The sequence below is a fragment of the Xiphophorus hellerii genome, chromosome 16 (genome assembly GCF_003331165.1).
Source record: "Xiphophorus hellerii strain 12219 chromosome 16, Xiphophorus_hellerii-4.1, whole genome shotgun sequence".
In the NCBI taxonomy this organism is placed as follows: domain Eukaryota; kingdom Metazoa; phylum Chordata; class Actinopteri; order Cyprinodontiformes; family Poeciliidae; genus Xiphophorus; species Xiphophorus hellerii.
This window is the reverse complement of record NC_045687.1, coordinates 19,111,137-19,391,187: the sequence shown is the minus strand read 5'-3', so window position 1 is coordinate 19,391,187 and position 280,051 is coordinate 19,111,137. Positions and strand designations below refer to the sequence as shown.

Genomic DNA, 280,051 nt, shown 5'->3' with positions numbered 1-280,051 from the left:
CGGCTCAATTTGTGTCTCGTTTGACCTAAAAATCTTTCCGTCACAAAGCGTCTGGCAGCAACTTTCCATCAGTCCTGAAGTTGCCAATTTTGGGTGTCGAGCCGAAGGCCCACTGGCCAAATTCATGTGAACAGGAGGCCGACATAAGTTTTTAAAAAGTTTAATAAAGATGTTCCACACCATAGTTCTGATTAAATTTATATAAAATCTTAATTTCCTGCTGCATTTGATTCTAAACTGAGCCCATCGTTCAAGAACCGGTGATCCGGTTTGACACGCAAGGTGGAAAAAGGCCACACACACAAAAAGCAGTTAAATATATATATATTTTTTTTTTTTTTTTTGAGACTTATTAGTGAGTGGCATAAATGTTTCACCTCAACATAAAAACAGAATTCTTTTATTCCCTCAAAAATAAATATTTTTGTCTTTCTGCTTCTCAAATTGGAGGAGGAACCTTGTAAAATATAAAATCTTAAGAAGAATTTTTTTTCCCACAAATAACTGAGCAGACCGTTTTTGTGTTCATCCTGTGTCTTTTTTTTTATTTTTTAAAGTTGATCAAAGGTTGTCTAAAAAGGGATCTCTAAACATTACCTCCTTGTTTCCCTGGGGTCTAAATATGATGCGACACACCGGCTAAGTAGCATTTTGGCTACTTAGCCAGCAGAGAATCTTTGTTACAGTTGTCAGGAAGTGATGTCACAAGTTTTTTTTCCTCTCCTACCATCACAAAAGTGAAGAAGTGTGGAGAATGCTCTGATTTACCAAATCTTAGATTTAAAAAAAATCTGTTTGTACTTTGAGTTGTTAAGACGTGTAACAACATGAATAAATTATTATTCGGTTCATTTGTTTGCTTTTTTTTATTTCAGAAACTTGTGTTGTATAAATCAAATTAATATAATTTCTCGTTAATAAATACATACAGGAGCACTCGGTCGGTATGACAGGTTTGCTCCTGAGCGCGGCTCCGTCCAGCACGACGCTCCGCTCGTGTAACAAAACCGGCGGGTTTCCGTCCACCGTCCCTGAAATCGGTGGACGGGATCGGCTGCGGCGCTCCGTCTGCTCTCGGTCGCCCCACGTCTCCCTTTGTTCCTCCTCTGCGGTGCTAGCTGTTCCACCAGGACAGCAGACCCAGTCCTGGCTCGCAGATGGTCCCCTGGAACAGAAACAACAACAAAAGAAAAAGAGAAGTCAGGATGAACGGCGTGTTCAAGCTGCGACAGGTTCGAGTCCCTGCACACGTAGCTGCAGGAGTCTTCCTCTCTAAAAGCCACAAGTTTCAGGCAGAGAAACGTTCCAATGAAACCACAATTTAAAACATCCAAGTATCTTCAGAGTCGGTAATAAAGCTGGTGCTCACTTTTAGAGCAGTGGCGCCCCCAAGTGGGACACATTAGCAATTACTAGCCTAATTTTTCTAAGAATGATTTCTTAAATTTCACATTATTTATGATAACTACACATTAAAACGGATATTTTGCAATAATTATACTTTTGTAGATTGTCAGCGGTGCCCATCTACCAACCTGTTTGTAAAAGTGTTTAAACTTTCTTCCATTTTGTCATTCCAGCCACAAACTATTTTACATAGTAAATTAGCTTTCTGAAACGCTCAGGCTTATAAATTGTGGTCAGAACAATCAGATTCGTTAAAATCATACGAGTCACTAGCCCTGCTCTCATTTGATCTAATATTTCTGTCATTTAAACTTCAGGATCCAAACATGTCACCCAACGATGCAAACATAGTTTGTTTTGGCTACGTCTCTCAAAGTGTGTCAAGACGTGAACGGCTGTAAAACCACCTGGGGAGGCGAGGAGAAAAAGCGACAATTATATTAAAAAAAGAGTTAAAGACGATAAACACAGCTGGTTTTGTCTTTCTAACACCTACAGTCGTTTTACAGCCTTTCAATCACTGAGACTGAAACAAATTGACGTTTGTATTGACATGGAACAGAATGGAGGGCGTGGCCAGGTACTCATGTGACCGTAAAGGTCCAATCAGTGTGACTGTTTTGTCTTGATGTTTCCAACTCGTGTTCAGAACTGAAGAACGGTGAAACATCTTCAAGAAAAAACAACAGAAGTCCAGCTGAACCCTTTGGATATTTTAGTGAACTTCAACCTCTACCAGAGCCATCTGTGTGTAAGTGATTGGAAAAGGAAATGTAACAGTCCTTACGACGAGTGTGTATGGAGCCTCTTTTTTGTCCCCGCTCTCCTCCGCCGGCGGCGCAGTCGACTGTCCGGGCTGGGCCGGAGCGTCGGGCGTGGCGGCGGCGGCCGGCCCCGTCGGCGACGTGTCCACGAAGACTTCGTCCGCCACCCGGAAGCGGATCTCCTCTCCCTGGTCCATGTAGAGGTCGTGCGCTCCCTCGTCCGTCTCGTACTCCCAGACCCAAACCTGCTCGGCCTCGTCGCTTTGGGGGCGAAGCTAAGGAACGGCCCGACCCAAACCAAACCATCGACTCGGTGGCGCGCAAAGCAAACGACATTAAACCACCAGACGGTTGTTTCAAAGGTCAGGATACAATTTGGCCGGCTGCTGGAGAGACTCGGGTGGAATGAGAATGTCGTCGAAGAAACCCATCGTCACTATGAGCCAGAGAGGTCAACCGCATGAGTACGTTCCCAATATTCACTGTAAATACTGTAACACAAATACTTAATATGCACTAATTTCATCTGTAGGCTTGAAAGACTAACAGGATTAATCGTAATGATTGAAATCACTGTCAACCAATTTAGTATTTGATTAATCGTTAACTAGAGTACACAGATTCAAAAGAAAAGGTCCATGGGCTGAAAAAACAACACAACCAGAGCAGTAATTAAGCAAAAAAATAGACTAATTTTATATCTAAGATGCATATAGAACAAAAACTTTGTCTGTAAAACTGTTCCACCCAGAACTCAAGTGGCAGTTTTGGCTTCATCTGGTTCAAATTCTGTAAAATAAAAAGAAAAAAAAAAAGCACCTTTTGCTATCCGAATATTGATCTGTTAATCCAAATATTATCAACAGATTATCCATTCACTGTATTTATGTTAACTCTAGGAAAAAGGGCTGACCTGTTAATGTTTCTAACATTAACATGTTAATGTTAGAAACAGGTTTTTAGCTGCAGAACCTTCGCTACAAATGATCAAGCATAAATCCTGTGATTTCATATTTTATGCAGTAACATTTTTGCTTTATGACCTTTTTATTCGCATCTTTTGATGTATTTCTAATATAAAAAAGGCTGAAAAATCTGCAAAATACGGCAAATTATTTTATCCGATTACTCGATTAATCGGCAGAATAACAAATAACTAAGATAATCATCAGTTGCAGTTCACAGGAAAATTTATACATCAGCTTAAAAGAATCAATGCAACCGTTTTAAAATCTGAACGCAGACATTAGTTCAGTCATGTAGCGACTTCTGGAACAAAAGGCTTCAGACAGATGAGGCCTGAGCAGAAATGTTCGGCCATTATGCACAACACCAAACCGCTCCTCGTCACATATACATTAGACCGTCATGCACAGAAGTGGAGGGGTGATGATTTGGGCTCTACAGCCTTGATATGCAAGTCAGACAGCAGAAGTTCAGCAGGAATAAATACCTGCTTGTGTCGACAGAATCATGACTTAACGAAGGTCAACAGTTACCATGAACTCCCTCCTGGCTGCAGTATTTGATCTTGCCAACGAGGATCTCGTCGAGGAACGGGTGGAAGACGACAAACCTGAAGTGGACTAAACAAATCAAGTCGAAGGAGCGATGGGATCAGGCTTTTATTCAATAAGTAATACTGATGTAGCAGTCAGTGTCACAGCACTTCGTTCACTCGTCATACCTTTAGTGTGCGAGGCGCCGTCTCCAGGGAAAATATAGGAGTCTTCCAGTTTGGTGATGTCATACAAGCAGATGCAGAGACCCACGCTGTAAACCACCTGGGGGTCAGAGAGCATGTGTTGTAGTATTACTGAAAAAAAAGAAAAAAACGTTTTGTACGTAGCACAGATTCGTACAAATCTGTGCATGGTTGTCACACGTGACAACCATGTGATTATATTAAATGTAGAAAGACTTCTTCCTTCTCCAAAAGCTTGACATTGTAGGAGACTATTCTGTTTTCGTTCACGTCTAATAAAATTAGGGAACTTTTTCCTCCATAAGCGAACATCCATTTCCTTAATATTTGGTGCAATCGCCTTGGAAACTGTACGACTTTCAAACCTTTTGGGTATCCCTCCACAATCTTTCCACCAAAACATGTTAATTTCTCTGGGACAAAGTAACTGTCTCCTTCCTGAGCAACATTAAGGCTGGACGTTGCCATGGTGCTTATAGTTGCTAGGTACATGGAAGTTGGACGTGGCAAACTTAGTAGCTCTGTTTATCCCAAGACAGATCCAGGATTCTTAAAAATATTCCATGTATAAAGCCAAGAATCAGATTTCCCAGACTTCTGAATTCATTTTTTTTTAAAGTACAAATTCAATCATTTGCTATGAACTTACTGCAGACTGGATGCAAATCTGGAACAAACTTCCACAAAACTGCAAAACAGCTGAAACACTGAGTTCCTTTAAACCAAGGCTAAAACCTGCCGACCCCTCACCTTGTTGGCCAGTTTCTTGTTCAGCTCCTCCGCTATGGCATCGTTCAGCTGCCGGTCAAAGACCCACGGAGGGATCCGCACCGTGTCCACCATCTCCACCAGCACGAACATGACCCACGAGAGACAGCAGCCCCACTCACACGGTTCAAACGCGAAGGGAAGGGAAGCTGAGGTTAAGCGACCATCTTTTTAATTTCCTTTTGTTCTTCTAATAGCTCCAGCGGCTCACACTGCAGCAAGAAACCCACAATAACTACTCTACAAGCTGCTTTCTAGCATCACACCAAACCAACGTGAGCGTCTTCTTCTGGTTTGAGCGACAGCCTGCACGTCTCACTAGCGCCCCCTCCTGGAAATATATAACTCCTACAACGTAAATACTATTCAAAACTAGTAACTCGCTTCCTGTTATTGGGGCCTGCCATGCAAAGCAATGGCAGGAACCTATTACTATTCTCGGAGAAAGCGTTTCTGTTTTATTCTTTATTTTTCTTCCGTAACCGTTAATGCGGCTCATACCGCTGGGTGCACACCTACAAATGAGGTATCAAAACGTGCAGAAAATTCACGCCATTGGAGCTATTACTTTTGGTGGGATTCGGGGTTAACATGGCGACATAATTCGCAAAAACTACAAAAAACCCCATTATAAGTCAATGGGAAAAATCCTAGAAATACCCTATTTTTGAGGATTTTCTGTGTCGTCACGAATTCACGTAGAAATGCCATTCAAATTTCATTTTGTAGATACGTCTGTGATCTCTTCGAAAGTGAAGACGGCTCGTCGATACCAGTTACGGTTTGTCCACAATTTGCCTCTAAGCGACCCAAAGTTTCTCATTTTTCCTAAAGTTAGTGTGAATCTTCCTCAGTGCCCCTCTGCTAGAGTGAGAAATGAAGACAATTTTTCACCCCAAAATAATTTTGAAATCGCCATCACGCCCACAAATATCGCACGATTGGTATCAAAATCGGTCCTGACATTGATACGCCTGTCTGCTCCGGTAAAATGTTTTCGAAATTTATCTAGACCGTACGGTTTTCTGTCACGGTGCTTCAGAGCAAAGTCATGCGACAGGATTTTCTGAGGCTGTCTCAGGCTCTCTCCCATGTATTTGACTAGAATTTCAGATCTGGGCACAACATTTCTTTCTCTCATCGCTGTAAATGCTCTGAGTGAGGTACAGATATGAATCTCAGGAATATCGCAGAAGACACATAGGCCTCTCATACGCTTCAAACGTTTTTCGAATATGTATTACGGTTCCCGAACGGAAAGGATTTGTTCCCAATGCTTTTTTTCAGTAAAACTGGCTGGCTCAAACAGAGTATTCTCTGCCCCAGCCTCTCTCACTAACAGTTCACACTGGTGAGAAAATTATTTACCATAGCAACGGATCTCAAGAGGCTATTGGCTGGTGGTTAGGACTACAAATAAGCATCACTGTAGTTCTATCTATAGTGGAACGCTCAGTTGAAACAGATCAGGACTGAGAACTGGCCTTTAGAACTAATTGCTGCTATGGGCTGTATATAACTGATTTAACTCAGTAACTGTTACACATGGGATTAGTTTGGAACTTTAAAATTAAGCATACTGAAAATTTCAAAATAAAAGCCTTGAATATTTTTACATGACGTAATTGCTCTTTTTGGCTTTATTTGACTTTTTCATCCAAAGCACTGTTACACATGGATTTAGTTTGGCCCTTTGAAATGAAGTTTTACAAAAATTTCAACATAAAAGCCTTGACAAAAATTTTAAATCATACTGAATGGTGCACGTCCACCTTACTTAACGTTTTTGTGATTCTCCACATGCTACTGATTACGTTGCAGCGTTCTTTAGCATCGATGCTAATTTCTAGCATGACAACGCCGGGCCCAAACCGACGGGCACGCTTTGGCAGGCCCCGGCTAAATTTCTTCAGAAATTTTCTATTTAAATATCATATTCATTGTTCCAGGTAGGGGAAGCCATGCTTTGCTGCATTTTACAATGAACTTAAGTTTTATATCCAGACTATCAAAGACAGAAAATAGCTATTAAAACAATTGAACTCTGTACTGCTTTGAATGAACAGTTGGGAACCGAAGCCCCGTAGCTTTTTCTTCATCTTGAATATATTTATCTGTATTTGTTTTTTTTCTGGAGGCAGAACAAATGTTTCACTCTGTCGTTGTACAGTGTGTCTGTGAATAAAGTTTTTAAAAAAACATCCCCCCCTCCCCCACACCCAACAGACTTCTTGTGGCTTTGATGTCACAGTGATGTCACTCATCCTGTCTATGACATCACTGGCGGCTGCCTTTGTATTGCCAGATTCCACAGAGAAATTCATTTGCAGTTTGAACCAGAGAGCAAAGATGGAAGAGGATAATTTTTTGTTGACAAAAATAAACAATTTACAGAAGAACCACAGCAAGCTGGCGGAGGAGAACCAAGAGCTTCAGAAAACTGTAGAAAGTCTGAAGATCAAACTAGAGAGATTAAACAGAACAGACAAGACACACAACTGGCATGAGGAAAATAGCTTACTTTTAAAATCAAATGCATTTTACAAAAAACAAATCAGAAAAATTCATCTGGACCTGGAGGAAGAAAATGCAAGTATATGCCAACTAAAATGTGATAATGAAGACAAATTAAGAATAAAACATAAACTGGAAGAGGACCGGAAAAAACAGAGAAACACTGCAGAGGATAAATTAAGAGAAACAACAGAAAAACTCGAGTGGCTAGAGAGAGAAAATGAAGAGTTAAATAAAGAGATTGTATCGCTGAAGATTAAAAATGACAGGATCAAATCCAGGGTGGCGGAAAAAAGCAAAGATGTCCAGCAAAGGGAAGAACCAGTCAGGGTACATATCCAGGAAGAGGAATTATCAGCATGTCAGAAAGTAGCGAGAATTTTTATGCATATGTATGATTCAAGAACGTTGGCGCATTGGGTGCCACCCTGGGTTTTTTTTTAACAGTAAAGGATATTTTGGGTTGCTGGAAACAGGATGTTTGTGGGATAGTGATGCGTTTAAATTAATTACAAATATAAATACTCTTGTTCATGATTAATACGTACTTATGCTATTAACATTGAGTCTTATCAGTATTGTTGAACTTTATTGGTTTATTTTTCTGTATATATCATATTTTTTTGTAAAGTGCCTTTGCACGTCATTCGTTGTGAATTGGTGTTGCATAAATAAAGTTAAAGCGAACTATAAATTGTACTGCAAAGAAAAACAATAATTCCACATCTTTATTATTTATATTTGTAAATATCACTATATTTCAACTCTGTAAGCTACAAAACAGCAGATTAATTTTACAAAATAATCAACTGATGAGAATCATGACTACGAACGCACATCCTTCCATATTAAAAGACATTTCAACAGTAGGAGCTTGGTCAAACAGATTACACCCGAGTTCCACCAGGAGATAATGCCATCGTGTGGGCAGCCATTTTGATTAATTGTCTCACACCAAACAACAGCGAAGCCTTGACTTATTTCACTGTTAAAGACAAATGTTTCTCAATATTCAGAGGGTAAATAAAGCCGGGTGATCAGAGTCATATGCATTTAAAAAGAGCAAATTTTCTATGAAACAGACTGGAAAATTAAACCTGGTAAATCATTTCAACCCGTAAGCTTTAAAATTAAAAGAAAATTTATGATGACACATGACAAGTTAGTTATTTAAAAGTTTAAGGAGTTATTTAGACAGGATACCAATATTCGCCTTCACAAAATTAGGGTTGAAACACAAATTAAATCAACTACAATCAGTTCCAACATTTGCCTGTTGTGAATTTACAGATTTCCTGTGAAATTTAAGCGAGGGGATCACCCTGATGCTCATGCATCAGACTGCAGAAAGCAGCTCTAAGAAAAAAGGAAATAAATTATGATAATATTAATAGAAAATCTTCAGGGATTATATTTTAAATATTTCTTCATCATCAGTTATAAATGTCGAAAAAAGATATTTGGTTAAACATCGAGGTCACGTCTCGCCTCCTTCTTCACCCACATTTATATTGTTTGGACTTTTTACTGGCAGTGAATGAAATTCAAGAGAGAACAGGCACCTGATTACTAGATTGTGCGTTAGAGAGAGAACAACGTTCCCATCATGGAGAACCTTAAAAGTGGAACAACATTCATTTTAAAGATTAACACAATGAACATAATCTCATCACAGCCATATTGAGGGAGAAACAGTCGGTACAGCAGCAAGCAGACATTTTAACAAACCACAGAAAAACTGGACAGGTTAGCGAAGCTCCACAGGATTTCACAACATGATGCATGTGTGGAGTTTTCCTCTACAGACGCACTGTGACAATGGTTGGTTTATTCAGGAGTAACACTGGGCTTTTCACACTCGTCCCACACAGAACCGCTCTACGGTCCAGATAAACGAACCTGGTCTTGGTAGATTAAAAGCTCACGTTTCAGATTTTCCAGGTAAGACGACGGACAATTTTTAAAAACCGAAACAAACCTAGACACAAAACATTCATTAAAAAAATGAAAATATGTCCATTTACTGCAGTAGAATGGGTAATTTATTCTGGTTTGTGAGGAATCACTGATTCAAAGTGCCTTGCAAAAGTGTTTTTTTTTTGTTTTTTTATATATCTTTTTGAAATTTTCCACACTTTTGTTTTGGTACAACCAAACACTTCAACATATTTTATTATGGTTTTATGGAAGACCAATATAAAGCAGGGCTTAGTTGTAAGGTTTAAGATTTTTTTTTTTCTAACAAAAAAATATCTGAAAAGTGTGGCATGTAACTGTTTTCCGCCCAAAAGGTAAAAAAAAAAAAAAAGGGTGCAGCAAACTGCCTTTTAATCAGCCCCTTTTCTTCTGATACCCATAAATAAAATATCACACCAGATTTTTGTCTGAAAAAGAAATCATGCATAATTTTTTTTTCTTCAAAATTATCCACCACTTTGTGTTGCTCTGTCCCATTAAAAAAGAAACAAAAAAAACAACTTAAATAAATTGAATTTTGTGGCTGTGATGTCACAAAAAAGTTAAAAAGTTGAGGTGTTATGAATACTTTTGCAAGGCGCAGTGCAAGGCAGCATCATGGGAACGGCTGCGAGGAGTGTGTGGACACTGACGTGACTAGTGCAGATGAAAATTGTTTTTTTGCGTTAAAGAAAAATAAATAAATTGAGAAAAGAGTGAGCTGTAGCTGACCGCACAGATGAATGATTGGCTTATAAGTTAATTTTTAGCAAAGACGCAACAACATAATAGTTAGTAGTACAGTAAATTCTGTCCTTTTGTTCAAGTCAGTAACGATGTCAGAAAGCAGGAAAGGACGACCGATCTGGGATCGCCTTAAACCTTCACAGTAAAGGGTCGACAAAAACGATAAAATCTGAACAAAAATGATCAGCTTATCGGTTGGTTTCTACGGATAAACATTTAAAACGAGGTACGTCGGAAAAACGAGAATTATTTTGGAACGGGTTGAGTCGTAAGAGATTTCTAAGCTTCATGTTTTTAAATAAAAATTCACGTTCCCATTTGATTACATCAGACTTTAAATCAAGCCTAGAAACTCTAATAAGAAGCATTAAATGCTCACATGATTCATTGTAATTGGAATGTTTCAGATAGTGAAGAGATTCTAGTGCAACAAAAGTTAAACATATATTTTTTTTTCTAATATTTTGACTAAACTTGTGCAACTCAGTTTGTGAACTGAGAGGGCTTTAAGAACCTAAGTGCTAATTCATCGGTGTGCGCTTTCTATCGGTACAGCGACCTTTTTAATGCATGTGTGTTGCATCCTGGGAGTGAAAACGACGAGTCGGTTTCCTGCCCGGTCACCCTCCGCCGTTTCTCTCCTCTCGGCAGCTACTGCAGCTCCTTCATCCTGTTGAGAGCCGAGCCGGCCTTGAACCACTCGATCTGCGTCTCGTTGAAGGTGTGGCTCAGGGAGACGGACTCCTGGCTTCCGTCGCAGTGCTTGATCACGGCCGTCAGCGGCTGGAGACGGGAGACAGGGTCATGCGTCAGCAGGAAGCGTCGACCGCAAACGTTAAATGAAGGATGATGTCCCTGACGCAGAACGCCGCTCACCTTCCCGGGAGCGAGGGACTTGAGGCCGGTGATTGAAATCTTGTCGTCCGGGCGGATTCTGTCGTAGTCGTCGGGGTTGGAGAAAGTGAGAGGCAGCAGGCCTTGCTTCTTCAGATTGGTCTCTGTAAAAAAAAATCAATAAATAAAAGTGAAAGAAAAAACTCTGATGCATTTAGGAGAGCAGGTAACTTCAGGTTTGCTCTATGGAGAAACAAAGGTGAGAAAATTATGTTATTCTAAGTAGAACAATAAAAAAAAAAAAAAAAGGTTTACATTTACTTTTGGACTTGTGAACCTCGTGTAAACTTGATAATTAACTGTGGAAGGAGGTCAAATGAAACCAAAACTAAACAATTCAGCTTATTTGCAAAACACAAGTCAGAAAACCAACACTGCTCATCATCCTGAACGCATCGTCCCCATTCTGAAACATAGTGTGATTAACCAATCACATGAGGAATTAAAATAAGCTCCATAATTTACATTTTGGTCATGAATATTTTTTGTGAGTAGAGACTTTATAATCTATTTTATTTAAATCATCACACATCTCAGTAAAATAGCAAGAATAAATAATAATAATGATAATAATAAAGTTTGTGGTTAAAAGATGACAAAATGAGAAATGGTTTAGCATATAAATGTTTAAAAATAACAAATAAGGGGTATATTTTTTCCCCCCAAGAATTTGTGTACCGGAATAAAACAAAATTGACTGCATTAAATTATAACATTTTCTAATTTAGGAATACATTATCCTGTTTAATCCCTACCTGATCGGTTCCCTTAAGAGGAATTAAAAAGTTTTTAGTCCTCTGCTGAGAAACTAACCGTGGATTCTGGCGAAGCTCTTGACGATGATGGCGCGTCCCCCCAGGTGCCGTGGCTCCAGGGCGGCGTGCTCCCGACTGGATCCCTCCCCGTAGTTCTCATCTCCCACCACCACCCAGTCCACGCCGTTGGCCTGCATTTATAAGAGATCAGCAAAGATTTACGATCCACTCAAGAGGGAAGAAAACTATGAAATAAGATTTAGTAAATATGAACAGATTTCAACCTGGCAGTAACAAGAAAAACAGAAGAGAAGGTGAATAAACTAAAATGAAAACCGGGTGACGGGTGTCCCACCTTGTAGAAGCGAGCCACGTCTGGGACGCCTCCGTACCATCCGGTCAGCTGGTTCTTCACCCTGTTGACGGCGTCGTTCTCCATGTTGACGGCGCCGATCAGCATGTTGTTGGAGATGTTGTCCAGGTGGCCGCGGAACTTCAGCCAGGGCCCGGCGGCGCTGATGTGGTCGGTGGTGCATTTTCCCTTAACCTGTTGATGGGAAACATGGGGAATGAGGTCTGTCACAATAACGCTGGATGACAAATTGTCCCAAAAGTATTGCAATAAAACGATGACCAGGGTTTCCCCCAGCGTTTTATAAGCCTGGCGGGCCACCAGGCTTATAAAACGCTTGTGCCCCCACCAGGCTAAGCATTGCTTATTCATTTAAGTCTTTTTAAAATGTTTGCATTTTTTAGGACTTTATAGTTGGTGTTCAGGCATTAATCTTTCAATAACACATAATTATCAAGTGAATTTTTCAACTTTTATGACAACTTTAAACATTTTTATTCTCAAAAACACGGCGGGCCGAGCGCCCAACCACTGGGCTTAGCAGGTTTTCTGGGGGAAACCTTGGATAGCATTGTTGTTTGGTCACCATTTTCAAGTTGTATATTAATAATGACATAATAATGCAGGTTCGCCTTTTCAAAGACCAATGCACTTTCATTTTGTAAAGAACAATTCACACTGGAACTGCAAGATATTTAAATATGAAAAATAAAACCATAAAATGGATTATAATGTCTCTACTACAAAAAAAAAAGTCAAATAATATCATCAGAATAGAAATTATTGAGCTCATTTGAAATTATAATATGATGAATTGATTATTGAAACATAAATTTTGAAGAGCCAGTGGTTGTTTTGTCCCTTCTGGGCTACTGTGGTGTAGAGACACCATAAAGATTTATACTCTCTATGGGTTCACGCACACACACATGTACTTATATATGCAAAAATTGTGTCAATGCGTTTGGCTCTGTGGATTAGAGAAACCCCATCAAATTTTAAAGTTTCGCACCTAATTATTTATTGTTTGAATTTTGTTACTGTATAATCTCTCCACCCTTAAAAAAAGAGTTGTTCAAATATATAATCAAATGGAAATTTAGGCTATTTACCCTTAAACTGCTATAATCCATACACTTCATTAAACGCAACTTCAAGCACAAACACTGGTAACAAGGTCAAAGGTCACGCTAGCCCAAAACAAGGACAGCACCTGGACTTACTCGCACCTGGAAACTAAATGGACTGAATGGTAAATGGACTGAACTTGTATAGCGCTTTTCCAGTCATTTTGACCACTCAAAGCGCTTTACACTAGACTCACAACTACAGTAAAGTACCAAGGTTAACAGAAACAGAGGCAGATCCTTTAATCTATCAACTGGCTCAGAAAAAAAAAAACTTTTCTCTGTTCCCAGACTAATTCCTCTAACAAGACACATTAACTATGGCGCGATACTCCTGTGAGTTAAATACATTTACCTTACCTTGATGAGGACCCTCATGTCCTCCAGATCTCTCCCATTCCACTTGTCGAAAGGCTCCAACAGCTGCAGACGCGTGCTGGAGGGGCTCACGTCCACCTGTACGGCAACAAAACAGGGTCAAAACGAGTGCTCTTCTGTCTGTACGTCAAAAAGTTCACAACTTCTGGAGAATCCTGATGTTGATCGGTACGTCTTCGTGCCTCACCCGGACCGAGGCGCTCTCAGCTGGGGGGTGCTGGTACGTGTCCTGGCCCGGGTCGAAGTCTCTGGACGGGAGCTCGTCGCCTGTGGGAGGCTCCAGCTTGAACTTCTCCCCACTGGGGGAGGTCAGGTAGTCGGTCTCCGGGTTGAAGCTGAGGGTCCCGGCCAGAGCCAGAGCTGTGACGATCTGCAATAAATTACAGCAAAACTTAGAAAGAAAGTGCAAATCCTCCCCGACGTACATTAAATAAATAAGAACTTTATGATTTTAAAGTTGCATTTTCTAGCCCATGCATCCTCCTTTGTGTGGGGCTCTTACTTCAGGAGAAGTTACAAAAGCGTGAGTCGCCGGGTTAGCATCATTCCTGGCAGTGAAGTTCCTGTTGAAGGACGTCACTATGGTGTTCTTCTCTCCTCTCTTAACGTCTCTCCTAGAAACAGAAAAAGAGCAAACAAAACTCAAAACATAACTTAACTGACAAATACAATAAAACAACCCACTGGCTTGCTTAGCTTAAACTGTTACGGTCTGTCATTTTGGCTTATGATTGTCATTTGAGATTGAAAACATGAACAAAAAGGACAAGATTTTAATCATTTGTCCAGATTTTCACAGGAACAACAAAACGTACCCATAACTTTACATCTAGAACTAGTTTAGATATATTTTTCTTTTGAATTACACAACACTCCAACCACATTCACAATCCTTTAACTTTTCCACATTTTGTCACGTGACAAAAAGCAAACTGTGTTTTATTGAGATTTTACGTGCTGGAGCAACAGAAAGCAGCCCATTGTGAACTGGAAGGAAGGAGATAGAGTGTGGCAAGCAACTGGATTTTATTTAGGGGTATCACAGTAAAGCTGATGCCTTTACACGACATTTGTAATTATACCAAAGTGACCACATTTACTAATCAAGTGACGTCTGAAGTCAAAGAGTCGCACTGGACTCCATCCAAATGCTCTCACTGCCTTCAGAAGACGAAATAAATCCCGCTTTGTGTGGAAGGCTCTTTAGTATTTAAATTGTTCCATAAATTTTGAAACGGTTTCTGTAAAAACCACAACTGATGTATTCAACATCGAAGCCAGGAGTCATCAGACCAGCTTTTCTGCTCTGAATCAGAATCAGGTTTTATAAACGAGACGCGTACCTGTCCCACTGGCCGATGCACGGACCGCAAGCGTTCGCCAGAACGACTCCTCCAACATCGCTCAAAATCTTGGCCTGAGACATAAATAAAAGGGTAGGACAAAAAAAAACAAAAAAAACCATCAGATCTGGGGTCTGCAACCTGAGCAAGTGGCTCTTCACACCTTTCAAAATGGCTCTTAATCACTTTGGCTAAAAATGATAAAAAACAAACTCATGTTTCCAACAGTTTTTCAGTTCATTCCTACAATATTTGCATTGAATTTCCGCAGAAAATGACACTAAAAGTAACAGTTGTATGATTTTAAATCTGTCATACTCGTTTTGCTAAATTTTATGTTTGTCTGTATTTTAAATCCTAAAAGTAGAAATAAAATGGTGGATCTTGAAAAATTACAAGAAATCATAGTAGAAATTCATCTAAAATTATGTATACATATATATATATTTTTTTTTTTAAATCATGTGACCTTTGCGAATCTCAATATGAGTTTTATTTTGGTGGTCTGAGAGTAAAAATATAAACCCCTGGATTAGATGTTTGATGTCTCATAAAAAGCTGAATTTTCTTTCTTTCTTTTCCTGTGTATTTTTGGACTCACATATCCATCTCTCTCGATGGTGGCGCGGATCTGCTCCGAGCCCGGAGTGACCGTGAACTGGGCCTTACACTTCAGGCCTTTCTGCAGAGCCTGCTTGGCGAGAGAGGCCGCTCTGCCCATGTCTTCGTAGCTGGAGTTGGTGCAGCTGCCGATCAGACCTGTTCGGGTCCGAAAGTTTAGAAACTTCAAATCAACAACGGACGAGAAGCAAATGCTCGTTTGTTTGACAGGCTGCGTTCAAGGTGACTTTAGAGGAGCAGCCGAGCCAAAATGCGATCTGGTCAATACCGCGGCGAGGAGGAACAAAGACCCGAGTGTCTGATTTCCCTGAACGAAGCATTAACAGAGAGCGTAAGGCGATACGGTCGCGCCACAAATACCCACCGACTTTAACCTCCAGGGGCCAGCCGCTTTTCTTAGCGACGGCTCCGATCTCAGACACGGGATGGGCCAAGTCGGGGGTGAACGGCCCGTTGATGTGAGGCTTCAGCTGGAAAAGAGACGAAGAAGAAAAGTAATGAGACCCTTGAACCGCACTGCAAAAACTCAAAGTGTTGCCAAGTATTTCTGGCCTAATTTCTAGGACAAATATCTGGCACTAGAATCCCGTGCTAGATATTTGCCCCGTCACGATAACAAATTTTGCTAGACAAACTGACCCAGAACTTATTGCGATAAACAATAATATTGTTGTCTTCAGACCATTTTCAACTATATAATAGTAACATAATATAATATGCAATAGTGATAGTGGCACAATAATGCAAGAACACATTCTCAACAATCAATAACCTTTAAATTCTAAAGAATTTAAAGACTGTAACTGGAAGACATTTTAAATATCCAAGATAAATAAAGAGAACAGAAACTACAAATAAAGTGAATTATGAAGTCTCTGTAAATAAAATTATTATTCAAAAGAGGGCTAGTTGAGACCAAAACACCAGACGGAAGATGTTTCTCATTCAGCTTTTGGTAAAAAAGAGAAAGAAAACAGAAGGACGATAAATCAAGCAAATGAAAGTTATTGAGTTTCTTTTAATTTATCATGCGATTAATCGATTCATTGTTTATTGTGACAGGCATACAAATATCTTAGTACACTTAAAATAAAACAAGCTAGATTACAAGTAACTTTTCAGCAAGATATATGATCTTGTTTCAAGGTAATAATTCCTTAATATTGCTAAAGAAAAGTGAAATAACTTGCTAGTGGAACAAGACATACAGTATGTCTCATATTATAAGTTAAAATATCTTGTTCCACTGGCAGATTATTTCCACTTATAGTGAGTACTTCTTCATCAATATTAAGACATTATTGACTCAAAACAAGCAAATCTTTAGTGCTTGTAAGCTAGTTTGTCTTATTCCAGGGGTAGTAAGATATTTTCAGTAGAAACTAGGTCAGAACGCATTTTTTTTGCAGTCCACTAAAGCCCTGTAAGTCACCTCACTGAGGTTGATCTCGATGACTTGGTCGTATTCACAGCCCTCATCGGGAACGAGGTCGTCTCTGAACTCGTCGGCAGCTGAGGCGATCTCTGGAGAACAGAAGGAAATGGAGGTGAGGCCGACGGAGGCTGAAGAATCCGAGAAGAACGACGAGACGCGGACCTCGGCGGCCGGTTTTCTGCAGGTACGTCTTCATGCGGTGGTTGTAGGGGAAAACCGAGGTGGTGGCCCCGATCTCAGCGCCCATGTTGCAGATAGTGGCCATTCCTGCAATGTGTCAATTTATAGATTTTAATCACTAAAAAAAAAAAAAGGACCAATTCTGATCTTTGGTCAGAATTGGTCCAAAGATCAGTTCTTTGGATCAATTTTTTGGTCCAGCCCCTTTTGTCAATTTTTTTTTTTTCTTCAAGATTTGAGTTTTTGAAATTTCTTCATCTTCTACAGCTCAGAGTGATGTCAGCAGGTCCAAGGCGGCCATCTTGTTTGAAAAGCGTGGTTTAGAGCTTCCTTTTATTTGGGCTTTGAATTCAGATCAACTCTACAACAAAATGTGAAGTTCAGGCTAAGGGTTTTTTTTCTTTTCTAATCATGAGAATTAAGTCAAAAATATTACAAGAATACAGTCAGAGAAATGTGAAAATAAGGTCTTAATATTACCAGAATAGTCAGAATTTTAGGAAAGTAAAGTTGTAATTTTATGAAACTTTATTCTCAAAAAATAACACAAAAATCAATTATCCAAGCTTTTTCCCATTAAAACGACTTTTTTGTACTTTTAGGATGTTCGTATGTTAAAACTGTGCCTTTATTCTGCCAATATTATCAATATTTTCTCATAATTATAAAGAAATAATCTCATAATTTGGCTTTTACAATCCATCGTACAACTTACAGAAGGAATGACTGAATTTGTTTTAACTATATTCTGTCATTTGTATTTTGTTTCTTAGAAGAGAAAGCAAGAAAAAGAGAGCGAGACTTTCGGGAGATAACAGGAAGGCTAAATGTAGATCAACAAAAACTTATTTTGAGCTTTCCACCTTCATCTATGATAGATTTGTTGGCAGCATTTGACGAATTTCAGAGTGAAGCTACTGACCTAGATTGCTTCTTGCATCGAAATCAGAACCACAACAGTTTGATCAATCAATCAATCACATTTTATTTGTACAGCACATTTCAGCAGCAAGGCATTTCAAAGTGCTTTACATCATATCAAACACAGAATAAAGTCTAACGTTATCAAAAGTTGATCAAGTCTGGACCTGTCTTTGAAAGCTGCGTTTAATTTATAACACATTAGGATTTTTCCTTCGCCTCAGTCTTACCCGTGCAGGAAATGGAGTCCACTCCAGGTCCGTGATACTCCACAATGGCCCCCGTGCCGCCTTTCACGGTCAGAATGCCGGCTACCTTCAGGATGACGTCCTTTGGGGAAGTCCAACCGGACAGCGTCCCGGTCAGTCTCACTCCGATCACCTACGGGAAAACCACCACAGGCTGGAAAACGATTGAAAAACTTTGAGGAGAAACATGGGCAAAGACAAAAACAAAAGTTCATTGAATATGAGCTAAAACTAAAACACACCTTGGGACACTTGAGCTCCCACGGAATTCCAGCCATGACGTCGACGGCGTCGGCTCCGCCCACTCCGATGCAGATGCCGCCGAGGCCGCCGCCGTTGGGCGTGTGGGAGTCGGTTCCGATGAGCATCACACCCGGATAGGCGTAATTCTCCAGGATGATCTGTTTAGGCAGCGGGTTCACACTCTTTGAACTGGGTCCAAACTCACAGCAGAAATCAGTGATATTGTGCAAAAGTAATTTATCAAAAGACCAAATAAAAGTTGTGCTTATTTGATGAATGAGGAAATATTTTCTCAACATTAAAATTGAGTTATGTTGTTAATTCTCCCTCTTTTGTCCTTAAAAACAAAACTCAAGGGTTGATGAGTTATTTTTTTAATAATTAAAAAAAACAAAACATAACGATCACAAATCCAATAACAGGCAAATTTCATGTTTTGTGCACTTTTTCCAGCATCACACTTCTGAGATAAAAACAATACAAATGAACTGAAGAAGACATTTTCAATTCACTATTGTATATCATATAATTTATTACTGTTAATAATGTCTTGTAGCAGTATTCCACATTAAACAGCAGGGACAAGATAAACTAAAATACAACATATTTTATGTTTTGAATTGTCTCTCTCACACATATCCTTTACACCTGGCCAGTCTGAGAAAGTTACATGAAAATTTAGAAAGAAAAAAAAAAAGTTCTCCCTAGGTTTTCTGGTATTTAGTAAATAGGAATAATTTTGATAATTCTAATCGACCTAAAAAAAAACAAGAGAGAAATTTAGTCAGATTTAACTTTAGGCATTGGAAAAAATGTGTATGTCTCTTTTATTTATTTTTTTTTAAATATCTTGGTTTAACTACAAGAAAATGTTTCCTAAATTACTCAAATGTTATATTGCACTTTATTACAAAACTGAGCAGTTTCAAGCACTTTCAAGGACATTATATGGAAATCCAGGACTTTCCAAACCTTAAAATACCTCATTGAAGTTCAAGCATTATATAATTTTCAAGTGAAATAAGCATCCACAAAACAAGAGCAGCCCCAGCTAGATTTATTGTACATTATTGTAAACGCTGTACCTGGTGGATGATCCCTGAACCAGGTTTCCAGAAGCCGACTCCATATTTAGCAGCGGAAGTCGCAAGGAAATTGTACACTTCCTGGTTCACTTCCTGTTTTCAAGGAACAGAAGGAAGCAATTAGACTATGAGACTCATGAACATTTTCCTAGAGTTAGTGGTCCATACTTTGATCTGATGTTCGCTGTGAATTTCCAAAGCACAACAGAGAAGCTGCTGAAGCTAAAACGCATCGTTACGGTTCAGGAAGTGAATCTTCCTCCAGTCTCGGCTCACCTTTGCCCTCTGCAGGTCCTGAGCTCCTCCGATCTGAGCTTCGATCAGGTGGTCGCAGTGGATGGTGGAGGGCACGGCCACCTTGGGCAGGCCGCTGCTGATGAACTGCAGCATGGCCATCTGGGCCGTGGCGTCCTGCATGGCCACGCGGTCCGGACGCAGGCGCAGGTAGGTGCGGCCGCGGTCGATCTCCTGCCCCGACGGATCGTCCAGGTGGCCGTAGACGATCTTCTCGGACAGAGTCAGAGGCCTGGCGAGCCTGCCGTGAAGGATTGTGGGAAAGCGTTTAGGAAGGATTTCAACATGTGTTTGAACTTTTCTTTTTTTTCAAACTGAATTTTCTCAGGATTTTGTGCGACACATTTGCATTTCAGCTGCAAGTTTCTTGGTTTTTGTCTTTACCAGATTTTCAACATCTCAGGAATTAAATTTTCACCCTGACTTTTTATCTCAGGGATTGGATGGAACATCAACATTTAATTATAGGATTTCACTATCATGATATTTTGTGGTAATATTGTAATGATGGTAAAAGTGACAATTAGAATTTCTTATTGCTTCTATTCAGTCAAAGTTTGTTAGATAACTTTGACTGAATGTCTCCACAAACGCCAGCACATGTCTTGATAAACTTGATATGATTCTTTTGGACACCAGCATCATAAAGAAGTGTGATTTGTATCACTAAACTCTGCACAGTAGCTGCATTTAATAAAATTTTCAAGCAAATTGACATTTATTGGTGCTTTCAATAAAAAAAAACTGTGGGAAAAAATTTATAAAACAAACAATCCCACAACACGGTCGTTTGTTGGGGGTTTTACACGTCATTCATTGGAATTTAGCATGACAATGATCAATCAAATTTCCCGTACTGATAAGAAATATATTGCGATAAACGATAAAATAAATGCCCAGCCCTAGCTGCATCTCTGACTACCCAGTGCTTAGCCTGTCGGTTTAGGTTTATGTCCATATCTTTGTAGGATTTTAACTAGAGAGCATTGCTGTCTTTTGTCCTTTCCATATTTTAAATGCTTAGTGGTTTTTTATCTGTAAAGCATTTTGTCGCAGTTGCTCTGAAGTACTTTATAAATAAAGTAGTGGTAGTAGAAGGCAATAAAACTATTTGAATAATTTATCAAGGAAGAGAAGATGACAATTACAAACAGGCTTTAAAATTCAATAAGACAGATGATACGTGTGGGTTCACATGCAGGACGTGATGCCACCATTATTTAAGCATTTCTGCAAGCTACAGAGAGCCACAGTGGTGTGACGCTGATTCGCATCATATTTAAATATTTTAAAGAATTTGAACATCAATATATAGCTTGCGATAACTTCTAATTTGAAGCCTAATGTGGGAATTTGGACAAACCGCTTAAAAATAACTAAAAAGTTTTTACTATCGCTGACTTCTGAAGAGGTTGGTTGTAGTAAATTTTAAGTAACGTTATCAAAATTGTACCATTACACTTGTGTGTTGAGCTACGTCATAAAATCCCATTTAAAATGCAGAGGAGTTTGTAGAGTAGCATCACAGCTTGTGGAACTGCTGACCTCCTGCGTACGACGCCGATGTTCTCGTGCATCTTCCCGTAACCGATGCTGGAGCCGGGCTCAAAGCGGCTCATGGCCGCCCCGGCCCGGGCGCTGAAGACGGCGGCGACATGAAACCGCCTCGCCCCGGTTCCGAGAGCCAGCTGGACCAGGACAGGCAGCAAACAAAAGCAGAACTTTCATCAAAGCATTTAGTCAGCGTGTTGGTAAGAGAGAAATTTTTATTACGCAAGTCAAGGAATAGGTACACTAAAGATTGTTAAAGTACAGTGAGCTGCACAAATAAAATGCTCCTTCTTATCCATAAACAGCTCAGCCAGATTTTCACAATTAGATCAAAACATTTATTCATTTATATAATAAGTAAAAGTGCTTTGTCACAACAATTACACTTCAGAGCTAAACAGAAGTGTGTCACTGCAAAGGCTGATCAGACACGTTTAAGGTGTGCTCACTTATTTGTTTGTGCTGCATTTTTACCATCGCTGCTCTCTGAGAAAACTGGGTGAAGGTTCTTACAGCTCGTATTGCAGCAGACTGGCCTCACCCGCCCACTGAACTCTGGGTAATTTGATAACTCTGACTGGATTAAACATTTTCACAACCTGGTAACCAAGGTTACCAAGACATCTGAAATACTCTCAATCTTTGATCTGCACACATTCCCTCTCCAGGAATACGGTAAGAAAGAAAAGGGTTTTTAATACAGTTTATCTTCTATTATGATCTGTATTTCACGTTTTTGCTTTAGTGTTTTAATAAAGCCATTAGAAAAGTATATAGAGTCCTATCAACATGCTGTGTTTTCTCGGAGATGTTAAAAGACTTCTGCAAGTCTTTTTAAAACTTGTAAAGCCTGAGACTTTTTTTCCCAGTACAATTAAAGTGAAAATAAATGGGGTGAAATTACACACACACAAAAAAAACTAAAAACAGCAATAAAACTATTATGTTTAACATTTGATCGTGGAGCTTTGGATTTTATCTGTGAAAATTGCTAGATAAATTATTGTTATTCAACCAAGAAGCTTTTTTCTGATGTCCTATCACTCAAAATACAATGCAAAAGAAGGATCAGTTGAAAGATAATGTTTTGCTTACGTTTTAATTTTAAAAGATGTCATGTCAAATCAGGATTCTGGAAATTAAATGATGATAAACTCCTACCAAACAACGCTGAGTAAAAAAAAGTGCTTCATTAAAGTTTGAATAATTCTTACCAACTTTAACGTGATCAACGCAAGAAAGAAACTTGCCTCCTATAATTTAGCACCTTTTTAATAGCGTGTCATCTTTTGAGGTTTACAAACAAATTATTGACGCAGGACAAACGTAAACAAGACCAAAATCTGGAAATATTAAAACACGCATTGCTAAAGGATTTAAATTTTTGCTGTGTTTATCAGAAACGACGTAAACTGACCGTTTGTGAATCACATTTACTTGCGCGCGAGAGCGGCTCATCCGGGAGTCTGTCACTGTGAGCTTAGCTGTGGCTCGGTGAGCCGCAGCTGTCAGGAGTTAAATCACGTCGTAAAACACGTAACCTCGCGTTCACCTTGCGAATAGCAGCGGCCGAAGACTCGTTACCAGACACCGCCTGACTTCTGCTGACTGTAGTCGACCATGTTAATTAATTACGTGTTCAAAAGCAGCCCTGTAAAAGCGTAAACACATTTTCTCACCCGGAGTCTGGTTACCGTCACGCAGTAAGACGCCATTTTGTAGTTTCTTCTCCGCGGCGTGTCGCATTTTAATCACGTCAGCAACTAATTCAAGAAAGAGAAGTGAAAGTTCAATTTCGCATCTAATTTCAGACAAAATTGTGATTTAAAATTCCTTCGTGGTTTTGATTTATTTGTTCATGTGTTTCATACTTAATATAAAATATGTTTCACCCATAAAAATCTAATACTTTTACTTTCAGTTAAAATAATGGGGTTTTTTTTTTATTGACGCATTTGAATAATTCGTTTTTTTAGAGTGCAACAATTAAACAACAAGCTTCAAATATTTTTATAACAACAATTGTGTACACAGGTTGGATAGCCCCATATTATACTGAATGTACCGAATCTGGTTAAAAGCTCTATCCTGTTTGTACACAGCCAGAAAACCTTTGACATCTTTCTGGTTGGATATTTATCCTTCAAAATTGCTTTTTGTTATTGTTGTCAAAAAGCACATTCATTGTCTCATCTGACATTTAGGAAAAAAATTACATAAATCTTTACTTTAGGTTGATTAGTTCCTTTAACAATCTTTTCAAGAGTGGCCAAAATACAATGTGAAGCTGCCCTTGGTGAGTCGTGATTCCCCACATCATGCTTTTAGATTTGTTTAAAAATGTCTGTGCTTCTTAGATTGTTCAAAACCAATATTCAGATTACTGAACAAGTTCTTAAATACCAGGTGAAATTTATTTTAGGGGAAATCACTACACAAAATTGGTTAGTTTGGCTCGTCAATCAGTATTTGTTTTAGGGAGGTTGGGTGTTTTATTGCTCTATAAAGGAAAACTGCCCAAGGGTGTGTTTCATAATCCTCTCTGATGATACACACAACCTTGTATACATGTTTGTGACTGAATTGGTTTTATTGTACTTTCTTTTTTTGGTGTCTCACACATAAATTGTTTCTGCCCAGGAAGAGATGAGTTTCATCTCCCAGCTTGTTTCGTTTAGAACAAATAAATATGAGCAGAAAGGCATTATCAGTTTTTTTCCTCATTCACTGTGAAATAATAATAATCAAACTGGTAATTAAATTGCATTTCACATGTTTTAAGATGTTTGCACTTTTATTTTCTTTTGTACCCCAGTTTATCGTCATTCTTGTTCTAAACACTAGAAGATCGTATATTGCATTGTAAAGCTATGACTATGTTATTTCAAGAACAGCTGATGTGAAGTCAAAGTCTTTTTGAACTCCTATAAAAAAATAACTAAATGCTCACCGCAGTGAAAAACATAAACATTTACTGAAACCTTTAGGAACATCATATCCCATAAGCCATTGCCGAAACTTACTTCCCTTCAGCTGCTGCTGACCAATAAACTGGTGGTCTTCCTCCATATCAGCCAATAAAAACTCTGTTGCTATCACTATTAGTATTTTTAGTAAATTGTTCAGTGAAGAAAAATGTCTCTCCGCCGTGTAAGCTAGTGCCTACAAAAATAACACTATTTACTATATGCCAAAATTGGGCACTATTTTTCGTCTCGTTTCAAAGATTTTGTGTAAAACGCACAATATTTGTATTTCTTTTATTTTAATGAGGCTGCATATTTACTGAAAGCAATTGCCTTAGAGAGAAACTGTAATCATATATGACTGGTAGATGACTATAAGTCCTCAAAAATAATCATAAAAAATAAGTATGCATCGTTCATGATGAGCAAAAAAAGTAGTCCCTGTCGTCACAGGGGTGTGGGCGACTCACAGTGTATAAATACGCAGGGTTGTCAAACAGTAAAGTTTCAGCGGACACTTCCAGAGCAAAGTGTCATCGGGAGACAAAGTGCGTCAGATAATTAGAGCTGCGGTGGCAAAAGGGAAAAAATACCGAAACGTAAGGTGAAAATATCAAGCTCGGACTGTCACCTCCGCCTTGAATTCAAATTGTTTATACGGGAATTAATATAGAGAGAGCAAATCAAGCTCGGACACCATCGTCGTTATCACTGATAGGTGAGTAAAGTACGCGTCACCCGGTGGTTGAAGTGGAGACATTTCTCCTTAATGTCGTTTTGTGGAGCATCCTTTTGGGATGTGCTGGTGTTTTTCCACAGCTCTTGTCTGTAAGGAAAGGCTGTGCTTGGCTCGGATACTGAATTGAGCGTTTTGTCTGTTTGTTTTCCTCCTATTCAATGCACATTTCCAGCCGCACGTCGTCTGAACGCAGCCTTATAACTGTATGTTCCGCGGACGTTTCCTCGAGGATGTTTATGCTGAGACGGGCTCTCTCATTGGTCGGTCGCATCCTCGATAGGCTGCTCAGCACTTCATTCGCTTTACAATTTAATTTCCAGTGGCATTTCTGTAAAAAAATAAATAAATAAATAATAAAGAGGGACCCTCCACTTGCACTGGCAGCTAAGTAAGTGTACTCTCTGTTCCAGTGGCTTTAGACCGACACTAATCTCCTTCTATCTCAGTTCATGCAAACATCTTAAGATATACTTCTTGTTCATTCTTCTGTTTGCATATTTGTCTACGCTTTGGCTTTGTCATTTTTTATATGTAAATCAATTGAAAAGGGTGCAGAGATGTGACACAAGACGAATCTCAATATCTTGAAGCTTCTATTATGCAACTACTACCTTTCAATATAATCCTTCTAAAAGGTTGGGGTGTTTTTTGTATTAATTGAATGTGCTGAACACTGTGGGCTTTAACCTGACTCATAGTAGCAAGCACTGCTCCATAATGAGTCCATGTAAACAAACGCAACACCTCTGATCCTGCTGACGCTCAGACTTACAACAACAGACCCTGCAATAATAAAACCAGCTTGTGTCCGATGGGTAAAGCGGGAAGCTGCAGGTTATTTTGAGTCAGATTTACTCGCATCTCTACCACATGGGGTGCAAAAGGCAGTAGTAAAGGCACATTTCTGGATCCTTCTCTTCAATGACACTAGCTTCAAGTGAGGCGTGTTGAGATGGATTTGTTCCACAGACGGTGCGAAAAAGACGAAGCCCCCTATTTATAGCTCTTTCATACAACCCTTACCCCCATCTTTCTCCTTCAGTCATGGGAAAGGAGAGTTTGGGTTTTGCCTTTAGTGACCGACTGCAGCCGGCCTGCGTGAGCTTTGTCTCTAATAACATTGGAATTGTCTTTAATCTCAGCCGCCTTCCTAATCTTAACCGCTGAATCCCCATCTGTCAGGGAGGTAAACGTGAGGAGCTGCTGTGTGTGTGTGTGTGTGTGTGTGTGTGTGTGTGCCTTCATCCAGGTTCGGGAGGGAGGAGGAAGGACAACGGTGCATGCTGGGAAGTTGTGTTCCATCCACCAAGTGTCCTGCCATTTTCTGATTTCTGTAACACAACACTTACTGGTTTTGCTTTGTTTTTAGTTTTTATTATTTTTTCCTGTTTTTGCCGTGTCTTGCGCCGTTATTTCAGTTTGCATTCCCGTGCTGGTGAACAGATCCTGGTGAAGCATTAAGCCAGAAGCATTTTATGGGATCACATTCAGATTATGCAGGATTTATGAAGCTGGAGAAAGGCAGCATCTGCTCTTACCCATCAGCGAGTCTTACATTTGATGTACTTGAAAAGTGGAATGGTCCATGTATAGTTGCTCATTCAGGAAAAGAGTCATGTTTGCCTCACAACATGCAGGCGTCAGATTAATTATTTATTGTTAACACAAATAAATATAGATATGCATTCACTATTGGAATCTGTATCAACTTTCACGTATTGCTGCTCCTTTTGCCTTAGCATTTTTGATGTCTTTTCTTTTTTCTTTTTAAAGTACAGTGCCAGTGAGAGAATCGCACACAACATGGGCGTGCTTATCTATAATGTAGAGCCGTTGAAATTGCCACTTTTTGTTTCCATAAAAAGATTTCTAAAACAAGAATCGAGTGCACAAGGAGAAACTTACGACGTTTTAACCAATCCTCGCAGTCAAAACTATATTTACATACACCCCCAATAATATTTGCTTTAATGTCTGCGCATGGCTTGTCTGCATGTTGCAGACAACCACATGATTTGCATTATTTTGACTGGATATTTAAACCCATTTCTAATCACATTTTGTAGAGCTAATCTAAACTGGTTGGTGTCCTGCTGTCGACTCGGCATAGTCTGTAGATTTTCAGCCGTTCCACAATCTTGATGTCAGCCTGCTTTAGCCACCAAAAGCCAGTTTTGATGTGTTTGGGATTATTGACTTGTTGGAACAACCCAACTGACACAAACTGTCACTTTTTGGGTGACAGACAACTGAGTTAAAGTCAGAAAGAATAAAGGAATTACAAACGCATCAGTCCAGACTGGAGCACCAGCGTCGTTGTCCGCAGTAAAGTAAGTTTGACATTGATGATGCCAACTAAGAAATTAAGCCTCTGATCCAAAATCGAGACCCTCAAACTCGACTGGCAGGTTTAGGCCAAAGTCATTTTCTGTTGGAAGGTCTTCTGGTCAAAGCAGACCAAAGCGGACCTGTTTTGGCCACAATGACCAGGCACAAAACCAGCTGTGGTATAAGGATTAGCTTCCAGTTTCTGTTGGTTGAACCAAACACTAGGCTGAAGCTCAGAGGCCTTTTCAGTTGCGACGCCAACATCACAAAACAAGTTGTGATTAAGCTATTTAAAACTCACATTTTTAGTATCTTTCAACAGTGTGAGTTTGTCGTTTCAGGCTTTGTTGTGCGTTTAATTTTGTTTCTGTCTTTTTTTTCCCCCTATTTTATAACTACAATGGATCCCAGCCTATTTGTGGATATTTATTAAGAATGTAACTCCAATTATTCACAGAAAATTCACCTGTTTGTGTATATACTTTTTTCATGGAGCATATCTAAAATATTTTAAAGAAAATGCAGCTTGGATATTGTGTCGCTGTTACTTGACACGCTAATGGCTGCCATCTGCAAAGCAGCCAATCCAGGAGAGTCATTCATTTTCATAGACTAATATTAAGCTAATCAAATGCTCCAGCCTTGACTAACTTAAGTGAAAACTCTTAAAAAAAAAAAGCCAGCTCTGTGCCAAACCTACCTACCTTTTCAGGAAGAGTAGTTTATTATTATTATCACCAGGGTCTCCCCCTGAAAACCTGCTAAGCCCAGTGGGAGTGGCTCTACTGTAGTCCAGCTGTGAGCCACTGGGTTTTTCTGTTAAAATGCAAAATAACAAAAATTCAGAGGTGCACAAGCAGGCATCGTAAAAGCTTGAGAGGCCAATGGACAGGTGCAGAAACTGTGGTTTGCGTCAGTTAAATGAATCAACTACAAACCTACCTTAATCAGCCTTTCCTGCCACTTTTACTGGTGTGTATAAAACCCTATTTAAAATAAACAACGCTTAGCCTGGTGAGGGGACAAGTGAAGCCTGGTGGCCTGCTAAGCTTATAACACACTGGGGGAAACCCTGATTACTACCAGAATTATGTCAGAACCTTGTTATGGTGACAAAATTGTGTAGCTTCTGTCCAACTTCAAAAGGAACTTTATGGAGATCAGACTTAACGAGTCTAGCACACAGGGATGTTTTATTTGTATTCTTCTGCCGAACGTCAGAGTCACAGTTTTCTTGTGTCTCCACAGCTGGAACGTCTAGAGAACTTGAAAACAGCCTGCAACCCCCGGTCCCTGCTTCTGAGATACCCTTGCCGATATGACGCTAAAAGAGTCAACGACTTTTCAGTAAGCCGGAGGTACATCTGTGCTGCCTCCCTTTCAACAGCATCCTCTAACACTTTGCTCACACGACGGCACTAACCGGAAGCAACCATGCATCTAGAGGTCAAGGTGGCCCTCAACTTTATCGTGTCCTACCTTTACAACAAGCTGCCTCGTCGTCGGGCTGACCTGTTTGGTGAGGAGTTGGAGCGGATACTGGTCTCCCGCTTTGAGGGACACTGGTATCCCGAGGCCCCGCTTAGGGGATCCGCTTTCCGCTGCATCCACTTGGGGGCGCCGAGGGACCCTGTGGTGGAGCTAGCCGCCAAAAGAAGTGGACTGGACACAGAGGAGGTCCGCGCTAATGTCCCCGCAGAGCTCAGCGTGTGGATCGACCCTTATGAGGTTTCCTACCAGATTGGAGAGAAGGGGGCAGTGAAGGTGCTGTACCTGGAGGACCCTCCAGGCCTCGGTTGTGACAGCGAGAGGGCTGAGCCGGTTAACGGAGAAGGCAAAGGAGAGGCAGAGGCTGAGGAGGCCAAGAGCTTGGGATTTAATCCAGATGCTCAGGTGTTTGTGCCAATTGGAAGTCAAGCATCTCCAGCACTCATGCCATCCCTGTCAAGCTCTCCCACACCTTTGACAGCTCAGCCTGGGCTCTTTAGCTACCCTAGCTCCAGCACACCTACTGACCCTGGCGTCCATTCATCCAACACCTCCTCCCCTTCTCCTCCCAGTGGCGGATTGCCATACCTCCCCACTCAGCAGCCGCCTCAAGCCCTCCCTCCTGCCCGTCCACAGCCCGTCACCTTCACCACCGCGAGCTTCGCCGCCACCAAATTCGGTTCCACCAAAATGAAGAAGTGCACTGGAGCCGGGTCGCCGGCCAACTCCGGTGTCATTGTCCCACCTTCGCAGAGGATGCTCTCCCGCTCTCCCACCACCATCTCGGCACCAGAGCTGCTAAAGCACAAGCCCCTGTCGCTCTCTTTGCACTCCCTTGGAGGTTCGATCCCCAGCCAGCTCTCCCCCAGCGCTAAAGAATTCGTCTACCCAGGATCCTCAGGCCCCTTTTTCTTCGACGCAGACACCCAACCAATGCAGCCACAAGCCAGCCCTTTCCAACCCTCGCACAACCTCGGGTCCAATCCGACCTTCGACCCGTTCGCCAGCCCTTCTCCTCAAAGCGTGGGCATCCTTAGCAGCAACGGAGGAATCCCTTACGTGGAGAAACCGTCGTTTGACGGTTTAGGAAGCTACAGCCTGCAATATCCAAGCCAGTCTTTCCAGCCTGTGGTGCTGGCCAACTAAGCCTTCGTCTGGGACAAAAACACTTGGACGCAGACATGGGTGACTCTCCACTTGTTTTCAGTTTTTCTAACAAGAAATTATAATGCTAACCACGCATCAAGAGTGGGTTTTGCTACAGAGATTAAAAATAATAATAAAAAGCATCTCCATAACGTACATTTTGTTATGCATCTCTACATGACATTCATTTTGCCTGGACTCATTTCTGTTCTCCTTCATGTCAACATTGATGGTTAGGGAGGCGAGTTTCTTTCTACTTTTTTTTTTTTTTGTGACGTGAAACCTTTATGTTCCACTCCTCCGTCTCTAGAGCAGCTCCATTTTGCACTGCACTGTCATGCTGTGAAAAAAAGGACTTTGCCAAGTCCTGCAGGGAACGACTGCTGTGGAAAACTCAGCACTTTGCTCCGCAATCTGCTCTGCCCTACTTGCCACAAATACACAGGAGAAGGCGGGGTGGCGTGTGTGTGTGTGTGTGTGTGTGTGTGTGTAGTCCTGCTCCGTTTTGTTATGGTTCGACCGAGGGAAGGGTTGTTTGTCTCCGTTATCGTCGGACGCAATGCTTGTTATCAGCGGCTGGAATGAGCGGGAATGAATGATGGGCGAGCGGAGGGAAAGGGCAGCACTGGAGAATGTATTGTCTGTCGAGGGGAAATTTGCTGGAGGAAACCTTTCTGAATGTAAATGAGAAATAAATTCCAGTTTTAACAATGCTGATACTTCTAATTAAAAAAGAGACGGTGGGGGAGAGAGGGGAGAACACAACACAGGGAAACGTGCAGACACGAATGCACCACACGCGTCGACGCGCACGATGTTCCAGTCAGCAGTGTGTGAAGGTGAACGGGCGAGGAGCAGGAGGTTGGGGAGGGGATGCAGCAGCCTAAGCAGCAGCGGCCGCGGATTGTGATAAATGGCTTAGCATGACTTTGACTATGAAGGAGAGGTTTTTCCTCTGCATGGAGGAAGAGGGAGGGAGACGGGGAGAGAAACTTCTAGACGAGCGCTTTGCCTCTGCGTCGTCCGGGGCGTACTGGGAAGCGCGTTCCACGTTGAAACCCAGAGCACGTTCCCGGTGAAACTAAAACACTACACTATTCTCTCCTCTCCTCTTGAAATTCTCCTGCTGTCTCTTTCTCAAGCTGTTGCAAGACGTAAAAAAAAAAAAAAACCACTGTAAAGTCCCAGGTTGCTCAGTCTTTTCTCAACTGCAAAAAAAAAAAAGAGGGAGAGAAATGACGATGAATAAAGAACCAATGTCTGTGTGCACGGCTTTGTCGTACGTGTGGCTCTCTCTCCCAGCATTGTATGTTGTCATTGGTTACCGCAGGGAAAGGTTAACCTCCACATGTCCAGCCGCTCAGCACTTTATCACTGGGTCTCCTGATGTCACGGCAGCCATCAGCGCTAAGCCCGTCTTTTACCCTCGCTTCGTCGTTGCACATTTTTATTCAGATGACCTGAAAAACATTGGAAGGTTATTAGATCAGCCTAACTTTCATTTCATTGTGTTGGAAAGATTCCATCAGACTTTTTTTTTTTCTTAAATATTTTTGAGTATTTTTTTCCTGAGGTGTAGCTTTTGTTTCTTTTTTTTTTTTTTTTTACTGTTTTTGCATTATAATTTTGGTTAAATTTGGCATAAGGACCCAAAAATGTAAGTTTTTTTTGTTTTTGAGAAAATTCTGGATATTTTCTCTAAATTATCAGTTTAATTTCATGTTTTTTTTTTTGTTTTTTTTTATTATTGTCTTCAAATGACCCTTTGCATTTGTATTGGTTGGGGATTGTGACTCCAGGATTGTGTATATAAAGTCCTCATGCTCAGATTCTTTAGTTTTGTACGTCCTGAAGTTATCCCTTCCCCATTTCTTTTTTTTTTGTTTTTTTGTTTGTGTTTTTCTTTGGGAAACGTATCATGAATATATGCAAACTGAGACAAAATAAAGATGTACAGAATAAAGTATTGAATGTGTATTGTACCTTGTACAGCATTTGTCTCGTAAAAGACGGGTAAATGTATTTTCTTCTTGAGTTTTGGGTTTTAGGAAGTGAACGTTTACAGTGAGCACTGTGCAGGAAAAAGACAGCAGATATCGCTCTCTGTGCTCTCCTGGGACAAATAGTACTATTTTACAGGTAAACCAAAAATCATTACACTTAAAATTATTTTTTGCCCCCTTGATATAGATATATACATCTGTACCTTCTTTAACCTAAAGTGTTTTGTCCATCGGCACTCTCTGAGATAGTGCGCTTTTTTTTTACTTTTCTACATTGTCACATTTCAAGCTTCAATGTATTTGTGGGGTGCTTTTTGTGACACACTTTTCAGATTTGTGTCTTTTTAAGAAAAGACACAGCTGAAGAGTCTATTGGGTATCAACATGTTTGTTGATCTCTTGCTAAATTCCCCCAAAATTACATTGAAGTTTGCAGTGGCAAAAAATGTCGAAAGGGGAACATGTAGCGAGTTGCTGTACTCAGCTTATTGTGACTAAATTATTTGCTTGAACATGATTTATTTTATTAGAACTATCCCCAATTTTTTTTTTTTTTTTAACTCATTCCTCGCCGGAACCTTTTCGGGTTCTTGAACGAAAGCCATATTGCCCTCCGTCTTTGCTTACGCTGACGCTCATCCTGTAATTCTTCCACCGCCCTTCAAAATTCAAGGTGGGGGGGTTTCTACCTCTCTGCACCCTAGAAAGCAAACCCCAGGAATTTGCTTCCAGTTTGTCGCATGCAGTTGTGAGAAATTTGAGGTTGGAGAAAATAAAGTATAAAGTGAATGTGGTCCAGATGCAATTGCCCACCCTGGTTTACGTAGCCTGCGGAAAGGAGAAACTTTCAAATCCATGCATGTCTGAAAGAAAAACAGAAAAATATTATGGATTTTTCTTCACTTCTGTATTTTGATGTGGCAAAACCTGCATTGGATGGTGTTTAAAACGCAGGCTGTTCTAAAAGCAGGGTGGATAATTGATGAAGATGGAGAAGAAGAAGTTTATTTTATTTTTTATTTTTTGTATTCTGATGTCCTTTGCTTGTACCACTGCGTGCAGTTTATTTTGCACCTGGGACTATTTAATTGTGATTAAAAAAAAATCTTATTTTCTATGTAAACTTTAACATGTAAAAGTTAATAGATTAAGAGTTTAAATAATATATATATATAAATAGCGCTCTGTTTCCTCCCTGTATTTTATTATTATTATTTTTTCCTATTTTGTATCTGACCTGTACACCCTGTAAATGTCCAATGAACCTTTCACTACCGGAAATGCAATGACCTGTTTTCTGTGCCGCCCCTTCGAGAAATGGGGGTGGGGGAAGAGTTGCTACTGCAGTTTCTTATTGTATCAGATTCTTTTTTTAAGTTTATAATAAAAAACCAAGACTGGCAAAGGATAAAAAAAAAAGCATGGAAACTAACGTGTCCTTGTCGTTCTTCTTCCTCTGCTTAAAAGCTGAGTCTTTCGCCGATCAAACATTAGATTCCTGCATGATTGATTGAAGCAGTAATGAGTCCTCTTATCGCAGTAAACAAACTCAAGCCAACGTTTGATCAATAATTCAAAGCAAAAAATCAAACTAAAATGAAATAATTGAGAATTCTTGGATGGTGGGCACTCAGGTTGCAAGGTAATATTATAGCACCGCCTAAGGCGGTGCACTAGTAGGGGGCAGTGAAATGCTAATGTTAATGTACTGCCTTGCTACGCAAGGCAGCGCACTAACCTAAGAGAGAAAGATAATACAGGCTAATATTATCCAGAGGGGAGTATTAAGGCTTTTATTTTGAAATTTTAAGTAAGCGTCATTTTAAATGTCCAAACTAATCCCATGAGTAACAGTGACTGGGTTAAATTGTTCCTATAATGCTCAAAAGAGCAATAATCTCATGTAAAAATTGTCAAGGCTTTTATTTTGAAATTTTCAGTAAGCTTCATTTTAAATGGCCACACTAATCCCATGTGTAACAATGGTTGGTTAAAATCAGTTATAAAATGCCCAAAACACAAGAAGTTCTAAAGGCCAGCTCAGTCCTCCTCTGTAGTAACTCACAGTTCTGCCATGTTGTAGTTCTGCCATAGTTAGAACTACAGTGATGCGTTTTTGTAGTCCTAATCAGCTGCTCTGCCCTGCTCTTTGTTCTGTTGCTATGGTAATGAAGCATGTCTGTCAGCTGTGAGCAGTGGTGGAGAAAGTACTCAAAAAATGTACTTAAGTAAAAGTACAAATACACAGGCAAAAATGTACTCAAGTAAAAGTCAAAGTACCACATTAACATTTTACTTAAGTAAAAGTAAAAAAGTACTGGCTTTTAAAAATACTTAAGTATTAAAAGTAAAAGTACTTGCTGAATACATAACCTAATCGCTAATATCATTAAGTGTGCCGATAGTATTTAATTTGAATACATCATAAATGTGCCATTTTAATAAACAATGTCACAGATTAAACATGTTCTTATTGTGTTTATTCTCTGTAAGAGTTTAGACTTAGATATGTGATTCTATGCATCATAATTTCAGGGATGGAAACATCTTATTTCCTGTCCTAACGTAGCATGAACTTCATTAGTGACATTTATTTAGAAAGACATCCAACTGAAAGGGGATGGAACGAAGGTGTGGGGGGGAAGACATGCAATCGAGGAGCCACGTAGCAGAGTTGCAGTCAAGACCACTGAACACGAGACCAAGACCAGCGCCCTGCGCTACATGACACAATAAAATGAAGTGCACCTATCAAAATTGGTTCTCAGATTGATCTGAAAGATCCACATTTCCATAAAAACACCTAGATATAAATACTTAGAGCTGAAATATATTTAACCAGTATCAATTACAACTCATTTCATTCTGTTTTGCTTTCATCGCTGTGCTACAATCCGCAGAGGTCGCCTGCCATCCCTATAAAAATAACGTCCTGGGCGGTTGCCCATATTGCCCATGTCGGAAACCACAACTGTCTGCACCATTAAACCATGAAACATAGCAATTAACTGTAATTGCTATGTTACAATTACAGTTGTAATTGTAACATTACAACAACACTATGAACACTGTCCAACGGCGCAACAAGCAGAAGGAGCACCATGACTGTTCTCATCCTCCCTCCCACTGCATGTTTGCCACCATGACAGGCAGTGTTGTATAAAGTACTGAAATCTCAGAGTCAAGTAAAAGTACAAGTACCTCTCCAAAATACGACTTTGGTAAAAGTCGAAGTCACTGACTGAAATGTTACTTGAGTAAAAGTCTTAAAGTATCTGAAACGTCTTGTACTTAAGTATGGAAATTACTGTAAAAATGGATGTACTCAAGTAATGTAATGAAAAGTACAAGTAAAAAGTAAAACAAGGCAAGTGTGAATGACATTTCTTATATTTTGGTAAACTTGTCAAATAAACTTAAAATAATGTACCCAACCAAGTGCAGACAAAATTAAACCTGCTAATAAATTGTTCCAGTTTTAAAGAGTAGCACATGTTAATGGTTTGTGGTTTTGAACTTGCATGCCTTTCCTATATTCGTTAAATTTAGTCTAAATTGCTATCGCTATGGCTTCTGTCCCCCATTGAACTAGGGTGACCAGACGTCCTCTTTTTCCCGGACATGTCCTACTTTTCAGACCTAAAAAGATGTCCGGGGGAATTTAAAAATTGTCCGGGATTTTGGTCAACTGCCTCAAACACATTACATAGCTTACAGTGCATTATAGGGCACGGCGCTGCGTGTCACGTAATCCCTGAGCCGCGTCAGTGCGGGCAGCACTCTTCTGTGTTCGTCCCTCCCACCAACCCGCTGTACGGTGTTCTGATTTCTGATTTCCCCAACAATGGGAGAAGCGAAACAGGTGTATCCTATTGGAGGTGATGAACAAGCCCAGGCAAGTAGGCTACGGACTTTGTTCGGTAGCCTACTTGCTAATCAGTAGGTGGGGTCAAAACACTTTGTTTCTCTCTCTCGCTTTTTTGTAACGAGTAACTAAACCACACATTGAAAATGTATCGGAGTAAAAGTACGCAATTAAGTTCGGAAATGTAGTGAAGTAAAAGTGAAAGTCATCAAAAATTTTCATACTCGAGGAAAGTATGAAGTACTCCAAAATATACTTAAGTAAAGTAGTGAAGTATTTTTACTTCGTTACTATACAACACTGATGACAGGAGACAAAATCAATCAATGAGCATGCTCTGTGTTCATACGTTCAACTTTTACTTATTCGGCAATTAAATAAATGTGTGTGTGTGTGTATATATATATATATATATATATATATATATATATATATATATATATATATATATATATATATATATAGCTATATATAGCTATTGCAGTGTATACAAGAACAAAGAACGGCTCTCAGTGAGGCTTCAGTCCCATCAACCTTAGTAAAGATCCGTCCAGAAGAATCGGATCGTTCCTGAATCCACACAATAATTCAGCGCATGAGTGACAACTTTTTTTCATCGCAGATGCAACATGTGTCTCAGTACAGCTAGCTTTGCTAGCATCACGTCCACAGATCTTACCTTTCTTTAAGCTTTCCTTCCAAGTGACGCTAAAAGTTGGACAAAGTCCCACCGTCTGTGAAAGCGAAGCGCTGCTGGTTTTACATGTCGTCATATCTTATGATTTATGCAGCTATTATCGATTAGTTAGACATCTTCTCCCGCTCAGAGGAAACCACTGCGCATGTCTGGAGCTCCGCGTGCTAGTAAAGGGGGAGGCGATGGGTGACAACAGACACTAAGTCACGTTATTGCTTGGATTTTACGGCGCCACCTTAAAGTCCCTGAACTTCATATTTTAACGGACAAAAAGAGAGCAGTGCGACTTGGATGTAACGAGTAACGCGACACTTTTGTAGAAATGTAGTGAAGTAGAAAGTACAGATACTTACTGTAAAATGTAGTGGAGTAAAAGTAGAAAGTACCCATTATTAAATCTACTTAAGTAAAGTACAGATACATGAAAATTGTACTTAAGTACAGTAACGAAGTACTTGTACTTCGTTACTTCCCACCACTGGCTGTGAGTGAGACACACTCACAGCTGACAGGTTCTTTGCACCTCAGCTTCCGCGTTCGGGGAAAAGCGGCTCAATAGACCCTTTTCACAGTGACGTCAGACAATGGCCGCCATAACTCAAAACTGGGTATCTTTACTTCCGGTGTGATTTTGCCTTGGGAACCAAGCTGAAAACTTCCCGCATTCTCATAATCTTAAGGATATAATAAAAGGTAAGTTTAATAATAACAGCATTTAAGTGTTAGATAGCTGTTACTAATCATTGTAAATTCACCATTCTCTATCTGTGTATAAAATAAACAGCCTCCGATCGGAGAGTAAACCACCTAGCAGCAGCTTTAGCCACATTTAGGAAACATATACACCGCCGCCTGTCAGCGCTGTAACGTTTAGAGGTTCACTCTCTGTATTTTATAAAACGGTGTTTACGTGTTAGATAACCGTTATCAGTCATTGTCAATTTACCATTCTCCAACTGTATTCAAAGGAACCAGCTTCCGATCATGAGTAAACCAGCTAGCAGCAGCTTTAGCCACAGTTAGGAAACATATACACCGCCGCCTGTCAGTGATGTAACGTTTAGAGGTTCATTTACCGGTGAATCATTATTTTTTATAAGTTTAGAAAAAACAAGACAAAAGCCACAAATAACAGTTGGGCTTGACGATATTTCTGTTTTTCCAGCAACAAAATGCGCATCTCCATGCACTGTTCATGTTTCTGTCACTGCTAACTGTCACAGAGTCTCTCCCAAAGACGCAAAGAAGGAATAAAAATAAATACACAAGAAAATATTAATGTGCAATGATTTGGATAAATAACTTTAATCTGATTACTGGATTTGAAATACGAACTCGTTAGATTATTCGTTACCGAAAAAGTGGTCCGATTAAAGGCATTACAAAGCAGCGGCGGCACCGGACATCTCTGCTTATAACAAACAAATCCCTATTTTATGGGATGAGTGGCAACTCCAGTCTATAATTTAATAATCTGATCAAGATTAGAGCCTAAAACGTTATAGTTCAAAAACAGTAAAAAGTTCTGGTTAAGGAACAGTTATGTCACGTAGTTAGCTAGCTAACAAAATTCACTAATGCTAAGCTAACGGTTACGCAAAACAAAAATACCTACCTTCATAGTCAAACAGGTATTGTTCGGTGAAGAATTTGTAGCCTTTGTCTAATTTAGATTTTTTTGTCAGAGAGAACTGGTTTGCAAATCGTGATATATCTTCAAATCTTATTTTAGGCAAATGTTTTAGAGACTGTGTAAACTCCATGCTCCGGTGATCTGTCTGATCAACATATGCTGTCAGATTTATACCTCTCTCTCTCTCTCTCTCTCTCTCTCTCTCTCTCTATATATATATATATATATATATATATATATATATATATATATATATATATATATATATATATATATATATATATGAAATAGACAACTTTATCATTACTTACTATGTACACCGGAACTAAGGATACACAGCTTCGAGCCAAAACGGAAGTTGTGTGACGTCATGTGAAAAGGGTCTATTGTTTCCGATCTATTGAAAAAGGCTCTTTACACTGGGTGTTTGCAGGGCTTGTCCAAGGTAACAATTAATGATGTACATTGAGCCGAAGCCCCGACAAGTAGCTGGAGAAAGGTTTTAAGATGTTCACCTCGTTATACATTCACGGATACAAAGGTGAGTTTTACTTTCTTTATGCAGCTAACATTAGCTTTAGCTTATGCTAGTAGGCAATATTCTCTGACATTTTTCTTGTAAAAATGTGCTATTTAAGTATCTAAACATTTTTCATCCATTCTAACGGACAATGGTTTTTTTTACCTTATTTTCAAGTATATTACGTGCGTTTATTGTCGTTGGTGTCAGAGACCAAGTAACGGGGATTTTACGGTTCAGGCTTTTTGCTTCTGTAGCCTGAGGAACAACAAGCCCATAGCTTAACAGTAGAGCAGCTCTGGTGTCAGAGTTCTAGTTCAGCTGACTGTTCAGGTTCAGTTGTTGCTTTTAGAAAAATATGGCCGTGTTCCTTAAGGTCTCCGTATTATTTCGCTTTATTAGTTTTGCATGCTTCTTGTGAAGCAGCACAGTGTTTACAGCAGTGTGTACAGGCGGATCAGTAGCTCGGCTGTCTGGCTCTGGTCTGCTCTCTGGTTCCCATAAACCCTTTCAGGCTGAATACAGAAGTGATTCCATGGAAATAACACAGGAGGCTCCTTTACCTTCTTTAGGCTGAAGAAGATGATCCGGAGTGAAGTGAAGGCTGTAAACTTTGCTGTGCGGCTTAGCTTTAACTGGTAGCGACGAATATTTACAAACCACCGTCTTCTTAATTCAGGACCGCTTGGAAATCCATGAAAACTTAAAAGCCCATTATATTAGGAAGACAGCAATGTTCATAGTATTGTTGTATTTGCGTCTGAAATAGACTTTGTCTTTTCTAGCTGTCATGGTAACTCAAAGCGGAAAAAAGAGAGCCGCATTTGCGCATGCGGTTGTGACGTCAGCGCGGCAGGTGCAAAGAGCCCATTCTATTTCTTTGAGTCAGCCAGTTTGACTGAAAAACGCAGTCCGAACAACTCCTTCCCGTTTGGGAACCGTGCTACGTATTCAAATATAAAAATGTTTTTGAAGCGTCTGAGAGGGCTATTTGTCATCTAAGATAGTACCGCGATTCATATCTCTACCTCACTCACAGTAATAACAGTGATGAGAGAAAGATGGTGTGTGCTGAGCTCAGAAATTTTTCAGAAATACCTGGAAGTCAATCTGTGACTATCCTCAGAGTATGGTGGCCCTGAGGTGCAAACCACTACAACACTAACGGAACCACTACAACATTAAGGTTTCCTTAATGTTGTAGTGGTTTGCTCCTCAGGGCCACCTTATCAGAGGGATATTGAGGCTTTTATCTTGAAATTTTCAGTAAGCTTCATATAGAATTGTTGTTTGGGTTAAATGAGTTATTTACTGGCAAAACAGCCAGTAGTTCTAAATGGCAGCTCAGCCCTCTGTTTTAATTCAGTGTTAGTTAGAACTACAGATATGGCGTATTTGTAGTCCTATAGGTCAAAGGCTAACTGCGCAAGCCAGTGCCCTAACCTGAAAGAACAAGATAATGCAGACTAATATTATTGCACCGCCTATGGCGATGCACTAACCTAACAGGAAAATTGAGGCTTTTATTTTGAAAATTTCAGTAAGCTTGTCCTTGTCGCTCTTCTTCTTCTTCCTCTTAAAAGCTGAGTCTTTCACTGATCAAACATTAGATTCCTGCACGATTGATCGAAGCAGTAATGAGTCCTCTTATCGCAGTAAACAAATTCAAGCCAACATTTGATCAATAATTCAAAGCAAAAAAAATCAAACTAAAATGAAATAATTGAGGATTCTTGGATGGTGAGCACCCAGGTTGCTCACCAATCACCACCCACATCAGCTGGATTCGTCCCAGCAGATATTACTTTACATTTCATCAGCCAGCACTCTTGTCAATATATAAAAAAATAAATAAATAAAAGGCTGGGCTCGTTGATCTGAGGGAAGCGCCGCAGACCAAAATGTACGGGTGAAAACATCAACATGCAAGACATGGAGGCTATTCATCTTTTTTTTCCCTCCCTCCTTTCCTTATCCATCTGGTTTGCCTTCAGTTCTTTTCTCCCAAGCCTCACCACACACACACACACACACACATACACACACACACACCCATCCCGCTTGTGTTTGAGGCTGCTGCTGTTATGCAACGCAGCTCCGCCGTGTGTGCCGATGTGATCATTACGCAACATCTCCTACTCCTCTGGAATACTGATGAGCGGCGAGCACCGACACTACGGACGACATGGACGGAAAAAAGAGAAGAAGCGGCTGCCGGAAAGGATAAATGTGGCCCCATGTCGGATGTGAGTGCTCGGGATGATTGTGCTTCGCAGGAAAGGGTTCGGGATGAAACCTTAGTCCGCCTTACAACGCAGTTTCTTTGTTGGTTCTCGGGAGCAGGGGCGGCTCAAAGTTGAACAGGGCCCCCGAGCCCAGCGCACCTCCAGCTTAGTTGTTTACGCACGATTCCACTGAAGACGATGTTTTTTAAGAGTCAACTACACTCAAAAACGTGTGACTGGGCTAAATTAATATTTACAAAAATATAGCCTGTTAATTAACTAAAAAAAGTGTGTGTAGCTTTGTATATTATGTTGCTTTAAAAAAATTTGAATTACCTTTTACTTATTTAAAAACTATCAACTAAAAATGATTAAAAGTAGAGTTGAATTGTATTTTATCCATATTAAATTCTACCCAATGGGAACTCCCTGGTTTTAATTGTTGAATATTTCCACTCTAAGAATTGCACCATAAAGCATAATTAAATCAGTCGTTTTTACTTAAAGTTCAAGTTATAAAAATCTATTAAATTATATTGTTTGTTGTCTGATTTTTTTTTTTTTTTGACTAAACAATTGTCACACTTTACCCCATGTGGTGAGTCAGCAAGGAATCCCTTAAACTGTTTAAACAAATCAGTAAATTAGCTTTATTCATTAAGGAAACTGTGCGCGGTAAAACATTTATAAAGAGGTAGAATAAATTGTTGTCATCAGAGTTGTCATTTTTCTTCCAGTCACTGGTTTTATTAGAAGTCCTCACAGGTACATTTGCTGCACGCGTGTACCTTGGGCCGGCTCCGGTGAAATCACAACCGGAGCCCACACGTCATTAAATTCCACTTTATTTTATATGCATATAACAAGGTACAGTTACATATTATGACAGCTGCATGTATCAGATAGTGGGATTACAAAAACATGTTTATATCAAAAAGAGAAGAAACCAAAAAAACACATTGAAACATTTGACGATTTCTTTTCCCAGGAGCACTATAACAAGTGAACAATAATATTTGAACTGATTCAGATTTGCATTCCAACCTGGTTACAGGGTGGAACTTGTTCATATTTGAGAAATTAAACTGAGCTCCAGATTTCCAACTAATAGCATTACTGTCTTATTGTGTGTTTTCTTTTTGGAACATCTTGAAAAAGTTCAAGATCTTGATCACAAAACGACAAAAGATTTGGTTAAAGACGGAGGATCAATGTGTAGCAATAATCGACTGATAGACTGCTGCAATTTTCCTTTCCTAAAAAATAATACAAGCCGCCAATCGAGTATCTTTAACTTGTTTTAATCTCGCATCATTTCTTACATTATAAATAATTTTTTTTTTAAGGTGCTTCACATCAGAACGAAAGAGACAGCTACAGTACATGCTGTGCGTAACATCTTTTTATATTTTTATTTTATACTAAAAACGCCCGTAACGGCATTAAATTTCAACCCATTTTTTTTTTTAGGAGAAACGTGTTTTCCATTAAGTGGGAAAAATAAAATGTTCGCACTGTCCAAAAGGCATAAAGGAAAATGCACGCTGCTCTAAAAATGTCCTTTATACTACACCGCCGAGAACGTTATTAGCCTTTATGAAAACACAGAAAGCACCGACTGATCCAGTGTATATCGTTGACATAATTCAATTTGCAGTAAATCGAAGTCAACCCTTAGAATAGTTAGAAAAAGATACCGCTTTCAGCTGAGACAGATGGTGCTGTTGTGCCCATCATAAGCAGAGGACATCTTTTTATTATTATTATTATAATTTATTTCTTTTTTTACAGAGTAAGTATCTTAGGCATCCAAAAACACATCCTATATTTAGTGATGGTTTTACAGACATAAGTACACTTGGTGTGACACTTACAAGAGAAAATAAAGACGAGCTTTACTGGATTTCATGCATTAGGATCCTTAAGGAAAGAAGACCAAAAACTGGAAGCACGACGACTTGGGGACATTTCTATTTAGTACGTCATAGCACGTTTTACACATAACATCGTTACTTAAAATTAAACAGGCATTACATAACAGAGTATTATTGCCACATTAATTATCTTTCCAAGAGTACAGTGAGAAGGAGCCCAAACCAGCCGATTACAAAATGTAGAAACCCCTAACAGTCTGTGATGCTGAATTAGAAACAGGTTCGGCCATTTTAGCAAAAGGGAATTCAACCAAAGTTTGCGCCATAAAGAACTAACCTGCCGCTTATACGCTTTCTACTTCAACCAAGCCAACTTTAGCTCTGCTAAAATGCATCCAATCAGAATGGGAAGTAGAGTAGCCAGGCTAGGTCACTGCTTTGGGCCCCCAGGCCAGCAGGGGGCCCCCAAGAGCCCTTTCACTATCACACTAATTCCAGCTGATAGATGTCAGAAGCCAATGTTTCCGGTCATGTTTATGAGAAATTGTGACTTTTACATGAGCGGTAGTCAGAGTTTAAAGAGAACTTTCAAAGTTTTTAATTTTCAAATTAAAAAATATATACATTTAGTTTGATGTTGGAGTCGCGATTTAAAACTAATAATTCGTTTTTAATAGCTTTACATTTTTTTAATTGCCTTAAAGTTGTTTTATTTTTTAAAAAACGTACAAAATGTGTTATGTCTTCATACAAGGGGAAATTTAGTTTGATGGTCATGCTAGCAATTTATTGCTGCTAACTTAATCATTTCTATTTCATTATAAGTTGTAATACATTTGATTTTTAAAATTTGATAAGATTTTTTTAAATTAAATTTTAAGACATTTTTTAAAAAATATCTGCGGTGGAGCTCACATTCATGTACAATTCAGTCTCTCCCAGCCAGATTGTATAATTAAATGTCTTTTAATTACGCTTGTGAGACTTAATTGCAAGTGGGGCCTTGTGTCAAGTTCTACTAAAAACCTTGGACTGGCCCTGGTAGGACGTGCTGAATGAGGTAAAGCAAAGCGTCACATATCCTGGAGGAAATAACAAAGACATTTAGAAATCTGTTTGAAAAACATCCAAAAACACAGTTTATCCATTGAATTCCCTGCTCGGTCATTGGTTTTCATAGTATAACTGTTTGTTAAAGAATGAAAAAAAACTGGTTTTGTACACCACAATTAACAGATGTGTTATTACCATCAGAGAGAATACAGCACTCCTTATTTGGCAAACATTAGGATATTATTGGTTTAACAAAGACACCTTTCATAGTCCCTGTCTTAGGAAAAGAAAATAATCATAATATATATTATTTACAAGCACGCGGGCTCTGGGCCCTGGCTACATGTTTAGGAAAAAAAAAAAAAAGACAGAAGAAATCAATCCCGTGTCACGACACCTTTGGTGGGGAGACAGTGACTCTAGCGCCCTCTACTTGCAGTGTGCAGTAAAATAAACATCTCTACGTTTTAACATACCCCTCCACGAATGAGGGCCTCCGAGTTCGTCAAACTTTAACCGTCTGGTTGACATAAAAATTGACTTTTCTTCCTTGATTTGTAAAGTCTTCATTTTTATACAACTCAGAATTTATTAGCCTTCAACACCCTCTTAATAATCCTCTATGAGGAGCTACTGGGTTTTTTTTTTTTTTTTTAAATCTTCCTTCTGCGGTTTTAAAGTGAGCTAGGTGGCTAACGGCTACCTGTTCTCACACAGCTAATGTGTGAGTGTGTGTTTTAAGGGGAAAAAAAGTGCAATGATGAGTTACACACACTAAGAATACACAAAAACACGACGTGTACACGGGGAAGAACTGGGACTGAAGCCCGCCGACAGCAGTCTGCCCTGCTAGCAGTACCGGCACGAAGCTAACTCCGGCTCGTTTAATTAGCCTGATTGAGCCTGTCCACGACTTGGTCCTCCAAGAAGCAGTGGTGTGGTGATAAAACCGAAGTGTGTGTGTGTGAGAGAGAGAGAGAGAGAGACTGAGATAGAGAGAGAGATTCTGCTGCACCAGCTTTCCTCTTTTTCTACACTTTATGACTTTTTCCACACCCACAATCGACCACTTCTTTCAGTGTAGGAGCCAGGCGCTCTCCACAGGCCTTCCTGCGACCACCGCTCCCGTCGCACCCCCATCACCTGACAGCGTGTGTCCAAACCTCCAGCATCACCACGCCAGCTGGCGCTCGACCGGAGGTCGGTGAAGACAACATTGCAAATTTTAGGTGTGTGTCTCGTGTTGGGATTCTGCGGGGAAGGGAGTTCTGCTTCTGTCTCGTTGGATTCTAGATTTCTTTTTATTTCGTTCTTCTTTTTTCGACGCCGTTTCTTTTCTATTTTTTTTTCTTATTTGTTTTTGTCTTTACAGAGGGCCGTACTTGGCCTCGTAGCGGGCCACGACGTTCTTGCAGCGGCCGCAGTCCTTCCGCATCTCGGCAACCTGCTGCCTCAGCGCGGCGTTTTCCCGCTCCAGGAAGGAGGCCCGCACCGTGATCTGGTTCTCCTTCAGCCGCCGCGCATCGCGGGAACGCTTCGCTGCCAGGTTGTTCTTCTTCCTCCTGGACCAGTATTTATCGTCCTGGCGGAATTAGTGACAAACACAAGGACTCAAAGTTAAAATCTTGATGCTACTGACATTTTACCAATCATGAGTGCATGACAGGGTTCGCACTGCATGTATGTCATTGAATCTGAATTGTACGATGGCGCATTAGTGGCATTGTAAATGTTTTTTTAAAAAAGAGGAGACTCTCAGAAACTTTCTAGAAAAAACTTGAAAATTTCTGAGTAGTCAGAAATTTGCTAGACACAACTCAGAAATTTTGAGATTCATCTAAAAAATTTCCAAAATATTTTTACATTTTTGGAAATTTTCTAAAATTTTCAAATTTTCTAGGTTTTTTTCAAGAAAGGTTCTGAGATTAATCTAAAAATAATCTCAGTTTTTAATAGTAATTTTTTTAATTTTTAAATTAACATTTCTGAGATTATTCTCTTTTTTTCTGAGTTTGAAAAGTTGAAAATGTTTCAAATTTTGAGATTAATCTTGGAAATTTCCAAAGATTTTGAAAATGCTTTGCAATTTCATATTTCTGAAAATTGTCCGAGTTTTTCCCAAATATTTTTTTGATATTAATATTTTTTTCTAGTAAATGTTGCACTTTTTAATCTCAGAAATGTCAGGTTTTTTTCTAGAACATTTATGAGATATATATATATGTATATATATATATATATATATATATATATATATATGTAATGGCCCTAATTTGCCATCACAAAATTAAAATTCTAGTGATCATACAATGACAAACTGAATTGAAGTAAATTGAACTAATTATAACAATTAAACAAGACTGAAGAGAATTGTTCATATTAAATAACAATAACTCAAACGTTCCATTTCCAGGCAAATAAGTAAAAAAAACAAACATGTTGGCTTTTTTTATTAAACTCTACTAAACTCTGGCCCATAAAGAAGACCGCCTGTCTTTAGATTTAGGGAAGCCATATTTGTATCTAGCCTACCTTTTGCTCGTCGGGAACAAACACTTTCTTTGCTTTTTTGATCATGGGCTGGGGCTTCAGCTCCTCGTCGGAGAACTTGTGCTTGCGGGGGTTGAACAGTTCTCCCCCAGGAACGCTGGACAGGACCAGGTCTGTGGGGTCCGGCTGGAAGTTGATGTCCACCTCGATGGCATCTGGGTCGATGGGGGAGGGCGTGTTTCGTTCTGCACCTTTACCGTCTGCGGGTTCAGAGGGAAACACTGAGTCGGGATGCAAGAGAGATTTTGATCAAATGCTGTCAAACATATCGATGTTTCTGTAAAATCAACAGAGGATTAAATTAGTCATTGCCTTCCACAATGTAATTAAGATATGATATGCACTAAATAACATAACTAAAGTGGAAGTAGAATGATGAATGGTTAATAAAATGTTTTAAAACTGAAAATGTGAAAGCCGTGGCATACGTTTAACTAAATCTCCACGTTTCGCACAGCAGCCATTTTGTTTTTCTCTGTCGTGTAAAATTAATATAAAATACATTGAAGTTGATTTGCAACGTGACAAAACGTAACGGGGGGGAAAAAATGCAAGAATGAATAGTTTAGCAAGGCTCTGTGTGTAAAACTACATCGTCACGATGTTTTAGTACTTTGGGTGACTTCTCCTTTTCTAATATGGCAACCAGCCGTTGTTTGTTATTTAATCTACTTTACGTCTCATTTTTAATATCTCCTTTTGTAGATGATTTTAGATTCAGAGCTTATTGTAATAACCGCCTTATTTGGTGGAAGTTTGAACGCTGTAGACTGACTGGCCGCTGATTTGACTGTATTTACGTATGCAAAGGGACTCCGTGCACCACAGTGAAACCTACAAGATGTCAGTCTACAATAAGTACGGGAAACGCTCCAGCTTTCAGTTTTCACTTTTTGTGGAACTAAACTGTAATTTTCTGCTCAGTCTAATTCAGGATCTATAGAAGAAAAGTAAATCCAAACAGTAAGGAATAAATTAAGGATCCCATTACTTGCCTGTTTTCTTCCCTTTCACTTCTGCTGGAGCTTCCTCAGTCAAAGCTTCCTCTTCTTGTCCTTCCTCCTCCTCCTCTTCTTCTTCTTCTTCTATTTTGGCGGGCTGCAACATCGTGACCGTCGCGGTTTCCTCTGCATCCGAAGGGGCGTCGGAGGGAGGCGCGGCGGGGGTTGCTGAGGCGGGGACTTCGGCGGGGACTTCGGCGGCGGTCGGAGGGGCAGAGACTGGTGCGGCGGGAGCCACAGCGACGGCCTTGGGAGCGGGTTTGCCTTTGGTTTCCACGGAGGCCAGAGTCCTCTGTAGCTCCTCCTCCTCCAGGCTCACCGGGATCCCGTTCTCCAGGAGAAACTCGTCCAGGTCCATGTACTCCAAGTGGAACGTCTCGCCATCGTAAGGAATGGTCTTCTCCCAGATGGCCGGGGTCAGGGAGGCCGACGCTCCTGCACCGCCTCCTCCGCTGCCTCCACCTCCTGCTCCTCTAGAGCCTCCACCAGCACTGGAGGCCACACCGCCTCCTCCGTCCACATCCTCCGAGGAGCACTGCTTCTCCTTCTCTAACTCTGCGTAAAGCGCAAAAGAAAAAAAGAAAGTTGTTTTTAAGCCAGTGGACATTTTTTGTTCCCCCCCTCCACTCTCTGACAAACGCAAAACTAACAATAAAACTAACAAAGCAGACATTTCCACTGCAATAGTTGATAAAATACTTGACATTTTTTATGAAAGGAAAGCCACCTTTTCTGTTCTCCGTGTAGTTTGATTGACAAAAATCACAACAGGCACAAGAATTAGTTTTGATAATGAAGAAAAAGTGACAAATTTTGACAGATTTTGGAGTATTTCCAGCAGAAGTTGTGAGCCTTGCAGCAATTTTGCAGAAAAAAACAACAAAAAAAACATCCTTTGGACGTGCCACAACCATGTCTCCTTTGCAAAGATCACTTTAAATTTCAGAACGGCTCCCCATAAACATTACAGTCATTACATCATTTTAAATGCTTTTATTATGATTATAATTTATATATTATTTATTAAAGACTGCCATTACATGGAATGTCAGTGAGGAGAATCAGAACATTTAATACGGCCAGCCGTGGCTCCTCGTTTTGGACAGCAATGCTTAATCGAATGATTCGACTGGACCGTTTAAAAGCGTTTCTATCAGCAGGAATGTTGGAAATATTTGATTGTGAAATCGGTCCAGTCCAGTCTGTCATGCTTCACATCACAAGCCTTGTTCATGCGTTCTACGATTCCCAAATTTTCCTTAAATTAAGAAGAAGAAGAAAAAAACTCCCTACATCATCTTTTGTTGGAATTGTACAGGATACAGAACAAGAAAACTGCATTAAGGGAGGGTTTTGATTAAAAAGATGAGCAAAACTTTAAAACTACACAAGAAATCGGATCGCTGCCTGGTGTGACGTCACTAGACAGATGGGCGATCTGGCTCTCAGAAAGGTAAATTTTATCTTTGCAGGATCCGCTTTAAAGCAAATCAGTAAAAGAAAATGGGCAGTTTGCTTTATTGGTGACAAACTAGCGCATTTAGCAGAAAGGTCTGACTGTCGGCTTTAATAAGTATGTATTTTCTGTTTCCAGCTGTACACACATGCACGGCAGCAGAGGCGTATTTATACATGAACAGGAAGCGGGTGGTGTCACACACAGTCAAAAACCGTGTAAATATAAAGGAGGGTTCCAATCAAATAGTCCGTCAGTGACGCTTTTGCCGGAGAGATTACAGCATGGGGCGTCACGGAAGTCAGATCATGGACCTTCCGCATAAACAGACACAAAGCGACGCAATCTGAGCTAAGAAAAAAACAAATAAAACATTTAAAGTAGGAGTTGGATAAAACAGCCAAGCCGTTTCTCCGTCCGGAAGCGTCCTTACAGAGTGGTTTTAATGGCTTCAGAGCGGTCCAGAGAAGTGGGAACTTTTTGTTCTTTTTTACGCTTCCCCCCCCCTTCCCCAACCCCAGCCTCGGATGAAACAGGCTGGGAGCAACACATGGCACACAGGCCACTCCATCACCAACACCGTTAATACTGACCACGCACACATAATGATCCCTAAGTAGCACAGGAAGTGTGTGTGTGCGTGTGCGTGTGTGTGAACTAGTTCTGTTACCTTAAAATAACAGCCCTGTAAATCTCTTAGAATTGACACCGGCAGCTTACCGTCGTCTCCTTCCTCCAGGATGTTAGGAGGTGGGATGTCCATGATCTTCTTTAAAACAAAAGGGTAGGACTCCTGAGGAGCCGCTGCGGCTGGGAGCGCCACTGCCACCTCGGCTTTGCCAGGCATTGTTCCGTGCCAAGGCTACGGGCAAGACGGAGGCTGAGTTGGCAGCTAATGCTGGGTCCAGAACCACGGAGATAAAAAAAAAAAGCCCCCACACACAAATTCCCACTATTTCTGTAACCACGGCTAACGTTGGACCTTCTTTATCAATAATAAGACGTGTCTAATAGACTTCACAACCGTCTCGTTCTGCGTACCCACCGAGCGCGCTCATTGGATATTCATGAGCGCGAGTCCCGCCTACTGAGGGGGAATAGTGGGAGCTGATTGGTTGTCGCTGCTTTTGAGCATGAATATGTATGAGCGTCTTATTTTTGTTGTAGTAGCTGCTCTGTCTTACAGGTAATAAACGCTGAAAGATAATGTACATGGAATAATATCACGAACTACATGCACAAATTGTAAGAATGTGTAGATATCTGAACATATTTTTTTTAAAAATAAAAATAGCGCTAAAATATATATATATATATATATATATATATATATATATATATATATATATATATATATATATATATATATATATATATATATATATATAAACTCACTAGATTGGACAAAACCCGCAGAGATAATGAGGGGAAAATAAGTAAATTAATTAAAGTTGTTTACGTATGGTGGTGCAGACAAGGTTGCAAGTCAGCAGCTCTCCCCCAAAACACAGGCTGTCTGCTGCGACTTCCCTCTCAAGAACGGGACACTCGTGGACAAACACGTGCGGCCCGCCCTCGCCTTCGCTCACGTGAAAGCGCAAGCTGTCGAGGGGCGTGGCTTCAGATCCTCCGCACGTGTGGGAAAAGGAGAACAGCAGCAAGGACGCGCGTGCTCACGGATTAAAAACACGCAGACGAGCGCGCGAGGACACTGGAAGAGCACAACAGACGTCATTCACTACCAACTTTTTATTTATGGTTGTTTTGTTGTGTTTTTAAATTTATGTGCGCGGATTTTGTTTCTAGTTCCCGGGAAATGAAAACCTTCGACTCCGTGCGAAGGACGAGGGAATTTAATCACTGCTAAAACAGACGCGTTAAAGTTCGGACGCTCACGTTTTCACACACCTTTCTGCTCCTCACGGGTATCCAACCCACCTTCACTGCCTGTATCTGTTTACGCCATTAATAATAGCGACCTGATAAACAAGCTGCTAGTCCAGGCTGAAAGGAGGCCAGGAAATTTCCCAGGCAGCAGCTGGTTCATGAATGCCACGCAGAGCAATGCGGCCTGTAAATCAGATCAGATGACACCAGAACCTGTGTCAAAAGGTCTGAATAGGTGCTCAAAATCTATGGAAGTGCAAACGTTTTACTATTTTAAGTCATTTTAATGCCAGGAAAAGTGCAGCCAGTGTGATCAGAGGTTTGTCCAGCTGAGTCAAGCTAAAACCAGCAGCCCTCCCTGCCTGCACACTGCTAGCCAGCTGGCTTAAACGAAGCTTTACGGCCTTCATTTCGCTTACAAGAAATATAATATTTTTGCTTGAGAGAAACAGTAATGGTGCTGAAACTATATAAGCGTCTGCCTTCACTCTTATTCAGGGAATGCTGTTGTAAAACTGCAGTTGCCAAACAACAGCCAGCATATCTGGGAAGCATCAGAATGCAGGCTAGTTAACTGACTAACATCAACATCTCATATTTGTATTACTTGATAAATGTAGAAGAATAAAACGCTAGAAGCTATGAAAAATGGTGGGACACGGTTTCACATTTTTACCGTGTATATAAATGTTAAGGATAGCATTATTGTAAAGAAATTTGAGAAAAAGCAACTTGATCACTGCATTCATAGTAATGAAATCCACACTGACATTTTAAAGACAAGAATAATGAAGATCTGTTGATGATTGTGGGGAAGAGTTGGCCTATTTCAGGGGAGCGATATGATCAATTCCCTGCAGCATTTTTTCACGAACCCTTCAGAAGCATCACTTGTACTCCTGTGACATTTCTCCTCTTTTTTTCCTGTTTACACAATTCTTCAGTCCCACTGTAGCAGAAAAGTAAAGGGTGCAGTTTGCTTTTCTTCAGGGTAAGAGCGAGTGATAAAACTTAGAATGAAAAGGGAAAAATGTTGCATTTATAACTACTGGTGTTTACTGAAACGTTAAAGAATCCCTCTTCCAACCGCTTAACAAGACGACAGAAATATCGCAGGATGCATTCGTTAAACCGAACATAAACAACAACAACAGCAGAATATAATACCTAGCGCCACTTCTAAAACGTATAATTTTCTCTGTGCAGCTTGGCAGACGATGTGACAATCTGAGGGTGAAGAGAACAGCAGTGCTGCCGTTGGACTACACAACGCGGGGAGCTATCCAGTCCTGAAACGGCCCTGCACTGCATACTTTTAAAAGCATTCGTAATCACTTTGACAATTGTTGCAATGTGTTTCACTGGATCTCAAAAAACAGAAGCAGCTGGTGTTGTTCATTCATATGTTTTCTGTTCTGTGATCCTCGGAGACATCAATTAATGAGAGGAACAATTCGCACACATGGGCAAAAGACAACGCACAAATTCTAAACAAAATTTAAAAAAAAAAGAAAAAAGATCACTTTTAAGCTGCTTGAAGAGACAACAATGTGTGTTTTTTTTTTTAAGTGTGATGTCTGCAAAAGACTTTGTTTTTTGGGGGCTACCGATTAAATGAATCTGAAAGTTGCAGAGCAAATGAATGACTTCTCTGCACTGTGGTAATATTCAGAAGAGTGTGATTTTGAAAAGTTGAGTTTGAGTAGAAATCAAACTCAAAGTGAAGCCTGAGTGAAGCCCGTTTCCGTTCTGCTGCATCAGCTTCGGGTGGCCATGTTGTCACCATAGGCTGAAAGATTGCAATCTGGTGATGTCACAGCTGTTCATGAGGAGAGGACATATTTGCACACTTCTAAGTGAGCCACACCTAAAACTCACCTGCGACTGTTGCACTGTTGGCTAATGAATCACAGATTGTTTCCCAGTACACGGTATAACGCTTTGTTTTTATTTATTTTTACTTAGACCTTGTGAGCACAAACTGCATCAACTTCAAATCACAGAAAACAAAAGAAAAATATTTAGACTGTCACAAAGTAATGTCACCATTAAACGGCCCCATGATTGTTTATAATTAATAAGTAATTTCTGGTTATATGGAGATACTTAATGCAACCCTTTACAAGTAATGTAAATAGCACTAGTCTAACATTAAAGTGTATAGTTAGGCTTTACAGAACCCTACAGTAGGAGTATACCTCCACTTAAAATGGCACTAAACCGTTTAAAGTAGGCTATAAAGAAAAAAACAGAAATCGATGCAAACTTTTTATGAATGAGATAATTAACAAACAGCATTAAAAAACAACTCACCGATGTCATCAAAAGCTGGAAAAGAGAAGGGATAGTCGGCCAGGGCTTTTAGGAGATCAGGAATCTCGCTTCTCTCTCCAAGGAGGATTTCACTCGTTGCTGACATGATGAACTGTGACGCACCTGCTCTTGTCGACAAGGAAAGAAAGTCCAGCAAAAAATGACAAAAACTGCTCCCACTCAGAAGAAGGTCCTCAAAATACGAAGCAACCCCAGTATATGCGCTCTGCAAGCCACTTCTTTCACTTTTCACCAACTTCTCTGCATCACAGGGACGCCCACATGTCTCCAAGTATTATGGATATAATGAGTAGCAGAAGCCACGCCCCCGAACTCCGTGGGTTCGACAGCGCGGCCTTTCTGTTGAGCTGGCGAGCCAATCAGAAAGCGGGGAGGCGGGTCCTCAAAGCAACAACAACAACAGGACTTCACAGACTGGAAAGCTGGGTTCTGTACACCATGCACGTCTGCACGTGCGGCCCGCAGCAGGGCTTCATTAGGGGCGAGCAGTGACTCCTGGTGGCCGACGCAGGCAGTGCAACGCAGAGAGAGCGTGGTGAACGCGGCACAAGCTGCTTGTTTGAGCAAACGGGAGAACTTTGTCTAAAAAGAAGACGATGACATCTGTGTAAAGTCGATTGATATAAACTTTCACGCTCAAAATCTAGTTCTAAAGTGATTTTCATTCATTCAAAAGAATCAATATAGTACAGTTACTGTTACCATGTCAGTCAAGAAGCTGGTGCTCCACTGAGATGCTTCTCCCACATATTGTTTGGTTTAGCATTTGTTAATAAAAAGCATAAACTTAGATCTGATCAAGTCACGTTGTTCCAATTAGAGTACATTGCAGCAAACGCCACAGGCTTATATTTGTAATGGTAGGACTTTTGTTCATCTTTACTCCACCCCAAAATGTTGGCATATTTAATTAGTGACCCCACTCTTTGCAGGTTCCCCCCTATAACCCCTAGTGAAAAAATTACTTTAGTATATTTCAAACATACTTACATTTGTGCAAGTACATTTTAAGTATACTAAGTATTAAGTGTACTGTATACAAAGTATACTAAAAGCATGCTTGTACTAATTTTGACACAACTTTAAACACACTTAAATATAATTGTACGGAATACACTTTAAAGAAATATATTAAATAAAAGCATACTTTAAGTGAGCAAAAATATGTATTTTCTCAAGTGTACCAATGAAACAATATGCTTTTAAAGATCTTTTGTGTATATTTTAAAACATATGCTCAAAATAGAACTTTTTAAAACTTCACTTAACGCTTACTTTAAAAGTAAACGATTAAATATACTGACATTTCAGTATGTTTTAAATTACATCTCAGTATTAGCATCCTGCTTACTATGTGTGGAGACACGAAAAGAAAAAACAGCATCCTGGCGCAGCCTAGCGGCTAAAAAAACATGGACTTAAAAAAAAACACCATTAACTGTCATGTCATATTTAAACCCCAGGGTTTAAAGAGAGGTTGCTCCAGCTCCTGACAAACCTAAAAAGTAGAACTATAAAATGCTTGGGATTGTTAACTGGACCAAATAAAGCCACCAAGAATTTAGCTACAAATGGATATTTTTCTACATGTAGAGAATTGTGTAAAGACCGTAAATCTGTTATTTATATTGGCTTTTTGGTAAAAGTATGTTACTGCGAGCAGGGTTGAATTTATTATGCTTAGCCCTGTATTCCTGGTACCCTCAGCATATTGAGAAAACATCCAACTGTTTCTTATTTAAAAAAAATCTTAAGAAAAAAGGAGAATCTCTGCAAAATTAAAATATAAATGAAGATGTCAGATTATGCATCAGTTTTGTGAGGGTTCCCCTCCACAACAGAGGCTAAAATGAGGAAAGTGTTTGACAGCAGGTTTTCTTGACGTTTATTTAGTATTCTGAGAGAAAAATAAAAATAACCAAATGCCTCGTAGCTTGTTTGTAAAAATTAAAGTCATTGATTTTAAGTATGTAAGGGTTTTAAGTTTTTCCAACATTCAAGCTAACTTTGACAAACTGTGGGATGAAAGGATGAACTGCTTCTGAAAAAAAAAAAAAACAGAGGGAGAAAGAAAAAACAAAAATAGGAAGCATGGTTGAAAATGAACCTTAGAAAAAATGTAGCTGCCATGATTCTTTCATGGCAGCTACACATTTCACAGTCTATGCATTACATTCAAAGGATGCTTTACTTAACAACAATGCTGACATTATGCAAAAATGAGCAGAAAATTTGTTGCTAGAAACTTAAAAACATTAACAAAATTAAGTTTAGATGGTGACTTATTTTTTGAAAGGCAAATACTTCCATAGATTCAATGGTATATTTGGCTAGCAGGAAATCCTGATTGCTGTCCCTTTGGTTTCAGTTCAACAAGGCGTGAAACGATCACACTGATAGGTTGCCGGGCCCAAAACCGGCCCGCAAAGTCCCATTATTCTCAATCCTGAAGCAGAAAGTTGTACTTCCCAAAGTCAAGCTCGTCCGGCATGATGAGCATGTCTTCCCTGGCTTTGGCAAGCTTTTGTCGGAGAAAATCCCGTCTCTCGATCCACTCCTGCAGCTCCTCTGAACCGTGAGCGTAGTCGCAGCTTACCCCGTCAGGACAGCCGCCGTCGTCGGCGATTCTGGAAATCACAAAGATTACGCTCAATTTGCGACCGGTCCTCGCTCGGGTTAAGCCGTTTCCGGACCCCAGGAAACGTCTGAAGTGGAGGAGGACTGGACAACCAGACACGGAGCTTACTTGGGGCAGATTTTAAAACACGCTCCAGGGAAGCGGTAGCTCCACGCCAGAGCCTCGTCTTCACCCTCACAGCTGAACACTCGGTCTTTGTGCTTCTCCGTAGAAATGTGCTGCTGCCACTGCCGCTCGCTGTTACTGTGCTTACCACACAGCCGGCAGTGGAAGCCATCCTAAGAACAGGGATGATAAGGATGCACGTTTAAAGCCTCCTTTTTGTTGCAATGCCAATTAATAAGCAAACAGACCATTCACCAACCATTTGTTCTGCATAGTCGGTTGGCATGGCGATGAATTTCTCCCCAGGGTTAGACTGATTGCACACGGATCCATCTGACTGGCGGTTTTGAGCAGCTAAAGCTAGCCACATGTTGTATACTTGCTCCATGTCATACACTGCAAAACACAAACACAACTGGTTTAACAAACCAAACAATAATATTCCTTAATAAAGCAAAAGCATCTAAAATGTGACTCCAAATTATTCAAACACCAGACAGGACTTGTGTGATTGTTTTATTATTTTACAGCTACTGCAGTGGAGGGAAACTGAAGTCACTCACACTCGTTATTTTTCATGTACATCCACATCTCCTTCTCCTCTTGGCTGTGAGCAAAGGTGCAGTTTCCAGTGTAGTTGCACTTTCTCTTCTCCAGAACCTGTGCGCACATCTGACAGAAGGAAAAAAAACACACAAATAAATACACGCAGAATTGCAAAAGTGTTCACACCAATTCGACTTTTTCACATTTTGTCACATAAAAATAAGAAAGCTATTTGTGTTTTAGTTGCATTTTATGCGATAGACCAGCACAAAATAGGGCTTAATTGTAAACAGAAAGAAATATCACATAAGTATTTTTTTTTCTTCCCCCCACATAAAAATCTGAAGTGTGGAGTTTATTTGTATTAAACAGAGAAGCAGCCAAGAGGCCCAACTCTACAGGGGCTGCCAATATCAATAGCTGATCCCAAAACAAAAGCAAAACTTGAAGTTGGTATTGCATTTTGTTGAAACCAAAATTATAGCGACTGCTACACTTGAGGAAAAAGAGAAAAATTGCAAGCCTGAGAATATCGTACCAACTCTGAAGGTTCGGGGAAGGCAACTTGAATTAGTTTTACTGCAGGAGGAATTTCTCATAAATTGGTAGGAACAAAAAAGGAAACAACATTATGTGGACATATTGAAGTAGCAGTTCAAGACATTGGACATAAGGTTAAACCTCTGGGCTAAATGAGTCATACAACAAAAATCTGGGGGCTCGTCCGGGATGAGCGTTTGCATAAAACCTCCTATATTTAGGATTAGCAGACCTACATCATAGTACAGAGGGAAGTTCTTGGCGTGTGGCAGTGGTCGGACAAGAACCCATTTACTCCGCTCTGAAGACCTGACCAGCAGCACTCGTCTGTCTTTGGTCCACCTGGAAATGAAAAGGGCACAAACCCAAAGGCACTGGGTTAAATTAAATCTAGACACTGAATAGAGCAGATCTGTGCCTATAAAAAAAACAAACATTTTTAATTAACTGTATCAGTCTTTTAATGGTTTAAAAAAATTGACAATGGTTTTGACACTAAGGACTTTTTCTAGTGAGAATATAGTAGTACTTGCATATTATAATACATTTATTTATTATAACTACTGTCAAGAATGCATGGTTCTGTCTACAGTGTGCCGAGTCCCAAAGATTCTTGCCTGAATAAGAACAAAAGTTTACAGACCAGTTACATTAAATACATCTACTGAATATATGTGGACTGTCGTATTTCCTCACGCGTGTCTGGCTTTAGCTGTACAGTATTTGAGGCCTTTGTCCGGTTCACTGATCAGGCCATCCCGCCAGCACTGTGAACATGCAAACTTCATCTTCATGTTAAGACTTGCTCCAGCATTGCTTGATCCTTTTAATTTGCCTCCACCTCCACCAGAAGACAGCTGGAGACAGGAAAATGAATAGAGGCTAATGTTATTTCATGACATCGTAAATTCAGTTTTTGTATAAAAGTCAGAAAATTTAAAAGGACACAAATCATTTGACCTGGGAAAAGTCAGAAAACCTAAACATAAGTCAGAATTTCAACATGGAAAGTTGGATGCCAATGAACACTATATTACAAATAGTGACATTTTCAGCAATAAACTTCACCTGAACTGTAAAACCTTCTTTGTTAAAATATTTTTAATGCCATAAAATAGAAAGAAAAAAAATTTTCAGTTTGTTTTTGCTGCTAACAGTAAAGCAACAATAACCAAACATTGCTGGCCTCCTGATTTAAAAGTAGAATGAGCTCAATCTGGATAAAATGTCAAACACAGATTCAAACTGCAACTACCAACATGACTCAAAGACCGCACAACATCCCAAGACAAATTCAAACAGTAAATTTGGGCAGTAGTTTGATTAATATGGTAAAGGATGATATGGTGGGTCCTTAAACAAGCCATATATGCTCAAAAATCTGTAAAAAGACTCTCACGTTTTCATACACCTTTCTGCTTTTCTAATGACTGTAAAAAAAAAAAGATGCCAGTTTCAAGGGCTAATGGACATGTTTAAAGGATGGTGACTTTTGAACAGAGCACCCGATTGGTTGATCGTTCTATCCATAAACTAAATCTTTTTAATACTGCTCTTTGTTTTTCTTCAGATTATCTCAGATATTAACATTTATTTGACAAACACATTAACACTTAGTTGTGACAAAAGAAAAAAAAAGAAATTTGTAATCGGTCAATACTTTTTCTACTGAATGAAAACAAGATCGAAACTAATTTTCGAATAAATAAACAGCCTATAGATAAACTGGTGTACTGTCAATGAAACCAATCTCATTCCTTACCCTTTTTTCTTTCTCCTTTCTTGCGTTTTGTTCCTGTTTGTCAAAAAATCTCGTGGACACTTTCGCAATCTCATCCAGACTGATGCCTGTAAATGAACACACATTTGAATAAAAACTGCTCACTACACATGCTGCTTTTAAAAAAATGTTTATCAACTCTTTAGAACAGCAATGCAGGAAGTTTTGAAGCAAATATCACTTTAAAAATGTTTGGAAATGTATTACAAGGATTATTTTCAGGTACAGACGAATCGGATGTGGAACATCTTGTAGCAAAGGGGGAGAAACTGCTAGCCTGGGCTGAATCTACCTTAAAATTTGACCCTTCTGAGAACATAACTTCCTGGATCATACAACCTGTGGCACTAACAAACTAGTGCGTCTGTTATTGTGACAGGACTGCACCTGTATGGCGCTGAACCCTCCAGGTTTTCAGCTCTATGACGGAGTGGGCAAACACACAATTGTCCTCCCTCTGGCAGCCGTATCGGATGGCCTGTCGGCACAAATCCAAGTGGCACACGACGCTGAAAGGACGGACTTTGTTGTAGTTAATGTTGTGGGTCCTCACCACAAAGGCCAAGCACCTGGCGGGAGGCAGAGGGGAGACGTTGGAGGTCGTGTGAACTTGGAACGAAAGAAGCCTTGAGGGTTCGGGATCGGTGCAGACTCACTTATTAGCATCAAAGTCGTGACGAGCATCCAAGTTGGAGCAGATGGTTTGACTGACACAGGAGCGCTTACTGATGATTCTAGGTTTACTGTCGTAGCATTCCTAAGGAGACATAACAACAACAAAAAATTGAAAACTAAAAGTCAACCCTCGTGTCTTCAGTTTTAAACCTTTCAGATATGACGGTGTGCGCGCACTGACCTGGCAGAGGAAGATAAACATGCCCTTGTGTTCCTGCAGAAGGCCGATGATGCTGCTCACCGGGTCCAGTTGGACCGCTGATGCTCCAAGCAGGGAGAACCTGTCCAGCCGTCCCTTTCTTTCCTCTGTCCAAACGTCGATCTCCAGCTGGTTGTAGGCAAATGTGCATTTTTCTCCAAACTTGCACACACCCGCATCCCCAGACCTCAGCAGCTCTAAATACAAAATGAAAAAATAATAATTTCTTCTGCGTTTTTGGGAATGAATGTTTCAGCTCAAAGAAATAGAGAAGATAACCTGATTAAATACTTCCAAAAATTGTTTTTAAGTCATGGTTTCATTTATTAAAAAGGGAAAAAAAGTTATACAGACCAAGCAGAAAAGCTTAAACACTAATTGTTAAAACATTAAATTACGGTTTTGGAAAAGCCTAGTCAAAGTCTGAACTTCAATCTGAAAGAGATGCTGTGGTGTGACTTCAAACTGCTGTATTTACACTCAATATCTTTCTTTAACATTAGTTTTTATCGTAGTATTAGTGTGACAAAACAAGCAAACGCACAAAATATATCTAAGGAATAAATATTTTTTCACACCACCACAACTGAGCAACAAGCTGCGTTTCCATTGACCAAAAAAATGCACAAATTGGAATTATTAAAATAAATTTGCTTAATAGAAACTTGTCACTTTTGAAAAAGCTATTTTTTTTCTGATCAAAAGGTTTTGCGGGTTTTCCACCATGTTGAAATTAGTGTATTTCGCGAAGCTGCGTTGGAAACACTTATTTCGCGTCACACAAGTCGTGACGAACCGCTGAGAAAGACAAAGACGACAACAGGAAGTGGTAGGTGGATCATGTCACGGAATATTTTTTTAATCATTTATCGCGTAAACAAACTTATACTTGTAAACTTAAACTTATAAAAGTCACTCTTTCATAAATAAAAGAGTGACTTTTATTTCCTTTTTATTTAATGGAAACACCAAAATTGTGTTTGGAGGAATATCGACAAAGATTTGTGTACGGAAACGCAGCGACTGCCATCAAATACCAGGCATTAAGTGTTTCTTTGTCATCTGCAGCTTCCAGCTTCAAATGACCTTGAGCTGGACCTGAACACAGTCATCTTTAATAAACTTGTCCAAACTGCGTTTACTTAAATAGAAAGTAGTTGAAGAAAGAAGCATAAATGGCTAACAGATTTTATGTCTGAACAAGCAAACCGAGCTGTTACCTATAGCATTTAATTCTCAAAGTTTTTACCAGTTATTATGGATGAAACAGCAAAAAAAAATGCAAGGTAGATAAAAGGAACAGAGTTATTTTGTTGAAAAACCCACGCAGCAATCATTAGCCGTGCTTGGATACCACAAACACCGTCTCTTTGATGTCGTCTTACCTCGACAAAGAACAAAAGGTCCGTAGAATGAAGTCCAGGCAGGAAGTGGTCTCACTCTCGTCCACTCTGAGGAAGAGCCAGCTTTCCGTCTGCATAACAAAATGTCTCTCTTACAGTTGTGGACCAGGTCTGGCTTGTGAACAAAACTGTACACACTTTTACCTAGGGGAAGGAAATACACCCACACATTTAAAACCTATCTGTAGACATCCGTCAGGATCAAATCCGATGAAGAGAAAACGTCTAACAGACCTCCACGAGGAAAACAGAGGGCGCAAGCCGGCAGGAAGTCATGAGTGGAGGACAGTGGGTTAGAGACAGTCCCATCATGGGTATCCTTCACCTGCAAGTGAAAATGATTCCTATTAATGTTAAAAAAAAACAATGGCAAAAATAAAACAGCAGTCAACCGGTTGTGAACCCAGTCTTACTTTGTTGAGTTTATTTGGAGATTTTGTTACAGAAACTGCAGATCTGACAGACTCTGAGAAACCTGAGGAGTAATACCAGAGCACAAATTACAAAGAGCGAAGAAACATCTAAAATGTAACTTTCCCCCCCCATCCTCGCATCCACACGGTTCTTAAAATGAAGCTTCCTGCATGTCCATATCACCCACCCCTACCATTCTGGTTAACCAATGAGTTACAGATCAACTTTAATCACCGTTTGAGCTGAAGTCAGAGAGGGAGTCCAGGCTTGTTCCACCTACAGAAACCCCTGGTAGAGCAGGCCCAACACGTTCCACAGCGGGGAAGGAGTCCAAGGCGTCTAGAGAGTCGAGCTGCTTTGTGGCGTTAGCGGCGACTTTAGGATCGTGGCCATTCTGAGGATTTATATCGGCGACGGACCCCGCAGTGTCCGTTTCATTCCACACTTCATCTAGAGTCTTTCTTCCCTTGCCAAGCTCCGTTTTAGGCTCCTTAGCAGCAGCAGCAGCAGCAGCAGCAGCACCATTCGGCGTCGAGTCCAAAATGTCGTCAAGGATGTCCAGAGAATCAAGCCCATCCAGGTTATCCAGTGTGGAGGCGTCTGCTCGGCATCCATTCCCAGCAGTGTAGAGGTCATCGAGGATATCCAAAGCTGCAGCAGTTGTGCCGTGATTGCCATTCGTGAACGAGTCCAAGGAGTTGAGCCGGCTGATGGATGAGCTAAAAAAGGCCGGGGGCAGCTGCGGCGTTGGGGCAGGAAGGAAGGGGGTGGAAGTGGCCGCATGGCCAGGGTCCAAGAGCAGCAGAGCCTGAGAAAGATTTGGAGATAAGAGAAGCAACGGCTAAAATGGTTATTTATAGCAACTGACTAAGGTTAAAGTAGCAATACAGGGTGTCTGCCGGTTTCAGGAAGTCAACATTAAAGCTTTTTGAGAAATTTGTAATGCCATCACGAATAAAAATTAATGCAAAAACAACTAACAAATACAGGGGGTTGTTGGGAGAACTTGTTGCATTACAATCAAGCATGGCAAAAACTATAAATCCTGCTTTGTGCCCATTAAAGTGGCAATAAAACTAGCTAACTAGCAAGAGTATACTAGCAGCTAGTTGCCAGTACCATTAACCGTCTCGAGTCACACGCATGATTTTGCTTGTGACTCAAACTTTTTGCCTGACAAAAAAATCCATTGAGAAAAATAAATAATTTTTATTTTTTAAATAGTCCTGCCATAACAAAATTTAAGACTTGTGATTAACATATTTAAAGCCAATTAAATTTCTTTTAAATTAATTTAAGGCATTTTAAGGTCTTAAATTTAGATATACATATTTAACCTACCCACGGTCTCAGATGGATCCCATACATCTTTTACTCTTAACAATCAGCACACCCGGGATCAGGTCCAGAAAACTTGTGTCGTTTCGGGAACTGACGGTCTGACAGGACAACTCTGCCCTCACTTCCTGACCGTCATTTACCACACTCCTCCAAACAGCTGAAGGATGTGTGGACCCCCGGTAATAACTACTTTTCCTACATAAAGTTTACTCATCTTCAAAGAAGAAAAAAAACAAAAACACAGCCCACTGTACCTCAGATGGAACCTGGCCAGTAGGAAAGCTGTCGAGCAGACTGTCCAAGTCCTCGTCCATCAACTCCAAGTCCTCCACAGCTTTCACCTGGTGAGCGACTGCAGAACGACTGGAGCCAGGAGGCTTAGGAACGCTGCAGAAGTTGACTGTGTGAAGCAAAAAGAAAATTTATCTCACAAAAGTTTCAAACCTTTGGCTGATTTTGTGCTAATTAGAGAGCAGACTTGAAAGTGAAGATTTCTGACCTGCTGCATCGACACTGGGAGGATTCACACCATTTCGAATAACATTACTGGGAGGGGTCTAGAAGAAAGAAAGGGGAGAAAAATATATAAAGTACAATCTGGGGGTGACTTTAAATGTAAGCATAACCTAATACAGCCTAACAGCATAAACCACTATAAGAATAAATGATGTAAAAGGAAAATTCACAGCATAGTCTTAAACGTAGACTGAAGGATCATTACACCCAAGCCAAACATTGAAATCCAGTAAAGACCAATAAAAATGTGTCATAGCTACAGAATTAAAATGTTTTCAATATTATTTTCCATTTATAACTCAAATATTAGTTCATAATGCTTTGACAAGAAAACTGACTTTTCTTTCCTTATTGTCCAAATTCACTACAAGATAGAATTTATACCAACCTAAGCTGGGCTTTGGTTTAGTTTCACTGTGTTGTTTTTTTTTTAATGAAGCTCAATAACTCAACACCAAAGCTTAAAAAAATGTTTTTTCTTTTGCTTCACAAGGTAAACATCACCTCACTTGCTCCCCTTTGAACTCACGTAAGGTTTTCGAATTTTCATCCCCAGCTGGGAGGCCAGCTCCTGTGACAGCTCAATCACCTGCTTGTCCTGTTGAGAGTTAAACGAGTGAGTCTTTTGACTCTTTCACCCAGCTTGTTTTACAAGTCTTAGCACAAACCTTTAACCGTACCTGAGGATTGCTGAGCAGGCAGAGGGTGGTGCAGTTGTACGCCTCCTTGTGCTTCCCCAGCTCCTTCAGGCACAGCGCCTTCCTGTAGAGCGCCCTGCGGCTCCCGTCGCACACCCCCAGCGCGCTGTCCGAGTCCTCCACACCCTCGTGGTACTTTCCCTTATTAAAGCAGGAGAAGGCGAGGTGACGTTTCACAATAGCAAAGCACAAAAAAGGAACATTTAATTACTATTTTGTTAGAAAGAACATGTTTTCAGCAGAGGGAAGTTTTCAGCTGTTGGGTGCTGTTCCCTCTGTATGCAGAGGTTCAATGACCTCGAAAAATACCGATCAAAGACATCCAAATGATTTAGCCACATTTCTTAGCAGACATTCATCAGGCTGGCACTGTTTAAGAGGAGAAGGGGAGGAAAAACAGGTTAGATGAAAACGACAGCAGGAAGAACCGTCGACTGCACTGGTTGTTCTAATATCCTAAGCTTACGCTACAAACAACACAAAATCTTAAGTATTTTTGGCCTAGTATCTAGCACAAATATAGTATTACACTTGACATAAGAAAACTAACTTACAAGTAACTTTTCAGCAAGATATTAGAGCTTGCTTTAAATCAATAATTCCTTAACATTGATTTTTAAAAGTTCCACTGGCAGGTTATTTCACTTCTAACATGGGAAAAATGTTATCTGTGAAACAATCCGCCAGTGGAAATATTACTTCATTAATATCAAGGAATTATTTGATTAAAACAAACACCAAATGTTGCTGGAAAGTTACTTGTAAGTTAGTTTTGTCTTATTTCAAGTGTGATAAAATATTTTCACTGTAAAATAGACCAAACCTACTTGGTAAGACTTTGTGTTTTTGCAGTGTGCTGAGCTGGTAAATCTGTAATACTGCTGAGTCACAACAATTTGTTTCTTTATGTATCCAACAATAAAGAGTGACCGACTGTCAAACTATTGTGTATGAATAAAGGTCCATGTTGAATTCTGAGTCACCACTGGAATCAGCTGGATGATGTAAGGTGGGTGGTGCAGGACTACAACCTTTGGACTCCTACATTAACCCAGAACCAGATGGGACGGTGTGAAACTGATCACATATGGATCTCGTTATCAATTTGAACAGATCTTTCTGTTTAAAACCCAATCAGACAACTTTTAGTACGTCAGAGGATTTTTTTTTTTAACATTCACTTGGGATTGTACTCAGTTTCGTAGCTGACGACTAATCATTTTATTTCCTTCTCTGCAATCGAGAAGTACGGAAAGAAATGTTGAGAACAAGAAGGGAGCACAAGATAGCTGAGGTTACGTACGTTTACATGGACATCATTGGAATAAATCAATGAAACCGGCCCAATCAGAATATTCTGAATCTCTTGTAATCTGAACGAGAGGTCTGGTTTATGCAAACTGATAATCCAAATAGCGTGCATGTAAACACTTGTTCTGATTATGTTATTCTGATTGTAGCAAACTGACCGGACCGTGTGTGTGTGCCATGTGTAGCAGCAGTGGCTAAGACGCCAAGTATGGGAAGCAAATCTGGCCTAAAACTAGTATTTTACGGTCAAAACTTGGGAGGATCTTTATTTTCTCTTGTGCTCACATCCTGTGATGCAGGAAGACCAACAGCTTGTGTTGCTCAGCCTGTAGCTTAATTAGGGGGCGCAGAAACGTCTCAGCAGTTGTTAAGACCTGCCACAGGTTCGTTCTGGGCGCTCAGAGGACACAAAAACAACACACCGCTGAGTTGGTTTGTTTTTCTGCTAGGCACAAACAGAAGTACAACTTCTTCTTCTGTTATTTTTTATTATTATGTTGAAGGGAAATTTTACAACTCTGCTCATGTCAGTGCTTGTATTCTTTAAAAAAAAAAAAAAGCCTGCTGCATGTAAACACACAGATTATTTTGTGCCCATTTAAATGATACCATTTGGGTTATTTAATCCAAATACATTTCAAACCGATCAAGGAATTTTACACACAGCTGCTGTGAATGCCGTTCTGAGACCCGTGGAGGGATCTGAGAATGGCTGCACACAGACGGTTCTCATCCGACCTGACGGCGCCTGAGAGGTTCTGCTGAGAGGAATGAGAGGAACTGGACACAGATGTGTGAGGGGCTGCAACTAACGATTATTTTAGTAAACGATTATTCTATCTCTTCTATTTTTTTCATCGAGAAATCTGATTTTGTTTTTTTTAAATGGGCACATTCTGCAGGCTTTTCATTAAACTCTTTAAGTCTTTTTTTTTTTTTTTGCAAAATATCAGAAATACATAAAAAGATGTAAAATACTTAATTTACATTTTTCAATGCTCATTTTATTACCTAAAATGAAACAACATAGCACTCCTTTATTGTATGCTTGATCATTTCTAGCAAGAGGCATCTGCAGCTAAAGAAAAACTGCCTACAATTATCTTTTGGATTAATAATTATAAGGCATATTACAGCCTAATGGGAGATTATTTTTTACAGAATTTAAATAATGTGATGCTGAAACTATGTCACTTCAGGAGTTCTGGGTAGAACAAATTTACTGACAAAGTTTTTTTTTTATTTGACCTTAAATGGAAAAAGTGTATTTAAATAAAAAAAGGTATTAATAGAAGTGATTACTGCTTTGAGTATGTTGTTCTTATGGTCTTTTATGACTTTATTTTTGTTTTTATGATGTAAAGCACTTTGAACTGCCTTGTTGCTGACATATGCTACGCATATTGACTGATAAATTAGTTGACAATTATTTCAATAATTGATTTATTAGGAGTAATTCAATCAACTAATTCAGCCCTTATTATGTGCACCAAGCTTATGGCATTATATTTAACAAAACCTGAGGCTGCAGGATATTACTCGTGTAATCGTCTTGGTTTTTAATCCTTTTAACACATTTGCTAATATTTCAAAGACAGCAGCAGCTTTCTTCATTCATCTCAAAGCAAAGAGCCTCACCATGCTGTGGTAGGCAGCAGCTCGGTTGACATACAGGCTCTCCAGGAGAGCTTGAGGGATCTGGATCCCTTCTCCTTCAGCGTAGGTTGAGATGTTCAAGGCCTCAGTGAACTGTCTGACGGCCTCCTCCCACTGCTGGTCTCGGAAGAAGGCGTTGCCCTCTTCCAGCAGGTTGCACACCAGGCGGGTCAAAAAGTCCTGAGGGAGAAAGACGAGGAAAAGATGCACAAAAGCCCCTTTATTTACCGAGAGTCATGGCACATGATACGTGTTATCCATTCAGAGGAATTTTACATTTTACAGAAAAACGATGGGTATTTAAAGTGTTTAAATCAACTTTTCTTTTTTAGTATGTGCTGATTTATTTGATGATAAGATTCTGTTTTGAATCACCACCTTAACAACACATACTGAGCTACTGGGAACTGAGGAAACCAGTTCCTCAATGTGATTTCAGCATAGCAAAGGTTCTGTGCTTTTCTAGTTGTGTTTCTGTGTTTATGCAATGAAGCTAACGCTGGAGCGACCGGGCCTGCAGCCGGGCCCATTTGGAACGCGAATGGATTTCAATCCGAGGCTAAAGTGTGGCAGCACAGACTCTGGACTGGCATTGCAATGCTGAAATAAGTCAGACATTTCACAAAGAGGTCCTCTGGACTGCAGCATACGCTTCTCCTAAACCTGAGTAAGCCACCAAATGAATGGTGCGTTCACAGACCTGTCGGTGACTTGCACCGTCTGCAGCAGTGCAGAACCAAACCATTGAATATCGCAGGTTTCTGAATTGCTTCCTGACTGGATTGTGCCAAATCTACAGCAGGGTTTCCCCCCAGAAATCTTGCTAACCCCTGTGGTAGAGGCGCCAGGGCAGTCGTCCAGTGGTCCACCACGTTCATTGAGATAAAAGATGTTTAAAATTGACAGGATATTTGAAAATATCACTAAGTAATTATGTTTTATTGGAAGAAATTAATAATATCTGAACACTAACTAAAAATTCTTAAACATTTAAAATACCTAAAATAAATAAAGAAGCCATGCTTAGCCTGGTGGGGGTGCAAATAAAGCCTGGCAGCCCGCCAGGCTTATGATACACTGGATGTCTAGATGTTTGACATCTTCCCACATTCACTGTAAACTAAAAAAAATGATGTGCTTTCCAGTCATATAGTGCCATTTCATAGTATAATCAAGTAACTATGCTACCTTCAGTTGTTATAAAAGCGATGTATATCAAATGTCACTTAAAAAAAAATTATTTTCTAATTTAACGCCTTGAAATTGATCAGGGAATAACATTCTAACATGATGCAAGGCTCAAAAAAGTCGATTTAACATGATATTGCCCCTCTAAGGCCTTCACAGAACAGCTGTTTTGTGAGCAATTACACCTTAGCTCACTGCTAACGCCAATTTGTTGCACTTGATTTTATGTAAATGCACCAGCGTAGCAAGGACTTTTGGTAATGTGCAAGAGGACCGGCCGAGAAAAAGAGACATCGAGTTAAAAAAAAACAACTGGTTTCAGATGTGGACCCCGGATGCATTAGCAGACGTACAGACACTGTGACCTCAACATGCCCATATCGAGAAGACAGGCAGGTGATAATGTAAACTTTGAGGATAGACCAGAACCCTATAAACGGGGTCACCAAACCAGCATCAAGAGGAGACTGATGGAAGACCTAATACCAGATCAAAAGGGACTGAACACAACCAACAGTCAATTTCCTCCTACTTCACAAGTAAGTGCAACTCTGTGTTGTGTGTTTACGATCCAAACAAAATGTCATAAACTTCTAGTAGTTCTTAACACTTTTGCAAGGCACTATGTAACACTAACAGTACTAAGAAGGATGTGATAATCACAGCAACATGTGAAAACAGCAGCAAAAACACACACACACGTCAGATTAAATGATCAGTCACTACCTGGTACCCTGCAGGATCTGGATAAGCCAAGGGAGACCTAAAACACAAGACATAAACTTAATCAGAAGCGCTTAAATATCTTATCTGACAAGGATGCACGTCAAGGCTAGTTTCGTTTTCTGCCACAGCGCCCTTGTGCTTACACATAAAAACAATGTACTCACTGTATGAAAGCCAGAGCCCTGCTTATCTCCTCTTTTCGTTTCTCTCGGGCTGACTCCATGGTGGTCCACTGCACAGAAATAAAAACACCCCAGCTAGTCAGGGGGAGAGGGGCGCGTACTCTAGGTCTACATTTGTATATACTGTTACTTTTTTCTTTCTTCAAAATACCAACCACAAACATAACTGTTATGGATGCCAACTTTCAGCAAGACACACCTACCTGATAAAGTGAGGAAGTTCACTGAGCCAAAGCAAAGTTTAAAGGCAGTTCATGGTGGCAGGATGGAGCAGGAAGGGACGAGCAGCGGCTGTGAGTTTGAGCTAATGCGCTATGAGGCCAAGAAAGCAGGAAGGACGGAACGGAACGGCTCTCTCCGCGATCTCCGGTAAGTTTCGATTCTCAGCTACCAGCTGCAAATGCTCCTCGCGACACGCGCATGAGAGCTGTCACGTGACCGCAGCGCGCCGCGCCGCGCCACTCTGCGTGCCGCCCGCGAGCTCGTCGCCTCGGCTCGAACGAAGTGCGTGACGTCACGTGATAATAACCGCTCTTTTAAAATATCGGAGGAAGTTGCGATTTACCTGATGCCCCCAAAAGCAACACATTTTCGCCAGAATGGAAACACAGCAGCAGTTTTGGGTCATTAAAATGAGATAATTTTTTTTTTTTTAAATCAATGTGGCTAAAACGGGCTTCCATACAAAACTGAGGAGAAGAAAACTAACTTTTGGTTTTCTTTTCATCGTTCATCAAAAATAATGCCTAAAATCACTTTTAGCAAAAAATAAATAATGATAATAAAAAAGACTCAGGCTATTATTTTAGGAAGGTGACGATATTTAAAATAATAACTACGTACTTGAATCATCTGGAAAGAAATGCTTGTGGTTGTTTTTGAAATACTCAATAGTAATTACGCTTCCTTGTAAAAAGTTAGAACAATGAAAACAAAAATGTAGTTAGAAACTTTAAAAAAAAAAAAAAAAAACAGAAACAAGACTATGTTTAATAAATTTATACTTTGTAATCCTATAATCAAGCTTTATGCATACAAATTGCATTAGTTCCAGGTGCAGTTTGTTGTGGTTGTAAAATGCCTTGACCTTGTCCAAAAGCTGACCTACTGAAGACAAAAACTTCTCTCGCTACAGATGATGCCCTTCGCTTAAAAGGTTGTTTTTCTTTTCCACAATTGCAACACAATTGCAGGGTTTCCTTTGAGAACTTTTTTACCAAAGTATGTAACTAGTTTGAACTTGACTACATTGTTTTATTGTTTTATATCTAGGATTAAAATGGAATGTATAGTTGACTTTTAAATTCTTGTAGTGTCTGACCACACAGGAGAACCTTTTGGAAGATTTGGGAAAACAGTCAGGTCAAGGGTCAAAAGACATTAAGTTTGAAAAATAAGTCTAATCTATGGTTTCCAAATGCATAAGCAGACAATCCGGCGCCAGGACCCAGAAGAAGACGTGAATGTGAAAAATATGCATGTGTTGACTTTGGGGAACATGTGTTGGTCAGAGCCCTATAAAAAGGACATAGTCCAGAGATTGGGGAGATTTCACGACAATTGGGCCAAGATTTCCTCGCAATTTGGTCATACTGACTTAGGCTGCAGTATTGTAATACAACTTTGCTGTTCAACCAAAGTCTGTAGCATGTAGAGTCTTTTTTCCTGCCACAACACCACACCGGCATCATGAGGAGACTGAAGGAAGACCCCACATTCTCTTTATGGATTAAATTGACTGTATAATTATGCAGCAACTGAGTTTGATTGCCTTGCATGGAGATTAATTAACTTGTGGTTAAGCGGAGGAGTATGTAGTTGGATTGCCGGAGGTGGTAATGACATCCTGTGACAGTCTGTTGCACAATGTGGTGGAATAGTCGTCCTATGATTTGCTGTTCCCAACATAATTGGTTAATGTGTTAGGTTTTTATCAGGTGAAACACTTGGAACTGCTTTGTTGCTAAAATGCGTTGTGCAAATAAACTTGACTTGGCTTGATAGGCCAGCAGAGAGGAATATACAACATCGTCCTTGGACAGCATTTGACTTGCCTAACTATTGCAGTTTCTCAGCTCTCCAAATACTAAACATATCATAGGTTTTGAATTAGAAATGCGTCGGTGTAGTCCTGAAAATGAGACATGTAAATGAATAATAAGATAAATATATATTTGCTGAATTGAAAAAATCCATATAAAATATCCCAATCCAAATATATGTTAGGATTGGGATATAATTAACCCTTTCATGCATAGTGGTCACTACAGTGGACAGCTATCTAAAAGCCATTTTCTTGTGCTTCCTGTGGATTTTTATGTTATAAATGCACACAGACCACTGAGGTGGACACTAATGCATCATAAAATATACCATCAACTACTGGCCATCAGCTGCAAATGCAAGAAATTATTTTTGTTAAATACAATATGGCCGACAGACAAAAAAGCATGAGAACAGACCCGGTCCCTCCTTCTACTGTAGACGACTCTTGCAAGTAAAAAAAATATTGTGACATCAGATAACCCCTAAGGAACAATACTACTGATGTATTTTTCAAATAACAACTTTGTATTTGGACAAAATTACAATTGATCACATAAAAATAAAAAAAATAAAAAAAATAATTTTTACAAAAAAATGTTCCTACCTTTTTTATGCCTTAAGAAAAGAATTTTAAAAAATGGAAAAAAAATTCTGACACAAAGGATCATAATTCATGCATCAGAGGGTTAAATGTTATATTCAGTTCATTTTGATTAAGATACATTAAATTTACTCCCTGATTCTATGAATGTTGGCTGTCTCTGACTCCTTCTTCTTATGTTTTTATATGTTTTAATAAAAACTTTACCAATCTTTGCTTTGATTCTACATCTATGCTGATTGGTTTATGTACAATAATATACTTTAACTTAATATTACTGCACAAATCATTTGATGTAATTGAATCCTAACCTCAGATTATCCATCCATTTGAAATCCTTTACATATTAGACAAAATTGTTTAGAAATGTATAAATAAATGTGGAAACTTGGAGATGTTACTGAAACACCATTTTGATTCTTCCACTTGTAAAAGTTATTTCATTTCCACCAACAAGTTCTCTGATCAGGAAGCACAATTTCTCTTCACACACAGTTTTAATAACAGACGAATACTAAAAAGATCAGATGCAGGCAATATTTAGTCAATAATAGACTTTATTGATGACCATTGCAACTTTTTATCTGTTGAAATGCATAAGCTGAACAGTACAACATAGTTAAATGCAGTAATTAAGGCAATAATTTTATCACCAGTAAATCTATCATTGAAAGGTCTGTAGACATTAAATAATTATTCAAAGCAACATTTTTATGTATATATTTTTATAAGATTTTTTATATATTTATATATTATTATTTATATATTATATATTTTCCTCCTGCTAGAAATGTACAGTGATACTGCATTCCCGGTTGTAACTCTTTCCAGAAATAATTGTGACTTACGTTTGTAGTCCCAATAGAACTACAAGTCCCGTGATTCCTCGTTCAGCGGTCGTCAAGTGGTTTGGTGAGGCGACGCTTTGGTTTTGAACGGCAGAGGCGAGCGGGAGTGTGCAGCTGGACTGGATTCAATCGTAACGGGAGTGTGTAACGGCTACGTAAGTTTTATTTTTATTTTTTTTAAACATCCTCATTTGTTACATAAAGTGTTGGAGAGACGAAGCTTGAGCCGTAAACTGCCAGCAACAAACGTTATGTTGCTACATGAAAAGGCCGAGTCATAGACACGCCGTTTCATGTGAAACGCACCAATGCTAGCTAGCAAACGTCAGTTCTCCATGTTATAAACGAACGACTCCAGAGTTAAATACATGTTCTTTCTGGTTCTACGTAAACACGTCGCCAGGTTTTTGACTTGTGTAACGAGCAGGTAACGTGTTGCTGAGTCGGCAGTTGTCGGGTCAACGGACACGAAGCAGCGCCGCTGCTAACTCACTGTTAGCAGCCGCGGGTTTATTATACAAGTCAGGTGTTTGAAGTAGGACAGCTCACCTTTAAAACAACCTTAGTGGATAATAAACGCAAAATTGAGGCCAAAAATTCTCTTCACTTTATTCTGTTTTAAAGGAAATATTATAGTATCGCTTAAAACATTAAGTTATTATGGAAGCTAAGGTAAACGTATCAATACATTTTTATCCGTTTCTCTTCAGTGTAAGGGTGAAATAAAAACAACCGTACATACATTAGAGTTTAACTTGAAGACGAATAAAAAAAGTGAACAATGCCTTTGGTCCTCAGGCATATCCATGGCGACAGACATTGTTGCAGAGCTGGCCGACTCTCTGGCCAAGACTGGAGTTGAGGATGGAGAGTTGAGCTACAAAGGCCAGGGAAGGAAGCTGGATGATGCCCAGTCAGGTACGTGACGTCTGCAGACCATTGTACACACTCAGTGACGCAAATCCTCATTTTATTGGTATTATTATTTAAAAACATTATTCTGGCTTATGTTTGTTTTACTATGGTGTCTTAATTGTTCCTATTCAATTCTTCTGTTTCGTGTCTCGACCTATTAAAATAGATGTCAGGTGTGAAGATTAAAGGCAAATGGAGTCGGTCCAATTGGCCAAAGAGTGAGAATGAATGAAAATATAACAGTGTTTTTTATCAAAAGTATCATCCTGGCAGTTGTTGGCAATCAAAATATTGCGATAATGGTTGGATATGTGCAGCTCTCAAGGTTTCCCCCAGAAAACTTGCCAAGCCTGGTGGTTGGGGAGCTCAGCAGTCATTCATCCAGCGGTCCGCCGTGTTTTTGAGTTAAAAAATGTTTAAAGTTGACAGGAAATTTGAAAATGTAACTTGATAATTATGTGTTATTGGAAGATTAATATCTGAAAACCAACTATAAAGTCTTAAAAAATGCAAACATACATTTAAAAAAAAAAAAAAAAAAGCAATGCTTAGCCTGGTGGGGACACAAGTAAAGCCTGGTGGCCCGCCAGTCTTATAATACACTGTGGGGAAACCCTAATGCTCTAGTTGTTACCGTTGCTACTTCTAAACCTGACACCACTTACCCGTTTTACAGCGGAGGAGATCGTGAAGGACATCGAGGAGTTTGAGGGTTTACAGGCTCTCAGGATGGAGGGAAACACTGTTGGCGTCGAGGCAGCGCAAGCCATTGCCAAAGCGCTTGAGACAAAGAGCGACTTCAAGGTTCTGAGTTTGAAACTTTTGTCATCAATGTAGTTGTAAACGTCACACTTTGCAAAATCAGCTACAAAAAGTTAACATTTTGGAGTTGTCTTGGCTTCATATGGTCTTATGCCTAAGAGTATGGCATAAAGATGTTTCTCATTAGTTGCCTCTGGTCCAAATATTGTAAGCAAACTCCATGTTTGTCTTGTTGAGTTTAAGCCAAATCAGATTGAAATTAAGGAGACGGTTTGATTCTGAAATGGGACCAATTGTTCAGTTCCTCCATGTTTTTCTTTAATTCAAAGCTAATACCTGAATCCAAGAAAAATGAAACGCATGTTTTTTGTTCTATATTTTTTCCGTTTTGAAATAAAAATTCAGAATTGAGAGATTCTGTCAGTATTGGGCAGTGAAAACCTGATCAGTGTATCTGTAGATATTGTATCTATGTCTCAGATACCTCCTCTATAGTTGAATGATTAACTTTGGAAGACTACCTCTTGTGTTTTTCAAAATAGTAACATTGCTTACATGTGTTTTCTCACAATCAGCGCTGTTACTGGAGTGACATGTTTACTGGTCGTCTGCGCTCCGAGATCCCGCCTGCCTTGGTAAAACACTTTCAATGACACCTTTATAAATCTGTGCTTACATGACGCACACTCTTTAGCTGGATTGTTTTAGTCAGGTTTTGTGTTTTTGTATTGTAGAACTCCCTGGGTGATGCCCTGATGCTAGCAGGGGCCCGACTGACGGTTTTAGACCTCAGCGACAACGCGTTTGGGCCCGACGGCGTGAAGGGCATCGAGAAGCTGCTCAAGAGCACCACCTGCTTCACGTTACAGGAGCTCCGGCTCAACAACTGCGGCATGGGCATCGGAGGCGGAAAGGTAAATCAACAAACGGACCAAGAGACAAAGACTTTTGTTCACTAATCCTTCTTCAATTCTTCTACTATTGTGTACCAAATTGTGTTTTGAACTCTTCAGATCTTGGCTGCTTCGTTGATCCAGTGTCATAAACAATCCAGTGAGAAAAACGAACCCCTCAGCCTGAAGGTGTTTGTCGCAGGGAGGAACCGTTTGGAGAACGATGGAGCCACCGCCCTCGCTCAAGCTTTCCAGGTGAGGGTCATTCACAAAGAGAACTTTATTCAGATAATATTGAATATACTATTGAGTTATGAAATATAAATGGTTGTCATTTGAATAGGGTTGTGACAAAACAGCCACTTTGTTTTGGTCATAAATCAGTACATACCAAATCCTACAGTTTTGTTTTCCATATTTTTTTAACAGAAACATGAACACAAAAATAAACCACCCTTGCTAATATGTTGGCATTATTTCCCTACTTTTTGGTTCCCTTTAAAAAGTTTACTCAATTTTTAACAAACAAAAAAAATAGCCAAACGAAAAGTAAAAGTAGGCGATGGCTTAAAAGTTATTTATCCTTTACTATGCCAAATGCAAGACATACAGACCTAAATAACTTCTCCGATTGTGAAAACACTAAATAATTATGGCCATAATAACAAGGAGCCTTCAGTTTTTTATCATCAATACCGTCAATGTTGCATTGCTTTGTTGTGGCGTGCTTTTGACAGAATTTTTATCAGCTCACTTGCTGTTGCTACTCGCCACAAAAGCAGCTAAAAAAAGACGTGTGTTGTTTTCTGACGGACGGTGGTGATCACGTCTGATTTCTTGTACTGTGACGGTTTGGTACAAATTCATGTACCTTTTTCATGCAACTCAAATTTGCTTGACTGTGCAGAGACTAGTGTTGCTATTAACAATTTATTCTTTTCAGTCGAGAGCTTTTGGTGCCGTTTAGGCTGATAATTGTAACATTATTGTTTTCTATTGTGTTTTTGTTTGTTTTTCTAAGCTGATGGGCAGCCTGGAGGAGGTTCACATGCCCCAGAATGGAATCAACCACCTGGGCGTGACGGCTCTGGCCTCCGCCATGCAGCACAACACAGGGCTCCGGATCCTCAACCTCAACGACAACACCTTCACTGAAAAGGGGGCTGTTGCCATGGCGCAGGTACAGAGACACAAGATATAATAGCAGCAGTTTATTTTATGTGCTTTATGTTTTTAAAACACAAAAGTGGTTGGAATTGTGTTTCAAGCTCAGGGAGCAGCAAGAATTTTTTTAAAAGGCTTTTCTTTTTATAGAAAAGATAGATGGCCGACTCTGACCCCATTCATTATTATTAATGAAATATTATTATTACTTATTTGAAATTTCTGTTGTGTGCTATGCTGGGACAAACTAAATGCCCCTTACCTCCTTTGGGGATCAATAAAGTATTATTCTCTTATCTTAAGTCTCTATCAGAAATCTTTTTTAATGTTCTGTGCAAAAAATGAATTTATTTACATAAAGTCACCTTCCAAAAATAATGGAAGGTTATTCCACTGTAGTGACTGCCAAAATAGCTTCCCCCCACCCTCAAGTGCTTTCATACCTGCAGTTGGGGTCGTACATTGAACGCTGCAACATTGAGGAAGGTCGATATCTTTACTCATTTATCATCCATAATTATGTAATAGAATTAGAATTCAGATTAATGTTATTGGTGCAACAGAATCAGTTATATCTGTATTAATATAATGGATATTCTGTCTGTTCTGACAGGCTCTGAAACATCTCCACAGCATCCAGGTGATCAACTTTGGGGACTGTTTAGTGCGGCCGGAAGGTGCTAGAGCTATTGCAGAAAGTGTGTCAGAGGGCTTACCCATCCTCAAGGTGAGTGGGTTGGTAAGATTGACTGTCACAACTTAGATTACATAATCTGTTCTGGATTGTGCCAACAGTTTGTTTTTCTCGGTTTGTGTCGGTATGAAGGTTTGGAGCCTAAGCATGAAAACCTTCTGAACATGGCATTGTCACAAAGTCGTGGTATTTGATCACCTCTGATTTAAATTTAATTTTACAGGCAATTATTTTACCATTACTACTTTTTTTTTTGGTTCATTTTTTTCTTATTTTGTAAATGATGAGTTAGAATTGGGTGACATGGCTTAAAAATCTCAGATTTTTTTGGGTGATTTTTTTTTCTTCTCTTGCTTTCTTTAAAAAATAAAGAAATTACAAATGACCTAAAATATGTTAAAATGTGGCTTTTATTTCAGTTATTCCTTTGAGTTGTACAACAGAATATCTGGGCCAGGCTACAAGAAGTTTTGTTTAATTGGTGGATTATAGTCATAACATAAGCAAAAAATAAACATAATTTTTCCAGTAGAAAGTTTGAAAACTGCAAGAAAAAAGTTGTTTTAATTTTTAAAAAATGCTTCTCGAGTTATCCAGATCTGACGCGACAGTGCATGTATTTCTCTCTTCAAAACAAACTCAGTTGTTTGCACAATCATTTCTGCCGCTGACAATAATTTGATGCCGTTTGTGTTAAAAGATGACGTATTCTGTTTGACAGGAGCTCAATCTGTCATACGGTGAGATCACGGCGGACGCAGCTCTGGCTGTGGTGGCGGCTGTGAAGAACAAGGACCAGCTGGAGAAACTGGACCTGAACGGTACAGATCTGGAAAAACAGCAGCTCAAATCTTTCTGATACTTTAGGAAAAAACGATTAGTAATCGTTTAAACCCTTTGATTTTCAGGGAACTATCTGGGAGAGGATGGCTGCAAAGCCGTGAAAGACGGCATGGAAGGCGTGAACATGATCAATCTGTTAGGATCACTAAGGTGATTGCCTTTCTGAGTAATCAATATATCAAATACCGTATTTTCCGCACTATAAGGCACATAGAATAGATGCTACAGTAGAGGCTGGGGTTACATTATGCATCCATTAGATGGAGCTGCGCTTAAGGGAATGTCAACAAAACAGTCAGATAGGTCAGTCAAACTTTATTAATAGATTACAAACCAGCGTTCTGAAAACTCCCTTCATTCCCAAAATGAATAAACAGCTGTTTTATTATTTTCCCCGAGGTAAAGTAAGTGACGTGGTATTTTCGTGACACAGTTTATCTTTTAACAACAGCAAGATATAACATATAGTGGAGGGGAACTTTTCCTCGATTCAATAAACACGTAAAAATCAGTCTGATAATGTTACGGTAAATCAAACGTTAGTGCTATCACAATATATATCCACTTCCTCTATAACCATTGATTCGTTCATGTTAAATTCTCTGGCTGCTGCTCTATTCCCGTGTTCTACTGTGTGACTGATCGCCTTGAGCTTAAACTCTGCGTCGTAAGCGGGTCTCTTAATAGGAGCCATTTTGGGGTCTTTACACAAAACCCAGCATGCACCGCGCGCTTCTTCTTCTACGGGGGAAAATGAAGTCGGCGGCTGCTTACCGTAGTTGCGAGACCTGTTGTGGCTCAATATTGGTCCATATATAAGGTGCACCGGATTATAAGGCGCACTCTCGGCTTTTGAGGAAATTGAAGGTTTTTAGGTGCGCCTTATAGTGCGAAAAATGCGGTAATCTTTTGTTCATGTTAATTCCTGTTTTACTTCCATACAAAGAGCCAATCATACCTGCTGCCTCTGACTTCTTAACTGCCTAATATTTAGATCTTTACATAAATTCATCATCAATGTGTTTCTGCCGTTTTCTCAGTGACGATGAGGGTGAGCCTGAAGACGATGAGGACGAGGATGAAGAAGATAACGATGAGGATGATGACGATGATGATGATGAGGACGATGTAGATGAGGAGGAAATTGAAGAGGAGGAGGAAGAGCAGGAGAACAACAGCAGCAACAACAACAAGGTTAGTTGTGACTAAACTGTGTAGCTTCAATATCCAGAAATGTCTGCCACAGGAAAAGATCAGAAATCACAATCAATCCACTAGAAACGCTAAAATGACCAGCATCACAACATTGCTTGTGTATCTGTGGTTACATCAATCACTGGCCTAAGTTTCCTACTTTCTTCTCTTTGCCTCCTCACCCAAAGCCATCCACTCCCATGTCAGCACCACGACCACCAGATGTCTCTTCTTTCCTCAGCTTCCCGTCTCCTGACAAACTGCTGAAACTTGGCACCAAGAGGACGTTGCTGGTCCAGCAGCAGGTGAGCAAACGCACAAATACACGGACGGCACAGGGTGTCTGCGCATCCTTAAAAAGTCTTAAATCAAATAATAATTTAAAACTAAGGCCTCAAAATGTCTTAAATTCATTTTTCAAAGTATGTTTACCTTCAATATGTTATTCACAGGTCCTAATTCTTATCTAGCTTGCTAGCAAGGGTATGCTAGCTAGATAGCTTCTTTGAGTAAGTGCAAATTTATCACTCGTTGCCTGGACGAAGTTTGTACATTTCTGTCGAGATATAGGTCCTAAATTTCATTTATAATAATCTTAAAAGGTCTTAAATTTTAGTTGCTGAAGCACTTGCTTGCACACAGCCATCAATATCTTTTTATAATATCATAATAACTATGATATTATAAATATGAACTGTAATATAATAATATGATCTATAATATAATAATAACTTTTTAAAACTTGATGCCACTGAAGAATATCCCCTTCACATCCACTAGCCCACATGTGAACCAGTGCAGCAGAATCAGTGCAACAGCAGTAAGATTACTGAATCGCATGCAACACTTTAAAAACGCTTCACTCACCTTGGCATGCTGGATTATCGAACTGATGACACCTGACCTGCTTTCTGATTGATGGGGCTAATCTTGACCACTCGGGGGCGCTCAAACACACACTATTCGGAGCTGGAAAAAAAGCGACACAAATGGAGACAAAACGTTATGTTTTCAAAGTTCATTTTGTTTCCTTCGCTTAGACAGATAGGACTCTTGTTTTTCACACACATGACATTATAGGAAACGGTGTGAGAGCAGCTTTAGAAATAATGCAACACAACCAGAAGTCTTTAACACTCCTTGGTGTCGGTGAAGCAGCAGGTTCTTCATTTCAGGGTTTCTGTGCAGTTTGGAAAAGTCTGGAGTCAAATTTGACCATTTTTTTCCCTTCTTCTTGGGTTTAGTTTTTTAAGGCGCATACTTTTGTTTCTGCATTGATATTTCTATTACATTCCTTAGATGTGATTTGGCACATTACACCACGATTTGAAGTATTTACCCCATCAGCATTAAAAAAACCCCCATATGGACCCATTCAAAGGTTAAAAAGAACTATTTCACTACTTTTAAGACCAAAGTCGGGTTTAATTTGACCTGCAGTGCTTACGCTGGATTAAACAAAGCAACAGAGCTGCTATATTTCTTACATTTTCCAAACAAAATAAAGATACCAAACTTCACAAAATGTGCTACCAGTTTGTGTCTGAAAATCACTTTCATTTGCTTCCCCGTCTAGGTGGATGTGACGGATGCAAGAAAAACAGCTGAAGCCTTCCTGAAGATCGCCTCGGTGTATAAAGAGGAGAACAACGACGTTAAGAATGCAGTGTTGGACACAATCGGTAAGATGCACGAATTTTATTTGGGGTGACTGGTTGCTACTCTCAGTTTCTTTATTTTGTGTCCTGGTGAATCTTCTCTGTAGCTCCCAAAAGCAGGAAACCTCATTAGTCTGTTAATTTGTGAACTTTATGTTTTTATTACCCTCATTTTTAATACACCTAAGAAGAACAAAACCTTCTTAGGTTATGACCTGAATATGACCTGAAGAATATTCAGGTCATGTTCTTATTCACATTTTTATTTGAGCTCTCTAGTGTCAAACCAATCATAACTAAAACTGTGTTGGATCACATGTCATGTTTTGCTAATATCCTGTACAGCTGTATTTTTATTCTCAAATATTTTCATCTTCTTCTAGAAACAGATTGTCAGGATGATTTGTGTTTTCACATTTTTCTTTTGTGATTGACTTTTTCCACATTTCCCACCAAATCCTTGATTGTTTAAAGATCGACATGAGTAGAATATTCTTCATTGTCCCCTAGGGGAAATTTCATAGGCGTAAGTGTGTGTATTCATAGTAGCATTTGTCCAAATGAACAATAAATACACACACAATACATATAAACAGCTAAAGACATAAACAACAGAACACACCTTCCAGGCCTCAGCCTACTCTCTATTGAAAATTTGTAGTCAAAATTTTGATGGAGGTGGTTATAAAAGAGGATTTAAAACAACCCAATTTAGTTTTTTGTTTGTTTGTTTAGTTTTAATTGGAGAAATCCCTATATTTGTCTCCCCTCTTCCCAGATGCCCTCCTGAGTAAAGCTTTCAGCACTCCCTCCTTTCAAGGTTACAGCTTCGTATCCATTTTGTTAGTGCTCCTAGGACTTATTAAGGTAAGCTTTCTTAAGACAAAAGTCAACACATCTGGTTTTGTTTTTCCCAAATTCAATATTAATCCGCCTGCCGTCGTGTCCTCTGCGCCGCTCAGAGTGAGGACAAGATCAAGCCCATGGTCGTCGTCCCGGGCCACCTCCACGCCCTGGAGCACGTTGTTCGGCAGGACTACTTCCCCAAAGAGAACGTGGCGGTGCTCGAGGCGTTCATGTCCCGGTAAGGGCGTGGTGAATGAGCCAATCAGCATGCGGCTTCCAGGTACAAAATGCAACAATTACTGTCCCCCGTCTTCAGGGGTGGTGGACACACGAGTGGCAATGAGTTTATGCACCAGGATGGGGATTAAGACACACTTATAATGGAACATGTTAAAGAGGCAGTATAATCTAAAATTGACTCTTTTTTTAAAAAAACTCTACATCACGTTATAATGTTATTCAATCCTCAAAAACATACCTGAAGGGTTGCTTTGATTCTTCTATCCATGTTTGAGGAATCCTTTAACCTCCCATGAAAACCATTCAGCTGTGCAAAACGTCTGGGTGGACTTAGCCCCGCCTTTAAGGACAAAGCTCCTCCTTGGAGCTGCAGTTTCCAAGCTTCTGAGCTTCTGCCTCACAGAACAGCCCTCCCCCACTCAGCTCCTTCAGACTAGCCAGCAGTAATGAGCAAACCCCTGGTGGAACAGCTGAGCTCGTTATATGAGCTACTTCTCAGTGCAACGCTGGTAAAAACGTTGCTAAAGAGTTAATAGAGGAGCGATATTGTGGTGACTTCCTGAAGGCGGAGTTTCAGAAAGAGCAGGAGCTTTTAAAGAGACAGAGGCCCAATTTCAAGGCACGAAGTCAAAACATTTTAAAACACTATTCAGAATTATAACAGTTACTTGATTGTGCTATAAAATGGCACTATGTGCCTGGAAAACACATAATACAGCCCCTTTAACACATGCAGTACTTTGAAACAATACTGACACCCTCAAAGTTTTTATTTATTTATTTCTTGCCTTATTACAAGAAACTACATATATTTAATGAGACGGACAAACAGTCTTGCATCATCGTAAAGTGGAAGAAAAATCCAATTTAAAAAAACAAACATTTTATTTCAGTTAAATTTAGCTTAAATAAAGCTCACCTTCTTATTTACTCTCAGTATAAATCCAGCTGTTTATGTAAAGAATTCAAGTTTACAGTTTCAGCCATTTAGGGAACACAACTCTGGTCAGGTGAAACTAAAATGAAACCATTTTCAAAATGCTGTGTATGTTTCTCACTCTAGACACAACAGTTCCCACAGTGAAGCATGGTGGTGGCAGCATTATGCGTCGGGTTCATTATGCCTTTGACTAGAATGGTCTAGTCAAAGCCAAGATTTAAGTTCAGCTGTGAACCCGTAGCTAGACTCAAAAATGAAATGTAAATTCTCTCTATCCAAACCTGGTTGAGCTCAGACGCCCCTTTAAGACCTGCAGCTGTAATTGCTTCAAGAAATACTATTACATAGTATTAACTTGAGGGAGCTGTATTAATATTACACATCCTACTGTTTACATTTTTTTATTAAAACTTTTTCTAAATCAAACTTCATCTTCCTTCCATTTTACGACTCATACACGACTTTGTAGAAACATAATTTAGAAACAGAAGAGACATAAATACGATCCACTGTAGGAGGAACTACTTTATAAAAGTGAGCTCTTGAGATGTTTCAATTATTGCTTTATAAAATCTGTGCTTCCATCCCCAGGAGCAACAAATCCTTGGAGTCATGTGGAAACGCCAGAAACGGCCTCCAATCGACACTGCAGAGAGTTCGATCTCAGAGCTGAGGCTCACAGACTGAACATTTATTCACTGATGGACCTTTAAAAACCCGCACACAGGAACCCAAACGGCTGCATCTCCGCTCTGGCACAATAATCTACGTCGCAGCTGCAGTTAATCTGAAACTTCATGTTGCGTTAACCTTCTCATTTTGGACTCGACTTGAATGCATCGGGCTGGAAACAGATCCGCTCTTCATTTTAGCGACTACGTCTGCAACCTGAACATATCTTACAACAAAGACGGTAAATTGATGGGATCAGATTGATCGGGAGGAGCTTTGTATTTAATAGATGAATTTAATGTTCTCTCAGATGGCGTTTACTGAAGACACAAATATGGTGGAAGAAAATGTTAAGATATCAAAGAGCAACGGGTGGCAACTTAAACCAATCAAAGTGCATTTAAAAGCTGATATCTTTACTGTCTTTTGTAGCCCAGGGTTCTATGTTTTATAATTTGTTTTTGCAAAAATAAACCATTTGTTGGATGTCTTGAGTCTTTTGTGTCTAAAACATTCATTTAAAAAAAAAAAAAGAAATCTCTCTACCAACTGTTTTTTTTTTTTTATTATTATTATCCCCCATAAAGAGAGACTTTCCAAACCAAGATGAAGGTGAATGAAGCAAATTAAAACTTATTGTGGTTCTTTCTTGTCTTTGGTTTCCTGATGTATTGGCTGAAAATGGGAAGCCAGTCCTTTGTAAGTTTTTGGACAAGCATCAGAGGTCACCCCAAAGGAATTTACCAAAGCCTTGTTGGTTGTACTGCAGGGATAATGTCCTAGACACTTCACATTCCCAGGAATGCGATGCAAGTCGTTCCCCTCTGCATATGTTCAAACGCTACTCGTCAAGCAGTACTGTGAGAAAAGACTGGCTGTGCTGTGTGGTTGCTGTTGTTTTATAGCTGTACTTCAATTTACTCTGCACCGTCGAAACCTTCATGTAAGTACTTTTTTGTGCACTTTAATCAAGTGAGAATATATTCATAATGCTCACATAAGATTGTTCCATGCTTCTGTGTTTTTTCGGTTCTTAACTAGCTCTGCAAACTTCAGCTCAGTTCAACAATGCAAATATCAAAATGTTCAACTTGTGAATTGTGCTATGACTATAGGTAATTTCAGCTATTATACTTTTTGGAAACATTTAAACTGAAATTCTTCAGAATGCCACAAAATTCAGCAAAAGCTTTGTGCTCCTGGTTTGACAGCTTACTACATTCTTCCTACTCCATTCAAAATGTTATCTTGAAATAACTCGGCTTTTTCCGTATCTCTTATGGTTTCTCTATAATTGCGATTTAAGCTTAATGCAGATTTTTGACCGTTTTTCGGGCTTCATCACCTTTAGTGTCCATGGAAGTGACTTCCAGACAAATCTGCTGTTTTGAAATCATGATTCTTACGTACTCGCCCGGTGCAGATGGAGTTCTTCCGTCCTGCAGTTTTCCTGACCATTTTAACTCTGAGCTCAACCATCAATGCAAGAAAATGTCCCAAACCATGCCGCTGTGATGACACCAAACGTACAGTGACCTGCATCGGCAAAAACTTAACGGAGATTCCCCTGGGAGTAGATGAGGTGAGGAACTTCAACCGTGTTTACAGTCTGCTGTGCTTTTCTTTAAAACTCAGAATGAGAGTCATTGATTTGGTAAACTTGGGGCAGTAGCCCAGGGAGCCAACTTTTAGGGGGGACAGACTTTCTATTTTTATTTTTTCTATGAATGCATGTTTTGCAGGCATAACCCCATATGTAAGGAGTAAAGGTAATCTTTTGAGATTTCATGAACATAGGCAATGCTCAAATATTTCAAAATTATGAAGTTGTAATGTTTTTTGGGGGGAACAACATGGAGCTACTGGCCAAGTAGTTTATGTATAGAACTACCTATTAGTGTACTGTAATTTGCATTAGAAAAATATTTTTTTTTTAGTAGACAGGGCACCAAAACGGTTTCCATCCCAGGGGCCCAAATCCTTGTAAATCCGGCCCTGCTTGTACTGGTTTAAGCCGTTTGTTAAATATCCTTTCTGTTCAGTTATGAAGAGTCTCCTGTCTCTGACATCTCTTTACCTCTTTTCTATCAATTTGTTTGCCCAACATCCACACAACCATTAGCATTCAACTGCTAGTCTATCCATGAATCCACCCATGCACTTTTTTGTGTGTTTGTTTTGCAGGTTAAATATTTACTTCAGCGTAGGTACTTTGACAACTTTAGTCTGGAATTGATTTGTAGAGGATGTCTGGTGAACTCAGCCTCAGAACAATCTGGTTCATCGTGCTTCCAGGTGACAGTCAAACTGGATCTGAAGAGGAACAGCTTCCAGATGTTACCCAGAGGTGCTTTTCTTCACACCCCATACCTCACCCACCTCAGTCTGCAGCGGTGCAGCGTCGTCACGGTGAAGGAGGGCGCGTTTCGAGGTCTCGGTCGAGTGGTCTACCTGAACCTGGCCTACAACAAAATTGACATCCTTTACCAGGTGAGATGAGGGGAAAGAACCGTATGGTTTCCTGTTGGTCGTTTCTGGTGAGGTGGAACTAAAGAACTATTTCTGTCTGTCTTGCAGGAATCCTTTGACGGCCTCTCGGCCTTGAAGGAGCTGCACCTGGACCACAACCGTATCGAGGAGATCCGGCCTGGAGCCTTCACACAGCTCGGCTTTCTCAAAATGCTGACTCTCGCCCACAACCACCTGGTTTACATCCCCAACATGACCTTCCAGGTACCAAAAGAGAAAAACCCCATCAGGGTAATCACTGTTGCCGTTGGAGACGTGACTCCACCGTAACTGGACTTCTCTTTCAGGGCTTGCAGAACATTAAGTGGCTTCGTCTTAGCTGCAACTCCCTGAACAACCTGGCAGCCGAAGCGTTTGCAGGGCTGTTCACGCTCAGTCGCCTTAGCCTGGATCACAATGAGCTGCAGTTCTTCCCCACACGGACAATGACAAGGTGACACACTGTGATGTGTTTTCATAAGCAGGTCGCAGAGGACGTTTCAATGAGCCATCAAAATCACAGTGTTGGACCTGAAGGGGCATCATTGCGTAAAGTCTGCTTTTTGAGCTTTACATCGTGTTAAAATGTTATTCACTCACCAAATATATAGTTGGAGTGTTGCCTTGATTCTTTCATGCATGTTTGAGAAATCCTTTAATCTCCATGGCAACCATTCAACTGTGCAAAACACCTGGGTGGACCTAGCCCTCCCTCGAGGCGCAGCTGATCCATTTTATAAGCTACCAAGTTTCCGCCTCAAAGAGCAGCCCTCCACTATGATTCTCCCACTCAGCTCCTTCAGACTAGCCAGCAGCAATTAGCAACCACCTGGTGGAACTGTGCATCAGCTGAGTTCGTTATATGAGCTTCTTCTCAGTGAAATGCTGGTAGAAACGTTGTTAAAAGGTTAATGGAGGAGCCATGCTGTGATGACTTCCTGGAGGCGGGGTTTCAGAAAGAGCAGGAGCTTCTTAAAGAGGCAGAGATCTAATTTCAAGGCGGTAAATTACAAAGTCATCTTTCTTTAAAGGTGTATTTGATACGTATAGCATTTTTATAACAACTGAAGGTTGCCTGGAAAACACATAACACTGCTCCCTTAAAACTACATAACCAAAGGTATGCATTCAATTCCTCTTTAATGTTTGGTTGATTTTATTACCATTTTTATTACCAGTTTTGCGTTTGTATTACACCCCCTTAACTCTGACGTTACCTTATCAGGTACCTGCGTGTAAATGAATCAGCATAAATCCATCTGTTCTGTGAAGGCTTCAGAACATCAATGCTGTTGGTTTTTCTTCATTTTAATGACGAAAATACAATTTTGTTTGATCTCTTTGGGAAACCAGTTAAGTATCTGTAAACAAGAGGCTCCTGTCAATCTGCTTTTGAGGTTTTTCAAGTATTTTAAAGTTAACTGTTTTTAGATTTTGTGACTGACTGACACCAGATTTGTTCTTCCTTTTTAAGGCTTCCTGAAGTCAAACGGCTGGATTTGAGCTACAACCCCATGACCTACCTGGAGGAAGAATCCGTCTGGATGGGGAAGCTGACACACCTCTACCTAGACCACTCGTCCCTTCAGGATCTGTCGGACCAGGCGTTTTCCCAGGCCGGGCTCCTGTCCCACGTTGACCTTGGCCACAATCAGCTTCGATACCTGGAGCCGCTCTCAGGCCCAACGAAACTGCGAGTCCTCAACCTGACCGGTACCACTCTACACTCACACGGGGGAGGAAGAAAAAGGTTCTGACATGAACACCGGCCAAAATTCTAAGTTTTCCTCAACACCCTTACTAAGTATCAAATAAGGAAATGTAATTTTGTCATGCAGCAGAGTCACTATTACCCCATTTAAAGGGCATTGAGTATTTGGGACAAACTAAGAATAAATAAATAAATAAAATTACATGAATAAAATAATATAATGTACAGAATAAACTCATATGAGAATAAAGTACAAGAATAAAGTCATAATGCTATGAGAATAAAGCTGTATGAGAATATAAAGCCGAAATTAATACAAGAATAAAGTTGTAATTTTACACGATGACATTATGACTAATACTGTGACTTTATTATCACAAGATTATTGTAATGTTACGACTTTATTCTTGTAATATTATTTTTGTCATTTTTTTTCTTCAAGTGTCAGGGCCAAACAAAAAAATGTTTTTTAAATAAAATTACAAGAACACCAGAATAAAGTAGTAATAGGCACATTATTTAATTTCCCTTTGGAATTAATAAAGTATTTTTGAACTGAATTTGAATTATTCTGATGCCACAACTTTATTCTAGGATTAAGATTAACAAGAACTTGTCGTCACAAGACTTGTTTTTGTTATTTTATTTTATTTTATTTTCTTAATGTGGCCCTACTACTCCATTGTAAGATATTGCATTTCTTTCCCAGTATAAATTAGATCTAAAGTTAACGTTTCCATTTTTGCTCTGGCTGAATATTTTTGGTTGTAGTCCTTCTAAAAGCTGAATCTCAGCACCTTCTGTTTGAAGTTTTTTGCAGTGTTTTTAGGAAATGTCCTGCATTTAGGACGTCCTAAAGCACAGGTGTCAAACTCCAGTCCTCGAGGGCCGCTGTCCTGCAGTTTTTAGATGTGCCGCAGGTACAAAACACTGGAATGAAATGGCTTAATCACCTCCTCCTTGTGTAGATCAGTTCTCCAGAGCCTTGCTAATGACCTAATTATTCTATTCAGGTGTGGTGCAGCAGAGGCACATCTAAAAGTTGCAGGACAGCAGCTCTTGAGGTCTGGAGTTTGTCACCCCTGTTCTAAAGGCAGGACATTTAGAACGTCCTGCATTTAGTCCCAACTGCAAAAGGGAAGATAGTCCCTTTTGCAGTTGGGACTATCTTCCCAACTGCAAGAGGCATTGCAGCAGCATGATGCAGCCACCGTCGTGTTTCACCGTGTGGATGGTGTGTTGAGGGGGATTTCCATGCGCTCGCAATGTGACGAGGTGTGAACGAGTCAAAAAGAGCGTCGTAGAGCAACTTGGATTTCTCTTCCAAGGCAACCCGATCCGCTGCAACTGCCGCATGAGGCGGCTGAAGGAATGGGCGACCGCCGGAGGAGTGAAGCTGCCGGGAGCCTGTGCAGGACCGGCTCACCTCTCTGATGAGCCGCTGCAGGCTGTGACCTCCATGGATCTGCGCTGCCGCGGCGGAGCCGAGGCTCTGGAGGAGGAAGAGGAAGAGGAGAGTAATGGAAACATCACAGCCACTGCCAAGCCCAAGCAGACAGCCAAGTGTCCACTTGACTGTGAATGTGACGTATGTTTTATTTTAACACACGACTGAAGAGAAAGGCATACGGTTGTAGATTTATTGTAAAGCCCTGGATATGTCGACTCCTTAGATCTTCTTAGCTTCGTTTCAATGAAACAAACTGACTCTTGCTGTTATTATTTGGACCGATACTCTGCTGGGTCTACAGAATATTGAGATAATAACGATTTGTTCACATTTTGCACGTTTTTGTACCTTCATTTGGGTTTCAGCTGCTCTTAAAAAGCAGCACCCAGCCATTTTTATTTCTTTTTTGGCAATAAGTTAGTATTTTGTGGTACCAAGAAAACGAGCCGTTTGAAAAACCTTGCAATTGCTAAGTCACGTCCTTACCTAGCAACACCAGCAAAGCCCAGCCCATCACCTAGCAACCCAAGACCTCCAGCATGTCTGGTCAGCTGGTTTTTCATGCGCTGTACAATGGCAGCTGGAAGTGACAAGTGTTTAGTTGTTGACTTACCATCCATAAACCACTCACCGTAGTCTTGTTAGTTGCGCATCTGTTTTTCACCTGTGAGTGTAAATGTTAGGTTGGGGTGTCAAATTAAGCAGAACTGAAATCTCATTATCTAAGAACGATTTTGGGCAAATACAAAATGTAATGAACATGTTTTATAAAGCCCATAGACCTAACCTAACCTGTTTAAGGAAATGCAGGTCGCTTTAAGAATCAATTGTTAACCTGGGAATATTGTGGGGTCCAATAAGCGTTCTTGGCAGGCATCCGAAGACAGTAGGCGGGAAAAGTTTTCCTGTAACAGGAAGATAAGCTCAGGCAGAAAACATGCAGTGGAAGTGTATCAAATAGAGACTTACGATTTAAGATGTACAGCAGCTTTCTTTCTCTCTGATTCCCCCCACCTCAGACTGAAGCCCACCACGCCTCGTGTGAGAGCCGTGGTCTTAACAAAGTCCCTCGGGGCTTCCCACCCAGGACGCAGCTGCTCATTCTCCGTGGCAACCACTTCCATTTCATCCCCGCCAGAAGCTTCCCGGGCACTGGTCGAGTTGTGTCTCTGTACCTGGACTTCTGCAAAATCCACGAAATCGAAGCTGGGGCCTTCCGTGGAATGAGGAACCTGGTGTATTTGTACCTGTCTGACAACGACCTCACGTCTTTGGAGCCCGAAGCTTTGGCCGGACTCCCAAAGCTCGTCTATCTTCACCTGGAGGGGAACCGACTGGCACAATTCCCCGGAGCAGGTCGGATTAAAGTTCCTAAAATTACAATTGTATCCATGCAAAGAGCCAAAGTAAAGTTGATGTTTACTTTTCCCTCTGCAGCTCTGTCACTCGTACCAAATTTGTCCGTCCTGCATCTGGAGCGAAACGCCATCTCAAGGCTGGAGCCTGCTGGTTTACTGTGCTCAGCTGCTCCGTCACTGATGAAGCTCTATTTAAGGAGCAACGCCATCGGTGGAATCGCCAAGGGCGCCCTGGACTCTGCTAACATTGAAACGCTTCACCTGGATTCAAACCGGCTGACCCGGGTGCCGTCCGACGCTCTGACTGACACGCCGAACCTGACGGAGCTGAACCTGTCTCGAAACCCGGTCCAGTGGCTCGGACCCGAGACCTTCCAGGAGATGTCACACAGTCTTCAGAGGCTTTACATGAATCAGATGGGGATGGAAGAGGTAAAGATTATGATGGATGCCTACATTTTGTGTTTGTTTTTTCTCCTTGACTATTGAAATGAGACAGAAATTGTCTGAAATTGCTGTGATTATTTGAGTTAAAAAATTGCTGGTTTGACTTAGGGCTGAAAAACGTATCACTATATAAGTGTTTCATTTCAGTCAGTATCAATAATTATTGATTACCGTAGTTTAAAAAAAAAATTATTTTAAATGTCTGAAAAGCCAAACTGGTGACGTTTTATCCACAGTTTTCACTCCACTGTGTTGTTTTTTTTATTTTTAAGCAACTATGAGGCACAGTGACAAAACCTGAAACTGCTGTTGCGCAAGTTACTCACCGGGTCGTTGCTAGGTAACCAAAGAGCGAGTGAATTAGTAGATGTGAGAAATTCAGTGGCTAAGGTCTTTCCTCTGCCTACATCCCCCAGAATGCTGTTTGGCTCTCGGAGTTCAGTGAAATCATTTAAAATTCTGTCAGACGTTATATCTAGTGATATTGATCACATATCTATTGTGATATATACGGTTATTGATTAATTGCCAAGCTCTATACACTTAGAGTGCATGTGAAAATAAGTATTGAATAAAAAATTACAGATGTCCAATGACGGTCCATAATCATGGGTTTAAATAAATCTTCTATCTGTGGTCAGATGTCGAAAGAGGCTCTGCTGGGCCTGGGTCCACGTCTGAAAGTTCTGACCGTGAGAGGAAACCAGCTGAAGACGCTTCCGGACCTGAGCCCGCTCAGCGGCCTCGAGATGATCGACCTGCGGGACAACCCTGTGGTCTGTGACTGTGACCTGCTGCCCCTGCGAAGGTCAGTGCATTTACCAGAGAACCGGTTCCGGTGAAAATCAAAAAAAAAAAGAATTCTCCGGTTTGGCAGTAAGACGGTTAATTCAGCTTTTAAAACCCATACTTTTTTTTTTTTACCCCTCCAGGGGGTCTTTTTGTGGGCTCTAGTGTCCCTTATATGATAGTAGGCTGACAGGAAACGGGGAAGGAGAGGGGGGAAGACATGCGGCAAATGTCGTCGGGTCCGGGAGTCAAACCCGAGACGGCCGCGCCGAGGACTCAAGGCCTCCAAATACGGGTCGCGCTAACTGCTACGCCACCACGGCACGCCCCAAAACCCATACATTTTCAATCGGGTTGAGGTTTGGAGAAGGCTGTCCAGTGCTGCATGTCGGGAAACTTTATACAGTGGGTTGTTAAGAAGAAAAAAATGACCAAAACCAAACAGAAGAAGATTTTAACCTATTTGGTGTGGCAAGCGTTTGGTCAGTCGTCAACAGATGTAACTGGATGTTCCAGCAGGACGTTGATCCCAAATGTGACATTAGTGCAACAATTACAACTGCAACTGTATTGTTTTCTAATAATGTCTGAATCTCTTTGTTTCGTTCGCACAGGTGGATGGAGAGAGTGAAGTTGGACGTTTTAGCAACATGTCGTCACCCTCTAGAGCTTAAAGGTCAGAAGGTGATGGACACCAAAGGGTTCACAACCTGTCCAGAAAGCACAACTTCTCCGACTGAGACTGGATCCTGTAGGACCCATGGCTGCAAGACTAAAATCCACCAGAGCGAAGAAGAAGGCCAGAAAAGCTCAGACCACCCAGTGAAACATAAGTAGGTCAAAAAACAAGAAGATGGACAAAGCAAGTGGAGGAAATTGAGTTTGTGTTAGATTTTTAGTCTATTAGTGTAGAATCAAGTCAAAGTAGTTACTTTAGTGTTTAATGGAAACATGTGCAATAGAGGTCAAAATCCACTATGAATACTTATTTCCTGTTATAGCTTTATCTTGAGAAGACGTCTGGTTTAGGTTTTTTCTTTATCAACAAAATTTGTCAGAGGTGTGAAAAGTAACCAGTTACATTCAGTGGTGCTACTGTAATCAGGTGCAATATGTTTGTACACTGGACTTTTTTTGAAGTTGTGTATAAATCTCGAACTTTTACTTGTTTGTTTTTGATTAAAGTATTTTACTCAGCTACATTTTAAGTCATGTCCGTTAAAGAGTAAAAATAAATATAAAAAGGCTGCAATGATTCTTCAACACCATGACAATGTGAGCACTCTGAATAGTATTTTTAAATTACACCCAATACCTCCCAAGTATTCATGACGTCCTGTGCTAACATGGTTCAATTTGAGCCAAATCTTTTATTTATAAAGTTCATAATTTAATCAAAAGCTGTTTCATACTGATATGTCATATTTTTCCTATGTGAAATCCATCTGTGTAACTTTCTTTTGCTGATAAAAAAAAAGGTCACTTTTCTTAAAATAAAATTGCATTGAGGAATGTTTTGCTTTTATTTGAGTAAAAGTTTACACTTGGTAACTTGTATTTTAAGTAATGTTCTGTACTCTTTCCACCTATTTTTCACTTTGAACGCTGAGTCTGGTTCTCTTTCAACAATGACCCCCTTCTTTTCCTCAAATATGGGGGCCTAATGTTTACTAATGCTTACTAATGTTGAGTGCTTACTCTGTCTTGTGCCTCTTGTAAGGTTATCCGTCAAACACACACACAAAGGAGAATAAAAAGTTTTTTCAACTGCATAAAATTTAAAAACATTGTGGTTTTTTAGAGCCCTGAAATGAAAGCTTACAAGGTTTTTATCGTCATTCTACAACAGTTATTAATTTAGGGGGGAAAAAAGTACCGGAGAGTATATAAAATCAAACATCAAAAATGTGAGCTCACCCTTGGTGTTATAATATGAGTGGTTCCTGCTGCAGCGTAACGTGTGGGGTTCCATGGTGTAATGGTTAGCACTCTGGACTCTGAATCCAGCGATCCGAGTTCAAATCTCGGTGGAACCTGACTTTTATTTTCACCCAAGTCTTTGTGGAATTCTTTTTTTTTTGCTGATTATTAATGTGAAATTATTTTTTTTTACAATAAGTCTCAGTCACTTAACCCAAATTGTGTGGAAATATTCACAAATATTTGTGAATATTGCTTCAGTTCGAAACAAGCTAACGGAAACTGTCGTCATTTCCGACTCGGTAAATAAACTAAGCTTCCCGGATTATCCAAGATGGCAGCAGCGATGGATGTTGACACACCAAGCGGCACTAACAGCGGAGCTAGTAAGAAGCGCTTCGAAGTCAAAAAGGTATCTTTGTTTAAAGCAGCTGTGGTCAAATTAAACAAATGTTTCGCGTCATTAGCTGTGGCAGAATGCCGTGAGCTACAGCTCAAGTCCTACGAGCTGCCTGAGCTCTCTTAAATACAGCTAGCATTAGCTACAAAACTGCTAGCATAGCACATTGTGAATTTAAATGCGTCATACTTGTACAAGACACTTTGAACGTATTACTTGTTAAATTCGACCACTTATCTTTAGTATCTCTACGCTAATAACCATATTTAGCTAAAGCAGATAAACCGCCCTTGACTAAAGATAAAGTAGTGCTACCCTGCATGCTAAATTAGCTTAGTCAGCTAGCTTCAACTGTCAAGTTTTCACAAACTGTAAAGAAATTCAATTGGTTGCGCTCTTATTATATTTTGTTGTATGTTTGTTACATCTTAACGTTTATTAAATAGTATCAATGTCATCTTCATGGCTTATTTTCTAATGAATCTGTCAGTTTATTTAATTTAGTGTTGAATGGGTTAGCATGTCTGCGTAGCCGTCATCGTCCTAAACAGAGAAGTCAAGATTCAAATCTCCACTTTCATTCTTAAGACCCAATACAGTCAAACAGATTTGCGTTGTTTTTGAAGTAAGAGTTATAACCATATTTATAACTCTGCTGTATTGTAAGCTTTTAATGATACTGTCTTGTATTGGAAGACCTTCAAGGTCTTCACAGAAATTTCAGTCTTCATTAATTGTGGCGATGCTTATAGTGTGGTTTCAGCAGATTGAAAGACCACTTATCACATCAACTTTGAGGGCTACATTTTCTCCAGCTACCTGATATATCCCACTCACTGATGGACGCTATTGAAAAAAATAACTTTTGTTACTGGTCATAATGTTTTGTACCTTAGGAAATCTGGATAATTTTCCCCATTTTGTTCAAATCCAGTGGAACGCGGTTGCGCTGTGGGCCTGGGACATAGTGGTGGATAATTGTGCCATCTGTAGGAACCACATCATGGATCTCTGTGAGTTCATTTGGTTCTGACATTGGACATCTTTGTCACAAGCTTTGTCAGGTTGCAGTACAGCCTGACATCACTTCCCGTCTTCCTTCAGGTATAGAGTGTCAGGCCAACCAGGCGTCTGCGACATCGGAAGAGTGTACCGTAGCCTGGGGTGTCTGCAATGTGAGTTTGCAAATCTACATGAAAAATGTATTTTAAGAAAGCACTATGTTCATTCAAAATGGAGGAAAATCTTGTGAAGTTAATTGCTGTCATCAAGCTACTTGCATTCTGGCTTTTAACTTGACTTATTGTTTTGTTTTGTTTTTTTTTCCCCCAGCATGCCTTTCATTTTCACTGTATTTCCCGCTGGCTGAAAACCAGACAGGTGTGTCCTCTGGACAACAGAGAGTGGGAGTTCCAGAAGTGAGTATGATCGGTTTTCTGATTCCTAGCCTCACTGTGAATATTTCTGTTGACGCGAACCGCTGTACTGACGTCTCTTCGCCTGCCTCTGCTGTGTTTTCGCAGATACGGACACTAGCCATTGTACTGTTGACCCGGTTCCTCAAGCATCGGCCTCTCTGCCTTTGTATTCCTCCCTGCTTATCAGACTAGATGTTGTTTTCCACAGATTTGTTTTTGGATTGTTTCGAGCTCCTAAATAAAGAGCAATGTTATCACAGACCCTGGATGACTTTTTAATGGACAGTGGTTGAATTATTATGAACTGAAATAAGATTGTATGTTTATTAGTTAGTTTATGCATTGTGGTGTCCACAGCACTCGCTGTGTTACAGGACAGTCAGTAATCCTGTGTTAGTTGGGAGAAAAAAAGACACCTGACTCAGTGGGTCCAATCAGGTGGAGCCTAAAAGGCATTAATAAATTAGATTTAAAATGTTTTGTTCAAAATTTCTCCTTGGATTTAAAAAAAAAAAAAAAGTTTCCTGGATTTATGTTGAAGATTTATCAACCGTGTATATTTTAACAAATGTTGATGGAAAAATATGAAAACTGCTATTGGTAAAATTTAAGAACTAAGGGCTGATAGCATCACTGGTTATAATTGAAGAGATTTTTAAATTATTACAGTGACTATTAGTCCACTATATAAAAAAAATCTTATTTTGGTAGACCGATAATGGGATTTGTTTTTGTACGTTTTTTTTCAAGAATGTGTTTTAAGTATTATGCACAATATAAACTAAGGAGAAGCTAGTAGAGCTGATGTTTAAGTCAAATGCAACCAATGCAATCCAAAGAGCCTTTTTACCCTCATCCTAGCTGAATAAAATTGATTTAGAGCAGCTAATTTTATATAAACTTTTGGAAAACAAAGACAGCTTATTTTAATTTCTGTAGTACATGTGGTTTTCAAAAAGCACCTTTTTCATTTCTATTTGTGGGTTTTAAGAGGCTGGATTTTTTTTTCTACAGGATATTTAATGGTGAAAAATTAAAGAAAAATACATAAAATATATTACTAATATTTTAACGTGATTTTGTGGTGCAAAATAATGTGAATATTCCATGGAAATCTGCTAAAACCTTCATTTGTTGTTCAGTAACGTCTATATTTAAAAGCAGTCTGCTTCTCCGCCATTTTCAGTTAAGAGTAAACTGTGGAAGGACCAACGTGGGGTGCAGAATTTGATCTAAAGGCAATATTTTATCCATAAAAATTATGTAAAAAATACTCTTAAGGTTTACATTTCTACGTAAAATACTTAACTCCTACTGAATCTAATTTAATTCTTAAAGATACATTAAAGTTTTCCATTTCATAAAGGCGGTAACTCAAACTCAATAATTCCACTCAAATTGAAGGATCCATTCAGCTTAGGTGTAAAGTTTCAGATTTTTCCTTTAAATTTGTGACATTTCATCCACATCAAACAGAAAATACTACAAAATCAAATGCAGCTAATTCTAAATAGCTTTGTTTTCTTTTTTTTCTCTCACAAAATCCCCTAAAATTATGTGAAAAGTCCCAGCGGAATGAAGGACAGGCTATTTAAAAAAACAAAAAGCAGATTTTTGCATCAAGAGTTTTTATTGTGATTCCCCCCCCCCCCACCCCCACACAGAGTCAAACATGAACATTATTACTCTCTTTAGTATTATTAACAGTTCTGATAACAAAAAACAGACAACACACCAAAGCCTGTGTGAGAGTTTTCGGCCGTGTTCAGAAAGAAAACCAGAGGGAAAGCTTTACAACATATTAAATGTTTGTAGAAACGGTAAAGAGTTGTAACGCAGAGGCTTTCAGTGCAGCTGTTCCAGGTAGCGGTTAAGAAAAGGTCAACCTGCGGGTTAAACAAAGTCCAGGCGGAGACACGTCTGAGGTTACTGAAGCGTCAGACCAGAACTCTGGGTCGTCGGCTAGTTCAGATGTTAGGTGCTAATTGGCTGATTGAGAACGCTGTAAAAAGTTGCTCAATTTTTTTTTAATTTTTTGTTTCTTTTTTCAGAACATTGCACCAGTTTACACATAATCAGCTCCCCACTTTGAACTAAACACAGTGAATAATTGTTGACAAGCGGCGCTCTCTGGATCGCTTCACCTTTTGGTCTCATTCCCTCTGGCCGCCCTCTACGGTTGTGGGGAGGCTCCGAACTTGGAACTCAGCTTGGTGACCAGGGCCATGATTTTGGGGTTGTTTTGATACTTGGAGATGTTGGCCGGGTTCTGCGCCACATCCTGGAATGCAGCCATGACCTCAGGGTCCTGGATTTAAACGACAGACACCAACACGCTTAAATAAAAGGCACAAATAGCTCAAAGATCACAGGTTTTTGATTAGATTACTCCATATCTTTAACATACATATTAATAAATTTACATACCATAAAAAAAAATTATTTTTCCAGTAATTCAACAATAACTGTAATCTTTACATTTGTTTTGGATAATTATGGCTAACAGGTCACAAAATCTAATACTGAAATCCTAAGTGAAAGATATTTAACTTTAAAAAGGGAATTTTAATTAAAGGTGTGCGATACTGAATATTTCGGCATTGATCCAATATTGAGTATCGCCAGGACTAGTATTGCTGATACCGATACTTTTAAATAAAAAGTATCAACATTTTTATTTTTTCCTGAATTATATTGGTTCAAACCACAGAGTTTGGGGAAAGGTTTTTTGGTGTCTACAAAATACTTTTAATTACATACTAACATGACAAACAATTTAAAAAAAATATTTGAAAGCAAATCGAAACACCTCCACGGTAGAGTAGAAAAACTAGAATGAAAAAAAATTCCAAGAAGCAATCTGAAGCTAAAGTATCGAGATTGCCACGATAGTATCGCCGTCACCGATACTGAAACCTACTTGGTAATGATATTGTTGATATTTTTTGATAGACTCACCCGAATCTAATTTTAACGCAGAAAAGTCGCAACCTTCACAATCCTGGGGAAGACTGCTAGCTTAACAGATGACCGAAAGTGTAAATATAAAAAAGGTTTGATGGGAAAAAGGTTCACAAGCAAGAGGGAAAACAGTAAACCCCATTAAGGAGTTTGAGAGAGATTCACAAGATAAGGAAGCATTTGAGTTCCTTCAGAACCTTTATGACCATGATTACTGTGTTTTTTTTTTGTTAATACTCAAAATCAAAAACTCCATGTTTAGAAGCTAAGCGACGTTAAACGTGTGAACCAGGTGGGTTGACACGACGGATTGGTGCCGATTTCACTCGCCTTCATGGCGTTGAGCAGCTCAGGATCCTTGAAGAGCTCACCCAGACCGGGCATACCACCAGGGGGCACTCCGCCCGGGAAGCCGGCAGCTCCTGCACAGGAACAAACCCACGAACAATCAGGAGCAGAACTTCAGGTTTTCCGACAGGAAGCAGCTGATTAATAACATCAAACAATGTGTAGGAGGAAAACATGCAGCCATCGTGCTTCCACTCTCACCTGGGAAGAATCCTCCTCCAAACTGCCGGGCTTCCTCTTCCTGCAGTGATGAAACGCAGAAGGTGAGCCATCTTGACCAGATTGTATTCAACAGCTTAAATATCCCTCAGACTCACCCTCTGTGCGCGCACATGCTCCTCTCGGGCTTTCTTTATGCGCTCTTGTTTCTCTTTGATCTCCTTCTCTTCCCTCTTCCGCTCATATTTGCGTCTGTGCTCCATGATTTTATTAGCCTGACGTCCAAAGTTTAAAAAGTTAAAAAAAAATATATATATATATGCAGGGTTTCTGCAGGCTTCACCAACTTAAATACAAGATGTTTTAAAACCATTATGAATGAAATTTAAGACCTGTCTTGTGACAGAATGGATGTAGCAACGTACAAGTTGGCAACAGAAGTGAGTCAGTGGCAAAGATCAAACTGGCAACAAATGTACACTTATCCAGGATAGACGCAAAACGCTAGGTAGCTAGCTAGGGCATGTTAGCAGCTAGTTAGCAGTAGCCTCCACAGCTTTGAGTTGCAGAACGCAATGAAGATGTCTGCGTGTGACTCAAACATTTGCCTGACAGAAAAGTCCCACGAGAAAAATATGCTACATAGAATACATGAGTAACCAGTCCTGCCAAAATTTAAGACCTGTGATTGACATATTCAAGACCAACTTACAGTTTTGTAAATCAATTTAAGACTTTTTAAGGATGCGCAGACACCCTGTTATTATTATTCCCTGCTTCGGTACCTTTGGCTGCACTTCCTTTAGCAGTGCACTCGCGTCCTCGTCGTAGTCCAGCTTACAGGCTATGGCCAGGTCTTTGGCGGCCTCCTCCCAGTGACCAAGCAACCTGCGCACACACACACGCACACACACACACGGGTACCAAAATCACACAGAAGGCAGCAAATGCAGCAAAATGCGAAACCCTTTGTCACAAACTGGCATTCAGACTAGAACAGACCTTTCTGTGTCTGATTCGTCTCAGACGTCGGGGAGGATGATGGGGAAAAAAAGTGGGATTTGCTAACTGTTGTTGTGGCCGACTGTTCTACGTAAAACACGCTGACAATAATCTGGTTAAAATACAAAGGGAAGACGATCAGAAATATTTTAGAGCACTTTCTGGCCACCGCTACTACATTTAGTTATGGATACTAAACTTTCCCCAGTCAGAATTTCGACTTCATCTGACATTTTTGTTGTTTTTCAAAGAGGAAATTCATAAATTTTGACATCAAAGTAAAAAGAATGTGTTGTAGAAAGCAGCACTACTGAATTATATATATATATATATATAATTGTTCTTCTTCTTTACTATTATGTTGATACATTACATAAAGTCCCATTAAATACACTGAAGTTTGTTTATATAACAAAATTGCAGGATTTCTGTACATTTTGCATTTCAATAATTTCTTCTAGATTTTTTAAATGCTTTTATTTTTACTACTTATTAAACCATCCCTTAACAAGTAGTCATGTCTCAGCTGTAGGTTCCACATATCATGAAATAAGAAAATGGCGTCCGATGATGAGGTCACATCACTGCTCATTTGCAATCCACGCTAATTTTATCTTGGTTATCATTTTAATTCCTATAACTTGTGTCGTGTCAAAAGAGAACTGCAGTATCTCACGCTAAATGCAGACCCTTTAAAGAAAAATCTATGGCCTTTAATACTCCTCGTAAAAAAATTATATATAAATATATATATATATATAAGAAAGGCAAGACCACAGTTTGGGTAACTTAACCCTTTGATGCATAGTGGTCACTACAGTGGACAGCTATCTAAAAGCCATTTTCTTGTGCTTCCTGTGGATTTTTATGTTATAAATGCACACAGACCACTGAAGTGGACACTAATGCATCATAAAATATACCATCAACTACTGGCCATCAGCTGCAAATGCAAGAAATTATTTTTGTTAAATACAATATGGCCGACAGACAAAAAAGCATGAGAACCGACCCGGTCCCTCCTTCTACTGTAGACGACTCTTGCAAGTAAAAAAAATATTGTGACATCAGATAACCCCTAAGGAACAATACTACTGATGTATTTTTCAAATAACAACTTTGTGTTTGGACAAAATTACAATTGATCACATAAAAATAAAAAATTTTAAAAAATCTATTTTTACAAAAAAAATGTTCCTACCTTTTTTTATGCCTTAAGAAAAAAATTTTTAAAAATGGAAAAAAAATTCTGACACAAAGGATCATAATTCATGCATCAGAGGGTTAAGTCTGCATGGGTTAAATATTAAAATCAAGTAGGATGTCATTTGAAATTCAGCAATATAAAAACACACTGCATTTTAGAAGTATTTTAAAATTATTAACAAAACAGCAGAAAAAGAAACTTTTCTACAAATTTTTCAGGCTTTTCTTGCTAAGTTTCACACCTCAAAACCTAGAAAATCCTAAACTTCTAGGGTCCTTATAGGAACCATCGCAGATAAAAAAAAACAACTAAACATTCTAGTAAAACACGTTTGCGTGTTTTACACTCAGGCTTAATGTTACAAAATATAACCAAACAGAAATGTTTGAAGAACCAGTTGAGTAGGGTTGCCTGCGTTGACACTGAGGGTTTGGTAATGTCACTAGTAAACACTGAATGATGCCTCTTGGCCAAACAGACAGCGGCCGTGGCTCTCTGGTACCTGTGAGCTTTGCCCCTCCACTTGTACGGCTGTGCAGAGTCTGGGTTGATGCTGATGGCTCTGTTGCAGTCCCTGATGGCCGCGTTGGGTTTCTGCATTTTGATGTACACACTAACACACAGATGGAAACGTTTAGAACCGGTCTGGTGCGCTTTGCAGATGAGCTGTGGATTAACATCCACCCCACCGGGTCGCTCACCTCGCCCGCTTGGCGTAAAGAATGGCTACCCGAGGGCTCAGCTTGATGGCTTCTGTGAACAGATCCAAAGCTTTCTGAAGGTCGCCTGGAATCAAAAACAGGAGCGGGTTATTGATCGAAGATCCCTTTTAGTGCTGCGGATCGTTTTCATTCTGGTCACTAGTGGATCTGAGTGGAGCCGACCTTCTCCGAGGGCGTTGATCGCTTCGATCTTCTTCTCGTTGGCTTGGTCCATCATCTCCTCTGTGACCTGCAGGCGAGTCCAAATTATTTATCTCTAGCCGACTCGTGACAGAATGAAGTTTCGGTTTAAAACGTATTCATTCGGTATAAGAAATGTGTCACCTCGATGTCATCAAACTCTCCCATCTCCTCCGGATCATCAGTGTCCGGCTCTATCACTCCTTCATTGTCGATTTCTGAAATAAAAGGAGAATTGTGTCTTTTTGTTTCCCCTGAAGTAAAGAGTCCAGGCAACCTGATGTCTGTCAGTTTCCTCTCCTCTTATCCTCACATATCTGAGTTTTGTCCTTGCTGAACAGAAGGACATTTTTGGTTTCCTAGCCTGTTCGTAAAACACTGCTAATAGCATCGTACCTGAATGATCTGAAGTAAACTGTAAAAAATATTTGGTGTAGATCAGAGGCGTCAATTTTTTGTGTGTATGTATGATTCTTCGCCATAAAAATCAAAACGTTTCTGGTGCTGATTTAGAAATATTTGCAAGAAATATCGCAATATTTGCACTTAAGTATTTCTATTACTAGCAAATAAGTGTTGAAGTGAAATATACTGCCACCTGCAGGTGGGAGTTGGCATCACTTTAAAAAAAAAAACTCCGTTATGCACAAGCACAAAAAAAAGAGGCGATTTGTTGTTTATGAGTTAATTTCCGCAACCACAGTAAAACTGGAATTATTGACTAATGTAATTTGGCAGTAAACAGATATAAACAAATTGGATTTGATTAATATAACGATATTTAAGCAAACAACTGTTATCTTGAAGCTTCTATTTATGCAATACCTCTGGAGTCTTGAAGGCCACATAAAAAGCTATGGCGGGCCAGATTTGGCCCCCGAGCCTTGAGTTTGACACATGTGGTGTAGACAATTGGACGTGTCAAAGAAAGACGGTTCAACAATAGGAAACAAAGCTCCAACTTGTCAGTTTATGACCGTTTTAAAGTATGGGTCACATTTTTCGCTTCCTGTGTTACATTCAGGTGTCTTGATTTGCTATTTTTGCATGCAGGATCCTCACCGCAGACCGAACGGCGACGCTGTGATCAAAGCAGCACGGGAGTTTATAAATAAAACGGATTTGAATCTCTTCGGTACCTATTTCACTCTCCTCGCTCTCAGATTCCACAGGGAGCTGGGGCTCTGGAGGCGGCGCTGCTGAGGGGGACGGCCCACACGGACAGCCACCCTAAACGTCGCACAACGCCAATTAATAGTTCTCTTCTGTCTTTCCACGGACGTTTTAATGAAAGAAACAAAAACACAGTTGCCAAGAAAAGATAATCTGCACATCACCTGGCATGAGTCCGGTTTCTTAGCCAGAGGAGGGATGTTAGCGCCCATACTGTGGGATAAAATTATGAGGAGTTAGTAAAGCATCAAAGCAAACACCGGCTTTATTTTTCAATCGTTAAATAGTCGTTTCTTAAAGCATACCACGGTATTCCACCCGTGTCTCTTTACAACAAACTTCATTGCATTTTATCGGGTTGAGTCTTTAATTAGGTGATTTGAATCAGGTGTGGATCCGAAACTCGCCTTGGTTTAGATCAAGGCATATGGTTAAAATCAAAATGATCCATACCTCTTTACGGTTCTTCTGGGTTTTTTCTCACAGGAAATGACACAGGCATCTCTCAGAAGACTTATAACATCTTATTGTTATAAATATGTAAAACCATCTCAATAGTCAGTTGAAAAATGCTTATCCTTATTACCTTACAGGGTACTCCACACTTTTAAGACTTAAGCCCGTTTAATGCTGAACTACCTTTGTTTAAGCACAGCTTTGTGTTGGTCTATTACTTGGATCTAAATTGACTAAATAGTTTTAAGTGAAAGGGGTATGACAACTTTAACAAGACACTGTAATGTTACAGATTCCCACCCGTAAATAACAATATGTAATTTTGGTTCAAGTTATTAAAGTGTACATAAAAATGCTTTACCACCACCCCCAATTCGAATGCTTTGAATGTGTTAGTCTACCACAGGCCCATAGAATGGCTAATATTCATTTTTGGGCACCATTTGGATACCAATCCTAATGATTGTTGAGATTGATGGGACTTCATTTTGCAAAAGGATGTTAAACATTATCCCTCTGTGTTCTGGAGTATTGTTATTTATTTCCAGATATATTTATTTAAAGTTTTCTTCCTCGATTTTTTTAATTTATAGTCATATTTTCCTCCTTCCTTTCCTAATTTAGTCGTTGTCAATTTTGGCAGGATCAGTCCTCCATATCTGTTATCGCAACACGGAGACACAAATGGCTACTGGTTTATACTGGATGGTGGGCGGGTCAGAGCACGTGGTCTGACCCGCAGAATATTAAAGACTTAAAATATTACCGAGGACTAAAACAAAAATAATTGCATCCGATCTATTGATCTCTTAAGCATTAAATCCCCGGTAGGCTCGATCAGCGGTTATGCTTCAGAGATCCTGACCTCTGCAGCCAGGTGCGGAAGAAGCCCATCTCCGGAAGGTGCAGGATCCCCGGATTGGACTCGCACATCTGCACGAAGCCCTTCAGCTCTGTCACTTTTCGTGGGTCCATGCTGGCTCCTCAAGGTCCAGCAGACGAAGCGCTGCGCGCGGCCTGGAGGCAGAATGAAAGACAGCCAACAACTCTCAGCCAAGTGGGGCTTTTGTTGATGTGCTGAGCTGTTAATACCCTCCGCGATAAGCTAGGCAGTGCTAGCATGCTGGCACGTAATGAACGTGAGCTACGAGCTCTGGCTAGCTTATTCAACAAACAATTCAGTCAAACCAAAAGAACAGGCGCAACGGAGGTTGCAAAACAAATACATTTAGAGCAACTTGAATAAATATTACAAGAGGTGAAAGCGAGAACTTTCTGGAAATGTGGACCAGTGCGTGACGCTGACACTTTGACGCATGAACACAGCGCTGCGATATGCAGCGTTGGTAAATGAAAGTCAGCATTTGCCTGCTTTTGAGAAAATAAAAGTAAACACACCTGTGTGACAATGCGTAGAGAAGAGAAGAAGCGCTGCAGACGAAGGTTGCAGTCGTTTTTTGGGGTTGTTTTTTTATCGCCACCAACAGTCTGCTTCGCTGGAGGTGGCGTCGCTCCGGTGTTTCATTCAGGCGAGAAGTCGGGCAGACTGAAACCAATGGGTAAAATTTTCCCCTGTCAGGGTTTGTCAGGCAAATTTCACAGGCTGGCGTTGGCAACATAGAAATTAGTTGCGTCACGGACAAGAAATGTGTGATATATATTCTTTTACAATTCTCCTAAACAAGTATTGCTGTTTACTTTAGAGCTTAAGCTTTGAACAAAACATTAGAAACACACCCAAACCAGCAAACTGTTTTCTGTATGTGACATTTGATTTCGATTAAATTATGCTTCGAGGGACCCAGAATGGAGGGATGTTGATTCATTTAGTTATAAAAAAAATATCAATATAAAATGAAAATTTTGGCTTCGTGTGACCTTCCATTTTAAAAAGAGAGAGAGAGAAGTAAGTAAAAAGTAAGAAGCAAGTCTTTCACTTCTCCAAAATCAGATCACAAGGGTTTTCCCAGCAACATTTACAGCTTATTCTGTGGGATCTCAGATCAGAGCACGTATCTTAAAAAGCCTGACAATAGATGACACCAGTCAGTCAGTAGTCATGATTTAACAATAAGGAAGAAACGGGGCAAAAATCACATCGAATGACAGTTGGAGAGGAAAGGACACAAATGCCCGTGTCACCCAATGTAATGGTCTTTTAAGTCTTTTTGGGGAAAATGGTAGTTAACGTTAAAATATTATTTCAAAAATATGCTTCAACACCAGCTTCGCAAACGGCTTTAGGGATAAGCGTTCTCCGAGCCTGACAACCCAAACGCAGGGCAGCAATTCCGCAAAGAGAATGGATGTGGCTAATAAAGCAGCGAGCTAGCTGAGGCTACTGTCATCCGCTGCATAACTGTTGCTTTAGAGGAGTTTTGACGGTAAGTTAGATAAATCCCACATGCTGCCGTTGTGCGTTGAGATATGATTTCTTGTCTGTTTTTGACTGCCCTCTGTCCCCGGCAGGACGTCATGCTGTGGCCGGTCCTCGGTGTCCTCCAGCAGCAGCTTCAGTAATGTCCCCTGCCAGCAGCTTCACGCGGTCTGCCGTCAGGCTGCTGCCGCGGCGGACCGGAGCTGGAGGTGCGTCATCTTATCACTTCATGTTATTAATCGTCTCACTAATCTGACAGCGAGAGCAATTCAACTCTAACTCAGGAATATCAATTTTGTGTGTATAGAGGAGGAAAGATGTAAATAAGCCAAACTTAGGCATAACTATACCTCTCTCTGGCAGGGGATTCTTAGTCTGATCTCCATTTTCAGGGTTCCTACGTTGCTTCCAAGACTGTGAACATTTACAGTACAGACCAAAAGTTTGGACACACCTTTTAATTCAATGAGTTTCCTTTATTTTCATGACTATTGACATTGTAGATTCACACTGAAGGCATCAAAACTATGAGTAACACATGTGGAAATATGCACTAAACAAAAAAGTGTAAAACAACTGAAAATACCCCTTATATTCTAGTTTCTTCAAAGTAGCAACCTTTTGCTGTGATTACTGCTTTGCACACACTCTGCATTTTCTTGATGAGCTTCAAGAGGTCGTCACCTGAAATGGTTTTCACTTCATAGCTGTGCCCTGTCAGGTTAATAAGTGGGATTTCTTGCCTTATAAATAGTCATGAAAATAAAGAAAACCCATTGAATTAGAAAGGTGTGTCCAAACCTTTGGTCTGTACTGTACATAAATGTGACTTCTTGGCTTTATATTGTGGATAAATTTGAAAAACACTCAAAAAAATCCACCTTATCGTATCTGGGTATTTGTGTGTAGGCTTTTGAGGAAAGATTAATTTACTCACTTTAAGTTCTTTCCTCATTTTAGGTCGGGGGTGAAATAATATTTAGCGTTTAGGTTTCTGGTGGGTCATTTAGCCGCCATATGAGCCTTGTTAAACATTGCCTAACGATTTTGTAATAGTCTACCACAGGGCTGGACGATTATTCGGATTAATCGTGATTGATTAATTAATTATTGAAATAATTGTCAACTAATTTAGCTATCAATTAATCGTTAACTGGAGTATGCAGACTCAAAAAAGGACGTTTGCCAAAAAAAACCAACACAGTCATAATTGAGCCAAAACATTATAAAAATAAAAATGCATGTTGCATTTAAAGTAATAATTAAAAAACCCAATTTGTCTGTAAATATGTTAAACCCAGAACTCCTCAGCAGTTTTAGTTTCGCCTGGTTTAAATCCTGTAAAAAGAAACTTCTATGAAGCACCTTTTGTTATTCAGTCATTAACGGGATTATCACAATATTGAAAGTAGCTTTTTGCTGCAGATGCATCCTTTGCTACAAATGATCAAGCGTATGTTATAGGACTGCTATGTTTTAGGCAAGAAAATGTTCACTTTATTTAAAAAATAAATTCAATTATTACATCTTTTAATGTATTCCAGAAATTGTATACAAAACGCTTAAGTGGTTAATTAAAAAATCTTCAGAATGGAACGTTTCATTTTATCTGATTAATCGCTTAATCTTCAGAATAATCGATTAATCGTCAGAATAAAATAATCGTTAGTTATCAGAAGATGCAAACGGGGAACATTTTTGGCGTTACACGTTGTGGATTTGTGTTGTGTTTTCTGCAGGTTGTGCATGGTGCCGCCATATTTCTGTGAAACCTGGAGATCTGAAACCAAAGACTGTCCCACCTCGGTACCTCGGCCAGCCCAGTCCTTTCACTCACCCTCACCTCGTCAAACATGGTGACTGCCTTTTATCCTCGAATGTGGCTGCTCTTAGCCTTCGGATAGTTAGTCGTGTCAACCAAAAGATGCTTTGAGGCAGTTGGGATTTCTGCTCTCTCTGCTCCTCAGGTGAAGTGACCCCAGGCTTAACCCAGACAGAGTTCGAGCTCCGCAGGCAGAACCTGGCCCTGCTCATCGAGGCCCACGCGGACAAGCTGGGACCTTCTGCCTCCTCTGGGAACCACGTGGCCATCGTTTTATCCCATCCGATAAGCTACATGACCAACGACATCCCTTACCCCTTCCACCAGAACCAGGTTTGTCATTCCTTCAGCTTCTGATGACAGCATCGTTCCCGTAAGTCCCGTCTGCTCCACAGCTGTCTGCCTCGTGTTTCTCAGGATTTCCTCTACCTCACCGGCTTCTTGGAACCCGACAGTGCCTTGGTTCTTTACGGGAGGGCTCGACCGGACCAGGCCATCTTGTTTGTCCCTCGCAGAGACCCGGGGAGGGAACTGTGGGACGGTCCGCGGGCAGGAAGGGACGGGGCAGCCGCTTTGACGGGCATAGAAAGAGTTCACAGTACAGAGGAGCTGGGTCTAGTTTTAAAGAGCCTTAAAGGTGAGTGAATGTAAGTGCAGAGTGGCTCTAAATGACTTCACACCTTTCTTAAAGCTACGGGAACCTTTTATTTGTACATCCTAGCTCTCTTTTGCCTGCCACACTCGGATAGGCTGTATTTGTAATTTCTTATCTTTTTTGAAAGGAAAAGAAATATAAAATATAAAATTTTGTTTATTGAGCTTTACATCATGTTATAATGTTATTCCCTAATCAAAAACATACCTGGAGTGTTGCTTTGATTCTTTCACCCATGTTTGAGAAATCCTTTAATCTCCATGGCAACCAGTTGGGGCATAAAGCCTGGGTGTACCCTAGCCCCGCCTTGGAGGACAAAGCTCCTCCCTGGAGCTGCGGTTTCCAAGCTTCCGCCTCACAGAGCAGCACTCAGCTCCTTCAGACTAGCCAGCGACGGTTAGCAGACACCTGGTGGAGTTGTGCGTTTGCTGAGCTCGTTATACAAGCTACTTCTCAGCTTGTAAAAATGCAGTTAAAGAGACTGAGGCAAAATTTCAAGACATTAAATTAAATAATGAAGTCAAATTTCTTTTAAGTCATTTTTGTCATAGACAGCATTTCATTAACAACTTAAGTTAACATAGTTAGTTGGTTGTGCTATAAAACAGCATTATGTGGCTGGAAAACACAAAATACTGTCCCTTTTAAAATTTTAACCTTAGTTATTATTTTTTAATATCTATTATGGTGCTCTTATCTCCTTCAGGCACCCAGCTCTGGTATGGCACCTCTCAGCCTGCCCACCCTCGGCTCCACCAGACTCATGTTCTGCCCTCGCTGGAGGCGGGTCCCGCCCCGCGTTCGCTCAGACCCCTCATTCACTCTCTCCGGGCCATCAAGAGCCCCGCAGAGGTATCACTTATGCGAGAGGCGGGTCGGATCACAGCGCAGGTGTGTCAGTGGTTTCACCTACAGGGCTTTACAGTGTTTTTGTTTGCGTGTTTTGTTTTCTCAGATTCGGTGCATTTTCTCTGGCTAAAACACCAATTAACGTTGTTTTCCTTCAGGCATTTAGGAGGACGATGGCGTTGTCACAAGGAGATGTCGACGAGTCGGTCCTGTTCGCTAAGGTAGGTTTTAGATTTGATGACCTCTGTTGTTTCCATAGTGCTTTCTGCTCAGACCTGTGACGATATTACATCACGCTGGACGATAAATTGTCCCAGATGTTATTGCGATTAACAATAATATTGTCGTGTTGAGATGGGCTCACTTATCTAAAAAAAAAGCGAAAAAACAGAAGCATAAGGGGGTGGATTAATTTTCACCTCACTGTAAACCTCACGCAGACTTTCTTCTTCATCTATTATTTCTTTTTCCAGTTTGATTTCGAGAACCGGATCCACGGTGCCAACTTCCTGGCCTACCCCCCTGTGGTCGCCGGAGGAAATCGAGCAAACACTCTGCACTACATAAACAACAACCAGATCGTCAAGGTAATCACTACGCTGAGCTGCAGGGAAGACTTTAGGAAGTTATGCTTGTTCTAAATATTAGAGTTGTGGCTAAAAGAGGACTAGTATAGCAAATATAAATGATTTGGGTGATGTTAACAGACCCAGAGCAGAAAAGTTATGAGAAAAAAAGGACTCCGTGATTTTTTTCTCTCTTGTAATGTCTATAAATATCAGTTTTAATTGTCAAGTGTCTTTTCAATTAGGACAGAAAACGTATATTAAAAAAAAACTCTCCCCTTTTTCTTTTACGCTAAGTAGCTGTAAATTTCGATTCTGTACGTTTTTCCTCCCTGTGTCTTTCATCAGGACGGTGAAATGGTTCTTCTCGACGGAGGCTGCGAGTACTTTGGTTACGTCAGTGACATCACCCGGACGTGGCCGGTGAACGGGCAGTAAGTTTTGACCGATTGGCTTAAAGAAGAACCACAGATTCAAAATAGTTTGGCAATATTTCTCTAAAATGGGAGATGCAGAGATAAAATCCACCAAATGTTGAAAAATATCAACTGTACCGTTGATATCTCCAGTTTGGTGCTTTGAACTAAGCAAGTGTTTTAAAGTTTTGTTCCCAGAGGAGTGACAGACTCACTGCAGCCTTGCGTTCGTCCCACTGTCCTGCTGCCAGATTCAGCGCCGCCCAGGCCGAGCTGTACGAGGCCGTCCTGGAGGTGCAGCGCTCCTGTTTGTCCCTCTGCTCCCCCGGCGTCAGTCTGGACCACATCTACAGCACCATGCTGGCTCTGCTGGGACGCCAGCTGAGGCGCCTCGGGCTCCTGAGGGCCGGCACCAGCGACGCCGACGCGCTACAGGTAAAATACCAGAGAGAATGTCAGATCCGACTGGTCAGGGAGAGTATTTGGAGCAGTTTCAGATCTAATTAATACTAAACAAACTGGATTTTTAACATTAGTTCTGACCATGTTAGTGCTCTAATCTGTGGGAATTGAACCTCACAGTTCAATAAGCTGCGCCTACCAGATGTGGTTAGCGGGAAACCTTTTTCTGCATAAAACTGTTAATCCATTAAACTGTCAGACACCGCAAAACTCTGCCGGGGTGGACGGATGACATGAGTTTTATATTCTGTCGACTATACCGACGATTAATTGGATCAAAATGGTCAAATTCTGAAGATTTTTCATATTGAATTATTTGAAATACATTAAACGATATAAATAAACAAGTAATTCAGTACATTTTTTTAAATTAAAAAAATTATATTTTCTTGCCTAAAATGGAATAACAGAGCATTCTTTTAATAATTTGTATTATCAACTAAAAAATAACTGGATAGCAAAAGGCGATCAATAGGATAATCTGAGTTTTTTAAAAAAAATCTTAAACACAAATGTGTTTATTTTTTGTACAGTTTTGGTTTTATAGCAGCACTGAATATGTTGTTCTTCCAGCAAATGGCCATTTTTACCCCAGTTAACGATTAATACATCACTAAATGAGTTGACAATTATTTAAATGTTCGATTAATCACAATTAATCCGGTTAATCACGATTAATCCTATTAATTGTTTCAGTCCTACGTGGCTTACAGCACGGTGGTGTTATTATTTTATGTATTTATTTTTACGTGGAGTAGAAATCTTGATTTTGTCTTGAACCCAGGCTGCGAGGAGGTTCTGCCCCCACCATGTTGGCCATTATCTGGGCATGGACGTCCACGACACCCCCGACTTGTCCCGCTCACAGCCTCTCCAGCCCGGAATGGTCATCACTATAGAACCAGGTACATCTGAACCTGAAGTGCACATTGCTGAACAACTCGAAACTGTATTAACACGACGTGAAGCTTCTAGTTTCTTGTTGCGACATTACGACCACAAACTACATTGAATTCTTGAACCGGATACTATTCTGGCGGACCAAAGAAAACTGGGCTCATTGCAATTTTTTTTTTTTTAGATTTTGATGAAAAGATGAACATTTGACATGACATTAAAAATGGATGCATTTAATTTTGTGACGGGTCAAAATATCCAAAATATTTAAGCCTCTGTGCGTGTGACATAAAAAAAAAGACCTTTCCTAATCATTTTCCTCGCCACAGGGCTGTACATCTGTGAAGACAACGACCAGGCGCCGGAGCATTTCCGCGGCCTCGGAGTCAGGATCGAGGACGACGTGGTGATCCGGGAGAAGGGAGGACCTCTGATTTTGTCCAGTGGCGCTCCAAAGACTGTGGCTGATGTAGAGAAGGCCTGTGGAATGGGATAGGCCAGGGACCGGGGGGAGAAACAGAAACCGATCCAAATGTTACAGATCGTGGGCGGTTCATGCAGCGTTCAGGCGCCTCAAGAAGCTCAGGACCTCGGAACGTGACGGCTAAACCCTGGCTGGCATTAACTTTGGTGTAATCAGGGCTGCAGATGTTTAGAAATGTGGTGTTGGAGGCGAGAAACTTACCTTAAAAACGCAATCAAGCATATTTGTGCCTTCAGTGACAGTTAAGGAGGCTTGAAGAGGTGAAAGTGGAAGATTGTGTAGCGTTAAAGTCTACATTGTTAACATTTCAGTACTGTGGCGACGCAGTAAGAACAATCCTGATCATGCTCTGAGCTTGCATAAAGTTTCCACATAAATAATAGTAGTTCAATTAGAAACGCAATTTGTTTTCATTCATTTTCTTCTTATCTTTTGTGTATCGAGGCCAACCAAGGACAGGTGTTTATGTCCACAAAATTATCAGTCATTCTCATGCCGAATGACAGAGACTAAAACCACCAAATGGAAATACAAGCAGATGGATTTTTTTTTTTAAACTATCATATTTAATCAGTGATGAAGAGTGATGTGTTCAACATCACTCTTTGAGACTGAACTGGATTTATAAACTTCACTTTTCTTGAAAGAGTTGTACTGAAAGTTGGACCGAGTTGTTATGAATGTATGTCTGTCTTTTGCTTTTAAAAAAAAAAGTGTTCTCTTTTAGAATAAAGAACTTTGTTTTTGAGTTTCATAAAATATAAATATACAGCTCTGGAAAAAAATTGAGAGACCCCTTAAAATGATCAGTTTCTTTGATTTTGCTTATTATAGGTACATGTTTGAGTAAAATAAACATTGTTCTTTGATTCTATAAACTACTGACCACATGTCTCTGAAATTCCAGGCAAAAATTTAGTATTTATTAGTAGAAAATGAGAAATGGTCAAAATAACGAAAACGGTGTGATGCTTTCAGAGCTCAAATAATGCAAAGAAAACAAGTTCATATTCATCTAAATCAGCCTAGCCCTACTTGAAAATATACTTTACCTGCCATTAATTCATGATTAACTACATTGTTTTTGCTTAATTTAAATAGCAAAACATCGGCCGTATTGCTGCTAAGCCTGTAGAATTTTTTTTTAAATGTCAACAATTAAAAATGTAGGCCATCTCTAACAGCAGTACATCATCTAAAGATAATCAAGAACAGCAGATAAAGTCACTGTTGTCACTCTGGCGAAGGAAACAACATGACACATAGAGCTTTGTGGACACCAATGAACCACATAGAAGTTTTTATCCACAAGGAAAACGTGGAACAGTGGTGAACCTGGTGTCTGGTCTGCAACAATTACTGCAAAAGTGCCACAGAAAGTCATCCGGGCAATCTGAAGCTCTGCAGGCATCTCCTGCTTCAGCTAAGGTCGGTCTTGCAGATTGAAAAAATGAGAGCGAGAGAGAGAGACTGGACAAAAATAGTGTGGGAGAGTTTTGAACTGAATGCCAGAGTGGATCACTTTCCATAACGGACTCGTTCATTTTGCTCTCGCTGGAGAAGAAAGTCCGGAAATAAAATGTCCGCCTGTCAATTTGTGATCTTGCGCTCAAGCACGATTGAATTAGACTCTTGGACAATGATTCAAACCACGACGGCAAGTCCACATGCGAGTGGCTCGAAACCCATAAAATTAAGGTTTGGGAGTGGTCTAGTCAAAGTATGGAATCCTTCCGAGTTACCAAATGTGTTTTAGTGGATAGAGAAGGATTTTACAGAATGATGGACAACCCTGAGCTCCCTCTCCACGAGGCTACCATAGAAAAACCAGGGTGTCTTCGGTCAGAGGCCTCTTCAAGTTTCTGTAATACAGACTGCTAGAGGAGACCTTTCCTGCCCACAGCCATCACCATCTACAATATCTCTGAAGAATCTTGAATTAATATGGATTATAGCAGCATTTAATTTCCCTTTGGGATCAATGCAATATTTTTGAATTGAATGAAACTGAATTAAATTTCCAGGACATGTTGTCTGTGTTCCTCTGTCTCTGTGATGCAGTTTGTTCACTAATGTTCTCTAATAAACCTCTGAGGTCTTCACAGAAGTATTTATACTGAGATTCAATTGCACACAGATGGACTCTATTTGTTCTAGCTGAAGTCTGAAGGCGGTATGTTGGACTTGATTTTGTTTTGACTTTTCAGAGTAAAGAGGGTAAAAATGCAGCATTGCGATTTGCTGAGGTTTATGGTGAAACCTTAACAAAATGTGGAAACAGTCGAGGAAGGTATCAACGATTTAATGATCATATAACTGCATCCCAAATGTTTTTATTCGTCCTGTTGTCACCTAAATCTAAGAGCTGAGGGATTAGCAATCATGCTACTTCTGTTTATTTGAGCGTCAATAAAGCTGAAGGATGTAACTTTTACATAATTTCCCCCCCCCCCACATATTTGTTGAAACTGTCACAAGGCTCCTCTGCCTTCTCCCAGTGCTAAATAGAAACAACCAATCAGAGCCTTTAGTCTTCTCGTGCGGCAATGCTCACCCTCCAGAACAAGCTAGGCAGCTAGCATACCCTGTTGTGAATGTTTAGTCTCGTTAGCATGGCCACTGATTACAGCAAATAAAAAGTTTTCCTGGAATAGTAAGTTGTTTCTCCGCCATTAGTCCATTTAGCAGCCAGTACGTGAGGTGATTGACAGTGCTAGGTCCTGGCTCTGATTGGTTCATTTTGGCCTGGAGCGACACATCAGATGCCAATAGCAGCTCAGGGAGGAGATGAAGGATATTGATCTTTTCACAGACAGTATGTCAAATGACAAACTGTCACATATGGTGACAGTTTTAACAAAAATGTAAAAAAAAGAAATAAAAATACTCTGTATAAAAGTTACAAACTGTAGCTTTAAATGTGGAATAAACTATTAGACTAATTACTAACAATTTTTTTTAAATACATATTTATTCAGCTCAAATAGGCTAAATAATAGAGAGGTAGTTTGCCTCGATGCGCTGAAAGGTAAAAGTGGGACACCACTGTCCCCTGCAGACTGAAACTCGACGGCTGCCGCCGACACGCTGGGACAGGTTTCCGGACACTCCCGAGCACTCACGAAGACAACCTCTCCTCTTGTTCCTTTCCTCCGTCCCTCCTCCTCCTCTTCACGCCTAATGTTGCTGTACCTCTAACCCTCCCCCCGTATCAGAGGAGTAGAAACAACAAGCCGCCATTTTGTTTGGCGGACAGACCGTCAGAAACAGGAGATTACCGATAGAAAAAGGAGCGACCCCGGCCGCCGACGGCAGCCGCTCCGGGAACCGCAAAGGGGGGAAGAGACACAGTAACCAAATCCTGTCCGAGCCGTCCGGTGAGAGGGGACGCGGCAAAGGAAGGAGGCTAGACTTCAGTGGAGGGAAAGCCGCCTAGGTGTCATGTAGCTATATATATATTTATATATATAAATATATTGATGCATGCATGAGAAGGAAATACTCCGAAAAGCTCAAGGAAGGGGGTGTTTTGCTGTGCGGCGACGGGGAGGAGAGGCGGAAGAGGGCTGCACACAACGAGGGAAAAACCTGCGATAAAAGGAAAATACCACCATGAAAAATCATTATGTGTCCGCGGCGGAGGAAGGAACGAGTCCGCATAGACAATTATATAAATAAATTGCTGCCGGGCAGAAGGGAGAGGTGGAAAGAAAGACGGGTTTAAAGAGAAGGGGGTGAAATTGCCAGGACCAACACGAAGGGGGGGCTTTCACCATCACAAAGAGTCAATGAGAGGATTTTTAAAGGAGGATTTCTTCCAATTATTGTGCCGATCTGAAAGCATTCCGCATCCGAAATAGCCATATAATTTTTTTTTCTTCTTCTTATAAGTCACATTTCGCCTCAGCTTCGCTTACAGCTTCTTCTTCTTTTTCTTTTTTTTTTTCCTTTTTTTTTTCTGTCCATGTATTGCAAAAAAAAAAAAAAAAAAAAATCTTTTTAAAAGCACTGGGGAGGGGGGGGGGGGAAACAAAAAAGTGGCAATATCGATAGCATTTTTCCTTCATCTGAGATCCCGGTCGTGTTTTTGAAACAAGCAGGAACTAGAGGAGGAACATCTGCAGGGAGCACAAGATAAGTAACCCGTTTGATCCAAGTCTGCAAAAAAAAAAAAAAAGAGAGAGAGAAAATCAAACTTAATTAGATCAATCCAACTGCCCTGCTGATTGGCAATTTGCGCTGTTATTGCATTCGAGAAGTAGGTCCAAAAAAAAAAAAAAAAGCTGCATTGAAAGTGACAGAAATCCGTATTTTAAAGGTCTGTTTTGCAACAGATAACTGACGAATGGGGTTGCATCAACCAAATTTGCAATCTCAGTCTGTTCTTCAGTGCCTTTTGTATTGTTCAACACTAAGTGCACATACAAGTCAGCATGCACATGCAAAAAAAGAGGAAAAAGTCACGCATGGAAATATAGGTTTACATGCTTTTTTTTTTTGGACTTTGTATTTTTTTTGATCTGAGTGGATGGATCTGTCTTCAAACCGTATTAAAAAATCACTGAGAAGCCAAGTGAGCATCGCCAACACTTGCATTCAAACTACTGCTTGTTGCCTTTTTGCCGTGGAAAATTAAAAGGACTCGGTGATACAGAGAGCAATAAGGGGGGGAGGAAAAGCAAAAATCCCTACAGGTTCTCTAAGGTGTTGCACGAAACAGCAGCAATCCGAAGTTTTCTCTCTCTCTCTCTCTCTCTCTCTCTCTTTGGAAACTTGTGATTTTTGTGCCATCACGCATCATCTCCCCCGGCAGCCTTTTTAAGATCTAAAAAAAAAATAGAGAGAGGGAAGGTTTTTGATCAGTATACTATGGAAGACCAAGTTGAATGGAGCTCGGAGGACGGAACTTGGGACAGATTTTATGTCATGAGGTTGTCAGTCGTCCGTCGACTCCACCTTCCCACCGCCTCTTGTTGAAGTCTGCGAAGAAACAAAAATCTCCGACAGGGGAGGGGGACTGATATCTACCAGAGAGGTTACTACAAACTCAGGAGGACTGAGAAAGAGTTGAACATCGCCGTCCTCTTCCCCTACCGTCCCCCCAAGCGGTGGGGGAACGATCAGAAACATTTCTTAACGGGAGTAGGAAGGCGGAAATAAAGGGAATACACAAGCCCTGAGTGGATATACAGCCTCTTTTTTTTTTTTTTTTTTTTGAAATTCGTCAAAAATATGGCCGATAATGTCCTGGAGTCTGGCCCGCCTTCAGCCAAGAGGCCCAAGCTGGCTTCTCCAGCTCTGTCTGTGTCCACCAGTGATGGAAATGGTAAATATATTTGATGCTTTACTCCGGCATGAACTAGCTTAGAGGTTGGTGCTTTTAAACTCGCTTGCTCCGAGCCTGGAGTTGTTACAGAGTTGCACACTCATTTCTACTTGTTAAATGACGTTTCTAGGCATATATGTAGTAAAAAGTTAGGTGGGGAAAGTGTAAACCAGAGTGCTTATGGTTGCTTTGGTTTAAGCTTTTCTAGTCCTGAAGCAGGAGCAACTTTCCAGCACTTGTGTTTTGATGCGTTAGCCTCAGCAGGCTAACTAGCCGCAACTAAAAAGATCCTCCTCCAAACAATGGACGAGTCGAGACACCCCACTTCGCCTAAACTTGCTTTGCTACTTTAAAAGTTATTAAAGTGAACACGTACGGTGGAATATGCGACAAATGTCAAGTTTCAGAAATGTTAAATTTTCATAACGGCAAATAAACGTTTGGAAACTAGCTTTTAGAGCTAGTAACTGAAACCGAGTTAGCTAGCTAACTAGCTAAAAAAGACACCCCCACCGGAGCAACTCAGCTGAGCTCCGTGATGGGGAAATAGCTCATTAGTTGAAACATTTTTATCATTATTTTTGTAATTAAATTAGACACCGAACATATAATAGGCGTGAAGATTTTTTTTTTATTTCGAAAAACGTGTATAAATGACGAGAAGGCTAATGTTTTTAACACAACTATTGTCAAGCTAGCTATTGTTCAACACTTGATTAAGTTGGGCGAAGCGGTGTTGACCAGCTGAAGTTGTAGCGCTGCCCATGTAAACACTTTGATTCAGTTTAACAGAGAATCCAAATCAGATGTATTCCTTCAAGCGTTTGTTTTTTTTAATATCTCAAATTTAATTCACTGGCTTTTAATGAATTCATCCAAATATGCTGTAGCGGAGCTAATTATTCATCCTCCATTGTCTGCATGGTAGTACTGCTTCACTTTTGTAACAATAAATCGTAGCCAACTGTACTAACTGAACGTATTTCACCCTGAAATAACAATTAAAGCAAGTGAATTTATTACTAAAAGCGCTATAATATAATTCCTCATTGTTACACTTTTTCCAACCCAGAATTTCAAACCCGATTCTTATTTTCTTGCATCCACTTCTATTCTATTTGTTCTTTATTTTCTGTTAATGTCTTCCTGCTCCAATCGTACAACTTTGCCTGCATTTCCATGCTCTCGAACCTTAGAACTGCTCGACAATTTCACAGAACCACCTGGGTACTGTAGTGTTTACCTTTTGCGGCTTCTCACCTTGTCCCCACTGCATTTGCTCTCCATGTATGGCAACCCACCAAACCACAAGCTGATGCCTGGAAGAAAAATTTGGGATGGGAGAGGGTCGTACGTCTGCAGACAGTGCCTCGCAAATGTTTTCATCTCTGTTGAACTTCACATACTCTCATGCAACGAGGATGAACTCCAATGTATTTATTGGGATGTTATGTCATATGATGACCTGAGCAGGTTGCCAGATGACATTAATGAAGAGTTGTACAGTTTGGAGAAGAGTAGAGTTAGTTTATAAGAGAAACCATTGAACGGTTTGAAGACTTTGGCAGAACTGCAAATCTACCAAGACATGACCATTACAGGACGGTATTCAAGAAACCTGTAGTGACTCGCAGACTTCCACGGTACCTGTGGGAGAATCTGTTGGCAAAATGTCTGCATTCTACAAATCCCGCTATTTTGGATGAGTGGTAGGAAGAAAGCAATTGTTAAAAGAAAACCATAATTCCAGATTAGGTCAAACATGTTTGTCCACCAACTAAATATTACACAGAGACGTGCATGACCAATTTGGAAGTAAAAATGTCAGAGGCCGCAAAGGAGTCAGGACTGACTGCTGGACAGTGAACCGAAATTGACAGCCAGGGTTATGAAATTGTTTTGATGAAATTACTTTAATGTGTCAGAATTGATTAGTCTAAGATGAGATGTTTAATAATAATATTCACAGATATTCTTTGTCCAGTCTGATGGTAATTTGAGGTGTTTTGCAAAGAAGAGTGGCCAGATTTTTCTGTCACCTGGTGTGAAAGATCAGTAGGCTTACAGCTTTAACTGTTGCCAAATGTGATTCTACAAAATATGGTCTCAGGAGTGCTGAATACAAATTCACTTGAATTTGTTTCCTTTTACTTCATAGTAAGGCTCAGCGACATAGCTCAAAGATAAGTTGTTTTTTTTCCCAATGTAATCCAATTTACAATTTCAAAATTTTTTTTCATACAGAAAATATAAATATAATTAAATACATATATATATATGGCTTTTATCTGAATCGTTCCTTCTTTAAGATGACCAGAATTCAAAGCTGTAAAAAAAAAAAAAAAAAAAAAATTCAAGAATTAAATCTTCAAAAACAGAAAATTCTGTTAATTGGAAAAATATATTTGATTTAAAATCCTGATTAAAACACATTGAAATTTGTGATTGTAACATGACAATGCCTAAAAAGTACAATGAGGCTGAATATCTTTGCAAGACGCTAACTTTTAGTGTCTTGCAAAGACATCACTTGAACGCCATATAACTTAATGTTATGTGGTAGATTACACAAAGCTTGAATGTTTTAAAAAATAATGGACCACTCTCTTGATTTAAAAAAAAAAAAATCTTTTACCTAGATTTTGGTTCATTCTTTGACCTGGAGCACGACCTGCCGGACGAGCTCATCAGTTCCTCGGACCCGGGCCTGACGAACGGAGGAGACGCCAGCCAGTTCCACACCAACCTCGGGGGGCTCGGCGGAGGGGTTCAGGATGCGGCCTCCAAACACAAACAGCTATCTGAACTGCTGCGTGCTGGGGCACCAACGCAGCCAGGAGCCCCCACTACCAACAGTGCCCCCTCCGCGGCTTCCATGGCAATGATGGGGGGAGTCGGTGGACCTCAAGGCATGCATCATCAGGGCCAACAGCAGCAGCCGCAACCTGGACTAATGCAGCAGGTTGGCATGGTGCCGAACAGGGCGACGGCCATGATGGGTGTCCAAAAGGGCACCGCTGGACAGCAACAGCACCAACACCAACACCAAGGGCTTATAGGGGGGCAGGTTGTGAATGGCTCGCCCAGAATGGGTTACCCTGGCAACACAGGAATGGGTAGCAATAGTAATATTTTGGCAGAGACCTTACAGCAGCAGGGCGGTCCAGCCCTGGGAGCTGGGGGTCAAGCGGGGATGAGACCACATCAACCTGGTGCACTGAAACAGGTAGGTACCAAACCAAACATTACACTTTAGGAATTTAGGTGGAAATTAATTTTATGTACATATTTAGTTCATCGTTTTATGTATTTGACTTGATTGCAATGGCGCCCCTAGAAATGTATATTGCAAGTTTTTAAAATATAAAACTTTTAAAAAATGTATAATGTATAAATATTTTATCAAATTTGTTTTATTTTTGTGTATTGATTGAAGAAAATTATTGTATGACCTGAACATGATTCTCTGGAGGAGGGGGCATCATTTTTCAATCGGGGCCACGCCCCTCCCATCGGGCTCCCCTTACGGGCGCCACTGCTTTATCGCCTTGATATGAAAACTTAATGTGCTCTTAATGTTACAAATATCAAAAAAAGCTCATAAAATGTTTGTAGCTTGTGTTAAGGTTCGAAGCGATTGACTCTTCAGCATAGTTCATGTACATTTGCAGCTAAAATTGGCAGTGATGGTTTTGTTAACAGAGTTAAATGGGTAGATAAGAAACTGTAGTTTGCGCTCAAACTCTGAGGATGAGTTTTTCTACAGCAGGTGCAGGGAAGAGTGTGGTTATGTGTCGGGACTCGCAGCTGCTGCACAGTTAGCTCTGTGGTATCAATGGTTAACCTCCCTGCTAGTCAGAAAACCACATTACAGTTGTGATTTTTCTCCCAAACAAGTACAGAAGCATCTCTGTTAACCTTAAGTGGCTAGATGGAGCCGTTTTCCTGTAGCTAGTTGTAAATAAGTCTGAAATATTTGGGGGGTTTTTCAGCATTTCCCCAAGATGTATTTGGGATTTAAAGCATACAGAGAAACCGTCACTCGTCCTCTTTTTCCTCATGCTGTATTCTGTCTTTTTCTCCATCCTTCTCCAGATGAATTTGTTGGCCAACGCGGGAAACTACGGTGGCCCATACAGCCATTCTGCTGGCCAGGGGCTGCCTGGAGAGGGGCTGGGCCCCCAACTCCAGAATAAAGCAGGCCTACCCAGTGGTATGGCCGCCCAGTTCAACATGGACAAGAAGACACCTCCTGGTCAAGGCATTCCGGGGGTGGTAGGATTTGTTTTACTTATGTTCGCTCACAGATATTGCTTTCTCTTTACAGACTGGTTAGCGCTTTGTGCCTTATGTTAGTGACATATATATATTAGTTAACCTTCAGTAACACTGTTGGTTACTGAAGGAGGGTTGCTAAAAAGAAGCAGAGACCAGAAACAAAAACAGTATATATTTGTGTCAGTGAGTGATTGAAATCAGTAGGGCTGCAATCAACGATTATTTTAGATATCTACATTTAGTAATCTATTGATTATTCTGACGATTAATTGGGTTTTTCAGAAATTAGAAATGCATAAAAAGATGGAAATAATTTGGTTCCTTTTGTAAACAATAAAGGAAACTTGTCTTTTGTTAAAAATGCAGGAAAACTTCTTTTTTTTTCAGTTTTGGGTTAATTACTGTTCTGAGTCTATTCTTTCAGCCAAATTGCCTTTATTGAGTCTGTATACTCCAGTTACTGATTAATTATTAAATTAGGTAATGATTAATTAATCAGTTTATCATTATTAAATCCGATTAATAATTCCAGCCCTAGAAATCGGTCAATTTCACTTTTATCAGCTCTCACCGGTGATTGTCGGGTCACAATATCCCTCATTTTTGTGAAATGAGTCAAAACTAATAAAACCGCTGCAGAAAGCGTTTATTTGAGCCGATTAACTTTATGCTCACAAACAACAACTATAATTTTCCTCCTCGTTTAAGGAGTCAGAGCATAAATTCCCCTCTCTTCTTGGGTTGGTTTTGTTCTGAGACAAAAAGGGGTTTCCAACAGCGACCGATGCAGATACTCCTTACTTTAGATTCGATTAAGTTGTTAGCAGAGTCTACCGTTGCTGCATCTCTTAAGTAAACCCCCAGAATGTCACATGACTATAATCCACCTCCTGTTTGGAGTAAACACAGAGGAGAATGGCGGCATATCCAACTAAAACTGTTATTGCTTGGGGCAGACTGTTCCCAACAGCACATAAAGTTAAAACAAGATAATCTATGTATTGGTTTGCTTCCCTTGCTTTGGCGATGCATTCATTGACAAATATTAACAGTTCATTACTAGCTTTTTCGTTCATTTACCTACATTTTTAAAGTTCTGGCAAAAAAAAAAAAGCAAAAGTACATAAGAATTAGTAGCAGCTCTCCACTTGTGAGTTGTAATAAATTTAGTGCAAATCGAAGATTTACGAGAACAGACAAAAAAGGAGTTTCCCTTTTTTGTTTGTACTAATTACTCAATACCAGGCAAAATGACAGGATTGTTTTTGTGTTATTAGACTCAGACTTAACAAATGTGTGTTTTGGCATAAGCACTAGAAGATTTCTGAATTATGTTTAAATTAACTCAAGTTTAATTGAGCTATTCCCACCAATTACAACCTCTATTTCAATAATCTTGGTGTCAAAATACAGCTAACACTTTGTAAGTGTCACAGCAGCTGCTATAGTTTCAGAGAAAATGTGGATGGAGCGTTACATAATTAGGATACTTTTTGTGTGTTAAACAGTATACGAACCATTTAGAGCCATAATAAGGCTACAGGCTTTTGGATGGATGTAGCTGAGGCAATCTAAAGAAAGTTCATAGACGTTTTTATGAAAAAAAAACTGGGGATTTCCTATGTTTTTGATTATTTTTACATACATAAAATTACTTGTTTTTTTTAATTTATTTTTCTAAAATACCCACATTCACTTTTATCCAATTATAAGAAATTGTTTTATTTGACTACAATGAAATTGTTTTTTTAAATTATTTTTTAAATCAAGTGTCTTTAAAAGGTAGAGAAAAAAAATTAAAATAAATTTAGGCTCATTAGACTGAAAAAAGAATATTACCAAAATATATATATATATATTTTTTTTTCCGGGCACTACCGGAGCTCCATATAATGTCTTTTCGATGAAGGCTCCTGGTTACCGACATCTGTCCTGCCACAGCCCTTGTGCATAAACAAAAATGCTTCCTGCTCATCTCAAATGTTTATTTTTTTTTACCAGCTTTCAGCCAAGTGTCTGATGTTTCCACGGATACCAAATAGGTCTATGTTAAACTATGTTTAGTAATGAGGATAGGGGGGGGAAAAAGCTGAAATATGCCCCGGTATCTGTGGCGTGAGGCTCAACAAGAAACAAACCTCCCCGCTTAAGTCTCATCTGTTTCTCTGTCGTAGACTGCTCAGCAGCAGCAGCAGCAGCCTGGTGCAGTTGGCGGCGTGTCGGCATCGGTCGGTGGGCCCCAGGTTGGACTGAACACCGTCGGGGTGGGTCCGGGCGCCACGCCCCCCACCGCCGACCCCGAGAAGCGGAAGCTCATCCAGCAGCAGCTCGTCCTGTTGCTCCACGCACACAAGTGCCAGCGGCGGGAGCAGGCCAACGGGGAGGTGCGGCAATGCAACCTGCCCCACTGCCGCACCATGAAGAACGTGCTCAACCACATGACTCATTGCCAGGCTGGCAAGTCCTGCCAGGGTGAGTCAGCTAAATAATATCAACTCCTATACGTTTTTCTTTTTGTTTGTTTTTTTAAGTGGACACTGCAACATGAGCACCAGGTCTGCTTTCACTGTTTTCCGTCACTTCCTGGACTGTTCCTGGTTTTCCCCTCATATGTAGGTTGAGTTATTCGCTCCTCAGCTGGCGGTTCCTCCATCATTTGTCTTTTTCTCCCCGCTCTCTCTGAGCCTCCATCTGGACGTAGTTTTATAGCATCGAATGACTCACGAGATCTTTCTTAGTTTCTGCCTTCTGTCTTCGTTTTGACTCACTTTTTCCCTTTTTGCCTCGTTTTCTTATCAAGTCACTGCTTTCAGTCTCAATCTGTCACATTTTACGCATCTCCTCGGCTCTTCTTTCTTTTTCACGCTTCGGCTTGTTTCGCCTAAACATCTGTTTTCGTCTCGTCCCTCAGTTGCACACTGTGCCTCGTCCAGACAGATCATCTCGCATTGGAAGAACTGCACGAGACACGACTGTCCCGTGTGCCTGCCGCTGAAAAACGCCGGAGACAAGAGGAACCAGCAGTGTGAGTGTTTCTCTCCTCACTCTGCTGGCTGCCGTCGAGTAATGATTAACCAAGTTTAAAATCACCGATATTCATTTTTTCCCCCCCTCCTTTCTCTGTCATGTCGCTGCAGCTCTGCTCAACAGTGTAAGCTTAGTGAACTCTTTAGGCGGAGCAGGGCCAGGCGGGCAGTCGAGCTCTCCGAGCCTGAACCCTACCAACCAGATCGACCCGAGCTCCATAGAGAGAGCCTACGCTGCATTAGGCCTGACGTACCAGGGCAACCAGATGCCGCAGCAACAGCAGCAGCAACAGCCGCCACAGGGTGCCATGCCGAACCAAGTCCTTCACGGACAGCCGGGAATGAGGACTCTGAATCCACTGGGTCGGTTCCGTTTCTAATTCTCACAGCGTTTAGATCAGGGGTGTCCAAACCTTTTTGCTCCATGGGTCAAAATTGGCAAATTTAGACTACTGGTGGGGCCACAAAATTCATTAAATTTAAAAATACAAAAATTAGTGTGTGAAATAAGATGAGAAATACAGTTGAAACAATGGGAAAGTAAAGTCATAATATTTCAAGAATAACAGTGAAATGAAAAATAGCTATATTACAAGAATAAAGTTGAAATAACATGAGTAAATTCGTACTATAAAGTCTAAGTAGTACAGAAATAATCGAAATGAGGATAGTTTTAATATTTTGAGAATAGCCATAATATTGCAAAAATACAGTCACGATGTTACAAAAATAGTCATATTTTGAGTTTAAAGTCAAAATAACATGAGATAAGTCATAATATTCTGACTTTATTCTACTAATTTTATTTATTTTATTTTTTAACTTGTTGGCCAAATTTTTACCAGTCTTGACTTATGGTACGGAGTGAACAGAATAATTTCTAGGGCCATAAAATAGTAGATAGCTAGCTTTATTATGCCCATCTTGAAAAAGTGAAAGTTTTTTGCCAATTTATTTATTTTTTTTTACGTTTATGTCACAACACCGGTCTTAGATTTCATTCACAATGGTCTTAAAAAGTCTTAAGTTTGAGTCGGTGAAACGTGCAGAAACCCCGGATGTAGCAGAGGCGTCTCAGTTAGACTTGCAGCTCCAACTGCAGCAAAAGGCTTGTTCTGCAAAGTATTGACATGGTGGCGGCTGGAGTCGAACGTGTCGATCTCATCCCGGTTATTATTTATGAACTACGTCGCCTAAGAATCCAATAAAACTGACCTAATAAACTGTTTTGCCTTTTACGACCAGGTGGTAACTCCATAGGAGTGAATGGCGCCGTCGGGGTGCAGCCTCCGAACCAGCAGTCTGCGCTGCTGCCGGATGCCATGCTGCACAGCATGAACGCGCAAAGGCAAGAGCGGCTTCGGCTTTCTGTCTTCGCAGCGATGGGGTAGCCATTCTTGACAAATTTTAAAGTCGGCGGCGGCTGAAATGTTGAGCTGTCGTCTCGTTCTCTCCCAACCCCAGTTTGATGAACGACAGCGTCGGGAACCTGGGCTCCATGCCCACGGCCACGCCCCCTTCCGCTGCAGGGATGAGAAAGTCTTGGCATGAAGATATCACGCAAGACCTCCGCAACCACCTCGTCCACAAGCTGTGAGTCGGCTCTGTCTTTCAGCTTTAGCACATGGATCCTGCGTCAAATAGATCCGGATCACGTCATCTGCTTAGAGAAATTCCCCGTTCTCAAACGTGTTTCCGTGCGAACAGAGTGCAAGCCATCTTCCCCACCCCCGACCCCGCGGCGCTGAAGGACAGGCGGATGGAGAACTTGGTGGCCTACGCTCGGAAAGTAGAGGGAGACATGTACGAGTCGGCGAACAGCAGGGTAAGCATCCCTCGCGCAGAGGACGAAGAAATGCGCCGCGAGCACGGGATGTTTGCTGTTGGTGTCGTGTAATGTCCTCCCACCCTCCTGCTGTGCTGCGTCCAGGCGGAGTACTACCACCTTCTGGCAGAGAAGATCTACAAGATCCAGAAGGAGCTGGAGGAGAAGAGGAGGACGCGGCTCCAAAAGCAGGGCATGATGCCCGGCCAGCCCTGCCTTCCCACGTCTGGCCTCCCACAGGGTCCGCCTGGCATGGGCCAGCCCCCGGGGCCCCCAGGGCCACCCGGACAGCCTCCCAGTAAGTAAAGCATGCCCGATTTATTGGACAGACTTGTTGGGACTCCTGGTAAAAATGAGTGAAAACCTTGAAATAATTTCACACAGAAAAAGAAAATCTACTTTTTATTAGAGAAATTTTATTTTGAGTGGGGAAAAATGTTAAGGTTAGGGCTGGGCAATATGGACTTAAAGTTTTATCATGATATATTGTGGTTATATTGTGCTATCATAAGCTCAATCAGAACTATTTATTACATCTTTTTTAGGCTGCGTGTCACAGCATTTATAGCCCCACTAGCACAAATGCTGCTCTTGGAAAACATTCCTCTTTGCTTCTTTAGGACACCAGTCACATAAAGAAGTGTGATTTATATCAACTGCATTTAATCATATTTTCAAATTTATTGACATTTGAACAAACAGAAGAAAATGGTAAAGCTAACAATCTTGACAATGGACAATTTATAAATGTTTTTAAACAAAATCAACCAGAATTTATGAAGATAATGAGAAATCAAAATTATAAGATTTTTTTCCACAATAAATGATAAACAATACAATAAATGTCAATTTTGTCATTTTACAAAACTGGTGGCATTATTACTGTTCCCCTAACTCTATTAAGAATAAAAGCACCCTAAGTATCTAAATTATATTTTGTTTCGTTGATTAATTTAATTAGACTTTTTCTTCTAAGCAGTAATCTATGAATTTATATTCCATAGTATCACCTATACATTTTTTTCTTTCCTTGCAGAAAACGTACAAACTAAATATGTGGATTTTTTTTTATTATTATTATTCAAAATGTGTTTTTTTTTCTACTGCAGTAAAACACAATTTATTATGTTTTTTTAAAACATCCCTGCCAGAAATGCTTACATGGTCGCCTGTGAGTTTTCTGTTCAGAAGTTAAAAAAAAGCTTTGTGATCGATTATTCTGGAACTTTGTCCTCCTGTCAGATGGTCCTCATCCCGACCCGTCCATGATCAGACCTGCTGGTCCAAATCAGATGGTCAACAGGATGCAGAACCCACCAGGTTAACCTCGAAAACTTGAATCATAACTCGTAGTAACTTACATTGACTTAGCATCATTAAAAGTAAATGGTTTCTACTTATTTCAGGCGAAGATTCTGATCATGTCCAATCATAACATGATGGCATTTTAATAATTATTCTAATTCCCTTTTGATGCTTTTAGGAATGACTCAGTTTCCTCAGATGGGGATGCAGAATATGGGTCAGAGGTCAACGCCTCCTCTTCCTCACAACCCTCAAATGAACCAGGTTAGCCTATGTGTCTTATGATGTCACACATTATTTTTGGGGATTGAAACCAAAGCGCTTTGTGTTGCTTAAAGGAAATGAAGGATTTGATTCATTGCTTGTTTTTTTTTTTTTATTTCAGATGGGAATGGGAGCAACACGTATGGGTCAGCCCGGTGCCCCACAGCTTCAGACCCAGTACCTTCCCCCAGGCCAGTTTCCTGGCTCCAGTCCCGGTCTTGGTTCTGGTCCTGTTGGGATGAACCAGCCTGGAGCGCAGGCTGCGGTGCCTTCTGTAAGAGTCACACTTGGAGTTCATCTCCTAAACTTCAAAAGAGATCTGCAGTTTTCCTGTTTCATTGACTTCTTTTTGGGAAAATTTTAAAGGAGCAGTATCATGTTTCCGAGCTTCAGCCTCTCCACCCACTCAGCTCCTTCAGACTAGCCAGCAGCAATTGGCAAATGGTGGAACTGTGCATCAGCTGAGCTCATTATATGAGCTGCTTTTCAGCGAAATGCTGGAATAAACACTGTTGAAGGGAGGAGCGCTGTTATAAATTTCCTGAGGGCGGAGTTTTAGAAAAAGCAGGAGTTTTTAAAGAGGCAGAGGCCCAATTTCATGGTGTTAAATATCAAAGTCAAATTTCTCTGAAATCATATTTGATATATGGAGCATTTCTATAGCAGCTGGAGGTAACATAGTTACTTGATTGTGCTAGAAAATGGCACTATATGCCTAGAAAACACATAATACTTCCCCTTTAATACAGAAATATCCATTTTGTGCCTGATCCACTTCAGCAGAACCAGATGTCGACGCCTCCATCCATCCCTGCCAGCAGCCCCGCGGCGCAGTCCGCCTCCTCGGTCCCGTGCTCCGGGGGATCTTTTGGTCCCTCCAACAGCAACGGCCCCGGGCAGCTGGCCAACCTCCACCCACCCTCCACCCAGCCCTCCCCATTCCCTCACTGCCCGCCCGTCCGCACAAACTCCCCGTCCCCGGTGCGCAGCTTGACGCCCCAGCCGCATCAGACGCCACCTACGCTGCCCCGCTCTCAGACGCCTCAGCCACAGACCCCAAACACACCGCAAGTGGCAACCCCGCAACACCCCCAACAACAACAACATCAGCAGCAGCAACAACAACAAATGCTGCATCCCGCTCCATCAGTTCCAACGGCAAACTCAGAAAAACCCAACCAGTTTCCACAGCATACAATTGGGGGTGTTGCATCTCCGGAGCCCCCGGCAGCTCAGATTCCCTCGGTCCCGACCCAGAACGATCATGTGCCACCGCTGCCGCACACCCCAGTGAGTTCACTTCTGACTCTTCCCGAATAATATTGAATAGAAAAAGCTGCACTTGTGATCCTTAAACTGTTCCCTTCTTCTCAGCCCTCTCCTAAGACTTCCCTGACAGCTGAAGGACAAGTTTCGTCCCCGGCGTCAATTACAAGCAGCTCCACCCACAATTCCCAGCTCGCTTCCGCAGAGAGCCTCGCTCAGAGCCAGGACAACATCAAAGTAAAGGTGGAAAAGGAAGAAGAAGAAGAGGAGGAGGAGGAGGAAGATAATGTAGGGGGCGACACTGAGGGAAACAGCAAGGGGAAGATGTACAAGGCTCAGTCTGAGGTGAAAAAAGAAGAGAAACCAGAGGTAAGATTGTCCAAACTCATCTCTATGCATAATAAATGTTGGACATCAATGATGGAAAAAATTCCCACGCTAATACTCCTAATCGTCCTTACAGATTGAGGACGAGAAGCCGCGAGGAGACGCGTATAAAGCTGAACCCATGGACACGTCAACGTCTTCTGGGTTGTCGGCGGCGGCAGCCTCGAACGAAGACAAGAAGCCGGAGGTGAAGAAGGAGCCCAAAGAGGAAGAGCAGGGATCAGGGTCACCAGCCACCAACAGCTCCTCAGCCAGCAGTCAGAGCAAGAAGAAAAGTAAGCAGAATGTCAAAGCGATAAGCTTGATTCATTTAGAACACACTAACTAGACTTTTTGAAGTTTTCCTCATTCAGTCCCAAATCTAAAAGTTTAAGCAGTTTGTCGTAACATCTCAATAAGGTTTGAACAGGGCAGATTGTTGGCTCAGCTAATGTTAGAGTACAAACTTTAAAGATTTATATCTTATACTGCTAACTAGCTGCTGATGAATTCTTGCTAACTAGCCAAATTTTTTTTTTTTCGTCTGTCTTGGGTTAGTTGGACGACATTAGTCTTTGCCACTGGCTCACTTCTGTTGCTACGTGCATTCTGGGTAAAAAAAAAAAAAAAAGCTTAGCACTACTATTTAAAATATACAATTTTCCTTTGTACATTTCTGTCATGGTACAGGCCTTAAATTTCATTCATGGGGGTCTTAAAAAGTCTTAAATTTTGAGTTGAGTGTAGAAAGACCGAGAGGTAGTGCGGTGATTTTCAGTTATCGTTCATCTATCGTTTCACACTAAACCCATCTGAGATTTTGTTTCTGAGACTCAATCATGGTAATCTGACTTATTAAATAATCTTAGGTACTCTGAGGCATTTTTTAATGTACATTCTGAATTTTATCACATTTATTTCAAAGACATTGTTACAGGTACAAACAATTGTTTTCTAAAGTGGGATTTTTTTCCCCCCCAACAAAATAAATCTGCTTAATAGGATGGAAGAATTTAAAAATGCATTTATTTAATAACATTTTTTATTTATTTTTTTTTACACATATTTACATTGTTTCCCTGGTTCTGTGTTTTCTATTCTGTATGTATTGAGGGTGTAAATAAAAGATTCAGTTTGTATTTTCCCTACCAGTTGACCCCTGGAGCGCTTTGACCAGCAAGATATCTCAGTTCAAGTGGTTCTGATATCTACCTTGTTTTTCCACACACCTTCCCCTCCAGTGTTTAAGCCGGAGGAGCTACGCCAGGCCTTGATGCCGACCTTGGAGGCATTATACCGCCAGGACCCTGAGTCCCTTCCCTTCCGCCAGCCGGTGGACCCCCCGTTACTGGGAATACCCGTACGTATTCGAACTAGTAACAAAACTAACCTGGTAAGGGACTGCACTGGCTGCCATTTTGCTTCAACTCCATCCAAGCATACCCTTTTTGTTTTGTAATTTTTTTTCCTTCCCCCACAGTTACTATAGTTTTTACAATCTTTTTTTTTTTTTTTTTTAGTCTTTTTGCTGCTGCTTTTTGTTTTGCTTTTTTTTAAATTGCATGCTGAAAGCATACAGAATGATATTTAGGCTTGTGTGTGTGTGGTTGTTGTGTTAAGCTTGTAAATCAAAGCAGTGGCTCTTATGAACAATTATTACATTACAAGAGCATTACAGTTTTGCCTTTCATTGATTGAAAGATCCAAATAGACTTTATATTAGTGGATTGCTGCACACTTTATTTTAATAAACATAAAAGTGGAATAAATTTATTTTTTTTTTTAAATTGCGGTTCATGAGCCAGATGCTTTTATTTATCAACTTAATTTTTTACACCTTTTTTTTAAAAATAAGTAATTTATTTCATCCTCATAAACCATTGCTAGCTTTCTAACGCATTTCCTCACCAGCAGCGGTTTAACAGTGTTCAGGTTGGAGGCGCTGGGAGTGGGGGGGTCTGAAATAGACCAAAGTAGCAGATCAGCAAGACCACATCTCCCACGTCCCAAAGTCAAGTGATGCAACTTTTACAACGTCTTGCAATAGCATTCATTTCCTTTGACATTTTACACATTTTGTAGCATTACAACCGCAAACATCAATGGATTTTGTTGGTAGGGTTTAATTGTGGGAAGAAAATATACATTGTTTTCAGTATTGTTTGTATCAATACCCTTACATGGCTATAATTTAATCTCAGTATAATTCAGACCAAGGTGCACAGCAGCGAAGTTTTAGATTAAGATGTAAAACAGTATTTTAAGCTTTGCATGTGTATCAAACTAACAACTAATCATTGACTATCTTCACAAACGGTACAGGATGACTGCAAGCTTACCCCTAAGTTATGACCATTGACCTACACGGTGAGGTCAGGCAAGGATATTATAGAACATGTAAATAATAATGTCAAAATTAAACTGGTTGTAGTCTTTAAATTACATATATAATTTGAGAGGAAGTTGGGTTTTTAGCATTAGCTCCTTATAAATACCATGTTGCTGTAGCGCTTTAGCATTAGCTTCCACTAAATACCATGTTGGTAGGTATTTTACCAACAAAATATATTTATGTATTACCATGTAAGTATTCACTGGAAGCTATTGCTGAATTGCATTAACTTCCACTAAATACCTAGTGGAAGGTATTTCACTAGGTATACCTTCCTATGTTGGTATAGCAGCTTAGCATTAGCTTATGCTAAATATCGTGTTGGTGTAGCGCTTTAGCGTTAGCGGAACTAATGTTTATGATCACAACTAACTTTTTAGTTAGCTGTGCTCACCACTCTGCAATGTAGTCACTTGGGAGTTGAATGCAAAGAAACCCGTTACGGTTCATGCTGAAGTGTGAAAACGATGCATCGTTTACAGTCCACTTACCAGTTCTGCACCACTGTGTGTTAGTCCATCACATAAAATCCCAATAAAATTCACTGGAGTTTGTGGTTGTATGAATATTCCCGCACAAAATGTTTTGTTTTGAAAATGTCTAGAAATATCTCGATTCGTTTTGTTTATTTTTCTGCCATACAGCTGGAGTGTGGCTCTGCAGGCTGTCTTGCTAATATGCATCACTTGTTTGTTTGTGTGAGTGGCTCCATTCAGATACGAGGGTCTTTTCATATCTGTTGTTGCCATAGTGACACTGAAATGGACCCTGCTCTTTGAAACTCACACCTATTAGTCTTTTTTTATTCTCTCTCTTCGTTGTTGGAGCGCTTAAAAAGCTTATTCTTCTGCTCGCCCTCCTCTTCGCTTCTCTGTCGAACGGTGCTGCGTTTTCAGGAGAAGCGATCTGGAAAACGGCTCGGCGAACCCTCCAGCCGCCGACGCGTTTGCTTCACCTCAACACTGTTGTCCTCAGCGCTGTCACCTCATCACCACTCATGCTGCTGGCATTGTAGCTAAAAGCTTAGATCCGTCCTGCCTGTTGCTCTTTTTTTTTTTCATGGCTTTGCACCCTGGTCAGTTGCTTATCATGGAGGTTTTGTTCAGCTGTGTTTCTAAATCAATAGCTCAGCGCCAATTGGTAGCGATTTGACCAATGACGTGCTCGTAAAATCTACTTGCGTCTTTGGGTAGATTTTACCAGCAGTTGACTGGTCTTCCGGCTGATGGGGCGGGGACGGGTAGTTAGATTGGAAGTGTTGGGTGCAAAGCAGAGAGCTGGAGGGCAGAAGTTGTCATGTCTCTCTGTTTGCACATGAACCTTCTTCTTTGCAGCGCTCAACAACATTGTCCCCCTGCACCCTCTTCTCTCCCTACTCTGGTCCTGTCGGCTGCCTGCAATGCCTCTCCCCGACGTCGACGATGACGCTGCTCGTCCTCCTCCGTCTCCCATCTTACGATTCAACCACCTGGCTCCTCTTTCCCCACCTTCCTTTTTTTTACAATTTTTTTTCCTCAACTCTTCAACCTGACCTCTAACGTGGGCGACCATCCCAATCCAGGACTACTTCGACATCGTCAAGAACCCCATGGACCTCTCAACCATTAAGCGCAAGTTGGACACGGGGCAGTATGAGGAGCCGTGGCAGTACATCGAGGACATCTGGCTGATGTTCAACAACGCCTGGCTGTACAACCGAAAGACGTCACGGGTCTACAAGTACTGCTCCAAGCTGGCCGAGGTGTTTGAGTCGGAGATCGACCCTGTTATGCAGGGGCTGGGCTACTGCTGTGGGAGGAAGGTAAATCAGATTTGTATTTGTATTATCTGGTGGGTGGGTTCAGGAAAACAAGGGAATCTCTTAACTGGTAGATTGGAAAGGATGGTGTTCTAAAAATGCCATAATAAGGAGATGGAGATGCTATGGTCTATGTTTAATCTACTGTTGACGTTCTTGATATGAACAGATATTCTATCCCGGTCGGATTCTGCACTTCAGCCTCAATGCTCTTATCATATCATCACCTTCATAAAATAATGGCCTAAGTCATTTTTCTTCCAAAAGTAATTTTGGCAAAAAAAAAAAAAAAAAAAGTCACCACCTTTTTCTTTCCAAAAAATGTTTTAGGCCAAAAAATAAAATCACTTTTAGTTAGGCCATTAATTTACAGAAATATGTTAAGGTTTCCCACAGAAAACTTGCTAAGCCTGGTGGTTGGACACTTGGCAGTCATTCATCCAGCGGCCTGCTGTGTCTTTGAGTTAAAAAATGTTTAAAGTTGACAGAAAATTTGAAAATATCACTTGATAGTTATGTGTTATTGAAAGATTAATATCTTAACACCAACTATAAAGTCTTAAAAAAAGGCAAACATTTAAAGAAAACTTAAATAAAAAAGCAATGCTAAGCCTGGTGGGGGCACAAGTAAAGCCTGGTGGCCCGCCAGGCTTATAGTGCGCTGGGGAAAAGCCTGTATGTAACCAGTTGCTAACGTTAGCATTTGATCAAATTGCTCACAATAAAAACATCATCAGCAGGAACTGAAAGTAGCTTCATTTGCCCCACACATGTTCACAAGCTACTAATGTGGCAATTCTTGTGATAAATGACATTATCATAACATTATTTTAGCTTTCTTAATTTTCTTGATGTCTAAACTTATTTAACTTCTACAGAAAAATGTTCTGTCGCTGACCAGAATAACAGAAAGGAGAACTTGAGTGATCCCAGCATCATTTGTGCTGTCCATCTCAGCTGATGAGATGGACAGGCGTGAATTTTTGTCATTTATTTATTTATTTTTTTGAGGAAAGAATGTTGGTTTTTGTTTGTTTTCTAACATTTCTCTTTTTGTTTTCTTTGTCTCTTCACTTTTACAGTACGAGTTTTCTCCCCAAACTCTTTGCTGCTACGGAAAACAGTTATGCACCATCCAACGCGATGCTTCTTACTTTAGTTACCAGAACAGGTAAGACCCTTTTCAGGATAAACCTGCTTTCAGAACATTTATTGTATTTTATTTGCTTATTTTTGAGAGGAAAAAAAAAAAATTGAAGCTGCTGGGATCATCTAGTCTGTCGCATTTTGTTTTTCCACGTTAAATATATTTCCTGCAGCGAAGCATCAGTCAGTGCAATCACAGGAGAGATTGATTTGTGGCTTCAAATATTTACCGTGGCACCATCACCATCTTCATAGTTCACCGTTTTTTATTTTTCATTTTCATGATGTCGTTCATAAAGTGGGCTCCCTTCTTCGCCGGTTTATTATTAGCGGCGCCGTTGTTGCCGCTGGCTAAAACCGTAACACCCGGGAGCTCGTGTGTTTTCTGCCTGGGAGCCGGGTGCGTTTGTTTTCTCCACCAGAAGAAAGGGCGCCCACTTTATGAATGACCATAAAGGATGATGGTTTGCTGTTGCTTTATCTTTTTCCTCATTCACCTTTTCATATTTGGAGCCTTGTATCCTCGCTGCTCTGCTGCCCCACGGCTCCCAGTGCTCTCTCATGTTGCTGTAATGTTTTTGTTGTTGTTGTTGTTGTTTACCACTGGATGTCTGATGCTAATCTTTGCTTTGCCTTGGCTCTCTGTCCTCTGTTGGTTGTTTTTTTTTTTCCACCTCCCATTCACCCCTTCCCCTCTGTCTCTCCATCTTTGTCTTTGTGTCCAACCTGTAACAACTTATTTTTCGTCTTTTTCTTTCTATTTTTTTTTTTTATAATTCATTTTGACCTCTCCCCATCTCCATTCTCTCCCCCTTCCTTCCTGTTTTTTTTTTTTACGCTTGTGATGTCTGCATTGGCCTGCTTTTGGTGTGACCAATCATCCACTCCAAAATTAATGCGCAATCTCAAAACCCGCCCGCCCACACAAAAACTGCGCATCATGATTGGCCTCTACCTACCTGCCGACGACCCACCTTGCCCTCCTTGCCTCCACCTGTGTGTGCGCGCTCCCCCGGCCTGCCCTGCCCTGATTGGTGGCTGCTTCTTCGCTCCTTCTCTGTGATTGGCTGTGCTGATGACGAACGGTGTAGTTCACCAAAATATGGGCTTCTTGCTGACAGGTACCACTTCTGTGAGAAGTGTTTCAACGAAATCCAAGGCGACAGCGTGTCCCTGGGGGACGACCCCTCCCAGCCTCAGGCGTGAGTACCGTCACACTCTTAAATACACAAAACGTAGCAGCTGACCCAACTAAAACCGACTGACTGCGTTGGCAGATTTGATTGCGTATAAGTTATAATAGGCTAGAAGTACAGAGTTGTCTGTAGGTTTTTACCGTGTGAGCAGATTTTTCAAAGTCCCACTTAACTTTACTAAAGGAGTCACAGTCCGTCTTCTTTAATAAATAGAAACGTAAGGATGCAGCTAACGATCATCGTAGCAATCGAGTATTCTGATGATTAATCGGATATTGGCACATCCTGCAGATTTTTTATTTAGCTACCCAAGCATTTTTACACAATATTAGAAATATATTAAAATATCCAAATAATCAAATCAATAAATTTTTTTTTACATAAAGAAAATATAATTTTAATGCCTAAAATGCAGTAACATTCTGATCATTTCTTGCAAAATCTACAGCTAAAAAAATACTGTCCTAATCTGTTCATTATATTTTTAATTAATAATTTGATGGGGAAAGGTGTTCAATAGCAGGTTTTTTTCTTTCTTTTTTTAGAATATATTTACAAAGAAGGTTTCATCTTAAATGCAACATGTGAATTTTTCTGTACAGTTTTGGATGAATTACTGCTCTGACCGCTCTTCTTTCAGCAAATTACACTTTTTAAGAGTCTTTACGCTACAGTTAATGATTAACCAATTAATAAATTAGTGGACGGTGATTTTTTTCAGTAATCGAGATTCATTTGATTAATTATGATTTGTTTGATTAATCACAATTTGTTTAATCGCTACTAATCCTTTCATTCCTACAACATTTTCAGATTAAAACAAAAGGATTTTGGGGGTTTATGAAAAATAGCGATTCTAAATCTGTCACGACATATAAAAAAAAAAAAAGACAAATATTGCTCCAAAAATAATGCTTACAATTAATCAAATTGGCTACTTCACTACTGTTATCGTTTCTTCTGAAGAGCAGGAATGTTCTGGTAACGTCTGTAAAACATGCCGACATTTCAAAAGGTTCCCGAAGGATTTTCTTTGGCTGTACGAAGCATAGCTCAGTGTTGCCGCTCCCCAGCTGAACAGACGTATTTGTCTTTTTGGAAATACTTTGCAAAAACAGAAAACTAAAGTAGCATCAACTAGCTTGATTTAAAATAAGGCATTCGTGTTTTTTAAAACAACGTTTGGCACATCTGTTGAGCAGCAGAATGCAGGCTAGCACCGGAGCAGATATCCGAATGGATTGTGTAAATACTTGAACCTGTGGTGTTTATACTCAAGTTTATCATATTTTGAGGCTCTCATAGATACTTTACCACCTTATTCAACCACAGAAGGCTTTAAACAAACCCAACATGTTCTAAGACCCAGAAGCCTAAATGCTAATGGGATAATATAGAACAGTTCAGCTTCTCCTTTTCACTTTTTGTCCTCTTTCTGACGTTTTGTTTTTAATGTAAAAATAAGGTCAGACTTTCGAACTTCGCTAACCTCTGATCGCTCTGCCTGAAAAATGCCAGGTTCGGGTCAGCAAGCGTTTTCCCTGTGCACCTCTCAATGTAACTGCAGAGATGCATCGTCGGTTGACAGCGAAACAGTCAGAAAATACCAATGAAAGATTGTCGTATATTGGATGAATTGTTATGTAATAAAACATACCCAAGCGTGAAGTACTGACCTTTTTTTTTTTTTTTTTTGTTGTTGTTGTTGTTCATTGATATGCAAATGAAACACAGATGAGCCGAGTGGTTTAATGAATCGTAGTCGGGGCTGGAAAAAAAAAAAAAAAAAGCAAACAAAACATTTTCAACTAAAGCGGTTTTAGAAGAATTTATATGAGTTACTTGCAGTGATGTTTAAAGCATTTAATGGCCTGGTTATTGTATTGTGACCAAAACCGTTGCTATGGGCACCAAATTTAAAATAAAACAAGTCATTTTTAGTTATTTGAATGTTTCTGTATGTGTCACTTTCTCACTTTTGCCCCCCCTCACCCCCACTTGTTAATATAGAAAAGTAATATTGTTAGAGTAGTCTTAACTGGACGACACTGAAGAAAATCAGCCCAACTCAAAATACATTTGATCATTCAAGTGATGCACATAAATGAACTATTTTATTATATTTGTCTCCTAAAAAAAAAGTGGTTTTAATACCGTTTCTGCTTCTCAAAATTATTTAATTCTTTTGTGAAATATGCTGGACTAAAGAGTATTAGTTTTGTTTTCCGTAATAATCAGGATGTCAGAGTTGAAAAATCAATGTAACTTTTACAAATAATTTTACTCAAACTTCAGAGAATCAAATATATTCCCCTTCTTTTCCCCCCACAGGTCCATCAACAAAGACCAGTTCCAGAAAAAGAAGAACGACACGCTCGACCCTGAGCTGTAAGTGCTCCTCCTCCTCCTCTCCCTCCTCCTTTCTGTCCAGTGCGGTTATTTGACTCTGGACGGTGTGAACGTCCAGCGGGCCTCCGCTCCGGAGCATCTCAATATATAATTCCTGACTCTCGTTTTGTCTCTGCTCAGACTCGTGGAATGTATCGACTGCGGTCGTAAAATGCACCAGATCTGCGTTCTGCATAATGAAACCATATGGCCGTCAGGGTAAGGAGGCCGTCATGAACAACACACACACACACACACCCCGTCTGTTGCTCAAAGTGTGTCTTGGTTATTCAGAAGTCCTTTAAAAATAGTTGGGGGTGGGAGGAAAAAGGCTTTGAAATATTAAAGAGCAGTGATTCCTTAAAGTTAAACTCCCCTTCCTGGGTGGTCTGTTTGTGTCACATAAGCATGGGAGCAATTTCCAGTGTTAAGATCTGATTTATTTATTATTATAATTTTTTTTTCCCATTTCTTCTCCGTTCGCAGCTTCGTATGCGACAACTGTCTGAAAAAGGCCAATAAGACGCGAAAGGAGAACAAATACGCAGCCAAAAGTAAGTGAAGCTGTACAAGCGAACGTTCTGCTTTGGTTTCGTCGGTGACGTACGTTGCCGGCCGCACACTCTGGACCTTTCATGAGGGGAGTTTTTTCATCTCATTGGCTTGTTTTGTTGCAGGACTTCCTCAGACGAAGCTGGGGAACTACCTGGAGACGCGAGTGAACGACTACCTCAAACGGCAGAGCCACCCCGAGTCCGGAGAGGTCACCGTCCGGGTGGTCCACGTCTCGGACAAGGTGGTCGAGGTCAAGCCGGGCATGAAGTCCAGGTGAGCGCTCGGCAGGTTTCTTTCTTCTTAAGCTTGGATTACGTGAGTTTTTGACAAATAAGCAAGCAAAATGTTTTTTTGTTTGGTTTTTTTTTCAAAATTTTGTATATCGGTCCATGAAAGTAAATTTTTTGTGTTAGTATGACTCTTAACTTTCCAAAAGTGTTCTTTTCATTTAGATTTTATATTGAAATTATATTTATTTTTTCCCCTCAGTTTGCTTCGTTAGTGCTAGGAATTGTCCTGTGGTTTGGCATGAAAACTGTTTTTGTTTTAAATGAAAATGTTTTACATTAACGTTTTATCATATCTGCCTTTATACATATTTGTTCTTGTAAAAATGTGGTACAATTTGATAATTTTTTCAAATTAATCATACAAAGAACAACACCGCTCCTTAATCGTACAAGATATTATTTATTAATTATGTCAATAAGACCCTCGCTGATAATTTCCTTGTGATCTCTTGAAATTGACCTAATTTTCTACTAACAAAGGTGTTTATTTGTCAAAATTATGAACGTTGCACCAAATGATGTACGTCGCGCTATGGGAAGATGAACGGAAGAATATATATATATATATAATTACACTGCCTGGCTAAAAAAAAAGTCGCCACCTGGATTTAACTAAGCAAATAGGTACAAGCCTCCTATTGGATAAGTTCTGCATAGGTGATTATCTTTCAGCTGGCAACAAGTTATTTAACCTCAGCTGATGCAATGAGTAACTCCTCATTTCTTAAACAACCATGGCAAAAGACACATCCTGTGGTCGTGGAAAAGACGTTAGTCTGTTTAAGAAGGGTCAAATCATTGGCATGCATCAAACAGAGAAAACATCTAAGGAGATTGCAGAAACTACTAGAATTGGGTTAAGAACTGTCCAACACCAAGGATGGTGGGGAACCATCGTCTTCCAGGAAGAAATGTGGTCGGAAAAAAATCCTGAATGATCGTGATCGGCGATTACTTAAACGTTTGGTCAAATCAAATCGAAGAAAAACAACAGCAGAACTCAGGAGTATGTTTAATTGTGAACGCAAAAGCATTTCCACACGCACAATGCGAAGGGAACTCAAGGGGTTGGGATTCAACAGCTGTGTAGCCGTAAGAAAACCTCTAATCAGTAAGGCTAACCAGAAAAAAAGGCTTCAGTTTGCTAGGGAGCATAAAGATTGGACTCTGGAGGAATGGAAGAGGGTCATGTGGTCTGATGAGTCCAGATTTACCCTGTTCCAGAGTGATGGGCGCATCAGGGTAAGAAGAGAGGCAGGTGAAGTGATGCACCCATCATGCCTAGTGCCTACTGTACAAGTCTGTGGGGGCAGTGCTATGATCTGGGGTTGCTGCAGTTGGTCAGGTCTAGGTTCAGCAACATTGTGTGCCCAAAGAATGAGGTCAGCTGACTACCTGAATATACTGAATGACCAGGTTATTCCATCAATGGAGTTTGTCTTCCCAAATGGAACGGGCATATTCCAAGATGACAATGCCAGGATTCATCGGGCTCACATTGTGAAAGAGTGGTTCAGGGAGCATGAGACATCTTTTTCACACATGGATTGGCCACCACAGAGTCCAGACCTTAACCCCATTGAGAATCTTTGGGATGTGCTGGAGAAGGCTTTGCGCAGTGGTCAGACTCTCCCATCATCAATACAAGATCTTGGTGAAAGATTAATGCAACACTGGATGGAAATAAATCTTGTGACACTGCAGAAGCTTATTGAAACAATGCCACAGCGAATGCGGGCTGTAATCAAAGCTAAAGGCGGTCCAACAAAATATTAGAGAGTGTGACCATTTTTTGGTGGTGATTTTTTTTTGGCCAGGCAGTGTATATTTCAAGTTGTTTTGTTCTTTTCTTGACTTTCCCGGCAATTTTCTTCCAGGTTTGTGGACAACGGTGAGATGGCAGAGTCGTTCCCGTACAGGATGAAGGCCCTGTTCGCATTCGAGGACATCGACGGAGCCGACGTGTGTTTCTTCGGCATGCACGTCCAAGAGTACGGCTCCGACTGCCCGCCGCCGAACCAGAGACGGGTGTACATCTCTTACCTGGACAGCGTGCACTTTTTTAAACCGCGACACCTGAGGACCGCCGTCTACCACGAGATCCTGCTAGGCTACCTGGAGTACGTCAAGAGACTGGGGTAAGACGGCAAAGGGCGCTTGTGAAAAATGTAGAAGGTGGGTTTTAATATGTGGAAATTAAACACAAAAATGTTTTGCGATCTCAGGTATACGACAGGACACATTTGGGCGTGTCCTCCCAGCGAGGGAGACGATTACATCTTCCACTGTCACCCGCCGGACCAGAAGATCCCGAAGCCAAAACGCCTGCAGGAGTGGTACAAAAAGATGTTGGACAAGGCTGTCTCTGAGCGAATCGTCCACGACTACAAGGTGAATACGGCCCTACTTTGTTTTCAGGGTAGTTTTTAAAGAAGCCAAACTTTATAAAAGTTTTTCTACCACTTTAAGTTCTTTAATTTTTGACGTTTTGTCATATCACAACATCAGAAGTCAGATTTAATTGTAAATTTATGACCGAAGTTCCACAGAAGTGTGAACTTTAAAAAAGTGTTGTTTTTGGAAAACCGGAAAAATAACATCCTGAAGATACCGTTTACGATAAACACATTGGTGGTGGCTGCATCATGCTGTGGGGATACTTTTCTTCTACAAAGACCAAAGAAGCGGGTCAGAATTTTATGGGAACATGAACTAAAGGAAAAAAGCATGTAATCCCAATAAAATGCATTTAAGTTTATATTAGTAAAATATGAATGAAAATTAACTTGTCTACAACAGCACAACAACAAACATCTAAAATAAATGTCTAAAAATGATACAGACAACTCTAACAATGAAGGACTTATGGATGAAATTAAAACTTCTGTGAGATAAGTAAATGCAAAATATTTTTGAATTCAATTCAAATGAAAAACAAAAGTTCTTCATTTATCCATAAGGGAAATTAAATGTAACTCGTATCGTCCAAGTATCTTCACGTAGTTGTTGTGTGCAGAAAGGATCTCCGGTAGCAGTGTTGCAACGAATCTGAATAAGCCTCTGACTGAAGATTGTTGCTGTATATCTCGTGTCAAAACAGCTCAACATCTAGGCAGTGGAGATGACTGCTCTTCCACCTCGTTTGCTTTTGCTGCTCCTTTTTCATTCCATCTTTTTTTTTTCTTCTTGTTTTTGGGGAACTTTTAGGACATTTTCAAGCAGGCGACAGAGGACCGCCTGACGAGTGCCAAGGAGCTGCCGTACTTCGAGGGCGACTTCTGGCCCAACGTGCTGGAGGAGAGCATCAAGGAGCTGGAGCAGGAGGAGGAGGAGAGGAAGCGGGAGGAGAGCAGCACCTCCAACGAGAGCACCGACGTGAGTTGGAACAAGAATCCGCTTGCTGTCTCGACTTGCTGCCGTCTCTTAACGGCTATTGACTCCGTCTTGGTTTAAACGTCCACAGGCCACAAAAGGAGACAGCAAGAACGCCAAAAAGAAGAACAATAAAAAGGCAAACAAGAACAAGAGCAGCCTGAGCCGAGCCAACAAGAAGAAGCCGGGGATGCCCAGCGTTTCCAACGACCTTTCCCAGAAACTCTACGCCACCATGGAGAAACACAAAGAGGTATGTCTTTTTTTTTTATTCTTTTATTGCACCCATAAACTTTAGTGTGTTCTTTTGAAATCGATTTAAACACAATAAAATAAAAGTTTGAAACGTTGAAAAAGTAAGGCCATTTTCAGGAAACGTTCCCCCAAGCCTTCTCCATTTAATTTTGGTAGGTTTTCTTCGTCATCCGCCTGATCGCCGGCCCCACCGCCAACTCGCTGCCCCCCATCACCGACCCCGACCCCCTCATGGCCTGCGACCTGATGGACGGCCGCGACGCCTTCCTGACCCTGGCCCGCGACAAGCACTTGGAGTTCAGTTCCCTGAGGAGGTCCATGTGGAGCTCCATGTGCATGCTGGTGGAGCTCCACAACCAGAGCCAGGACCGCTTCGTGTACACCTGCAACGAGTGCAAACATCACGTGGAGACCCGCTTCCACTGCACCGTTTGTGAGGTAAGAATATCCATGTTTCCACCAGGAAATTACAAAACATACACAGGATGTGTCTAAAATTAAGGCCTTAAAATGTCTTAAATTTGTTTAAAAGAGTCAAGTTGGCCTTAAATACGTTAATCACAGGTCTTACATTGTGTGGTGATATATTATTTAATCTTGTATATTCTATGTAGTCTGTTTTTCTAGTTTTAACTTTTCTGTCAGGCAAACACTTAAGTCACTTTTTTGTTGCTTCCTGTGACTCTACTAATGGTAAATAACTGCTAATATACCCTTGCTAGCCGGCAAAAGGTGTATTAGCTACATAGCTAATATATAGCTTTATTATATATAAGGTATATAGCCATAGTTGCAGGAAGCATTGGTTTGTTTCCTTCAGTGGGAAAGAAAGAAACAAACTTTTCTAGCGAGCTAGCTTGCTTTTTTGTGTTAGTTGTGGTTTAAGAACAATTTTATTGCCAGTTGGCTGGACGACATTTGTCTTCGCCACTGGATCATTTCTATTTCCAACTCCTACAATGCTGCATTCATTCTGTACAAAAGAGCACGTCGCTGCAGGGATTACGGCTGTTCAGTACATTTCAGTATTAAAACAGGCCTTAAATTTAAATGATAATGGTCTTAAAAAGTCTTTAGTTTGAGCTGGTGAGACTTGCACAAACCCTGTAAATTCATTTAGCTAAATTAAGGCCTTAAAATGTATTGGCTTTGAATAATCACAGTTCTTAAATTTTTATCATGTGAGAACTATTCATTATTGTTTTTCTCACAAGACTTTTCAATCAGGCAAAAATTGAGTCGCATTCAGACATCTTAATTACGTTCTAAGAGTCTTTTGAGGCAAACCGCTAACTAGCTGCTAATATATCCTTCCTAGCTAATTTTTTTCTCAAAATTTTACATACACAAAATTCACTGGTCGCTCGGCAGAATTTCTTTTACAAAGGTCTGAAAAGGTCTTAAATGTGACTTGCTGACACTTGCAAACAACATGATATAATAATGTCTACTTTATTCATTTTTTTAAATCTTTTTTTTCCTTCAGGATTATGACTTGTGCATCACCTGCTACAACACTAAAGGCCACGAGCACAAGATGGACAAACTGGGGCTCGGCCTGGACGACGACAGCAACAACCAGGCGGCGGCGGCCACTCAGAATCCGGGCGACTCCCGGCGCCTCAGCATCCAGCGCTGCATCCAGTCGCTGGTCCACGCGTGCCAGTGCCGCAACGCCAACTGCTCCCTCCCGTCCTGTCAGAAGATGAAGCGCGTCGTGCAGCACACCAAGGGCTGCAAGCGCAAGACCAACGGCGGCTGCCCCATCTGCAAGCAGCTGATCGCGCTGTGCTGCTACCACGCCAAGCACTGCCAGGAGAACAAATGCCCTGTCCCGTTCTGCCTGAACATCAAGCAGAAGCTCCGGCAGCAGCAGCTGCAGCACCGGCTGCAGCAGGCGCAGATGTTGAGGAGGAGGATGGCCACCATGCAGCGGGTGGGCCAGCCTGCGGGTGCGCCACCCGGGGGACTCATGGTGGGGCTGCCGTCGCCAGGAACCAACAGCGCCACGGCACCCAGTACGCCCACGTCGGTCGGCACCCAGCCGCCGACCCCCCACACCCCGACTCAGAACATGCCCCCGGTCCCGGCGCAGGGCATGGGTCCTGGAAACGGGATGCAGCAGCAGCAAGGAGCGATGCCGACCCAACATCCGCTGAACCAGTTTCAGCAGATGAGCGGCGGAGCGGCTGCAGCAGGAGGGATGATGAACTCTCCCCAGCAGCAGCAGCAGCAAATGCTTACTCAGATGCAGCAGCAAAGCATCCCGGGGGGCAACCCCCACCCGCCGTACTCCGGCAGACCACCAGGCTCCTCCCCCATCCACCAGTCCCAGGGGAAACCATTGATTGGTTCGTCGACGCCGCCTCAGCAACCCGGTGGGGCTGTGATGCCCGGCAACGCGGCGGGGCAGCAGCAGCCTCCTGGCCAGCCGCCCCCGTCCGGCCCCCCACCAGCAGCTGTGGAGATTGCCCTGAAGATCCAGCAGGTGGCCGACGCCCAAAGGAGGCTGGGCCTGCAGAGGCAAGCCGCGGCAGTAGCAGCGGCAACGGGCATGATGCCGTCTCACCCACACCACCAGCCGGGTCAGCCGCAGCAGATGGCCATGGGGCACGGCGGTCCCGTAGGGATGGTCGGACCACAGGGGATGCAGCCGCAAAACCAAACGGCTGTAAGAGCCCACATGGATCAGCAGCAGGGTGCGATGCAGGGGATGATGACTGCTGGCGGGCACATGCAGCAGCAACCCCCGCCGCAGGGTAACCTGCCACCACAGAGGATGGGCGCTCCGCTGCAGAACCCGCAGCAGCCGCAGCAGCAGCAGTGGACTGGACCGGGGATTCCACCCCAGCAACGGCAGGCGATGATGAACCAGATGAGCCATCAAGCCATGATGGCAGCGCAGCAACAGCAACAGCAACAGCAGCAGCAGCAGCAGCAGCAGCAGCAGCAGACATTGCATCAACCAGCTCAGGGGCATGCTGCCATGATGAACATAGTGCAGCAGCAGCAAGGGTCAGCTGGGGGGAACATCCCCCAAGCGGCTCTACAGGAGCTCCTCCGCACCCTGCGCTCCCCCAGCTCTCCGCTGCAGCAGCAGCAGGTCCTCAACATCTTGCGCTCCAACCCGCAGCTCCTGGCTGCTTTCATCAAGCAACGAGCCTCAAAATACAAGGGCGGACCCGGTGGAGCGGACGGCGTCCCAGGAGGGAGTCCGGGCCCCGCCGGGGGGCCGGTTGGACACGCCATGCCTGGAGTCAACCCACAAGTGAACATGAACGCTGCGAGCGGCCAGCCAGGGATGCATATGGGGGGTCAGGGAGGGGCCAACGTCAACATGGCGTCCATGTCTCAGCTGCAGCAGGTGCAGCAGCAGCTGCAGCAGCAGCAGCTGCAGCATCAGCAGCAACAGCTGCAGCATCAGCAGCAGCAACAGAGGCCAATGCTGAGCAGTTTGCAGCAGCCGCAAGGGGTGGGGCGAGGTATGCAAGGTCAGGGGTCACAGATGGGAAACATCAACAATCTCCAGGTGCGAGAGTTGATTATGAGGCGGCAGCAGCTGCAGCAGCTGCAACAACAACAGCAGCAGCAGCAGCAGCAGATGGGGATGAATCACGGTCAGTTCCAGCAGCCGCAGCCCCCCCAGGGGCAGGGATTCATGGGCCAGGGGCCCCCCGGAGCCCCACAGGGGCAGCAGGCGCAGGGATACCCGGGGTCCGCCCAGCAGCAGGCCACGGTCGCCCTGCAGCAAAGGCTGCAGCTCCAGCTACAGCAGCAGCAGCAGCAGAACAGCATGGCTGCCCTCCAAAGCGGCGACGCGGGTCCAGGAGGCGGAGGCGTTGCTCAGCAACCGCCTCAAGGCCCGCAGCCTCCTCAAGGTGGGCCCACCCCTCCGTCTTCCCAGACGCTTTTCCAACAAACTCTGCCGCAGAGGCTGCTGCAGCAACAGCAGCAGCAGCACCTCGGCCCCGGCAGCTCGCCCGCCCAACACAGCAACCCCATGAGCCCCCAGCAGCCACCGCAGCAGATGGCGCCGTCGCCGCACCACCACCTGCAGGGCCAGGCGCTGCCGACGTCGCTCGCCAACCAGGTGCGCTCGCCGCAGCCCTCGCCGCGGCCGCAGTCCCAGCCGCCTCACTCCAGCCCGTCTCCGCGCATGCAGCCCCAGCCGTCGCCGCATCACATCTCGCCGCAAGTGCAGACGGGTTCGCCGCACCCGGGCCACCTGAACCAGCACCACCCCGGGATGGTGGTCCCCCCGCCACAGCAGCAGCAGCAGCAGCAGACAAGCCAGCAGCAGAACGCCATGGAGCAGTTTGGCTCCGACCAGAGCGCCATGCTCTCCCAGCTGAGCGGCATGGCGGGTCTGCACGGGCCGGCAGGCGCCGGTGGTCCTGACCCGATGGGCCAGAACATGAACCACAACTCCTTAGACCACATGTAGAGAAGCTAGGCGAATCTCTGCTCAAACTGCACTCACCAAGGACAGTATTATTATTCCTTAGCCTTTTTATTATTTTTATTTTTTTTACTATTATTAAAAAGTTATTTAAAATGTTTTCAATAAAGATGCATTGAACTGAACTTCCTATGGGAGATGAACAATAAATGGAGCAGTTGTTAAATGAGTTAGAATGAATTGTAACTTATTGCTGTTAATATATATTTTTGCCAACTTGAGGACAAAGGGAGGTGTAGGGGGGCGATTCCCTTGTAAACAAAAGTACTTGCCTTTTTTTTAAAATATGTTTTTACAACTTTAAAAGGAGGGTCAAGGATTAAAGAAGAAATTATTTTAATGCAAGTCTTTTGTTTAGTTTTGCGTCATTTGGTTTTTTGGTTTTTTTTGTTTGTTTTTTTTGCGGAGTGATACGACATATCTGTAAATTCAAACACAAAGCTTTTCTTTTTTTTTGGTGTCGTTTGGGTTTGTTTTATTTATTCAGTTTCATCAGAGGTGGGCTGCGGACGTCCTGAGACCGCTTCGGTTCCTGTACACAGGCTATTTCTTTTTTTTTTTGTCGTCGATGTCGGTAGTCTCTTGTTTCGCTTTAGCTGTCCAGGTGGGAACGACGTCAAGCGTCCGGGTCCGAGATGTCACGCTGGAAGAGACGGTTTTCTTTTAATATTTTATTTTTTATTTTCCTCGCAGAAGTGCAAAGCCCTCTCCCTCGAATGTGTGCCCACTCCTTCCTTTTAAAAGACTTCAGATGGAGCTGCGGAGGCTTGGGGAGGGGGGGATGCATACCTTTGTGCCTGTAACGTTTTACATATGTGGGCTGGGATGTATACAAATGGGTAGGGTGGCTTCTTCTTCTTCTTTTTTTCTTTCTTTTTTTTAAGATTCTACTGTTAAGTAAACAGAGGATGATGATGATGATCCAAATGAACTGTGTTGCACAGAAACGAGGCGAAAGCCGGCAGTCGGTTAGTCTCTTTCTTCCTCTTCCCCTTTGCTGCTTCCTTTGGACTTTTTAAATCCTCCTCTGATGGAGGACGAGCTCCCTCCTTATAAACCGTATCCTCTTTATCTTTCTGCTCAGAACTTTGGGAGTTAATTTAATATTTTTTACTGTACAAAGGAAACAAACTGTGGACTCAAATACTGTTTTTTTTTTTTTTATAATAAAATGAAAATTAGCAATACAGTTCTGTCCTGCATGTTTATTATTAGCTCCAGGTATCTAAAAGCTCATCAGCCGTTAACATGCGCTCACATTCATGAATATCTAATATATTTGCTAATTTGGCTTTTTTTTAGCAGTGAAATATTTCAACATATAATGGAATGTGATTTTTATATAATACCACAATATATTTTCAATCAAAATGTTTATGTCTGGGGAGTCCAAAGTGTGGCCCATGGTCCACTTATGGTCCTTAATGTGATTTTGTTCGGCCCATTACCACGTCACAAACTGTAAAAAATTTGGTCAACAAAATATAGAAAACACAAGAAATTTTTAAATGATCTTTTTCTTTCAATAAGACAACAGTCCGAAGCTCCTTTTTTCATTTGGATCTTTTAAGTCCTAAACGCAGCGCCCCAAATTTGCAGCACCGTAATTCCGCCACACTTTGCGCAATCTGAAAAATTCAAACGGTTTCTGAAAGCGGAGACGTTGCGCTTTCCAGACGACATTGGGTCATTACGGTAATTTCACCCCCCGCCGTAGCAGGAAGTGAAATTAATCTGAGGGGCGGCAATCTTTTAATAGACGGTAAATTGTGAAAATAAGTTGCTAGATATCGAAAGTTTCAGTTGTTGTGGATAAATGGGCAAATATATATTTTTCCCACAGAACATTTAAAGAACTGCGTACAATTAAAATACGCAAAAAATATCCAGGCAGAGATTTTAAATTTAGGACATAAAGGGTTAATGATATACAGATAAAATTTTACTGAGTACTTATTTTTGTGGCCTGCCACTAGTTTAAATTTAACAGTTTTTTCCACCAGGGCAAAAAGTTTTAACACCCTTGCCTTTAATTTTAAATTAAAGACAGGGGTGCTTCAGAGTGCATGTTGGGGTCAAACACCGATGATGGCAGGAAAGTCTGGACGCTCTAATTCATCCAGAAGGTCTTCTGTTCAGTTATCCATGTCTTTTTGGTTTTTACTTTCTGCCTTCATGTTGGAAAAGGGAAACTTCCCTAAAATGTTCCCACAAACTTTGGAGCTTGAAATCATCTGAAACATTTTGACATCCTCCTGCATTCAAAGATCTCATTTCACTGGAGCTAAGGAACCGGGCCCAAAATCCTGAAAAACAGCCATGTAATGTAATTTCCTCAGCACCAAGCACTCCACTTGTCAGGCAAGTGCCAATTCTCTGGGAACTGCCAAACCCCAACTTGTTTATTGGATTCCATGATCGTCATGATTGTTTCGTGACTGCAGAGAACACATTTCCACTGCTACATCCAACAACTTGCATCACTCTTAGTTGCTCTGTATCCATTACAAATGCTTCAATATTTTGCTCATGCCGATTTTGCAATTGCTGTTTCCCTTAAATAAGAAATTAACACGCTGAGCTTGTTCATGATAAGTCATAAAACAATCTTGAATTTTAAACGTAAACTCTTGCATGAAATATATTCATAATTCAGCCAGCAGAGAAGAGGTCAGCGTCTCATTCAGGCGTTGGAGCAACAAGCCCCTTATACTTGGGAGCGGCGTTTTGGAGAAATTTTAGTTGTCGATTTTATAGAAGAGTAATCAATTCAACATGTTGGAATGACACAGCTGCACATGTCCGAAAAAACAAAACAACAACAACACTCCATCATCCTCCTTCTATTTCCTGTCGTCTTCTTCGATGTCTGGGCCAGTAGAAAGGTCTGGTTGTTGATCACGTGACTCCTGTGATGCCAAAAAAAAAGTGTTGACGTTTTCCGAAATAAATCTATTTCAATACGGTCAAAAAAACCACCTCGTTGTTGCGGAAAGTGCCTCCACTATATGTGATAACGAGCTCTATAAGTACTGTGTATGTTGTGTGTGGGTGAGGAAGATGCGAGGCTTCCGGTCCTCCCGTCAGAAGGGGGCGCTGCGTGCTGTAACCCGCCTGCTTTGGAGCGACTAAGAGACGGTAGTTAGGGAAAGTGTGTGCGGCATGTAGTTGTTAAGGAAGCTGTTAAATTGATCTCTTCAGTGCCACCGCGTGTTTTGTGTTCTTCGCCCCTCTAAGTGAGGGAGTTAACCCGGAAGACGAGTCCTACTTCGGCCTGGAGGAAATACCTCCCCTGTGTTTTCGGACTACGGTCTGAAGACCGAAGCAAGAACGGCTAACATCCTAGCGCAAAAACTTTTTCATATTTTTTTGAAAAACGTGAGCTGTTTTTTTTTTTTTTTTTTTTTTAATAGCGTGTTTCTATTAAGCTAATTTATTTTCGTAATTTTAATTTGTGCAATTTCAGGGTTAATGGAAACGCAGCGGGTCGCCATAGAGACCAGGAAACTTTCCACTCGCCGTTGAGAAGAGGTTCTTCTTCTGCGCCATGTGAGTTTTAAGGCCTATATGCCCTTTTTTCCACCTCTGTTATTGTCATTCTCAATGGCCTCCATTTTGTTATGCCACTGTGAAATATTTAGACTTAAAATAAATGGCATTCTGCTATCATTGTGTCATCAATAGTCTTTAAATAAATGTCCTTTTGTAGTTGCAGATGAAACCACGTGCCTTCTGTTCAGGCCAGGAAGAGCTAAGGTCAGTTTTTTTCCATTCCGACATCAGTTTTGATGTGTTTGCGTCCAAGTTTTAACTAACTTCCCCTCTCAGAGGAGAGAAAATGACAATTAACGATCCAGAAGATTAGGCAATTGGACAATGACAAAAACTACGCTTGAAGAAAGCTCTGTTTTACCCCAGAGTGGGTTACACTAAAGCTTGGAGTGACCACAGAGCCATAAACTCTGCTAAAGGTCAACAGAATCACAGCTGCCTCTGGTTTCTGTTTTGCATTGGCTGAACACAAAGTTCTCAACTAACAAGTGAGTTAGCTTCAGATATCAGAGATTACATTGTAGAAATGAAAAAATAAATAAATAAAGTCATAGCAAATATGACTTAAAAGAAAATTGACTTAGTAATTTGACGTCCTACAATTGGGCCTTTGTCTCTAAAAACTTTAGCTCTTTCTGAAACTCTGCCTTCAGGAAGCCATCACAACATGACTCCTCTGTTAACCGTTTAGCAACATTTTTTACCAGCGTTGCACTGAGAAGTAGCTCGTACAATGAGCTCAGCTGATGTGCTCATTATAGCTGTGCTAATTGCCGCTGGCTAGGCTGAAGGAGCTCAGTGGGGGAGAAGCTCAGAAACTGGAGCTCTTTGAAGGCGTTTCTCGGTTTCAGCCAGGCGTTTCCCAGCTGAGTGGTTGCCGGGGGAGATTAAATGATTTCTCAAACATACATGAAAAAATTATGGCAACCCTTCAAATATGTTTTTGATGAGGGGATAACATTATAACATGTTTTAGTGCTAAAAAAAAAAGTCTGTTTTACATATTACTGCATTACATTTTTAATGAAACAATCCAAACATGAGGGCAGTTTCTATTAAAAAAAACAAAACAGCGTGATTGTTTTATGGTAAAAGTCAGCTTTGTTCTTATCCCAACTATGATTAGCTTTAGCCTCCAGGTTAAGCTAATCCTTCATACAACACAAAAATCCTAACATATATATGCTGTTTGGAAATATTTCAGGTCACAAATATATATTACAACACAATAATTCAATATTATGTTGTACAACTCATTGACAAAATATGAGCAGCATGTTTGTGGAGCAGCTGCTTGCAGGTTGGCTACAGTTGCAGATAGCCTGACTAATTGACAAGCTAATAATTGTTGTATTGCAGTTTTGCCCCAGCTTCCAAGATAAATTTCTCCTATGGGAGACTAATAAAATTATCTTATTTTATCTTATCTTATCAGTTTGTTAGAGAGAATGGCAAAAAGGTACAATGTTCTGCTCAATAAGGAACTGAACTGCTAACAATCAATCAACTGGAAGGATGCAATAAGGATACAAAGAGGAAGAAGGAATGGCAGGCACATGAAGAACATAATGACACAAGGAAAAGAAAGAAAGAGACCGCAGAAGGAATAAAGGGTAAAAGAACAAAAAGAAAAAAAGAGGGAATGGACAAAGGAAACAAGAAAAAGAATAATCAAGGGGGGAAAAAACAAGGAATCAAAGAAGAAACAGCACAACTTTTAGCCAGTGGAAGAAAGAGTAAAGGCTGGGGAAACAGTTTATTATTCTCTTAGTTTATTTTTCTCATCCACTTCCGAATTGCAACCAGATTCTTCACACTTCTATTAATATTTTTACGTCTCCGAACCGTTCGCATCGTGGATCCTCTGCTCCTGCAGCAGCAGCATGCTCCCCCGCCATGCCCAGTTATGAATCACATCTGGGGATCTGAAGGCAAGCAGCCTCTCTGCATTAGACCACTCTGCCCTCTAGTGGTGATTGTTGGCAATAGCAATTCCTAAAACATCCCGTCTACAACAAACTCTTCTCTTTTGCTGACAGGTCATTGGGATTTTTGGAGCTGCTGTTTGAACAGAACTTGACAAACCCACTGGGTTTCCACCGGAAGAACAAAATACAGAGCTTCTTAGTTTAGAGAAAATGGGCTTTTCATTCTAAGTTTGGGTTTCCACTAATCACTGTTCTAGTGGTTTCAAGCCTCTATTCTGTCAAAGTGAGAGCTTTGAAGTTGTACTCTGATTTTTTAATTTATTTCCCAAACTCATCCGTGATAAATATCCACCCAGACACATTATTTTCATACACATTTATTGAAAATGCAGTCAAATAGAAATCTTTTTGTGATATAGAGAAGACATGTTTGATAATCCTTCTTTGTTAGAGAGGGACAGATTCCGACACATCAAGAGACATAAATTAGTGCAGTTTATACAAGTGACATGCAATAAATAATAGCTCACTACAGTTTTTGACTCAAAAGTACATTTGCTTCCATTTGTACATTACCTACTCAGAAGCAACGTCTTGAATCGACACCTCCTCTTTTGATGAGCACAAAAGCCGGTGAAAGGAGCGGACTATCAATTGGTAATACAAAAATAGACCCAGGCAGCATTTCATACTTGGAAAGTTAAAGGACGAAGAGACAGCAAACACGACCGCGCGTTTCCTTTTTGTCCGACCAACCCTTCCTTTAGATGCACGACTCCGTCTGAGGCGTTAATCCGCCGTCTTTGTTTGGATCCCTCTTTTGTTACAGAAATAAACCCCTTCCGACAAAAGCGTGGCAGAGAGCCACGTGCGTGTGTGGCACAGACTGATGGGGGCATGCGGGTAGCTCTGTGCGAGCGACAGTGAGCGACATTTACAAAAAACATTGTTTTACTTTTTCTTTTCTTAAAAAAGTCGACTGGAAGCAGGTTCTGGTGAAAACCTGCTTCCTGCTGGAAAGCACTGAGGACAACTGGAACGGTAGCTGCATCAGAGTTGTTCTCTAAACTGTTGTTTTCGGCCGCCCTTTCCTGCAGTAGGGTGAACCAAGCTGCTGTAAGAATGAACTCTGCCACCAAGATCGGTTTAATCTGCTGGCCTGCAGTGCATTGTTTCCTGTCACACCTAATAAATGAGCCACTATAATAATAAAATCACCACTCACTTTTATTCCAAGGCAATGATGTCTTACTGAACTCATAAAATCATGTGGAATGACCTTACAGACACTATTTGCTTGCGGTATTTACTTCACCATGAGCGCCAGGTCTAACTATAGTTATGCTGATCCCTCTCTCCATGTTCCCCTCTCTTGGTTCAGCAGCCGTTGAAGAAGCCATCGCTGCAGCTCGCCTCTTTGAAAGTCACCGTCAGGCAGTTTACAGTCACGTTCGTCACAATCACTTTCCCAGGACGTGGCGCTTCGTAGGGAACTTTTGGGGGGTCCGACGCCGTCACAATCACGCTCTGATTGTCGCTTCTCACTTCGTCTTTCTGCGGCTCAGAGTCAGAGCAGACGGAGACGGCATCACCCGTCGTCTTGCCACATTCCTGGACCCTCACTATCACTGAGGTTGCGTTCTTTTTCTCCATGGTTGGACTCTCTGAGAAGGCTTCCACACCTACCTCCTTCACCCAGTCTGACCTGCCGCTTGGGGAAACCACGACTTCTGGTTTGGCCTCAGACACCAAGGTGTTGTCCTCCGATTTGTTCTGTGAATTTGTGTCTCTCTGACTGGTTTCAAAGATTCGTCCGTCCGCTTCGTCTGTCCACATGTCCGGGCTGGCAGCCTTTTCCTCCACCTCCATGTCCATGTCTTGTTCCTCTAAGAACGGAGGAGAGCTGCACTCTGACTGACCTGTGGGAGAAAGCAGGAAAAACATTGGTTACATATAAAGACTCACTTCAGATAAATGTTAGATCAGATTAGACAAACTTCATTGTCCCCAAGGGGCAATTCGCTTTGCAGCCAGCAAAGAACAATTACAGATCAATAGTAATAAACCACAACATTCATATTGCCACATCAATCAATCAACTCATTGGACAACTGACCATACAAGCTGTCTTCACGTCTCTCCTCAGTGGTGCTCTCACATCCGGGCTTGTCCTCCTCACTGGTGCCGCCCCAGTCCTTCTCCACCGGCTCCACTTTCATCTTCTGCTCATGGATTGGCTTGTTGGAAGAGTGTTTTGGGAAGGCTTTGGTCACTCTCTGTCTGTTCCTCCTCCGGGCCCGGCGCCGGCACGCCTGCTCCACGTCCGTGCTCATGGATCTGGTGAGGGACAGGCGCAGGCGAGGCGGGGGCTTCTCGTCATCCTTGTGGGCGCTCCGGAGGTCCATGCCGAAAATGTTCTGAGGTCAGCAGGGGGAACAATAATCGCTGGTGTACAAATCTTTCATCAAAATATTTTTGCAGAGATTTTTTGATGATTTGTCATCATTTTATTCTAGCACACATTTGTTTTCTACAGTTGTAACAGGAATGCACCTTGTTGTAAAACAACCATCAGTGAGTTTAGAGAGTTTTCAGAGCCGATGAAGGAACTCTAGACTAGATCGGTAAGTTGAGGGAGTTAATCAGTTTTTCCTTTTCCGTGTCCCTGCTCGGTTTACATAAAATGCTGCATGAGCCTACATTTCAGAAAGCCTTCCTGGAATCTCCTCCATTAATTTGTAATATAGCAGCGAAAGTGATAGTGTGGGAACAGTGTTGCCTTATCTGACTCCAACTTAAAGCTAAGGATGCAGACAATTAATCCGACAATTACGATTAATTGTCAGTGATTGGTTTATTAGACTTTGGCTATTCTTCTATTTTTATTGTTGTATTGTAAATATTTAAGCAAATACTGACATAATAAATATAAAACCTGTTTGGAAAAGTCTGATTATGCCTAAATGCGAATAAATAAATAAAATATATTTGGCTCAACATATATTTCTTACATTTTTTAAAATGTAAGAAATCATTTTCTCAACTTGCTGAAAAAGGTGTTTTATGTATGAAGGATAAAAGACCCTCATAGAGCAGCATGTTGCGCAAATTACTAAAAAACAGATTCCACCACTAAAATGCTTCACTTGTTTAAAGTTTGAACTTGCTCTAAATACCTAGCTGCAGCTTGTGTTAGTGAAAGAAGATACGACAAATGTTTGAGAGTGAAGAAAGATGAGTGTCGTTACCCGCAGCACCAGCTTCCTGGGTCTGAGACCTTTCTTTCGAAAGCTCAGAGATCTGAGCTTCTCCTGGCTGCAAGAAGAGAAGATGCAGACAGGAGGGGGAGGTCAGAGGAAAGGAGGCGAGAAAGGAAACTAAAACTGAGAGAGAACAAAAAAGAGAAACCTAAAATGCTTCCAGTATTACTCACTTCTCTTCGTAAGCCAGGACCAAGAGCGGGTCCAAAATGTTGTCCTCTGGCTCCCAAGTGCTGTACCTGCAAAAGCGGAGATATTTAACGACTGTCTGTTTATCAATGATCTGAGCATATTCTGGAAAAGCTCTTAAGTATATCTGGAAGTGGTGAGGTCCGTGGATGACTCAAGGCTTACTCACTCTGTGGGCCATCCCTGCCATTTCAGTAGATACTCCACAGTACCCTGAAGAGAGACACAAAGTGGGGGGAGGGACAGCAGTCAGTGAACCGGCCATAAAAATGCGTCCCTGTGTACCAGAGACACCAGAGCACAAGAAATAAGGCAGCTGTCCCTTTAAACTGTGGATAGAGGGAAGGAGGAGCCGACAGATGTTCATATTTTAAAATGGAAACTATTAAAATATGTTTATGATAATTAGAATCCATAAACAATTCAATGTGTAATTACATATTAATATGTGAAATTCTTGTGAAAAAATGTGGATTAAATGTTGAAGGCATGTCATGATTTTCCCTATAACTTCTGTGCTGAAGTTGGCCACACAATATTAACACAATCAGTGAGTGCAGCTCGCACATATGATTGGTTAAGAAGCGCACAAGTCAACTTGATACCATTATAGAGAATGAAGCACTCTGATAACAAAAAAGACAAAAATCATGAAGTCATGATTTGTTGCAGCGAAGGACCATGAAACGGTGAAACAATTACATTTGCTTATTTGTAAAATTGATATTTATATTCATTTCCTAAGTAAAATTCACATGTAATCATCTATAATCAGATAGATTTAAATGATCATAAGCATGTTTATTTCTGATTTATTAAAAGCATTTGTTTTCAATGTCATTTTAATCATGACAAACAAATATGACTACTTCTTGCATTGGATGGCGATCATAAAAGAAAATACAAAAATAACTGCAGCAACACTTTATTTTTTTTAAACTACACCTGTTATTTCAATTAATTACCTTCACGAGTTCCATATTTTAATTATCTAATGGCTTCTCGGTTTTAATTGAACTGTGGAGCTACACAGAGGGAGGGAAGGTTCGTGAAGTTTCTCTCCTTCTCCACGTTTTTCTGCAGGCTGACGTCACCGGCAGCGGAGCTGCGTGGCCTCCAAACAGCAGCCCTGGCGCTCGCATTGCGATGACGTGCTCGCTCCACGAGCGCCCGTGTTCACGGCGCAGGGGGGGCGCTTTCTGGAACATTACACCGGTGGCTTGGATAGGTGGGGCCACGCGGGAGCATGTAAACAAGCAGTGTTGCGCAACGCGCACGTCCGAAACTGCTATCGGAGGCGACGCTAGTTTGAAATGAATAAAACGGGCGAAAAGAAATAAGCTGAAATAAAACGCAAACAAATCCAGCGCGTGTGAGGGAACGCAATGAACGCACAGTATTGTATTGCGCTACCGTAAACTTTAAAAAGGCTCGCTTTATGTTACTTTTTTTTTTTTTACGTCATGAGCGTTAAGACGAGCAGAGAGCACCTGTAGCGTCGCGGGGTTAATATAAGTCAAGTTTGAATTCACAGCAGCTCCCCGTCGTAACTAAATACGACCAGCATCACGCGGCTCTCTGTGATGTTACACAGCATTTCCACTCCGCGCGCTGGCGTAAATAATATAAACTGCGCAGCAGCCCGCTCGCCGTCCGCTTTTTAAAAGATACACCCCCAACGCCCCCTTTTCTGTTTTTTTTTTTTTTTTTCCCCTTCTTCCCATTTTACTACAACTGCGTAGGCTCCCCCAAAACACGGCCATGCCGCAGCAGCTCCGCCGCTGCACAGGACGCCACTCGGGGAAACTTTGGCGCAGTTGCATTAAAATAACGACTTAGTTGTAGTGTTTTCTTTACGTAAACCACAGCCTTGTGTTGTTGTTGTTGTTGTTGACGGCGCGAGGACAGCGGTTGGTACATTGAGATGCATTAGCATAAAACAGCAGGTTAATTGTGTTATTTAAAGGGGGGGTGTTTGTTTATAAGCAGGAATGTTTCTTACCTTTCTGATTCTCTTCTTTGTAATTGACTCGACAGCGAACACTTGCTCTCCAATAGATGACAGCTCCATCGCGACGGTCCAAACAGGACGCAACTGGATCCCTGCTTGTTTACTTCCCGACGTGCGGAAATAAAGTAGTTACGGGGGGGGGAAGGAGGATGGACGAATAATAATAATAAGAAGAAGAAGAATAAAAAACAGCGCTAAGTGTTTTTCCACGGCTCCCTCCGAGAGTCCTAGTTTTTTTTTTTTTTCCGCTAAGCTTCTGCGCCTCCCCTCGCTCAGAAACTCCAGCCGCTCTCCTGCCTCACTTTTTAAAATCTGCGACACATGAACGCTGGACAGCGCGCCGCTTTAACGCGGGCGCGCCCCCTTTCTGTTGCGTAGAGGGCCAAGCCCCCAATGAGCGTGCCCGCGGAGGAGGCGGGAGCGCGCGGAAAATTAGAGCAGAGTGCAGAGGAGGGACAGAGGAAGATGAGCGAGGAGGAGGGTCAACAGACAAGGTTACCGAGGGATTACAAAATAATAACAGAGATATTCTAGAGATAAAATGTTTTTATTTTACTTTTAAGGCTTGACTGTAAATGTAGTTTCACTCAAAAATGAAAAAAACCCCAACAAAAACGTTTATGCATTCCTTTCCTAACAGATATGTACACCCCGATCTAAATAAAAGTAATTTATTTTCACGGTAAGAATGTCTAAAATACCTCCAAATAATTTAATATTTGGCTGAGGCAATATAACCTAAAATGTTTTAATTAAGTTATTCATTAATAAAAAAAAACCCAACTGTTGTTATTAATGCTAAATTATTTTTACCCCAAACAAAAACATTGAAATAAAAGTAACTCAAGCATTTCTTAATTTATTCTTTACTTTTTTTTATTTTTAGCTTAAGCTATGTTTTATGACCGTCTAGTAAGAAATCAGTGACTTTATAAATATGTATAAATATATATAAAGTATAATAAATTGTATAAAGTATAAATATGATGTATAAATATGATGATGACTACAGAGAGGGGTCATGAGGGGTAACAGTTCACCCCTATAAATATGCTGACCTGCTTTGGAAATGATGCCAGGAAAAACTCTGTCCTACCATCAGAGATTTTGAGTTTTCCTAAAACTACTGGGATTATAAACCCATCTAATAAATAAATGAATATGTGAAAAAGCACCCCACATCCAGTGATAAGTTCAGAGGAGGATGTGTAATGCTGTGGGCCCGTTTCTCTTCTAGCAGCTCTTGGAACCTTGAAAATAGAAAATGGGTCATTACTAGGTATTTAAACAGGATAACCAATATTTGCTTTACACAACTTTACCACATGCATCCACATGTTAACCTGTCGTGTGGCAAATGTGAAGATAAAGAGAAATAATGCCTTCAAACACTGTATATCATCCATAGTGAGGCTTATTTTAGGCCTCATATTTAGAAGAATCAGTTTCACTTTGAGCTCTGCATCAGAAATCCAGCAGGATTATTTATGCGTACTAATCCTTCAAAAATACAAAAGAAACAGATCGTATCCGTCCCGCCGCGGCTTCAAAGACCGATCAGTGAGCGACGTGAGGCGGCGCAGTTAAAACGGCAAACTCGCTGAACTCGCCAGCCAAACAGCGAGAGCTCATGTATTTTTATGTAACACAAGTGAAGCCGGCAAAGATCAGAATCTGCAATGGAAATGACAGCACTGCCTCACTTCTTCTTCTTCTTCTTCTTCAGTGGAGATGCCCGGCTCACGCAAGCATGTTTGATCCTAATATGGAACAAAAATGGGTAAAGAAACAAAAAACTGACCAAAAGGCTCAGATATATCCCACCCAGAGACACGAAAGCTGGAATTCAGGGCGGCTCCAACAAGGACTGCTTTTCACAAGCACTTTTTCAACTTAACACCTGATTTGTAACTGGTCCGGTTTCCTCGGTAGAATCATGTGAGGCTCCCTGCCGTCTCCCTTTGGGGGGTTTTTGTGGCTCGTTTCACGTAAACCTCCCTGTCACTCGCCACATGTACGCGGTTCGCACTCGCTGCCGATGGTTCACGGTCTCCTCTGCACCTGGAAAACTCGCATCGCTTACGGGCACCGGATGTCATGGTAACTGTTGTTATGGAGACTGCAGAAAGACGAGGATGACGCAGCAGGAAGAGCCGTCGAACAGCTGAGGGATGAAAACAGATTTATTGACCTCTGACCCCCTCCCCTCCCTCCTAAATCTGCAGTGGCTCAGTCAAGACGTTTTGGTCGCTTCCATCTGAACAGCTGATGCTTTCAGGGAAACAAAAAAAAAAATAAAAAAAGATTGTCTTCAAACCGGCAGCTTCTGCTCTGCGTTTTTGTCCATCTGGTTGCCTTCCTCATGGAAAAAAAAAAAAAACGCTCTTGCTCCACAGTTTGCAATCTAAAGACAAGAGGCATAAACACAGCGAAGCCTGGTGACCTCACCATGACATCATCAGTCATTCTGGAAACAAACCACAGGGATTAAGAGGAACTTTACTCATCTCTTTGCAGGCAGAGTTGGCAATTAGAAACTCAAGAGTCCAAATATATACATGCGCCTTGAGACAAGTGTTTTTTAAAGTTTTTTATTTTTTAACATCTCCTGGTCGTCAGTGCGGCACTCAATAGGAGAAGCCCAACAGATTTGATATATATGAGACATTGCTAGACGTTGCTTTGGGTTCATTTCAAATGTAATTGGATGCAGAGATGGAAAAAAAAAGGGAGAAAAGGTGCTTTTCTTGAGTAGAGAAAAAAGCACAGAGATAACAGAAGTCAGCACCGTTGACGTCTGCCTCAGAAAGAGAGAAAACAAAACCAGGAAACCACAATAACAAACTACTTATGCATATGTGATGACAACAGTAACATCACTGGGAAGTCCGCTGCTGTATGTGGTACCACAAGAACTGCGGCCCGACTGAGAGCGTAGCTGACAAACACCTGAATCTGTGTGTGTGTTTTAATTTCCTTTAGCAAGTTTCAGACAATCTAAGCATTTTTTTTTTTTTTAAATCTCAAGAAAAACTTCTGGCATAAGGCAGTACTCACGAAAACTGGTTGCTAAATAGGTGACCATTCCAGAAGCTTAATATTAGCTTGCTTTATTCATTTCAAAACCAATTTCGGCTTGGGATCACAGTCTGATTTGAACACCAAACTGGCAATTTTCAATAATCTTACCTGAGTCACCTCTTTCAGACAAAATAACATCAGGTAGAACGGTCAGGAAGAGTCCAGGAACCACCAGATGCAATTACGCCTGCTATATATTAGCATTCATTAACTAACCCGGTTTTAAAGCTGACTGCCATAAAAGGCTTTGAGCGTTTTGGAGGACCTGGCCAGGCTTTAACAGCACCCCAAGCCTTCAAGCACAGAGGTGACAGCATCATGCTGAGGGTCCTTTGAGCTGCCAGTGATGCACACAAAGGCAAGTTCACTTAAACATGAACGGGACAACGTTCCCAGACATTCATCGACGCTGGTTTTGGAATAAATACAGAACCTGGAAAGGTCCGGGCCCAAGATTTATTTTTTTTTTAAAAAAGATGTGAAAGAAAATTTGGAAATTCAAATGAAATCCACCAATTAAGATACGAAGAGCGCTCAGATTTCCACCAGAAGACAAAACAAAACGCAATTTGCAGGAACATTTATCCGAATACGAGTGCGATATTAAGAGGCTGCATGAGCGGTTTTGATTCTAAGTTGATTTTTTTTTTTTTTTTTTTTAAAAAGAGCTCAAATTGCTTTTTAGAAAATCTAATAAATTCATTGACTTCATCGTGAGGGAATAAGCTTCTTCAAAATCCCTAAATAATAACGACTTTCACGCGTCTGTAAACTTCTACGTATTCAGCGTCTTCAACGATGAAAACAGGCGCGCTGCTGTCGGGCAAGTAATTCTGCACAATGTCAACAAACAAACAAAAAATAAAGGAAAATGATTCCAGTAATTCCTATCGGGACATGCGGGAATTTCGCTGCACCCTGGGGTGTTTTTTTTTTTTTTTTCCTTCCTCTTGCCTTTTCCGTAGTCACCCTGCAGGGATGCAGCGCCGTTTGCTTCCCGTCAGTGAAAGCTTATTGCCTCCGATTCAGAGAAACAACACGACCCGTCACATGACTCGTTTATCTGCCTGGATACTCCTGTAATCGCGGAGTTGTAGGAGCCGGTGCGGCGAGGGGAAAGGGAAAGGGAAAAAAAACAACACGGACTCCCACCCACGTTATGAGTCACGCGTGAGTCATCAAACGTGCCAGTAAAAGGCATCGCTGCATATTCTCTGGAAAACCAACACAACTACAGAGAGCAGTAAAACATTACAGCCTCCCCCTGCCGGGAATCCGTTTTAACTTCCCTTTCTTTTCTTTTCTTTTTTTGGGTTTTGTCCCCGCTCTGATTCCCGCGGGGAAATCACCACTTAAAGTGGATCTCCGATGAAGCGAGGAGGGAATCATTTCTGGGAATGCTATCCCAACCAGACCCTGACGAAATTTAAAGCTCCACGGAAATCAGCGGATACTTTTAAGATGCGGCGCAGTTGCAGAAGAGTTTAAAGCCCTACTTGTAAACTTCCCTACTTTTTTTTTTTTTTTTTTTTAACTTAAGTGTGTTTAGTTGTAGATTTTATGTGACGGTATTCAACCACTGCAGTTATCGCTTCCAAAACCGACAGTAAGATCGAGAAAAATCTTACTTTAGCATCAACTTTCAAGCTTTGCCACTGCTTCTCAATTGGGTATAGGTCTGGGCTTTGACTGGACCACTCTGACACATGAATATGTTCTTATTCAAAGGCGTTTCATCTGAGTTTTTGTTGTATGTTTAGGGTGGTTGCGCATGTGGAAAGGTTAAAGCCTGACTGGTAGATTTACAATTATCATCACCAAACCAAACATTCGATGTCTGATAGGATAAGATGCAGGCATCCCTCAAGGATAATAAATAATATATATGTATTTTTTACATTTCTAATTAAAAATGGAATGTGAAATACTTAGCATTTTTAAATAAACGAGAGAGAGAAAAATATATACATAGTTTTGCATGTTAAGTATCTGGTTTCAGTGAGTCAATGACTGGACATTTTTTGCAGGGAAGTCCAAAACATGAACTCGGCTGCCGAGTCAGGGTCAAGAGGTTTGCCCAACGCTGACACACTGAGAGCTGACAGAATATCTCGGGCTTTTTTCCAAGTTTCACAGACCAAAACAGCAAAAACCAAGAGCAAAAGGAAAAGCACCACAGACTCAAAACAACACCCAGCTTCTCCAAAAAGCAAAGCCCCGCCTGTGTGCAAAGACAGAAACGTTTATCATCGTCAACCAGGCTTAAAAATTAAAAATAAAAAAAAATACGCAGAGCTGACCATTCCTTTTTAATGGCTTTGTGTTTTAATAAACGCTTCGCGCGTCAACAAAAATAACACGACAGTAAAATACTTCTCTGGTTTAAATTATTACAAGTAAAAGTCAGCATTTTAAATAAAGTATAGCTAATTACACCTTCAGACAGTCGTGACCTGCCTGCCTTTTATTAAACACACTTCTCCGTGGCTGGATGGGGGGAAAGGACACATCCGATCCGAGGGCCAGCAGAGAAAAGCGAACAATTAACTTGTTGAGCATCTTCCGAGTTGCCGTGGTTACAAACACCTACAAGTTTTTAAAAGTAGTCCAGCACCGTCGTGTGCGGCGCTGGGTCTCTCCCCGGATGTTTCCCTCCGGCCGTAAAAGAGCCTCGACTTAACAGTTTGACTTTAGCTAAACAGGCTTAAATTCCCCTTCTTAAAAGAGTTCAACGTGCATCTAATTTTGGTTCTGATTATTGTCCTCGTAAGGTTAAACCTCCCCCCCCTCTGTCTTTCAACTCCAGGGGTAAAAAAAAAAAAAAAGAGTTACGTATGACACATGAAACCTTGAGCTGTCCTCGGAGAGGAGATCGGATCAGAGCAGAACAAACAGAGTTTTAGTTTCTCTTTCATGCCATTGTTCAGAGGTGCAACTCTGCTCTCTTGAATCTGTTTACAGCCGTTGGTCCTGCAGTCGAACCTGTTTTCACTTTACGGGAAGAGTTGCGAAACCAGGGGACGTCTACCTGCTGCGAAGAGGCACTTGATAAACACGCTCGTTACTGTCCACCGCAAAGCAAAACCGGTGGCGTCTTGGCGACGTCGCGGCGCTCCGGATCCGGTCGGTCACCGCTGAGGGCAGGTGACCCGGGTGTGTCCCGGCATGTGGCAGATGCCGCAGGTCCGCGGTTTCCTCGCAGCGGGAGCTCTGCCGGCGGCGCCGTCTCCCGCCGTCTTCCTCCCCGTCTTCCCTCCGTCTTCGTTAAATGCGTTAAATCCTCCACCGAAGGAAGACGAGGAAGGAGACATGGAGAAGTTTGATTTTGCTGCTTGACAAGAAAATGCTAATTGTAATCTATTGTAATCTATCAAGTAATGCCTTACAGAGGCTGATTATATGTGGTAAAAATATTTGAGCTATGCAAATCTTTTCCTCCACGCCACAATTATGCAAGCCTGTCGCAATAAGCAATAAATCAATTAATCGCATGACAAATTAAAATTACATTTGCATGATTGATTGTTTGTCTCTCTCTCTCTCTCTTTTTCTACCTGGATGACAAAAGTCTTCAGCCTGGTGCATTGTCCTGGAATTTACTACTTTTTTTTGGAATAACTATTTTGTTTATAGAGACATTAGTATACATTTGATTTGTTGTTTCTGATATTTTATTTATTCATTTTGGATATTTAAAATGTCTTCCAGCTAAATGATCATCATAAATTGCTTGCATTACTTAGAGCTGGACGATACGGCTGAAAAACGTATCACGATATAATTGTTTCACACCAGTCGATATCGATAATTATTGCGTCGTTTTTTTGTTTTGAATATCTGAAATACTGCCCGACTGGTGGCGTGACGTTTCATGTTTTTCCACATCGTCCTCCCCAACTGTTGTACTTATTTTCTCCACCATTGTTGTTCATTTCTAATTAGAAATAAACTATTTTATTTTTTACGTCATTGTGTCATTATTAGGCACGATGACGAAGCATGAAACTGCTGCTGCGCAAGTTACTCAACAGGTTGTTGCTGGGCAACCAAAGAGCGAGTGAGTTAGCTAGCTGTGAGAAGGTTGAGCAGCTAAAGTAACAATAATGCAAGAACTCATTCTCAAAGACGAATAAACTTTAAATTCTGATGAACCTTTAACACTGGAACTGAAAGACATTTTAAATATCCACAATAAACAAACAAAACGGAAACAAAAAAAATAAAATTAATCATGAAGTCTTTGTAAACAAAACTGTCCTTCAGTTTTCAGTTTTATAAGGGTTGGTTGAGACCAGATCACCAGGCTGAAGACTTTTATCATCCAGCTTTTGGTAGAAAAAGAGGAAAACAATAAATTATGCAAGTGAAAATTCTTGAGTTTGTTTTAATTTATCATGCGATTAATTGATTTATCGATTATTGTGCCAGGCCTAATCACATGTCTATCGATATTATTGATTTATTGCCTTACCGTTATCAATATATCACTTGAAAACGATCTCAAAACAACATTATTGTTTTTTTCGTGCTTTAACTTCTGGGACAATTTATCGTCCAGCAAAACTTGTTATTGTGACAGACCTGCGACTGTGCTCTGTTGTGTGTTGATACATGACATAAAATCCCAGTAAATACACCGTGTTTTGCTGTAACATGACAAAATAGAAAAACATTCATGGTGTAAATAATGTCTTTGTAAGGCACTGTTTACTGTAAGCATGTTTAGTCTCATGGCTTTTTTAAGAGCCCAGACAAAATGTGAGACAAAACGCTTTGGGCTCAACAAATTAGTTGCTGTCTGAAGTGGTACACGTCCATGGACTTTGGTTTACTGTGTGTGTGTGTGTGTGTCTATGCGTGTGTTTATATCTGATGCAGGACTAGCTTCGGTTTCACTTTTAACAAACCGAAACTTTTAGGGGAATTTTCTGCATACCTCTGTCTCATTTTGATAACAGATGCTATTTAGATAAAGATCAGGTTAATCTTAGGACACACTGGGAAATAAGGCTGTAGATTTATAATGCCGATTACTAATACTGAAAGTGGAACCGTGTGTGAGCCTTGCCTGGTGGAGGTACGTTCTCGTCAGCCCACTGGAAGAAGCCGCACTGCTGGTCTCTCGGCTTCCCGCAGGTGTGGAACATGCGGCCCTTGTTGGGGCCGTCCTTCTGCACCGTGCGGGTCACGGCGTTGTCGTTGCAGTTGCACACGGTGTGCCCTCTGCCGCCTCCGGACGTGTTCCCGAACCCCAGCGAGGCCCTGGGAGCCTGAGGAGACCTCTGCACCGACAGCGGGGGCCCTCTGCTCTGCGGCGGCGCCCCCTGCTGACTCGGCTGATCCGCCCACAGGAAGAAGTTGCAGGCCCCGGAGTTGCACTTGTAGAACTGACGGCCTTGGTTGAGGCCGTCTTTGCGCACCGTCAGGAGGAGCGCGTCCTGGCCGCAGTTGCAGACGATCACGTCGCTACTGGCTTCCACGCGGACGCCGCTGCCACCTGGTGGAGGTCTGGGCTGGGGGGTCCAGGCGGGAACAGGAGGCATGGAGGGTCTGGGCTGTGGCGGTCTCGGAGGCCTCGGAGGCGGAACATCATCTCCTCCTCCTCCTCCTCCACTCCATCCTGTAGCATCTCCCGGTCCTCTGCTTCGTCCTTCTCCTCCTCCTCTTCCTCCTCCTCCTCCAAGGTACTTGAGGTCCAAAACTTCTCTGAGCGTCTCGTCGCAGCCACCGATGCAGCCAACAAATTCCAGAGGCATCATGGGAGGAACGCTGCCTCTGCGGAACTTAAACTTCAGCCTGAAAAAGTCGGGAAACACAAATTCAGGGAGCCGAGCCCAGAGAGGGAACAAGTGAGAAGAAAGAGGTACGGTCGGTGACCCTGAAGTACAAACCACTTCAACAAATCACTAAACACAACTTAATATATTGTGTTAAATACACAACTTATTCAAAAACACAACAGCATTAACAAAACGGCAGATCTGAGTGGGAAACTTAAGACATCTCTTATCAACGTTAGTGTGTTTGTCAGCCGAGCTGCGTAGCTTCGTAGTTTGTCGCGACTTAAAATAATCTTGGATAGCGGTAACTACGTTTGTATCACCGGCAATGTTCATATTTTCAACAAACGGCAGAATAATTTCCGATTCTTAAGCCAAAAGTGGAATCGTCCAATCAGGGATAAGACCTGCCACTTCCATTTGTGATTTTTTTATTTGTAACTGTGCTTAATCAATGTCGTCATGTTTTTGAATATGTTGCGTTTTTAACGTTGTATTTTAGTGATTTGAAAGGTCTACAACCGTTCAGCTACAGGTCTCTAAATAACCAACTTGAACAAAGTAAACTTCGTCCTTGAAAGGAAGAGTGCAGACTAACTTTGAAACAAATAGTAATTAGGAAAGTTGGTTATGAAACGCTGCGGTTTCATTTTGCTCAAAGTATAGAATGAAAAAAGAACCACACTGCACACGGTTTTCAATTATTATTATTTTTTACAAATAATAATCAGAAAAGTGCGACTAATCATTTCAGCCGTACTCAGAAGGTCAAAGCTGTTGACATATTTCTATGACCTAACCCCACTTTAAACTGGATTTCATCAAGACGTATCAGAGTAGAAGGGGGCTACACACAAATGCACACCACACTTTTCAGAAAATCTTGTATCCTGTTGTAACTAGTTTTGCAATGCACTACTAATGCCTACAATAAGTAGCTTAGCTGTATAAATATTTTTACATATTTAAGACAAAAGAAAAAGAGTAAACTGTCATCAAGAGGAAAAACATGCACTTTATTCTCAAGACTGTCCTTTATACAATTAAACAAAGCTGTGCAGCCTTACAGGAGGCCTTAAATTAATAAACTATTAATAATTAATAAATACTATTAGGATCAAGCATACTGATGCAGTTTCAGAGGTGATAAACCACTAACTGGTTTACCAAGGATGAACTCAAAGTTCTCCATTTCAAATAGTCTGTATTAACGTAAGGCTTCCTCTTGTTCTGTTTTTGGGATTCGTGTTTTTTTTTTTTTTTAAACAAATTTTAATAAATCTTTTTCTTCCCACAAATTTAATGCAAAAGATTATCCCCTGATAAAATCCAGATTAAATGAATTATTATTTTAGAGTAATTCACATTAGGTGTTAAGAGAAGAAAAGATTGGAAAACAGTGACATTTTAAAGGGTTTGTTGTAAGAGAGTGCCAGCCCTATTAATCACGTTCGTATTTTAGCTTCAGTTTTGCTACTGAATATTATTTTTGCTGCATTCCGCTTTGCAAGTGTTCGATTGTTTAAGAGATTTATTCCAGAATCAAGAGGAATGGTGGCGCAAACAGAAAGGTGATGATGTTGTCTTCCACGTTTAAGCAGATATAAATCATAAAACAAACACAGGAAACTATTAAAACCGGTCCTCCGGAATGTTACTACATACACAAACATGATTTAATACTTAATGATGTTTGTTTTTTTGGGTCAAAGCGATGGAGAGCCACCACAGGGGGCGTGGGGAGGAGGCTTGAACTGCAGCAGGCAGCAGATCGATGCGCTGGGCTGCAAACATTCACAAACGACGCTAAAACGGACCCGACCTGTCGTATTCTCGGCTGGTGCCGGCTGCAGCCAGTCAGAGACGCACGGCACGACGAACGGATCCGTCTTCTGACCCGGACCCGGCTGAGGACGGACAGGAGTTATCCAAAAAGTGATTGGGAAAAAACAACACCGCTTTGAGAACAAGCGGCGAAGCTCAACTTTAAGCTCCGTGAAGCCCGGTTGCTATGGTGACCGGAGCTGGTGTGGAGCACTTTGGCTGACTCGGAGCGAGCGTGCCCTATATTTGGACCGAGCCGAGGCCGGTGCTCAGGGGGTTAACGCCTACTTGTGTAAACAAGAGTTCAGTCGCGGCTCTTGCAGCGGAAGAGGCCGCCGATGGGCTCCAGAGTTTCACCGAGTCGTCGTTGCCGTCGCCGTCCTTGTTGTTGTTGTCATGGTTCGGAGGAAACTGAAGGTAGCAGAAGAACAGTAGTGTAGTTCCTGCGGGGTTGAATCGTGCTGAGAGGAAAATGATGAGTTGTGCTTCCTCCGAAACATGCAAGCAGTGAGATGGAGTGGAAATCTTTTTTTTTTTTTAAAGCTGTCGTTAGGCAACTTTGAAGAGAAGCAAGCAATCGCTGAACAAATGCTGTAGAAAAAATGTTGTCGAAATAATCGCTTTCTGCTTTTTTTGTCACGATTAAAAATGTCTCAGATTCCTAATGATAAATCTGAGAATTTAAAGAATAAAAATGAAACTCCACCCTCCTGGTAGGTCATGTTTTAACTGTAGCTGCGTTTTCAGCACAGTTGTGTGCAAAGCTTTGTCGCTATTCAATGTCGAAACAACACAATTTCGGCCATTAAATCAGAGAGGTAAGTGAACTCACATGTGAATACGTCTGCTCACACGTTGAGTCATTAAAAAACATTCCGCTCCATCACCGTCCTGTCACTTTCTGACGTCTTGTTTGTCTTTTTCGCCAGTAATAACATCCGGTCGTTCGTCACATGACTCGCAATAACGTTCAGACTGCAGTTTTGTGAAATACACTAATCTCAATAAGGCGACAAACCTGATCATTCAAAACATTTAGTCGTAAAACGTGAGTTTTTTTTTTTTAAATTGCCGTTTTTTCAATAAAGCAAAATTATTTTAGTGATTCCAATTATGCGCAATTTTACAGCCAATATAAACGCAGCTACTGTGTAATCCATTCTTTAGCTTGAATTTTACTACACACTCCCGAGCCTAATTATGAATGAGCAGAAGCTGTCTGGCAACATGAAGTAGGCTGCTTCATAATGCCCCGGTCTCACTCAAGGGTTTCCGCCAGTGTATTATAAGCCTGGCGGGCCACCAGGCTTTACTTGTGCCCCCACCAGGCTTAGCATTGCTTATTTATATAAGTCTTTTAAAATGTTTGCATTTTTTAAGACTTTATAGTTGGTGTTCAGGTGTTAATCTTTCAATAACACATAATTATCAAGTGATATTTTCAAATTTCATGTCAACTTTAAATATTGTTTAACTCAAAAACACAACGAGCCGCTGGATGAATGACTGCCCTAGCACCCAACCACCAGGCTTAACAAGTTTTTTGGGGGAAACCTTACACTGAATTAAGAACAGATGAGGAAGAAATGAACTGAAATCCGTATAGAAAAGGGCAACAGGAGGCATTTCTAATAGTTTGGGACTCAAGTGAACCGCAGTGAGTCATTATCAGTGGAGAAAACATGAAACAACCTTTATGTGAATGGCCAGCTGACCACAATTACTCATCTATGAGGTCGCAAACAAACCCAGAACATCAAAGAACAGCAGCGATAACTTTTTGAGCTGCTTCTATTGTCTAATCAATTAATTGGTGCATTTACACTGTAATCTGCTCATAAATGTTGTTTGTTTTGAGTAATAAAAAAAGCTGGATTTCCCTGGGTGTTAGTTTTAATGTGTCAGAACAGATTCCCCTTAATATAGCGGCACCTCCTGCCATTATGATCTTTTTAACCACAGCAGCCCAACAGGAAGCACAGGGATGTCCCCAAGCTGACACAAATATGGCGTCATACTTCCCCTGATGTATTTGTGTGTTGGAAAAACAACATTTGACGAAAAAACCCCCTCAATGTTTTGGACTTTCACTTAATCAGGTGACAGATCCAATCATCAAAAAACAACTTTCTGAATCTTGAGAGTGATGAGAACGTTGTGTTTCTGTGTTTATGCTACTAGATTCAGTCTTGAAAGCTACTAAATGAGGCTCGTTGTGGGCAACCGCTTTGTTAGGAGGTAAAAAAAAAGGCGTGCGAATCAGTGTTGCCACTTTTTACAGTGTAACTCTTCAGCGCCGGAGCTAAAGAGTCGCAGGGAGGCGTGGTGTCGGTACTCACAGGTGAATGGGGCTCGGTTGACATGTGGGACAAACCCCGTCGTCCCTGCTGACCTCCAGCACCGCGTCCGGGAACCAGACGGCCGTCTTACAGGCCGGGAAGCCCACACAGGCCAGAAACCTACTGCAGATACACACACAGGAAACAGGCCAATTAGTTGTGTTTCATCTAATGTTGTCCAGATAATGAATCCAGCAGTGGGATATTGGGCTTGTACTTCTTCACATTTTCCCATGTTACTTCATTGTGTTTTATAGACAATTTATGCTAGGACCAAGGACCGAGCTGGATCTATTTGGCAGAAAAGAAGCTGCAAAAAATGTTGTTTTCTAGATGCATAAAGCTGCAGCCAAAAGGTGCTTCAAACACAAATCCTCCAACATTATTCTGACTAATATTTGTAAAAAATTAGAAAAGCAGACATTGTTTTCCTTCTGTTTCACAATTATGTGCTACTTTGTGTTGGTCTATCACATCAAATCCCCAAAAAACACACTGATATTTGTGACTGTGATGTGGAAAAATGCTAAAAAAAACCAACAAAAACGTTGCTTCTGGACTAAGATTGAAATTCAAACATGTAAGTTTATGTGGAACTATGGACTAGACGAAGGTTTGTTACTTTATTTAGAGTTAGTCAGTCCCCCTCTCTCTCTCTCTGCTCTCACCTGTTTCCCTCCCTCTTCTTCTTCAGCACCATGTCCCGCCCACAGTTAGGACACTTCCTGACCGGCAGCGGGACCTCCATGTCCAGCTGCTCTGCGTCGGGCAGCTCCAGAGCTGCGCCCAGGTACGGCGACAGAGCCTCGTCTAACCTGAAGCGACGAGAAAAAGCAGCGACATGTTGCTAGGACACAGCGTACGCAGGGCGCCAATCCGCTCCGTCGTCGTATAATTTGAAGTGAGACTAACTTCTTCGCCTTCCTCACAGACTCTATGAAGACAGCTTTGTATTTCTGGATGTGGTGCTGCAGTACGCTCCGCTTGTCCTTCCTGCCCTCCGACACCAGCTTGAGGTCGGCCTCCAGCTCGGCGCGCAGGTTGGGTTTCGACATCTCGTAGCCCATGGAGTTGTAACCTGGACGCACAATCGCCGCGGGCGACGGCATGTTAACGACGCCGCGGTTCACGCAGCACATTGCGGCGCGGAGACGCGGGCGAAGTTACCCTCCACTAGTCCCATGCCGAGCTCCCCGGGGAGAAACCTCTGGTCCGCAGTCAGACCGACGTACATGCGACTCTTAATGGTCTCGATGTGTTCTGCGTGGGTCGCATCCGTTCCTGGAATACACACATTTAGTGCAGAAAATCACACACTACATTTTAAACAAACATGATATATGCCTTGTTTTTTTATAGCCACAGAAAGTAACCCTGGCACAGCACTCTGTGTTAAGGATGTTAGTTTCCTGGCTCTACTGTTTTTATTTTCAGTAAAAAAGTACAACCGGTACCAGTGCTTCTGTGTTTAGCTATCTCTTTTATATTACCATAACATCAACATTTTAAAACACTTTTATACACTTGAGTAATTGCTGCTTTTAACTCCCTACAATTTTCTTCCCCAAGTCAAAATGACACACTTTGGCAGATTTATATTCCCAGCGTTCTCAGTAAGGATTAACTCTGGGATTAAACGCCAACTGACGTTACATTTAAAGATAGCACAAATTTTAAGAGGACAAATAAAACTATATTTTAGCAAACTGCAAACAATGCATAAGTTCCTGGATGTGAACTGAACTTATTGTACTGCAGTTAACCATGTGTTTAACCTAAAATTACATGTACTTTGACACGTTCCATGTAGTTGTTTTTTTTATTTCATTTCTAAAAACTGTTATAGTGATGTAATGACATGTGGACCACTTTAAGAGTAGTGGCAGCATTGCTGCAGCTAAATGTGGATCCTTAATAAACTAAGCTAAGCTACATTATGAACTAAATTAAATCAAATATTTGGGTGTCAGTATAAAACTTTACCTTGTATTTATGGTAGATATTTCTACAGTGAATTAAAACCAAATACGGATGATCAGGCCAACTGTTTGAATAAAAGAAAACTAAGTTTGGTAATATAAACATTTTCCCCCCAACTCTAATTTATTTAGTTTTTTTCCATACTTTGTCAGGCTTTAAAACTACTTCCAACTTGACCCTTCCAGACCGAAAGGAGCGCCGACAGTACAACCAAATTTGCAGTACCGTAATTCCGCCACACTTTTGTGCAATCTGAAAAATTCCAACGGTTTCTGAAAGGGGAGACGTTGAGCTTTCCAGCCGGCATCGGGTTACTACGGTAATTTCACCCCCGCCGCAGCAGGGAGTGAAATTAATCTGAGGGACGCTCTTTTAAACTGCGTTTCTTCCCTCACCATCGTGTTTTTGTATGAAAAGATGTTAAGACACAGACATAAAGTTTACAGCGCAGACACAGAGCCACGCTGGGCAACATGATTCTTTGTTCACAAAGATAAATCATTCTCACTGCTCACTCAACGCACCTCTTCAAGCACAACTACATGTTATACCTGCAGTTCACATCGAGCTGCACAGCAGAGCAACGCAGTGGGGTTTCATCTTGACTCCTACCTTGATGCAGGAGGTCAGGGGGCTTATAATACCCTGGGGGAAACCTGGATATATGTAAACACATCAGTGTCTCCTGGATTCCTGGGCTTCTCACCCCGTCTCTAAGGGAGCCCAGAGACCCAACGGAGAAAACCCCTCCAGTATAACAAGGCAGCTCCCAGGAGGGGCACTCTCCAGTACCCCCTCCAAGGACTTAAAAAGGTGGGTAAACAGTCAGAACCCGACCCAAACCCGTAGGTAGAGGGAGAGGCTATCCTCTTGTTCACCCCAACGTACAGGCACCAAGATGGAGGCAACAAGAAAGCCCACTCCTGCCCAGCGCCTCTCACAAGGGGCAACTCCAGGGTGGGAGAACATCCAACCCCTTTCAAGGAGACCGGCTCCAGAACCAGAGCCATGCACTGCAGTGAGTCCGACTATTTCTAGCCGGAACCCATGGGCTCTTTTCGGGCTGAGCCCGGCCGGGCTCCATGGGTTAAAGCCCGGCCACCAGGGGCTCCCCAACGTGCCCCGCCCCCAGGCCTGGCTCCAGGGTGGGACCTCATGTAGGGGCGGGTACAACCACTGTTTCCAACGGTCGTATTCATCATAAGGGATCTTTGGGCTGCACTTGGTTCTGGTTCCTCACCTTGGACCTGTCTGCATTGGGTGGCCCAACCAGAGGCATGAAGCCCCGACAGCAAGACTCCTAGGATCACTGGGACACTCAAACCCCCCCACCACGATAAGGTGGCAGCCCATGGAGGGGACGTGTATGTGTGTGTGTTTGTGTAAATATTAAGTAACCTATTAATTATGTAAGAAAGAGAAAATGAGAGAGAGGAAGAAAGTTGTTATTTAACACGAGGAAACGAGCACAATGTGGTGGGAAGCATATTCTGACTGTTGGTCCAGTTGTGAGGTGAAATGTATGTTTTAGTTTTTTTAGTCTTTTAGGCTCGAATAAAGTTTTTTAGGCCGTAATTTAACAGGTTGAACAGGAAATTAGGAGGAGAGAGAAGGAAATGACATGCAGCAGATTCCCCAGGACTGGGAATTGAACCCAGGTTGACAAACCAAACCTAGAAGTAACATCAGAAATAAAACACTTTTTCTTTTAACCAGCTATAAAGCTGGTTAAAAGAAAAACTGGATTAGGGATTTCCTGCCCCTTTTTCTTCTCTTTTATACAAGCAGACAACACATAAGCTCAACAACACAAAAGCTTTATATTTATTACAAAATGTTCATCTAAGAATTGATTTCTTCCTGTGATGGAAATAATTTCTGATTAAGTTCTCTGTTTTCATACTTTCATAGATTGTTCTTCTTTTTACCTTTTCTACAGTTTTTCATGTTAAATTGCACTTTTTTGTTAAGTTTGTTATAATATCTTGAATCTGTATTTCTAAATAAAGACTAACAGAAAGATCACAGTAACTTTTATTTCTGATAAAACCTGTTTTTTCCTTATAACAAACAAACCAGATATAACAAGTTTGAGCTTCTTCATGGTCCGGAGTATTAAATTATGATAACAATTATCATCTAATATTATGTACAGATTAACTCTAATCTTAATTTAACATCCTGGAACCTGAAGAATCCAAACCTGTTAAATCAGCTTTTTAATGTTTGGTATAAAAAGAAAAACAGGATTTATCAAAGAAAAAAGGTGAATGGACTGAACTTGTGTCGTGCCTTGCTAGTCATGTTGACCACTCAAAGCGCTTCACACTACAGTCACATTCACCCACACACACATTTACACCCACATGCAAGTCGGGGGGCAACTTGCCGCTAAGTACCCCGCCCCGGGGCAGCTCAACATGTGGCTCAGGAAGCTGAAATCGAACTTACAACCTTCTGGTCACAAGACGACCACTCTACCACCGAGCCACAGTCGCCCTAAAAAAGCCACTGCATGATCCTTTTGCTAATCTTCTTTAAAATACAGACTTAAACAGAATAACGAGCTACAATTCAGTGCAATTTAATATAAAAAGTGAGTAGAAAAGGTAAACTAAGGGACAAACCATAAAAGCACAAGTACAGTGAAAATAAACAGAAATTATTACTATTAAAAGAAGAAATTTTAATTCTTAAATCAATACGTTGTTATAAATACTGAGCCTAGTTGCGGCACTGAGCCGTCTGCCACTAAACCAGCGAAGGGAAAAGGGCTAACGTTCGGCTAATTCAATTCATTTTACAAGTTTAACAATAATACTGGACATGGTTGGAGTTTCTTAAAGTGTTTTGGGGGCAATTTACAGTGACCAACTGACCTGACCTACATGTTTTAGGAGATGTGGGGGGAAACCGGAGCACCCGGAGAAAACCCACGCAAACACGGGGAGACCATGCAAACTCCACACAGATGGTCTCTGTGAAGACGCAGCGCTAACCGCTGCACCACCGTGCTGCCCACGTTTTTTCCAATCGGGTCGGGAAGGGATCTATTTTCTAGTTAGTCGATGGGGAAAAACTTCATGGTTTATAAATTTCCTCTTGACGGAGCGTGGCATGGCGCCCCGTTCACAGACCTCTCACGTCTTTCTCCTCTAAATATCCAAATCAAGAACATTAAACATGTTCTTGATCGTCTTCAATCTTTTGTTTTTTTTTTTGGCTTTTTCAATCGCAGAATGTTTTGGACTTTTTTCCAAATTGAAAATTTTGATTTTTTCTTTTTACCATCCTGCAGGGTTTTAGTATCTGGATTGTTTAAATCCTCCAGGATGGTTTCTCCAGCGATCTCAGTCTCTCCTGTGGATTCTGGATCCGTGGAACAACCTGATAATGTTTTTTCTGAGAGTTCCTCCTCCGAAGAAACCTCTGGACTGAAGACTTTAACCGGGTTGACTTGGTTCTGTGAGTCTTTCTCCTCTTTGAAAACTGGGATGTGTTTTTGATGGAGATCTTCTTCCTCAGCTGTCACAGTGTCGGGCAGCAGTACATCCTCTCTTTCTCTGTCCAAATCATTTATCGTACAACTCATCTCCTGCTGGTATTTTGCTGCTTCCTGTTTTAATGCAGTGACATCCGTTTCATACAGCCGGTTTAACTCCAGGTACAAACTCTTAACCTTCTCCAACTCAGCCTGGACACTCCTTTCCTTGTCTTGAAGGAATTTAATCTCAGTTGTTGTTTTATCTTGGAGGACGGCAAACTCAGCTCTCATATTGTCTAGACGCGCCATGTCCTCCTCTGATTTCTCCAGCTGAGCTTTTCTCTCCTGCTGGTATGTTTCAACCTGCTGCTGGATATCCATAATGTCTGTTTCATATTTACATTTTAGCTCCTCGTAGAAGAAGTTAACCTGATCCAGTTCATTTATCAGCTGCTTCTCTCTCTTTTGCAGAACTGTGATTTCTCTGGACATGTTTTGGACGAGCTCCTCCTTCTCAGCTCTCAGGTTGTCTAAACGAGCCTTGTCCTCCTCTGATTTCTCCAGATGATCTTTTCGCTCCTGATTTATCTGCAGCTGAAGGTTTTCTACTTGTTGTTGCAGCTCACAATTGTTTCTTTCATGCATAACCTTCTCTTTCTTTTCTCTGTTTGTAAGAGCAGTTTCCTCCTGGTTTATCTTCTTCTGGTACGTTTCAGCCTGCTGCTGTATATCCATAATGCCTCTTTCATATTTACATTTTAGCTCTTGGTAGAAGAAGTTAAACTGGTCCAGTTTTATCATCTGCTTCTCTCTCTTTTGCAGCACTGTGATTTCTCTGGACATTTTATGAAAGAGCTCCATCTTCTCAGCTCTCAGATTGTTGATAAGCTGCAGATTTTCCTTCGTTCTTTCCATGTTGGCGTCTTTCTCATGTGTCGCCTCCTGCCGACATCTTTCCAAGTCTTGCTTTAGTAAAGAAACTTCGCTTTCATATTTGCAGGTCAGTTCATTATATGAACGTTTGATCAGATTTAATTCGTCCTGCAAAAGTTTCTCGCCGTCTTGCAGGAATGAAATCTTTTGGGACATTTCTTTAAACATGTCGTCCTTCTCAGTTCTCAAGTTCTCCAGCAGTCGTTGTTCCTCACTCAGCCTCGCTTCATAAAGCTTCTGTGTCTCGGCCTCCTGCCTCAGCAGAGCATCGGCTGCTTCATACTCAGAGCGCAGTTCCTCGTAGGAAGTCTGGAGTTTGTCCAGATCTTCTTGGAGTCCCTGACTTTTCTTCCTCTCAGCCTGTATTTCAGCCACAAATGCTTCCTGGCTGAGGAGGTGGGCCACCTTTATCTCCTCCAAGTCTTCTTGCAAGTTCTTCTTCTTCATGTACTTCACATTGTTGTGAACCTTGGAAGCAATGACCGCAGCGTTACGGACTGCTGGATCACTGAACTTCTCTAGTCTCTCAAGTTCCCTCTTTGCGTCTTTGGCCTGGTTGATAAACGTTTCTTTGAGAGCTTTTTGCTTTTTTAACTGGAGTTTGGTCTCTTCCAGCTCGGCCTCCAGGTGGGACAGTTTCTGGTTGTCTTCAAACCTCCCGGCTCTCTCCATTTCCAGAAGGTAACTCAGCCTGTGGATTTCCCCGTATAAGGCATTCGGGTGTGCAGGAGGGAACCTGCCTTGGGGGTTTTGCTGGCCTCCCCTTCTCGCGTGGGGTCCCATCATCCCACTGTGGTATCTCGGCGTATAATGAGACATTTTCTCCTAAATACAATCAGTAAAATCCTCGATTGGTAAACTACCGGAAAGAGCTTTGCGTCTGAACTGGTCAGTGATATTGCAAGCAATGAAAAATATGCAGAATTGTGTTGCATACAATCCTACAGTTGATGACATCACAGACTGAATCGCCAGTGACATCACAGAATCTTCCTTTGCTGGTGGAGTGACATCATTCCACCACCAAATATCTTCCTCTTTATTCTTGTTTACATTCAAAATAGTCCAGGATTCAGTCGTTTTTATCCCAAATATCAGGGCATCAAACTCATTTCCATTTTGGGCCAAAATCTGAATGTTCATAAAGTTCCTGTTGCGCCGGATCGTATTGATAAAAACCAATTCAATTGTTAAAAGTGTTCCTTAAAATAACATGATATTGAACATCTTTTCACACTAATCAGTCCATCCAGGATTGTTTTTGTGGTTTTCTGCCATCAACATCACAGATTTCGTGGCACTAATTTAGAAATATTCGTAAGGAATTTTTACGATATTTGCTGTAATATATGATGTTAAATGTGACCTTTTATTAATCGCTCTATCGGTCATGGACTGTAACTTGACATCAGGTCAGGCTGAGACAGCGGTCACTTGAACCAAAATGTTTTTGGACAATTTTGAGAAAAAATGTTGATAAACTCAGAAAAATGTGGGGATCTGTTGATTTCTGTGTGAATTTTCCGGTTATTTGTGAAAAACTGGAGGGGCCTATTGCTGTAATTTGGAGTCTCGAGGGCCACATAGAAAGCTATGGCGGGCCAGATTTGGCCCTCGGGCCTTGAGTTTGACATTCTTGCCATATATGATAATTTGGAGAACTTTTTTCAATATCTATACTTTGGAAAGTTAATTTTGCTTGTTTAGTCAAACATTTATTTTCTTTTGTACAGAGGAAAAAGAGAGTGGGAAAGAAAATGTATAATAAATAGATGTAAACAACATGACAAAGTAAAAGATAAAAACTATAACTATTGATTTCTAAATCTTGTTGAAAGTTGGGTCGGATTGATTAAACCTCGTTTTTAATATCAGGCTTAAGACTCAAAAATTGTAAATGAATAATAGCTGTAATGTACTAGTATTGTTGTGGCTTGTTTATTGTTGCCATAGCAACTGCCTACCAAGATGGCTGTCAGTTAAAACAAAGAAAGTTGTAATCTATATTTTCAGTTTGTTTTTGTTAGCTTTTTAAAGGCACCATGTAGTTCTTATTATAGATAGTTTTTCTCCATTAATTCCCGTTTTTACTTTTATCAGCAGAAATGTTTCAGTGTTTGTTATTTGTTACCTGTGTTACCTCCTGAAAATGGCGTTAGCTACAGTTTATTAGCTCTAGCTAGCTTAGTGAACAAGCAGATCACCAGCTAATCACGTTAGCATGTTTCAGTAGATATCTTGTGTCTAACGGTTCATGGAAAGTTTGAGGAGTTTAGCTGAAACCAGACGTTTTGTGTTTTGAGAAACTCCTGCAACATTAGCCATGACTTATTATGTTTTGTTTATAGATTATAATCCACTATAATCTACCTGCTTCATCGGGCCAGCTAGGTGAAAAATATAACAAAGATATACAATTTCTGAGGTAAATATTAGTTTGTTCATGTCACAGAACAAAACTTAGTAATTACAGCATTTAAACCTGATTGAAGTCATTGGGTTTGTCTTTTTCTGCCAGGGTATGTAAACTTCTGAACTTCACACTTCGCTGGTAAAGAAGAAGCTTGTTCAGGTCGGAGGACCCAGGAAGCAATCGTCTTTCGAAAGGTGAGCTGCAGGAAAGCTGAGGAGGTTTTGGTACCTGAATAGGACGCCCCGCCCCCCGTCACGGTTGCTTAGAGACGGTTGCTATGCAGCCACGGTGAGCTGCTATCAACCCGCGTCTTTTAACACTAGGACTACCAGGATTTTGAGAAATTCCTATCTCTACCAAGAGGGGCCAAATTGGGTATCTTCCTAGAACTACCGAGAGAGGGCCAAACTGGGTTATTAGCATCCAAATGTGGCCAAACTGACGACTCTGAATGGTCTAATTAGCATCCCTGTAGATGAGCAGGGGGGAGGAGAGCCAAACTCACTACATCACCTTTCACGCTGATTGTCCTTGGAACAGGATAGTAATGGCCTTATTTACATAACAAAGGCGCCTCTTCACACCCTCTCTTGGAGGGCCAAACTGGTACCTGGACGAAGATTCCCATTTTGGGAATCTTTGGTAGTTCTAGTGTTAATAGACGGTAAATTGCGACAATAACTTGCTAGATATTGAAAGTTTTAGTTGTTATGGATAAATGGGCAAACATATTAACTCAAAGGACATTTAAAGAAAAAAGGAGAAATATCCAGGGGGACATTTGAAACTTGGGTCATAAAGGGTTAATTCCACACTTTCACAGCTTTGTGGAAGATCCGTCTCTTTTCTCCCCGCAGAAAGTACCTGTGGCTCAAGAGCCACACAGCGTAACATTTTGTTTTTTTCTTTTCTAAGGCCCGATGCCTCTGTGTTTCCTGTCTTCTTCATAAGAGAAGGCATCAGTAGCGCTATTGCCATAAAGTAATTGATCTATAGAAAGTACTCCTGCTTCTGCTCTTCAAAGTTTAGCGAGGTCTCACAGAAGCTGATGACATATATTTTTTTTCATTTTAGACAGATTTACCGATGCCGTGCTTCTCCATCAGGGATATGAGGTCGGCTTCGGTCAGCAGCTGAGGCGGACTCGTCTGTCCGTCCACCATCTCAATAGCGGAGGGCTGGAACTGGGAGCCCTGCTCATAAACTGGTATCAGCTGAAAAAAAACAAACAACAACAATGCAATTTTCTTAATTAGTCACTTAAAGTAGAAGCGATCGGTACTTTCAACACAAAAATAAAAAGTAAGCCCACCTTTGTGCTCCACCTCTCGTACGGGTAGACGTCCAGGTAATTCCTTGCAATAATCATGAGTCCAGATGTGGAGAACTTCTCCTGAGCAATTTCTATTTCCACCACCGTCTCGTGCCCCAAAGCGTCCTGGGAAACGCAGGCCAGGAAGTGCCGCACGATGAACTCATACACACGTGCTTCGTTGCCCTGGGAAACGAGACACACAATCGAGATTTCCACGCACGTTCGACATGTTTCCATCGGTTTCTACGACCTTCCGGCAAAACTTTTACCAAGTCGGGTTTCAACATCTGTATGTTCCACAAAACAGCATTATACTTAATCTGGCTTCAAATTCAGAAGAGAATTAAAGGGCTGTTTAGTTTTTTTCCCCCCAAATTCGTTTAGCACCGGGGCTAATTCAGATCTGCTCTAATTTCACATTTTGAAGCATGATTGCTGTTCAATATGGACTGAAAAATCCAATGACTCTTCAAAGGGCAGTTTGTGATTTTCGATTTGTTTAATGCTTTTGTAAACGCTCAATCTGTAATGTCACCTGGTAACTGTTGGACTCACTTCAACTGGAAAAATTTAAATGACATAAAAGTCTAGTTATAAAACCTATTCATGTAATCGGTTTAATTTTTACACTCTTCTGCAGACTAACATTGTGAAAAGACAGTTTCATACCTTTCCCAACTTTTTAAGTCAGCCTAGAAATGTTGTTTAAATTCATTTCAGTTGTTTTATACGACGCTAACTCACATCAAATGTCGTCTCAAATAAGTTTATAGATGAAATATAATTGACTCAATTCAATCATTCCAATTGATCCTAGTTGTCAAACAATGTAGACAAATTCAAATTATTATGTAAATTGTTTACAAAGCTTCTCTCTTACTGAGCATGCGTGTAGCGACAGTGGCAAGGAAAAACTCAGCTTTAACAGGAACCAGCAGAACCAGAACCTGGCTCATTAGGAGCAGCCATCTTGAATGTTTGCATAAATACCACAAGGTTACTTCTACAGTGAGAATCTTATGTAACCTAAAAATTTCACTTGATTTTGCCAAAAATAATTTCCCCCCCAAAAACGAATCAAAAAGAAGAAAAAAAAAAAAGAAGAAGTAAAGAATGAAAACAAAAACGACGTGAACCAACCCACCTGCAGCGTGTTGGTGTACTTGGTGGGGTGTATGGGAGGGTGGGCCTGGTCAGAGTTTTTGCCCTGCCGTGGGTTGGGGCCCCCAGGCTGGTCCAGAACCCGCTGGGCAAACGTCCCCCACTCCGGACTCTGCGCCTGCTGCTCCACCAGGGGCGCCAGGGGAAGGTTTGCAGGAAATATGTTGGTTTCTGTGCGAGGATAGCTGATTAACCTGAACAGGAAATTAAAAAAAAATTAAATAAAAATGCAGCGTCATGTCGTATTCGCACAGAGAAACGGCGCTCTGCAAAACACCAGAAGGTCCCTGAGTGTCTATAAACGGGAAAGACTCTGACAGGCAGGTAAAGATGGAGGACTAATGAACTTAATGCTATACCCACCCTCGAGTATAAAGCTTTTCAGCAATCTTCATCGTCTCTTTGGCATTTATTCTGAGCTTCCTAGACGCCAGTTTCTCCAGTTCCTGCACGTCAGATCAACACAGAAGACTTTGCAAACAAGAAACCGATTTTTCATGCTGAGGCTTACATCATACGTGTTGCTGTTTGCTTTTATTATCTTACCACAGTGTCCAAAGGCAGTGGTCTCCATTTGCTCTTGGGTTTGCTTGTTACTGAGGTGACTGTTGCTATGGGATCCTGGAAATAAATGATAATATATTCTCTTTTCACGTGTTACTTTTGAACCGTATTTATTCGCACGAGTCAACAAACATTTTCTAAACGGACCGCAGTGTGTTGTGTTAGCTGCAGGAGCTGCTGAGACACACCTCTGGATAAGTTTATTTGCATTTCAGCAACAGGGCTGTTCAGAGTGATTTATATGATGAAAACAAAAGACAAGAACATTATAGAGCAGTGGTGTAATAAGGAAAGCGATAAAAAGTTGGAATACAGACTGCAATTAAAGAGGTTCCGGTCATTGTTAATCGAAGGCAGGTCAGAAGAAGTGGGGGTTTTTTGTCTTGATTTGAAGGCTAAAAACTGTAGCTTTGCAGTTTTCTGGAAGTTTGTTTGTGAGCATAGAAGCTGAAAACTGCTTCTCCATGTTTGGTGACCAGAACCAGAAGACCTCAATGGTCTGGAACGTTGGTGCAACTAAACAATTCAGTGATTTATAAACCAGCAGGAGAATTTAAAGTCTATTCTCTGAGCTACAGGGAGCCAGTGCAGGGCCTTTAGAACTGGTGTGATGTGCTCCATCTTCCTGGTTTTCTGCAGCTTTTTAGTCAGACCTGTAAAGACACCGTTGCAGTCATCAATGCGACTAAAGATAAACACATGGATGAGTTTCTCTAATGCTGAGACATTAGTCCTCTATTCCTGGAGATGTTCTTCAGGTGATAGAAGGCCGACTTTGTAACTGTCTTTATGTGGCTCTGAAGGTTCAGGTCAGAGACCATCACTACTCCCAGGTTTCAGGCCTGATCGCTGGTTTTTAGTTGTAATAACTGAAGCTCTAGATCGTTCCTAAGATAACTTTATTTTTTTTTTTAAGTTTTGGCACATCCGCACATTTATCTGTTCTAAGCATCTGTTCAGTGTTTGGATGGGTTCAGAGTCACCCGGTGACATCATAATGTAGAGCTGTGTATCATCTGTGTAGCTATGGTAACAAAACTTAGATATAGAAAGATAGATAGATATAAAATAATAGGGGTCCCCAGGGTTGAAACTTGGGGAACCCCATGTGAGACTAATGTCCGAGTCGATGAAAAATTACCTATTGACTCAAAGAAGTCGAACCAATCAAGTACTGTACCAACCCAGCTGTCCAGTCCTTTAAGTAATATGTCATGGCCAATAGTATTAAGTGCTGCGCTGAGGTCAAACAGAACCAGAACTGTGGTTCTCCCACAGTCTGTGTTTATGTGGATGTCACTGAACATGTTGACAAAGGCAGGCTCAGTGCTTTGGTGAGCACTGAAACCGGACAGAAAGACATCAAAGCGGTTGGCCATTGTTAAGGTACATCAGAGAGCAAACACACACACACACACGCGCGCGCACACACACTGCAGGCATGAGTTTAATAAGCAGGCTCTGGTATCACTAGCGAGTTTCTGTAATAGCAAAATAAAAGCAATCATTTGCAGAAAACTACATATCGTAGTAATTAAAAAAAAAAAAAAACTGTTTTGAAAAGAGAAAATCTAAACAGTGAATGAAGGTTGGAGACTAAAAGAGTGAATCATCCAGCGTTGGTGGCTCAAAAGAGTTTGACGGGGTTCACATTGAATGATCGTGAAGTGGAAAGGAAACGATAAATAGTTTTCAATATTCTAATCTGAGAAGTGTGGCGTACATCTGTATTCAGCCCCCTGTACTCTCATGCTCAGTACATTCCTGAATTTCTAAAATTCAAGAACTGCGTCGGCGTGTTGCAGTTTCTCTGCTACGTCACTTCTGATTGGTTCTCGTAGCTTTATTCATCATTTTCTGGTTGAGGCGTCACATGTTTGCACACCTCTGCACCTGGACGGAGTATTGCTGTCACTTTTTTTTTTAAACTTTCGGACAGTTGTTATGATGTGTCACCGTGGCAACGTGGTGTTGCTTTTACAGCTGGGAGCAGCTGATTAGCATCTGAAAACGTCAAATAAACATTTCCTCGTCTTTCCAGAACATTTTACTGTGGAATATCTTCTCTGCTGCCCAGATATTGAACTGTTAACACGTCACGACGGTCATACAGCAACATTCTTCAGTCAGAGGCCTCTTCAGATTTGTTGAAACACTGACTGCTACTGGAGATCCTTCCTTCCCACAGCGTCACCAACCACAACAATTCCTTGAAGATGCTTGGATGATATGAGTTACGACAACATTTAATTTCCCTTTGCGATCAATAAAGTACTACAAGAGCAAATATTTCTCTATATGTCCGGAAAAATAAGAACTATTGTTCTCCACTGTTTTCAGTACAAGGTCAACAGTGTTTGGTACCAGCCTAAAAAAGAAAAAAGAAAAAAAAAGACACCGTTCTTAAATGTAAATGCCGTGCAGTCTGCAGTCATTCGGAGCCTTGTTGCTGTGAAATGTAACAGCGGCCCAACCTTGAACAAACAGAGGTAAAGGAGTAATAGCCAGCCTGTGATGGAGTGAGCTCTGACCCGCTTCTGTCTTCCGACACTCGCAGCTCGCTCTGTGGGAAAAAAAATAAATAAAAAAAGAGCGAAAAGCTAGCTGAGTGATAATTACAGGGCTCGTCAGCCTCGCTGGGAAAGAATAAGTGTTTCTCTTGATGACGCTCCCGAGTTCAGACAACGCCTCTTCTGTTCTGTCGTCAGTGGGTGAAACCACTCGGGATTTAGAGCTCAAACGCGCCAAAGCTGGATCAACGAACAGAACGACGATCCAACATCACACAGTCTGAGTACGGAAATCAGAAAAACAAACAAACGAACAAAAAAACAGGAGACTTTGAATCTACAAGGTGCACTGGGGTGATACCAAATACGGCTTCGCTACCAGTTTTAATTACAGTGTGATAACATATGATTATTGGTGGGATACGTCCTTTATGTTGTAAGTTATTCGCCCGTTCTGTTTAAGATGCGTTGCCGTGTTTTCGGATTGTTGTTCTGGTGAAGCTGCTGGGCAAACTAGCAAACAGCTAAAGATGCTTTGGTATAAGGAAGTGCAATTTGGTCAATGTTATTGCGATATTTAAAATATATACACATATATTGTATATTTTAAATGTATATATATATATTTTTTTTTTTTAAATATACATATATATATCAGTGCAAGTAGCAATCCTAACCTTACTGACCATTTTACAGCTGTTATCAATAATATGAAGGACAAATCCTGCCAAGATTGACAATAAATCTAGAAATAAATTGCTTGTTAAGGTGTTTAATGTGCCAAATAATGCTTCCAAAAAATGAAAAATTAGAACTTTCCAAACTTATTTGATTATACGGTGTAACATAAATTTGTCATTTTCAGCAGCAATAATTTTAACATTAGAACTATTTAATTATTAATTTGAATTCTAATCTCAATGTTTTATTAAGTTTCATTTTCATTTCATAATTTGCTTTCTCATTTCTTTGATGTTTATTAATAAAATATTTTCACTTAATATCAAATTTTACTTAATTTGTTTTTTTTCCCAGTTTTTGTATATTTTCCAAATTTCATGTCTTTCCTTCAATATTTGAGAATAAATATGAAAAGAAAATCCAGCCTCCAGATGTGCAAAACCCAAATATTGACCCTCTAGAGCTGAATACACGTGCATGCCACACTTTTCTAACTTTATTTGTAAAAGTTGTTGAAGCGATGTGTAATTTTCCTTCGATTTTACAATTAAGTGCTCCTTTGAGCTGGTCTATCAACTAAAATCTAAAATATTAAATGAAGTTAGAGTTAATGAGACTCAATGTGCAAAAGTTACAGGGTTATCAATGGTATAATCAATACCGTGATTATGCTCTTAAGCCCCCCACCCCCCAAAAAAAAACATACCTCCATGCAGATCTGGTAGAGCACCAGACAAGCTGTGTGATGGAAGAGACGGTTTCTCTTCCAGCTGAACTCAACACTGTCGTCTTCCACCTCATGGAGCACTGAGACAAAGACAGACATACAGGGCAAGTTTTATAGCTTTAATCCAATCAACTTTTATTTCCGGTACGGGAATTCTTACCTTTGATCTTGTAGAAAGTCTCGGGTATGAAAGCCTGAATGGCTTTGAAGCGCTCCACCACAAATCCCAGGGTGGGAAACTGACAGCTGCCGTATGAGATCAGCTGATTGGCCAGAGACTCGGGGAAGATCTTCTGCAGGCGAAGCGTCTGGAACCGGGTAAAGGACGCACCTGACGACGATCAGAAGACAGACGGACGAGTGGAATGTCGTCAGACAACTTATGAGTTCCAGTCGTTCTCATATCTTCCTGCTTAACGGAGCGGTCGCCGCCTCACCTATCCGCAGATCCAGCTCCTGCCGGACATCGACGGCGTCGCTGACGTTGCAGTCGGGCTCCGTCAGCGTCTCACACGCTCTTCGAATCGAGTTGGGAGTGATCTCCGAAAACTTTGCTCGAAAGATTTGCAAATTGGGTTTCACTAGAGAAAAGAAATATATATATTTTTAGATATTAGCAGACAGAGGAATAATGTGCAAAAGTAGTTTGTGGATAAATATGAACCTGCTTTGCAAACGTCAATGATTTCGAAGCCAATGTTTTCTCCCTCCCGGTCACAGTCAGTCCAGATGACCAGAGCCTGGCACTGCCTCGCTTCCTTCTCCAGAGTCCGCTACCGAGAAATAAACACAAAAATTTGACCTTCTTTAATTATATAATCAAGTCATGTTATATCAATTCACAACTTAAAAAAGCTTTAATAACCAAATGAAAACATTCCAGGTGACTTTCTGGGATTTATAAGAGATGATTATTAACCACTGACATGAGATGTAGGACCGAAATACAAATAGTCGCTTATTTTAAGCTAGTTTTAGTTCCACTCTTCATATTAGTGGTTAATAAAGTTTTATTTGATAAACTGTAGGATAAAGAGAGTCAGTTGCTCTGAGTATAAATCCCATTTCTCTAAGTTATGGTATTGTCACATTTTCTTCATTAAAGTCCAGCTTTTTATCAGCGCCCTCTAGAGGTGACTGTAACAGAATCTTGTGCCAAGACTTTAAAAAACAAATTATGGTTACAAAATCAATTTTGTAACAGTTTCTGCTGTATGTACATATGTTGTGTAAAGTTCAGGATTTTTCCTCCAGTGTTTGGAGTTGTTGCTGCGCACTGTGGCTCAGCTGGCAGCTGGCTGAAACAAGGCTCCTCTTAACGCTAGGTGATATGGCTTAAAAATAAAATCTTTTTGTTTTTTTAAACCAATTTTGAGTTTGGATATTAATAAATTTTTTCCTCACTTTTTAAAAAAAAATGCTGTAAATGACAGAAAATATCTTAAAATGGCTTTTACTTCAGTAATTCTTTCTGTGGGTTGACCTGAATTTGTAGTAGAAAGAAACTGAATCAAGATGGCAGTTGGGTTAAAATCACCTTGGATACCCAAGAAAAGCATCGGCGAAAAAAAACAAACAAACATATTTTCCAAAATTTAAATAATCAAAAACAGAATATGTGATTAATCAATCAAATCAATGCAATTCCCACCCCTAGTCCTATGCTTTTTCTTTCCTTACAAGACAAATTTAAATTAACATAGACAAACATCGGCTATTTAAAGAAATTAAAGTGACATGCTTTAGTGTTTTGTTTTTCCTCTCAGTTCCAGCCGTACCTTGATTTGAACCATGTTGTCCGGGCAAATCTTCTCTACCTCTGCATCAAACAGCAACACGGGACTGCAGCTGTGCCTTGGAAGAGAAACGACAAAACTTCAAGTGTTAAAACGGAGGATTTTCAAACGGAAACCCTTTCCGTTTGAAAACCTATGCCTATAGGTATAGGTATGCCTATGGCATGCCAATTGGCATACCATTGCAATTGGTATGCCATAGGCATACCTATAGCAGGTATGCCTTTGCCATAGGCAAACTTGCCATAAGCAACTAAAGGCATATATTAATTTCAACTTACCATTTCTGGAAAGGCGCTTTGAACTCCAGACCCAGCAAATGGCCTGACACTGAGGTCATTGTCACTGTCACATTCTGAGATGAGGACAACAACCAGAGAAATCAGAGAGAATCACAATCAAATATTCAAATGCATGGGTGGGTTGCTTACCTGGCCAAAAAGATTATATTCATACTCATATATTTTATTGAACTTCGAAAATCCTTCTCTCTGCAACAGAGAAACCCATAATGAGCTGTGCTGGCAAAGAATAACAAGTCAATAGTGTTGTCATTACAAAACAATGGAAATAATGGGAGCTTTCTTTTACTTTTATATCAGATTACAGTGATACCTAAACGCTTCAGTAACAGTGATCAGTGACTCACCCTCCTGGCTCTGCCGCCAGACATGATCTCAGAGATGCCTTTGGCTGCATCGTTCTTCTCGGCCACGCAGAGGACCCGCCTGATCTGAGCTCGGCTGCGAATCATGTCTGCCCCCTGCGCCGCGTCCGAGCACCAGCGGCTCCGTGTCGCCCAGGAAAAGCCCGTCCTCGCCCGCAGTAGTCCCGATCGAAGCGTGGATCTGCCGAGGAGGTGCGCTATCAGCATGCCTGGCCCGCTGTCACATGAAGCAGCAGCGGCTGCCCTCGGACTCAGCCTCCCCGGTTCTGCTGCTCTTCCGCTCGGTTAGCATCTTAGCTAGCAGGGATGTGCTAAAAGCATCGTGGCAGCTCTCAGAAAGTTTCTCAGACGGCTAAAAAGTTTTCTCCAGCTGAACAAATTAACTTTTAGTTTATGGAAAATCGATAAAGAAAAGAAAATGAACAGAAAGTTTTATAGACTTGTTGATATAATGAACCGATTCGAGCCCAGTCAAAGTGACTGGCTTTGTTTACAAAATCCGCGCCTGACTGTCAAAATTACCGTAAAGGAGACCGTAAACGTGTCGTAAAGTCCCCAGTGTCGTAAAAAGTTGAATTGAGGAAAATTAATTATCCCCTTTTCACTATATGTGAGATACAATAAACTCACTAACTTTTCCCTGTGTTTTTAATAATACCTAGACATGAAAAAAGTACATTGAATGTTGAAATGTGTATCTATATATACAATTTAATTTGTCACGTAATATTATTTTTATAAGAGCTGCAAGGTATAGAAAGAATTCCCTTACACTAATGTGGTTTTCTAAAATGCAACTTGTAGTAATAATAATTAATTCCTCAGCCATGTTAAATGTGTTGAGAAAAAAGTTGCATCACTGTTTCTGACTATTTTTTCTAAAAACTAAACGTAATTTTTAAAAGCACTCGTGAAGAATAACTATAACTATGACGAAAATAACAATAAAAAAAGTATATTATTATTATTATTAGCCAAGACTGAGTCTAAAGTTGTTTTAAATTAAAGTAAATCTGTCGCTTTCTTTCCTAAATTTTAACTTTAACTCCATTCAGACCTGGGATGAAGACGTTTTTCCTAAAGATGCAAGAGTCTAAAAAAGGTATTAAGCTAACTCTATAACGTTATATTTTCATTACCAAAATCTGCACTAAATTTAAGTGAAGTGTAGAAAATACACTAACTACATATAACAAAATTATTAGAAAAATAAAATTACGTGTTAGTCAAACGATAATGACCAAAACTAAACTAAAACGTGTTGTCATTAACACTAAATTCTCTACACGTCGCGCATTTACAATGTTTGGACAGTAGGTGGCAGTGAGTGGTGTTACACATTGAAGTGAAATTTGATTTGTAAGTAAAACATCAACACTTTGACACAAGGACTAAGCACTTTGGTAGTTGTCTTTTGCAGCGGCCACCGTGTACGAAACGGGATAACAAACAAAATTTGCATTTTAATTTTCTGCTGATGTACTCCTTCACTGTATATTGGGTTATTATTGTTTTTCATGGGAAGAAATGTATTAAAATCCGTAGTACATTGCAATAAAACATGTTTAACCTTTGATGGAACACGTAGCACACAGAGTGTATTCAGCTGTGTCTGAAACCATATGTCATATAAATGTTTAAAACATGAAAAACATTTTTTAATGTTTAAAAATTATTTCTATATACATTTTTTCATAACAGTATGCTCAAGATTTTAATCCTCCATTTGTTGCACACTTTTAGGAATAGTGTAACATGACAAATGAGCAGATTTGCATTGCACATTTGATGTTGTGTTATTTGTGTAGGAGAAGTTCTGGTTTTGCCACTTCTAACCTCTAAAATGCTCAAACATCATTACTTTGTAACTTCTGCCTGTCAAGAGGAAATGTCAAGTAAGTTCCTTTCATTTAAAAAAATGATGCTGTGGTTGGCTCAACCACATTTATTTTCATTTTCATACAGTTGTATCACTTACAGTACGGGTCCCTTAGCTCTTAGTTTTTTTCTTTAGTGGAAAACAAAGTGGAAATAGACTTGTTTTACTATTTTAAAGATTATTTCTGTTAATATTAAGCAAAGAAGTAAATATTGTGAAGTACAGGAACCTCCAGACTGGTCACAAAGTCATATTCTAAACTGGGTGCTCTTTGTGTGTGAGTTTCTACTCCTTGATATTTGATAAGGGTTATTCTCGAAGTGTGAGAACCTGTGCTCACTCCATGTTTTCACAAGCTAACACGCTTCATTTCTTCCAGATCACATGGTGTCCTGTTTGTCTGTTTCACTTCCCATTTTCTGTGTAATCCTGCACAGAAAAATGAGAAAGTAATCAAAGCCTGATTTATTTTTAACCTGTTCTTATTTGATTGTTCATGCTCACTCTGTTCAGCCACTTACTGCTGACCTATGAACCACTCAGGATATTTTTCTGCACGACAACAAATAATAATAAAAAAAAAACACAAGTCACTTTGAAATCCAAAAAATACGGGAGCAAAGAAAGTTAATAGAAGTTTCTAAGTTTATTAACTCAGACAAACTCATTGTTTGCCACAGTTTTAAAGCTCCCAAACTTCCTAAAAACTATTAGCTAGAAGAGTGATCTAAAAAATTAAATGGGTTGTGATTTTTTCATCAGGTCCTGCTGAATATCTTGGCTTGATTTTGTTCTTCTTTTAGTTCCTATTAGTAAATAGATTAGCCTTAATCCTTATTTACACTTGAACACTTTCCTCAGTTTGAAGTCCAGAATAATAACATGTCAGACAGATTTAAGTTTAAAGTAATCTTTTAATTTTTACCAACATATTTCTTTAAAATGTAGGTAATATTAAAGTTTTTGTTGGAAGTCCAGAATTTGCTTCCAGTCTCAAAGACTTTTTAGCTCACCACCAAAGATTATTTGAAAAAAAAAAAAACATTGAAAACATGCTAACAAAAGTTGGTCATCAAATACAAGAGGAATTTAATTGCTTTGAAACTAACAAATATATTTCTATTAATGATTAAGAGGGGTGTAAATTAGTTACACCATGTCTTTTTGCTAATAAAATGCAATAAAAACGCAAAAAAAAATCTTCAACAAAAAAATGTAAATTTTTATATTATTATAAGTAACTACACGGGAAATTAATATTTCTGAATTTGTTGAATTAAAAATAAATAAATAAATCAACATTTCCGTTTTGGGCGGAGTTAGTTTTCCCTCGATGGGCGGAGTTTTGGTCACGTGACCAGGCAGCGTCCAGCTGGGTAATCATGGCGGCTGTCTCTGGACGTGAACGGCAGATGTAGCGGTTTTTCTCCGTAAACGATGTCGTTTGAACCACGCGCCGGACTTTGATCCAGAGAGCGGAGGGACGGCAGCCCCACATGAAGAAGAGGAGGACGGACGCTCCCCTCCGAGGCGGCCGTAACATGAAGGCTCTGCAGGCTCCTCGGACACTGTGATTCCTGAGGAGGGCTTTTGTCAGCCAAGGCGCTGGATGGTATTTTTTTTTTTTTTGTCGAGTTGTTCATTTGTATTTTTAATTAGCGGAGTTCTTCTTGCAGATGTTGAGTTAATTTGGAGATTAGAATAGGTTCTTTGGAGCAGCTTAACCTTCTTGGAGGTTTTACTACAGTGTGATGATGGCCAGTCTGAATGGACTCTCTCCCTGCTGTCCACACACAGCTTTTCTATGACTGTTTGTGCTTCTGCTGCTTCCCATGCCTCCCTCAGTAATAACACTATGATAGGCTCCCCAGATGTGGTAGCTTTCACTAAAGAGGATGAATATGGGCAGACAACTCAAGACCCTCTGGGTCTCCCGGAGGAGTTCTCCATACCCCTCTACCCTCTTGCAGACTCCAATCCCTGGGCCAAGACCTCCTATGCCAAGTTCACCAAAGACTTCATCCTCATCTCGGAGTTCTCAGAGCAGGTGGGCCCCCAGCCTCTCCTCACCATCCCAGGTGATCCCAAAGTCTGTGGCACCTTCGACCTCAACTACTTCTCCCTGCGGATCATGTCCGTGGACTACCAGGCCTCCTTCGTGGGGCATCCACCTGGCAGCGGCTACCCGAGACTCAGCTTTGTGGAGGACTCCAGGGTTGTCCTGGGAGACTCGAAGGAGGGAGCGTTCGCATACGTCCATCACTTCACCCTGTACGACCTGGAGGCGAGGGGCTTCGTGCGGCCGTTCTGCATGGCGTATGTAGCAGCAGACGAGAAGAAAATCATGCTCCAGTTTCAGGAGCTGTCCCTCCGCTTCTCGCAGGCCTCGGAGTGTCTGAAGGCCGGCAACAGAAGAGCATTCGCCAAGGAACTCCAGAGGAAGCTCCAGGACCTGGAGTAAGAGCTTTATTTCAAATTTTACTTGTAAACGTCTTGTTCAAAGGTCTAAATTGGATTTTTAGATGAGGTCAAAAGGTCAGAGCAACCAGTGATGAGGGTTACTTTGTGTCATATCAGTGAGATTAGGGGTAGTCAGTTGCTCGGCCACCTCAGATTCTCCTGAAACTTTGTAGCAGTGACCTCTGCAAGCTAAAACCATTTTACCTGAATTTATAACATTTGCACCATTTATCACCATGTCAAATTTTTATAATAAATCTCACAGCTTGGAAAGAGAAACAGTTTCACTTTCTGACACATCTTATGACATAAATCCGTCTCTTGAGTCTTCAGTTTTCAGGAGACGTTTAAATGTACTTTCTGAACGCAGTAAACACAGGTGAAAAAGTTGTAGATTTTTGTACTAATGCCTGAAATTCAGGATTTGTCTAAAACTTTCAAATAGATTTGAAAGAAATTAGGAGATATATATATGTAATAAACTGTCTTTTAGCTCATCATTATTGTGAGAATGTTATGGAAACATCACCAATTCCCAACACCATAATGTTAGTATAAATCGAAGTTATGGCCAACTAAAGTTGACACAGGTAAAAAAATTAATTAGATTATCTACTTGTCCGCCACCTAATCTACGTACCCTTATATAGTTATTTTGGTTTTCAAAGCTCTTAACTGGGTTTTACAACAACACTTGTCCTGCTATCTGTGTTTTACGTGTTTAATAATTTATTTCTAGAGGCGTACTCGTCTTGGCACATTCAGCTACGGAACATTTACAAAAACTCCCATCTTGTTTAGCCGTGGAGCTTTGCACAAGTTGAAGTTAACCAGGCTGATCCTAGTTCTGTTGTGAATTTTTATTATTCTTGCTGGAAACAGAGAATTTTGTTGGTTGGCCAAGAGTAAAGTCACAAAACTCACCAAATTCTAGAGCATTTCCCAGTTTTTTTTTTAATATCCAAGCTTCAATTTCGTTCACATCGTGTTGATTACAGGCATCAGCTGGTTCAGGATTGACTCGCTGTTTGGTCCGCTTATGAATATGAGCCTGGATTTTTGAGAATTGTTGCCATTAGGTGGTCTATTTCTTTTTAATTTACACTAACTTTAGTAATCTTTCTTCTGAGGTTTTCTGTGAGGACATAACAGTAATGATGTGCTTTCTCTACAAGGTTTTAAGATGAAGCGAATACCTACAAAAACAAAAACACGTTCCGTTGTCCTCTTTGTTCAAACAAAAAAAAAAAAATAGGCAAAAATCCAGAAGCTGTAAAGCAAATACAACGCTGCATATTCACAAGTGTCTCCATGACGAGCACAGGTTTCAGCTGCCTTTCATTGCCAGCCTACTAGTTTTTAATCTTTAGAGGTGCATCAACACAATGTAGAAAAGGAAGGGTCGATGGAGTTACTTGGCAGAAGCAGTTATTGCAGCACTAATCTGCAAAAGGCTATTAGGTAATTTTCAAACAATGGAGTCCATCATTATTGATCCCTGAAAGATTATTCGCATGCGGAAAACATTCCACAATGCCTCATATCAGCTCCCAGGGTTAGAGGTTGAGGTTAGGTAATTAAAGAAACTGTAAAAAAATAAACAATCTGTAAATGAGATAAGCAAATCTTGTCTCTAAGATAACTCTCTAAGCCTGTAGATATGAGACAGACTGCTTATATGTACTTTACTGAAAACTACTCAGTTATGAACTATTAGAGTTCACATTAGAATGATAAGTATGAGTTAGTATGGCTGGTATGGAAGGCCTGCAGAAAGACTGCTAAAAAATTAACTGCACCACTGCTTAGATGTCCAAAGTTTCATTTTTAAACGAACCACAAAACTTCCTGACCAATGTTCGCTGAACAAACACAACCAAAGCAGACCAGTCGGATCATAATGGCCCGTGTTAAATGGCGAAAACCCAAACTCATACCAACTGTCAGAATCGAGCTTTATTTGCCAAGTATGTTCACACATACAAAGAATTTGTCCTTGCTTACAGAAGCTCACAGTGCACAGAGAGTAACAGTACACCCAGTAGACACAGATACATCCTAACACAGATATACACACACAACTTTACATACTTAAACCTTTATATAAATCTAAAATACAAATTTATAAACAAATAAATAATCAATGTCAAACACGGGGATAGCAGGGTGATGATACGGGGTTATCGCCACAGGAGCTTGGCACCATCCTTGCACTGAGATGACCAAGCCTTCCTGTGTACACCAAAGCCCGGTTGTTAGTTTGTAGGATAAGATGTTATGTCCAAAAGGTATAACCAACTTACTGAAGGTTGATTATACCTTTTGCAGGCATAACCAACAATCAGTCAGCAGACTACCACTGGTATTTTTAGAACCGTGCCATTCCATGCCTATCACTGCATCTGTTTTGTTCTGCTCAGGTACACCCACTCTGTGCTGCAGCGGGAGGAGGGCCTGCAGAGAGAGGCGGGGCCTCAGTGTGTTTACTCTGCCCATGCTGTAGAAAAGGCCAATGAGCTGGCGAACGTGGAGAAGAGCATTTACGAGCACAGAGACCTGCTGAAGCAGATCAGTGCCTACCATTGGCGACCGCGACGGGATCCGCACGCCGTCTCGTGCCAGAAGTGCATGACCGAGTGCTTGAGAGAGTGCGAGGAGCTGTTGGACAAATACGCCAAGCTGGCAAATCCCCGTGGTTACAGCCAAAGGGTCCCCAAAGGAGAAGGCGACGAGATTCAATCTGATGATAACAGAGGGGAAGAAGAGGTGGATGAAGATGATGATGAGGGTAATAAACGCAGGCCATCATACACGCCACAGCTGATCAAAGCCAAGTCTGCAAAGTGTTTTGACAAACGCCTGAAGACCTTGCAAGAACTGTGTGAGGAGAATTTCTACGAGGCCACCGTAGAGCTTCTGAAGGAGACGGAGAGGAGTTTCCGCGGCGACCTGTGTTACCTCTACACTCGCCGCCTGGACAAGGCGCTGCGCAGGAAGCAGAAAATTGTCAACTTCCTGTTTGAGGCAGATCTCATTGATGACGTTCAGGATGAAGCCGAGACACTGAGACCATTCTGCGCTGTGAATCATGCCATAGACAACTACATGCACTTAAATCCACCTCATATTGTCCTGGGGTCAGAGGCTCTTGAGCTTGATGGATTAAAACCTCAAGGTCCGCTAGGCCTGGCTTGTGAAGCCGCCACTACTCGGGAGCTTGGACTTCTGGGAAGCCATCTGGAGTCCTCTCCCTCAGACCAGACCTTGGAGACACAGGGGAGCTCAGAAGGGACCAAAGAAAGCTTCAGCAGCGATAAAAGTGGAACAGATCAAACTGAGAAGCAAGAGAGTCTTGCAAGTATAAATACAGAAGGTCCTGATCCGGACTCTGACTTGACACCAGAACCTGACCAAAACACCTACCCAGAGAGGGAAAGCAGTAGCGAGGACATGGAGACCACTGCTGGGGAGGATGACTGTGGTACTGAACAAGACCAGACCCCTATGTCTTTGCTGGAAGTCGTGTCCGAACTGGAGGCCAGAAAGGATGACGAGTGTGAGGTGGGAACGCACTCGGAGCTACTGGTTCCCATGGATACAGCTTGCTGTAGGGCCCAAGAGGGTTTCCTCTATGAGGCAGCTGACCCTGATGCTGTGCCGTGCCTGAGTCCAAACTCTACCCTGAACCCCTCTAAGGTTCTGGTGGTCAACCAGGAGCCCCACGCCCTTCACCCCATCCAGGATGAGTACAGAGTGGGTTCCCCGTGCTCAGAAGGTCCACCAGCAGGGCTGGAGCTTCCCGTGGGCGTCTTTGGAGATGCAGCTTCACGTAGCTCCATAGAGGACGGGTCGGACTGTACCATGAGTGCTTCCACGGGCTCCGACCGGGCCGCCTCGCCGCTCGGCTACGGGGGGTCAGTGACCCTCCGTCAGAGGAAAAAAGCCGGGCAAGGCGCTTTGAGGTTCGTGCGCCAGTACTCCTTTGCAATGCAAGCCCTGTGGTGTCTGCTGAGCGGCAGGACGCTGGTGGTGCTCGGGGCGGACGAGGGGAGAGTCCGCCGCCTCGTGTCTGCTCTGGCGCTCTTCGTACCCAACCCTGGCAAGAGTGGAGAGAGGGTCCAACCCTGGCTGTCCTGTCCCTTCACCCTCACCGACCTTCACAGGTGGAAACTTATTGGGCTGCAAAGGTAAGAATCACTGCAGTATCAAATCACATCTTAACCCTTTTACTGATTTTTAGTATTTTAAGATGTACAGTGCCTTGTAAAATATTTATAAACAAGGAACTTTTACACATTTTGTCACTTTTCAACTTGATATAAAATAAAATGGAATATAACTGTGCAGTGAAAGGAATACGATGCATGGTTTTCATATTGTTTGCTAACAAGTCGTAAATAGGGCATGAATTTGTATCCAGAGCCTTTTATTATGATACTTCCCAAAGGACCCACTACAACAAATTGCCTTCAGAAGTCAACCAATCCATAGTTAAACTACCCCTCTTGTGTGTTTTTATTTTTGTTATGGAAGAGTGGCAAGAAGAAATTCCTTACTGAAGAAATCCTGTTTTCAGTTTCCCCCAACAAACACAAAACAGGGAACGCAGCAAACGTACGGAAGAAAACACCTGCGTGCAAAACACAACGTGGTGGAAAACTACTGCACTTCACTTTAAGCACCACTTCCACTATGACAATGTTTTTCAAAGTGGATTCCACCAGGGGGCGCTGGGGAGGCCTCAAAAAGCTGCAGGGGAAAATGAGAAAAAAAAAAATCTAATGCATTTCATTCATTTTTTTAAATAATAAAAATCAAATCTGTTTTTCAATCATTACAAAATAAAAGTTGAAATAACTTATTGAAATGCTGCTTGCCATGCTCATCTTTCTGATTGGTTGCTAGTCAGATTTATCCAGCTGCTCAGCTCCTCACGCTAGCATAGCAACCATGAAACAGAGCCCTGCTGTGGAGCTCACTGCTGCCAAAAACCCCCTAACAACTCATGGCCAACTAAAATCAGAAGGTATGAGACAGCATTATGCCAAACAAATATAATAATTAATGAATGGTAAATAGTGAAGCAAAGACAAATAATTTGCTAAAACTTTTAGAACAGATTCTAAAGTTTGTTTCCACATTTTGTAGCGTTGTCTGTTGGTGTTCAAAGGGGCCTCTGCCAAGAAGCTAATGCTGTTTGTGGGAAAGTTTGGCAAACACATGCACTGTGCACTAATATCATAAGGACAGCGTCATGCTGCCGGGAATTGAATTCTCCAGCAGGGATGAAGAGGATAAAAAAAAAAACCTAGTAGAGACTGAGGAAGGCGTTCGCCTTCCAGCACGACAGTGCAATCTGCAATTCTGCAATTCAAATTGTAGAAAAACGAAGATTGAAGTGCTGGAAAGGCCTCGTCAAAATCCAGCCTAAACTCAATTGTGAATCTGAGCTTGACTTGTTTTTTGCAAAGATTTGGCTAAAAAAGCTCAATTTGTCTAAATTTACCACATGCAGATCCATTCGAATACACTGAGGTCTGTGGAAATATGTGAGAAAATGTGAAAATATTCAGTGGCTATGAAATCTTTTTATGGCAACATTTGCTGCAGAACATGAAACAAAAGCAGTCACGATTTACCTGAAAGAGAACTTGAATTTTTGAGGGCTTTGCAAGTGTTAAATCTGAAGCCGATGACATCATCATCTCGCTTCAATCACACCTTACGCCACACTTACTCATCTGCTCTGACTCAGCCCTCGGTGACTCACTCTGACACTCCTGCGGCTTTTCATGCACATCTGTCCAGGAACGTTTCTTTTCTACTCTTTCTGCAAACAGAAGCTCGACTTTTTGAGCAGAAGAAGAGGATCCTGTGTGTAAAGTTTGTTGCATCCATTTAATTTTGATCTCTGTAAGAAATTTAATCAGAATTCTAATTGTTTTAGTATTTTTTTGTGTGCATAAGCTTTAAAGTACACATCACGTTATAAAAAAAAATGCTAGTTTTGGTAACTTGGTGTGAAAAGAGTTCAAGGATAACCTTCAGACACCCGGGGCTCCGGGGCACAAAACAGAAGAGGGGGAGGGATAAAGATGTTGGAAAGACGAAGAAAAGTTTTTCAAAATGGTTGAAAGACAGTTGAGTAGGTGAGTAATGTCAGTGTATCAACAAGAGAGCTGTAAATATTCAGGTTAGCTTAAGCTAGGCTACAATGACAGGCGGTTGTTGTTGTCTCCGTCCCGTATTGGTTCAATACGGGACACGATTTATTCCGTATTGCTATAAATGTCTGATAGACACACCTATCACACACATCTCAACAATAAGTGTAATAATAATGACCAAAACAAAACACGGGAAATATTAGGGTCAGCTAAATTGTCGTTGCGGGACCTAAATAGGAACCCCCATCCACGCCATAAACTGACGACGAGTTATTATAATTTTTCTTTAAAGAATGATAGAAAACTTGCTACCAAAATGCCTCAGACCTGCAGCCCACAGGCGGTTCTAGACACAGACTAACAGAAGTGGCTCTTTGGTTCAAATATATTAAATGATGAAATATTGCACAGTTTTTTGTTTCTTTTTTTTTTTTAAATTGCCCCGTAGGCAGCAACGTATTCACATATATGTACATTTATTATTATTGATACTTTAATAAAAAATGAGTTGTACAAGTTTATGTGGTTGGGGAGGGGGGAAGATCACTATCAGCTCTAAATTGATGACTTTTACTCCCATGATGATTAAATGCAGTGTTAAATTGTAGATGTGATCGTCCTTTCCTCCCTCAGGGTTGCTTCTCCCGCCGGCTCCAGCGCCCTCTACTCCCTGTCCCGCTACAGCCGCTACATCTCCATCCTGGACGCCGACATGAAGACCCTGCGCTGCCCTCAGTACCGCGGCCAGCTCCTCGCCAACATGGCCGACCACCGCACCTACATCCGCCGCGGCTCCACCTACTTCCTCCACCTGCAGAGCGCGCTCTGCCGCCTGGCGGCCAGGGCGTTCCTGCTCACCTTCACGCACCACCTCCACCTGCCGGTCAGCCCCACGGAGGGGCCCGAGGCGGTGGAGGCCCGGCGGCGGGGCTTCCTGCAGGAGCAGCTGGGGCTGGACGAGGAGGACGGCCAGATCCTGCTCTACCTCAGCCGGCTCATCGCTCAGCGGTACCTCCAGCCCGCTAACAGCGACTACTGCGCAGCTATACCCTGTTTTAGTTTTAACTACGTCACCAGCGTTTTATATAAAATCTGATTCCGCGAGGGGAAGGGCGGAGCTGGATCCTTTCCAACACCTCACAGTGGAAATCACCGCTGATACTTTGGGTTCATTCGGACCAGGAGTGATCTAAATAAGGTCAAAATCTCTGCACTGATTAGTTTTTCCTCCATGTTAATCTCTGTCTGCCTCACTGTGCATCTCTGTGATCTCACACCTTCCTCTGGTGGCAGAGAAACCAGAGCTGAATGTCTCTGCCGACTCTTAACACTTCCATATTGGAGCAGATGAACACTGGCGAATACATGCTGAAGCAAAAACAAAACTGGCAAAGAACTGTAGCGTCTAGTTCGACTGCCTATGTCTTTATGGGGCACATGTTGCAAAGTTACATGTAGGGCAAAAAATTAACAGCAATAATTTGACCTATTTAGCCTGTCATAGATTTTTAAAAAATGTGGTTGTTCCTTTTTCAAAGTCAATATTTTCACCATGTTATTCCTACATTTATAAATGTCAGGTTAAAACTGAATATGTAGTTCACAAACTAAATATTTAGCTTTCAAGTTAAATATTTAGCTGCGAAGCTAAAAACTTGGTTCGATTTAGCTATTTAGCTAACTAAATATTTAGTGCCAAATTAAGTAACAAGCTTTGAAGCTAAATATCTAGCTTCAAACAAAAATATTTATTTTCCAAACTAAACATTTAATTTTCAAGCAAAATATTTATTTTCCAAACTAAATTTCTATCAATAAAGTTAAGTATTTAGTTATTTAGCCAGCTAAATATTTGCTATATTGCCAGCTTACTCATATTTAATCTAAAAGTTAAATATTTAGATATTTAGCAAGCTAAATATTTGCTATATTGCTAGCTTGCTAACTAGATATTATTTTGAAGGTTAAATGTTTAGTTTGGCTCCAGCTTAAATATTTAATGTGGAACTCTGACATTTTTAAGTATATGAATAACATGGTGCAAATGTGACTTAGAAAAATGAGCGCCCAATGTTTTACTTATGACAAGCTAAGTAAAAGGAATAAAATGCTGTAACTTTTTTGCCCTGTAACTTCCCAAACGGCGGCGCATATGTGTTGACAGCTTTTATACCCTCCACACAACATGTAAACATGTTTTTCAGCACCGCAGCGCCACGTATGCTGACATTTTCTGTTGGCCGAGAACAGACGCCGTGTTCGTGAAACGGGGGCAGCTGGTTTTAGAAACTAGCCCTTCTCTTTGGAACCATCCATCTGTCCCTTATTCTATGATTTTACCTTCACTCGCCAACATTTCTTTTTCTTTTTTTTGTTTTGTTTTTTTTTACAGCCCACATTCCTTCAGAAACGGACAAGCGTCCATTTTTGTTACCAACGGCAACACGTTGTACGACCGTTTCTACGTAAATTTAAGCTTTTGATTCCAGGGTTACGATGTCCGAGGTGGTGGAGAACTGACTCCTGTCGGTCAGGAGAAACGTTACCGATCAAATAGTTGTGACCGTTTTCTTGACTATTAAACAGGAGAATTTTAAGCTATTTAATCTAAATGTATTGAATTTCACTGTTGTCTTAAAGTTGTGAGAGTGACGTGTTGTCAGCATGACAGTCTTGTGTCAGAGTGATCACTGTGTTGATAATATTTAATTTTTGTTACAATACGGTTTACTGAAAGCAATTACTCTTTAAATGCTCTTAACAATAAACTTTTATTTCTTGTGCCAACAGAAGTTTAATTCAGGACACCTGCTCGACTTTATTAACTACAGATGCACCGATCAGCCTTTTGCTGGCTGATACCGATTTTTGGTTTTCTTTCAAATCAGCTGTTTGTAATTTTTTCTTTTGCATTTCTTTTGTTTAAGAGGGAAAATATGTGCTGCAGGTTATTTGATTTGAAATCTGCCAGAAAATGAAGGAGTAACCCAGTTTTATCCTGATTAATGGTGCATCTTAATAAATGAGAATATCAGCCAGTCACGAATTTAATAAAAAATGTAAAACAGTAATTTTTCTCAGGTTTTTCTGGCTGTTGATTTTGATGATTATGGCTTTAAAACCCCCAAATACGACTTCTCTCAAAATTTTTGACCAACAAAAATATAGTCATTTTGTATGTACATATACAAATGCTTGGGCTACTTAAAAATATGTCCTTTTTAAATGCACCAATTTAGATGGAGTTCTTTCTGCGTGAATTACTGCATCATTGCGCCGGCTGCTTTCACTTTGGACTTGGACCTTGACATCTGCAGCAGATTTTTCCACATGTGCTTTTCCCTGTTACTTTTGCACATGTTTTTAATTTAGTCAGTTTTTCCTTCCACTCAACTTTACATCAATGTCCATGGTTATAGGCTTCTGTGGGACGTATCGTCAATGACGACTATCAGGTCAACATTTTGAAGGTCACAATGTGACATTTCCTCAATATTTTATGCTTTATATAAAATATATTTTTAATTATCCGCTACAAGCCACAATCATCAAAATAAACGGGGGAAAAGAGTTTAAAATTTGAATTTTTTTGCTCCATTTTACCGCCTCCTAGAATTGGATACATTTAACTTTTCAAGGATATTCTAATTTATTGAGCCATGTTATTTCCATAATGCTAATCATTTGTGATTTAAAAAAAAAAAAAAGATTAAACTTAATAAGGCGAGGTTTTAGTATTATTATTTTTAGTGCATTTGATCTGCTGATCACTGAGCCCTGCCGGGGGGAGATTCCAATCTCTGGCCAATTAGTTAATGCATCTCCTGGTGGCCCACTGCAGGATAAACGCTCACAGTTTAGGATTTAACTTTTAAAAGTGGCTTATCTTTGCGTTTTGTGCCGTCTGTGATTCTGTGGGGTGGTAACTACATGACTGCATGGTCAGAGTTTAAAGTTTAAAGGTCACTACAAGCAAGGCTTTGGACTACTACTTAAGTGGATCTGTGCAGCATGTGATGAAGAGATACGCCTGATGTATTGGGTTTTGTCCTAGTCATGCAAAAAAAAAAAACAACAAAAAAACAACCTACAAAGAACAAAACAAAAAAAAAAAATAGCACACCCTGAATGTAATCTGAGAAGCCATGCCGCTGTGTCCTTACGTTGCTGTATTATGTCTGCTTTTTGTATCTCATCAAACTGCAGGTTCAGCCCTGAGAGGAATTTGAATTTGAATAAAGCATGATGTGAACGTCGTCCTGTTTGCCTTTGTGTTTGTTTTTGTATTTTTTGCCTGCTGCTGCTCGGTGTGTGTGTGTGTGTGCGCGTGTGTTTGTTTCTAATACCTTGTGGGAATCATTTTCCTGACACATACGACGTTGTGGGGACCCACTGTTCCTTGTGGGAACCGAAGCCTGGTTTCCACAAGGGGAAACACTGTTTTGGGGTCAGGGGTCAGATTTAGGACTAAGGTGTGAATTGAGTTTTGGTTAAGGTTAGGGTTAGGTATGTAATGGGGAGGGTTAGGGTAAGGTTAAGGTTTAGGCTGCAGAAATGAATGGAAGTCAATGGAAAGTCCCCACAAAGATAGCCACTCAAACGTGTGTGTTCAGATGAAACTTCCCCTCCAGTAAAACTAACAGCCTCGTGTGTGTGTGTGTGTGCGACTTTCTCCTCAGCGATGACGGATGTGCGAGCATCTGAGGTGCCATGAATAATAAATGCTCATCATCTGCGAAACACTTCTAATTGCCCTGCGGGAGCAGCGGATGTGAAGGTGTTTTGATGTGAAAAAAAAGTCTGCAACAATATGATCCGTCCTCACAGCGCGCTGCTGCGCTAAGGAGGCGTGTGGGCGACTCGGTGCGCAGCAGCTTGCGATTTAAACTACAGTTTGCCTCAGTAGTTAATGGCCAAAAACCGAATCTTCCGCTCTGATTTATGAGCGATGAGAAGGAGGAGATGCTGGTTCGGGTTTTAATCGATCGGTGATGCCAAGAGGAGGAGTTGATGCACTTTCATCTCAACTTCCCTGCAGGTTTTATATCGATCATGTAAATGGTTCGAAGTCAGACTGTGTATGGAAGCCATTTTAAACTAAATGTCACCACCACATGATGAACAGAAGTCACTTTTATGTCCCTTTACGCTGCCTAGACACCAAACTCTTATGTTTTGTCAGTTTTTCTCCTGGCTTTCTGAGAGCTTCAGAGTTTATTCAGGATACAGATTGTTTTTTAGTGTTTGCTTTTCAGTCCACTTTCAGATTATAATTACTCTTTTAATTCAGTAGTGTCCTTAGAATCAGGGACATCAAGATCATAAATATCATCAAAGAGCTGGTTGTGCCAGAATGTATCAAATAAAACTACCTGTTAAGAAAGTATTAAATGATCCTAAGAATAATATTTAACATCTTTCACATTGTTGTAGTTTCACCTTATACAAATAAAGTCGGATTTGATTTGATATGCAGTGATTTAGACCCAGCTTTTTCCACTTTTTCTCAAATACAATTCCCCCTCCCCCCTCGGTAAAATACTAAAATAACAAAAACAGTGACAACAGAATTTGATGAATGCTCGAATTTTTTTTTACATTATTTCACATTTTGTTCTAATCAGGAAAAAAAGTCTAGACACGCCCCTGCCCACAAACCCTCAGTTACACTGTAAGTAGCTGTTGTGGTAAATTATGGGTCACGTAGTGTGGTACTGGCAGCCCGTTAATAATAAATATATGAACTTATCTCCCGGCCCTGATGTAGATTGTGACGTCACTGAGACAGATCAACACACAGTGCAGACTTGTGAATTGGAAAGAAAAAATTATATTTGGTTTTCCATTATTTTTAGCAAACAAAACCTGAAACATTTGATCTTTGTTTGTATTTAGTTCCACTGGGTCAACACTTGATACGGCAGAAAACGTTTATTTGAACAGAGTCAATAGCATCGATTTTTCCCACCAAACTGTTGAAAAAAAAAAAACAAAGTGAAATTTTCACTAATTAAAAAAAAGGAAGAAAAAAAAGGACAACAAAATTAGTCTTAAAACTAAAAACTTAACAGAAGCTATTTATCTCTTAATAACCACATTTTTTTTATTTTCATTTTTGTTTGGTAGCAGATAGCACCAGTAAAAAACATTTAAACATTTATGAAACTGGGCTAATAAATAAGAAAGTTTTTATGAACAATCAAACAAGAAGGCCTCCTTTCTTGTAACCTAAAATAAATCTGAAATGATCTACAGATACATTTTTACACAGAAATCAGGCCATTAGCATCTTGTGCATTTAGTTTGTACAATAAAATTGTTTTTACATTTTTCATAAGAAAAGAGATAAATGTTTTTGTGGCCCCATCCTATTTTTTAACAAACTTTGTGGCCCCCCTGTTGGGAAAGGTTCAGACATCCATGTTTTAAACTAAACACTGCCTCCTCTTGTTTAGCTGAAGAACTACATTTATTTATAGTTTCATGTTTATTGGGACATTTTGACTCTAGTTTTATTCCAGTTATACGCTAATAAACCCATGAATTATTTAGCTGTGACACCATTTTGTGCCCAAATAGTTCTGGGTTATATCAACTAATTACTATATGTAGCGAAGTTACAGTAATTAGTTGATATACATACATGTAGAAGGTTTTGATGTCTTTACACATCATATTCAGTAAGGAAGCAGGAAGACCCAACCTGGACCGAACGTGTTTGTTTTTCTTGTGGCCTAATAAACTACATGTGGTGGTGACATTTAGCATCAACAGTAAAAGAATATATATTTAAAACACCTGATTCATTTCAATTAATGAAGATTGAAACTCTGCCTTGTTGAAATGCTCTACGTTTCTCACTTCTGATTCTTTTAATATGCTTAAATAACAGCTAAAATCATCAATTGTGATAAAATGCCAACAAAAAGCACAAAACAACAGGACATGGCTGAAATGTTTTATTTAAAAATCATACTATAGTAATGACAGACATCAGGATTTCCATTCAAAAACAACAAAAAAAACAAAACAACTTTCCTCAATCTACATTAAATGAAAATCAACGCGTTAGAACCGACCTTCGCAGCGAGCATGGCTATCTGGAATGACAGGTCTGACTCAGAAACAGTCCATAACTTTCAAGAATAAAAAGCACAAACAGGAAAAACTGATAATAAAAAAAAGAAAAAAAGGCCCCCGGTCGCTGTGTTCTCCCATCGCCTTTAAACACAGAACATTGATCCCACGTAAGGGCAGCTGACGGTGAAGGTAACGATGCGTTTCTGACGCAGATGAAATAATAATGATAATAAAATTTTCAAAAAAATTACTCCATGCTCGTATTGTGAAAACCGGACGAGTCCTCGAGGCAAACATACGCGCCGCTCAGCCGGAGCATCCTCTGCATCCACAGTGAGTGCACTCGATGATCCTTCCCTGCAGAACACAGACCGTCTTAACATCGGGCCGGACCGCTCTCTGTAGCACACACACACACACACACACAGTAAAATGACTTTGTCAGACTTACGACTTCCAGCTTGCTCTTGGGGACTCTGCAGATGCAGTTAGTTCCAAAGTTGGTGTCTCGGGTTTGGATGCAGCGCAGGCAGCACAGGTTCTCGTAGCCCTGCTTCTTCCACTTGGCTATCAGGTTCTTGTCTGCGTATCCTTCCTTTATGCAGTAGTCGTATAACTCTGCCACAAAACAAACAATTGAAAAAACAAATTAATTAATGGAAGATATATTTGATAAACTGAGTCGTTCTGGTTCGTGTGCAGAGAAACCAACACATTTATCTTACAGAGGGTTCCTGCCCATCTTTTTGTCGGCATTTTATTGCTTTCCGCACCCGTTTTCAATTCTAAATATAAAATTTCATATTCCTGAAAGAGTCAGGTCAAATGTGACTGAATAAATTTGTGGATAAGCAGATTTGTGCATGGATGAAAAATCTAATGGGTGGAAACACTGGATGGGTAATCCAAGGGATAGCAAGTGGGTAGATGAAAGGTTGGATGAATCGACAAATTGATCAATAAACACAAATGGATGGATGAATAATTAAAACTGACATATGCATGGATTAATGGGGAAGCGAATAGGTAACAGTATGGAAAACACATCTAGAAATTACAGCATCTGGCTGTAAACCAACCAGACCTGGAAAACATCAATTTCATATATTCATAAATTGCGCGGGAACTCTGACTTGAAGTTATAGTTTTAAAGTTCACAGACACACTTAAAACCACTAAAGCGGTCAAAAAAGGAGAGAGAGAAACAACAATGAGATTCTAGTGTTAAGCATCTCTGTACCTCTGCTGATGGCTTTTCTTTTGTAGAAGAGATCGTAGATGTACCGACTGCGCTGATGGTGCAGCCTGAAGATCGGCCAAAGGGACTCCACCTTCCGCTTCCCCTCATGAGGGTCTGTTTCAGCTGGGACACAGAGAGCAGATGAAGAAAATAAGTATGAAGATATTGGGATACATTATCCAGACACTGTATATTAACCAAAAGTACAGCAAAGTAATTGCTGGAATAAAAGGGAAAATATTGGAACCTGCTGGATTTTCTTTAAGCCAAGCTGTAACAACTTGGCATCAAATTATTTCTTCAGATCTTTGAAAACAAAATCTTATCACTCCTATTTGACTTGGTTCCCTTCACAAACCACTTCCCAGTGTTTTACTGTTAGGAAACCTCCCTGAAATCCACATAGTATTCTCATAGAGGGGTATTTAATAGAAAAACATAGTAAAAAGAGAAACAAACAAACAAATACAGATGGATGTACTAAATAGATAATAAATAGATAATTCAGCATGGGAATGTGCCCTTTGAGATTTCAATTGGAGATATAAAGGGCATTTTAAATGAAATTGATTGTTCTTATTCTTATTAGATGTCTGGTCAGAGACGTTATGCCTTATGTGACGTCACTAGAGGCATACGTGCTGTACCTTGTGTTTTGGAGGACAGATTTTTATCTTTATCAAATAACAATTTATTTAATAAAAAGAACACTACGAAGTGTTTGTTCTATAGTTGACAAAGTACATCTAAGGAGAGTAGACAATTTTTAGAGACCGATATTATTGGTAGCTTTAATGTTAGAAGCTCATGTTGGCAGTTCTTTCCAAATATACTGCAAGACTATCTGAATTTGAATACCCAAGGCACACTACTAAAACATTAGGTGGGAGGTAACATAAAAATCATACACTCAGGTAAAGATATTTCATTACGCTTTATCTCAATGGCTTCCTGGATCCTATTCTCCTGCTATTTCGTTCGTTAAACATCCGTATGAAAACGGACCTACCCTCTCTCATTTTCTGATCCAGCTCATCCAAAGTGGGCTCAATGAGCTCCCATCCATCTGGAGGTGGCTTTCTGCTCCTCTTTACTTTGGGCATTTTGACTGTTTTGAACAAAACTAAAGCAAAACACAAGCTTATGGTGTTTTCGATCTTCAAGTATCAGCTCCGAGCCCGTGTCAGGCGCGCAATTTTTACGTAATCTCGGGAACTGATGACGACATCTCTAAGTTAAGAATAACATATTTCCCTATAGCTGGAGGTTACCAATTTTAATATAATCTTTTATCAATAACATTTTAGAGTTTATTTAAACCTGTGTTTTGTCCGTGAATACTTTTGTACGATAACGCAAACTTAAGGTTTGATTTCTTTCCTGGCCTATTGCATCACTTTAGCGCTCCTGTAAATTGCCGTACAGTAAAATACGCAAGTCATCATATTTGTTTTTTACACACAAAAATATGTAATTTTATTTATATTAAAATTATGTGCGACCTTTATGTTTGTTTTATGGCAACAAAAATTGCCTTCTGTGTCTTTATAAAATTCTTGGACAAAATATTTTCCGTCAGGCAGATGGTTCAGCCCCAAAGAGCTGCTTCAGCTCTTCGCCTCTTAGTTTAGCCAGCTGTCAGTTTATGCTGTTGCCTTAACATTTATGTTTTTTGTTAGTATTTTCCTCTTAGATAAGTTGTGACAACGACGTAGTTTTACAAAATGCCAAAAGGAGGTGAGAACAGTGCCTACACATGTTACGTTGGTTTTGAAACCTGTTTTTGTTCACCTTTTGTGCTCGTCCAGAAGGGAAAACGATACCAGCGACGCGCTGTTTTAGTACACCCACCGGTGTCCCGTTTAACTGCTCTTTTAATTTAGCTTCAAATGGAGACGTAGCTATTAAAAGATGTTTTAAGGTTTCCTTTGTCTTATATTAGTCGTCTGTTCACTGTTAGGCTCTTCAGATATATACAATGTATTCAGCTGTGTGTGTGAGACGAATGATGTAATGTTTCGTTTTGTTTCAGGCAAAAAAGGTGGCCACAAAGGTCGCATGCGCACGTACACAAGCCCCGAGGAGATAGATGCTCAGATGAAAGCAGAAAAGGAGAGGAAAAAGGTAGGTTTAAGAGGGTACACCAGATTATTACTTACTCACACAGTGAGCTCTGTATTTCTAATCACACAACGTAACAATAATTTCCCTCCCCTGAAGTAAACTATCATTAGTTGTTTCTAAATACTTTTTTTTAAAACGAGCACGTTTAATTTAGTATTTATTTCTAACAAGGATTTAAAACACATTAAGGAGCCAAGTATGGGTATAATGTGTCATCGTCAGCATGACAAAAAGGTCCTTGTTTTATCTATTCAAACATGAAAAAATTGAAAATTCAGCATATTATTAATGTCAAAATGATCAAATTGAATTGGAAAAGAAAGAAAAATAAGCCATATTGCAGTCATGAGCCCAACTCTAAAGGACAAAGAATGCGTTCTTAATTAACCTTTCATATCTCTAAATGTTTAATATTTCCTCTATTTGAGTCTTTACTGTTTAGAAATATAACTGACAGAGTTGTCTGCTACATTTGTGAAAAACGTAGCAGACAGATGAGTCAGAACTCATAGAGCTTAAAAGTGGCACAAAGACGCCCACGAGAATCCTGCAAACTTCCCCCAGGGGCGTATTCACATGTACATTTCTATTGCTAACAACAATAGAAAAAACTGATTAGTGGTATTTCTTTTTACCCTAATAAATAATCAACAGCAAAAACAGCTGAGGGTGACATAACTGCATAAAAAAATACTTGATATTGGTATGATCATGATCACCAGTGTGGGGCATTTTGAATGGTGTCTTGTGTTCTTAACATGGTTCTTTTTGTAACATGCTAATGAGTGTATCCTACCTCTGCTTTATGTTGTTTTCATGTCACAGCATGAACAAGAGGAGGAAGGGGAAGAAGGAGCATCTCCTAAAGACACAGCAGAAGAGAAGCTACCGGGATCTGACTCAGAGGACAGCGACGACGACGATTCCCTGGTATTGCATTGTCCCCCTTCCACCATCCACACACAGTTTAAAGTATCAGCTAATCGTACTGTATTCAGGTTTGGTTCAAGGCATTTATAAAACTGCTTGACCAAAGATAACTTATGGAGTTCCTCAGGGCACCACCTTAGAGTAGCTTTACTTCAAAAATTACATGTGAAATATCTGTGTTTCTGACCATATGGTGGCGACATAAACCTCTACATTTGTGTCGACAGCCCATAGCAGCGTCTTTAGAATATCGGTGACTATCTGGGGGACAATTTTATGAAGCTTAATGCAGATAAAAAGCAGAAGTCAGATATTTGCTTCTAAATATGACATGTTGGGGGGTCAGAGAGGCTAAAAACTTGAGATATTCTGGGAACTGAGGTGAAGTCATGAAATCATTTAATCCTCAGTTCAGGACTACTTTATCATTTTAATTTTCTTAAGCTCTTAATTCCTTATTTCTTTCAAATATTTACATCTTAATTATATTCTTGTAAGTTAATTCTTGTCATTTTCCCCTTGATTTGTTTATTTCTGTAGAGAAAGAGAGCCGGAGTGGAGGGATTGATAGAAATCGAGAATCCCAACAGAGTGGCTCAGAAGTCTAAGAAGGTGACACAGATTGAACTGGATGAACCGAAGCAATTATCAAGGAGAGAGAGGTTTGTGATTTCTGGCTCTTTCCCTGTCATCAAAAAGGATTTTTACATAACATCCACAATGGCATATTTCCACTCGTGGACTTGGTAAAGCACGTTGCTATCATATTTTGACAAGTATCTCCACAAAAATGCCGCATCTTCCACCTTCAGCAGTTTGTGATTTGGTGTTGTTCAATGCAAAAAAAAGTTACACAAAAAAAAAGAAACATTTAAATGCTGAAGTTATATAATCCCATTCATAAATATCGAGTGTTGGATTTTCTCATAAACAGAGAAGAGATTGAGAAGCAGAAAGCGAAGGAGCGGTACATGAAGATGCACCTGGCCGGGAAGACGGACCAGGCCAAAGCAGACCTCGCCCGCCTTGCCATCATCAGGAAACAAAGAGAGGAGGCAGCAAAAAAGAAAGAAGAAGAGAAAAAAGGTAAGCCTTTTTTTTTTTTTTTGTATAACTTACAGTCAAGTATTATAAGGTCATAAAACACCGTTTAAATCTAATTGTATTGAAAAACATTAAACAATAGAATACCAGCTTGTTTTATCTGTACACAAGGTAGTGCGGTCGAATGTTAATGAAAAGTTTTTTGGTGTCCAATGAGTAAATTAGCTAAACCTCTGGGACAGTGGCTGATTTTCAGACCTTTATGGCCGTAGATAAAATCGGTTTCACATGTAAATATCGGCCAGTCGCGATAATCCAAAATGTAGGAAATCGGGTCTGATTGACCAGCGCAACCCTGGTAAGAACACTTTCCCAAGATCCAACAGAGGATGTGGACTCCATTTTATTACGGTTACTATTGATACATTTGTTTCAGAACAGATTTTTACCATTGCAAAAATGTTTTGCCACACCTGCTGGTTTACATGCAATACTGTAGCATCTAAAACTTCTGACAAGAATTTTACCTTATCAGCGTTTTCTCCAGATCTCACAAAGAATTGTCTCTAAGAGCCGATACTTTGTAGTGAATCCGAAGAACCGGCTCTTTTCCTTTGGCTGCTCAGCTCTCACTCTCAGTGGCTCCGCCCTCCTTTTGGCAGAGCTTCGTTTTGATTGGTAGCCAATCACATGTAAGCATGTGGGACTATACAATTATGGGAAAACAAAGTGTTTGCAGTGTTCATTTGTTTTTGTGTTAAATAAAAAAAGTTTTACTACAATTTTACACAAAAATAAGAATGCTTGCTTTCATAACAGAACAAATAAATAAAATTAAAAACACTGAATGCAAAGGGATGTGTTAAAATATTTATATTTGCCAACTTAATCTAAAATATGAGGCAGCAGAAGATGATCAATTAAGTTGTTTGGAAGCCAAAAGATAGGCGGTTATTTGAAAAGAGTCACACTGACAGCTTTCTACTCCGCCACTGTGTACATGTCCTAACCTCTGGATCTGATTGTCTATCTTTACCCTTTTCTCCTACAGCAAAAGAAGCAGCGGTGGCGGCGGCAGCAGCAGCCAGAGGGGTGAACTCCCTCTCTCTGAAATGATGCCGAGTCTTTATCAGACGGCTTTTTCACTCGTTCATGGACTGGCGCAATATACATTTGACTATTTTTAACGGAAGATCATTGAAGAGTATTTGACGACACTGTCACTATGAACAGTTGTAAAAATGATTGAGGAGACGAGGGGATTGGGCGTATTTGGCATGGAGTAACGGCGCGGACTCCCTCCTGGGGATAAAAGCTACAAATGAGAATACATTGATCTTCACGTGCACTTGGAATGAACCCCTCAATGTTAATCACGGTATACTTATCATTGTACAATTCCAACTTTGCTAAGTGAGCTTTGCCACTATGTCTTGTTTTTCTTTTTTTCTTTTTGATCTTACATTGTATATAACTGACTCATTAAAACAAATTTAAGATGAATTATATGAAACCGGTCAAAGCGTGTCTATTCATGGTTTGCTTGTTCGTGAGCGAACACTGTGTTGTCAGCCTGCAGTGTTGTTCCCAGCTTCAGACTGGAATCAGACCTGATCTGGTTTAAAACCGTCTTTCCCAGCCTGAGGTGCGAGAGTCCGTGTCGGAGCTCCTGATAGGAAAATAGGATGAGTCAATATCGTAAGCGTTTACTTTGGAACAATATAATCTACGAAGGACTGCGCATAAAAATCTGTATGCTGAGTTTTGTTTTAAAACTATTAAATTGATAAAAGTGTCACTTTTCTTATCTATGGGAAAATTTGGGTATATTTTGGGGTACAATGTAATGACTTTACCCTAAAATATACTCAAATGTTTAGTGAATAGATGTTTCAGGGATTTTTGAAAAGTCCTGGTGAATGAAAATCGGCTTTTGTTCTGCCAAGAAAAACCATCGTCTCAGGTTCAGAAGTAGCTTAAGATTAGCGATGCGACAGGTTTAGCGCATGTCCTTCATAAATCTGTGTGCTGGCTCTTGAAGCTCAATGTGTTCAATTCACACATTGAGAAACTCTCCAAACTCTTACAAAGGTTTTCCTTCTCAGTGCTCTATTATACATCCTACAGCGTTCCCTGTTTCTACTGCACTTTTCCCTTATGCTTTGATACTTCTCTCTCTGAACAGTATACACCGTTTCCTTATTTACATAAAACATTATTCTCCCATAAACAAACTTCCATGTGCATTTTACATTATGCAATGGAACAGGAGTTATTTTGAGTACTACTTTTTGTCACCAAATTCTTCAAATATGATTACGTATTTTAATTTATGTTTTGATGCGCTTTTCCTATGCGTTCTGTGAAGCACTTTGATTTTACCTGTGAAATAAAAGTTTAGGTTTTTTTTTACTGTAGGTTTTCAGAACTATATCTAGACTGTATTTAAGAAGACCTGTCAACATTAAAAACTGAAAATTGGAGTCGGAGGCCTCAGAATCGATGCCAAAAGTCACTTATCTGCCTCTTGTGACGTCACCTACGCAAATCCACAAAAAGCAAAATAACAGGTATTTTTTCTTCTTTGAGCTCTATAAAACTTGTAGTTTGTGAAACTCGGCTTCATGACGCTACTCTCCTTGTATTGTTGGGGCACACGTGTTGATGAGAAAAAACCACCACCTGACAGTATCTTTAAAACTCCGAAACGAAATGCATTTTGCTAAAATAAGATTACAGCCAGTGAGAGCCGACGGCGGCAGTAACGGATAGGGCGTTGTGACGTAAGCGGAAAAGAAGAGGACGAACGTGATCCGATTGGCTGAAAGTTTCGCGGACTTTGCTCTCCGTTTGGAGGCTTTCTTTCGTGCCAGATCCTTAAAAACTGATCCTAGTTCAGGTCTGCTGCAAAAAACGGCAGGAGCCTCCGTCACCTTCTTCTTCTTCACCACTACCATCATCATCATCATCATCTGGTGAGTGCTTCACATTTTTAAAGTAGCAAAAAAAAAAACAAACACACGTTTTACTACAGCTCATGTTGTATCTGAGTAGACAGTGATGTAATGTTTCTGCTGATGTTTAGTTGCTGCTGCCGCGGTGACATATGGCTGTTAGCAGGCAGCTGCTAGATCCACCGTGTCAAAAACAAAACAAAAACAAGTTAGACGAGTATTTTTGCTTTTAATCGCAGAGTATATATTTTATTCAGAGTGCTTCCTTTGGATTTTCTCAGTCAGATCGGGTTGTCATAATTAAAGCCTTGTGCTCGCTGTTCAGCTACAACACACGGCAGCTGTCATGTGCAAAGACTTAAGTTGTAGACGTCATAAAATGCGTGAGCGGTGGCTTTAAGGAGAAATGTCTGTTTCCACGGTTGCTTCACTGATAATGTTTTGACAGATTCTGCAATGTCTAACAGTTCAAAGGTCAACTGATGAGCCCCGGGGGATTGCAACAGTGTTGGATCTGGATTTTTCCTACACACACACACACACTCTCTCTCTCTCACTCTGCAGCTTTGTGTTGCAGTAATGGCCCCAAAGCCAGGGCTTTATCCGGATTGTATGTGACAGACCAACAAAAAGAAGCGCATAGTTACAAGATAGTTATAAGGATTTTGGTCAAATCTGGAAAAATGGGATCTTGGTAACTGAAGTTTGTGATTTGGTATCGATATGAAAACAAGCTGTTCTGAGAAGGCAATAACTGGCATCATGCGGACTAAGTAATAAGAAAAAGCTCGGCGATAAAGCAGTGGAAATGTTTACAACAGAGATAGGATCATAAAACAATATCCCAAATTTTTAAAGTGAAATATGGTGACGGCAGTATCATGCTGTGGGGATGACTTTCGCTAATTACAGGGCAAAACCTTAGCTGAAAACCTGTTAGAAAGTGCAAGAGACTTGAGAGTGGGCTAGAGGTTCGACTCGACGCATCCAGGGATACAATGGAATGGTTTAGAAGGAATCATGGCAATGGCCTAGTCAAAGTCCAGACCTAAATCCAAGTGAAAATCTGCTACAAAACCCAAATATTGACGCTCACAGATGCCTCACCGTCCAATCTGACTGAGCTTGAAGTATGGATACAACACTGTTTATCACTAAGTATCCCACTAAGATACATGGAAGTTTATGATCGTAATATAAAAAAGATGAAACGAGATTTTGCAAGACAGGAAAACTGACTCCTCGTAACCCATACTCTTATTATCTGCGCTTGTATCTGCTTTTATGGATGCTTTTGTGTTGGGTTTTTTTTAAATCTGTGTCTGCGATTCTTATCTCTTCTTTTTAGATTTCCACGTTGGAACTCCAACAAAGAAAAAAAACAAAACCCAGCCATGTCTCTAACAAACGGTCACAGGGTGGGCAAAGAAACATGGGACTCCCACAACAAGATGATGCTGGAGCCTCTGTCCGTCAGCGACTCAGAGGTTGGAGTTCGTGCAAATACTCATTAATTAGGCAGGGCCGGCCTAAGGCATAAGCGAGCTAAGCGGCTGCTTAGGGCCCTCCATGCCAACAGGGGGCCTCAAGAGCAAGAACTAGCATGATAGAAAAATATAGATATATTTTAAATAACATTGAATGTTGCAAACTAAATGCTGTTACACATGGAAAAAACAATTTCTGCTTTGTTTTGATAGATAATAATGATTAATCCCTTCCTGTTGATGGCTGTTGGGGAAGTATAAGATATTAAATTTATTGCTTCAAATAGTTCAAATTAAATGGTACACTTAAATAGCACTCTGCATTTCAAAACCCAAATTATTTTATTTTATTTTGCTAGGTTAAAAGGTTAAAATCAATAGTCATAATAGAACTGGTCTAATATATGCTAATTACAAAAGATGCTAATGATAATAGGTCTGTTAAATCATGCTAAATCATCTGGTGTTGGTATGAAGGGATCAATCATGGTCGATTAAAATTTGCCTTATTTGACAAAAAAAATGACACAATATTCATGCTGTCACTTATTTCATGTTGAATATTTTTATTTATTTGGGAGTATTTTATAAAAATGTCTTTTCACTTTGACATTAAAGGCTTTCTTTGTTGTTTTAAATAAAAAAAAAGCAAAATTTTGTTGCTCATGATTTATATGGAGCTAAATTTGAGCAAAAAAAGTTTGTTAAAAAAAGAAACTGAAATTGAAAAAAGAATTTGAAGCTGAACACAAATGTTCAAAACAACTTTTCAGATTTAAGGGTTTCTTTCTCTTCTGGCAAAGCCCCTAAAAAAAGCTAATTAGGGCCTCAGAAAGGCTTGGGACGGCCCTGAATTAAGTGTTGTTGCAGTTCACGCATTGTTGTGTGGTAACAGTTTTGTGTTTCTTGCGTTTCAGGTGTTCTCCATCATAAAGAAGGAGAAGCACAGGCAGACGTACGGACTGGAGCTGATCGCTTCGGAGAACTTCGCCAGCAGAGCGGTTCTTGAAGCTCTCGGTTCCTGCATGAACAACAAGTACTCTGAGGGCTACCCCGGCCAGCGGTACGAGCCCTGATCCGTTTTTGTTTACTAAATGATGTTATTTGTGGTACCTATGAGCATGATTCATCACTTCAGGTACTATGGTGGAACTGAACATGTCGATGAGCTGGAAAGGCTTTGCCAGAAGAGGGCGCTGGAGGCCTTTGGTCTGAACTCTGAGAAGTGGGGAGTTAATGCACAGCCGTACTCAGGTGATAAATCTGCACCTTAACAGATGTAAACAGTATGCACAGAGATAATAAAAGTATTCACTTGGAGGATTTACCCGCTTTACTGCTTTTTCCAAATCAAGCTATGGAGCTAAATTGAGTCCATAAAGTTTGTTCAATAGTAATAATAAAATAAGAACAGAAAAAAAACCTTAAGTCTGAAAAGTAGTTGTGATTTTTTTGTTCAGTTTCAAATTCAGTTTCAGTTTAAATTTTTTTTTTTTAAATGAACTTTTTTGCCCAAATTTAGCTCCATATAAATCATGAGCAACAAAGTTTAGCTTTTTTTTTTTTAAATTTAAAACAACCAATGTCGAAGTGAAAACACATTTTTATAAAGTACTGCCAAATAAATAAAAATACTCAACATGAAATAAGCAATCACATGAATATTGTGTCATTTTTTGTCAAAAAACGACAAATTGTGTCGATCATGATTGATTTGTGAAAGCAACACAAAGCGTGAAACATCCAGTGGTGTGGACACTTTTTACTGCTTGGTCCGTTTAAACTATGATTTGTTTTTTTTCATTCCTCCTCAATATTACTGAAAAATGTGTTTATAAATGTAAAAATAAACAATATTTTCACTGCGATTGTGGCTCGGAGGACGAACTAGCTAACGTACGTCTCAGGAACGTAGAGTATCATCAAACAGTCTATTCATTGGAGTAATTCAGTTCAGGAAGTAAAACTCTTAAATAGACTGATTGTATATGGAATTATATATGTTACGTGTTTATTTATTTCTGTTGCTTTTGATCATCATGACATGCAGAAAACCTAAAATTCAGTTCCTGAGAAAATTTTTATATTTATTAAGATGAATAAACAAAGTGTTTTTTTTTAACACAGAAATGTCAGTATACTGAAAAGTATGTCCACAAGGTTTGCCATATCACCTAATCTGGAGATATGCTGCGCTCTTTGTAGTGGATCTGTGCAATATTTCGCATTTAAAATTGAATTATTAATTTTAAATGCTTGGCAGGATGTGGAACGGCACCTAAAGATGGCTTCTCTTTGTTGATCTCTTTGCTCTTATCTTCACGTTGCTTCTCCGTTTCTCCACAAGGTTCCCCGGCCAACTTTGCGGTCTACGCCGCTGTGGTGGAACCGCACGGCCGGATCATGGGCCTGGACCTTCCCGACGGCGGCCACCTCACTCACGGCTTCATGACCGAGAAGAAGAAAATCTCAGCAACGTCCATCTTCTTTGAATCCATGCCCTATAAGGTGCCTTTTCTCTGCATGTGTTCAGTTAGAGACCCAGTTTCCCAAAGTAATGAGCGACGGTGTGTTTATGAGATTGATCCCAGGGATTAATAGGGATTAATAATTATTAATAATAATTATTATTACAGATAATTATCTGTAATAAATATGGAGAACACTTATTTTAAACTTATGTTGTTTAGTGACATAATTTGTTTTAATTGCTTTGTTGGGATGCCTTTAATTTATTTTTTCTTTTCTTTTAAATTACTTACATAAATATAAATTATCTGCCTACTTGGACTTGCTGTATAAAGCTCTATAAATCTGAATCCGATTAAACTAATTGTAGGTTGAATTAGCTAATGTTATTTCCTATTTAAGGATTGTGTATCTTTTAGTTTATGTGGTTTTTTTTGTGGTTGTTTTCAGGTGAACCCAGAAACCGGCTACATTGATTATGACAAACTGCAGGAAAATGCCCGGCTGTTCCACCCAAAGCTCATCATCGCAGGTTCATTAATATAGTAATAATAATAATAATTAATAATAATTATAATAATGGAGGAAGTGTGGTTTGCTGTCTAAGAGAGAAATTCAGATATGTAGATTATCCTCTGTAAATGTAGCATATATTTATTTATATAAAAAAATTTACATTTCTGCTTATTTTAGGAACAAGCTGCTATTCCCGTAACCTTGACTACGGCCGCTTGCAGCAGATCGCCAGCGAGAACGGCGCCTATCTGATGGGGGACATGGCTCACATCAGTGGGCTGGTGGCAGCCGGGGTCGTGCCCTCGCCCTTTGATCACTGTGACATCGTCACGACAACGACTCACAAAACTCTCCGCGGCTGCCGTGCCGGGCTCATCTTCTATCGGAAAGGTAGACTCTTTCACAAAGCCCGCATACGTGAGGACCCTTTGAATTTTCCTCTGTCCGGTTCGCAAAGTTTCTCTGATCAACTCCGCCGTCCGTCCACCAGGGGTACGGAGTGTGGACGCCAAAGGCAAAGAGACGCTGTACAACTTGGAGTCTTTGATCAACCAGGCTGTGTTTCCAGGGCTGCAGGGAGGGCCACACAACCACGCTATTGCAGGTACAGTTATTACTATTATTACTTCTTTTATGAAGCCATCGTTTTGACATCTACAGTTAGGCCTGTCACAATAATAGATTTTACTGGATGATAAAATTGTCTCAGACATTATTCTGACACGTGGCAGCAATGTTATTTTAGAACCACTTTCAGCTTGTGTATTAATAATGGCATAATAATGGGAGTTCGCCCTCTCAAAGGCCAATAAACGTTAACTTTGTACACTAGAACTGGAAGCTATTTTAAAGATCCAAAATAAAACACAACAACCGTAAATAAAAACGGAAACAAAAGCCACTCGCAAACCGAAGCAATAAATAAATAAAATGGACTACGAAAGTCTCCGTAAACAAAACTGCCCTTCAAAAAATACAAATCAGCATGATGGGAGCGATCGAGCTCATCTTAATTTATCGTGCAATTTACTCATTGATTGCTTATTGCGAGTATTCATACCCACTGAACTTTTTCTCTCTGTTTTTCACATTACAGTCAGAAAGACAAGGCAGGGCTTACATGTGAAGCGGAAAAAAAATAATATAATAATTTGTCAGACTGACACCAATATCTTAAAAAAATGAAAGATATCGTCCGATACCAACATTAGTGCCGATATATAAACATCCCTAGTAAAGAACATTGAATGCTCTATTTTCCTCCCACTGTGGAATGCTTTAGTGGGACAAACTAGGGCAGAATTGTGAAGTTTGTGGTTGCATGTGACTAAAAACTAAATGTCCAAGGCATACTGCATGTATACTTTTGCAAGGAACTGTATTGATTTATGTTGGAGTCAGTGTCACTGAGGTAAATGTCCGTCCCTGGCAGGTGTTGCCGTGGCTCTGAAACAAGCCTTGACTCCAGAGTTTAAGACTTACCAGCTGCAGGTTCTTGCTAACTGCAAAGCTCTGTCCAGTTCCCTCATGGACCTCGGCTACAAGATCGTCACTGGTAGGCGTTGCACGCTACGATTTTACTGCAACACCGACTACTGTGGCGGATTTAATGTGATGCCAGTCAGATGTTTGTCTTTGCTGCTTCCTGTGCAGGCGGTTCTGACAACCATTTAATCCTGCTGGACCTTCGCAACAAAGGAACGGACGGAGGACGAGCTGAGAAGGTCTTGGAGGCCTGCGCCGTCGCCTGCAACAAGAACACCTGTCCAGGTCAGTTTAAACTGGTGGAATAGTTAAAGGGGCAGTATTTAGCCAAATCCTTTTTGAGCTTTACATCATGTTATAATGTTATTCCCCAATCAAAAACATACCTGAGTGTTGCCTTGATTCTTTTATTAATGTTTGAAAAATCCTCTGGTTTCCTGTGGCAACCATTTAGCTGTGCAAAACACCCTGGTGAACCTAGCTCCGCCTTCAAGGTGCGGCTCCTCCTCAGAGCTGCCTTTTCCAAGTTTCCGAGGTTCCACGACTCCACCACTCAGCTCCTTCAGACTAGCCAGCAGCAATCAGCAAACACCTGGTTGAGCTGTGCATCAGCTGAGCTCATTATACGAACTATTTCTCAATGAAACGCTGGTAAAAAAAAAAAAAAAACACTATGGAGGAGGAGCCATGTTGGGATGACTTCCTGAAGGCGAAGCTTCAGAAAGAGCAGGAGTTCTTAAAGAGACAGAGGCCCAATTTCAATGCGTTAAATTACGAAGTCAAATTTCTTTTAAGTCATATTTGATACATACAGCATTTTTATAACTTCTGAAGTGAACATATAGTTACTTGATTGTGCTACAAAATGACAGTATTTGCCTGAAATAAAAGCACATAATGTTGGCCCTTTAAATTGGTTAAATTAATATTCTGTTTCTTGGGGTCATTTGGTAATTATCTGACCTTCATGTTCTTCGTAGGCGATAAGAGTGCTCTGCGTCCAAGCGGTCTGAGGTTTGGCTCTCCGGCTCTGACCTCCAGAGGAATGGTTGAGGAAGACTTCAAGAAGGTGGCCCACTTCATTCATAGAGGTAATGTGACCTAAAAATGTTTCTTTTATTATTATTATTATTTTAATTACCAAGAGACAGACATGTCTGCCATAGCAAATATTTTAAAAAGTAAAATATTTGGGGTGGTTTCTCCCTGCAGGTATTGAGCTGACTTTGGAAGTGCAGAGAAGTCTGGACCCCAAGGCCAACCTGAAGGAGTTCGTCCAGGCGTTGGCTCAGGGAGAGAAGTTCCAGCAGCGGGTGTCAGAGGTCAGGGCGGAGGTGGAGGCCTTCGCCGGCCAGTTCCCCATGCCGGGCCTTCCTGAACTGTAGAGCGGAAAGCTTCCCTCTCCTTTCTCCTCCAATCAAGATGACTTCAACATGTTCCCACGAATCCAACCTTTCCCTTTTCTCAACGGGGGAGAAACATTTCACTTTTTATTCGCCGTCGTTACGAAGCTTTGCTGTTTTAAATGTGATTGTTTTTCAGCGGTGACTAGAGGCTGCGCTGGAACGAATGAACATTAACGTTGTCATGACTTTCCATTCGGTGTTTTGACAAACTGTTCCAGCTTGAGTCACTGATTTGGATCCATGCATTACTAATTTAGATGTATATGACTCTATTGTATAACTTCATAAATAGGTCAATAGTGCTGCATTCAACTAAGTTAAATTACAACTGAATAAAAGAAGAGTGACTGTGTATGTCTGTTTTTTAATTTTAAATGTAATTTGCTCTGACTTTAAAATAAAGCACATTTCTATAAAGAGAATGGGTTAGATGAAATGAATTAAACAATACATTTAAAAAAAAAAATTACATTCAAAAGTGGTGAAATGTGTGTATTATTGCAAAGCATTATTGCTAACTGCAAAGCTCTGTCCAGTTCCCTCATGGACCGTCACTGGTAGACGTCGCACACATATTGGGCTAATTAGAAACATCCAGGCAGAATTTTATTTTATTATTTTTACAGCAATGGGAAATGCTTCCAACTAAGTCTATTTACTTTCATTTCATTGTTTAGATCAGGGATGTCCATGTCCAATCCTCGAGAGCGACCATCCTGCATCCTGTAGACGCTTCCCTTCTCCAACATGAACAACATTAATGAAATGGCTAAATTCCTCCATTATCATGTCATTCATTTCCACAAAGGCCTGATAGCAAGTCGTTCATTTGAATCAGTTCTGTTAAAGAACAAATGCATCTAATATGTGCAGAAAAGTTAAGAAGACAAGTACTGGAGTCTGGCACTTTTGGAGTCTGCATAGCGGGGTATTGTGCATGCTGGATCTTTTTCTGCTGTTTGTTGCTTCCTGTACAGGCGGTTCTGACAATCACCTAATCTTGATGGACTTGCGCAATAAAGAAACGGATGGAGGACGAGCTGAGAAGGTCTTGCAAGCCTGCGCGACTTCTTGCAACAAGAACACCTGCCTAGGTATTCTGTAAACGATTATATGATATTCTATAAGTGACATGGGCAGAGGTAAAACTGAGAGCAACCACCTCTACCGTCATCTATCACACATTGATACGCAAAGGCAATTTGGAGAGATTAATAAACCTATTGCGGAAACCATTTTTTAAGTCTGTGTATATTTATTTATAATGTTTCCAAAAACAGAGAGAGAGAGAAAAACACAACGCAGAAAAAATATAAGCAAAACAAACAAAGAAAAAGAAAAAGAAAAAAGGGGACAAAACGAGTACAGAAATAGATAATATTTAAATTCTTGTCAATGGAAAGATTGAAAATGTGTACGTTTAATTAGAAGCTTGTTATACCGTCACATTGTTTTGTTTAAATACACCATCATCAAAATTAAAGCAGCCACATTTTTCCAATATGTTTTCTAAAACATATCTGCAATGAATTCCAGCTGTGGACAAATTTGTAAAAAACAAAACAATCATAATCAAACCTTATTATATTTTTTTTTTAGAAAAAGATTTTTATACGCTTTTTTTTAATTTAAACAATGACCACGGTTTTAACTCCTCACAACAATTATTCCACACCTGATTCTTTCTCATTTTTTTAGGCTTGTATCCCCCCATCTCTCCTATTTCTGGTTTGCAGTTTTGCAGTCAAGTATCCAAAGGTGTCCAGTTGAAGTAGCATAAGCTAAATTACTGGTTTCTATAATGAACCTATTATAATACTACTTTACTATAATAATGTGCTTTGAAAGGGTATTACATAAGATTGGTAATACCTAATTGGTAATACAATCTGGTTCATAAGAGGAATATATGAGGGCAGTAGGAAAAGCCAGGAACTGATAAGTCATTTACATTTTGTTAATGTAAACAAAAGAGCAATTTAAAAAAAACAAACTATCTTTAAATTGGTCTGAAGAAAATGATGTTTGAAAACTGCACCAAAAGGATCATTGCATACATAAAATGTAAAAGTGATTTTTCTCTTTTTTTCTCCATAGATGCTACTAGTGCTTTGCTTCCAAGCGGTCTGAGGTTTGGCTCTCCGGCTCTGTCCTCCAGAGGTTTGGTAGAGGAAGTCGTCAAAAAAGTGTCACGTTTTATCCACAGAGGTAAGCTTCAGCAGTAAAAAGGAGACCTTCACCACAACAAGCATTATTTAAGTATAAGGTTCGCCGTACTTTCTCCCTCCAGGTATTGAGCTGACTTTGGAAGTGCAGAGAAGAAGGCCACCCTGAAGGAGTTCGTCCAGGCGTTGGCTCAGGGAGGGAAGTTCCAGCAGCGTGGGTGTCAGAGGTCAGGGTGGAGGTGGAGGCCTTCGCCGGGCAGTTCCCCATGCCGGGCCTTCCTGAACTGCAGACAATGAGGCAGGGTCACTGCTCAAATCCAAACACCCGATTACGTCTTTAAAACAGGTGGTGGCCATTTTTTCCCTTTGTCGTTTTGCACAGGTAAAGGTTCGGTTGTTGGCCTTATGTGGATAAGAAATCATGTTGGGGATGAAGCAGTGAGGGGATCCACAACCAAATTGGACTGATATTCCCATTCACCATGTCTTGTCTTTACATGTTGTTTTGCACCAGTTTCATTTTATGACTGATTTTTATTTCAGGTACAAAAATTATCCGTCTGTTATGGAATGTTTTCTAGCCACCTGTGTGTCATTTTTTGCTTCTTTACTAATTATTTCAATCCCATTTTTCATAATCTACTGCTAGTCTACAGTAGGTGAACTGGGTGACATGATTACGAGTTTCTCTCACACTATATAATAGTCGACTCGCTCAAGCAATAATCCAAACCACAATTAGTTGAACAGGGTTGGATACAAAATTTTATGTGTAGCTATTTTATTTATTTGGCATAGAGACAAGCTTAAATGTTGTAGCATAAATGTTTCACACTGCAGCTATAAAGACGGTGCAATTGAAGAAATCCCTAATATTATGTCACTTCTGAATTGTTTTCACAGTTATGACGTGTTGACAAGCCACTTCAGGAAATAATGCAACGTAATATTTTTAAAAATGAAAATTCTGGATGTAAATAATGCAAAAGAATTTCACAAATAAACCAATATTGTTGCAATCTTTAAATAAAAAAAATAAAAACAAGCAAGTGTTAGTTTTTTTTAAAAATATGAAAACATATTTAGGTACTTATGTTGTAAGTGTTAGATTTAAAGAAATTTGAATTGTGAAAAAAAAACCGATTTCTCTTATTCTTTTAACTTCAAGTCAGACGACGTTATCGAAAAAATATGTAAAATGTATCATAACTGCAGCTTATTTGTGTGCTGGTGATTTTCTATAACAGAAAGATCTTAAGCTAAAAGAAAAGGTAAAGAGAAATATGTAAATAGCCTATGTATTTACATACTTATCAAAGAATTTTAGCTTGGGTCAACATTTAAAATTGTGACAACTTCTGTGATATATTTGATTGTTTTCACTGTTGTAAAATACTTTTTGAAAATCTCGATAATCTACCAGAAATGAAAACATCTCGTGAGGGATGATCTCTGGTAACAACTCGCGCATCGATTAGCGCTGTCTGCTTCTGCTGCGCGCGCCTCCTCACACGGAGCGAGAAGCCGTCCGATAATAAAAACACCGACAGCTACGAGCCATGTTAACGTTTCCAGGCTGTTTTTGACACACCGAAGCTACACACCAAAACAACGTCGATGGTTTGCGGTCGTTATTCGCTCGTCGGTTAGCCTAGCTAACCCTTTTAGCTGCCAGAGACTGGTTAGCTTGCGAGCTAACAGGGTTCGGTTGCAGGTTAGCTTAACGGAAAACTAACCGTACAGTTGTTTTGAGTTTGAAAGTTGCAAACCGACGCAGACATGCAGGAGTTACTGGCCAACGTGGATCACATCAAGTTTGACCTGGAGTTTGCTGTGGAGCAGCAGCTCGGAGCGCAGCCGCTACCTTTCCCCGGCATGGATAGTAAGTGCCGCTGTTGCTAACCGCTGCTAGCCGCTCTGTATGAACCGCTGGAGGAGCTAGCAGACCCTAAACTTCGGTGGACGCACATGTTCTCTTTAGCTTTCTATTAACCGTGTGATGATATGTGTCTGCTTTCAGAGTCCGGGTCAGCTGTGTGTGAGTTCTTCATGAGGGGAGCTTGTATGAAAGGTAAAGAAACCGCAATTTTCGGCAGGTGTTGTGTTCGCAGCTCAGCTACCATTAAAAGACCTCTGTTCAGAAATCTAATCTCAGCAGCTCTTATCTTTTAACAGCAGTTGTGTTAAATGTTCTAGATCGAAAATCCTTCTTGGATCATTTATAAAATATAGGAAAAAAAACTGAATAAAGAGTAAAAATACCGTACAGTGAGGGCAAAATTTCAACATAGATACAGTATAGTTTATATGGAAAGGTGAACTTCACTACAACGGAATGTGCAACGGATTTGGTTCATTTAAAATGTACCAAATGTGCGTGTCAAATTTAAACATCAAAAAGACAGACTTAACATTTACTGACAGTAAAAGCTGAGCAACAGTAAAGTTGCACAGATGCCACAGATATATTAAAAATGTTTTGTAAATATGCCTGTAGGGAAAAATGAGCAAACAATTTTATTGTTCTGAGGATGATACTATAGATTTATTAGTAGAACAGTTAGGGTTGAAATATATATTTTTTTCCAATCGTTTCTGCGTGATGAGTTGTAATTTTTGCATTTTGCAGGCGGGATGTGTCCATTCCGTCACATCAGCGGAGAGAAGACGGTGGTGTGTAAACACTGGCTCAGAGGCCTGTGCAAGAAGGGAGACCAGTGCGAGTTTCTCCACGAGTACGACATGACGAAGATGCCTGAATGCTACTTCTACTCGAAATTCGGTTGGTTCACGCTCGCGTTTCAATTGTACTTGACCCGGGGTGGTCGGTCACCAACCGTTTGATGCCAATGAGTGCGTTTCAACCCTCAGGAGAGTGTAGCAACAAGGAGTGTCCCTTCCTGCACATTGATCCAGAGTCAAAGATCAAAGACTGTCCGTGGTACGACCGAGGATTCTGTAAACACGGTGAGGTCCAGTTGTCCCTTGGAGAACTTTTGGTACTTTTCACATCCATCCATCCGTTTTCTTACACCCTAATGGGCTCGGAAGGGCTGCTGGTGCCTGTACTTTTCACATTACAACCACAAATGTTAGTGTGTTTTATTGTGAATATGAGTGATAGACCAACACAAAATCTCACACAATTGTGAAAGAGGCGTGAAACAAAAGCTGGAGAGATTCCCAGCTCCTGTGTGATAGTTTGTTGACAGGACAACTATTAGCTAGGGTGGGAGATCCGCCACCTACAGTGGACTGGTTTAAATCAAAACAGAGTTCAGATCTAAATCCTGTTGAGAGTCTCGTGGGAAGACTTGGAAAACTAGTTTTAGTTTGTGGCTGCATCCTGACTAAATGTGTAAATACTCTTGAGATGTGAAGATGCTTGCAGAGTGCCCAGAAATCTTGACGTTATTTTATAGATGTCTCCTCTAATTTTGTGTGACTCTTTCCTGCCACAGGTCCCGACTGCAGACACAGACACACACGGCGGGTAATCTGTGTAAACTACCTGGTGGGCTTCTGTCCTGAAGGGAAAGCCTGTAAATTTATGCAGTAAGTCCACCACTTTATTACAGTTTTACAGCTATCACATATTTTTTCCTTTTATATTTCATTAAAAAAAAAAGAGTGTTTTTTTTGGATACATATTTTCAAATCTGGCTGTTTTATAGACTTAAAAGGTAACATGTATATTTTTTCTAACAGTCCTCGGTTTGAGCTGCCAATGGGAACGTCCGAACAGCCTCCTCTGCCACAACAAGCACAAATTCAGACCAAGGTAACGTGATGCATACATGAATATACACTCGCTTGTTGGAAAGCCTGCAGTAAAACAGTTGGGCTAATATCCAGCTTTAAATGGCAGATACTTGACTCTTTGTGGCTTCACTAAACCCGTCTGACTCTTGCTTCACCTCGTTTGTTCGCTGCTGCTGCTGTTGTTGATTTGCCAGAGTTTGTTTCTTGTTGCAGGCTGCGTCTGTCAACCGCTCATCGCTCTCTCTCATCCAGCTGACCAACACCAGTCCCATCCAGCGGCCGCAGAACAACATCAACTCTGGAGTTCAGCAGAACCACATGTCCGTCAACAGAGGGCCTCGGCCTCTGGACCAGGTCACCTGCTACAAGGTGAGGCGTCACATTGAATCTCCTCGTGGCGAAAAATGTAATTAGGATAACTTATAGTGTCTTGTATGAATAACTGATTCAGGGACTAGGATGAACTTTTTGGGTTTTATAATAAAATTTGAATGTTAAAGCTTTGTCTGCATATGAAGAGTTTTACGCCTTTTCCAACTCTTAAGAGATACGAATTTTTGAATATTTAAAGTAGGGCTGAAACAATTAATCAATAAAATAATCGTTATAAATTATTATAATGAAATAATACATCAATGAAAGATTAAAACCAATATCTAAGAAAATAAACCAAAACTCAAATTATTAATCCAAAAACAGATTAGTAGACAGCATTTTTTAGCAGCAGATGCATCCTTTGCAACAAATGAACCAAACACTAGATGAATGCTGTTACTGCATTTTTGGCAGTAAAATGTTTTTCTTTAAAAAAAAAAAAAAAAACCCAACAAAAACATAATTGAGTCATTTGCATCCTTAACACGTTTCTAAAAGGCTCAAGTGGTTAAATGGAAAATCTGCAGAATGTGTCAGTTTCTTTGTTTGTTTTTTTTAACGTCAAAATGATTAATTATTAAAATAAAGGTTAGCTGCAGCCCTGATTTAATCACTGAACCTTTTGTTTTGTCTGTCGGCAGTGTGGAGAGAAGGGCCACTACGCCAACAAATGTAATAAGGGTCACCTTGCCTTCCTGAGCGGACAGTAGCCTTCAGCCTCCAGGGTTTAAATCCAACATGGACACCAGGTGCCCCGGACGTCACAGCGGCTGAAGGCAGGGCGCCTCCGAGACCGCCGGCTTCTCCACACGGAGGTGGAGCCAGCCACAAGGAGAAACGGGCAGCGTGAACTCCAAACTAAATTACTCCCGTTTACTGCCACATGGAAAAAAAAAACACCAACGATTGAGTTAAGAACATAAACAGATTTACGTTGCAGAAGAGAAAAGGGCTGATGTACAACATTCAAATCTTTTTTTTTTTTTTTTTTTTACTTTACCGGACAAACAACTTTGTAAAACGGAGGAATTAAACAAATGAAGACGGTCCTGTTAACATCCATACGAGCGCATTATCATCATTTTGTTACTGTACATCTCAGGCCACATGACTGCACCAGCATTCTGCTGCCCTAACGTCTTGACTGCAGAGTAACAAACGGCGGCAGCAGGAACCAGGCCGCCTCTACCGCGGACGTCAGAGGCGGCCTCGGACCGAGCCTCGGCGGTACGGATCAGCCGGGGCGCTTTTGTTCACAGCCAACTGATGCAGTCAGGATTTATTGTCTGTACCAAATAAATGGCGTTTTTTTTGTCAAACCTCGAGGTGTTGCTGCACAGAAAACGACGCTCTCGCATGTTTATATACTTTTTATTGGTCACAACAGTCACATATTACTAACACAATATAGCTGAGCATATAAAGAGCGAGGGGAGATGCTGGTTCCACCCCTGACGGTGTGATGGCTGCTGAAGGCGCTCAGTGGTACTTCCTCCAGCGGTCGTGCTCTGTTGGAAAATGAATGAAAGCAAAATATCAGTAGTAAATATTGGCATGTTTTTGTATGAGAAATGTACAAGTTGCATTTTTCTTACTGATGTGCTCATAACTCCACAGGTAGCTGATGGCCACGTATCCAAACAGAAACATGGCGACACCACCAATGCCTCCCTTCTTTACATTGATGTACTTGTTGTAGTACCTGTCATAGGCTGGAAAAGGACAGTTGAAAGTTAACTCTTTTAAAAAAGAAAAGAAAAGAAATTGGGCTGATAACATTAACCACTGATTGCAATATTTGGTAGGCAGAGGCCAAGTATTCAAACTGCCTTCCAAAAACACATTTGGCCAATTGGATGGATTACTAGGGAAGCTGGAATACTATTTATGAATATTGTAATGAAAATCTTAATATTTAACCCACATTTCCCTGACAATTTTCATCATTTTTCTAAACTACAATCAGCAGGTCAGTCACTAAAATTATATCTACATCCAAGTCAGGGCATCTGGTGCAGTGTAAGTTTGTAAGAGGCCACATGCATTACCAGGGTTTCCACCAGTGTTTTATAAGCCTGGCGGGCCACCAGGCTTTACTAGTGCCCACACCAGGCTAAGCATTGCTTAATTATTGAAGTATTTTTAAAATGTTTGCATTTTTTAAGACTTTATTGTTGGTGTTCAGGTGTTAATCTTTCAATAACACATAATTATTGAGTGATGTGTTCAAATTTCCTGTCAACTTTAAACCTTTTTTAACTGAAAAACACGACGGGCCGCTGGATGAATGGCTGCCATAGCGCCCTAACCACCGGGCTTGGCAGGTTTTCTGGGGGAAACCTTGCATTACAGTGTCTACATGCAAAATGTACATGCGTGACATTTGAAATGTGCCAAATGTTTCATCTGAGCAGCTTTTTGCAACTGTTATATTGCAAATACTGGTATTACAAGGCTGAGTGTGATTCAGTGTGTTGCACATCTTTACGTGGTCTGAGTAAAAAGTGATGAATGTGGGTCACAATTAACATACATATGTTTTTTAAGATGCTTTGCACGTCCAGTGGTAACGCAAAGTTAAAAGTATGAATGCAAAACCACTGCACCGTTGCTTATGACCCCCCTAGACCGGATAAGAACTGGTACCGTGCAAAAAGTCAGACTAATTTCCTAAACTAAACATTTCCTTCTTGATGAAAATGGAGACGGATTCCTACAGATGAATGGGTGAAACGGAGTCTGCTCCCGGTTAGCTCACCTCCGAAGACCCCTGCGACGAGTCCGGTCGGGGTCATGTTTCGACCTGCGACCCATCTCGGCAACTCTCCCAGCTTCACATCCATCAGACGCTTCTCGACAACTGGAACTGATCAGAGGGGCGGACATGGCAACAAGGTAAGAAACGGCAGCATACTCAACTACTTTATTTTTCATAAAACCACATCCCAAACGTTAGCTTAGATCCAGTTTAGCTAACCTAAAAAGACCTTCATATATAACAAAACCGCGGTTAAAAGTGCGTCATCCCAACGGAGAGTAATTTTTTTGGTGTGTTTTGTGACTATAAAGGCCGTCAGTTCATAGAAGCTGATATTTTAAATGGAGCTGCAGCTGACGCGCAAAGTCCTTGACGTGAGTCAAAGGATTCAATGCGGCCTTCAAGTCCGAAACACTCACACAGCGGAATAAATCCCCACCGAAATGAGAAATTAACTAAAACAGCAACTGAAACAGTCGACGTATGCACACAACAAAGCCTATAAAATATATTAAATAACGGTTAATACAGCAGAGGACACGCTAAGCTACCTGGTTTGTCCGCCATCTTGACCGGTACAGGAGGGGTTGCAGCGGGGAATGATGGGAATAAAAGTGGGAGATGCATTGTGGGACATGGAGTCATAATTTGAGCCCATTTGAGTTCCCCATAAGCTACTGCGAGCAATGATTTGTGTATTTTTGACCGTAAAATAAAATAACATAAAATAAATATCGGAAAGCTTCTGAAAAGATGATGAATGTAAACAACAAAATATATCTAAGATACAGTAGCTAAAGCAAATACATATATTAACTGATTAAAATGATTTTTATTTTCAGGCAAAGCAAACATAAAATCTAACAAATCCGTCTGAGACAAAGAAGTTTAATTAAATAAATGGGTAAATAAAAGGATGTACATTTTGAGCCTGCAGCTTTTTACAGCATTAGGTAGAGGAGACACACAAAGAAAATTCAGCTTATAGCACTTTCATTGTAAAAAGACCCGGAAAAGCTTCTGTTATAGAAATGTTCCCCCTGCCTGTTCGGTAGCTTGCGCAAAATTTTTTATAAAACATAAAAGTACCCTAAATAGGCTACATTGTCAACAAATTTGCCGTTTCCTCCAAGTCCACACAAACGGTGTCAAAATATGTTTTTGAAATTTGCCAGAAATAAATTAACCACATTATATCAGCACCTTAGAAGTAATAACGTAGATAATAAGTCCATGTTATTTATGTCCTTTTCCCCCCGAGAAGCAGTCAATTACACATAAGAGCGAGAATATAGTTTCATTGAAATAAGTTGCAAATGTGTTTTTTAAATTATTATTATTATTATTATTATTATTATTATTATTATTATTATTATTATTATTATTTGAAGCACAAAACATAGCTCGCCAACAGAAAAACTGATTAGGGCTCATGAAGTGGGAAAAGAATCACTGGTAATGAACCAAATGTTAAAATATATAACAAATCCTTGTTGCAATTTTTAATGTGTCCACAGGATGGCAGCAGAGGAAACTTTAAACATGCATTTATTCATATTAATCAGTGTTTTTAATAGATACATTTTCAGATTTTTGTTTATACCCTTATGGTAAGCAGCCTATTATTATTATTATTATTATTATTATTATTATTATTATTATTATTATTATTATTATTATTATTATTATTATTATTATTACCTTTTAAAGCTGCTTTACAATCAAAAATAACATTCGTGACCTGTCCATGTCCTGAGGACAGTCTTGTGGATCTGAATTAGATTTTTACATCTTGTAAATTTATACACCTTTTAAATGTTCAAAGACTGAGGAATCAGGTAGAGCCTCAGTGAAAATATTGTGATCCTGTCTAAACTCTCAGTGACGACCCATTTCTTTTCAGAGTGGTATTTCATAATGCCCAGCCCTCTAAAAAGACTCTGAGTTTTTTCGGAAGAGAAATCCACAATATCTTACGTCCTCCACCGTACCCAACATTGGCCATAAGCTACTTTTCCCACATACTTGTATTTTGTTTCACATCAAACCCATGTGATAAACATTTTTGTGAGGTTTATTGTTATGGTAACATATCTTTTCATGCAAGAGATTCATGCGTAATGTTTTTTGAAGGACAAGTGATTCATCTTGTGTTGCATTTTGATACACATTTTGTTTGTGTACCTTTTGTGCTTCATGAAAAAATGCTAAACACTTTCCAACTAGTTTGAATCAAGGGCCTTCATTGGTTCAGGGTTTGTTTGTTTTTTTCAAAACAAAATTGCATTCACAAATTCACTGCAAACAGACACTGGGATTTACAGGATTTATACGGGACATAAAGCAGCCTAAACAGGCAACAAAACATAGTTTAGTGCCTTGCTCCATTTTTGTTATCACCCTTACTGCAGGAAACCCTTCCCCTCTAAATAACATCATGTTGATGATAAGTATTTTTACAATAACGACCTGAAGGGTTTACAATGTTGGTGTCTCCTGAGGCTCAATCAGAAGAGTAATTTGTCTTATGGCAAAAAAAAAAAACAATCAATGTGGAGCTCAACAGCCTGCAGCACTGATACAAAATGTTCCCTAAGATATAGCTGTGCAGACTGGGGCCTGTTTGCGTGTGTGTGTGTGACAGAGAGAGAGAGCAGCAGCGGTAGTGCGGAGCTCCTGTCCCAGCTCAATGCAACCGCTAATCAATAACCTCAGTCCACCCACACACACACACATGCCCACAGTGAATAGGTGTGTGTGTGTGTGAGTCTGAAACGGGCCCTCGTCCAAGAATCACCACTAACCTCTTTGCTTTATTAGACTGGTTTTTCCTGCTGCCCTTTAACGACTTCCATCAGATGGATGGACCCAAGTTCAGGATGAGATAAAGACAGAAAAGGAGCCAAGAACCCCCCCCCCCCCCCCCCCCCCCCCCCCACACACACACACACACAAATTAACGATGCTCTGTTTCAATTGTAAATAAAGATTCTAAAATCGTTATTTTATTAATTTTGCATTTCAAATATGTCTTCATAAGCAAAACATGGATTTTATGCATTTAAAGATCCAGACAAATATGTTGGCACCTCTGGCAATGACGCAGCACAATCTCACTCTCAAAAAAATGAGAAAAATCTATCCCTCATTTTTTCCTAAACTTTTCCTTTAACTAATCAATTGTTTTTTAAATTACAATTAATTGCATCTATTATTGTTACTCCTAAAATATACACATTTTTAATTGTATTTAAATTATCATTTTTCACTTATACAATGCTTTTTTAAGTTGACCTTTGAGGAACCTTTAATTTGTAAATCACAAGTTCCTGTTTCCCAGGGGAAGACATATGATGTGACTCAGAAAAGGATCCATGTGTCTGTTGGTGTAATGCACCATCAACAGGATAGTAAATAAATAAATAAAATCACAGCAACACGTGGGCTTCTGGAGTAACTAAGTCTCCATGACGACCATTAGATGCTACTGTTTTCATGCCACCTGGTTGTTTTCTCCTCTCATTACAAACATAAACGTGGCATTTTTTTTCCTATGCTGGGATTTTTACTGGAAACAATGTGGTTAGATGTGACATTCCCCGTGGGTTGACTCTGAAATAGAGGATGAATAATGTGGGGAAAGTACCTAGTTTCTGCTGCTGTAAAATACGGTTGAGGATCTGTGATGCTGCGGGCCTGTTTCCTTTCCAGAGACCCTGGAAATCTGTTTGGTGAATTTGCTGGAAATCATTTAAATACGACGACTTTAAAAACAGAAATTCTGGCGACATCTAGCTAAAAACGAGTCACATCAGAGCAGAAGTGGTTCAAGCAAAACAAATCTACGTCCTTCCAACGTCGTCTCAGCCTCCAGACCTAAATCCTGCAGAAAACACATAAGAGACAAGATCCATAGAGATTAGATGAAGATGATTAGTCAGAGATCCCTCCCTCTGAAGGCCAACCTTATGAAATATTATAGTAGAAGAAGAGATGCCGTACTTACAAAATGTGGCTGTATAAAGATTTAGAAGCAGAAACCGAACCAGCAGAGATTCAGTTAAAACAATTCCTTTTTATTTCCAGTATGTAACATTTATAAAAATATGTTTTTTACTTATTTGGTCAAATTATTATTATGTTATGACAGTAAAATAAAAGACACTGCCTTCTCCCAATGCTAACTGTAGAAACAGCGTTCAGTCAGAAGCAACCAATCAGAGGCAGGAGGAGGGTCTTAGTGCTGTCAATCATCCTCATACACTTCCCCTTTTCTCTCTGCTACACTACAGCTGGTCCACCACAACATATCCAGCCACGAATGCTAAGGCTAGTTAGCATGGCTGCCAATGAGAGCGGATGAATAGTTTTCCTGGAACGGTAAACTTGTTTCTCCATTGGTACATTTAGCAGCACGAACATGAGCCTCATTGACAGCACTGAGACCGTCCTCCTGGCTCTGATTGGGTGTTTTTGGTCGGCAACAGTCGCTCACGGAGGAGGTGGAGAAAGCCGTTCTTTTCACAGATGATCTGTCTCATGCTAAGCTGTCACAACACGGGGACGGCTTTAACGAATATATGAAAATTAGATTTTTGTGAAAGTTACACATTGCAGCTGTAACATCAAATTGTCCTCAAACTGAAGGGTAGATTCATCTCACAGCGCTCTGATTTACCCACAATCCAATCTATTCCCACACCATGAGTACCCCTCCAACAGCATCCACCCTCCTGGACTCACCCACCCTAACCCGACACAAACGCAGAGAAGAATCCGGCCGGCTGCAAACCCCGACCCGATCCGCCCCGCAGCACAGACTCTAATGAAAAATCCATAAAGGTCAGCAGAGACTCAGTGACACGACCTCGTCCAGTACAGGAGCGAGTTCACCTGCACGTTTATTGGTTTTACTTGCCGGAGCGCTCCCATAACGCTCCACTGGACTGCAGAGGAGGCTGAGCTGCAAACCTAACACTCTCAGAAAAGAAGAAAAAAAAAAAAAAACAGGAAAGGAAAAGAAAAAGGGCGACGAAGGATTGCTTCTTTTTCTTTCTTTCCATCTCAAGAGGCAGACGCCCTCGAGGTCTGCCACTGAGACGGCTCTTTGAAGCTGATGGAGAGGGACAGAGGGAGAGCGAAACGAGATGGGTGAAAGGGTTTGTGCGGAGATAGAGTCGGTGAAAAGAGAAGACGGGGATGAAAGACGCTGGCAGGAGAGACAAAATGATGGACACTGATTAGGGACAAATGAGAGAAAAGAGGAGTGAATAGAGACGGTAGCTGCACACTGCTCTCTAATCTGCATTCATCCTTTGTATATTCCCCTTTTCAACAGCCTTTTGTTCTCTTCATTTACCGATTGTGGCCACGAAAATGTCCTTTTCACGTCACCGTCCTTCCCATCCTGTGGTTTGTGCTTCTGTCTGGCAAAAAGGCAGGCTTTCAAGCAGACTGGACCGGGCAGGAGGGACGGTTTCTGGGCTGGACACTGGAGGATTTTCTTCATATTGTCAGAGACATGAGGATCAATAGAACAGATACAGGAGCTCAGCAGTCTGCAGAGAGTCCCGGAGGAAACCCAGTAACAGAGCACTGATCAGCCCCGTTTCCTGCCCTGACAGAAACTCTGCATCGTGACTCAAACACACAACTCGCTGCTTTTAGGACTTAGCCGCACACACTGAATATCCTTTGCTCTCTTTGTTTATTTCTCATTAAATGAAGCAGAAGCTGGTTCGTAGGTCCTCTGTGCCAGACTTTCTGTGAGAGGAAAGTTTTCTGTGTAAACAAAGGAAAACTATGGCTGAATATGGAATCGAGTCAAGCAGCAAACCTGAGCTTGAAAGAAGGAAAGCGTGTGAATTTAAGTCAAGTTTATAGTACAATTCAGCAACAAGCGAGTTCAAAGTGATGAAAACAATTTGAAACAGAACCCAGCAAGGCCTGGTGGTGTAGAAGAAACTCTGTAAACATCCATCCATCCGTCTCTCCGTCCGTCCGTCCGTCCGTCCATCCCAGCTATTTCTGTTTCAGACATAAATAATAAATTCACACCGAGTCTTTTCCTTGCTGCCCAGAACAGATCAGAGCCAAACAAAACAACAGTGTGTATTTACAGTGAGTCTTTTCCAAAAGCTCAGGGCACTCTTCAGCTTTTATTGTCTCTTAGAGCGGCTGTGTGTGCGTGTGTGTGTGTGTGTGTGTACAAGTATCCCTGTGTTCTCTGCCTTTGTTTCATTGTTATTATTATCGTCGCAGTTTCTCAGCGATCATAAAATATTCAGATATAATTTGAACAGATGCATTCGTTTAATTGGGTACACGCAGCAGAACAGATCTTTCTGCTTTGCATCGTCAAAGTGTGTTTGTAGTTACTAAACTGTGTGTTTCCTTCTCTCCTATCAGAGGAGATCCACAACAAAACACTGATTTGACATTTTATTTTGCCCACAATCTAAATGACAATGACAATAACTTCCTCACCTTGATGGACTGTCTGACCCGCCCTACAGTCAAATACTGAATGCTAAATGTAAATAAAGGACAAAGCAGCATCTTGTTATGTGAAGAATTTGTCTGTGGAGCATTTAGTGTGTTTGCTTTCTCTCTGCATGCCTTCCACTCTACCCTATTTACCTCTGTGTTTCTGAAGGCTTTGGGTAAATCTCATTTCTCCCCTTGGTGCCTCCACTCACCTTTACACCTACATTTCATGGATCCACATCAAAGCTGCACAAACGCTTTGACACCCTTTGAACTTCTTCACATTGGGAATACAGATTTAGATGTGTGTTTTTTGGGCAGGGGATTTAATGTGATAGAATCACAGAAAGGAGTGCATAATAATTTATTGTGCATAAGTGTTTTGCACATTTATATTTTCGTGTACAGCGGGAAATTCCTCTGGGCGTGTTTCAACAAGCTCTACACACAATATTTTGTCTACTTTTCTCGGCAGAAGGGCTCAAACGGTTTGATTGTGATGTCCTATAAAAAGCAAACAAAGGTCGCCATGCGTCCCCTCTGCGACTTACAGCCAGCTGCAAACAGGATTATAGAAGTCTTCCTTTCTACAACAACTTTCCTCTTGTCCATCTTCTGTAAATACCAGAATTCTGGAGATCATTATTACCAGCTGTGGTGTCAAAAGCTCCTTCCACCTGAGCTGCGAATCTCTGCAGCTCCTCCAAAGTTGAGCTCTGTAGAGGTTTGTCGGAGAACATTGTCATTCTGTTGCTGTCCTGGTTTGATAGTTTGTGCAGCTCGTTGTTAACGCGCCGTCTGAGCAGAACTTGTTTTTTCTTGCATGATGCTCACAGCGCCTATTTACAGTTTACAGTTGCACTTATAGTTTTATTTAGGGACAGCAGGTTAAAGGGGGCTGAATAAACATGCACGCCACACCTTTTAGGTTTCCTTTTGCGCAATTTATATTTGTAATAATAATTAAAAAAAATTCATCCAACTTTACAATTGTGAATCACCTTGTATTACTTTCTCACATGTAATCCCAAATAAAACACAATAAAATAATACTTTTGTGTAATATAAAAAAAAATAACGTAAAGAGTCAGAATTGACTTTTGATGGTGACCAGCTTAGTTGAATCAGGTTGGGTTAATAATTATTACATATTTGAACCACTACCATCGTGGTTTGAAAATAACAGTTTGAATAACAAGAAACTTTGTGGTAATAGCAAAAATAAAAAAAATTAAAATCTCATAAACTATGAAAGCAAATATGTGAAACCAGGATTTGAATTAAAAATGCCCCTGAAATGTTAATGTTGTACATTTGTGCTCGCTTTGTCATTGTTGTTAAAATATATCCAGAATACATTTTTAACCTAAAGAAATGTAATTGTCATTATTTCTACATGGTTGAAATGTCGTTTGTTGTTTTGACGTCAAGCTAAAAACTCGCACCACTATGTCACTGGCTGTTTTTCACTTTAACTTAAAACCCAACTGTTCAAATTGCAGCGATGAACTCTCTGCACTTCTTCGTCACAGTGAGCGGGTTTTTGCCCTGAGCCGGTGTTCAGAGGCTCTGAATCAGGTTTCACTTCTACTTCACCCTGACGTTTCGATCCAATGAGAATGCACGACAATCTACTTTTGAAGTTGGGAGGAAAAAAAAATCCCAGTCAGGGTCACAGTTTGTAAGGAAACGCAGGATTAAACTTGACAACGGCAAGCAGGGAATCAGAGATGACAAAGTCCACAACGTTGCTCCGCATTTCCGCTGACAGCCTGTTGGAGTTTTGTTGTTTTCTCTCTCCTCCTTTCCTTTGCTGAAGTACTTTTGCAGAATCTCTCCTGCCTCCTCCGTACTTCACATTTCTTCAAATAAAATCGGGCTGCTGCTTTTCCACCCAGAACAAGCTCTCGTGTTTCCATCCAGTTTGGCACAAACTCCACCTGCTACCTGCAGATGTTTTCCCATCTCCGGCTGATCTCAGCTGGTTTGAACTCTCCGCCTCCTCCTCAAGCTTCACTTCTCCGTTTTCAGCCTTCTCTCCCCATCTGTCTCCATCCCTTCATCCCCCCCACCGCCTCCTCTGCCTCTGTGTTTACACCTGCCTCTTTCCTTTCATCTCTGCCTCTCCTTCCCCCATCCAGTTCCCTATTTCTCTCTCTCTCTGTTTCCTCCTGCATCGCTGTTACAGGGTTAAGCCTGCATTTGTTCCATTCTCTCTTTTCCTCTCTTTATTTCTCTAATTTAGTCTTCCTTTCCTAACGCATCTCCCTCTCCAGAGGTGAGCTGTAGTACTATCAGCATGCAGAGTCATGGCGCTGTGGCTCTGGCGTCATTGATTGAACCGGGAGCTAAATATAGACACTGTTCAGGCTCAGCATCTTTTTTTTTTTTCTTTTTTTTCTCAGACCAGATTCAAAAGAGGGATGGAGGGATATACGTACATTTGCATACAGCTGGGAGCCAGCCAGTGTGATAAAAGAGCAGAATAAATACCGGCTGCTGATCAGTGCTGCAGCCGCAGGGTGTTGCAAAAGGAAAAGAAAAAAAATTGTATAGATAACTCCGTTCGAGGGAAGGAGGCGCAGCAAGGCCTGACCTTTTTACACATTCATAGCAGAGAGTGGCTGAGGAAAATATTTATAGGACACACTCTGCTGCACACGGTGCACATCTGCCCGCTCACGCCGGCGAAAATCGGCAGGAACTCGCTCTTTTCTAGACAAACCGCCCCGGGGGCAAAACAGCTACACCACAAGCCATCGCTATTCAATAAGGAGCAGAAATCCAGAGCTGGGGGCTTTCTCACTGAGCAGATGCAGACAGGCGACGGGTCAAGAGGAAGAAAGCGAGAAGAAGACAAAGCTGTTTTTGTAGTTTTTGTCATGCTAAAACTTGATGTTCCATTCATGCATGTTTCACCAATGATGTGGTGTTTGGCTTTGCCTTGTCATTTACATGTTAGTATGAACTACTTTGGCTACAGTTAGTTTTACCTCCTTTTCAACAGCCTTTTGTTCTCTTCATTTACCGATTGTGGCCACGAAAATGTCCTTTTCACGTCACCGTCCTTCCCATCCTGTGGTTTGTGCTTCTGTCTGGCAGAAAGACAGGCTTTCAAGCAGACCGGACCGGGCAGGAGGGACAGTTTCTGGGCTGGACACTGGAGGATTTTCTTCATATTGTCAGAGACATGAGGATCAATAGAACAGATTCAGGAGCTCAGCAGTCTGCAGAGAGTCCCGGAGGAAACATGCATACTTTCTGATCTGACAACTGTTCATTTAAGCTCCTGTACAAAAAAACAAAACAAAACAAAAACCTTCAGATTCAGCTCACGAAATTCCCAACTTTTAATAATCCTGGTTATTCTTTCCTCTTTTCCTGAATCTTTCGCCTCCACCAAGTTTTCTTCAAGGATTCTTCTAAATGTATTTCCACCCATCTTTCCATCAGTTTTAATCACCTTCCCTGGTTCTTCTTGAGAGAAGCATTCCCACAGCACAGTGCTGCCACCACAATGTTCTTGGTGAGAATTTTGACTTCTTACCCTCAAACAGGGCATGTTGCTCACATTATGTACATATTTCACTTCAAGTTAACACATAAAAAAGGTGTTTGTTGTGTGTAATTAATTAACTCTGGTAAGGAGGACATGATTTTGCCACATGTGAACCCAACGAAATCGTTTCGTTTTGTGCGAACATAACACAATTTAGTTAAGTGAATTAGCCCACATTTTCAGATTTTTTGTTTGTAAAAGCCTTTTGAAACAAACATATTGTTTGAAAGTGTGAGTAAGGCCACTCCTCAGCTGCACAGTCTTCATTAAACATCGGCACTTCCTGCCTAAAACAACCAAGATGGCCGACCCGCGCCACAGCTAAACATCTTTTATAGCAGGAAGCAGCGGGTGACAGCTCTGCTCCATCTTCCTCTTACATAAAATCCATCTTAACATTACTTATTCAACTCCTCCACTTACCACAGAATCCAGCCAGTAACGTAGATGAGGTTTTATTAAATCGCCACCGGCTGTTGATTCATTACTATGCCAGCAAGCCTCTCATGTTACTCCCTGCAAATAAATAAAAGAAATAAAAGACGGTTCAGATCCCGAGCTTTAGGAGGCAACATATCAGATACATTTTCTGTTGGAGCGCGTCTGCGATATTTACATTAATAATGCAGAAATGCTGGAACAGTGCCTTGAAGCCTCTGGGAGCACATTTGGTTTTGCACAAATTTACGATGGGCAATAAATAAATGATAATTCAGGATTTCTAAATAAAGGAAGTCCAGTTCTCTTTTATGCGACGGTGTGTCAGGCAGCGGCCGTAACATCAGCTTTACTGCAACTTTAGCAGATTGAATGTGTCCACAGAACACCTGCTAGCATTTTTATTTGTTTGAAATATACATTTTTTTAATTACTGTACTTTAGGCATTTGATCACTTCTGCAACACTAAGCCTAGTATCTGAAATATGTAATTGCCATACAATAATTTATGACCTCTTGGAAACGACAGCAGTTTGTTGCTATAGTTGATGCTGTGATAGACGCCTTGTGTTGTTTGCCACACATATTAAACTTTTAAAACTTTGCAGAAAGTCTTAATCCTCTGGGGGAAACTGACATGTGATAAGCTATTTGAACATCCTGTAAGTGTATTATTATGAATTACTGTATTGAGTTTTCCCCGAACACATATTACAAAAATAAAACATTATGCATTGCCTAGAAATGTGGAGTCTACAATGGGTGATGGGTGATATGGCTCACCACCCAGGGAGTCATTTCACAAAAGGGCGGCAGAGAAATTCAGCAGCAGAAAATTTTTTAGGTTTTTTAACACTTATATGAAGCCTGTAACTCATTAAAAGCTTTAGATTCAAGACCAAATGAATGAATTATTAAGTTGTTTTTCTAAATGATTTGTGAATCTTTGATAATCTTTAGTTCAGAAACTGAAATACTCAGGTTACTGAAACCTGACTATGGGTTCAGTTGAGTAATACCAAACACAGATTATTTGAAACACATTTGGAGATTTATGAAACTTTTAGCTTCTGTGCCACCTTAGATTCAGATGAAAAAATAAATCTTACTAGAATCGGATCAGTCGTTGTTTCTGTAAACCCAGCTGTGTTTTTCATGCTGTTTCTACTAAACCACCTTGAAATAAATATGTAACTGAACCACCTCCAATAATCCCGTTATATACAAGTTGTATTTTTTAAGTAGCATTTCAAACATTAAAGCTGTTTGAAGAAAGTGAATGATGTTTTGGCGCAAACTAACTGCACTCTGCAACTAAGGTCCTGGCAGCAAACAATGTAAACCAATCTGGATACACAAGATAGAATCCAATAAATACCTTTTGCATAATTTTCAATTCATTTGTAGTCTGCACAATCTCTTTATGATTTGGTTTTATTCTAGTTTGCAAAGCACAGCACGTGACAAGAATGAAGAACTATTAACAGAATCCTACACTAGCAAAAACAATCATTTCTGCACAAACACACGCAAACGATCTTTTCAAGAGATCAGCCGCTGTCCGGGTCATTTCTCAGAAGAGCGAATTCAGCACTTTGACTAAACCTGCTACGTTTCTCCAGAGCCTCGGACTTGTCGCTCTATGTCTTTGCAGACAGCACACGTACACCTGACAAGACAGCCAAGCAGCCATTTAGCTAATTCCCGTCAGGCTTGGCTCCTCTGTGGCAACAGCGGTGGGTGGGAAATATAATGGAAGCCCTGCCAACAACAAAGCATTAGCATATTGAACTGAACTGATAAAACTGTCAGTCACACGGTGGTGACGGTGCCAGCATTGTGTTGGTGAGGCTGGCAGCACAGAGCTTGTAACTCATAACTAAAAAAAAAAAAATGGAGACAGAAAACCGATGAAATGGCCAGACAAGAAAACAAGGCGAAATCCTACAACACTGCAACTAATGGCTTTAGCTTCTGAGAGTTAGGTGTGATTTTTTTGTTTAAGATGGTACACTGTAAACAAAAAACAACAACAAAACAAAACAAAAACCGTCCCTAATTTACGGTAAAATACAGTCAGCTGCGGTTGCCAGAATCTTACCGTCAAATCCGATATTTTACCCGAAATTAGAGTGCAGAGTACATGAAAAAATGTAGATTTGTTGAGAACTTTTTTTTTTAATTGACCGAGATGATGACACGACATTTTCAAAACACCAGTATTGAACCTCAACTATGCCGACCCATATGTGAGCAAACGTAAAATAGAACTAACTTGAAACAATTAAATTAATTTGTAATTGTGAACTGAAATAAAAATAAACCTTTATGTTTGTCAAACAGGTGAAATAACAGAGAAAAGACCAAAAATTAAATAAGAAAACGAAAAGAAATCCAGCATAAAAACAACATTTTCATATCCAGTTTGAAGAGGAGTAGGAAGAAGTCAAAGCTTATTAAATCCTTTATGCCCAAATATGTCCCACATTTTGTTTTTAATTTCTTTTCCATATATGTGTAATACTGCATATGTTGTCAATATCACGTTTTACTATTTTAAATTATTGACTATTTTCCTTCCTAACTGTTTGTAGATATACAGTTTAGAAAAGCCCATCTAGGAACAACTGCTACAAATTAATTTGTCTATGTTGTCTGTCATTTATATCAAATAAGCCCAATAAAAAAAATTATAGATATTTGCACTCCACAATTTCTACTCTTTCAAAATTATACATGTACAATTAATTTGCTATTATGCAGTCTACACCATGTTCACTGTCTAGTCGGCTGCAAGATACCCAACAAATCAACCAAAAGCAAAAGCTTTTCCTCTTTTGTATAATCCATTTTATAGGCACAACAGATCTCATACATCTAACCATGTTTACACAGGAATCATTTTCTAAAAACCAAACAAATAAACAAAATAAGATATTATATAAAGCCATTATGAAAATGCTTTACATCCAGATATGTCGGCTTGCTGAAAGAAATGTCCATAATGAAATTGACAGAAGGTTGGGGCTCCTTTTGCATGAGTTACTGCATCAAACAGAGTGGCATGCTGATGATCAGGCTGTGCTGGGGTGTTCAGGAAGACAGAGTGGATTTAATGATGTCTCTCCTCCTCTTTTTGTTTTTGCAATACTTTATGTAAAGGTTTTTAAGTTAGTAGAACATTAACAAAACATAAGCAACATGTCAATATCCCTTTGAGATCCTCCCCATAGTTAAAAAAAAGAAAGAAGAAGAACTCCAGGAGAGCAGAAGCGTCACATTGAAACCAAAACAACTTGAATTCTGTGTCTCTTCTCTCTTCTTTCAGATTCTGGAAACTTGATGGAAATTTTTTTTCAATATAAAAAGAAGGTTTTGACCCAAATCACAACCTGGTCCAGTCATTTCGCTCTTAACTCAGGTAAGACTCTGAATGACGACATAATGAACGTCTCTGTGTGTTTTCACGGACTCCAGCTGAACACCCTTTTCTACCAAAGTTTGTCCTTCCACTCAACTTTCCATTACTATGCACTAGGTGCATAGTAATGCACAAAGGGGAACCAGCTTGGTTTTCCCTTTGTGGCTTACACGTAATCATGTAAAGTTGTAGCGTTTCAGGAAACTGAATTGTGGCTTTTCCTCATCCGGATTAGAAGGATATGTGGCCCTGGGCTAGAACCAGTTTTTGTGTCCTATCCCAAAAAATAAAAAGAAAAGAAAATATTACTCATGCAAATTTAAAACTTCCTATGTGAGATGACTAAAAAGATGTAGTATAACTTCAGAAATTTCAAATGTGTGATTATTGTTTACATTTGTAAAAATGTAACCATGTTAAAACTCCACACTTCTTTGGGATAATCATGAGTTTGATATTTAAAATGAAGGTGTGATGTTTTATAAAGCATGCCTTCATGACAAAAAACATCCTGAATCTTTGGTCACTCCGCTGAGCTTTTTCTAAAGTCTGGCAGACTGTAAAAAATAAATAAATAAACAATCAAAATGAACAGAATGAACCCAATCTGTATGAAATTAATTCATGTAAACTTCAGTTCTGGAATGAAGTTAGTGATAGCAATCCGCTTTTCATTAAATACTCTACCGACACGCAGCTGTCCTGTATGTTTTAGTTTAAGCAGACGGCTCCAGGCTGGAAGGATTTTGTGAGTCTCTCACATTCAAAGCCCAAATAAACCGGATTGCAGTGAGCATGAAACAACTTGTTAAACATGAATTAGGATGTATTCATCTCCGACTCCAACAGCGCTCTCCTAAAGATTACAAAAACACGAACAGCCAGAGGAGACTCGCCCCCTCCTTCCTCTTCCTCCTCCTCCTCCTCCTCCTCTCTCCCTCCCTCCCTCCCCTCATCCTTCCATCCATCCGCGCTTCCTTTCTTTCTCCTCTCCCGCTGGATGGTGCGTTTAGGAGCGCGTGCAGGAAGGCACCGGGACTCTCCTTTCTTCTTCTTCTCGGATGGAGACGGGCTGAGCTGAGCAGGGTCCAGGTCCAGGTCCAGTCCACCTCCAGCATCCCGCCGGAAGCTCCTCTCTCCGTGGAAAAGCCGCTGCTGGGAGCCGGGGGAAGCAGCAGGAAGGGGAGACGCGGTAGGTTTAGGGGGCCCCGCTAATGATAATAACCTGTTGTTGGTGTTTTTGTTTTCTGTGCGCGAGAGAAAAAACGCGGCGCAAATACAGAGAGAGGCACATAAAAGCGACCCGGACACTGTAGTGGGCTTGGTTTTTATGTTGTTTTTTTTTTTTTTTAAATTATCATTATTACAGGAAGAAGTTCATTTTATCCGCTGGGTGATATATATCATCTAGTATTGTGTTCCTCCTACCCTTTTTGGTTAATTGTAAATTCAATTTATCTTTTTTTTTTTTTACGCACGAGAAAAACGCGCGAGCCGCTGTGAAAGTCCACATACTTCATCTCAAAGCACATCCCAGTTTATACAGAATCAGATTATTACCCCCCCTGTTTACATCCACAACAGAGGCTGCAGCATAGATAGCATTGACTTACTGCAATTCAATTACGGACGCAGGCTGGAGGCTTTTGATTCAGCCGTGAGGGGGTCGCGAGCGCCGCCCTTCGTCCGGACACGGTAACTGTGCAGAACATGGCTTTGGCACACCGGGGTTCGCTGGCTGGGCTTTTGTTTTTGTCACCCATCAGCTGCATCAGCTGCGCTCTCTCGCCGCGCGGTGCGTTCAGCCCGCAGCCAGGTGGAGTGTCTACGGAGATCATCACCTACTGACGTCATCCCACGTTTTTTTTTTCTTCTTTGAGGTTTAAAATAGGATTCGGCACAAATGAATCCTACTTGTTTCACGGTGTGAAGCGGAAGTGAAATCACACCTGCAGGGCATGCCAGGTGAGCCGGCGGGTGGTGATGTGACAAGAATTAGGCTCTGCAAGCTCACCTGTCTGTTAGCTCCAGCATTTTTATTTTTATTTTTTTGCAATGTAAGGAAAGCGGTTGGTTTAGCTTTGAGCAATAAGATAATCCTTCAAAATGTCCGGTTAACCTGAGAGAGTGAAGCTTCACCTGCTGTCAGGGAGGTTTTAAATGTGGCTTTCTGCTCAGGGGGGCAACCCACAGGGGGCTACCATGACAATTACCTGTCACCTCCACACATAGTAAACTTTTAGTTTTCTATTTTTTATTTACCTATTACCCAGTCACGAATGCACACCTCCTTTGTTGCGTACAACAAAAACATGATCTCAGAAAAGCAAGAGTGGCTGGCGGCGCTGACGTTAGCGTCTGAAGGAATTATTTGGTTATTTCTGTCTTTTTAAGGAGTCTTAGCTAAATTGGACCATACCAGCTGAAAGTTGTATACATTTACATTGGAGGAGACCACAACTGAATTATTCTACACTGAAGGTTGTTTACAACACAATTTGATGCTTGGGGAATCAATGAAAACATGCATATCACATTTTAATGCTTTCATGTCACCAGGTCCATTTTGGAGTGAAATAATCTCAAAAAGCAGAATGTGTGAAGTCCTCATACACATAGTTATATAATAAAATATGTTTTACTGTTTATGTTTGAAACATATTGTGATATGTCTTCAACTGGAAAGTGTCCAATCACTCAAGTCCCACCACTGCCTCCTGAAATGAATAAAAGTACTACATTTAAGCAATAATTGGTGAGCTTGAAATGTTTTTTAATAAGAAATGACCATGCTGCAAAAATTACAATTAAAAAAATGATAATTATTATATCGATCATTCTGGATTTGGACAGAAACCTTCATCAGTTATCATGAAGGTGAATGAAATAAAAATACAAATGCAATACTTCATATTTAAAGGACTGCAAGTCATTTTGCAAGGCGTTATATTAAATATTTAAATATTTCACTTCCTGAACAATTTGAAAGAAGGTTTGTGTTTTTAGTTTGACCAAGGTAGTCAACCTGTTGTTTTTGTCAGTTTCAGTTTCTTTATTATTTATTTTACATTGTCTGTTCAACTCCTAAATGCACCAACTGAACAAATTAGAGGTGTTTTTGCACGTTTGACCAAGCTTGTGAAGATATTGGTGTATTTAATTGTGCTGTACTGGTGCAGAGTTATCAAATACAATTTGTGATTTGTTACATTTATGTCTGCTATTAACAAAAAGAAACATTTTAAGTAAATTCAGCTCAATACTGAACCTCTGATATCTGTATCGGTATCGGAAGTGGAAAAAGTGGATCGGTGCATCCCTCGGTTAAACTGAGATGAACTAAATCATTAGTTTATTTATTCTCTTTCGTTTACTGTTTCATTTCCCGCCTCACCTTCCCAGTCTTCCTGCCACCCGTTCATTGTCACGTTCTCGTTGAGCATGCCTCTCACGCATCAACACACACAGAAGCAAACTGTGTTTTTAATGATTCACTCAAGTTATTTTCAGCAAAGCTCTGACAGATCATTCATTCCAGCCTGCCTCCTCGTTCCTCCTTGTTTTCCTATTTTGACCCTCCTGTTGCTTCTTCTCCCTGCAGATCCTCCATCATCCAAAGGCCTCCTGCGTCTCTTCCAGGGGCGTGTCGCTGGGGATCGTGTTCGCGCCATGCTGGTGTAGACCGCTCGGTACCGGAGGAGTCTTCTGTAGCGGGCCGCGTCTCCATGCATTCTTCAAGGCCGGAGCCGGGCTCGGCGGGAGCGGAGCGCCGCAGGCCCGCGCCGGCCCAGACGCCCGACGACTGGGACGGGTGGAGGGATCGAGGGATCGCCGGGTGGAGGGACGCGGGGAGGGAAGGGTGGAGGGAGGGCAGGGAGAGCGGCGTGGTGCAGAGCTACAGCTTCGATTCGTACCAGCTGGAGGAGGAGGAGATCAGTAAGGATGCCCCAGAGCGAGGAGTGCTGGCTCTGTCTGAGCCTGGTGAGCACTTCTGTCTCTCTTTCTCTCTCTCTGTGTGTGTGGGTGTGTGTGTGTGTGTGTGTGTGTGTTCTGTACTATTTATAAAAAGACAGCAGAGGAACAAAGTGGATTTAATGTAGTAGTATATCAGGAGTTGGAGGTGCAGGATATTAGAAATGTGAAAGAACAGCGTGTAACTCGCTGCTGAAGGCGCTGCTGTAAATCGTGGACTGGACGGCTTTAATTATGACCATTTCTTGGAGATTACATCCCCATTGATCTGGTACCGAAATGAAAACACATCCACTGGGGCTCCCATATTTGAGCTGTAGGTATTCCCTTGCTGTAATAACAGATCATTTCCTCCTCGTTGCATGAAATTACATCAGGAAGTTAGTTTTTGAAAGGTCTTTTTTCGTATTCTTGTCTGAAATAAGTCAGCAGGTCCAGGTAGCGGTGAAGGAGAACATCTTGGAGAGCGGCATGTTTTGTGTAAAACAAGCAGGGCAGTCCTGTTAACACATAATTGCTTTGTTGCTCGGTTACACAGGTTACAAAGGCCATGCTAATTAGATCATGAGTGAACAAGGGCACACACATCGAGGGCGGCGGGTGGATCTGCTTCTTGTTTCCTGTGTCTGTACAACACAGCTTTAAAAATGGAAAACTATGCAATGATTAGAATTAAAAATATATATAAATATTCTCTGCTAAATAAATTTTTGAACTACAAAATTTTAGACTGGCTAATAATAACACTGGTTGGATAGTGATGAAAGGATTTCCACAGTTTCAAGAAAAAACACACGTAGGTAAAATATTGTTAATTCAGGTTTTGTTTGGGTCGATGACATCACAAGAGGCTAAAGAATCAAGCTAATGAGCTTGGAATCAGGTGGACGAGCAACTTTTGACGGATCCTGACAAATATGATCTGCATTTGAGTTGTATGGGGTTTAGTCTGTTTCCATGGTTTTTTTGGGAGCAGGTTTCGCTTGCAAATATGATGCAAAAGTTTCTCTGCAGCACTTTTAAAAAGAGACGACATGAAATTAAAGAGGAAAACCTTTAATTTCCTCTTAGCTGGAAAAACCTTTTTATCCCTTCATGTCACCAGATGCATATGCATGTTGATGGCTTTTTTTTTAAATAAAGTAACTTTTATCCAAATTATAAAACAAGTTACAAAAAAATAACAAAGCAAATAGAAAACCTGACAAGATGTTCTAAGTTTGACTGACTGTGCCAAAGTAGAAGCTTTAAAAACTTTACATCCTAATTTTTATTCTACACAAAAGTGGAGGAAATGTTCAGTGAGCACATTCATTTTCGCACTGTTTCAACAATCTGACGCCAAACGGCCTCCTACATGCATGGCTCTCCAGTTAGAAAGTCCCAGAAAGCTTGAATAGCTAATTGGCAAGGCACCAATTCAAAATGTTATTGAGCTGTCAGACTTTAAACACGAGTGCATCCGTTTTTATGATTAATTGCGACTGGGGATGTTTCAAAGGTGACGAGGTGAGCGTCACGGTGGAGGACTGAGAGTTTCAACCAGCCAGTGTTTCTTTCAGGAATAATTGGTTCTGGATGGCTTTTATTGGCGGTAGGTGTAAGAGTGAGGAGGGATAAAACCTGTCTGTGTTTAGTAGCCATTGAGAATCACTTCAGCCTACTTTGAGAATCTAAACCATCCAACTTAAGATAGATGTTGCTCTGACAATTTTTGTAGTCTTGTCCTGCAGCTCAATAAATCGTTGTAAATAGAAACATTAAAAACCCTCGAATCACTTTAGTAAATGGGCATAATTCTACATCCTGTGTGTGGTTTCCCATTTCTCCCAAGGACCATGTCGCCAGGGCATTTTATATGAGCCGTTGTTGGAAAAAACATCTACAGTGAAAGGAAGCAGCTAAAAGTCTCACTCTTCTACTTGTAATCTATCCAAGTTTTACTTGCGCTACAAAAACATAGGTTTTTTAATGTTTTATAATTAGTCACACCCTTCAAACTACAGATGTTTCTCACAACAAAATGATTGGTTGTAAAAAGACACTGCCAGTTAAGCTTGCTCGTGTCGTAGGTGGAAGGGAAGAAAAATATCAATATACAGAACAATCCGTCATTCATTTAGCTAGTACACTTGGAAAAAACAACTTGAAACTGCCACTAAGCACCATGCAGGGGAAATGTTTGGACAGATTGGTTATAATAATGTAATTTGAGGACCTCAGTAGATAGATCTAATGGACAGACAAAGCAAAAAAAGAAAATGAAAGTATATGCTGGGAACTTGTATGCGCTTAAACAACACTTGAGTTGCCTCAAAGGTCTGTCTGCTGACTTGTTTGTTGTCTTTCACTGCATTCTGGTCTCATTTCTCAGAATCTGGGAGAAGAAAGTTTTGAGCTGAGATGGTTTTTGATGGGTGAGGAGAAATGCATTTTCATGAATCTCTTGTTTTCCGCAGAGGATTTTCCGGGAACAGTACGCATTCAGCTCACTCTTCTCTTTTTTCTTATTGCCATAAAGCTGCAACACATTCAATAGATTCCTGGTTTTTCACTTTACAACATTTCAGAGTTGTGAGTTACAGGTCCAGATGGGCCTTCATTACCTATGTATGGCATCATGGCATTTCTGTTTTGGAGAGATGTAACTCCTAAGGCTCTTTTTATGTTAGCTGTCAAAATGACATATTTGCACTGAAAAACAATAGGAAGGCTGATTATATTTGAAGATTTTAACGGTTTCTGGCTCCAAAATACAAAGAAGTTGTCTACAAAATAAATTCAGGCATAAAAGGTGTCAAATATTGTGGATCTGAGAGTAAGTTATCCTCCATCATCAGATCAATGGCTGTTACCTCGTCCCGGAGTCGTCTCTTTCGAAAGTGAGAACTACTTTCCCTCCTCAGCCTGTTGTTAAATCTACTCCCTTCCAAATCATTCAAAGCTGGTTAAAGTGAGCTTACAGGATTAGAGAAGGATTATGAGCACTTCCATAAAGATCCTGCACATCACACGTTATCCACGAAACCGATTCTGCTGCAAAACAGTCTTCAAATGAACCCACTCAGACAGCTGGTTCCCGATCAACAACACCCCCAACTCCACCCCCGATCCGTCTCTTATCAATAACAGGAGCACAGATTTCCCGTGCAACAGTTGCTCCGTCTGCGGCAGCAACATCCTTCATCCTCATTAGCTCCTCTGAACGTTGCCTTCATTGGCTCCAGTCCTAATTTGCAGTGGCTCTCAGTAGTGAGCACAGCCCTGATATAATGGCTGTGATAAATCATCCTAAAAACCTTTTCCATCTCATAATATCTCGTTTTTCCTGTGTCCGTTTGGAAACTAACAAAATAAAAAGTGCTCTTTCTTAGACTTTGTTTAGTTGGTACCAAGATTATGGGAAATAAAATCTGCTTTATTTCATTTCCCAACTGTGCCATCAAACAAACAAACAAAGAAAAAAAAAATTATCTGAGGAAAAATGACCCCACATCATGATACTGTCACCACTATGCTCCACTGTGGGGGAATGGTGGTATTCTGGTGACGTGCATTTTTGCTTCTGTAACCAAAAAGCTAAACTTTGCTCTTACTAAATCCATAACACATCCTCTTATGAGGCAACCAGTGCTTGGCAGAAATCCCCACAACTCCTTCAGGGTTCCCTAAACACATACTCTGATAACTTTCTGTTTTGTCTTTTCATTCTTCTTGGAGAAATGTCAAGTTTTTGCCCCATATTTTTTTCCAGGAAATGATGGCTTCACTGTGCCATTGTTTATATGTGGATTTTTTTTACCCTGTTCCTGACTGACGTCTTTGTACGAGGAAATCCTGTAATCCTGCATTATGTAACAGTGTGAAATAATTGGGCTTCAAAATGCAATAAATAAAGCATCTCAAAACTGCGTTACATAATAACCTTTGCAAAATGTAATAAAATCCTCGAAGGCATTTTGTAATACTGTTTACCGCATTATGTAATAACCTTAGTACAAAATGATTTAGTAGCTCTTTTTTAGACATGATAATGTAATAGTGTGACTGCAAAAACACAAAATCCTTTTTAATCTAGTACTAATACTATAACGCTAATACTAAATACTAATACTAGTGCAAATATGTTCATACACTTGAAATTAGACAAAACTAACAAGTAACTTTTCAGACAGATATAGGAGCTTGTTTTACATCAACAATTCTTGAATATTGATGAAAAGTACTAGCTATTTCACTTATAATAAGACATTTCCCCAAGTTATAAGTGAAAAAAATCTACCAGTAGAACTAGTTTTAAAAAAAAAAAATCAATATTCAAGACTTATTTACTCAAAAGAAGCTCCTGTATCTGTCTGAAAAGTTACTTGCTAGTTTTGTCTTATTTCAAGTGCAATGAGACATTTGCGCTAGAAACTAAACCAAAAAAACTTTGTAAGGTTTTGTGGGGTTTTTTTGCAGTGCAACCCCTGTTTGTGTTCATCCTAGTCCATAATAACTTATAATGAAGATCCTATGCATTTAAATCTGTGAAACTTTGTAAATGCCGACCTTTTGGTAATTTAGTTGCTTTTTCAGACTCAGAACCAGAATCTTTGGTTTTAAGGCATGTAAATATATCTTTTGTTGTTACTGTTAACATTAAAAAAGATAAGCAAATGATCTCTTTAATGCAAATTGAACAGATCCAAAAACATCTCCAAGACTTAAATATCCACACAGCAATAAAAACATCCAGGCGTGGTTTGGTCTCTAGCTAAAGATGATTTGTTAGTTCAATGTCTTTTTAACAAAAATCAAAATTTTCAACACCATGGAGAGAGTAGCCTTAATTTTCTAACCCTTGACTCTCCTGTTTTCCCTCGTCAGACTTTGAGCAGCCGATCCCCGATGACCGTTACCATGGCATCTACTTTGCAATGCTCCTGGCTGGAGTGGGTTTCCTGCTGCCGTACAACAGCTTCATCACCGACGTCGACTACCTGCATCTGTCATGGTTTGATTTAGCTTGCGGACCCACATGCAGAAACCACACGCTGGATGGAAAAGGTAAGTGATTTATTTATAACAGGACAAATTTATATTCAGTTCTCCGGACTTCGGCAGGAGAGCGAGGGTCGCCCGACCAGGTGGCCTGAAACGAGAGCTGAATTATAATGGGCTCGGAGTGAGAGAGTGTGGAGGAGGAATCAGGAACTTTCTTACATTAGGCGTGGATCTTTCAGAGCGTGGGGGAGAGGTGCCAGGGTCCGGTGCGAGGGAGTGCTACGGTGCCTAGGGCGGGTGCGAGGCGGAATCGCGGGTGGTTGGAGCGAGATGGGGTCGGTGGAAACGGCGGAGCAGGCAGGCAGGTATTCTCGGCAAGTTCTTGAGAAAAGAGAAGACAAAAAATTCTTTAAACAAACGAACAGGACACAGAGAGCTAGTCGCTACGAGTTGCACAACAAAGTTCTAGAAACAAGAGGTGAGGCCAGAGTGACTACCGGTATGCGTTAACCATCTAGCGAAGACTGAAGGGTTCTGCCGCTCCTATATTCCAGCACGCTGATGAGGCAGATCAGCTTCACCTGCGCTGGCTCCACAGACTCCTCACGAAGATCCTTGCTGAAAGAAGATGCAACACTCGCACTCACACTCTCATGCACACGCTCTCACACCGGAACTCTGACACTACCCCCCCTTCAAAGACCGCCACCCGGCGGTCGGGAAGATGACGAGCCACGAGATGCCTCGAAGTCCCTAATAAGTTCGGGATCCAAAATAAAGGAACGGGGAACCCATAACCGCTCCTCAGGACCATAACCCCGCCAGTCCACCAGATACTGAACCCCTCGCCCACGTCGGCGAACATCCAGGATAGCCGAAACGTCGTATGCCGGATGACCATCTATATCCCGGGCGGGCGGCGGGGGCTCGGAAGGAGGGCAAAGGGAACTAGAACGGACTGGCTTGATGAGGGAAACATGGAAAACAGGGTGGATCCGCAACCCCACAGGAAGCCGGAGACGAACTGCGGAGGGGCTGTGAACAGAAGTGATCTCAAAAGGACCAATGAAGCGGGGAGACAATTTGCGGTTAGAAGACTTAAGGTTGATATCTCGAGTGGAGAGCCAAACCTTCTGCCCCGATGAGTACAATGGTGCTGGCCGTCTCTTTCGGTCCGCCCATCTCCGATTACCCTCTGCCGTCCGGTTGAGGGCGGTTATGGTCTGCGTCCAGATGTGCCTGCAGCGGCGGAGGTGATGCTGGACCGAGGTGACAGATGCCTGCTGGTCGTCTGACGGGAACAGGGGAGGCTGGTAACCGAGAGATGATTCAAATGGAGACAGACCTGTGGCAGCAGAGGTGTGAGAGTTGTGGGCATACTCCACCCATGGCAGGTGTATACTCCAGGAGGAGGGGTGCGAGGAACAGAGACATCGGAGGGTCGCCTCCAACTCCTGGTTCAGTCGCTCAGTTTGGCCGTTGGTTTGGGGGTGGAACCCCGAGCTGAGAGTCACCTTAGCTCCTAGAGCGCCTCCGAACTCTTTCCATACTTTGGACACAAACTGAGGACCTCTGTCCGATAGGATCTCTGAGGGTATGCCGTGCAGACGAAAGACATGTTTAGTGAGGAGATGGGCTGTCTGCATAGCAGTGGGCAGTTTGCGTAGTGGAACCAAATGACAGGCCTTAGAGAAACGGTCTATGATAGACAATATAGTAGTGAAGCCCCTCGAAGGCGGTAACCCAGTAACAAAATCCAGTGCAATGTGAGACCATGGGCGTTTGGGAACAGGGAGAGGTTGTAGTAGGCCACTGGGGTGCTGATTACCAGTCTTATTGCGAGCACAATTCGGACAGGCTAGCACATAGTCCTTGACATCTTTGTACAAGGATGGCCACCAAAAGTGCCGCCTGATCAAGGAAATAGTCCTATTCACTCCAGGATGGCATGAGAACTTTGCAGTGTGGGCCCAATGGATGAGGCGAGCCCTGACGGTCGATGGAACGTACAGCCGGTTAGGCGGTCTAGTGGCTGGACCGGGTTCCGACTGTTGCGCCGCCAGTACTTCTTCCCTGATCCCCCAGGAAAGGGCGCCAACAACACAGGTAGGTGGAACGATGGTTGCGGGTGGAGTCTCTTGTTCCAAGGAAAACTGTCGGGATAGTGCGTCAGGCTTAGTGTTCTTGGATCCCGGTCTGTAAGAGATGGTAAAATTAAACCGGGAGAAGAAAAGGGACCAGCGAGACTGTCTGGGGTTAAGTCTCCTGGCCTGTTGGAGGTAGGCCAGGTTCTTATGATCAGTCCATACAACAATCGGGTGCTCGGCCCCCTCCAACCAGTGACGCCATTCCTCAAAAGCCAGTTTGATGGCTAAAAACTCTCTATCACCGACGTCGTAGTTGCGTTCGGCAGGGGAAAAACGGCGAGAGAAGAAGGCACATGGATGCAACTTATCATCACTGGATGAAATCTGTGACAGGACAGCCCCTGCCCCAGTGTCAGATGCGTCCACCTCAACTACAAACTGTTTCAACGGATCAGGCTGCATGAGGATGGGCGCTGCAGCAAACTTTCTCTTAAGCTCAAGAAAACTTTGCTCTGCTGCCGGCGGCCAACAAAAACTAGCCTTGGAGGAGGTAAGGCTGGTCAAGGGAAGAACTGTCTGGCTATAGTTCCTAATAAAACGTCGATAGAAATTAGCAAAGCCCAGAAAGCGTTGTAGCTCCTTTCGTGAAGTGGGCGTGGGCCAATCTAAGACTGCTTGGACCTTGGCCAGATCCGTCTTCACCTGCCCGCTCCCCAACACAAAACCCAAAAAGGCGACAGATGAGACGTGAAACTCACATTTCTCTGCCTTGACGAACAGTTGGTTCTCCAACAGTCGTTCCAAAACTAGGCGTACATGTCTCTTGTGTTCGGCAAGGGTTCTTGAAAAAATAAGGATGTCGTCTAAATAAACGAAAACAAACTGATTTAAATAATCCCGGAGAACATCATTGACTAGAGACTGAAATACTGCAGGAGCATTCGTAAGACCAAATGGCATCACCAAATATTCAAAGTGACCGAGTGGTGTCCTGAAAGCTGTCTTCCACTCGTCCCCCTCTCGCATTCTGACCAGATGATATGCGTTGCGGAGGTCCAGCTTAGTAAATACGGTGGCTCCCTGAACGAGTTCAAATGCTGAAGCGAGTAATGGTAGGGGATATTTGTTCTTCACGGTAATCTGGTTTAGGGCCCGATAGTCAATGCATGGTCGAAGTGTCCCATCTTTCTTACCTACAAAGAAGAACCCCGCTCCTACAGGTGAGGTGGATGACCGGATTAATCCAGCAGCCAGGGACTCGCTGATGTATTTCTCCATGCTCTCTCGTTCCGGTTTAGATATATTGTACAATCGGCTGGTGGGTAATGGGGCTCCTGAAAGTAGATCTATAGCACAATCGTACGGACGGTGAGGTGGAAGAGAGAGAGCTTTAGACTTACTGAATACCTGGTGAAGGTCGTGGTAATCCGACGGTACTCTGGCCAAGTCGGCTGGAGCGGGTTCCTCTGTAGACCTAGAGACGGCTGGAGGTTGAGCAGATTGAAGACATGTAGATAAACAGTAATTGCTCCAAGACTCTACCCGACCAGTCCTCCAATTGAGGTGTGGATTGTGATGGAGCAACCAGGGATAACCCAAAACCACTGGAGACTGAGGGGTAGGGAACACAAAAAAGGTAATGGTCTCCCGGTGATTTCCTGAAACTAACAGTTCAATAGGAGTTGTTCGATGTGTGATGGCAGGTAGAGCCTTCCCATCCAGGGCTACGACCGGAACTGGAGCTGGAAGGAGAACAGTGGGTAATTGTAGTTGATCAACCAGGTTATTATCGACAAGGTTCTGCTCACAACCTGAGTCCACAAAAACAAAAGTCTGAAAGGACCGGTTGGCAGTGAGTAATGAACAAGGTAGCGTGAAACGGGATATAGTTTTTGAGCCACCCACCACCGTTCCCGTAGCTAGTGGCGGGCTCTGGCTTTTAACAGACTCGGGCAGTTAGCAACATAATGCCCGACCTGGCCACAGTATAGGCAGGCTCCAGACCTTAAGCGACGTTGGCGCTCCTCAGGCGGGAGTCTGGTCCTCCCTATCTGCATAGGTTCTTCTCCGGTCTGATTGGCTGGGATAGGATTGAAGTCGGTCCTTCTTGGAGCGAAACTCGGCTCCTTCTTGGCCCGGGCCCTGTCTCGGATTCTATTGTCGATCCGAATTGCCAAGGCAACGAGTTCCTCCAAGGAACCGGGTTCATCCCTGAGGGCCAGTTCATCCTTCAGATCTTCGTTTAGGGCCTGAAGGAACGCCCCTGTTAATGCCCCAGCGTTCCATGTGGAAGCCGCGGCCAGGGTTCTAAAATCAATAGCAAAGTCTGCTACAGATTGATTACCCTGCTTTAAACTCAATAAACTGCGAGAAATGTCAGCCGGTGACTCGGAATAACCAAAAGTCTGTGTAAACTCTAGTACAAACGAATCATAGGTTCGGTGAAAAAGATTGTGCTGGGCCGACCTAGCCTCTGCCCACTTTAGTGCTCTTCCTCTGAGGTTCCCCACCACAAAAGAAATCTTAGCACCGTCAGTCTGAAAACTCTGAGGTGAGGAAGAAAATACTAAGGAGCACTGTAGCAAAAATCCCCTGCATCTGTCGATCTCACCTGTATATGGTTCTGGCATGGGCGGTGAAACCTCTCTGAGACGAGCCGAAGCGGGGGGCGCTTGTTCTGGAGCAGCGGAGACGCCAGTCTGAAAGGAGGCGGGCGGAGCAGCGACTGGTGGCGGGTCTGCTGGAACAATTCTTTGGTGCAGGGCTGTGAGAATATCAGATAATTGCTCCAATCGCTGGTTAGTACTTCGTTGTTGATCAACTAGTGCGTTGAGCATGGAATCGTGGCGAGCGATGAGTGCGTGATCCAGACTGGTGTTATGTGGTGGTTCTGCTGGGTCTGACTGGCTAGATGGTTCTGTCATGGTTTGATTTAGCTTGCGGACCCACATGCAGAAACCACACGCTGGATGGAAAAGGTAAGTGATTTATTTATAACAGGACAAATTTATATTCAGTTCTCCGGACTTCGGCAGGAGAGCGAGGGTCGCCCGACCAGGTGGCCTGAAACGAGAGCTGAATTATAATGGGCTCGGAGTGAGAGAGTGTGGAGGAGGAATCAGGAACTTTCTTACATTAGGCGTGGATCTTTCAGAGCGTGGGGGAGAGGTGCCAGGGTCCGGTGCGAGGGAGTGCTACGGTGCCTAGGGCGGGTGCGAGGCGGAATCGCGGGTGGTTGGAGCGAGATGGGGTCGGTGGAAACGGCGGAGCAGGCAGGCAGGTATTCTCGGCAAGTTCTTGAGAAAAGAGAAGACAAAAAATTCTTTAAACAAACGAACAGGACACAGAGAGCTAGTCGCTACGAGTTGCACAACAAAGTTCTAGAAACAAGAGGTGAGGCCAGAGTGACTACCGGTATGCGTTAACCATCTAGCGAAGACTGAAGGGTTCTGCCGCTCCTATATTCCAGCACGCTGATGAGGCAGATCAGCTTCACCTGCGCTGGCTCCACAGACTCCTCACGAAGATCCTTGCTGAAAGAAGATGCAACACTCGCACTCACACTCTCATGCACACGCTCTCACACCGGAACTCTGACAGCATCACAAGTTTCAGGGTATTAATGTGCATGAGGCAGTGCGTGCAAATGCACGAACAAGCCCTCTGCACCCCCACCCTCAGGAGCTCCACCTTTTTCGTGTGTTTCAGGAACGTCCATAGTGTTTGACATGAGTCTGACGTACATAGTGGTCGCTCTGCTGGCTGTGATCCTCAACAATGTGCTGGTGGAGAGGCTCAGCATGCACACCAGGATTACTGTGGGTAAGTCCAAACCTTATCCAGGACTGAAGAACTTATCACGACATAAGTGTTTCATATCAGTCCATGTCAATAATTATTAATTAATTATTAATTAATAATTATTAAAGTTTTTTGTTTTAAATATCTGAAATTCTGCCAAACTGGTGACCTTTTCTGTTTTATCCACAATTTTCACTTTGCACTGTTGTTTATTTGTAATTAGTTATCAGACACTGTGGAGAAACATGAAACTGCTGCTGCGCAAGTTACTCAAGCAGGTCGTTGCTAGGTAACCAGAGAGTGAGTGAGTTGCTAGGTAACCAAAGAACGAGTGGGTTAGTTGATGCCACCAACCTTGCTTAGCTCGCTGCGCCGTTTAGGTTCAATGGCTCTCTTCTTCTGCCTATGTCTCCCAGAATGCTGTGCGGTTCTCGATCAGAGTTCAGTGAATATCCTAACTAACAAAGTGCTATCTCAAATACAGCTCCCTTAAAATTTTAAAAAGTATGCAAAAGTAACCATTGAAATGTCTTTAAAACAACTCCATATTTATGATGTGCGTAGGTTCAATTTATGACTGTGATTTTGGAGATAAGCACAGCAATGTAAAGGCTCCTCAGTAGCAGAAATGAAAGGAAAACCATCCTTTCAGCAGGAATGAAAAAAGTAAAGTTCTTTAAAAAAAAATATATCTCTGAGGAGGATTTTGGTCTCTCTGCTGTTTTTCACTGTGTGAGTGCGAGAGTTCACCGCTGCACTCTCTGTACCTTAAAATAGCTCTGCCTGCACCCTTGGGGGAACAACTTTTGAAATGTTTCGTCTGCTCAGGAGCTTTTCTGTGTGGTTAATAAATTCGTAGCTCTGCGATTAGACTTTATATCGAGCGAAGGCGATAATGTTCCTCAAGATGTCCTTGTCATATATATGCGTATATCTACACGTCATAGACCAGATGAATTAAATTATCACTGTAACTCTGCAGGATACATCTTGGCGTTGGGGCCGCTCATCTTTGTCAGCGTGTTTGATGTCTGGTTGGAAAAATTCACCACCAAGCAGGCTTACGTCATCAACCTGTTGTCAGTGGGAGTGGTGGCCTTCGGATGCACAGGTAAGCTATTTCTAACTTTAAACTGCTTGCTAAACTGACCTAACTGAAAAGCACAGATGGTACAAATTTAATGCAGTTTCACTAAGACAAATGTAAGGATGGTTGAAAATGTAAAAAACAAGTATTTCCAACGAAGGCACTAAAAAAAGCGAGTCACGAGGAAGCAAATAAAAAGAGCAAACAGGAAAATCCGACAAGGATCGAAAGGCAACATTGTAACGTAAATACTTAGGGAAGCAAAGACAAACACAATACAGCTCCGGTAGTTAGCAGACTAAATCCTAGAGGATGGGAGAACAGAAAGCAAGACTGACTGAGAGAAACAGATTCTGGAAGAAAAACACCCATATTTAGATCAAGTTTAAGTTGAAATAAATAATCAAATCTGTTCAATTGTATACACAAGCTTAAATCTGTGTATACAATTAATTGTAAGTATATCACAGTTCAGTCAAGATCAGTTTGTCCTTCTAGCTGGTAAAACGTGTTCAGTTTAAGGAAGCCCAGCCGACTGTATTAAGACATTGTGCAACATAATCCTCCTGAGCATGCATGTGACCACAGTGGAAAGTAACAACTCCTTTTTAACAAGCGGGAACAGAAGACAGCTGTTCCTGCTTGCCTAGCAGAAGACAGCTCAGAGTTAACAAGCACCGGTCGCAATCGACTCAGGGCTAAAGAAAAGACCAGATGTACAACAACAAAAAGAAAAATGAAACAAGAAGGACTGATGTAGGAGTATTTATGTTGAAGAAAAATGATGTTTTTGATACTGGTGCACTGATTTATTGGCCAGTCAATTTATCGGTGCCGATTCCCTAAATTTTGGAAGATCGGTGATCTGCCAATTTTTACATGTGAAGCCGATCTTATCAACCTGGGCAAAGGTCTAAAAATCAACCACTGTGCTTTTTTTTTCTTCCGTGAGAGAGATTTGACCGACAAACCAGCCGACCAGGTCATGTCTGCACATTTACACTTAACAACAGTCACCCCATTTGTTGCCAATTCAGCAACTTTCTTGATATATTGAGCAACATTTCAGACAAAAAAATGGTATCGGCCAAAATCGGAATCGGTAAGTTAGGCTTTTTAAAAGATCGGTAATCACTGATCAGCCAGAAAACTGCAATTGGTGCACCCCTAGTTTTAATGGCTGTAGCAGCCCATTAGTGGCTTCATCTAGGAGAGAAACACAAGAAGACAGATAAGCTCTGAAGCAGTAGTCCATACTATGCAATAAAAGATTGCCCAGATTGTTCACAAAGAGAGAGAACATGAAGTTATTGGCAGCTAAACACGGACATGCAAGGCCAAGTCTACCATCTATGATGAGAAATAACAAAGAGAGAACATGAAACTAATTTCAGCATTAAACACGTATAAAGCAAAATTGGAGAGTAGTAGGAGTGTGTTCAGTATGAGTTCCAGCAGCCTAAATCTATAGAAACATAATTAGATAGATAGTTGCAGTTGATGAGCTTTATAAAAAAGGGGAAGCTTTTGCCTAAAAGTAGGCAGGAGTTAGTTCCACGGGAGAGAAGCATGACACCTGAATTATCTGCCTCCCATTCTGCTTTTAGAAACTCTAATAACCAGGAGTAAACCTGGTGGAGTCTGAAAGCAAAGAACTGTGTTGGGAACCAGTCAGATCTTTGATTTAAGATGGCGCTTGATTAGTAAGACGCAAGACAGATACTTTTAAATACTATTCTGAATTTAACAAAGAGCCAATGAGGAGAAGCTGAAACTGAAAAAATATAACTTAACTTTTGTCAGAGCGCTCCCTGAAATAACTAAAGATTTTTGGGCTTGAGGTAACTGAGGCATTGACGAGGCTTTATCCGTCTCTCTTGGAAAGGTTTTTTCAAATTTTGCTTGAAAAGATTCAATTTTATTAACTTAGGTGATTTCTTGTTATCGGATGTAAAGAAGAGAGGTTTTTTGCTGCATCACATTTCTCTATAAAATACATTTTCATGCAAATAATGACAAAACCAGAGAACAATTTTCTGTTTTTAACTGACCTGTTAGTAATTTTCTAAGACATTTATAAAGTTCATAACTTTAGGAATAAAACAGCAACATCAGGTTTTCTCCAAGTCCTGATAGACAAAGTTTCACTCTTTCTAACTCTTTTTTATTACCTGTCAGCTGTAATAGAAACAGCTGTGGTTAAGTAATCACACTGAGCTAACAGATGTAAATGTCTAAAATTGGACAGAATGTAATTATATGGATATTTATGTTAGAGGATGACGAAGATGAGTTCTACCAGATGAATCTTTGGAACGATTAACACAAAACTAGAAGGATATGCTTAGATTTTGATGTCTTTCTGACTCTAACACGGTCTGTTTTATTGATCTGGTCACAGTCTAATTCCTGGAAATATTCTCCTAAAGTTGTCTACAGAGGTCCAGGAAGAAGACTGACTCCATAAATTGCGTTGTCGCAGCGTTCGGTCTTCGTTTGCACTGATAACCGCTTCCCTCTCGCTCTCCCAGTGCAGCAGTCCAGTTTCTATGGTTACATGGGGATGCTGCCCAAGAGGTATACTCAAGGGGTGATGACTGGGGAAAGTAAGTACGCTCACAAAGAAATGTAATACTTCCACACGCTTACGTTCTCTGACCGTGGCCAAACGTTTCAGGCACGGCCGGAGTGATCATCTCGCTGTCTCGCATCTTCACCAAGCTGCTGATCCCTGATGAGAAGAAGAACACCCTGATCTTCTTCCTGATCTCCATCAGCATGGAGATGCTGTGCTTTCTGCTGCACCTCGTCGTCCGACGCTCGCGGTTCGTCCGCCACTACACCGGCCACGCCCAGGGCAAAGGTCAAGTCAAATGTCACGACCCACGGGATGCCGGAACTGGATACAGGGTCCATCACGACGTCACCGCAGAGGAAGTGATATTTGTACGTTTTCCTAGCTGTTTCCAGACAACAGCGCCGTAAAAATGCTTTGATTTAACTTCAACCTTTGCTTCATTTCATCCACTAATTTGAATTTAATTAGGATTTTTTTTTTAGATACATCAACACGTAACAGGAATTATTCTGAAGTGGAGGGAAAATAATGAAAGGCTATGACAAAATGTTGTACAAATATTGATTTGAGCAGTGTGTTGCATATTCTCACTCAGCCATTACTTTGGAGACTCGCCCTTCAGTCCAGTTAAAACAGCAAATCCTTTGGGGACGTGCAACTGCCAGCTTTGAACATCTAGAGCTGAATTTCTATTCTCCTCTTCCTCAGATAAAGCACAAACTCAGCCTGACTGGCTGGAGATGGTCTGTAAATATACATTTTCACGCCCTGTTGAAGATTCTCAACTGGATTTAGATCTGGACTTTGACTGGTCCGTTCTAACGTATGATCATGCTTTGACTTAAATCATTCCATCGCAACTCTGGCTGTACGTTTACAGCAGTTCTGCTGGAAGGTGACGCTACGCCCTGACCTGACGTTTTCCACAGGTTTTACATATCACTTTGCATGGAGGTCATAAAGTTGCATTTTGGTCTCATCTTACCAGAGATCCTTCTTCCACATGTTTGTTGTTTGCTTCACATTTCTTTCTTTGAACAATGGCTTTCACCTTGACTCTGAGCAGTTAAGCTGTGGGTCGCTTATTGTTTTCCTGGTAAAGCCTTACAATTTAGGTTTACAGGAATGTCTCATGTTTGCACCCGCATCATAGTGTAGGTATTCATAAGTGTTTATTGAGCTTTTCTAAAGTTAGACTCCTGTTTTCTAACCTAGCAGCTTTCTCCCTGATCTGTCTGCTGTGTTCAAGCTTGTCTCAGTCTGAAGTGGCGCTAAAGCCCTGAAAACGTTGAAAATACACTTTATGCTTTCACCGTAGCATAAAAGTTTCAGAAATCTTAAATTATGTTTAAAGAATAATCCAGATGAATAAACATGTCTGATTTTAAATGTAAAAACTCTTTAAAAAAAACTGAAATAATCCTTTAATTTAGGACCAAATTTTATTGGGCTAATCAGCCAATTATGGTGTAAGGTGTAAGTTTTTTTGGGTTTTTTTGCAGTATCTCCTTTGTGAACACCGCAGGGGGCGTCGTTTCCTATTGGCTGGACAAATAATAAATAGGAACTCATTTTATCTACAATCACAGATATTCTGTGCACAGACACTCCACACTTTTCAGATGATGTTTTGTCAATTGTTTTTTAAAAATAATTTTCCTTATTTTGTCTCCCTGATGCAGTTATTCATGTTGACACCAAATCCCAGTTGAACACTGAAGTTTGTGAAAATGTTCAAACGGGCACTTCGGAGTTTAAATTCTGCGTGGAGCAGCAGCTACTCTCCCTAGTGTTGCCCTTCCACATTTTGATAATAAAACCCTGCATAAATGTCACAACAGTAAGTTATTTCAGGAGGAGACGTCAGGAACTTGAACTATGCTGCTGCGTCCTTGTTGGCATCTGAGGGGAGACTTTTCCTATCAGACCGGGTTTAAAAATGCAGAGTTATTCATGGGCTGCTGTTTTTTTTGGCTGCCATTCAAAAAGACAAACCTTTGAGTCAAAAAGAGAGAGAAAAAACGAGAGAGCTGTGTTATTAGGATGCGATATGAAGGACAGAACGTGACGTGGGTTGATGAGGAAAAACAGGGATGAAGGGAAAAGAGGCTTAGGCCTTCTGAATAAAGGATCCATGTTGATTAGAGTAAGAGACGGAAAAGACTTATCTTTCTGAAAATGTCTGCAGAGGAAAAGGGGGAAGAGAAGGTGAGCAGAGAGGGCAAGAGAGCAGAAGAGAAGTCGAGATGATAAAATGGGGGGTAAAAAAAGGAAAAAATGAAGGAGAAGCTGAATTCATTTTGTAGAGACATTTAAAGCAGAACCAGATTTCTGTGTTTTAATCCCTGCATGCCCCTAAGCCTGTGTCAGGCATCTAGGAAAACCCCCTGGTGTTACACTGTAGTGTGTGTGTTTGTGTGTGTGATCGGGCTGCGTTTCTGCGTCCTGAAACTGTTGACGAGGGAAACGATGGGCTGTGCATTATGGGACAATCAGGAGTACCAGTACTTTTTGGCGTGCATGTCTTTTTAATCAGCTAATGGATCCGTTTGTGTGTGTGTGTGTGTAATTTAGGAAACCAAAGAAAGAAGCCTGTAGGGGTGGGTGTGTGTGTGTGTGTGTGTGTCTGCTAATTTGCAGTCCAGTCTGAAGACTTTCCGACATCATTAGATCAACTTGCACTCACAGCTGTCTTCTCTAATAGTCGCTGCCATAAAAAGCTGATTTCATGCTTCCAAAAAGCCATTACTAATTAAAAAACTGAAAGAAAAAAATAAATAAAAACTTCATTGACTCACAGGGAATGATTTTAGTCCAGTGATCTGGCAACATCTAGTGTCTGGTTACAGAAGTGAGCAGAAGATTTTTTTATTGGATGATTTCAATGTTTTCTGAATGTTTGGATGAAAGCGTTGCCGTTCGTCTCCACAGGGAAACGGAGGAACGGCGCCGTCCTCCGCAGAAGAAGGCCACGAGGATTTTGTGGGCGGGACTTACGTGAGATTCGACGCCCCGAAAGCCAAGATCAGGAAGAGCTGGCCCGGCGTACGAGGTACTTCCTGTTTTAATCTCCTCACTTTTCAATTAACCCATGACCTCCGGTTGGATTTGTGCAGAGCGTTACAAGAGAACCTTAACTCATCTTTTTTTTTAAATTACTTAGTTAATTAAATGTGTGTGTGTGTGTGTGTTCCCCTGCCAGACATGATTCTGCATCGTTACGTGGTGTCGCGTGTGATCTGGGCCTACATGCTGTCCATAGCCGTGACCTACAGCATCACCCTGTGCCTGTTCCCCGGCCTGGAGTCAGAGATCAGGAACAAAGCCTTAGGGGAATGGCTGCCCATCCTCATCATGGCCACATTCAACATGTCCGACTTTGTCGGGAAGGTCAGCAGACTTTTTAGCTTTATGAAACTGTAATTCCCCTTGCAGATTTAGTAGACTGATTTTAACTCTGCTAAGGAAATGAGACAAAAGTCTCTTAAAAGATAATAATATAATATAAGAGGAGCGAATATTTGGGAAGTGTTATTTTCCCCACATTATATGAAAAAATGTTATGTTGAAGATTACTAATGGTCCTCTCAATACACGGTGGCAAAACTCTTTATTGGATTACAGCTGTCAGTTATTTTGGGATTTTTCTTCTAGCCTTCTCGCCATCACCAGAAGATAGAGGGGTCCAAACCTTTTGCTATAAGTGCCAAAAATCCTTAAGGTGAAAGCAGAAACTTTTATAACATCTACAAAAAGCAACTTTGTGCCTTTTTAATTTTATCTGCTCAATAGTACACTGGAAAAATTACAATTTTATTGAAAACAAAATAGTTGTTTCATTTGTAGAAAACTGTTGATACATAAAAGCATCAAAAGACTCTTGCAAACTTGCATTAGTATGTGACAGGTTAATAGTTTCCATTTTTTTATTTGTTGTTATTTGGGCTGCAATATTTACTCCAAAATTATGATCGCAAAACCTCATTGGTAACTGGAAATGAATTTTTTTTACACCTGGTGTTTTTTGGAGAAGATGTCATTAGTTGTAAAACATTTTGCCCTACAAGATGAAAATTAATCCATCTGCATCAACCAACTATGCTCACAGGTCCGAAATGCATTTTCCTCCCAACCGTGGCTCCATTTGTAGAGAAATAAACAGATTTCCTAACAGTATAAGATTTATTCCAGAACACTTTAGCAAATTGTTAAAAAAAACAGCAACTTCTAAAAATGACTTGGGGAATAGTTAGATGTCAGAATTGAGTGATCAGAACAAACTTTCATGTCTCTCGGTTCATTCAGATTAATTTGTTCTTTTACCAAATGTTCCTACAGCCTTGCTTAAATTTTCCTCTCTCTTTCTCTCTCAGATCCTGGCGGCGCTGCCGTACGATTGGTCCGGGGGCCGCCTGCTCTTCTTCTCCTGTCTGAGGGTGGTCTTCATCCCTCTGTTTGTGATGTGTGTGTACCCGGTGAGCGCGCCCATGCTGTCCCACCCGGCCTGGCCTTGTCTCTTCTCCCTCCTCATGGGAGTCACCAACGGCTACTTTGGATCCGTGCCGATGATCCAGGCGGCTGGGAAAGTACCGCCTGAGCAGAGGGAGCTGGCAGGTGAGCAGACGAGTGGGCTGTCCTTTCGGCCTTCATTTGGTCAGAGAAAATCAAAAGATTTCTCTCTGTTTCTTTAGTGATGCATGTCATCTTGCATTGCTCTGAAGTAGTTTTAATCAAAAATCTTCAAGATCAGATTAAAGAAAACACTGAACTTGTGTTCAGACCTGTGAACTCTTTGTGAGTGTTTCATATTTTTCGTTCCGTAACAGTAAAACAAAGTAAATAGTCTGTGACAGAAATGTCACAAAGCGTCACATTTTCGTTTGAGTGAAGCTGTGTCTGGTTTTTGCCTGCTGCAGCACCAAATGTATTCTGAAACTAAAAATAAGTTAAAGCAACACAGGCCCAAAAAGGTTGACGTTTCTGGCAGAAGTGTTGTGTTAAAGTTACTCCAAGTTCAATATGCCTAAAATCAATGTGCATTGTGGCACTACCACAGAAGCTAACACCTAAAGTCTTCCTTATTTCTGCTCTTGGGAATTCAGCCAATCGGTGCCAATCAAAATAAATGCCACTGCTGGTTTGGCTGCTTTGCAAACGGCAGCCAGTAACGTTTCAGCTAGCATTGTGACTAGACATTTCAGCTTCCCAAACCTCACTTTAAAAAAAATATTTTAGATAAGGTCTGCAGAAAAAAATTCTGTGAATAATTTGAAGTTACATTCCACAGACAAATCCACGAATACTGAGCAGCGACTGGGCCGAGGTCAGCCAGCGCGATCTTTAGCAAGATTCCTCTGATATGAACCCATGAACGCTTAACACGTTTTATTTTGAATTTCTTTACAATGCCGCTCTGAGTTTCTGCAATCATAACCTTTAAAAACCTTTTGTGCGTTCTAATTTCACATCTGAAAGTCTTCTTAATTACAAAATGATTCCACTGAATAAATGTTTTCTTAGGATGCTAGCTCTTTAGGTAAAACAAAACTAGATGTTTGGCCTCCTGGAGCATCATCATTTTATTATTTTGCTTTTTGCTTTTTTGTCAGTTTATAATAAACCAAAATATAAAGTTTGGCACAAACCTTTTCATTTGTTTTATTAGTTTCTCTCTCTCTCCTTTTGTTGCCCTCAATATGTTTTTACTTCTTGTTATTTATATTTTATTGCTTAATGTTTTGGTGCTCACCAAAGACCGTTTTAATGATTGTGTGTTTTGCATTGTACTTTATATAAAATGTATAGTCCCATGCCAAATGAATAGTATCAAAGTTTAGGTATTGTTATGAACATAAGCAAGACTGAAACAGTTAAAATTATGAAGTCAGTGTATTTTTTAGGAGGAACAACATGAAGCCAGTGATGAAGTGACAGTAAGCCAACAATGCATCAATTCATGTAGGTCTACTTGTTACTGTATTGTAATTTGCATGAATAGAAGAGTTTTTCTGAAGTGGACAGGACACCAAGGGGCTCATGTCCTTGTATATCTGACCCGGTCCGGCCTGCATCTAACCTGGTTTCCTCTCCTGTCTGGTGGCTCTCCAGTAATTTCCTGTTCTGTGTTTCTGTTTCTGCCTGCAGGAAACACAATGACAGTTTCCTACATGACGGGTCTAATGGTGGGTTCCTCTGTGGCGTACGCAACGTACAGCTTCACCCCGACGGCGGCAGGAGCGCGCCTCCCCACACACGCACCTTTCAACGCGACAGGGTACTGAATGTCCACATAGACCAAAACACACACACACACACACACATAATTATATATCTACCCATGTGCAGCAGACGCAAGCATTTAAAGTTGTAGCAACATTTTCATCCTGTGTGGTGAAGTTTCTAAGAGCAGAGTTGGAGCTGCGCCCCCCGCCAGCAGCTGGCTGAGGCCGACGCGCCTGACCTTGGAGAATCGCTCAGCGAAATTGCTGTCTGCATGAGAACGAACAGATCGTCTGACATTTGTAAGGTGCGAAGGCGAGTCGTGTTTCACTGCGAGGAGCGGAGCGCCGTTCGTGTCGGAACGTGTTGCACTCGTCGTTTCTGACGATGTCCCAGAGCTGCTCAGAGTTCAGAGGAAGGTCGAGGGAGTCGGGGAGGTCATTCAGGGGTCATCAGAATAACCCTTTCAGCAGCGGAAGAAATATCGATGGTGAAATAACCGCAAAAACACAAAATCTTGCCGAGTATTTTTGTCTAATTTCTAGTGCAAATATAAATAAGACAGAACTATGTTACAGGTAACTTTTCAGCAAGAATAGATCTTGTTTTAAGTCAATAATTTCTTAATATTGCTGAAAAATATTTAGGATTGTTGTTCCATTGGAAGATTATAGGTGAAATAATCTGCCAGTCAAACAATACATTTTTCCCCTTATTATAAGTTCAAATGTCTTGTCCCACTGGCAGATTATTTCACTTATAACTCATAACTTTTCAGCAATTTTAAGAAATTATTGACTTAAAATAAGCTCCTATTTAGCTTATTTACCATTTGCATGGTAAAACTGTGTGTTTTTGCTGTGTATTTATCACACTAGACTGACCTTAAAGCATAACTTGCCCCTGTTTTATAGTAATATCAATGATCTGAGATGTTGACATTATAATGTGGTTTATATCAGCATAAATTAGAGAATATTTCTACCGACGACTCTTTCGGTCTCCATAGTTTTATCTAACAGCTAAACCTCCCTGGTTCTATTAAGTGAAGGTCTTTCATGTAAGTTGTCAGTATGTTGCCCAAAATCATTCACAATATATAATTTTTTCATTTATTCTTGAGGGTTTAAGACTGATGAACAAGACAGAAATGATAAAATATTAATATTTTTAACTAATTTATGTTAATGTGCTGCTTTTATTTGTTTTCATATTGACTCTCAAGCACTAGTTTACCTCAATAAAGCTGAACAATAAGTGTATTTGAGAATAAAAATAAATATATATATATATATACATTTAACTTTCCGTATTTCTACAACTGGACATATTTTAAAGCATAAAAAAGACAGAAAAGTCTGTACATGTCTATACACTAGCATGCCAGCAGTCTGATTCTTTTCTGTAGCTGTTATTGTAACTGAGCAAGATGGACGGCTCTCATTAGCAACTGCGTCTTCTTCAGGAGAAGACGCAGGAGAAAAACATATATTCCTTTGTGTAAGAAGCCTTGAAATGAACCCAACAGCAGTAACATAACCTCACTGTAATCAGCTGAAATTATAGAAAAATCCAACCTTTTAATTATAGAACATTTATTCAGTAGGTTAGTGGCTGGATGAGATCGGATCGGGACTTGATTCGATCTCTGATCTGGTTGTTTTGGCACCAGAACCCGGTGAGTAAGACGTTAAAGGAGAGAAATAGTCTCAAAGGTTCACTGTTTGTTTGTTTGTTAAAATATGGATTTTAAGGCTTTTACATTTGTTTTTGTGGGGATGTAGTGAATGTGGCCGGCCCCACGTGGGTCATCGTTTACACCCTGCAAGAAAAATCAATCCATTCTAGTTTTACAGATGATTTCACATATTCTTTGGTGCCACATTGAAACATTTAGATCAGTAAGCTGGAACATTTTGGGCTTAAATGTTTACAATGTTTACCTTTTGTATTTCTGCTTTTATTCATTCCTTTTAACAAGCTACAAGTCTGGTCTATTAAAATAAACATTTTGTTCTCTTCTAACTGAAGGATACATAAATCTGTTATTGTCTTCCTGAGCTGATGTTTGAGACCTCTGACTCTGAAAGTGATCTGTGGTTATCATCAATATAAAAATGAGGGAAACAAGCAGTGTGGAAAAAAAAAAATGAGTTGGTGCCAAACGTTTGCCTGAGTATAAAGCTCTTACTATACAACAGGAAATGCACTCAATACAGAATATAGTTTTTGTTTCATCAAATGTAAATTTGAATTTAGAATTGATTTTTAGGATCTGAGTGTGTGCAGGCTTCAAGTGCACTGTGTTACCTACACTAATAACTGAGCTTTTTGAGGAAATGTTTGTAGCCGTTTGGGAGATAACCTCATTACTCTGCGTGTGTGTGTGGGTGTGTGTGTGTGTGTGTGTGTGTCCTGCTGTTTAGAGAGCATCACATTTCCCTAGACGTCTCTGGGCTGCAAGTTTGAAGGTGTCTTTACTTGTTCTTTGTGAGATGTGTTGGTAAAGGACATGAAAAGTCTGTTTTGCGCATGAGGAAAAAATGAAAATTGAGTGTGAGGGAAAATCCCTTTTTGTTGTAAATGTATTTTTACAAAGACCTTAAGCTGATTTAACAGCTTAAAGCAACAGTTCTGGGACTTTGAATGAGGGATGTCTTGCTTGGAGATGGATAAAATCATATTTCTGTTTGTAAACCAAGAAGGAAATTGAGAATTTCATAAATATAGTGCAGCATGATCAATTTTAAAGGTGCTGGACAGAAAAACCTTTCACTGTTGGTCAGCAGCGATTATCTTTTTTTTTTTCTTTTTTTTTTTTTTAAAGGCCATATTTGAGATACTATTGAATGGACAACATTAATTTAAAAAATCCCCTTTAGAATAATTGGATTAATCATTAATAGATACTCAAGAATGATATGTGAAGCTTCAGTTAAAATTGTTTTGGTTTTCATAGCAACTCTTAAGTCAGGACACATGCAAACTGAAACTGAACATCCAGTATGAATTACAAATTCTCTGGCTGGATTCTACCAACAGTGGTTGAAATGTGACATTGTTCCACATGGAGCGCAATGGTCACCAAAGAAGAAAGAGTTATTACCAAATCTCCAATTTGTTAGATTTATATGGCAGTTTTGTCAGTGTGGACTAGAAAGCTGTAGCTTGAAAACCTAGCAAACCGGCATTCTACCCTGATATTTAAAATTGAGAATGTAGTTTTCCTGCAAGCTCAGCTTTCATTTAATTTACCAAAATGGCAAATAACCATTTGAGACAAAATATCAAATAAAAAACCTGAAATTCTGCCAGGTTTCAGATAGACATTGTTCCAATTCTGACCTGCCACAACTGATACTTATGTTAGCAAGCTATCAGAGATTATTTAGATAATAGAATGTAATAATGGAACTATGTGACAGCCTCACACATAACCAATCTCTACATTACTGTGATGGTTTAATTGCAGTATGATGATGTAGTAATCAAAATGGCATTCTGGGGACTCAAGCTAAGTCTATCTACAATTTTCTCGCACCAGAATATCTCTGGCTATTAAACACTACTTCCAGCTAATACTGTACATGTGATGAATGGGACAAAGTCAAAACACTAAGATGTAATCTGCCAATTATTTGAATCAGATATTCATAGTAGCAGCAGCTAACTGAACGTGTGAACGTTCAGAATAAATATTTACATCAAAGTCATTGATTTTGCTGACATCAGCAGACAATTTGTAAGTGGGAAACAAAGTAAAACCCACAGGAATACCATGCATTTTCTGACATGAGAAACTTTGTGCTCACAAACAACATCTCGGTAGTCTTTCTGCAGAATCTACCGGAGCTGTTTCTGCAATGTGTTCTCATCCTTCAACTTTAGATTATTTCTTATTTTACAGCCAAGATTCCAATAGGGTATGCTATGATGGCTCACTGGGGAAGGTAAGGGTGCTCACTCAATCATTTTTGTGGTGCCATTAAGAAGTCACATAAAATGTTGATGTTTTTCAATTTGATTTTTTTTGTCAAGAATGCAATCTTTTTTCTGTACATTGCTCTGCTGTTGCATCAGTTCTTTTCCATTTTAAGGGGTGTAGCTCCAAATGCTCTTTCTTGTGTTAGTTAAGTGTATTTTAAAAGTACTTGTGTGTTTTGAAAAATAATGGAAAAAATGTGCTTTATTTTTTTATACTTTTAAGATTTTTAGGTTTCCTGGCTGTAAAACATATTGATGATACTTGGCCTTTAATCTCATCCATGATTTTAATTTTCTCACCTGGAACAGACAGTTTCAGCAGAACATGTGACTGCACACTGTGAGAAATTGTGTAAAAAGAATGGATTGTAAATAATGTACAAAGATGGACTGTAACATATTTGAGAGATAATATTTGTGACAAAGAATAATTTAAGAATTTGACAAATTCTCTGTAAAGAATAAATAAAGAAGAATGTGCCAAGTACCAATTTGACCTGTTTACTAGTGCCATATTTGCATGAAGTATGTCTAAACAGTGGTTTTATTGTAACCCAAAACATTCACAAACTAACAATTGTTTGCTTACAGAAAATTACATGAATGTGGATAAACATTTTATGCGTTCAACTCATGTTTTCTGTTATTTAGTGCCCAAAATGAGAAAATGCGAGCCATAAAACTCAACAAAATTGTGTTTTTTTTCCCCCCTTGAGTCATTGTACAAAAAACTCACCATGAGCTGTTTTATTTTATGCTGGTTGATTCTGGATTGTCCCCAAAAAAAAGTGTTTATGCTTAAAATTGTACCATCAGTGACGCCTAATAAAACCTGTTTACATCTCTGTCTGCTTCTGTGTGTGGATGTTAATTCAGCTGCCTAGAGGAAGTTAATGGGACAGAGAATATGTCTGCTGAAAATGGATGATTTACGTAAAAATCCTGCTTTAAATGACTTAAACAATTTATCAATAACTAATGATTTAATGGTAAAACCAAAATTTGCATGTAACGTATGTTTGAAGGATAAGTTTCAGTTTTTATTTTATTAGGTCTTCCATAGTTCTCGTTGTTTATTGTGCATTTAGTCGGTGACAAGGTTGATATAGACAGCTAAGATACAGATGGGTTCAGGTTACAGTAATAATTATATGATTGTCTGTATTAAATGCAACATTAAACAACTAAAACAATTAAATGTGACTTTAATGTCTACTGAAATATTTTTTTTATTGATTTTGAAATTAATTGATTTATTTGAATGAAATAAATGACACATTAATATAATTTTCAAGTTAAGTTACAAGTTTATTTTGCTATCGCATATATAAATACTAGTTTTATAAATGATTATTGACTTTTGATGCTTTTAGTACTGAATGTAAGGAATGAAATCAGCCTTTTCCTATTCTCTACAGCAGAGGGAGCTGCAGTTCTGAAAACAAAAAGTGCCTGAGCAAAACAAAAATATTTCAAGGACTTTGAGAGAGGCAGAATAAAAGAAGTTCAATCAAATGAAATTCTCATTCCAAAAGCTTTCATCTATGATGAAAGCGAAATGGAAAACAAAAGCCACAAAAGTCCCCCATTCCTTGCCTGGAAAGATAAATTACATCTACTTTAACATCTGCTCCAAATGTTGCAGTGCTGCTACTCTATGTTAGTGTGTGTAACTATGAATGTCTGTGTGCGCAGGCGTGTACGAGGGTTGCGTCTGTGCGTGTGTTTGTGTGCACATGTGCTAATTTTGGATGATGCTGCAGGCAAAGATAGACAGAAAAGATGATGGAATATCTGATCATTAGTCCTGCTCCATGCAGTCTAGGTATGAAGAAAGGAGAAGGAGAAGGAAAACAAGATGGAAGATGTAGGAAGGAAACGCAATGTGAAGAGACTGAAATGGGGAAAAAATGGCTTTGGTTCTTGATGTCCACTTTGGATTGCAGTGTTTATCTGGATCTGACAATAAAACAGCTTTGATTGTAGCTTATCCTGCAGTGTGCTTGAGCTTAATTATAAACATGAGGTTAATCTTTCTGTTCTATAAGAGCCTATGTTAGAATGATCAAACTGGACTAAGAGATATCATCAGCATCATCCTCCTGTGTGAATGTGCTCCTTCACATTAATTAAATGCATTTTTTTATTGGTGTGAATAAGCAACAAATTGCACGTTCACATCACTTCCCAGTTTCTGTGGTGCAGATTAAACAAGGAAGTGGAAGACTTTTTTATTTTGTTTTTAATATTTGAATCCTCTGTACTGATCATCATTCTTGATTTTGGTCATCATTGCTGACCTAAAGCAGGAAAAGGTTAATCTGGTTCAATGAAAGACATTGGAGGAAAAAAGGTTATTTGGCTTTTAGTGGAGTATAAGTAAATATTATAACTATGATCTTCACAAAATAGTTGTAATTACATCACTGTGTCATCTCAGATCTTTTTAAGCTCACATAGTTACTTTTATCTGCACTCAGCAGCAAAACACATCAGCCTGACAAAATGCACAGACTCTTAGGCAAAACCCAGGGGGTAAATGCTCATGAAGCACCTGCTGTTGCTCCAAATATGAGCATAATAACAAATGAGAGCGAGCCAGCGTGCTAATGCTTTTAGGAGCTCATCTCTTATGTGGGTTTTGGTGCCTGGACAGTTAGAGGACACAGTTAGCAGAGGTCTCAGAGCCCGTCCTCATTATTCTCAGAATAAATTATGCTCTCACTCTGTAATTAGCAGGGGGCCGGTGGTCTTCGGCTGAATTCAGCTGTCAGGTATTCAGCGGGCATCACTACGTCCTCACAGCCACAATGGGATTTCATTCACTGTTTCTCTGGCCTAAATATCCACAAGAAGCTGCTTTGTGGATGTGTGTGTGTGTGTGTGTGTGTGGGTGTGTGTGTGTTTGGGTGTGTGTGTGTGTACTTGTTTCTGTGATCTTTTGGGATCTTTTCTAGTATGATTTTCCAACCTGCTGAGGACCAAAGGAGCCTATAGTGACCAAAGCCTAATTCTAAGTGTTAGACAAAAATAAACATGATTGGAAGTCAATACAAATATTTAATATATTTAGAAATACAAATTTGAGTGTGTGTGTGAGAGAAAGAGAGAGAGAGAGAGAGAGATCCCTGAAATACAAAGACTATGATGTTTCATTCATTACGTTGTCAGCATGAATAATAGAAAGCTAATTGATATGCACCACCTCATCTACTGGAGCATGCATGCTTCCATCAGGGATCACAGTCTGAACTAATATTTGTATGGCTTAGCAGTCATTTCACTTTCAAATTCTTCGAAAAGCTGCAGTGATGGCTGAGAGGGACAGATCGCATGGCAGGAAAAAGTAAGAATACATGTTTTCAGTACCTGACCGCAGCAGGCAGTGTGACACAGAGGGAGGTGTAAAGTACATACTGAAGTCCAAGAAACTGACTTTAATATGTATATATATATACTGTATATGCAAGTTCCTTCCAGATGACTGAGCACTGAGTGTCTGTATGTGATCTTTAGGACAATAACTCCTTTAAGAAAATGTTGGAAATTCTGTTTCAGCCCTGGATGGTGAAATGATCTGTATAAAGAGAAAACAAGACTGGTACATTGAGCCAAAAGTAACACACCCTGTTCTCACACATCAAAAAGGGAATTATATAGCTTCATGGTATTAGTTTATTCCAATACCATAAACTAGTCAAACTAAATTGTGCATTTATAGCAGCCCAATATAAAGGAGACAAGATTTGATCTACCACAAAATTTACTTCATTCCTCACCTTTAAATCCATCTAAAATACATACTTAGATATGGAAACACAAGCAACTAAAGGGCACACAGAGTATAGTTTTCTAATTTATGAATCTTCACTTTCAGGATTTGCTGTGAAGCAGAAAGTAATACGGTTCTCTCTGGTCTGATTAAATAGGTTTTTATGACCGAGTTGTAACCAGACAATCATTTTATGCATAAAAACGACCAAAATTCAGACCTCATGCACAGAATAAAAACATTGAGTTTTTTGGTTTGTTTTTGTTCTCTCATACATATGCTAAAAACTTGAATCTTTCTCACACACTTGGCTTATCTTTAATGCATGGTATCAGACCTCTGAGTTTAGCTGAGCGTTACTTGATCCCCCAGGAAATGTCCACAGGAATTTAAGAAGAAAGGAGAATGAAGGAAGCAGAGAAGGAGGAAAGTGTTTTTCTGACCAAAAAGAGAACTGAAGGATAAACACAGCTCTGAAAACTGTGAACAATGTGCCTTTCAGATTACCGTACTCTGTATGCATTTAAATGGCCTCCAACTTGAGATACCTCAGGAAACTGAGAGACAGGTACTTTCTTGCCTAGTTATTGTGCACATGTATAATATTGTGAACTGGTTCCCTCACCGATTCAAGCTTCTTTCAGATAGTCAAACTAAAGAAAACCTAGGTACAAAAAAATCAAATGGTCATTACCTGTCTCTCAGGAAACAGGTAATGTCCTGTTTCCTGAGAGACAGGTGCATACACAAACATGCACATCTGAAGGAATTCAGAAAACGTGCTCAAATACACATGTATACTCCCACAAACACACGCATTCTCCAAATTGAGGCTTCTGTGTGTAGGATGTTCTGCAGTCTCAGCCAATAGAGCGCTTCTGCTCATGTGATGTCGTCCAATCAGAGTATGGCAGGCTGACACACCCTCAGGAGGATGTGTGGAACGATGCTGAGGCATGATGCAGGCAGAGAGTGTGTGTGTCGGAGCAGGCTCCCAGTAGACTCGGATGTTATGCTGATGGTGAGCCTTTCAAGGAAACTGAGAGGTGTCCAAACCCCTGACTGTTGCAGGAGCACATCTTCAGTTCATGTCAGCACAGATTTAATTACACAGGATCACACAAAACGTCCAAAGACAAACACTCTTGGGAACGCTCAGAACAGTCAGAGGTGGAAAACGGGTCTCTCACAGAGAGTTGTGCAGCTCTGCAAAGTGGGCTGAACTTCCCTCCATTTTATCACAGCCCGCAGCTTCATTATTGGACTGCCAAAATGGAGGTTTGATGGAGACCACCACAGATTAAAGGAGCAGTCCATGAAACAGGGGACAAAAAAGGAGAGCTGCTTTTTCTGGTGGAACTGCTGGAAATACGGTAATTCAGGGTTCCCCAAAACATTCGTAATTTTGACATTAGACTGTTTTTGCCTGTTGTTTCAGATTTTTAAAGAAGATCTGTATCTCAAATTCAAATGATTAACCTTTAAGACCTTAATGTGCCTCTCAGAGTCCTGTTTTTGGAGCACATTGTTGTGGCTTTGAGCTCAATAGTTCAAATAGTCCAGTCTGACAGGTGGCAATATTACACAAATTAGTCTACCTTTTCATACGAGAAAGAAAGACATATTGTTTCTC

At 40.8% G+C, this 280,051-nt stretch overlaps 20 protein-coding genes, 2 long non-coding RNA genes and 1 other non-coding gene across 33 annotated transcripts; 13 read left to right on the top strand and 10 right to left on the bottom strand.

The window, feature by feature from the left end:
* Positions 1 to 847: 847 nt before the first annotated feature.
* Positions 848 to 5,002, bottom strand: polr3h (polymerase (RNA) III (DNA directed) polypeptide H). Of its 2 annotated transcripts, XM_032586627.1 has the most exons (6): positions 4,627 to 4,975; positions 3,859 to 3,955; positions 3,671 to 3,757; positions 2,544 to 2,607; positions 2,195 to 2,432; positions 848 to 1,165 (listed from the first exon to the last, which is right to left on the bottom strand). In XM_032586627.1, the coding sequence occupies exons 1-6, from the start codon at positions 4,735 to 4,737 to the stop codon at positions 1,115 to 1,117; spliced, it is 648 nt and encodes a 215-aa protein (XP_032442518.1). In that variant the 5' UTR covers positions 4,738 to 4,975; the 3' UTR covers positions 848 to 1,114. The 2 variants fall into 2 exon arrangements, with proteins under 2 accessions (XP_032442518.1, XP_032442519.1); XM_032586628.1 differs by lacking the exons at positions 2,195 to 2,432; positions 2,544 to 2,607 and having other exon boundaries at positions 4,627 to 5,002.
* Positions 5,003 to 7,868: 2,866 nt separating this feature from the next.
* On the bottom strand, positions 7,869 to 23,034 carry LOC116735905 (aconitate hydratase, mitochondrial-like). Of its 3 annotated transcripts, none has more exons than XM_032588066.1 (18): positions 22,968 to 23,034; positions 21,283 to 21,425; positions 19,720 to 19,978; positions 19,444 to 19,536; positions 18,358 to 18,516; positions 18,098 to 18,248; positions 16,929 to 17,033; positions 16,764 to 16,855; positions 15,696 to 15,801; positions 15,312 to 15,469; positions 14,711 to 14,784; positions 13,870 to 13,981; positions 13,555 to 13,737; positions 13,350 to 13,445; positions 11,866 to 12,057; positions 11,569 to 11,701; positions 10,738 to 10,859; positions 7,869 to 10,644 (listed from the first exon to the last, which is right to left on the bottom strand). In XM_032588066.1, exons 1-18 carry the CDS (start codon positions 23,001 to 23,003, stop codon positions 10,513 to 10,515), a joined length of 2,346 nt encoding a protein of 781 aa, XP_032443957.1. In that variant the 5' UTR covers positions 23,004 to 23,034; the 3' UTR covers positions 7,869 to 10,512. The 3 variants fall into 3 exon arrangements, with proteins under 3 accessions (XP_032443957.1, XP_032443958.1, XP_032443959.1); XM_032588067.1 differs by having other exon boundaries at positions 22,706 to 23,014; XM_032588068.1 differs by having other exon boundaries at positions 22,841 to 23,014.
* tob2 (transducer of ERBB2, 2) lies at positions 21,815 to 30,301 on the top strand. 2 transcript variants are annotated; one of them, XM_032588070.1, is made up of 2 exons: positions 21,815 to 21,963; positions 28,570 to 30,301. In XM_032588070.1, the coding sequence occupies exon 2, from the start codon at positions 28,756 to 28,758 to the stop codon at positions 29,953 to 29,955; it is 1,200 nt and encodes a 399-aa protein (XP_032443961.1). In that variant the 5' UTR covers positions 21,815 to 21,963; positions 28,570 to 28,755; the 3' UTR covers positions 29,956 to 30,301. The 2 variants fall into 2 exon arrangements, with proteins under 2 accessions (XP_032443961.1, XP_032443960.1); XM_032588069.1 differs by lacking the exon at positions 21,815 to 21,963 and adding an exon at positions 24,640 to 24,972.
* Positions 30,302 to 41,727: 11,426 nt separating this feature from the next.
* tefb (TEF transcription factor, PAR bZIP family member b) lies at positions 41,728 to 53,308 on the bottom strand. Of its 3 annotated transcripts, none has more exons than XM_032588074.1 (4): positions 53,033 to 53,308; positions 47,371 to 47,931; positions 46,358 to 46,575; positions 41,728 to 45,407 (listed from the first exon to the last, which is right to left on the bottom strand). In XM_032588074.1, the coding sequence occupies exons 1-4, from the start codon at positions 53,136 to 53,138 to the stop codon at positions 45,192 to 45,194; spliced, it is 1,101 nt and encodes a 366-aa protein (XP_032443965.1). In that variant the 5' UTR covers positions 53,139 to 53,308; the 3' UTR covers positions 41,728 to 45,191. The 3 variants fall into 3 exon arrangements, with proteins under 3 accessions (XP_032443965.1, XP_032443964.1, XP_032443963.1); XM_032588073.1 differs by lacking the exon at positions 53,033 to 53,308 and adding an exon at positions 49,553 to 49,911 and having other exon boundaries at positions 46,358 to 46,560; XM_032588072.1 differs by lacking the exon at positions 53,033 to 53,308 and adding an exon at positions 49,553 to 49,906.
* Positions 53,309 to 54,914: 1,606 nt separating this feature from the next.
* LOC116736199 (zinc finger CCCH domain-containing protein 7B-like) lies at positions 54,915 to 69,413 on the bottom strand. The gene is made up of 22 exons (XM_032588525.1): positions 69,175 to 69,413; positions 68,954 to 69,021; positions 68,790 to 68,826; positions 66,858 to 67,055; positions 63,891 to 64,049; positions 63,740 to 63,808; positions 63,194 to 63,251; positions 62,949 to 63,094; positions 61,588 to 62,161; positions 61,353 to 61,414; positions 61,174 to 61,264; positions 60,922 to 61,083; positions 59,519 to 59,733; positions 59,319 to 59,419; positions 59,050 to 59,231; positions 58,645 to 58,730; positions 57,579 to 57,739; positions 57,119 to 57,224; positions 56,360 to 56,468; positions 56,056 to 56,192; positions 55,800 to 55,969; positions 54,915 to 55,680 (listed from the first exon to the last, which is right to left on the bottom strand). The coding sequence occupies exons 2-22, from the start codon at positions 69,010 to 69,012 to the stop codon at positions 55,494 to 55,496; spliced, it is 3,069 nt and encodes a 1,022-aa protein (XP_032444416.1). The 5' UTR covers positions 69,013 to 69,021; positions 69,175 to 69,413; the 3' UTR covers positions 54,915 to 55,493.
* A 3,080-nt stretch (positions 69,414 to 72,493) lies between these two features.
* rangap1a (RAN GTPase activating protein 1a) lies at positions 72,494 to 83,773 on the top strand. Of its 2 annotated transcripts, none has more exons than XM_032588527.1 (16): positions 72,494 to 72,621; positions 73,265 to 73,384; positions 74,058 to 74,185; positions 74,719 to 74,778; positions 74,878 to 75,057; positions 75,157 to 75,291; positions 76,058 to 76,216; positions 76,814 to 76,927; positions 77,616 to 77,715; positions 77,803 to 77,887; positions 78,778 to 78,931; positions 79,120 to 79,236; positions 80,508 to 80,613; positions 81,368 to 81,456; positions 81,552 to 81,673; positions 83,207 to 83,773. In XM_032588527.1, exons 2-16 carry the CDS (start codon positions 73,273 to 73,275, stop codon positions 83,286 to 83,288), a joined length of 1,743 nt encoding a protein of 580 aa, XP_032444418.1. In that variant the 5' UTR covers positions 72,494 to 72,621; positions 73,265 to 73,272; the 3' UTR covers positions 83,289 to 83,773. The 2 variants fall into 2 exon arrangements, with proteins under 2 accessions (XP_032444418.1, XP_032444419.1); XM_032588528.1 differs by having other exon boundaries at positions 81,552 to 81,715.
* Positions 83,774 to 83,893: 120 nt separating this feature from the next.
* Positions 83,894 to 93,316, top strand: chadla (chondroadherin-like a). Its single transcript, XM_032588526.1, has 10 exons — positions 83,894 to 84,869; positions 85,583 to 85,777; positions 85,865 to 86,020; positions 86,104 to 86,249; positions 87,270 to 87,508; positions 88,835 to 89,094; positions 89,976 to 90,312; positions 90,394 to 90,746; positions 91,403 to 91,569; positions 92,165 to 93,316. The coding sequence occupies exons 1-10, from the start codon at positions 84,711 to 84,713 to the stop codon at positions 92,385 to 92,387; spliced, it is 2,235 nt and encodes a 744-aa protein (XP_032444417.1). The 5' UTR covers positions 83,894 to 84,710; the 3' UTR covers positions 92,388 to 93,316.
* A 198-nt stretch (positions 93,317 to 93,514) lies between these two features.
* Positions 93,515 to 93,586, top strand: trnaq-cug (transfer RNA glutamine (anticodon CUG)). The gene has a single exon. It is a non-coding gene; the product is annotated as a tRNA-Gln (tRNA).
* A 161-nt stretch (positions 93,587 to 93,747) lies between these two features.
* On the top strand, positions 93,748 to 95,549 carry rbx1 (ring-box 1, E3 ubiquitin protein ligase). The gene is made up of 5 exons (XM_032588533.1): positions 93,748 to 93,882; positions 94,805 to 94,883; positions 94,975 to 95,045; positions 95,203 to 95,288; positions 95,394 to 95,549. The coding sequence occupies exons 1-5, from the start codon at positions 93,805 to 93,807 to the stop codon at positions 95,404 to 95,406; spliced, it is 327 nt and encodes a 108-aa protein (XP_032444424.1). The 5' UTR covers positions 93,748 to 93,804; the 3' UTR covers positions 95,407 to 95,549.
* A 1,349-nt stretch (positions 95,550 to 96,898) lies between these two features.
* st13 (ST13 Hsp70 interacting protein) lies at positions 96,899 to 105,049 on the bottom strand. The gene is made up of 13 exons (XM_032588531.1): positions 104,895 to 105,049; positions 104,362 to 104,513; positions 103,205 to 103,253; positions 103,007 to 103,097; positions 102,012 to 102,085; positions 101,850 to 101,916; positions 101,667 to 101,751; positions 101,468 to 101,578; positions 99,542 to 99,644; positions 98,915 to 99,031; positions 98,799 to 98,838; positions 98,580 to 98,671; positions 96,899 to 97,596 (listed from the first exon to the last, which is right to left on the bottom strand). Exons 2-13 carry the CDS (start codon positions 104,469 to 104,471, stop codon positions 97,462 to 97,464), a joined length of 1,074 nt encoding a protein of 357 aa, XP_032444422.1. The 5' UTR covers positions 104,472 to 104,513; positions 104,895 to 105,049; the 3' UTR covers positions 96,899 to 97,461.
* A 486-nt stretch (positions 105,050 to 105,535) lies between these two features.
* xpnpep3 (X-prolyl aminopeptidase 3, mitochondrial) lies at positions 105,536 to 112,980 on the top strand. Of its 2 annotated transcripts, XM_032588529.1 has the most exons (12): positions 105,536 to 105,880; positions 105,966 to 106,082; positions 107,613 to 107,729; positions 107,841 to 108,028; positions 108,113 to 108,332; positions 109,057 to 109,241; positions 109,358 to 109,420; positions 109,673 to 109,786; positions 110,114 to 110,199; positions 110,433 to 110,616; positions 111,428 to 111,548; positions 111,870 to 112,980. In XM_032588529.1, the coding sequence occupies exons 2-12, from the start codon at positions 106,016 to 106,018 to the stop codon at positions 112,034 to 112,036; spliced, it is 1,512 nt and encodes a 503-aa protein (XP_032444420.1). In that variant the 5' UTR covers positions 105,536 to 105,880; positions 105,966 to 106,015; the 3' UTR covers positions 112,037 to 112,980. The 2 variants fall into 2 exon arrangements, with proteins under 2 accessions (XP_032444420.1, XP_032444421.1); XM_032588530.1 differs by lacking the exon at positions 105,536 to 105,880 and having other exon boundaries at positions 105,949 to 106,082.
* Positions 112,981 to 115,202: 2,222 nt separating this feature from the next.
* On the top strand, positions 115,203 to 148,720 carry ep300b (EP300 lysine acetyltransferase b). Of its 2 annotated transcripts, none has more exons than XM_032587041.1 (30): positions 115,203 to 117,350; positions 119,990 to 120,576; positions 121,446 to 121,625; positions 123,803 to 124,100; positions 124,540 to 124,653; positions 124,766 to 125,017; positions 125,900 to 126,002; positions 126,119 to 126,247; positions 126,362 to 126,479; positions 126,585 to 126,777; positions 127,722 to 127,799; positions 127,963 to 128,048; positions 128,170 to 128,322; positions 128,832 to 129,338; positions 129,423 to 129,683; positions 129,778 to 129,976; positions 130,922 to 131,040; positions 133,634 to 133,873; positions 134,953 to 135,041; positions 136,138 to 136,218; positions 138,544 to 138,600; positions 138,742 to 138,819; positions 139,087 to 139,154; positions 139,278 to 139,428; positions 141,323 to 141,583; positions 141,671 to 141,836; positions 142,653 to 142,820; positions 142,909 to 143,070; positions 143,229 to 143,510; positions 144,559 to 148,720. In XM_032587041.1, exons 1-30 carry the CDS (start codon positions 117,257 to 117,259, stop codon positions 147,514 to 147,516), a joined length of 8,232 nt encoding a protein of 2,743 aa, XP_032442932.1. In that variant the 5' UTR covers positions 115,203 to 117,256; the 3' UTR covers positions 147,517 to 148,720. The 2 variants fall into 2 exon arrangements, with proteins under 2 accessions (XP_032442932.1, XP_032442931.1); XM_032587040.1 differs by having other exon boundaries at positions 115,204 to 117,350; positions 128,829 to 129,338.
* Positions 148,721 to 153,372: 4,652 nt separating this feature from the next.
* cbx7a (chromobox homolog 7a) lies at positions 153,373 to 158,801 on the bottom strand. Its single transcript, XM_032587608.1, has 6 exons — positions 158,463 to 158,801; positions 156,630 to 156,673; positions 156,445 to 156,510; positions 156,260 to 156,326; positions 155,128 to 155,428; positions 153,373 to 154,930 (listed from the first exon to the last, which is right to left on the bottom strand). The coding sequence occupies exons 1-6, from the start codon at positions 158,529 to 158,531 to the stop codon at positions 154,389 to 154,391; spliced, it is 1,089 nt and encodes a 362-aa protein (XP_032443499.1). The 5' UTR covers positions 158,532 to 158,801; the 3' UTR covers positions 153,373 to 154,388.
* Positions 158,802 to 161,046: 2,245 nt separating this feature from the next.
* On the bottom strand, positions 161,047 to 190,350 carry top3a (DNA topoisomerase III alpha). Of its 2 annotated transcripts, none has more exons than XM_032587866.1 (19): positions 189,709 to 190,350; positions 189,491 to 189,550; positions 189,341 to 189,414; positions 189,042 to 189,117; positions 187,928 to 188,036; positions 187,701 to 187,844; positions 187,424 to 187,594; positions 187,243 to 187,343; positions 183,328 to 183,402; positions 183,145 to 183,227; positions 182,765 to 182,975; positions 181,618 to 181,803; positions 181,390 to 181,519; positions 172,663 to 172,776; positions 172,408 to 172,573; positions 172,164 to 172,310; positions 171,496 to 171,618; positions 166,621 to 167,348; positions 161,047 to 164,832 (listed from the first exon to the last, which is right to left on the bottom strand). In XM_032587866.1, exons 1-19 carry the CDS (start codon positions 189,931 to 189,933, stop codon positions 164,681 to 164,683), a joined length of 3,075 nt encoding a protein of 1,024 aa, XP_032443757.1. In that variant the 5' UTR covers positions 189,934 to 190,350; the 3' UTR covers positions 161,047 to 164,680. The 2 variants fall into 2 exon arrangements, with proteins under 2 accessions (XP_032443757.1, XP_032443756.1); XM_032587865.1 differs by having other exon boundaries at positions 161,047 to 164,839; positions 166,622 to 167,348; positions 189,709 to 190,349.
* Positions 190,351 to 192,840: 2,490 nt separating this feature from the next.
* On the top strand, positions 192,841 to 204,488 carry smcr8a (Smith-Magenis syndrome chromosome region, candidate 8a). Its single transcript, XM_032588017.1, has 3 exons — positions 192,841 to 194,062; positions 196,486 to 198,252; positions 200,866 to 204,488. The coding sequence occupies exons 1-3, from the start codon at positions 193,410 to 193,412 to the stop codon at positions 201,326 to 201,328; spliced, it is 2,883 nt and encodes a 960-aa protein (XP_032443908.1). The 5' UTR covers positions 192,841 to 193,409; the 3' UTR covers positions 201,329 to 204,488.
* A 2,688-nt stretch (positions 204,489 to 207,176) lies between these two features.
* On the bottom strand, positions 207,177 to 209,766 carry bud31 (BUD31 homolog). The gene is made up of 4 exons (XM_032587817.1): positions 209,562 to 209,766; positions 208,553 to 208,675; positions 207,764 to 207,930; positions 207,177 to 207,669 (listed from the first exon to the last, which is right to left on the bottom strand). The coding sequence occupies exons 1-4, from the start codon at positions 209,653 to 209,655 to the stop codon at positions 207,619 to 207,621; spliced, it is 435 nt and encodes a 144-aa protein (XP_032443708.1). The 5' UTR covers positions 209,656 to 209,766; the 3' UTR covers positions 207,177 to 207,618.
* Positions 209,767 to 210,144: 378 nt separating this feature from the next.
* pdap1b (pdgfa associated protein 1b) lies at positions 210,145 to 214,163 on the top strand. The gene is made up of 6 exons (XM_032587816.1): positions 210,145 to 210,289; positions 210,585 to 210,676; positions 211,502 to 211,606; positions 212,147 to 212,268; positions 212,541 to 212,692; positions 213,702 to 214,163. Exons 1-6 carry the CDS (start codon positions 210,277 to 210,279, stop codon positions 213,764 to 213,766), a joined length of 549 nt encoding a protein of 182 aa, XP_032443707.1. The 5' UTR covers positions 210,145 to 210,276; the 3' UTR covers positions 213,767 to 214,163.
* Positions 214,164 to 215,486: 1,323 nt separating this feature from the next.
* shmt1 (serine hydroxymethyltransferase 1 (soluble)) lies at positions 215,487 to 223,321 on the top strand. Its single transcript, XM_032587815.1, has 12 exons — positions 215,487 to 215,625; positions 216,953 to 217,091; positions 218,009 to 218,154; positions 218,230 to 218,345; positions 219,439 to 219,599; positions 220,011 to 220,092; positions 220,254 to 220,466; positions 220,567 to 220,680; positions 221,509 to 221,631; positions 221,730 to 221,846; positions 222,542 to 222,652; positions 222,774 to 223,321. Exons 2-12 carry the CDS (start codon positions 216,999 to 217,001, stop codon positions 222,944 to 222,946), a joined length of 1,449 nt encoding a protein of 482 aa, XP_032443706.1. The 5' UTR covers positions 215,487 to 215,625; positions 216,953 to 216,998; the 3' UTR covers positions 222,947 to 223,321.
* A 3,279-nt stretch (positions 223,322 to 226,600) lies between these two features.
* cpsf4 (cleavage and polyadenylation specific factor 4) lies at positions 226,601 to 230,581 on the top strand. Its single transcript, XM_032588202.1, has 8 exons — positions 226,601 to 227,014; positions 227,153 to 227,203; positions 227,762 to 227,914; positions 228,004 to 228,099; positions 228,594 to 228,687; positions 228,841 to 228,913; positions 229,108 to 229,263; positions 229,911 to 230,581. The coding sequence occupies exons 1-8, from the start codon at positions 226,912 to 226,914 to the stop codon at positions 229,977 to 229,979; spliced, it is 795 nt and encodes a 264-aa protein (XP_032444093.1). The 5' UTR covers positions 226,601 to 226,911; the 3' UTR covers positions 229,980 to 230,581.
* Positions 230,582 to 230,624: 43 nt separating this feature from the next.
* atp5mf (ATP synthase membrane subunit f) lies at positions 230,625 to 232,702 on the bottom strand. Its single transcript, XM_032588203.1, has 4 exons — positions 232,579 to 232,702; positions 232,028 to 232,135; positions 230,865 to 230,981; positions 230,625 to 230,777 (listed from the first exon to the last, which is right to left on the bottom strand). Exons 1-4 carry the CDS (start codon positions 232,670 to 232,672, stop codon positions 230,749 to 230,751), a joined length of 348 nt encoding a protein of 115 aa, XP_032444094.1. The 5' UTR covers positions 232,673 to 232,702; the 3' UTR covers positions 230,625 to 230,748.
* A 2,257-nt stretch (positions 232,703 to 234,959) lies between these two features.
* On the bottom strand, positions 234,960 to 247,804 carry LOC116735646 (uncharacterized). Its single transcript, XR_004342409.1, has 3 exons — positions 247,546 to 247,804; positions 242,496 to 242,588; positions 234,960 to 235,910 (listed from the first exon to the last, which is right to left on the bottom strand). It is a non-coding gene; the product is annotated as an uncharacterized LOC116735646 (long non-coding RNA).
* slc29a4a (solute carrier family 29 member 4a) lies at positions 246,866 to 275,492 on the top strand. The gene is made up of 12 exons (XM_032587669.1): positions 246,866 to 247,124; positions 249,534 to 249,913; positions 254,774 to 254,888; positions 260,577 to 260,593; positions 260,686 to 260,799; positions 261,761 to 261,889; positions 264,397 to 264,471; positions 264,543 to 264,811; positions 267,375 to 267,495; positions 267,646 to 267,833; positions 268,817 to 269,057; positions 270,588 to 275,492. Exons 2-12 carry the CDS (start codon positions 249,658 to 249,660, stop codon positions 270,722 to 270,724), a joined length of 1,662 nt encoding a protein of 553 aa, XP_032443560.1. The 5' UTR covers positions 246,866 to 247,124; positions 249,534 to 249,657; the 3' UTR covers positions 270,725 to 275,492.
* Positions 259,619 to 260,278, top strand: LOC116735647 (uncharacterized). Its single transcript, XR_004342410.1, has 2 exons — positions 259,619 to 259,902; positions 260,166 to 260,278. It is a non-coding gene; the product is annotated as an uncharacterized LOC116735647 (long non-coding RNA).
* Positions 275,493 to 280,051: the final 4,559 nt, after the last annotated feature.

Coding starts and splice junctions, on each gene's coding strand:
- shmt1 (XM_032587815.1), top strand. CDS start 216,999: ATGTCTCTAACAAACGGTCACAGGGTGGGCAAAGAAACATGGGACTCC. Junction 220,681..221,508: donor ACACAACCACGCTATTGCAG/GTACAGTTATTA, acceptor CGTCCCTGGCAG/GTGTTGCCGTGGCTCTGAAA. Junction 221,632..221,729: donor CGGCTACAAGATCGTCACTG/GTAGGCGTTGCA, acceptor CTTCCTGTGCAG/GCGGTTCTGACAACCATTTA.
- smcr8a (XM_032588017.1), top strand. CDS start 193,410: ATGACTGTTTGTGCTTCTGCTGCTTCCCATGCCTCCCTCAGTAATAAC. Junction 194,063..196,485: donor AGGAAGCTCCAGGACCTGGA/GTAAGAGCTTTA, acceptor TGTTCTGCTCAG/GTACACCCACTCTGTGCTGC. Junction 198,253..200,865: donor AAACTTATTGGGCTGCAAAG/GTAAGAATCACT, acceptor TTCCTCCCTCAG/GGTTGCTTCTCCCGCCGGCT.
- LOC116735905 (XM_032588066.1), bottom strand. CDS start 23,003: ATGGCGTCTTACTGCGTGACGGTAACCAGACTCCGG. Junction 15,802..16,763: donor TCGAGATCAACCTCAGTGAG/GTGACTTACAGG, acceptor TCTCTTTTCCAG/CTGAAGCCTCACATCAACGG. Junction 10,645..10,737: donor AGTCCCTCGCTCCCGGGAAG/GTGAGCGGCGTT, acceptor TCCCGTCTCCAG/CCGCTGACGGCCGTGATCAA.
- tob2 (XM_032588070.1), top strand. CDS start 28,756: ATGCATCTAGAGGTCAAGGTGGCCCTCAACTTTATCGTGTCCTACCTT.
- pdap1b (XM_032587816.1), top strand. Junction 210,677..211,501: donor CAGAAAAGGAGAGGAAAAAG/GTAGGTTTAAGA, acceptor TTCATGTCACAG/CATGAACAAGAGGAGGAAGG. Junction 211,607..212,146: donor GCGACGACGACGATTCCCTG/GTATTGCATTGT, acceptor TTATTTCTGTAG/AGAAAGAGAGCCGGAGTGGA.
- polr3h (XM_032586627.1), bottom strand. CDS start 4,737: ATGTTCGTGCTGGTGGAGATGGTGGACACGGTGCGGATCCCTCCGTGG. Junction 3,956..4,626: donor ACAAGAAACTGGCCAACAAG/GTGAGGGGTCGG, acceptor TCTGACCCCCAG/GTGGTTTACAGCGTGGGTCT. Junction 1,166..2,194: donor AGGCTCCATACACACTCGTC/GTAAGGACTGTT, acceptor TTTCTGTTCCAG/GGGACCATCTGCGAGCCAGG.
- atp5mf (XM_032588203.1), bottom strand. CDS start 232,672: ATGACTCCATGTCCCACAATGCATCTCCCACTTTTATTCCCATCATTC. Junction 232,136..232,578: donor CAAGATGGCGGACAAACCAG/GTAGCTTAGCGT, acceptor CCCTCTGATCAG/TTCCAGTTGTCGAGAAGCGT. Junction 230,982..232,027: donor CGTCGCAGGGGTCTTCGGAG/GTGAGCTAACCG, acceptor GTCCTTTTCCAG/CCTATGACAGGTACTACAAC.
- ep300b (XM_032587040.1), top strand. CDS start 117,257: ATGGCCGATAATGTCCTGGAGTCTGGCCCGCCTTCAGCCAAGAGGCCC. Junction 124,654..124,765: donor AGACAAGAGGAACCAGCAGT/GTGAGTGTTTCT, acceptor ATGTCGCTGCAG/CTCTGCTCAACAGTGTAAGC. Junction 141,584..141,670: donor GAGTACGTCAAGAGACTGGG/GTAAGACGGCAA, acceptor TTGCGATCTCAG/GTATACGACAGGACACATTT.
- chadla (XM_032588526.1), top strand. CDS start 84,711: ATGGAGTTCTTCCGTCCTGCAGTTTTCCTGACCATTTTAACTCTGAGC. Junction 85,778..85,864: donor AAATTGACATCCTTTACCAG/GTGAGATGAGGG, acceptor TCTGTCTTGCAG/GAATCCTTTGACGGCCTCTC. Junction 90,747..91,402: donor ATCAGATGGGGATGGAAGAG/GTAAAGATTATG, acceptor ATCTGTGGTCAG/ATGTCGAAAGAGGCTCTGCT.
- tefb (XM_032588072.1), bottom strand. CDS start 49,679: ATGCCTGGCAAAGCCGAGGTGGCAGTGGCGCTCCCAGCCGCAGCGGCT. Junction 47,932..49,552: donor CCTGGAGGAAGGAGACGACG/GTAAGCTGCCGG, acceptor CGCTTTACGCAG/AGTTAGAGAAGGAGAAGCAG. Junction 45,408..46,357: donor TTGTTCCCGACGAGCAAAAG/GTAGGCTAGATA, acceptor TAATTCCGCCAG/GACGATAAATACTGGTCCAG.
- top3a (XM_032587865.1), bottom strand. CDS start 189,933: ATGCTGATAGCGCACCTCCTCGGCAGATCCACGCTTCGATCGGGACTA. Junction 187,845..187,927: donor CATTGACGTTTGCAAAGCAG/GTTCATATTTAT, acceptor TCTTTTCTCTAG/TGAAACCCAATTTGCAAATC. Junction 187,595..187,700: donor GGAGCTGGATCTGCGGATAG/GTGAGGCGGCGA, acceptor GATCGTCGTCAG/GTGCGTCCTTTACCCGGTTC.
- slc29a4a (XM_032587669.1), top strand. CDS start 249,658: ATGCATTCTTCAAGGCCGGAGCCGGGCTCGGCGGGAGCGGAGCGCCGC. Junction 260,800..261,760: donor GCACACCAGGATTACTGTGG/GTAAGTCCAAAC, acceptor GTAACTCTGCAG/GATACATCTTGGCGTTGGGG. Junction 269,058..270,587: donor TGAGCAGAGGGAGCTGGCAG/GTGAGCAGACGA, acceptor TTCTGCCTGCAG/GAAACACAATGACAGTTTCC.
- bud31 (XM_032587817.1), bottom strand. CDS start 209,655: ATGCCCAAAGTAAAGAGGAGCAGAAAGCCACCTCCAGATGGATGGGAG. Junction 208,676..209,561: donor GGATCAGAAAATGAGAGAGG/GTAGGTCCGTTT, acceptor TCTGTGTCCCAG/CTGAAACAGACCCTCATGAG. Junction 207,931..208,552: donor AAGAAAAGCCATCAGCAGAG/GTACAGAGATGC, acceptor GTTTTGTGGCAG/AGTTATACGACTACTGCATA.
- cbx7a (XM_032587608.1), bottom strand. CDS start 158,531: ATGGAGCTGTCATCTATTGGAGAGCAAGTGTTCGCTGTCGAGTCAATT. Junction 156,674..158,462: donor CAAAGAAGAGAATCAGAAAG/GTAAGAAACATT, acceptor GTCTCTCTTCAG/GGTACTGTGGAGTATCTACT. Junction 154,931..155,127: donor ACGTGAAGACAGCTTGTATG/GTCAGTTGTCCA, acceptor TTTCTCCCACAG/GTCAGTCAGAGTGCAGCTCT.
- rbx1 (XM_032588533.1), top strand. CDS start 93,805: ATGGCAGCAGCGATGGATGTTGACACACCAAGCGGCACTAACAGCGGA. Junction 93,883..94,804: donor AGCGCTTCGAAGTCAAAAAG/GTATCTTTGTTT, acceptor GTTCAAATCCAG/TGGAACGCGGTTGCGCTGTG. Junction 95,046..95,202: donor TAGCCTGGGGTGTCTGCAAT/GTGAGTTTGCAA, acceptor TTTTTCCCCCAG/CATGCCTTTCATTTTCACTG.
- LOC116736199 (XM_032588525.1), bottom strand. CDS start 69,012: ATGGAGTCAGCCCGAGAGAAACGAAAAGAGGAGATAAGCAGGGCTCTG. Junction 63,095..63,193: donor TCCCAGTGTCGATGCAGCAG/GTCAGAAATCTT, acceptor TGCTTCACACAG/TCAACTTCTGCAGCGTTCCT. Junction 59,734..60,921: donor ACCTTTTGTTCTTTGTCGAG/GTAAGACGACAT, acceptor TTTTGTATTTAG/AGCTGCTGAGGTCTGGGGAT.
- cpsf4 (XM_032588202.1), top strand. CDS start 226,912: ATGCAGGAGTTACTGGCCAACGTGGATCACATCAAGTTTGACCTGGAG. Junction 227,015..227,152: donor ACCTTTCCCCGGCATGGATA/GTAAGTGCCGCT, acceptor GTCTGCTTTCAG/AGTCCGGGTCAGCTGTGTGT. Junction 228,914..229,107: donor AAGCACAAATTCAGACCAAG/GTAACGTGATGC, acceptor TTCTTGTTGCAG/GCTGCGTCTGTCAACCGCTC.
- rangap1a (XM_032588527.1), top strand. CDS start 73,273: ATGGCGACAGACATTGTTGCAGAGCTGGCCGACTCTCTGGCCAAGACT. Junction 76,217..76,813: donor GGGCTGTTGCCATGGCGCAG/GTACAGAGACAC, acceptor CTGTTCTGACAG/GCTCTGAAACATCTCCACAG. Junction 77,888..78,777: donor AATCTGTTAGGATCACTAAG/GTGATTGCCTTT, acceptor CCGTTTTCTCAG/TGACGATGAGGGTGAGCCTG.
- st13 (XM_032588531.1), bottom strand. CDS start 104,471: ATGGACCCACGAAAAGTGACAGAGCTGAAGGGCTTCGTGCAGATGTGC. Junction 101,752..101,849: donor GATCAACGCCCTCGGAGAAG/GTCGGCTCCACT, acceptor TTTTGATTCCAG/GCGACCTTCAGAAAGCTTTG. Junction 97,597..98,579: donor AGCTGCTCAACGCCATGAAG/GCGAGTGAAATC, acceptor GTTTAAATCCAG/GACCCTGAGGTCATGGCTGC.
- xpnpep3 (XM_032588529.1), top strand. CDS start 106,016: ATGTCCCCTGCCAGCAGCTTCACGCGGTCTGCCGTCAGGCTGCTGCCG. Junction 109,242..109,357: donor CGGGTCGGATCACAGCGCAG/GTGTGTCAGTGG, acceptor GTTTTCCTTCAG/GCATTTAGGAGGACGATGGC. Junction 110,200..110,432: donor ACGTGGCCGGTGAACGGGCA/GTAAGTTTTGAC, acceptor TCCTGCTGCCAG/ATTCAGCGCCGCCCAGGCCG.